We start from the raw sequence: 288,358 nt of genomic DNA, 5'->3' as shown, positions 1-288,358 counted from the left end.
CAGTGTGGAAGCCTGGATAAATGACAAGGCAGGGTTCATTAAGCTGGACAGGATAAAGTTTGCCTTGAGAGGGTCTGCGCAGGCGGTGTCAACCGTTCCTTGACTATCTCGCGGAGCGCTAGAAGGAGCTTGGTCAGCAGTAGCAGCAACCCAGGGAGGGGAGGGGAGGGGGGTGTTTCTTTCGGGGGGGGGATATTTGGGCGGGTGGGGGAGTGTTTTTTTCCCAGGGGTATTTGTAAGAAGCATACGGGAGGGTTAATATGTGTGGGAGAAACCCATTGTATAAGTTCTGTATTATGTTTGATTGATATGTTTATGTTTTGCTCTGTTCTTTTCTCTTTTTTCTTTACTGTTACGGGGGGGGGGGATTTAATTAGTTGAAAATTTTTGTTGGAAAAACTTTGAATAAAAATATTTTAAAAAAAAGTTATTTCTTTCTATTCTACAACTCGTGCTGGATTCTTCGTGGCCCTTACTAGATGGCCGAAAGCCCATCAGCTGGGGCCCGTAGCAATCGCCTCATAAAAGCTGGCCCGAATGTAGTCCTAGTTGGGACCTTTGTGACGTATGCTGCATTGCGGCCTTTTCATTTTGGCTTAAAATAAACTGCTGTTTGGCTGTTAGGTGAATTGGACATTCTGAATTCTCCCTCTGTGTATCCAAACAGGCTCCGGAATGTGGCGACTAGGGGCTTTTTACAGTAACTTCATTGCAGTGTTAATGTAAGCCTACTTGTGACAATAAAGATTATTATAATTCACCTTCTCGGGCTTCTTGAGCTTTTATACCAATGAATGAATTTTAAAAACTAATTGGAAACACTGTGGCCTTTGGTATGTCAGTAAAACTTTGGTCAGTGACGCATTAAATAAACTACAATCCAGCTCTTATAAATATGTTACATCCTTATCGGGACAAAATTTCATGCCATGAATTAATGAAACAAAGGGTAAGTAATTAACGTCACCAGCAGCATTTTTAAACCCAATGGAAAGTCAGTGAGAGGGCAGCACGGTAGCATTGTGGATAGCACAATTGCTTCACAGCTCCAGGGTCCCAGGTTCGATTCTGGTTTAGGTCACTGTCTGTGCGGAGTCTGCACATCCTCCCCGTGTGTGCGTGGGCTTCCTCCGGGTGCTCCGGTTTCCTCCCACAGTCCAAAGATGTGCAGGTTAGGTGGATTGGCCACGCTAAATTGCCCTTAGTGTCCAAAATTGCCCTTAGTGTTGGATGGGTTTACTGGGTTATGGGGATAGGGTGGAGGTGTTGACCTTGGGTAGGGTGCTCTTTCCAAGAGCCGGTGCAGACTCGATGGGCCGAATGGCCTCCTTCTGCACTGTAAATTCTATGATAATCAATGAAAAAAAACTGAACGACTTTTAAAATAAAGATAATACCTTCAGCAATAACAGCTTTGAGCTACAATGGGCCACTTTTAGACTGGCTAATGAGAGATATGCAGTCGAATTCTCGCCATCTGGAGCATTCCTAACTGAAAACAATTTTAGTGACAGCTTTAAATGTTCTCCTACCATAAATGGAGAATTTCATTAATTCACTTATCATGTGAATCATATGAAACAGCTGAAGTAGGGCAGCTCTTCTCCCATGTGGGTGCTACCATCACAACATGATTTGGACAGGTCAGGAGATGTGAAATGATTGAGTCCAAAAGTATTCTCACTTGGAAATGAATTGCCACAAGAATTACTTCCTGAATTAATGACAAAACACTGTTACAAATAAACCGCTAATGTGTAGTGAAGACGAAGCAAACAGATTGAAAGCGCAAACATGACAAGAGCGATTGACTATCTGAGTTAAAAGAACCATTCACCAAGTCATCAAGAACAACTCTTCAAGTAAATTGGATAGCCTTGCCGATTGTGACTGTAAACATTACCTTCTCGTATTTGCAGTTCTTCAGGGTGCTGAATGTTGACATTGCAGTTTGTTACCAAGGTAACCCAGGAAGCCCTTGAGTTGGATGATAGTTCAGTTGCAGGGTATAATAATCAAGATCCTATTTTTGCTTGCAATCAATTTCACATCACTTTCCTGCATTGAACAAATCTGCTGCTTCTTCTCGTTCAGCTGGTGTGCCTTCTCATGACAAAGATAGTTTTAAACTGCTGAAGCTCCTTCCTCCACAGTATCAGATGTCAAATAAGTTGACAGGAACTTGGTTCATTGTCCATTGGCATGATGTCTCATGTATTGCTGCATTCCCAGTAATTGGCGTGGTGTGGATTCTGAATGGCTTTGCCTGGCGTAATCGGAACAATAATACCTTCAAAAAGGGGTCAGTAGCCTTACAGACCCATTATTACCAGCGATAGGACCAATTCCATTTTTAAAGGTGCCCCACTGTCAGCAGATTCAGGTGATGAGCCCCCTTTTTAATATGATAAGGGTTCAATAATGTAAATAGTACCTCAATTGGCATTTAGAGTCAGCACTGTTCGGAACATACGCAGCTCCACAGGCAAAGGAACAGAAGAGGGTGATTAATGGTAAGTGTGGAATTATTTTCTGATCCTGAGGTTAAGTGTTGAAGCCGTCGTAAACGCCGACGTGTTTCACAACGGCGTCAATAGGCCCCCAAGGAGCAGCGAGTCCGAGCTCCTCAGTAGGCCAGCACGGCACTGAAGCGACCTACGCCGCTCCAGCTGCCGATACCGGCGTAAAATGGGCGCTGTAGGTCTGCGCATGCGCACTGCGACCAGCGCGAATGTGCGCATGCGCACTGTATGGTGGCTTCCTTCTCCACTCCAGCCCCGATGCAACATGGCGTAGGGCTACAGGGGCCGGCGCGGAGCAAAAGAGGCCCCCAGACCGAGAGGCCGGCCCGCCGATCGGTAGGCCCCGATCGCGGGCCAGGCTACAGCGGAGGCCCCCGCCCAGGGTCGGACCCCCCTCCCCCCCCCCCCACCAGGCCGCATGCCAAGGTCCCGCGGGTAAGACTACACGTGGTCGGCGGCGACGGGACTCGGATCTTTTTTGCCGCCCCTCGGCCCATGCCGGGCGGAGAATCGCCAGGGGGGCCGCCTGGAGCGGCCCCTGACTGGCGTCGCCTTGACTGCGCCGGCGCCTATGGCGCCAATTCTCCGCCCTCCGGAGAATCGGCGGACTGGCGTCGGAGCAGCGTCGCGCGATTCGCGCCCGGACCGGCGATTCTCCAGCCCGGCCTGGGCTGAGAGAATCCCGCCCATGGTATTTAATTATGTATGTTATGCATAATTCACTTCTTACTTCTCCAAGAGTGAGCTCAAAAGACAAAACAATCTTAGTTATGTTTTGTAGGTACCACTGTAGAAGCCACAGACACCTGGTGAATTCCCCCGAGCTCCAAGGATTCTCAGAGGTAAAGCTTTCATTTACCATCTCTTGACTGTGGATTCCTCAGGTCCTTGTTCTGGTTACTTTTCCAATATTTCCAAACTAGTCTGTTGGTTGCTTTCTTTGCCACAAGACTCCACTAAGGACCACTAAAGATTTCTTAACTACTTTCAATTGAGGCAATCTTCAAGATTTTGTTCACTCACAAAATTCAAACTGGGCTGAAGCCTCACTCGCATTGGATGTGACGAATGATATGGTTAGGTATTTAAATCTGCTTCCAGTGCAGGTCTATCTGTCATTTACTTGGCTATATGCTCTCAATGAGCTGCAAACCACAAAAGGTCCAAACTGCAACTAACCCTCTCAACAAACACCCAAGATAAATTGAAACCAGAAAACCTTCCTAAGATCCAACCATCTCCATGACAACTTAACCTGTTCTGGACTGTCCTCAAACTGATCTTTAGATTAGTTATCCCTAATTTACAATTTCACCTCTAGTTTGATGAAGTAGATATGTTTTACAAGCTTTCAGGGATCACTGAATACTCTTAAACTAATTTAATTCCCACTCCAAAAGAATAACATCTATTTAGAATTCTCTTATTTCAAGGATTGCGGACTTCATGTTTCCGGTCCTTTAGGTAGGTAAGCTCACCTGCTGCTTTATAGCTCTATCTCTTCTATTATTAAACAAGCATGGGCCATCGTTTGAATTGCCATTTACTGATGTGGTCCATTGCTTAGTTTACAACATAAATCTCCACAGAATTAAAAATTACCACTAGAATATTAATATGAAGCATGAGCTAGATATTGGCAATGTGTATCATGTGACTAAGTGTGAGGTTATTCACTTAGATTGTTAAAGTGGAAAAACATAATTTTTTTGTAAGGTGTGAACCTTGCAAATGTTGATGTTCAGAGAGACTTGTGTGTGATTGTACAATGAAGACAGAACAACAGCATGCAGGTGCAACAAGCACCCTGGGGGGGAAATACCACGTTGGCCTTTATTGCAAGGGGGATTGGAGTTCAAGAATAAGTAAATCTTGATCCAATTATAAACATGGTAGCATAGTGGTTAGCACTGTTGCCTCACAGCGCCAGGGATCAGTGTTCAATTCCAGCCTCGGGTGACTGAGTAGTTTTTGCACATTCTCCCTGTGTCTGCCTGGGTTTCCTCGGGCTGCTCTGGTTTCTTCCCACTGTCCAAAGATGTGCAGGTTAAGTGGATTGGCCATGATAAATTGTCCCTAAGTGTCCAAAAGGTTAGGTGGGGATACAGGGATACGGTGGGGTCGTGGACCTAGATAGGGTGCTCTTTCAGAGGGTCGGTGCAGACTCGAGGGGCCGAATGGCCTCCTTCTGCACTGTAGGGATTCTATGACTTGCATAGGGCCTTGATGAAACCACATCTGGCATACTGCGGGTCAGACCAAGAGCACACAGCTGCCTGTAAAGTGATTTAATTGTTCAACCAGGGGCAGGTCTGGGGAAAAACTGGATTTTTCTGGCTTCCATTCTGACAAAACCTTAACCTGGATGCTGGCTGCTGGATATCCAGACTTTGGGGCATGGTAGTTAAATAATAATATTAATAATAATGGCTGAAATGGCTTACAGCAATACATATTGATTAAGTTTGTGGAGTATAATTCTCCAGTACCCAGATTTCAGATCTGATTAACTTGTTCAAAAAGCTTTGGCAATTGCATATGGAAATACTAGATTTGCTGATTAAAAGTTGAAGGGCCGGCTGAGGCCTTGCAAAGCATAATGCTTGTTCAGATGCCAGACACAGTTCTAATAGCATCTGCTAATGGGAAGAGTGCATTTTGCTGAGTGAGTACTGTTTTGATGTGGCTATAAATTACTCTTGCATATCCTAATTCAGCGAATCATCTGAGTCTGATGCATGATCAATTACTAATAAACCTGACAAGAAAGAACAGAAATTGTTCCCTGTTAAATCTGAATATTTGCAGATAGCCTCAGTAAAGCATTGTAATCAACCCTATAATACGAAAAACCCAATTAACAAACAGTCCGACGCAGAAGAAATAAGGTTTGGGGATGAGCGTGGTTATGAGGCTTCCACAAGAAGGATGCAGTCCTGGGTGAATTATCAGAAGGCCACCAGCCCCATAATACCAGCGCCAGAATTAATTAACTTCCTCTTTTGATGGTTGAGGGGGAGAAGAAAGTTGGTGACGAAAGCAATGCAGTCCATTCAACAACAATAATAATCTTTATTAGTGTCACAAGTAGGCTTACATTAACACTGCAATGTAGACTTAGTTAGCACTGTCTGCAAGTACAATTGGCTATACCCATGATATTTAGTTTGTAAATATATCTGTGATGAAAAGCAGGCAACAATAAAATATTTTGAAGCTTTTCCCGTTATGTCTTGATTGTAGAGGTAGAAAAACATCTTGACATAAAACTACATGTTCTTTCAAAAAGATGTTCACTAATATTCTTACCACAATGAAGGCAATGCATTGCATGTTATTTTAATGACCTCAACACTCTCACAGTGCACTCAAGTGAATGTATTAATTATAGTGCTCAAAGACGCAAAAGACAACTTTATAATGTGTAATTTTCAAATGTCTTTTTGTGCTACAAGCCTTACATTGGATACTAGGATTACATAACTCTAATAGTCTCTCATTGTGGCTCTGGTGGGAGACTTAAAGGCCATAATTTCCTGCCTCCCCAGCATGGCATTTGGGGGGTGCCATACTGATGTGCTGGGGAATCCCTCTTGGACGTTCCCACGTAAGGGTTTACCCAGCAATTGTCCAGGATGGCTAACTTCCCTGGACAACTGCATTGGGAAACATCGGACAAAGTGATTTAAATCACTAACCTTGGATGATTCTGCCAGTTTTTCTCTCATAGTTAGTCTGAGTTAGAAATAAAAAAAGTGCTTCTAACTCATAATTGTTCAGCATAATTGTTTTAAAGACACAGACCGAGCCCTACAATGGACACCCTCCACTCCCCCCCCTCCCCCTCCCCCAACTCCCCCGAGCCCCCAGAGGAACCCCTGCAACCACTCCCCACACAATGCACCACATTCCCCTTCCCAGTCTGGCACCGCCCTACCCATCTCATCCCCTACTCTCAGTCCAACTCTGCCATGTCTGGTCTAACTCGTTCCAATGCCATGGTGACACAGTGGTCAGCACTGCTGCCTCACATTGGGATTGACCTGGGTTCAATTCCGACCTTGGGTGACTGTGTGGAGTTTGCACTTTCTCCCCGTGTCTGTGTGGGCTTCCTTAGGGTGCTCCGATTTCCTTCCACAGTCTAAAGATTTGCATGATGTGGAGATGCCGGCGTTGGACTGAGGTGGGCACAGTAAGAAGTCTTACAACACCAGGTTAAAGTCCAACAGGTTTGTTTCGAATCACTAGCTTTCAGAGCGCAGCTCCTTCTTCAGGTGAATGAAGAGGTGGGTTCCACAAATTCAATGATGCAAGACGATACTTTGAATGCGAGTCTTTGCAGGTAATTAAGTCTTTACAGGTCCAGGTGGAGCGACTGGAGAGAGGGATAATCACAGGATAAAGAGATGCGAATTGTCTCAAGCCAGGACAGTTGGTAGGATTTCGCAAGCTCAGGCCAGATGGTGGGATGTGGATGTGAATGTAATGCGACATGAATCCAAGGTCCTGGTTGAGGCCACACTCATGCGCGCGGAGCTTGACTATTAGTTTCTGCTCGGCGATTCTGCATTGTCGCGCGTCCTGAAGACCGCCTTGGAGAACCCTTACCCGAAGATCAGAGACCGAATGCCCTTGACTGCTGAAGTGTTCCCCGACTGGAAGGGAACATTCCTGCCTGCCGATTGTCGCGCAATGTCCATTCATCTGTTCTCGTAGCGTCTGCATGGTCTCTCCAATATACCACACCTCGGATCATCATTTCCTGCAGCGAATGTAGTAAACAATGTTGGCCGAGTCGCATAAGTATGTACCACGTATCTGGTGGGTGGTGTTCTCATGTGTAACGGTGGTACCCATGTCGATGCTCTGGCACGTCTTGTAGAGGTTTCCATGGCAGGGTTGTGTGGTGTAGTGGTTGCTGTTCTCCTGAAGGCTGGGGAGTCTGCTCCAAACAATGGTCTGTTAGAGGTTGCGCGGTTGTTTGAAGGCAACTAGTGGGGGTGTGGGGATGATCTTGGCAAGATGTTAGTCTTCATCGATGACGTGTTGAAGGCTGCAAAGAAGATGTCGTAGTTTCTCCGCTCCGGGGAGGCACTGGACGACGAAGGGTACTCTGTTGGTTGTGCCCTCTGATCTTCGGGTAAGAATTGTAAATTCTGCAAAATCTGTAAAAAAGGGACATATCCCCACTTCGCTGCACTTCATTTACATCATTCTGCCACAGCTAAGCCTGTGTTTCCCTGCTTCTGTCACCTGGCCTGAGTGGGGATGGTCGGGCTAGGCAGGAGCTTTGCAATCCCAGCGAAGGCAAATCCCTCTGGAGTGACAATCCGCCACTTCGAGGAATTTATGGGCCAAAATCCATGAAGAAACTTTATGGCAGGAGACCTGGAGGACATCTAAGGAACTTTGGGGCCTAGGTGTAAATGAAGAAACATTTAAACTGTTTAAATGATGAAACTTATAATTATGAGAATGTTCACATGCTGGGCCCGATTTTAACTCTAAGTATATGGATGGGTTTTTAGTGAATTAAAATCTTGCCCTTTATCTCCTAAAGTCAGTGATGCACAATCAATTACTCGTGAGACAAGGAGAGTCATACTAATCGGCTTTAATCAGCTAGAACTGTACCCAGCAGCTCCGATATAGAAAGTGAAGGCTGCTGGGATGGCATGGGTTCTTATACCCCACCTCTCAGGGCGGAGCTGCGTACATTGGCCAATGGTAGACTCCTAGGTCTGGCCAATGGGCATCCACCTCTCAGGTACTGCAATACCTGGTATTACCACATTCACCCCCTGTTAAAAAAGAACCCAGCGGGGTGATGGCCAGTGTTACTGTCGCCTTTTGCATGGTAGGACCAGGTATTGCAGGTACCATGATGTCGAGGGTAACAGAGAAAGCTTTTATTGTTTTATGGTGCAGCAATCAGACGATTGGCTGGCCTGGTCATCCTTCTGGAGCGTCTGGGCTTCGGCGGTGATCCTGGTGTAGGCCCTGGTGGTTGTGGCTCCGGGAACGTGGTGTCTTCCTCCCTGGCAGCTTCGTCACCCCTAGGCGGCGCTGTTGGGGCGAAAAGTGGGCAGGGGGGAGGGGCGCTTGTAGGGGGCACCGGTGCCTGTTCGGCGCTGAGTAGGGGGGGCGGCAGTACTGAGCCTCCAGTCAGGTGCTGCGGGCAGGGTGGGGGCAATGGTGCGGGTGCGCGTGGGGCTCCGGCGGGCGCCAGGTCCCGAAGGGAGACCGTGTCTTGGCGGCCATCAGGGAACGCTACGTAGGCGTACTGGGGGTTGGCATGCAGCAGTTGGACCCTCTCGACCAACTGGTCCGACTTGCGCACCCTCACATGTTTCCGCATCAGGACGGGTCCGGGTGTCGCTAGTCAGGTTGGGAGCGAGGTGCCGGAGGAGGACTTCCTGGGGAAGACAAGGAGACGTTGGTGAGGTGTCTGGTTTGTGGTAGTACAGAGCAGCGACCGAATGGAGTGAAGGGCCACTGGGAGGACTTCTTGCCAGCGGGAGACTGTGAGATTTCTGGACCGAAGGGCCAGCAGGACGGTCTTCCAGACCGTTCCGTTCTCCCTCTCTACCTGCCCGTTTCCCCGGGGGTTGTAACTGGTCGTCCTGCTGGAGGCGATGCCTTTGCTGAGCAGGAATTGACGCAGTTCGTCGCTCATGAAGGAGGAGCCCCTATCACTGTGTATGTACGCAGGGAAACCGAACAGTGTAAAGATACCCTGGAGGGCCTTGATGATGGTGGTTGTGGTCATGTCGGGGCAGGGGATAGCGAATGGGAACCGGGAGTACTCGTCAATCACGTTAAGGAAGTATGTGTTGCGGTCGGTGGAGGGGAGGGGGCCTTTGAATTCCATGCTGAGGCGTTCAAAGGGATGGGAAGCCTTTATCAGGTGCGCCCTCTCTGGCCGGTAGAAGTGCGGTTTGCACTCCGCGCAGATTTGGCAGTCCCTGGTGACGGTCCTGACCTCCTCGTTGGAGTAGGGCAGGTTGCGGGTCTTGACAAAATGAAAGAAACGAGTGACCCCCGGGTGGCAGAGGTCCTTGTGGAGGGATCGGAGGCAGTCCACTTGTGCAGGGCATCAGGAGGCTCATTTAGCTTCCCCGGACGGTACAAGATCTCGTAATTGAAGGTGGAGAGTTCTATCCTCCACCGCAAGATCTTGTCGTTCTTAATCTTGCCCCGCTGTGCATTGTCGAACATGAACGCCACCGACCGTTGGTCCGTGAGGAGAGTGAATTCCCTGCCGGCCAGGTAATGCCTCCAGTGTTGCACAGCTTCTACTATGGCCTGGGCCTCTTTTTCGACCGAGGAGTGGGGAATTTCGGAAGCATGGAGACTGCGGGAGAAGAAAGCCACGGGCCTGCCCGCTTGGTTGAGGGTGGCCACCAGAGCTACGTCGGACGCGTCGCTCTCGACCTGAATGGGGAGGGACTCGTCGATGGCGCGCATCGCGGCTTTTGCGATGTCCGCTTTGATGCGGCAGAAGGCCTGGCGGGCCTCCGTCGACAGGGGGAAGGTTGCGGACTGGATCAGAGGTCGAGCCTTGTCTGCGTAATTAGGGACCCATTGTGCATAGTAGCTAAAGAAGCCGAGGCAGCGCTTAAGGGCCTTGGGGCAGTGAGGGAGGGGGAACTCCATGAGGGGGCACATGCGTTCAGGGTCGGGGCCTATGACTCCATTTCGCACTACGTAGCCTAGGATGGCTAGACAGTCGGTGCTAAACACACATTTCTCCTTATTGTAGGTCAGATTAAGGAGGTGCGCGGTCTGGAGAAATTTTCGGAGGTTGATGACGTGGTCCTGCTGGTCATGGCCGCAGATGGTGACGTTATCAAGATACGGGATCATTGCACGTAAGCCGTACCGGTCAACCATTCGTACCATCTCACGCTGGAAGACCGAGGCACCGTTCGTGACACCGAAGGGAACTCTTAAAAAGTGATAGAGCCGCCCATCTGCTTCGAAGGCAGTGTACTGGTGGTCAACATTATGGAGGGGCAGCTGGTGGTAGGCAGACTTGAGATCCACCGTGGAGAAGACCTTGTATTGCGCAATCCTGTTTACCAGGTCGGCTATACGGGGGAGAGGGTACGCGTCCAGCTGGGTAAACCGGTTGGTGGTCTGGCTATAGTCGATGACCACCCTATGTTTCTCCCCGGTCTTTACCACCACTACTTGAGCCCTCCAGGGGCTGTTGCTTGCTTCGATGACCCCTTCCTTCAACAGCCTTTGGACCTCGGACCTGCTGAAGGTCCGGTCTTGGGCACTGTACCGTCTGCTCCTGGTAGCGACGGGTTTGCAATCCGGGGTGAGGTTCACAAACAGGGAAGGCAGTTCGACCTTAAGGGTCGTGAGGCCGCAGACAGTAAGGAGGGGAATAGGGCCGCCGAATTTAAAAGTCAGGCTTTTCAGATGGCACTGGAAATCCAGCCCAAGGAGAGTGGCTGTGCAGAGGTGCGGCAGAACGTACAGGCGGAAGTTGCGGAATTCCCTACCTTGGACAGTGAGGTTCGCTAGGCAGAACCTCTTTATCTCCACTGCATGTGACCCGGAGGCCAGGGAGATCCGTTGGTTTACGGGATGGGTGACAAGGGAACAGCGCCTTACCGTGTCGGGGTGGACGGAGCTTTCCGTGCTCCCGGAGTCGATCAGGGATGACGTCACGTGGCCGTTGATAGCGATCGTTGTGGTGGCTTTCGCTAGCGTCCGGGGCCGACTCTGGTCCAGGGTCACGGAGGCCAGCTGCAGCAAGGAGGAGTTCTGGTCAGGCAGCATGGAGTCAGCGGTGCTGGGGGCTTGAGGCCGGTTCAGGGTAATGGAGGCCAACTGTACCAAGGGGGAGTTCCGGTCAGGCAGCGTGGAGTCGGCAGCGCTGGGGGCTTGAGGCCCCATCCAAGATGGCGTCAGCCACGGGTTGCACATGGAGTCTGGGGATACAGAAGATGGCGTCGGCGAGGGACAAAATGGCGGTGCCCATCCACCCAGCGTGGTGGCCGGGGGGCAAAATGGCCGTGCCCGTGGGTCGGACGTTGCCTGTTGGTAGGAGGGTGGCGGTGGGCCTTGGGCGGCCAGGACCTGGAACAAAGGCTGATGATAGTCGATGGCGACCGCTGCCACGGCGAGGTCCTGGCAGACCGCGACATAGTGGCCTTTCTTGCTGCACCCTTTGCAGGTGACGGTGCGGGCCGGGCAGCGCGCGCGTGGATGATTCGCTTGGCCACAGAAGAAGCAGCGTTGGCCGGCGGTGAAAACGGGCCATCTAGCGGTGCAGGCCTGCGGGGTTAGCGGGAAAGTCTGGGGGGGCTGCCGCGACGGGGTGCCACGCAGCCCAGGGGGGTGCCTTGCGCCCGGGAGCAAAAGCCAGTGCGTTTTTGTATGCAACGTCCATAGACCCTGCCAGGGCTCGCGCCTCAGTGAGGCCCAGCGTGTCCATTTCAAGGAGCCTTCTACGGATGTCGGGAGAAGACATACCTGCCACGAAAGCGTCCCGAATTAAAAGTTCCGTGTGCTCATACCCCGTGACTGGCGGGCAGCCGCAGTTCCGGCCCAGCACTAGTAGAGCCCGATAGAAGTCTTCCAGTGTTTCGTCAGGGCTCTGCCTTCTAGTTGCCAACAGGTGACGGGCGTAGACCTGGTTCAGAGGACGGATGTAATGTCCTTCTAGCAGCGCGATAGCTGCAGCATAATTCTCCCCCTCCTCGATCAGAGGGTAGATTGCAGGGCTGACTCGGGAGCGTAGAAGGTGCATCTTCTGCCTTTCCGTGGGGGTGTCGGCGGCTGTGTCGATGAAGCTCTCAAAACACGCCAGCCAGTGCTTAAAAATACCAGCGGAGTTGTCTGCGTGGGGACTGAGCTGAAGGAACTCCGGCTTGATGCGGAGGTCCATCCTTTCAGAAGTAATAGCTGATTAAACTGATGCACAATTAATTACTCGTGAGACAAGGAGAGTCATACTAATCGGCTTTAATCAGCTAGATCTGTACCCAGCGGCTCCGATACAGAAAGTGAAGGCTGCTGGGACGGCATGGGTTCTTATACCCCACCTCTCAGGGCGGAGCTACGTACGTTGGCCAATGGCAGACTCCTAGGTCTGGCCAATGGGCATCCACCTCTCAGGTACTGCAATACCTGGTATTACCACAGTCAGTTCTCTTCTTTATATATGAAAAAAATCTTGAAATGCTCAGTGTTGCAGCTTCCATCCTCCAACTCTCTGATCCACAATGCCCCCCACCGTTGTGCTTGACCTGTCAATCGAACAAAGACAGGTGGTTAAGACTTATAATCGATAACTCATTTCAAGAATTCACAGCAATTATCCCTCCTGGCTTTGCAGGCAAGCACACTGCCATTCCGTATTACACGGTATATTTCCCTCTCCTTATAAAACAAAACACCCCTGACTTCTCAAAGCACCATGGGAGATTTACTGGTGTGTGTTTTTCTAGTACGTTTGACTGCAGCACTTGAACCCACATGATTTAGGTTGAGCAATGCAACACTGAAAGACTGCTAAATTATCAGAGGTTCCAACTTCTCTATGAAATAATACACCGGAGTCCCTTTTACCTGTTCAGAAAGATGAAAGAGATCCCACGATACTTTTCTGAACAAATGCAGGGAGTGCTTCAAAGGTTATGGCCAGCCTTTAGCTTCCACCCAAAATGCCAGAAACAGGTTACCCGCCACTCAGCTCATTGCTGATTGTGGGATCATGCTGTGCATAAATTGGTTAACATTTTTGCCGACAGATCAGCTTGCTGCACTTCGAAAGACCTTCATTGCTTGTGAATGTCAAGAGGCCATCAAAGAAGGTGCTGTATGGATACAAGTTGTTTCTTTTTTTTAAATGGACTCGTCATTTAGTGACAAGCTGCACTTTAGTTACAAATTAAGACTGTTAAGTGGTTTAATATGCCTGTCTTTATCAAGCAGCACATATCCTCTGACTAACTCAGAGCAGCATCATAGATGAACCACTAGCTACTGAATGAAATAATAAGGATTGAGTGCAACACGCTGGCATAAACTAAAATTCTGTTTTCTGTTTTCTGCCATATTTCATTTTCTTTTTCTGGCTGCCTCAATTTAGGTTATGATTGAGTTCTAAAGGGTGGCACAGTGGTTAGCACTGCTGCCTCACGGCGAGGAGGACCTGAGTTCGATCCCGGCCCCGGGTCACTGTCTGTGTGGAGTTTGCACATTCTCCCCGTGTCAGCCCCATAACCCAAAGATGTGCAGGGTAGGTGAATTGGCCACGCCAAGTTGCCCTTAATTGGGGAAAGAAATGAATTGGGTACTTTAAATTTTTTTTAAAATGCTTGAGTTCTGATTCTGATGAATCATCTGAAGGGCGGATATTTTTTCTAAGCGTCGGTTTTGACGAGAAAATCAGAGAGAATCCTGCCAGCGAGAAAATTGCCGGATATTCAGCCACTTTTAGGAAAGAAAATCGCACGGGTTTCATGCCGCGCCCGTGGCAGCTTGCCTCTGACTCGTTCGCCCCGATCAAACTTAGTCTCTGTAATCAGTGAGGTGCTCCTTTTTAAACGCTGCCCCCGCCCTTATTGCAAGTTGAGTCGGGGAGATGGCTGCCAGAAAGGTGGCGTCGTGTTTTACATAGGGAGCCATCACCAAACTTCTAGATGGTGTTGAGCAGGGGCGTAACATTCTGTACCCGCAATCAGCCAGACGTCCAGCAAACAAGATCAGCAACCCTGCATGGGAGGGTGTGGCCGTGGTAGTAAGTGACAACTTTCTCCACAAGAGGACCTGGCTACAGTGCCCAAAGAAAATGAATGATCTTCTTCGTTGCAACCAAGGTAAATCTACCTCTTCATGTCTCCCGCTGCACTCCTTAACATACCCTTTACACCTCCATGGTGATTTCTCACCCGGTGACCTCATGGGGTCCGAACACTTGTCATGCCACCCTCGTCCTCTCTCCATTATCCCCCAGTATCTCCTCTGCTCCTCACATCACCGCTCCCACTTGTCAGAATATCCACTCATGTATATAATGAGATGCAGACAGGCAGTGATTGACACACAGGATAACCAATGAACACACACGACACATAACAACCAATCACCAGACAGGACACCACCACTATAAAGCACACAGGGCATTAAGACTCTCGCTCTCTCTACAGGACACAGCTACTGAGATAGTAAGAGTGCACAAGCCAGTGAGCACTATCACCATGAGGTAGAGAGTCAGTCTGGTCAAGCCAGTAGGAGGTTATCAGTTAGATTGATAAGAGTGTCAACTCACAGCAGACTATGTACAGCAATCAGGAAGTTCAATAAAACAGTGATGGACCATCTCCTGTGTCAGAAGCCTGTTTCTAGTTTCACTGCATCCAGTTGCAGTCAACGTTGAACCAACTTACTGGACACTTCATGGTACCAGAGTGCTATTAATCCTAACGAACCTACCTCGCGTGCATCTGCAATGACCAGCAAGCAGCCATCCAGCAACATGGAAAACATCCAGCCTCCTTCGCAACTCCGGATCTTCGGCAACCTCGGCGCCAACTGGAAAGTCTTCAAACAAAAGTTCCTCCTGTACATCGAGGCCTCCGAGCTCGAGGCAGCATTGGATGCCAGAAAGATCGCACTGTTCCTGTCGACTGCGGGGGATCATGCCATCCACATCTATAACTCGCTTACGTTTGCCGTGGGCGAAGACAAGACAAAGTTCAAGACAGTTCTGCTGAAATTCGACAGCCACTGCAACATTGAGGTGAATGAGAGCTTTGAACGGTACATCGTCCAACAGAGGCTTCAGGCAGGGTAAGGATGGACCTTTTCACTCCTTCTTGACCTATCTCCGTATCCTAGAGCAGTCATGTAATGATGACTCGACGACTGATTCCTTGATCCGGGATCAGATCGTTTTCGGGGTCCAGTCCGACTCCCTGCGGGAGCAGCTCCTCAAAATCAAACAGTTGACCCTCTCCATCGCCATCAAAACGTGCGGTGTCCATGATCATGCCAGAAATCGCTACTCCCGCATCAGGGTGGCAGAAACTGCAAAACTGGCCTCCCACGAGGCAGAAAGGGTGCGGGCCATAGTGAAAATGCAAGGCCTGAGCATTGAGGAGAGTGGCCGTTTCGCGCGCTTTTCTCGTGTCCCCACGCATGTGCGCCACGACCGGGTGGACAATGAGGCCGGAGACCCTGAGGCGCTTGCGCGAACGTCGGCCGACTGCACTGCGCATGCGCGATGGCGCACAGAACGTGCTGACGTCAGCGTCATGACGTGTCCGAATTGTGGTTCCGCCCATTTAAAGCGGCAATGTCCAGCCAAAGGCAGGCGATGTCTACAGTGTGGAAAGCCTGGCCACTACGTGGCCTTCTGCAGGTCCACTCCACCGAACAACAGCCAGCGATCCCAGCTGCAGCGCAGACGTGTCCGCTGCGTACAACAAGGCATGCAGGATTCTGAACCAGACAGCCGAACGGACCCCGATGCTGACTGCCTCGAGTCTCCATATCGGGTGGGCATCATCACCACACGCAAGTTGGTCTATACCGTGGAGCCAATTGCCTTTTGATCCTCAGTGTGGAACCTCACGACGAGTGGTGTGCCGTCATCACGGTCAACCAGTCTCGCATCTGATTTAAATTGGACACTGGCGCGTCTGCGAACCTCATATCACAGTCGGACCTCGACATCATCTGACACAAACCTAGCATTCTTCCAGCAGCCTGCCAGCTCCTTGACTACAATAGTAATGCCATAGCTGCCAGTGGGTCGTGTCAGCTAGGTGTCTCTCACAAGGCAATCAAGGCAATGTTGAGATTCGAGATCGTCCAGCCTGACAAGGTATCCCTGCTCGGTGCTCGCGCATGCAAACTCCTAAATCTGGTACAGCGAGTTCATGCCATGTCCTCGACACCGGCGACGGCCTCGCCCAATGCGAATCTCCGGGCTGAGATAGATGACATTCTCACACAATACCACAGTGTGTTTGATGGGATGGGCACGCTCCCGTATCGCTTCAAGATATTGCTCAAGCCGAATGCCACCCCAGTCATCCATGCACCACGCCGGGTGCCGGCTCCTCTCAAGGATTGTCTGAAAACGCAGCTACAAGAGCTCCACGACCAGGGCATCATCTCAAAGGTCACGGAACCCACAGACTGGGTCAGCTCCATGGTCTGCGTCAAGAAACCCTCTGGTGAACTCCGCATTTGCATTGATCCCAAAGACCTGAATCGCAACATCATGCGAGAGCATTACCCGAGCCCGAAGCGTGAAGAATTAACCTGTGAGACGGCTCACGCCAAATTCTTTACCAAGCTGGATGCCTCCCGTGACTTCTGGCAAATACAGCTGGACGAGTCCAGTCGGAAGCTGTGCACCTTTAACACTCTGTTCAGCAGGTATTGCTACAACCGCATGCCTTTTGGTATCATATCAGCTTCCGAAGTATTTCATTGCATAATGGAGCAAATGATGGCGGGGATCGAGGGGGTGTGAGTCTATGTGGACGACGTGATCATCTGGTCCACGACGCCCGAGGATCACATTGCTCGTCTCAAACAGGTTTTCCAGAGGATTCATGAAAATGGCCTCCAGCTCAACAGGGCCAAATGCTAGTTTGGGCGGTCCGCTATCAAGTTTTTAGGTGACCACATTTCACAGCAAGGTGTACAACCTGACGCCGACAAGGTGCTGGCAATCAATGCCATGAAGACACCAGAGGACAAAAAGGCGGTCCTCCGCTTCCTCGGGATGGTAAATGTTCTCGGAAAATTCATTCCCAACATGGCATCCCACACCACGGCCCTCCGACATCTCGTTAAAAAGTCGACAGTGTTCCAGTGGCTTCCCGCTCATCAAGCGTAGTGGCTTGAGCTGAAGGCGAAGCTCATCAAAGCCCCAGTACTGACGTTCTTTGACCCAACCAAGGATACCAAGATATCCACAGACGCAAGCCAGGACGGCATTGGGGCGGTGCTCTTCCAGCGAGACGATTCCTCATCCTGGGCTCCAGTGGCATATGCCTCCAGGGCCAAGACGCCGACCGAACAACGGTATGTCCAGATCGAAAAGGAGTGTCTGGGTCTCCTGACAGGAATAGTCAAATTTCATGACTATGTATACGGTCTGCCGAAGGTCACGGTGGAAACAGACCACAGGCCTTTAGTCCACATAATCCAGAAGGATTTAAATGACATGACACCTTGGCTGCAGCGAATTCTTCTTCGTCTCCGCCGATATGACTTCGAACTCGTCTACACACTGGGCAAGGAGCTGATCGTCGCGGGTGCCCTATTCCGATCCATCACCATGCCATGTGAACCTGGTGACTTCATTCGCCACATCGAGGCACAGGTGCAGTCGTGTGCCAGCAGCCTCCCAGCCACTGATGAACGTGTTGTCCAGATATCCGAAGAAACTGCCAAAGATCCTCTACTGCAGCGCGTGATGCAACACCTTGCCCATGGCTGGCAAAAGGGGCAGTGCCCCCAGTTCTTCAACGTTAAGGACGAGTTAACGGTTGTCGAGGGGATCCTTCTTAAACTAGATAGAATCGTCATTCCCCAAAGCATGCAAACTATGGTGCTCAGACATATCCATGAGGGTCACCTTGGGGTCGAAAAATGTCAACGCAGAGCTCGGCAGGCAGTCTACTGGCCTGGCATCAGCCAGGACATTGCCAACACGGTCCTCAACTGCACAACATGCCAGAAGTTTCAACCAGCTCAGCCCAAGGAAACACTGCAACAGCACGAGATTTTGACTTCTCCGTGGTCCAAAGTGGGGATAGACCTCTTTCACGCAAATGGGCGTGATTACGTGTTCCTGGTCGACTACTTCTCCAGCTACCCGGAAGTGGTGAAACTGTCGGACCTCACGTCCAAGTCAGTGATTAAAGCCTGCAAAGAGTCGTTTGCCAGGCATGGCATATGTTTCTACAGCCAAGAGTGGTCCGACTTTGCACGATCCGACCACTTCAGTCACATCACATCCAGTCCCCATTACCCGCAATCAAATGGGAAGGCCGAAAAAGGGGTCCATATTGTCAAGCGGCTGCAGGCTCAGCCTTGGACTTCAACCTGGCGCTGTTGGCATACAGGGCAACCCCTCTGTCGACTGGTTTGTCTCCGGCGCAGCTGCTCATGAACCGCAACCTAAGGAATACTGTTCCAACCATCCATGTTCCAGACCTTTACCGCCTCACGGTGCTGCAGAAAGTGCAGCGATCCAGCGACCAGCAGAAGATCACGTATGATGCTCATGTCAAGGATCTACCTGCGCTGGCTCCAGACGATGTTGTTCATGTCCAGTTGCCTGAGGGAGATTGGTCAGCCCGCTAGTGTCATCAGGCAGGCTGCCCCCAGGTCCTTCATTGTCCAAATGGCTGATGGCTCCATTCTACAGCGCAACAGGAGGGCGCTACGAAAAGTTCCCTGCCCACTGCCTGGCCGCACTTCTCCGCATGTCATCATGCCTCCTCCGGACATCTCACACCACGAGGCCACCAATCTGGCAGCGATCCTGCCTCTCCATGAGGCCACCGACATGGCAGCAATCCCGCCTGTCCAACTGCTGGCACCCCCCCCCCTATCTCTGAGGTGATCGACAAGAATTCGTCGCCCGCCACAAAGACTGAATCTATAGACTTAAATCTTGTAAATTTTGTTCCGTTTGCTCTGTATCTGCACGATAGACACCTTCCCATGTACATATGTTCATTCACTCACCACTTGTATATAATCATGCATGTATATATATCGCCGCGTTCCAAAATTTACTTCAAAAAGGGGAGATGTCATAATATCCACTCATGTATATAATGAGATGCAGACAGGCAGTGATTGACACACAGGATAACCAATGAACACACACGACACATAACAACCAATCACCAGTCAGGACACCACCACTATAAAGCACACAGGGCATTAAGACTCTCCCTCTCTCTACAGGACACAGCTACTGAGATGGTAAGAGTGCACAAGCCAGTGAGCACTATCACCATGAGGTAGAGAGTTAGTCTGGTCAAGCCAGTAAGAGGTTATCAGTTAGGTTGATAGAGTGTCAACTCACAGCAGACTATGTACAGCAATCAGGAAGTTCAATAAAACAGTGTTGGACCATCTCCTGTGTCAGAAGCCTATTTCTAGTTTCACTGCATCCAGTTGCAGTCAACGTTGAACCAACTTACTTAACACATCACCACTCACCTCCCATATTTGCCAGGTGCCATAACCATCTGACCTGGTGTGACGTCTGCCTACACTCTCCCTATCTGTCTCATTGCAGGACAAACTTGGTGTGAGCAAGCATAATCTGCCGGAGGAAAGGGCCATTGAGTTGGCCGCTAGGACCAGGACTGCACCTGTACAGAGGGCACGATGGGCCAAAAGATAAATGTGAGAATCCACAACATGTCCAGCCATGGTGCAAGCCAAGTGAACGTTCTCCCATCAGTCAGCCATTGTGATGCACTAATGCCATTTCCCTTTCCTTGTAGGTTAATCACTCAACCTGTCCGAACCATCCTCATATCCTCTGGAGACCACAGGCTCGAGCAACTCTGAGGGTGACATCATGGAGACAAGCATCAAAGAGGCATCACACCTGCCATCTGCATCATCCACAGCGCAGATACTCACATCTCAGTGGGAATAACTAGTAGGTGGGCTTCTGGGTCACTCACTGGTGACCACTTCACAGCTAAAGATCCACTACAAGGCCGACTGAAGGAGTCCCATTGCCTTCTGTCCAAGGAGATGGTGCTGTCACTCAGAGGCAACAAGGTCAACTCAGCGAGGGTAGCGTCTGCAGTGCAGATCTTGGTGCAGGACCTGGGGGATGTCCACTCCATGGTCCAGGTCATGCCCTCCATTTCAGAGGGAAAAATTAATCGCATGGTGCAGGCACTGGAATCCACGAGTCTAAGTGCCAGAGGGCAGCGGGGCTTCTGGATCTGACTCCAGCCTCCTCCCATGGAGGAGCACAGGGCCCCCTGGGCACCTACAAGAAAGAGGATCAGCAGGTATACAGCCTGAAGCCTTCCAGCCAGGAGACCTTAGTGTATCCAACCCCTCTAACTAGCACCAACCTGTGACCTACACACCTCCAGCCCCGCACACCGAGGAGGGTAGCACTGCAACACCTATGCTGCCCAAAAGCAGGCCCAGACCCTCAAGGTCGCGGCCTTGCAGGGGGCACCTGCCAAGGTTATCTCAAGCAGCAGCATGTATAAATCAGCAGGCCACCTCAGTCTCAGCTGTGGATCCTGGGAATATGCCTAAACGTAGCAGAAGTTGAGGAAGGTGAAGAAAAGATATAACATAGCGGGCATGAGTGAATTTAAGCATGTCCAGAGAAAAGTCATTGGTGTTAGAATCATCTAATGTAATTTAACGGGAGTGAAGTGGGGGAGGGTTGTCAGGTGGCAGGCGCAGGGGGATGGGGTTGGTGTTTTGCTCAAGGGTGGGGGGGGAGGGGGAGGGTTGCTGACAAGGGTGTGGTTGTTGTGGCACAGTTGGAAAAGGATCAATGATGGTGGACATCCAAGGATGGGCCTGGAGGGCCGCGTGGCACAGGCTGGGAAGGACTGGCCCAAAAAAGTATCTGGCTGAACTGGGGGTGGATGCCGGTGGTTTTGGCAAAAGTTTTATGCCCCAAATTGGGATAATGTAGATTTTATGAGGCGGATGTTCGGGAAGATTCCTGACTTGGACTCACACCGGTTGATTATGGGGGGGGCGGATTTTAACACGGTTATCGAGCCGAACTTGGGCAGGTCAGGTCGTAGGCTGGCGAAGGTGTCGGCAGTGGTGAAGGAGGTGAAGGGGTTCATGGAGCACATTTGGAGGGGGGGTGCGGGCCCAATGGAGGTTTGGAAGGCCGAGAGCGAAGGAATTTTCATACTTCTCCCACGTGCACTGGGTGTACTCCTGGATTTTCTTTTGTGCTAGACAAGGCGTTGCTGGCGTGGGTGGTCGACTCGGAGTATTCGGCGATTGTGGTTTCTGGCCACGCGCCACACTGCGTGGATCTGTGCGTGGCCCAGGGGCGGGGGGGGGGGGGGGAGCGGGGGGGGGCAGCTTCTGTAGCGGAGACTGGTTATGTGGTTGTTGGCGGAGGAGGAAGTGTGCGAGCGGGTGAGGTCTGCCATTCGGGGGTATGTGGACCTAAACGACACGGGGGAGGTCACAGCTGCCACGCTGTGGGAGGCACTCAGGGCGGCGGTCAGGGGAGATTTTATCTCAATTCTGGCGCATAGGGAGAAAGCAGGACGGGTGGAGGTGACAAGGCTGGTGGATGAGATTTTGAGGGTAGATAGGAGTTATTCGGAGGCCCTGGAGGCAGGGCTATTGAAGGAGAGGCAGAAGCTTCATTTGGAGTTTGGGCTAGTGTTTACGGGGAAGTCTGTGGGGCAGTTACAGAGGGCAAGAGGAGCAGTGTATGAGTACGGGGAGAATTTATGGTGTTTTGGGTTGCATCGGGGGACGAGACAGGGTGCCTGCTCTTCCCGTTGCCTTTTGCCTGGCGATAGAGCCGCTGACAATGACACTTAGGTCATCGAGGGACTGAAGAGGGATTGAGCGGAGGTGGGTGTGGGGGGAGTTTTAGATACATAGGTTTGTGCCTGGGGGGTTGGATGCGAGGTTTCGGGGGTGAAGGCAAACAGGGATCGATCGCTTTGGCAATCTGTTCATAGGGGGAAAATTTGCAAAGTTGGAGAACTTGGAGGAAGAATATGAGCTGCCCAGAGGGAGCGGTTTTAGGAAGCTGCAGGTCTGGGATTTTGTAAGGAGAGAGGTCCGTCCTTCCTGGGCTTCAGGAAAAGGTGCTGTTGAGGGCTGAGATAGGGGAGGGGAAGGTGTCTGAGATCTACAAGTAGTTGATGGATTGGGAGGGGGCCCAGGTGGGGGACATAAAATGCAAGTGGGAGGAGGAGCTTGGATGGGAGGTGGGGGCCGGGACGTGGGCAGTGGCATTGCGGAGGGTGAATGTGTCCTCGTCGTGTGCTCATTCAGTTTAAGGTAATGCATAGGGCGCATAAGACAGTAGGATGGATGAGTAGGTTCTGTGAGGGGGTGCAGGATAGGTGTGGGTAGTGTGTGGGGAGGCCCACGAATCACGGCCACATGCTTTGGGCGTGTCCAAGGCTGAAGGCGTTTTGGCAGGGGTTTGCGGAAATCATGTCCAAGGTGCGGAGATGGAGGTGGCCCCGCGTCCAGAGGTAGCGATATTTGGGGTGTCGGAAGATCCAAGAGTCCAGGAGGCCGTGTTTTGGCCTTTGCCTCCCTGATAGCCCGGTGATGGATCTTGCTCGGGTGGAGGGGCTCAGAGACACCGAAAGCGGGGGTGTGGGTGAACGACCTTGCGGGATTCCTGAGGCTGGAGAAGGTCAAGTCATCTTGACGGGGTCAGCAGATGGGTTCACTTGGAGGTAGAAGCCGTTTATTGATTCCTTTAAGGAAGTTTGAAGGGTCAGCGGTTGGGGGGTGGGGGGGGGGGGGGGGGTAATGGGGTGGGTAAGGAGGTTAAAATGGGGAAGGTGGGAAGGGAGAAGGGGGTTTATTAGGGGAGTAGGGGGAGTGGGTGCTGGTTGTTTATAATGTTGTTTGGTTATTCTTCTGCTTTAGTTTGTTTACATGAAAATGCCTTGAATAAAATATTTTTAAAAAGAATAATCTAATGTAATAAAAGTCACATTAATCACCCCCAGAGCGCCCGGTTCAGTGGCAGGTTACGCTCAGGTCTCTGCCAGGCAGGAGTCAGACAGTCGCTGAGGAAAATTGCTCAGTCCTCACTGTAAGTCATCATCACTCTCCTGCATCTTCCGGTCATAGCGCTTTCATGCCCTGTCAATGAGGTAATGATCTCCTGCTGGCAGAGCACAAATCTAATGGTCTTACACCCCATGCGGGAGGGGACAAATCCTGGCTCCCTGGGCCCTGTTATCCCCGAAGCAAGATGCAATAAGAGTGTGCCTAGTCTTGCATCCCATCCGGATCCTGGCCATCGCCTAAGATCCTTCATCTGCCTCCTCCTTGCCCTCCTCATCCCAGGAGATGTGGCGATCCTGAAACTCCTCCTCATCCAGCTCTTGCCCTGTTGCCGTGCCAGGTTGTGCAGAGCGCAGTACACCACAATGATGTGGGTAAGCGACGTGGTGGAATTCCTGAGGCTCGAGAATGTAAAGTTCATCTTGAGGGAGTCAGCAGATGGGTTCACTCGGAGGTAGAAGCCGTGTATTGATTCCTATAAGGAGGTTTGAAGGGTCAGCGGGGGGGCTGTATTGGAGGGTTCACCCTAAGCGGTCCGGGCACCAAAACCGCATAATTAGCGGGCTTATCACCTGCTCGACTAGTGCATGTATCGGTGCATGAGCCTCATTGCAGTGAGTCTCAGCAGGTGTTTGGGGCCTCCACACTGGTGTCATCAGCCACCTCCTGAGTGGGTACCCTTTGTCCGGGGTGTTGTTCCCTGCCCTTTTGTGGGTGACGCATCAAAAGCAGGAATTTTATTTTGACTCGCTGGAGGAGGCGATGGACTTTATGGGAGAATATGGACTGGGAGGTTTGGCAGTCTGAGGGCAAACGAGTTCTCGTACTTCTCACATGTACATTGGGTGTACTCTCGGATCGATTTCTTTGTAATGGATAAGGCGCTGTTGGCGGGGGTGGCTGACTCGAGTACTCGCCAATTATGGTTTCCGAACATGCGCCGCACTGGGTGGATTTGCAGGTGGGTCAAGTGGCAATGGGGGTGTGATGTGGTGCTGTTGAAGATGAGTGGGTGTGGGTGAGGGCCGCCATTCGGGGCTGTGTGGAGCTGAATGACACGGGAGAGGTCATGGCCTCCATGCTGTGGGAGCCACTTAATGCAGTAGTTAAGGATGAATTCCTTCCGATCCAGGCACATAGGGAGAGGGTGGAACGAGAGGAGTGGGCGAGGCATGGATGGGTTTCTGAGGGTGCATTGGAGGTACTCAGTGGCGCTAGAGGAGGGGTTGTTAAAGGAGAGGCAGAGGCTCCAGATGGAGTCCATGGGGAAGACAGTGGGGCAGTAGCGGGGGGTCAGAGGGGCAGTGTATGAGTACGGGGAAAAGGCGAGTACGATGCTGACCCACCAGCCTGAGGAAGCGGGCAGCGGCGAGGCAGATTGGTGTGGTGAGGGATAAGAAGGGTTAGCTGGTGATGGATCCAGAGGGGGTGAATGGGGTACTTGAGGGCTTTTACAGGAGTCTGTACGAGTCGGAGCCCCTGCCTGAAGAGGAGGGGATGAAACGGTTCCTGGATGGTTGGAGTTCTCCAGGGTGGAGGAGGAGAGAGTGCAGGGACTGGGGGCCCGATCGGGCTGAGGGAGGTGATGAATGGTGTAAATTTAATCTGCTCCTATTGTGTTTCCCACACATGACAAACAAAAATCAGACATGACTGGAGGTAGCTGTTGTTTTGTATGGACACTGCCTCCATGAAGTGCACATATGCAAATCCTGACCTGCCCCATTTCTGCCCCTGCGAAAATGGTTGTTGCCATATTTCAGGGCGGGACATCTGCTGTGGGATTCTCTGTCAGCGGGCTCTTCTGCTTCACCGAAAATGTACCCACGCCCGGAGGTTTCCCAACGGCGTGGGATGGCCACAATGGGAAATCCCATTGGCCGGCTGCCAGAACAGAGGATCTCGCTGTCGGCAGGAACGGGCCATGCCGGAAAACAGGGCTGGTATGATGGAGAATCCTGCCCCTGGATTTTGGCCTCCTCTATTTTCGCAATGATGTAGGGGCTCTCCATCATTGCGAAAATCCATTCCTCTGTTTCTCACTTGACAGATGTTGCCTGGCCAGTTGAATGTTTCTCGCATTTTCTCTTTTTTAAATTAAAATTAAGTATTCTTCGTTTTAGAATTTACATTTTTAGAACTTGCAGTTTTGGTTATGTTCCACCTTTTTGTTTGTTTGTCTTTCAAATTCTTTTGTGACCAAGGAAATAGCCTACTTCATCATGTGAAGAAAATAATGATTTAATAATGGTTAACTTGAAAGAAAGCACTGACATTCATGTAAAGCTTCTCACATCCTCATGACATTGCAGAGTGCTTAACAGCTAATTAGACACTATTGAAGTTTAATCACTGTTGTTATGCAAGCAAATCTGACAGCCCATTTGTGCACAAAAGACCCCCATAGACAGAAAATGAGATAATTGACCAGTTAATCTGCTTTGGTTGAGGGTTAAGTGTTGCCCGAACATTGGGAGAAAGATCTTACTCCTCTTTAAACATTGCCATGAAATCTGTTGTGCCTATCCAAATAGGCAGACTCTCATTTTAACATTCCCTCTGACTCCTTTGACTCCGGACTGCAGTGAAATGTCAATTCAATGATGTGTTCAAGCTCTGGAACCTATAAACTTCAGACTGAGAGAGGAGAGTGCAACACAGTTAATACATTAATAAACAATTAATTACAGGCTCTCCCCTCTTCTTCCAAAATTCTGAAGAGACAGGTGAGCCTTCTTGGTCCTCAAGATCTCACTGGCTTTGTCATTCAATGTTACATTTCTGCGAAGGAGTTCAGCTAACGATTTAAGTTCTCACTGCACCTGTTGGAAAAAATCAAGATGTTTGTCCTCCAACTCACCATGCTTAGTCTTGAAATGCCTTTGAGGTTTTGCGGGTTTTAAACCATAATTTGCCAGTCATTTCCTGCATATCACACACATGGGGCTGGATTCTCCGCACCCCGACGCTGAAATTGTGGTCGGCGCCGGGGTGTGGAGAATCCTTTTCCTCGCATGGAATCGGGACCGGTGCCGGTTTCTCGATTTTCCGGGCCCTGAAAAGCGGCGTACTACCTACCTGCGGCCATTGCTGGAGGGCCGCCCTGCCATTCTCCGCCCCCACGACTGGCCAAAGTCCTGACGGTGTGGATCTAACATGGTCCTGCCGGTTGGGATATTAGCGTGACAGCTGCGGACTCAGTCCACGGCCGCCATGGTCGCCGGCGGGCCGATCGCAGGGCAGGGGGGGCCTTATACGGCACCGGGCAATTTCTGGGCGGGCGGTCCAGATCGGGTGCGCGGCCGATCAGGGGCACTATTAAGGTCCAGCTCCGCGGTTTGAGTCCGCCATGGTGCATGTGCGGCCTCTGGAATTACGGGGGCCCATATCTGCAGCAAAACCTGCTAGTTTCCGATGGTTCATTGCTAGCCCCCTGCAGGGTTATTAATATATGGCCCTTTCACGCCAGTTTTTCTGTCGTGAAAGACCACAGTTTTTATGATGGTGTGGGGACATGGTCCCCAAAACAGAGAATCAGCCCATGGGCTTTACATTCTGATTTGGATTGGCGCAATTAATAAAGCCATTCCTTAAAAAATCATCTTTATACTGCTTTGTTCCTGATTTCAGCTTCTTCTTAATGGGCTGTCACCAGAGGCCCTGGAGTTCACACCAGCTCTGCTTTGTCCTGCTGTGGATTCTCCTGAGCCCTGAGCGAGGATATAGAAGGACAAGTGCTACATGACCTTCTTTTACAAGAGAAGGTGACGTGGGAAGTGGACCAGGTGTTGGGTAACTGAAGAGTGGAGACACATTGTTTTGGAGGGAATGGTCTCTTCAAAATTTTGGAAGGGAAGGGGAGAGCCTGGAATTAATTGTTTATTAACGTATTAACCGTGTTGCGTGAAGCACTCTCCTCTCTCAGTCTGAAGGTTATAGGTTCCAGAGCTTGAACACATCATTGAATTGACATTTCACTGCAGTCCGGAGTCAAAGGAGTCATCGTTCCCAGTTGCTTTCTCCACAGTAACACTTTAGACTTATCAACAAACTCAGCATACCTTCCTTCTATTGTATGAAATATTATGATTCTTTGAAATTTGGCATTCTTGCATTTGTCTTTAGTGCAAGATGAAAAGCTTTGGCAACATGTCTCTTTTTTCAGCAACAAACAGATGATTGTACAACATAGAGTGGGTGATAATGGGACAAGTAAAGAAAGAAAAAATTGTTCACAGGTGATGGAAATGGAAGAGCATTGCCGTTATTCGTATCCGTGCTCCAATAAAAAGGAAGCAGCATTATGATCTAAAATTGTTGAATTAATTTTAAATCCAGAAGGCTGTAAAGTGCCCAGTCGAAAGATGAGTGCTGTCCCTCATACTTCCATTAAGCTTTATTGGAACAGTGTATAACAGTGTTTTTCAAACTTTTTTGCTTGGGACACATTTTTACCAACTGGCTTTTGGGACCCACACCGGCTGACCTTTGCGACCCATGCTGCCCGAACTTCGTGACTCACCATTTTTGCTTGCCTTTAATGTGAAAAATGAAAATCGCTTATTGTCACAAGTAGGCTTTAAATTAAGTTACCGTGAAAAGCCCCTAGTCGCCACATTCCGGCGCCTGTTCGGGGAGGCTGGTACAGGAATTGAACCGTGCTGCTGGCCTGCCTTGGTCTGCTTTAAAAGCCAGCGATTTAGCCCAGTATGCTAAACCAGCGGGATGACTCGACCAGAGCCAGAGGCCAGAGCTGAGAGTGAGAGGGCTGGGCGGCAACCGGACCGGTGAGGGCACGAGAGCAGAGACTAGGCCAGATAGCCAGCAGCAGCAGCCAGGAGCTTACAAGGTTTTCAAGGCTCAGCCAGCTGAGCGAGAGCTGAGAAGTCGTAATGTGCGGAGGCCAAGTAAGTGCCGGTGTCGTGGTTTTCAGGGAGCAGTCGGATGACCCAACCAGAGCCAGAGGTCAGGGCTGAGTGTGAGAGGGCAGGGTGGCAACCGGACCAGTGAAGGCAAGAGTGTAGAGGCCAGGCTGGGCAGCCAAGCAGCCAGCCAGGAGCACACACGGTCCTCGAGGTTTAGCCACCTGAGTGAGAGGTATGAGCACCAGGACGTGTGAAAGTCAGGCACCGGCGCCATGATTTGTGAGGAGCAGTGGGGCAACTTGACCAGAGTCCAGGGCTGGGCTGCAACCAGACCGGTGTGGGCGAGAGTAGAAATCACACCAGATAGCCAGCAGGGGCCTCATAAAGAAGGCTGGTGCAGGGCCGAAAAGTGCAAGACCACCTTCCTACATAATGGGAAGGGTACAGGTTGTACTGAATCAGCTTTGTTGCTCTGTTTCGGTTCCAACAGCGTCGCCAATACTGTGGGTAGTTCTATTTATCTTAGTGAACCACAAGCCTTCCCTTACATCGATCAAATGACCACACAACCAGTTAGTTAGTTCAAAGATGGTTTATTTACATACACAAGAGTTATCTCAACATGTAAACACTATATCTAGTTTGAGTTAAACTACACCTCTCAGCTACAATAACCTATACTTAACTTCAGGGCCACCGGCACTGTGCAAATGGATAAGGCCTTTATCTGGATTTCACTTGGCTGGTTCGAAGAAAGTGGTTCTATCTCTGCTGGGCTCATCCGTCAGGTAGCGATCGTTGGTCTTGAACTTAACTGGCTGTTCCTGCTGCAATTGGGTGGCACAGGCCGGATCCAAAAGAGACAGGACACATGGCTGTGTCCTCTTTTATCCCTCTGGGATTTTGTGCTCTTTGGGGCAGTCCTTAACCTTGGACCCAATAGTTCGACAGGGTTCTGATCACTGTCTTCGATTTCGGCCAATAAAGAGGCGGATGCCTTGGTGGCTGGGCGGGTCCTTTGCGGTCATTGACCTTGACAGTTGTACGTTCTGAGTAAGGGGAGTGGTGCCGTTCAGTCTGTGGCTGTAGCGGTTGCTTGATTGGAGTTCTATTGTCCTGGGAAAATGGGCCATTAAAATGCAAACGAGTGGGGGTTTCGATCAGGTCTGGTTACCTGTGTTTTAGATACACATAGGCTGTGTATCTGTCTGCATCCTGGGTTGGCCATAATTCCCATGGTCCTTTGCAGGTGGCCATCTTAGATGGCTACAGCTTGCACTTGCAAAGCCTCCCAAAAAATGTTTACAGTTAAATGTCATTCCTGACCATGCCAATAGCTGCACTTACAACCAATTTAAGATAATCGGTTGAGCTTTCAACATGGCTCATTTACACATTCTAGAAGTGACATACACTTATATGTAGGGACTTGTTCTCTGCAAACAAAAGGAATATGCGTATGCTTTGCACCATTTTTCATTACCCAGGAGCTTGGGTCGCTGTCTATGCGGAGTCTGCCCGTTCTCCACGTGTCTGCGTGGGTTTCCTCTGGGTGCTCCTATTTCCTCCCACAAGTACCCGAACAGGTGCCGGAATGTGGCGACTAGGAGATTTTCACATTTTCACATTGCAGTGTTATTGTAAGCCTACTTGTGACAATAATAAAGATTATTATAATAATGTAAGCTTTCCAAAGTATAGTACCAAGTTTTCCTCAAAGCTGCAGGAAAAGGGATATTGAAAAAAAAGGTCACTGCTCCTTTGCAAAATATGAACAGAAATGTTAAAATTGAAGTTCAAGAAGTGTTAGAAGAGGCAACTTTGCAGTTAAGTCTGTGACACAGCCACATTAGTTAAAGAACAGAGAGAGAAAAAATAAAGTTGGAATAAAAGCTGACCTTTTCTCTCCAGATAATTCTATCCTTTAGTTTTTCCTCAAATATTTTCCTGTGTCAAAACCCACATTTTCCACTGATCGCTGAATCAAGAATAGATTAATTCTCTTTTGAACACTTCAATGAAGTCAGCATTGTCCACACTAGGTGGCAGTCTATTCCATAAATGAATGATTTGGCAGGTATGATGTGGTAGGCATCACAGAGACATGGTTGCAGGGGGTTCAGGACTGGCATTTAAACATCCAGGGATTCACAACCTATCGAAAAGACAGGGAGGTGGGCAGAGGGGGCGGGGTTGCCTTGTTAATTAGGAATGAAATTAAATCACTAAATGACATAGGGTCAGATGATGTGGAGTCTGTGTGGGTAGAGTTGAGGAACCACAAAGGCAAAAAACCATAATGGGAGTTATGTACAGGCCTCCTAACAGTGGCCAGGACCGGGGGCACAAAATGCACCACGAAATAGAAAGTGCATGTCAGAAAGGCAAGGTCACAGTGATCATGGGGGACTTCAATATGCAGGTGGACTGGGTAAATAATGCTGCCAGTGGACCCAAGGAAAGGGAATTCATTGAATGTTTACAGGAGGCTTTTTGGAACAGCTTGTGATGGAGCCCACGAGGGGACAGGCCATTCTGGACTTAGTGTTATGTAATGAGCCAGACTTGATTAAAGATCTTAAAGTAAGGGAGCACTTAGGAGGCAGTGATCATAATATGGTAGAATTCAATCTCCAATTTGAAAGAAAGAAGGTAGAATCAGATGTAAAGGTGTTACAGTTAAATAAAGGTAACTACAGGGGCATGAGGGAGGAACTGACGAAAATTGACTGGGAGCAGAGCCTAGTGGGAAAGACAGTAGAACAGCAATGGCAGGAGTTTCTGGGAGTAATTGAGGACACAGTGCAGAGGTTCATCCCAAAGAAAAGAAAGGTTATCAGAGGGGGGATTAGGCAGCCATGGCTGACAAAGGAAGTTAGGGAATGCATCAAAGCAAAAGAGAAAGCCTATAATGTGGCAAAGAGTAGTGGGAAGTCAGAAGATTGGGAAGGCTACAAAAACAAACAGGGGATAACAAAGAGAGAAATAAGGAAAGCGAGGATCAAATATGAAGGTAGGCTAGCCAGTAACATTAGGAATGATAGTAAAAGTTTCTTTAAAGACATTAAAAACAAATGGGAGGCAAAAGTTGACATTGGGCCGCTCCAAAATGACGCTGGTAATTTTGTGATGGGAGACAAAGAAATAGCTGAGGAACTAAATAAGTACTTTGCGTCAGTCTTCACAGTAGAAGACATGAGTAATATCCCAACAATTCCGGAGAGTCAGGGGGCAGAGTTGAATATGGTAGCCATCACAAAGGAGAAAGTGCTAGAGAAAATAAGAGGTCTAAAAATTGATAAATCTCCGGGCCCAGGTGGACTACATCCTAGAGTTCTAAAGGAGATAGCTGAAGAAATAGTGGAGGCGTTAGTTATGATCTTTCAAAAGTCACTGGAGTCAGGGAAAGTCCCAGAGGATTGGAAAATCGCTGTTGTAACCCCCCTGTTCAAGAAGGGAACAAGGAAAAAGATGGAAAATTATAGGCCAATTAGCCTAACCTCGGTTGTTGGCAAGATTCTAGAATCCATTGTTAAGGATGAGATTTCTAAATTCTTGGAAGTGCAGGGTCAGATTAGGACAAGTCAGCATGGATTTAGTAAGGGGAGGTCGTGCCTGACAAACCTGTTAGAGTTCTTTGAAGAGATAACAAATAGGTTAGACCAAGGAGAGCCAATGGATGTTATCTATCTTGACTTCCGAAAGGCCTTTGATAAGGTGCCTCACGGGAGACTGCTGAGTAAAATGAGGGCCCATGGTATTCGAGGCAAGGTACTAACATGGATTGACGATTGGCTGTCAGGCGGAAGGCAGAGAGTTGGGATAAAAGGTTCTTTTTCGGAATGGCAACCGGTGACGAGTGGTGTCCCGCAGGGTTCAGTGTTGGGGCCACAGCTGTTCTCTTTATATATTAACGATCTAGATGATGGGACTGGGGGCATTCTGGCTAAGTTTGGCGATGATACAAAGATAGGTGGAGGGGCAGGTAGTATGGAGGAGGTGGGGAGGCTGCAGAAAGATTTAGACAGTTTAGGAGAGTGGTCCAAGAAATGGCTGATGAAATTCAACGTGGGCAAATGCGAGGTCTTGCACTTTGGAAAAAAGAATAGAGGCATGGACTATTTTCTAAACGGTGACAAAATTCATAATGCTGAAGTGCAAAGGGACTTAGGAGTCCTAGTCCAGGATTCTCTAAAGGTAAACTTGCAGGTTGAGTCCGTAATTAAGAAAGCAAATGCAATGTTGTCATTCATCTCAAGAGGCTTGGAATATAAAAGCAGGGATGTACTTCTGAAGCTTTATAAAGCATTAGTTAGGCCCCATTTAGAATACTGTGAGCAATTTTGGGCCCCACACCTCAGGAAGGACATACTGGCACTGGAGCGGGTCCAGCGGAGATTCACACGGATGATCCCAGGAATGGTAGGCCTAGCATACGATGAACGTCTGAGGATCCTGGGATTATATTCATTGGAGTTTAGGAGGTTGAGGGGAGATCTAATAGAAACTTACAAGATAATGAATGGCTTAGATAGGGTGGATGTAGGGAAGTTGTTTCCATTAGCAGGGAGACTAGGACCCGGGGGCACAGCCTTAGAATAAAAGGGAGTCACTTTAGAACAGAGATGAGGAGAAATTTCTTCAGCCAGAGAGTGGTGGGTCTGTGGAATTCATTGCCACAGAGGGCGGTGGAGGCCAGGACGTTGAGTGTCTTTAAGACAGAAGTTGATAAATTCTTGATTTCTCGAGGAATTAAGGGCAATGGAGCGAGAGCGGGTAAATGGAGTTGAAATCAGCCATGATTGAATGGTGGAGTGGACTCGATGGGCCGAATGGCCTTACTTCCGCTCCTATGTCTTATGGTCTTATGGTCTTATTTGATAGGGAGTTGATACCTATAATGCAGCTCGTTTTTGTCTGACTTTATAACTGTGCCGTTTGGAGCCTCTGTCTTTGTTCAAAACGCTCCACGTCACTTATCTATGATCTAAACCTGAAATCATCTTTGTCTCCACTGTCTAAATCCTTTCAGTTGTCATCGTTGGGTTAAAGTTCCTCGAGTCACTACGTTGTGTCTCAGAGGTGACTCCATTGCTAGCACTCTTGTCTCTGAGTCAGAGCATTGCTGGTCAGTATTTATCCTTCCAGGGACACACACCGAGACAAACATCAACTGCTGCTGGAAGGTCATCAACTCGGTGAAAGACGCTCTTTGGTCTGCCCGAAACTTGCTGATCTTCCAGTGAAAAGAGCTGTCCTCGACCGAGTTTTGCAGACTGGAACATTCCAAGGTCCAGGACTACGTGCTGAGGGACGCCCTCAAGCTTGGGGCAGCTGCCGCCAATGCGCAATGGGGAAAGACCACGGTGTAAGGTCTTACCAGCAAATGTACACCGAGGGGCGGGTAACAGTGTAAACCCACCTCGGTCTGGGTCATTAACACTCCAATGTATAAAAGAAACATAGAAACATGACAATGTAAATATTTAAGAAGGAATTGTAACGTAAAGAGCGATATATGTGTAATGTTATCAAAATCGAATGGAAGAAAGTCAAGGGAATGTGTAACTCTGATGGAAATGTACAGTCAAGACAATTCGAAATGTTCTGTAATGTATATGATAGATTTTATGAATAAAGTATATTTTTTGAAAAAAATAAATAAATTATCCTTCAGTCAGCAGCACAGTAACGTTATCTGGTCAGTATAACATTGCTGTCTGTGAGAGTATGCTGTGTACAAATTGCCTGGTGCATTTCCTATGTTACAGAAGTGATTACACTTGAAAAAAAGTGACTCATTGCTTAGGTGCTATAAAAATGCAAGTCTTTCTAATGTTAGTGATAAAGTCAGCGTGAGTGTAATATATAACCATGCTTATATGTTTTGCTAAAATTACATAATCTTCAAAATGATCATTGCATCTGAATACTGTACAAAATTCCATTGGTATTCACAATAATTGTCTGTCAATTACATTCCCTCAAATTGTACTTCACTTTCTTACTGAAACTCTGACTTTTTTAGTTTAATATTATCGCTACAGAGTGCAAAATATAGATTTTTATTCGCCAATACAACTAAATCTTCCTCATTTAATGATTAATGTAAAAAGGAATGAAGCAAGAAACAACCATTTTAAACATCGGGTCTTCCCTTTCACTGTTAATATCCAATTTTCTTGTCAGGATCCCTGCTCAACAAATCCAACTGAATCCCAGTTGGCTCCGGGATCAGCAGCTGGAGCGGCGTGGGTCGTTCTAGTGCCGTGCTGGCCCCCTGTAGGGGCCAGAATTGCTGATCCTGAGGCCATGTTGACGCCGTCGGGAAACGCGACGGCGTTTACGACGGCATCAACACTTAGCCTCAGGATCAGAGAATCCCGCCCCATGTGTCCAATTCTTTTTAATTCATATGTCAGGAACTACTTCTGCGAGGAGTACATCACTTTCATGGGGGAAATATGTTTATGATCGCGAGTCTCATCGTGAAGCTTTAACCCATAACAATTTGAATCAGAGGTAAAACTGCAAGCCAATGTATTATACATAGATCAAAACGAACATTCACTCTGATGGTAAAAAGTTTTATCCCTTAGAAAACAGGTAGCTTGTTGTGCACTTAGCAAATGAGGTCTACCAGCTCAAAAGATTTTTAGGCTGGAGCTACTTTTAATTTCAACCATGGAATAGAATAAATAATTCCAATAAACTTAGTTCGAGCAATGAAGCATTGTGGAGAAAATAACCGAAATGAAGAACATTGTAGGAGCCTCGACAGCTAGGAAATGGTAATGCATTAGGAAATTGACAATGGATCAGAAGAAAATTGGATAATTATTCCATAATTGCTTTGTGAATGCATTTAGTCTTAATGGTCAAATTAGATTTTTGACAATTAAAATGTGAGATTGGAAGAATACGAATTGGCTGCATTATACAGTCTCAAGTCCAAAACTGACAATGCCATCCAGATGTGATTTAACCTTTATCATATGGAGGCACTGACAATAACAATCATAGTCATACCCTCACCAACCACCATCACCTCCAACTTGCCCCCTTTAGAGCCAGCATAGGGATCATCTGCAAAGTAAGGCAATTTGATGCCAATAGATGTATAAAACAAGTGATTGATTAATTACCCAGCAGGCTTAGAACTTACATTTCTTTTACCATTGACTAAGGACAGGTACACAATTCGCAAATTACACAAAGAGCTAAAACAAAAGAATGCTGTAGATGCTAGAAATAAAAAAAAACAGAACATTTTGGAACAACACAGCTTGTCCGGCATCATCTGTGGTGTATGAAATCCTTGACCTGGGGCATTAACTCTGTTTCCCTCCCACAGATAGTGCCAGACTTACTGAGGATTTCTTGTTTGTATTTTATATTAATACTCGGCGCTATTTGGACATCAAGATCATCTGGTCCATTTGGCACCACCATTTGCCTTTAATTTCAGTGGTTTTGATTTTAACAGTCTCTGGCGGTTACCCCTTTAAGGGCAACACAGCAGAGTAAGGGTCACCTGACTTGGGTGACCAATCAGGACTTGGTGTGGGGAAGGAGAAGTAGTTCTTCTGGGCAGAGGCATTTTGGATGTCGGTGCAAACATATTGGACGAGATTCATTGGCCTCCCTGCGGTGTGTTTCTCTGTGGCGGGAGACGGCCCGCAGTTGGCCGGCAGCAGGATCTTTTAGTCCAGCCACTGTAAATGGGATTTCCCATTGAATACATCCCACCCCGTCGGGAAACCTGTGGCGGGGTGCACCATCCGCAGGACCGGAAGATCCCGCAAGCATGAATTGTTCACTAATAAAGTCTCTGAAAGTGCATCTTTACACAGTCACTTATGTGGAATCTAATCAAATGCCGCTCGAGGTCTATGTACCATATTGGCTACTGTTTTAATCAGTTCTTCAAAAAAAAAAATCCAAGCAAGTTTGTTCGACGTGGCCTACCATTTACAAATCCACATTGTCTCTTTTGAATCAACTCAGATTTCCCTAAGTGTTCAGTCATTCCTGGTCTTGACCTCAATTATAGATTCTAATAATTTTCCCACAACAGGTGGGCAGGTTTTCTCATCTTTCTGGCCTCTCACCTTTCTTCATATTTGTTGGAGAGGTCAATAGATTCACCACTCCACTAGAACAGCCAGCTCATATCTAAAACTGACCATAATGCTCTGTTTAATGTCACAAAGAACACCCTCTAATATCTATAATGGAATTGTATGTTAGATGATTGACAACTTCTGCTGCTTTAAAAGTCACAGGTAGATTAACTAGAACCTTTAAATCAAATACTGATCCATACTGAACATTATCTTACAGGTGCATTGGCCCTCTGATTACTATGGTTACTATGAAATTGTGGCACTGACCAGTATAGTATGTTTAAGACCTGGTTCTGGCTCCTCTGTGGGCATGACATCCTTAACTCTTAATGCTTTTCTGACACTGTAGTTGCAGCTACATATATGGGAATGCCATACATTTTCCAATAAAGAACAAAGTTTAAATCTATTCTCGTACAAAATCCTGGTTCCATCGTGTCTCATAGGAGAAGTGTTATAAAATTGTTACAACTGGGCTCATCAATCTCATTTCGCTCTACCAATTAATAATTGGCTCAAAAAGTGTTTATTTTAATCCACCACTAGTATTTCATGCAGAATGAAGCCCATATTGGAAAATGTGAAGGGCGAAAAACATCAACACATTCTTTCAAGCCAAAAATATTATTTTTGCTTGGCACTGATTACATGTTGAAAGTATTGCCAAGCTCTTCAGAAAATTGATTCTGGCTAATTCAACTCAATCACAGCCATAAAAATACCCACATGATAATGATTGTGTTAAAACTGTGCATGTATTTGCTGTAAAGTAAGAAAGAATTAACTTGCATCTACAAATACAATTACATTTACATTTGTCCAATATCTTCTCAGTTACTTCGCTGGTTTGTGAAAGTATAGTTAAGCCAATAAAACGGCAAAAATAAGAAATTCAATTTGACATTATAAATTGAGGTTTGAGGTTACCTGTTGCTAATTTCAACTGTTCACAGGATCACAAGGATTACAGAATTGTTACAGTACAGAAGGAAGCCATTTGCCCCAGTGCATCTGTACCAGCTCTCCAAATGAGCATTATGAATTAGTGCCATCCCCCTGCCTTTTCCCTCTACATTTTTTCTATTCAAATAATCATCTAACACCCTCTTGAATGCCTCGATTGAACCTGCCTCCATCACACTTCCAGGCAGTGAATTCCACAAAAGGTTTTTTCTCACATCACATTTGCTTCTTTTGACAATCACATTAAATCTGTGACCTCTCGTTCGCAATCCTTTTACGAGCGGGAACAGTTTCCCGCTATCTAGTCTGTACATCCCCCTCATGGTTTTGAACACCTCTATCAAATTTCCTCTTGGCCTGCTTCTCTCCGAGGAGAACAGTCCCAACCTCCCCAATCTATCCTCATTACTGAAGATTCTCATCTCTGGAACCATTCTTGTAAGCCTCTTCGGCACTCTCTCCAATGTATTCACATCTTTCCTACAATGTGGCGTCCATAACTGTCAACAATACTCCAGCTAAGGACTAACTTCTGTCTTGTATAAACTCAGCATAATCACCTGACTCTCGTACTCTATGCTCCTATTAATAAAGCCCAGGGTTAGGGTTTATTAACTGCTCTCTCCACCTGTCCTGCTACTTTCATTGATCTGTGCACTTATATACCCGGACCCTCTGCTCCTGCGCCCCCGTAAGATTTGTATCCCTTATTTTATATTGTACAAATTAAGCATTGTGCACACGTAATTTTAAATTGCATTTAAATGTTTGCTTTTATCAATGTGAGGATTATTAGTGGCGGAATGTGAAATCCGCCAATCCCCTTTCGCTTTTAGGCTTACTGGGTGAGATTTAGCGGGCCTCTTAACCGTGGGCGCAAATCCCGTCATGGTCACTAAATCTAGCGAGAGGGCAAAAACGGGATTCACACTGGCAAGATTTCTGATCGTGATCTTACCGGACTCCCCTCGATGATGCGATCAGGCTCACACCAAGGAAGGGCGCGAAACTGATTTGCATAAATTTGAATCCACTAACATGCGCTTAGCGTGGGTAAGGTCACATCTCAGCCCTCATTGAATCATCTCACCCACCAGATGTGAAGTCACGCCTGCGCGAATTATTACTGCTCCTTAAAAATGGGAACCAGGTGCCATGATCTCCGAGAGGGAGGAAGGAGGTGAGCACCACTGTCTCCACTGAGCACTAGTGAGTCCAAGTGGACAGAGTCCACTGACCAGATCCGGAAGGGATTAGAGGGGGCGTGGCTCAGGGGTGTTTGGAAAGGGGGGGGCTCGAGTGTCTGGGGTTCGGGTTGGTCAGGGATGTCCGGGGTGGGGTCACAGTTGATGTAGATGGTCCTGAAGTATGTTGTTTATTTGTACTTTTAGGTCTTAGTAAGTCTGCTGTCTGTTATTTAGTAGACATTTAGCTCAGTTTTAGTCAGGTGAATGTGACATGGGGTGTGGGGTGGGCAAGGTAACCAGGGGACTGCAGGGCAGGCTCAGGGGACGGAGGCTGCACCAACTATGCAAGGGCAGAAGGAGACCAAGAGTGTACAGGACTCGTATGTCCTCCTTTGAGCTGTCGGGCAACATGTGCCGTAGAAGACTCTGCCTCGTAATTGGGTCACTCAGCTGAAGTGTCTGCAGACAAGCTAGTTCCACTGAACAAGTGTCCGGTCTGCTGACCAGGTATCTGCAGATAAGTTTGTACCGCTGAACAAGCGTCTGGCCGCGGTGGGTCTCTGAGGGCAAGTGCTCAGAAGTTTCAGGTGAATGGGTGTGTGGCAGTGAGAAAAAAATTCTCCTGTCGGACGAACAACATAAAACAAACGTACGAACAACATACAACATCCTGCAGGTTCCATCAGGAAGGACAACACTTCTCCCAAGCGTTTCCTTTAAACATCATGTGGACACCTCAGTTCTCTGTCGCGAACAGGGTCGCAAAGGGGTTGGCGGTTTGGGAGTCGGACTTGAGGTCGGCCCCTTCTCCCGGGTGCCAAACTCTGGAGTGAATTAGGGCTGAAAGGGCTGCGTGGTGTGAGTTGGGGTTGCTTTCGTCGTTGCGGACGAGTCTGTAGGAATTGTCGCGGTGCCAATAAGTTGTGTCGAGTTGTGTGGGGACAAAGTCGGGGTCGTCCGTGTGGTTCGGTGGTCGGTGGTGGGATTTGTTTCAAAAAGTGATCATGAAGGGATCACTGGAGTCGAAATCGGAGTCGCTGGGTGTGGGTCCGGTTGTATGGGGATAGTAGGGAGGCGTGCGGTGGCTATCGTCCGAGTCACAGTCGCTGTTTCTGCTGCTGCAGTCAGTGGCCATTCTGGGGCGGAGTGTAGGTTTTGGGGGTGGAGTCGAGGGCGAGTCTGTGGCTGGGCTGGACGTGGTGGGTGGTCGGGTTACGTTGGCTGTGGGCGGGGTGTGGTCTGCTGCGTCAAGTGGTGGGCGTGATTTGACTGTGTTCCATAAGCCTTTAACTGGTTTATATGAAACCACGCAGTCTTACCATTTGGGTATTTTATTTTGTATACCGATGGGCTTACTTTATCCGTAATCGGGAGTACGGACCCGAGTATTTTGGAGACAGGAATGTGCTGGGGTTATATACAGACAACATTACTTGCTGTCCTATATCATACTCCGTTGCATGCACTGCCTTATCAAAACAGGCCTTGCTCTGTTTCTTTTTGGTGCCCAATTTAACTGCGGCTGCTAACTGAGCCGTTTTTACATTAGCAACTAATTGCTCCACGGCTTTCTCGTGGGTGAGGGCCGTAACTTCAGGGCTGGTCAGGTATAAACCTAACAAGTATTCTGTCCCTTTCATGGGGCGTCCGGTCTTAAGAGTGTGTGGCGTGTAACCTGTGGAGGTGGAAACAGTGTTACGCAAAAACATCAGCGCAAAAGGGAGGACTGAGTCCCAAGTGGTGTTGTTCTGCTGGACCATTTTTCGGAGGGTGGATTTTAGGGTCCGATTTATGCGCTCCACTATACCACTCGACTGTGGGTGGTACGCAATGTGGAATTTTGGGGTAATGCCAAATATCGTGAGGACGTTCTGCATGACCCGACCCGTAAAGTGAGAGCCTTGGTCCGATTCAATACTGCGGGGGAGTCCCCATCTTGTAAAGATGTGGTGGGTTAGGATCTTGGCTGTAGTTTTTGCGGTGTTGGTGCGGGCTGGAAATGCTTCCACCCACTTTGTAAAAGTGTCTATGACCACCAGAACATATTTATAGCCATTCCTGCAAGGGGGCATGGACCTATAAAATCAATCTGGAGGTTAGTCCAGGGGCCGTTAACGGGTCGGGTGTGGCTGAGGTGGGCCTTTTTGGCATATCTATCGGGGTTGTTCTGCGCACAGATAAGGCAATTCTCAATGTAATGGCTTACATCTTCCTTGAGATTTGGCCACCAACAAAGCTGTTTGAGGTGGGCTGTGGTGGGATCGATTCCCTGATGTCCATGACCATCATGGAATAAACAAATTAATTGGTTCCTATCCTGCTCAGGAACTACATAAAGGGTGTCCTTGAACACCACACCGTCATGTGTGGTTAGTGCATTTCTGAACCTCTCGTAGGAGGCTGGAAACTTCCCTTTTGCAATCTCAGTGAGAGCGTTATCCTGCTTCTGGGCCTCTACTAGATCCGCGATCCTAGTCTGCGTGACCTGAACTTCACTCACTGGCGCACGCACTGGCGCGCTTTCGGGGGGTTTCCAGAAATACCCATGCCTGGATCCTGCCTTAGCCAGTGCGTCGGCTTTAACATTTCCAGGGGGGGAGGAACAACGGTGGCTGCGAAATTTTATGATCCCAAAAGTCCTGTTCTGGGCTTTTTGTAAAATATGGCGGAGTAATGGGGCTGAGGGGAGGGGTTTCCCATCCGCGGAAACAAATCCTCTTGTTTCCCACAGGGGCAGAAATTCTGTAAGGCTGTTGCAGACATAGAGGCTGTCTGAGTATATGTCTGCTGGGCTGGGGAAGGAATCTGGGTGGTCTACTATGTACGCGATGGCCGCAAGCTCTGCTGCCTGCGTGCCTAAGTGTCCGGGGAGTTTTAATGCTATCTCCTCGAGGGCGCGTCCCTGCGCGTCCTCAACATAAATCCCGCAACCTGTTATGCGTTGCCCATCTAAGATTGTGGACGAGCCATCCACATAAATCTTAATGGGGTCACACGTGTCCGGGTGAGGGGGGCTCTGAGATGGAGTACCTATTTTCCTGGGGGGTGTTTTTGCTATAATGGGGCCTGTGTTGTGGTGTGGAGGGGTGATTTCACACTCATGGGGGGTTCCGGGGTATTGTAAATTGTCTGCTAAGTATGTGTGGGTCTTTGTCCGTTTGACCGTGATGTCCCGTCCTTGCAAGAGAAGGGTCCACCTAGCTGCGCGTATTTGGCTGACGGTACCGTCCTTAAGTCGTCCGTCCAGTAAATGTTGTGTGGGGGTGTGCTCGGTCAGAATGGTGATGGGGTTCAGTCCGGTAATATAAGAAAAGTACTGGACTGCCCAGAAAACTGCGAGCAGGTGCCTCTCACAGGCTGAAAATCCCTGCTCCACAGCATCTAAAATTCGGGAGGCATAAGCCACGGGTCTTAACTGGTCGTGCCGTTCCTGCAGGAGCACGGCTGAAAGGGTGCGGTCTGTGGTCGCTGCCTCTATGGCGTAAGGGGAAAGCGGGTCTGGAACTTGTAGTGCGGGGGCGGCTATGAGTGCCTGTTTTAATGATTCCACAGCATCCGTATGTTGCGGAAGCCACTCCCAGGGGGCTCCTTTCTTTAGAAGGTCTGAGAGGAGCGCTGCCTTGCTGGCGAAACCGTCGATGTGGTTTCGGCAGTAGCCAACCAGTCCTAAAAACGACCGGAGGGCTGAAACGTTCTGGGGAAGGGGCAATTTAGCGATCGAGTCAATTCTTTTATGCTCGATCTCTCGTTTGCCGTGTGTGATAATTGTACCCAAATATACCACTTTTTCTTCCAAAATCTGGGCCTTTTTGGGGTTTACTTTACAGCCAATTAATGTAACAATTCCAGGAGTTCGGACAGAAGCCCAATGTGCTCTTCCTTTGTGTCTGTCTGCAGTAGTAGATCATCTACATACTGTACCAGACATTTGGGGCGAGAACATTTTGCTAGTCCATTTGCCAGCTGTCGGTGGAAAATGGAGGGGGAGTCGTGGAAGCCTTGTGGCAGGCATGTCCACGTGTATTGCTGGGCTTTAAAAGTGAAGGCATATTTATACTGGTCGCCTTTGCCAATGGAATGGACCAGAATCCATTACTGACGTCCAAAACCGTGAAATATTGGGAATTGAGTCCCTGTTTGAGCATGGTCTCGGGACTTGTTGCTACAGTGGGGGCTGCTGCGGGGGTGACTTTATTGAGTTCCCGATAATCAATGGTCAAGCGCCATGATCCGTCGGGCTTTCTCACTGGCCAAATCGGGGCACTAGTAGTAGAGGCTACCGGTCTTAGGACGCCCTGCTCTAATAAGCTCTCTATAACTTTTAGGATTTCTCCCTCTGCTTCTAGGGGGAATCCGTACTGTTTTGGGGGTCTAGGGTCCGGTCCTGTTACTTGTACGGAGCCAGTCATCCATCCTCAGTCGTGCTTGTGGGTCGCGAATGCTGCCCTGTTCTTTTGCAGGACTGCCCTAACCTGCCGGTCCGTGCTGAGTGTGGTGGGTTGAACCAAAACTCGCCTATTGTGCTAATTTTGTTCATATAGTCCCCTATGTTGAGTGTTGCGGGGGCTCTAGCGGATTTTGCCATCTTCCAGACACACTGCTTGACTGGATCGAAGGATAGGTGGTGGGAATTCATAAAGTCGATTACCAGAATGTGTTTTGCTGTGTGGGGCAGGTCTACTAAAACTACGGGGTGTTTTGTGGTCATGTTTCCTATTTGAATGGGTACAGGGGCTGTGATGTGTCCCTGCTGTGAGTGGCCTGTAAAGCCGCTGAGGGTGATAGTGGCTGTAGTGGGCCACGTGTCCTGAAAAAGGGTGGAGGAATTTATGGTGGTGCGGGACCCTCCTGTGTCCCAAAGAAACTCGATAGGCTGTCCCCGAATTTTCGCTGCGACTACGGGTCGTCCTGACCTATCCCAAAGGGTATCGCAGACCCAACTGGGGGAGCCTGTCCACCGTCAGTCCGTTCCGGTCAAGTCCGTCTGATCCGAACGGGTGCTAACGCTATAGATGGGCTCTGCCTTTTTCTTACTCAGAGTGCCTGTTTGTTGGGCTTTCTGTGGCCTTTTAGGGCCATTGCACTCTTTTGCAAAATGTCCCAACTGTCCGCAGTTGTAACATTCTTGTGATTTTGTTGTGGGGCTGTTCTTTCCCTCATTTACCCAGGCGGGGTTGTGAGGTGTGGCTTTTACTGCCTGCATGTCTGCGGCGGCTTGCTTTTCCTCGGTGGTTTTAGCGGCGGGTCTATTGTGAACAGACTGCTCCCAAACGCGGGACAATCTTTTAACCACCCACTTCTCGTTATGAGCCTCCTCCGAGGGATCATAACTACTACAGGCATTCTGTCCTGCCTCTGTGGCATGGGAGATAAGGGTGCGGGTCCATTTGGCCATATTGTCTGGGGACAAATGGGCACGGTCTACGTCTCCAAAAACGGCTTCTAAGTGAATCCACAGGCGTCCAGCGAACACTGTGGGGTGCTCAGACTTCTTCTGCCTACACTTATTTAGGCCATCTACGGGGTCACCCCGGTTATACCCGATCGCATCCAGGATCGCGGTATGCATTTCTGCAAGGGTGCCTCCTCCTACGTTCTGTGGGTCGGGAAGGGTTGCTGTTACCGATGGATCCAAACTTAGAACCATGAGCTTTACATGCTCTCTCTCATCCAGGGCGTACATGGTCGCCTGATGTTTGACGGTGGCAAAGAAATGGTGTGGGTCTGAAGCAGGGAGGAACGGTGTGATTTTTGCACACGCGTCCCGTAATTGGGTCACTGTGAGGGGGGTGGAATCTAGGAATTCCGCCACATCTGATGTGGCTGTGCGGTGGGTTGTTACAGGGTTCATCGGAGCCTGAACTACCTGCTGTGTGGGGGGTGGGGGTGCTTTTCGCCTTTGGGGCTTTCCCTGCGCACATGTTCCCTGAACATATCTCTGCACTGTTTCCTGTAATTCCTCCCAATCAAGGCCGTCTTCCTGGTCTAATTTTTCCCCAAAGTTTTCTTGAAATCCCTTCTGGACAGAAAGCAGTGATTGCAGGTCTGCAATTTGCTTTCGGCACTTCGCATGGTCTATGGTGCTCTGCCTTTGTTCTGTGGTTGCAGCGTGGAGCGCTCTCAAGGCTGCCTTGAGATCACTACATTGCTTCTGTAGCGTCTCCACCTGCTTCTCTGTTTCTTTCTTTACCAGGATGGTAAAGCGTGTCCTGATAAGCCTTTTCGTACTGGGACTGGAAACTACTCAAATGCGCCAGACAAGACTGGTGACCCCTTTTGGCGTCAGCCATCTCTTCGTCCTTTGCTGCTAATTTCCGCCTTAATTCCGGATTCTCTTTCTCCACCTCGCATACATCGACTTTACTCATACGATGTATGCCCTCTACTTCTTTGCGGAGCGTCCTGACGACCTCCTCTGTGCCTCGCAATTGTGCCAGACAGGACACAATTGCCATTGGCTTGCGAGCTTTTGTTAAGTTCTTTTTATGGATCTCACTCATGTTCTCCCACCAAGTATGCCCTATACTTCCAGGACCTGAGTCGTCATTATTACAGAACTCATTCCAGATGGGCCATCCTTTGCCCTTGAGGTATTTCCGAATTTCCTCTTCCCAAATGGGACACTGTCCCACTCTACTGTTGCTGGTCGCTGCGACCACAAATTCCTTGAGGTTCATGAGGCATTGCATTGCCTGCATGGACATCTCTCCTATCCGTTTGCTTCGGTTAAATTTGGAACAGGGGGCTAAGGTGGTGTCATAGATGCGGGTACGGCTTGCGCTAATTTCCGAAAATACAGACTTCCGACAGTTTTGACGCAACAAAAATCTATCAGTTTTACCTTATAGCCCTGTTAGTTACGCATGCATACACACACTTCCGAATTATGAATTATTAATCAGAACCGCTTGAACACTTGTGGTTTTTTGTTTCCAATTGGATTCTAATTCAAAATTTCTTGGGTTCTCCCGGAGTGGTTTTCCACTTCTCGATCGGGTCCCACCAGAGTCGCCAAAATGTTGCTCTTATTAGCCTTAGTTTTATTAGCTCTAATTCTGTCACCTTTGCTCACGAGTCGCCAGGTATCTTTCTGATACCGCCACGTGGTCCAAGCTCAAGTAATGATTAATAATGCAGCACACCGCTTAGTAAAAGTTAAATCAACGATCATTTATTATATACAGCAATAAATACTTATACAATAATCCTACTTCTAGACTATTACCTACCACTAAAGGCCAATACTTAACTTTGGTGATGGCCCACCAGGTCAGGGAAACGAATGGTCTATCAAATTGGGTCTGGCCTGCGGGATTCAAAAAGGCTGGTGCGTGTTGATAGTCTGGAGCACCTATCTGGTAGCGATCGCTGGAGTAACACTTACTTGTTTCTACGTCGAAGGGTCTCGAAGGTTGCGAGTAGGAGAAGAAGGGTCGATCTGAACTTGGCCTCTTATTTTTATAGTTCCCAGGGGCTTCCGGACCTTGACCCTGGTTCCAAGTGATTGGGCTTGGTCCCAATCACTGGGTTCGATATGCCCCAATAATGGGGCAATTTCTTGATCGGGGGATGGTCGTCCACCTTTCTTTGTCTCAGCCACTGCTGGCGCCGAAAAGTCTGGATCGGCTTTATGTTGCTAATGTGTAGCAATTGTTCCCGGGGATGGCTGCTTAATATGCAGATGGCTGGGTTGATGTGCTGTTAATGGTTGCAGGTATCGGTCTGGGCCGACTTCCCCAGAGCCGAATACACTGTTTTGCCTGCAGCTGTCCGTTTGAGTCCTGTTGGCTGATTTTCCCATCAGCCTTTTTCGTTCACCATTTTAGATCGGGGTTTGACCATTTTACTCGGGAAACAGCCATTTTAGGTGGCTACAGATTTTCACAGTAACTTCATTGCAGTGTTATTGTAAGCCTACTTGTGACACTAATAAAGATTATTATTGATCAGGCAGGGATACTAACCAGTTCTATGACCGCCTGCCAGGCGGGATTTGTCACCTTGCTAGATGGTCTCATGCCAGCACAATGGTACCTTGCTGCCTGCCTCTTCTCCACAGCATTCGGGTGAGGGGGGCCCCAGCAAATTTCCTCAGTGAGGAGCAAGTTTCCTCACTGCCATCCTCCTGACTTGAATGACAAGTGCTGCGGAGCTGTTTAAATGCATAGATGACCCCCGGGGTTGTCGAATCGGACGCTTCGCACCTCAGGCGCGGCGTTTTTCACGTGAGGGGAAAAAAAATTCTACGGAAAATTGCGGCCCGGTTCGCGACACAATTCTCCCCGAAATGACATTTTTTCCGAAAATTCGGCGCACTGTCTATATCAAAAGATTGGATTAAATGAAGAGCCAAACTCTACCACCATTTATTATAAGAAGGGAGAAGGTGTGTCATGACGTCTCCACTTGCAACCTGGACTGACAATGAGCGTCGAGCTTTCATAGAATCAAAAAGCATAGGGGGAGGGGAGACATTCGGCCCATTGGTGCCTGTACTGGCGCTATCGAAAGAGCTTTCCATTGGTCCCACTCCCGAAGTTGTCGAAACAAAGGGAGAAACAATTTGCCAAACATTTTTCTCTTTCCACATAATTACAACAGATTTTAATTTTCTAAAATGTTACTGAAAGGTTTTTTTTGGAGGGGTAAAAATCAGGATTTAACATTGTAAATTAGACTATGGTTTGCATTCAACCAAATCCATGATTCCAGGTGATTACATTTCCACATTGGTTTTATAAATGATTTCGATGTTTATTGGCAACATTCACGATGATAAATAGCTCAATGCAGGAAATATCTCCGTCGCTGATATTCTAATGACACAAATGGAAAACACTGGGCGGATAATTATTTACAGACACTGAACATAATCAGATTGTCGATGAGCAGCAAAGACAAAACCTTTATAACTAAAACTCTGTTAGTTTGTAGAAACGAATGTGATTTACTTTTAGATTTAAAGTCTAACTTTGACCGTATAAGTTTTCGTTTAGAAATCAGTTTGCTTCAAGTGTCCAGATAAAATCCTTGTTTAGAACTTTGGAGTTAGCATCGGACCAACAGAGCCACTCACAGCCAGCAATCATTCGCTGGTGGTGCTAGCTGAGGCAGAGAGAAAAATAGAAACACCCTATACTTTTTTTTAATATTGCAGACTTGTGGTGGGACTCGCTCTCTGCAGCTTTCAGATGGGAAAATGCGTGTAATGTCAGCCCGGGCAGTCACTGCCCTCTCCATTCACTCCCCTGAAACCAATCAATCAGCCCCCAAAGTAACGGATCTGTCCCATCAGATCCCTGGAAAAGCGATTCCAGCACACTGCACTTTTACATCTGGGCAATTGGAATAAACTCGTGGGTTGACAAGGAGCACGTTGCACTGTTGTGCTTTGGAAAGATGTAAATATCCCTCAGTGGCATTTCTGCTCCTGATGTTTTAGTGTGTTCAGGTCTGTCCCAGCATTCCAGTCCCACAACATCAGGAGGCGTGGAGAAAAGCAGCACGAAAGTTTCTCATCAAGCTCTGGATTAAGTGTCGATTTTTTAAAGCCACCATGATTTTGTCCTCTCTCACTTTTGTGCTGTTGTTCGGTAAGTGCTTCGGAGTAGTATTGGTTTTTTTCAGCCTCTTGAATCCAAATGAGAAGTCTGATGTGCAAAAGTTGGTATAAAACTCTTGGGATCGTTCCTGTGTTTAGTTTTTGGAGTCTAATGGTTACTTTATACTTTATGCTAAAGACTTGGAGACCTACATGCAATTTCTTATATTCAGAGAATGCTTGTGTTACTTTGTGAAATATGTTTCTTTTAGGATTTTATTTTTTTTACAATTTACTGAAGTTCTTCGTAGTATCTTTTTAAGATTAACAAATCCGTATATTGTACTCTTGACAATGTGCCATATATACATTAATTAGATGATGCTATTGTGTATATAATTGTCTCAGTCTTTTTTAGCTTAGTTTAAAACTTTTTTCAGGCAATTGACTAAGTAAAAAGCAGCCTTGTTTCCAAAAGATGTAACTCGACCCATATTGGAAACAGATGTGGGCTGTTAGATTAACAGTTTCCAGACCAAAGTAAAAAAAAGGCAGACTGGGTTAATGAATGTGAGGAGGATAAAGTTTATTTGAAAAGAAAACAGTTGAACGTTGAAGGAAAGATTAATATTGCTTGACTGTTCTGTGAGTGACTGTTCATCACTGAGTATTTGATGGTCTGCCTCTTTGTGTGGCCTCAGGGCCTTTGCAGTCATGAGGCAACTGGACCGAGACCAAGTCCTTGACCTGGCGCGTGAGTCTGTGGCACTTGGGTGTGAGCCACTTGAGAGATGGTTTGCAGCACTGTGAGCTGTCCTGACCCTGCATGCTGTCCCTACACCATCCTATGAGACCAAGGGACTTGAAAGCATGTCAACCACGTCAGGATCAACTTGTTGTTTTTGAAAGACTCATTCAAAGCACAGTTGCTTGAAGCTAAACAAGTTTGCTTTGTGTTAATACCAGAATGCCAAGTTGTCTTAAAAAGGGATAAATTTGCTTTTAATGGATCACGTTATTTCCTCTGTATCAACTCTAAGTCAACTAGTATTGCAAAAAACTGTGAATAAGTTTTCTTTTTCTTTTTCGGTGTGCTTTGCATATTATGGATATTTCCAAGGCATAATTAAAAACTCACTGCACTCTGCTTCTGTGGTTCTAATTTGTTGTTTTTATCATTTTTAAAGATTTATTTTGTTGGCATTTACTCTTCTGTGCTTTTGAAGCATTGCTTAAGTGCCTCTACCGGTTTGGGTCAGTGACATGGCAGGGTTTCTTAGGCTAGAGAAAATTAAGTTTGCCTTAAGGAGTTCATTACAGTGGTTTGCTCGGAGGTGGCATCCGTTCATCGACTTCTTCAAGGAGAATTGACCATCAGCAGGAAGGGGAGGGGGGGGTGGAGGCATGGAAGTGAGGAATAAGGGGAGGGAATTTAATGTATGGGTAGTTAGGGTTTAGAGCTGGGGGAGCTGGATATGTTATTGAGATTTTTTGCATATATTGGATCTCTTTATTGTTGTTTAAAATGTTAAAATGATAAAATTATAAATGCCTCAATAAAATATTCTCTAAAAATGTGCCTCTACAAACTATAGAATTTGCACTAATGTTAAATCAATAAAACAGCATTCCCTTACACTGTTATCTCAACATCAACAACAACCCAGACTTCAATTTCACCTTGAACATGTCAAAATAACCCGAAGGATTGGGAGGGTTGATGAGTGGGTGGGAAGAAGGATCAGATGAGAACAGTCGCAAAGCAGTAATTGGAAGAGTTATGAAAGATATGTTTGCAGAGATAGGTTTTGATATGGGCTCTGAAGACGAGGGGAGATCCAGCAAGGTGGAGGGCTTCAGGGAGAGAACTCTAAAGTGCTAACGGAAACCCATAACAGGTCAGAGTTAGCCGAAGAGGAGGAGAGCTGAGTCAAAGGACTAAAGGGGATCTGGAGAAATGGGATTTGTGAGGCTACAGAGGGAATTGGAAAGTTGGACAAAGTTTTGAAATCAATGATTTTGATGCATTAAACACAAACTGAGTGAAGGACTATCTTAGGCATGGCCCTACATTGTTAGTGCTTTTGTAAAAGTGCTGCAGTTTACATTCAAACAAAATATATTAGGGAGTGATCAATGTTTACTTTTATCTCTCAAATGAACCATCGCTTTGGTTTTATTTGGACCAAATAAAAGTTCAATTTTAGTCTGTCACATAAGATCCATTCTGGAATATAGTATTCATGTTGCTTTCACATAAAAGTCTTTGATCAAGCAATTATTGGAATGTATTTTAGTTACTTGAACTAAATTCTTTCCCAAATTTGCTAAAATGCATGTTTGTCCTTGATATCAAGACAACATTTGACCGAATGTGGCACCAAGGAGCTCAACAAGGGGCGGCAAGGTGGCACAGTGGTTAACACTGCTGCCTCATGGCGCTGAGGACACAGGTTCGATACCGGCCCTGGGTCACTGACCGTGTGGAGTTTGCACATTCTCCCCAAGTCTGCGTGGGTCTCACTCCCACAACCCAGAAAGATGCGCAGGGTAGGTGAATTGGCCATGCTAAATTACCCCTTAATTGGGAAAGAAAGAATTGGATACTCAAAATTTATTGATAAAAAACAACCCAAAGATGTGCAAAGCAGATGGATTGACCATGCTAAATTGCCCCTTAATTGGAAAAAAAAAGATTTGCTACTCTAAAATTATTTTTATAAAAAAGCAAAGTGCTCAAGCAAAATTTAAGTCATGGGGAATAAGTGGGAAACTCTCCACTGTTGGAGCTATTTCTAGCACAAAGGAAGGTGGTTGTAGTTATTGGAGGCCAAGCACCTCAGCCTCGCATATCAGGATAATATCTTAGTCCCACCAATCATCAACTGCTTCATCAATGACCTTTCCTCAATCATAAGATCAGAGTGGGGATGATCACTGATGATTGCGAAATGTTAAGTACCATTTACAACTCTTCAAATACTGAAGCAGTCCATTCACTGCATACAGAGACTCATAGAATTTACAGTGCAGAAGGAGGCTATTTGGCCTATCTAGTCTGCACCGGCCCTTGGAAAGAGCACCCTACTTAAGCCCACGCCTCCACCCTCGCCTCCACCCTTTCTCCGTCACCCAGTAACCCCACCCCACCTAGAGACGCAAAGGCCAAAACATCGGCGTCTCTCGCCTCCTGCACTCCCGGCTCTTGTGCAACCCCAAATATAGCCAACCCCCAGCTTGGTTCGACCCGGACTCCTACTACTTTTGAAAGCACCTTTGTCACCGTCATCCAAAACCCCTGTAGTGCCGGGCATGACCAAAACATATGGGTATGATTCGCTGGGCTTCTCGAGCACCTCGCACACCTATCCTCCATCCCCAAAAATTTACTGAGCCGTGCTCCAGTCATATGTGCCCTGTGTAATACCTTAAACAGAATCAGGCTTAGCCTGGCACACGAGGACGACGAGTTTACCCTGCTTAGGGTATCTGCCCACAGCCCCTCCTCGATCTCCTCCCCCAGCTCTTCTTCCCATTTCCCTTTTAGTTCATCTACCATAGTCTCCCCTTCGTCCCTCATTTTCCTATATATATGACACCTTACCATCCCCCACCCATGTCTTTGAGATCACTCTGTCCTGCACCTCTTGTGTCGGGAGCTGCGGGAATTCCCTCACCTGTTGCCTCGCAAAAGCCCTCAGTTGCATATACCTGAATGCATTCCCTTGGGGCAACCCATATTTCTCGGTCAGCGCTCCCAGACTCGCGAACTTCCCATCCATAAACAGATCTTTCAGTTGCGTTATTCCTGCTCTTTGCCACATTCCATATCCCCCATCCATTCCCCCCGGGGCAAACCTATGGTTGTTTCTTATCGGGGACCCCCCCAAGGCTCCAGTCTTTCCCCTATGCCGTCTCCACTGTCCCCAAATCTTCAGTGTAGCCACCACCACCGGGCTTGTGGTGTAGTTCCTCGGTGAGAACGGCAATGGGGCTGTCACCATAGCCTGTAGGCTAGTCCCCCTACAGGACGCCCTCTCTAATCTCTTCCACGCCGCTCCCTCCTCCTCTCCCGTCCACTTACTCACCATTGAAATATTAGCGGCCCAATAATACTCACTTAGGCTCGGTAGTGCCAGCCCCCCCCTCTCCCTGCTACGCTGTAAGAATCCCTTCCTCACTCTCGGGGTCTTCCCGGCCCACACAAAACCCATGATGCTCTTTTCAATCCTTTTAAAAAAAGCCTTCGTGATCACCACCGGGAGGCACTGAAACACAAAGAGGAATCTCGGGAGGACCACCATCTTAACCGCCTGCACCCTCCCTGCCATTGACAGGGATACCATATCCCATCTCTTGAAATCCTCCTCCATCTGTTCCACCAACCGTGTTAAATTTAACCTATGCAATGTGCCCCAATTCTTAGCTATCTGGATCCCCAGGTAACGAAAGTCCCTTGTTACCTTCCTCAACGGTAGGTCCTCTATTTCTCTACTCTGCTCCCCTGGATGCACCACAAACAACTCACTTTTCCCCATGTTCAATTTATACCCTGAAAAATCCCCAAACTCCCCAAGTATCCCTCAACGCTATCGCCAGGGGCTCAATCGCCAGTGCAAACAATAATGGGGACAGAGGGCATCCCTGCCTTGTCCCTCTATGGAGCCGAAAATATGCAGATCCCCGTCCATTCGTGACCACGCTCGCCACTGGGGCCCTATACAACAGCTGCACCCATCTAACATACCCCTCTCCAAAACCAAATCTCCTCAACACCTCCCACAAATAATCCCACTCCACTCTATCAAATGCTTTCTCGGCATCCATCGCCACTACTATCTCCGTTTCTCCCTCTGGTGGGGCCATCATCATTACCCCTAACAACCTCCGTATATTCGTGTTCAGCTGTCTCCCCTTCACAAACCCAGTTTGGTCCTCGTGGACCACCCCCGGGACACATTCCTCTATTCTCATTGCCATTACCTTGGCCAGGACCTTGACATCTACATTTAGGAGGGAAATAGGTCTATAGGACCCGCATTGTAGCGGGTCCTTTTCCTTCTTTAAGAGAAGCGATATCGTTGCTTCAGACATAGTCGGGGGCAGTTGTCCCCTTTCCTTTGCCTCATTAAAGGTCCTCGTCAGTACCGGGGCGAGCAAGTCCACATATTTTCTATAGAATTCGACTGGGAATCCATCCGGTCCCGGGGCCTTTCCCGCCTGCATGCTCCTAATTCCTTTCACCACTTCTTCTACCTCGATCTGTGCTCCCAGTCCCACTCTTTCCTGCTCCTCCACCTTGGGAAATTCCAGCCGATCCAAGAAGCCCATCATTCTCTCCCTCCCATCCGGGGGTTGAGCATCATATAATTTTTTATAAAATGTCTTGAACACTCCATTCACTCTCTCCGCTCCCCGCTCCATCTCTCCTTCCTCATCCCTCACTCCCCCTATTTCCCTCGCTGCTCCCCTTTTCCTCAATTGGTGTGCCAGCAACCTGCTCGCCTTCTCCCCATATTCGTACTGTACACCCTGTGCCTTCCTCCATTGTGCCTCTGCAGTGCCTGTAGTCAGCAAGTCAAATTCTACATGTAGCCTTTGCCTTTCCCTGTACAGTCCCTCCTCCGGTGCTTCCGCATATTGTCTGTCCACCCTCAAAAGTTCTTGCAGCAACCGCTCCCGTTCCTTACTCTCCTGCTTCCCTTTATGTGCCCTTATTGATATCAGCTCCCCTCTAACCACCGCCTTCAACGCCTCCCAGACAACTCCCACCTGGACCTCCCCATTATCATTGAGTTCCAAGTTCTTTTCAATGCACCCCCTCACCCTTAGACACACCCCCTCATCTGCCATTAGTCCCATGTCCATTCTCCAGGGTGGGCGCCCTCCTGTTTCCTCCCCTATCTCCAAGTCCACCCAGTGTGGAGCGTGATCCGAAATGGCTATAGCCGTATACTCCGTTCCCCTCACCTTCGGGATCAATGCCCTACCCAGCACAAAAAAGTCTATTCGCGAGTAGACTTTATGGACATAGGAGAAAAACGAGAACTCCTTACTCCTAGGTCTGCTAAATCTCCACGGGTCTACACCTCCCATCTGCTCCATAAAATCTTTAAGTACCTTGGCTGCTGCCGGCCTCCTTCCAGTCCTGGACTTCGACATATCCAGCCCTGGTTCCAACACCGTATTAAAATCTCCCCCCATTATCAGCTTTCCCATCTCTAGGTCCGGAATGCGTCCTAGCATCCGCCTCATAAAATTGGCATCATCCCAGTTCGGGGCATATACGTTTACCAAAACCACCGTCTCCCCCTGTAGTTTGCCACTCACCATCACGTATCTGCCCCCGTTATCCGCCACTATAGTCTTTGCCTCGAACATTACCCGCTTCCCCACTAATATAGCCACCCCCCTGTTTTTCGCATCTAGCCCCGAATGGAACACCTGCCCCACCCATCCTTTGCGTAGCCTAACCTGGTCTATCAGTTTCAGGTGCGTTTCCTGTAACATAACCACATCTGCCTTAAGTTTCTTAAGGTGTGCGAGTACCCGTGCCCTCTTTATCGGCCCGTTCAGCCCTCTCACGTTCCACGTGGTCAGCCGAGTTGGGGGGCTTCCTACCCCCCCCCCCCTTGTCGATTAGCCATCACCTTTTTCCAGCTCCTCACCCGGTTCCCACGCAGCTGTATCTCCCCCAGGCGGTGCCCCCCCCGCCCATCCTCTCCCATACCAGCTCCCCCCTCTCCCCAACAGCAGCAACCCAGTAATTCCCCCCTCCCACCCCCCCCGCTAGATCCCCCGCTAGCGTAATTACTCCCCCCATGTTGCTCCCAGAAGTCAGCAAACTCTGGCTGACCTCGGCTTCCCCCCGTGACCTCGGCTCGCACCGTGCGACGCCCCCTCCTTCCTGCTTCTCTATTCCCGCCATGATTATCATAGCGCGGGAACCAAGCCCGCGCTTCTCCCTTGGCCCCGCCCCCAATGGCCAACACCCCATCTCCTCCACCTCCCCTCCTCCCCCCATCACCACCTGTGGGAGAGAGAAAAGTTACCACATCGCAGGATTAGTACATAAAACCACTGCAATCCGGCCACTCTCTTCTCCTTTTTCCATCCGTATCCAGGGGGGATTCCCTTCTGGTTTACCGCACAGTGTTTTTAGCCGTCAAAATTGCCGTTGGGGCTCCTATCAAGAGCCCAAAAGTCCGTTTCACAGGGAGCTGCCGAAACGTGCGACTCAGCTGGTCATCGCCACACCCGGAAGTCCTGTCCACCATCAATAAGGCACAAGTCAGGATTACAATGGAATACTCTCCACTTGCCTGCATGAATGCAGCTCCAATAGCATTCAAGAAACTGAGCTCCTCCCAGGATAAAATCACGTGATCCGCCATTTAAAGCATTCACTCCCTCTGCCACAGATTCACTGTGACTGAACTGTGTGTTATCTACAAGATACACTGCAACAACAATTCCATAGCACCTTCTAAACCTGTGACCTCCATGACCTGGAAGAACATGGACAGTAAGTGTATGGGAACTCCACCACATTGCACTCCAACTCACACCATCCTGATTTGGAACTGTATCATCATTCCTTCACTGTCACTGGGTAAAAATCCTGGAAATCCCTCCCTAACAGCACAATGTGTACACCTACACCATATGGACTTCAGCGGTGTAAGAAGGTGGCTCACCATCACCTTCTTGAGGGCAATTAGGGATTGGCAATAGGTGTTTGCCTTGCCAGTGATACCCACAAATTAATAAAAAGGTATCTGAGAAAATATTCATGTTTCTAATCTATTGCCTATACTTTGGTCACATATGTACATTAAGCAGAACAATGTTGAAATGATAAAGCGTTGTTTTCTGCTCTGAAGTGTTGAAGAAGCAAAAGTGCTAATAAAGGATAGTTCCTCTGTTATATTAAAATAATTAGAGAGTCAGCTAACTAACCCACTTGATCCTTCTTACTCCAGTTGGTCTGTAGACCCCCCAGTGTGACAGATGTGAATGTGATCCTATAACATTAGTCATTGTGTGGTGGATGGGCAGGAAATGAGGTGAGGATGTCAGCATCTGAGATCATGCAGTTGTGTTTCATTAAATCAGTCCACCCATGAAATGGTGGCTCTCAAAGGCCAGCAGGAGTTTTATCCTGCATACAGTTCAATTTCCTTTCATGCATTCTTGGGAAATCTGTGCTATTAAACCGGCATATTTTGCCCATAATCAGTTGCTGTTTGGAACGTGGTGGTGGTGGGACTTCTTGAACAACTATAGTCCCCGTGTTGAAGGTAATCTCACTGTGCTGTTAGAGAAGGAGCTCCTGGATTTGGACCCAGCGATGATGAATGTATCGTGATATACACCCTAGTCAGGATGGTGTGGAAATCTGGAGGTTTGCGCATGGGTGCCCTGCTATGTTGTGGTGTTTGTGGTTTTTAAAGTACTGTTGCAAGTTGTTCCAATGCATCTTGTGGAGAGTACACATTACCTGTGTCCCAGCGCAGATCAAGTGGATGACTTTGTCCTAGATCAGGGTTCTTGAGTTTTTTGTTTGCAGCTACACTCATCGGGCATGTGTGATATTCCATCACATTCCTGCCTTGTGCCTTGTACATGGTGGAAAACCTTCAGGGGAATAAAAAGATGAGTCATGTACCACATAATAAATCTGAGAAATAACCTGGACATTTCTGTGTTTGCGGAAGTTGAGTTGTAGGTAAATGGTGATCATAGAATCATAGAATTTACAGAATTTAAAATTAAAATTAAAAAATTTTAAATTTAAGATCCTCAGAAAGATTGATGCTGAGGGAGTTTGCCATGGTAATGTCATTGAATGTCATGGGGCGATGTTTCGATTCCCTCTTATTGGAAATAGTTTTTGAGTGGCGCTTGTGTGGTGCACATGTTACTTGTCACTTATTAGCCCAAACTTGGATGTTACAGGCATGATCTGGTTGATTACAGGCATAAAAATGTTATACATTTTTGTATGGCAGAATATGGGTCCCAGTGCAAAATAAGTTAAATTATGAAAAATTAGGGAGTACTACTCCTTTGAATTTTGTTACTTTAGAAGCACTGTTAACATCCTGGGGTTACCATTTTCATAGAATTTACAGAGCAGAAGGAGGCCATTCGGCCCATCGAGTCTGCACCAGCTCTTGGAAAGAGCACCCTACCCAAGGTCAACACCGCCACCCTATCCCCATAACCCAGTAATCCCATAACCCAGTAACCCCATAACCCCACCCAACACTAAGGGCAATTTATCACGGCCAATCCACCTAACCTGCACATCTTTGGACTGTGGGAGGAAACCGGAGCACCCGGAGGAAACCCACGCACACACGGGGAGGACGTGCAGACTCCGCACAGACAGTGACCCAAGTCGGAATCGAACCTGGGACCCTGGAGCTGTGAAGCAATTGTGCTATCCACAAGGCTACCGTGCTTTGATTAGAAACTAAACCAGACGAGTCATATAAATACTGTGGCAACAAGAACAGGTCATAGGCAGGGAATCCTGAGGTGAGTAACTCACCTCCTGAGTCCACAAACCGTATCCACTATCTGCAAGGCACAAGGCAGGATTGTGATGGAATTTTCGTTGGTTGAGTACAGCTCCAACAATACACTGCAGGAACTCCCCAACGTTCCTTAGCACCATCCAAACCCATGACCATTACCATCTGGAAGGACAAGGGCAGCAGACGCATGGAGGTTCCACTCCACACCATCCTGACTTGGAAATATATCACCAATCCTTCAATCCTTCACAAAATCTTGGAACTCCCTCGCTATCAGCACTGTGTGTGTATCTAATGGCTCAGTGAGCCGCGTCGATATCTTAATAATAATTATCTTTATTAGTGTCACAAGTAGGCTTACATTAACACTGAAATTATGTCACTGTGAAAATCCCCTAGTCGCCACTTTGCGGCGCCTGTTCGGGTACACTGAGGAGAATTCAGAGTGTCCAATTCACCTCACAAGCACATCTTTTGGGACTTGTGGGAGGAAACCGGAGCACCCGGAGGAAACCCACGCAGACACGTGGAGAATATGCAGACCCAAGCAGACAATCTAGGTCAAAATGACTAACATGGGCCATGCCGTACGTCCTTCCCTAGTGGTCCCCTCTGAGTGGAAATAGTCAAAAAAGCATCAATTAACATGCCTGTAGCTAAGGTAATATTTCACTAGTATTTTGAAAAGAATATTAAACGGTATGTGTGGTTCTTATGGCTCATTCAAAAAAATTGTGAGCAGGCAGTTGGTTACCCATCCATTTATCCAGCAGCATAACAACCAGATATTATTGATTCCAGGCCAAATGTGTGCTGCAGACCCATCCTTCATATACATTGGGATTGGCTCAGAATTCTGGAATTGATGAATGAGCAAAAGTGCCTGGTTGGCCACAAGCTTTTAAAATGCAAACTTTCACAGAATCTCAGAGCTTCAATGCATCGAATTGAACATTTGTCCCCAGCACCTAGCAAAGTTCAAATCAGTGATGGGAGTTAATTTTCAAAGTCTGTTGGTGGTATTCATGGTTCAAGGGTTACAGAATGAAAGAGAAATTATACAGAATGAAAGGAGGAATACCAGGAAAATCAGGAGATAGTGAATCGCCTGTACCTGTCTTTATACTGCCAATCATACCACAGTCTCTGACATACCTACAGGACTCTAACTGAGCACAGACCTAGCTGCACATCTATGTCATTCGTAAGGACACTTGCAGCTGGGTTATACCATAATGACAACATGCGTTAAATCCACTTCCTTCTCCAGAATTTTCTGATGGTTTGCTTTACTATCTGGTGTCATATGAGCTAGATAACCTTGAGTGCCAAACAGGGCAACTCTCCTAATTTTTTTCTCATCTAGCAGTTTCTATACTTTGTCAGTCAGCAAGGCTTTCAACCCTATCAATCAGTTGATTCACCTCAACAGCGATTTAGTGATTCGATAGGGCTCTGGAAGTACCAAATGCAGGGTGTTTGTACAAATAAGGCTTCCATGCTGATTATTAGCTGACAAGATGAAGTTTATTCAATAAAGGATGTATTCTCTCTAATCTGGAATTAATAATTATGTTATTTATAAAGTCCTGAGCCTCAGCCTCATACAGTTTAAGGTGCTGCACAGGGCACACATGACCCGGACAAGGATGAGCAGGTTCGTTGGGGGTGAGGACAGGTGTGTTAGGTGCTCAGGGAGCCCAGCAAATCACACCCATATGTTCTGGGCATGCCCAGCGCTGGAGGAATTTTGGAAGGGCGTAGCGAGGACGGTGTCGAGGGTGGTAGGATCCAGGGTCAAACCGGGCTGGGGGCTCGCAATATTTGGGGTGGCAGAGGAGCCGGGAGTGCAGGAGGCGAAAGAGGCCGGAATTCTGGCCTTTGCGTCCCTGGTAGCCCGGCGAAGGGTTCTCCTTCAGTGGAAAGATACGAGGCCCCCAAGCGTGGAATCCTGGATCAGCGATATGGCAGGGTTCATTCAATTGGAGAGGGTGAAATTCACCTTGAGAGGGTCGGTACAAGGGTTCTTTAGGCGGTAGCAACCGTTCTTAGACTTTCTGGCAGAACAATAGACATTGGTCAATGGCAGCAGCAGCTCGGGGGGTGGGGTGGGGGGGGGTTACTTTATTTTTGTTTATGTTACTTACACTGGAAGGGTCTGAGGGGGTGTATACACCTGTTGTCTTAAGTCGGGGTGTTAATGTTAATTTATTATTTAGGTACGGGGGGGGAGGGGTTTGGGGGGTTGCTTTTTTAGATTGTGTTTTGTACTTAACCCTGTTGGGTTCTTTTTTCTTTCTCATTTTGTTATTGATATTTTATGAAACCTTTAATAAAAATTATTTAAAAAAATAAATAAAGTCCTGAGCCTGACATATATCAGGCGATCACGAGGAGTTGTAAACGTTTGTGAAAGAGAAAAAGAGCGAGAGAGAGATCAAAGCAAGAGGCTAGACAGAAATTGACTTACATGCTCCTTACTCTCATCTTTGCTTAGTTCAGTGAATTTTTGTTTCCACTGGAGGTAAGTGAATCATTTAGAGATCTGAAAATTATATTGTAATTATACAGACAGAAAGGTAATTTGGGGGCGTTTGTCCTGACTTGCTTACATTTAAGCTACATTTAAGCTAAAAGGTGCCATGGCAAAACATGGAAGAACTCATACACTGGAAAACAAAGAAACATTAATCAGTAGATTTTCTAAAATGATATACTTTGCCTTTGACTTGCTGAGTTAATGTCTGGCAGTCAGCTGTTTCATGGATTATATGTCATTTCTTTCTTGAGTAAATAAATCTTCCTTTGATATTCTACACATCTGGCTGTGGTCCTTTCAACTAAGTCAGACAGATTTTTTTGATTAGCTGTGTTTGAGGAGTTCATTATTATTCCCAGTTTTGTGTAACCCAAAGCGTTCAGACTGCATCTGTTGTATTCTCTATCTCCAGTGAGTTATCTTCCTGTTTTATGCACTTACTTTACAGCACCTTATTTTTTTCTTTTACTCATTTGTGGGATGTGGGTGTGGCTGGCTAGGTCAGCGTTTATTGCTCATCCCTAATTTCCCTTGAGAAGGTGGTGGTGAACTGCTTCCTTGAATCACTGCAGTCCATGTGGTGTTGATACACCCACTATGCTGTTAGGGATGGTTTTGGAATCCGGGACAGAAAGGGAACGGCGATATAGTCACGCCATTGCCAGAGCAATAAATGCTGGCTGTGCCAACAGTTCCCAAACTTCAAGACCAAAATAAAAATAATTATTTTTCATTCAGATAATCCCTACTTCCCTCTTCAATTCACAAGTTTATCAGATCCTGAACATGATCTATTTTGTGAGATCACTCCATAGCTGGTGGTCAGTGTGCTACCAGCACACCAGCAGTCAGGTTAGTTGCCTCGCCGTTTGGCATAGCTCCAAACATGTAAATCCATAATTGAGGCTAGAGTTTGACGGTATTTATTTGTCACAGCTAACACCATTGGCTGACTCAGTGGACAATAAGCCATAAAGTGCCCTTGATGTACTTCACCACAAACCAGCCTAGTTGGCTTTTTTAATTTAGTACACTGTGTACTTGGAAACAAAAATGACAAAAACAGGATATGTGAAATGTGGGCTATCCTGGGACAGTATGCCACATGTAAAATTGCATTCTTCTTAACAATCCACAGCTGTAATTTCTGCTGAGTCAGCAGATGTGGTTTCCAAAGATGTCTCAAGGATGAAAGACGAAACCCAAAGTGATTCTGCTTGAATAACTTTCAGTTATGGAAGACACTAATCCATACCCTGCAGCGTATAACTTATCCCTTGTAATAGGACTATGGAGTTGCCCAGTCATTTTAACATTCTAAACACAATGACTAAATAACTCTTTCCCAACTCCTCCTTGAGTATTTATCCCGTGTTAAACCCATATGCTCTTGGATGCAGAAACCACTGTTGATGCCAGAGTCTCTATGAAAATCTGGTTTGAATGTTTCAGCAGCACGGTAGCATTGTGGTTAGCGCAATTGCTTCACAGCTCCAGGGTCCCAGGTTCGATTCCCGGCTTGGTTTACTGTCTGTGCGGAGTCTGCATGTTCTCCCCGTGTGTGCGTGGGTTTCCTCCGGGTGTTCCGGTTTCCTCTCACAGTCCAAAGATGTGCAGGTTAGGTGGATTGGTCATGCTAAAAAATTGCCCTTAGTGTCCAAAATTGCCCTTAGTGCTGGGTCGGGTTACTGGGTTATGGGGATAGGTGTGGGATTGGGTAGGGTACTCTTTCAAAGAGCCGACGCAGACTCGATGGGCCAAATGGCCTCCTTCTGCACTGTAAATTCTATGATTCTATGAATTCTGAATAATGCCGATCCAATAAAATGGGAAAGTCCGCTTACATATATCACTAATCTGTGAATAATGGGTGTTCTTTCCAAAGTCCTTTGGACTGGTTGAGTATTGATATAGCTCTGAGACATGCAGGATGAAAATTCCCCCCCTACCAACTTCTTCTGCAGGTGCGGTTATAAAGAATAACCATTGACATCAAAAGTGTATAAGTACGTTGTGGCCAACATTCCTTTCACCAATATTGGATTAGTTTGTCTTTCACCTCACGTTTCTTGGTGGGATCCTATTGAATGCAAAGTCAGTTCCCATGTTCATTCAACCACAATCGAAAAGTAATTTATCGATTGAGAACCATTTTAGGCTGTCCTCAGGAAATGGCAATGCACCATATTTAAGTGCAAGTGTCTCTCTTTTCTTCATATTCCTCTCATTTTAGTTGAAGTCAATGGAAATAAATACCGGGCAAGATGTAAAATAAGCAACTGAATCAATAGCATTCATTTTATCAATTCCATGAAAAGTATCCTCATTGAATCAGGGAGTATAACCTGCAGTGTGAGGGCACTCCAATTAGAGGGTTATTCTATTTCAGGCCCATGAAATTGCTGACCTGGGAATTCCCAATTCAAAGTGTTTTGATCCCTGGCACTGACACATGCACCTTTGTGGGAACAAAAATCTAACAAACGTTAGATATGAAGACCACACAAGCAAAATTTATTATTTTTCATTAAAACTGTTAGATAGAGAAGTAAAGAATTTTGAACCATTATCTAGTTTTTTTTATATACAATAAAATTGTAAATAAATTTCCTGAAAATCTGCTATGTTTATACTATCATTTCTATGCCTCAAAGCTCAGACTAGCTGCTAATTATGTGTGGAATATTTGGACTCTTTTCCACTGTACTTTTTTCACAAATGATATACGGTTGTATCAGATTGAAATAGTTTGACTTTATCATTACCCTAATTGCCGGTGAAAATAAATTACTCGTGCCATCCTTGAGCTGAAAAGCAATCCCAGCCTGCTGAGATGAATCACTGTGCTCAATTCTATGAAAAAAACACACAAACTATGATGGCATTACTGGAACTTAGAAGGTTAAATTGTTATTTGATTGAAGGGGAAGGAACAGGGTAAATAGGATGAAACTATTTCTGCTGGTTGGGGAGTCTTCTCCTTCTTCACCTTCTCAACATTGCTCCTCGCTTGAGGTGTGGTGATCCTCCGGTTAAATCAACACCACTCTGCTCTTCCCCTCAAAGGGGAAAAGCATCTTATCCTCATCTGGGACAATGGTGACTTTTGACTAGTTCATTACCCTTTCTTAAAATGTTGCAGAAAGCTGAGTATATTTTTCAAAGTTTGCTTTGTGATTTCCATTGTCTGTGCTACCCGAAGTTAAACCTGTGATCAAAGGCAACCTAACTGCAGTAATACAGGGAATAAACATATGTGAATCAGCCATTTAATGCTGAAATACCAGATGGAACCATAATTCCTGTTCTGCTGGATTTAGTTAATGAGAAACACATTTCTATACTTAGTGACCCTTAAATGTAAATAGTTTCTGTTTTGAGATTATGGTTATGCTTGTTAACATTCCAGAAATGTTTTGCATATGATCAATCAATCAAGGAAGTTTACAAAAAGAAAACATAAAAGGAATGTTGCAACATTATTATTTATGTAGAAAGTGAGAGGGAAGTCAAGCAATAGTAGATAAAAATCATCTGAAGAAATAACACCAGAGGAGGTCCATGCTGCTCCATGTGTCATGTTATTAGATGCCTCTCAACATTCTTTGTCAGGTAATTATGTAATAATCCAGTATTTCTATTATGCATAATCAAGTTTCCCCTCAAATCCCTTCTAGTTGCATGAGGTACCTGTCATGATATGCAAACATGCAACCAATGAACACTCAGAATAGGACACAACCAATGGGCAGTCAGGACACTCAGAGGTGGCATCACCACAAGGGGGTATGACATGAACACTATAAAAGGGATGAGGCACTCACACCTTGCCTCTTTCCACAGACAGACATCTACAGAGTTAGACAGGGTTGATCAGCAGCATCGCACCCCAGCACGTGGTTTAGAGCAAGCTGGTACAGTTAGACTGAGTTACTACAGTAAGATTAGCAGAGATTCAAACTCATTTGAAAACTGTGTTAATAGTTCAATAAACACGTTGAACTCATTTCAGAGTCTGGAGCATCCTTTAGTTAAGGCTGCATCAAGTAGCAGCCTGTGTTATCCGAAGCAGCATAACACAACAGTACCAAGGCAGCTTCTGACATCTACTGTAGAACCACACATGGACCCATGTGCCAGTATAAACATAAACGCATCTGCTAGTATGAACAGAGACTATCAGTAGTCTGCATGTGTGTGTGTGACTGCATCAGAGTTAAACTCAACTTTATCCTCTAGCAGTGTTCACATACGTGTACTTTGCTTAAAAATGACTGGATAACGATTAACAATAAACACTCCAGCAAAATTTCAAAATTTTACAATGCTTATAGTATGTTCATCCTGGAGTGAGAATGTGTAACTCAGTAAAGAAAAGGCATTCCCTGTTTACATTGCTTAGTGCAATCTCACGTAGTACATTTACCTTCTTAGCTATTCAAGGTGCCTTGTTAAGCACGGTAGCCTTGTGGATAGCACAATTGCTTCACAGCTCCAGGGTCCCAGGTTCGATTCTGGCTTGGGTCACTGTCTGTGTGGAGTCTGCCCATCCTCCCCGTGTGTGCGTGGGTTTCCTCCGGGTGCTCCGGTTTCCTCCCACAGTCCAAAGATGTGCACGTTAGGTGGATTGGCCATGATAAATTGCTCTGAGTGTCCAAAATTGCCCTTAGTGTTGGGTGGGGTTTCTGGGATATGGGGATAGGGTGGCGGTGTTGACCTTGGGTAGGGTGCTCTTTCCAAGAGCCGGTGCAGACTCGATGGGCCGAATGGCCTCCTTCTGCACTGTAAATTCTATGATATGATAATCCACAGTCATGAAAAGATTCAACAGTGTTGAAACGGCAACAAGGAAATTCAACAGACAGTGTTCATTGTTGGTAAACATCAGGCAGTGGGTGGAGATATTGCATCTTCCGCTCCATGTCACCGGTAAATGGCCTGAGCCATTTTGATGTTTGAGGCCTCATTTGCATCCAATGGGTTAGCACTGAAGCAGGGCTCATGGGTAGTTCAATTTGTTGGACCCTCTGTGGAATTGAACCAGTGCACAGGACTTTAAGGGAGGGAAGGAAGGAATTGTAGAGTGGATTAGGAGGGGGAGGGGTGGAGCTTGGGGTGGGGGGTGGGGAGAAAGTGGTACGAACAGTCTGGTTAACAGTGACTGGAATGTCTTTTTGAAGACAAGGGGAGTGTGATGAACGGTTACTGCCTTGTCATCATGTAAGGTGATGTCCCCTTTAAGACCGGGCTTGGAACCCTGGGGACTCCGCCTCTGGCTCCGCCCATCTGTGAGCCATATATAAGGGGCTGCCTTGTGGGCTGTGCAGCAGTTAGCACATGTCTCAGTTCTAGCATAGTTCTTAATCTATTAAAACCTTCTTTACCATTTACACTCTAAGAGTCATTATTGAGGGTACCTCAATTTAATAGACTAAACTAGATTCAGGATGGACGCAGGCCTAAACCAGAGAAGCTCAATCTGGAAGCACGGACACCGGAGGCAAAGAAAATTTTTAAACACTGGCTGCGGTGCTTCGAGGCCTACCTGGACTCAGCAGATTCCCATCCTGGGGCAACGAAAGCTGAGCCTACTCCACGCCCGGGTGAGTCACAGAATCTCCGCCACGCTCGAAAAGACGACGACTTATGAAGAGGCAGTCGAGTTACTCCGCAAGCGGTTTGTCAAACCCATCAACGAGGTACACGCCAGACATCTGCTCTCTACCTGCCGGCAGCGCTCGGGGCAATCGCTAGACGAATTCGTCGAGAAACTCACCGTGCTTGCCAGAGACTGTGACCATCTGGATGTGACAGGGGAAGTCCATATGAACTTGCACATCAGAGACGCTTTTGTGTCCGGCATCCGCTCGACCTACATCCGGCAGCGGCTGTTCGAAAACGGGGCAAAAGACCTCCAGGACACGCTAACGCTCGCCTCCTCGCTGGAGGTGGCCCGACATAACTTGGGTACGTACCCCGTGAACTCTGCAAGCCCCCCCCAGACTTCCTCAGACTCAGCCGTATTACAGGCCTACGCCACGCGGCGACCCACTCACCATGGGCGCATACCGTGCTACTTCTGCGGACAGGGCCAGCATCCACGCCCACGCTGCCCAGCCCGCTCCGCGATCTGCAGCGACTGCGGGAAGAAGGGCATTTTGCGAGGGTCTGCCTGGCCAGACCCAGGGGCCAGAAAAACAAAGAACAGCCGGCCCGAAAATCAGGCTCTCAGGCCCGCAGGCCTTGCAATGCGGCTGCGCACCGACCCGACACGCCCCCTTCTGACGCGTCATCAGCCTCGTGTGAATCATGGGAGCGGCCATCTTGTCGGTGGCCATGTTCTCGACTCGACACGTGCGACCGACGGCGGCGGCCATTTTACGAGTCCGACTCGGCTGCGGACTCGGACTACCCGCGAGTGGGTGTGAGCACCCTCGACCAAACTCGGCCAAACCACCTGCAGAATTCTATGATGCAGGTCCAGGTCAACGGGCGCGACACTGCATGCCTCTTCGACTCCGGGAGCACAGAGAGCTTTATCCATCCTGAAATAGTAAGGCGCTGCTCCCTGTGCACCCATCCCGCATCCCAAACCATAGCCCTCGCATCTGGGTCCCACTCGGTACAAATCAAGGGGTACTGTATTGCGGATCTCTCGATCCAGGGCACCAAATATACCCGTTTCAAATTTTATATCCTCCCTCACCTCTGTGCCCCCCTGCTGCTCGGACTGGATTTCCAGTGCAGCCACCGAAGCCTGACACTGAAGTTTGGCGGACCCTTGCCCCCCCTCACGGTATGCTGCCTTGCGACACTGAACGTCGCACCCCCCTCGCTATTCGCGAACCTCTCTCCTGACTGTAAGCCCATCGCCACCAGGAGCCGGTGCTACAGTGCCCAAGATATGACTTTTATCAAGTCAGAGGTCCAGCGTTTACTGGGAGAGGGGGTCATCGAGGCTAGCAACAGCCCTTGGGGAGCGCAAGTGGTGGTAGTCCAGTCCGCGGAGAAGAAACGGATGGTCATGGATTATAGCCAGACCATAAACCGATTCACGCAGCTTGATGCATCTCGCATCTCGGAAATGGTAAATCGGATCGCCCAATACCGAGTCTTTTCCACGGTTGACCTCAAATCCGCCTACCACCAGCTCCCCACCCGACCAAAAGACCGCCCCTATACTGCCTTCGAAGCAGCCAGCCGGCTCTTCCACCTCCTCAGGGTCCCCTTCGGTGTCACAAATGGGGTCTCTGTCTTTCAAAGGGCGATGGACCAAATGGTGGACCAGTACGGTTTGCGGGCTACATACCCGTACTTGGGCAATGTCACCATCTGCGGCCATAACCAGCAGGGGACCATGACGCTAACCTCGAAAAGTTCCTCCAGACCGCCCGAGCCCTTAACCTGACCTATAACGAGGAAAAATGCGTTTTCCACACCACCCGGCTGGCCATCCTCGGCTATGTCGTGGAAGACGGGGTCCTAGGTCCCGACCCCGACCGCATGCGCCCCCTTAAGGAACTCCCTCTCCCCCGCAGCCGCAAGGCCCTCAAACGGTGCTTGGGGCTTTTCTCTTATTACGCCCAGTGGGTCCCCAAATATGCGGACAAAGCCCGCCCACTCATAAAGATCACCATTTTTCCCCTCTCGGCTGAGGCTCAATTGGCCTTCAACCGCATCAAGGCCGACACCATCAAGGCCGCTATGCACGCGGTGGACGAAACCATTCCTTTCCAGGTAGAGAGCGATGCATCAGACATCACCCTGGCTGCTACTCTCAATCAGGAAGGCAGACCAGTAGCGTTCTTCTCCCGAACCCTCACCGCCTCCAAGGTTCGACACTCGGCAGTCGAAAAGGAGGCACAAGCCATTGTGGAGGCTGTGCGGCGCTGGAGACACCACCTCGCCGGTAGGAGGTTCACCCTTGTCACCGACCAACAGTCAGTCGCCTATATGTTTGATAACACGCAATGGGGCAAAATAAAAAAAATATCAAGTATCGTCCAGGGGAGCTCAACGAGCCCCCAGATGCCCTGTCCCGCGGCACATGTACCAACGCGCAGGACAACCGCCTGCATGCCATCCACAATGACCTCTGCCACCCCGGGGTGACCTGGCTCGTCCATTTTATCAAGTCCCGCAACCTACCTTACTCAACCAAAGCGGTCAAGGCCATGGTCAGGGCCTGCCAGATCTGTGCGGAGTGCAAACCGCACTTCTACCGGCCAGACAAGGTTCGGCTCGTGAAGGCCTCGGGTCCCTTTGAGCGACTGAGCGTGGACTTCAAGGGGCCCCTCCCATCCACCAATCGTTATGTCTATTTCCTCACCGTTATCGATGAGTTCTCCTGTTTCCCATTCGCCATTCCCTGCCCCGACATGACCTCAGCCACCGTGATTAAGGCACTGCACAACATCTTCACTCTGTTCGGTTTCCCCGCTTATACCACAGCGACCGGGATACATCGTTCATGAGCGATGAACTGCGTCAGTATCTGCTCTGCTTTACACACCCCGCCGGCGCCGGCACCGCTACCCCCGGCCCTGCCTAGTCCCCCTGCCCGACCCGGACCGAAGCTCCGACCGCTGTGCTCCCGGATGTACCCTCAACCGGGACGTCCGTGCCCGCCGCACCTCCGCCCGAACTGAGGAGGTCGATGAGGACGATCCGGCCACCGAGACGGATGGACCTATGATGGCACTTCACCCCCGCCGGACTCTATTTTAAACAGGGGGTGAATGTGATGAACGGTTACTGCCTTGTCATCATGTAAGGTGATGTCCCCTTTAAGTCCGGGCTTGGAACCCTGGGGACTCCGCCTCTGGCTCTGCCCATCTGTGAGCCAAATATAAGGGGCTGCCTTGTGGGCTGTGCAGCAGTTAGCACATGTCTCAGCTCTAGCATAGTTCTTAGTCTATTAAAGCCTTCTTTACCGCTTACACTCTAAGCGTCTTTATTGAGGGTACCTCAGGGAGTATTGATGCTCTGACTGTACCTTGGCCTGCGTTGATACCTTGGCTAGTCTTCACCCAGCACCAACAGGTAGAGCAGTTAATTACCTCTGGGTTCTATTTATGTTGTGGGACTTCTTAAGACTTTGCATACCTTAGGAAGGCATCTGACTAAAACAGGCAACCCCAATTTGACGACCAGTTAGAAATGGTGTTGATCAGATTGGTTTCAGAAAGATAGTCAGTTGCAATTTGCGGAGTGCTGTCACTCTATTCCAGCCCAGTGATGGCATTGAAACTGATCCCTCTGTTTCGATTGGCTTAAAAAACAGCTGTATTAATAAAAAAGTTCTGCCATGATCTCTCATGAAGATCAGCCGGGGTCTTATTGAATGGCTGAATAAGCTCGAAGGATTTAGGAGTAGGTCAATCTGCCCTATGTTCCTATGATTCTTGGAAAGTGTGATATATCAGAGTAACACCATTGGCTGGTGCAATGTCACGTATTATGCAGTGATGTCATCGGAGAGTTTCGCGGGCTTTTGCAGAGTTCACCATTATACCCTGTTTGATCAGCATCTGGTAAATAAACCCCATTGCACTATGTTATACCATCACCACCCGCTGCTTTGGGAAAGCGGGCAGCATAATCAAAGACCCCCCCACCTGGCTTACTCACTCTTCCAACCTCTTCCATCGGGCAGGAGATACAAACGTCTGAGAACATGCACAAATAGATGAAAAAACAGCTCCCCGCTGTATCGAGATTCCTAAATGACGCTCTTATGGACTGACCTGATTAATACTACACTCCTGTATGTTCCACCTGATGCCGGTGTCTAGGTATTTACATTGTGTACCTTGTGTTGCCCTATTATATATTTTCTTTTATTTTCATATCCTAAATGATCTATTTCAGCTGCATGCAGAAAAATACTTTACACTGTACCTCGGTACACATGACAATAAACAAATCCAATCCAACCCAATCCATCCTGAGGTGTGTCACCTCTGATTCTTTCTCTTTGTGGTTACAACAAAGCACATAACAGAAAGGTTTGGTGAATTGTTCAACAAACATTTTGTAGGCTACTCACAACAGTAACTGAATTCATAGGTAAGTGAGGGAACTGCAGTATCTGTTTCTATTTATTGTAGAAACAAAACATTGTGTTGGTTTGACATCCGGTGCTTTTACCTTTGATCTACATAAAGTATCTTTTCATAAATAATCTATAATGAAAATTTTGCAACACAGTAATTACTCACATAGAAATACACAGATAAATGTCACAAATAATTTGTCATGCTGCAATGTTGAAAAATAGATTCAGATAAAAGCAAAATACAGGGTGGCGTGGTGGCGCATTGGTTAGCACTGTTGCCTCACTGCGCCGAAAACCCAGGTTCAATCCTGGCCCGGGTCTCACGCCCACAATCCAAAGATGTGCAGTGTAGGTGGATTGGCCACACTAAATTGTCCCTCAATTGGAAAACTAAAAAAGTAAAAGGAAAGTACTGCAGATGCTGGAGATCTGAAATAAAAACAGAAAGTACTGGAAAAAGCTCAGTAAGTCTGGCAGCATCTGTGGAGAGAGAAAAACAGAGTTAATATTTCAAGTCCAATATTCCCCGCTGCTGCCTGAACTGCTGGGGTTTTGCCATCATTTTCTGTTTTTATTATAGTTGAAACATTATTCATTTGTTTAGCACCTCTGATCAGATTCTCCGTTCTCCTCTCTGTCGTTCCCCCCCGCCCCCCCCCCCCCCCCCCCCACCCTCAGTCAGGCTGAGTGAAAGCGAGGTTCAATCAATCCGATACAATTTGAACCCCACCTAGATTTCTAGTTTCAGTTATTTACTTATGCCAGTTACTTCCCCAGCACGTATGTCCCTTCTCTATATGGGACAACTTAGTTCCTGAAAGTAGGGGAGAAGTTTACGACATTCGTAATGGCCACTAGTTGCATGGCATTCTAGATACTACCTAAAACCAATAGTCAGAAGTTGTCCAGTCCCAGTGCTCTTCTTCCTGCAGCAGAAAGTATTTACCTCCTGCATGGTGCCAACAGGTGTTCCCAAGGTCCTGTGGTCTGACAGGATTTGGGTGCAAAGATGGAGGCTCCCTTCTTTTGTCATGTTCATATGGAATAACCTTGCTTCAGCCTCATGGGTCTTTCTATTCCACCCCCTACGCCATTCCCCAGGAAATCCCTGAGCAGAACACAAGAGGATAGTGAGCTGGTGTTATGGGTCCATGTCACTTTTATCTGGGAACTGAGTGCAATCAGAAGAAAATTGGCCCCAGTCGCTCTTTTATAAACAGATCAGCTGCTTCTAAAGTATGCCAGGCCTCAACAGATGGGGGCTGGAAGCTAGCCACAAATGGACCCAATTAGGTTGTACTAATTTCCTTGTGTGTATACATCAAGATGAGCTGATGCAATGTCAGGAAATGAAATGTTTTCTTCTCTATGCCAACTTTCTGCTTTAGGTTTTCTCCAATTAACTATGGCGTTGCTCAAGTACAGTCAGAGCGCCTTCCACATTTCCATTTTTCCAGTAATGCCAATCTAATATTAGCATTTCCATTTGTCTTCATGCATTCAATGCTGAAATGTACATGTCATCATCCAAAGCTAATTTGTTTTATTTGTTGTAATTGCCTTGTATTTTGTGAGTCATTTGTACAGATTTGCAAGCCATGATGCCCTTTCCTCACATAATACCAGGTGTAGTATTTTTAAAAGATAGGCTTGCAGCCCACAAAGGTACAAACAAACAAGTTTTAAAAAAATAAATTTAGAGTACCAAATTATGTTTTTCCAATTGAGAGGCAATTTAGCATGGTCAATCCACCTACTGCCCATCATTAGGTTGTGGGGGTGAAACCCATGCAGACACGGGGAGAATGTGCTAACTCCACATGGACAGTGACCCAGGGCCAGGATCAAACCCTGGTTCTCGGCAACGTGAGGCAGCAGTACTAAACACTGCGCCACCGTGCCGCCCCAACAAACAAGAGCTTTATTGGATAGGTGATTACTCTACAGGCTGTTGATATAGACTGACCATTTGCCTGTGCACCGACCGAGGATGTCATCAATATGTCACGTGATTGGACTCTCAAAGTGACCTTGTTCCAACTAGAAACCAAATGTATCCACAACACTTTCCTCCCCCTTTACCTCAGACGTTCCTGCAATGAAACACAGTATAACATTAACAATTAAAATTTACAATATGAACAATTAATAAAGACAACAGTCAATAAGTTAGACATTGATTTCTGTGTGGTTGTCGGCGAACATTGAGGTGTCCGCGTTTTCATGTTGACTGCAACCTTTGATTTTTTTGGTGTAGTTTGGAAGTTGTTTCGACCAGAGTCGATATCGTGTTTGCAGGTTGATGCTGAAATGTCCTCAGCTGTGGTACTGTCTCCCACAGCTGTTACTGGTATTGTCAGGTTCTCGGCAATGTCTAAGTCTTCACTTGTCACAATTTGTTGTTGACTCGGTTGACTTCAAGAACAAATTCAAACAAGAGCAAACTCCACATGGACAGTGAACTGGGGCCTCGGCGCGTGAGGCAGCAGTGCTAACCACTGCGCCACTGTGCCACCCAGATATCTTCACTTCTCTTTTTAAAATAAATTTAGAGTACCCAATTCATTGTTTCCAATTAAGGGGCAATTTAGCATGGACAATCCACCTAACCTGCACATCTTTGGCTTGTGGGGGCGAAACCCACACAAATACGGAGAGAATGTGCAAACTCCACACGGATAGTAACCCAGAACCGGGATCGAACCTGGGACCTCGGCGCCGTGAGGCACCAGTGCTAACTACAGCGCCACCATGCTGCCCCCTGACAGCTTCACTTCTTAACCCACACACTGTCTCTAATCATCTTGTTCGAGACATCTCCAAATTCACAGCATTCAGCGAATTGCTTCAAAGTGGTAATGAATTGCTTGATTGATTCACTGTCTTGTTGGTTACATTTATGGAACATAAACTTCTCAGCGACAAGGAAAGCTTTAGGTGAGAAGTGACTCTGCAATATCTCCACAATGTCATCATAGGTTTTCGATCCTGGCTTTTCTGGCTGCACCAGAATTCACAGGAGGTTGAAGGAACCCCCCCCCCCACCCCCTACCCTCATCATGCCTCCCCAATCGGCCCATTGTACTCAGGAAAACTGGGACTATGATATCTGCCACAATTCTGGTTGCTTGGACAAAATAACTAAATCTTTCAGTATATCAGCTCCACTGCTCTGTGTTCTCATCATCCTGCCTCATGGCTTCAAAAATTCCCAAGATTTATCTATGGAAAGAACGGCGGCATGGTGGCGCCGTGTTTAGCATTGCAGCCTCACGGTGCCGAGGTCCCAGGTTCGATCCCGGCCCTGGGTCACTGTCCGTGTGGAGTTTGCACATTCTCCCCGTGTTTGTGTGGGTTTCACCCCCACAACCCAAAGATGTGTAGGGTAGGTGGATTGGTGTCCCTTAATTTGAAAAAGTGAATTGGGTACTTGTAGCGCAACAACTACTCATTCAAGTCGAGAAGAGATTAAATCAATTGAGGCTTTATTAAGCAAGACTTGTTCCCCAGCAGCTCAGTTACAGAATGCGGCTGCTGGGAGAACTCAAGCTCTTATACTCCCCCTTCAGGGCAGAGCCTGCAGGCGGCAGATCCAACCAGGACCCGGGACCTGTCAGCCAATAGCCTCTAGGCTTCACAGGTACCGTACTACCCCTAATACATACCACCGCAGCACTCTAAATTTATTTTTAAAAACTATGGAAAGAATTTGAGTAACCACGATGTGCCATGACATTTTTAACATTCCCTTGCTTTTTTTCAAACAAGGTACCCCTGAAATTAACGTGTTTCCTTCTGAGTTTTGGAACCCCACAGCTCCGTCTATCATTGCAGGATAGTTTCTATTCCGCAGTGCTCCCAGTGCTGTCCCAGATCTTTAAGGGCAGAGCATGTGGTGAGCTTTTTTTCAATGTTGTTTCTTCCGAAATCTACATTTAAATTTCAGATCCTTCGATTGCGGCTACTGATATTTGGCACCCCCTCCATCGTCAGCTTTGGTGGAGCAAAGTGTTTAGCTTCTTAATCCTTTTCGGATGTCTGTGCATGGATCGCCGATTTTTCTATATATTTCTTTGTCTGGGAGTCTGCCCTTGTGGTTCCGGCATCCTTGACACCAGTTTTCTTTGTGGTATTTTTTAAAAGATAGGCTTGCAGACCATGAAGGTACAACCAAACAAGAGCTTTATTGGAAAGGTGTTTACTCAACGGGCTGTAAAGAAAGCCTGCCCGTTTGCTCATGCAAATGGCCGATGCGTCATCAATACATCATGTGATCAGACTCTTAAAAAAGAACATAGAACATAGAGCATTACAGCGCAGTACAGGCCCTTCGGCCCTCGATGTTGCGCCGACCTGTGAAACCACTCTCAAGCCCATCTACACTATTCCCTTATCATCCATATGTTTGTCCAATGACCATTTAAATGCCCTTAATGTTGGCGAGTCCACATCCTTCCTATAATGCGGCGACCAGAACTGCACACAATACTCCAAATGCGGCCGCACCAGAGTTTTGTACAGCTGCAACATGACCTCATAGCTCCGAAACTCAATCCCTCTACCAATAAAAGCTAACACACCGTATGCCTTCTTAACAACTCTATCAACCTGGGTGGCAACTTTCAGGGATCTATGTACTTGGACACCGAGATCTCTCTGCTCATCCACACTACCAAGAATCTTACCATTAGCCCAGTACTCTGTCTTCCTGTTATTCCTTCCAGCACTTTTCTGCATGAAACTCCATTTGCCACCTCTCAGCCCAGTTCTGCAGCTTATCTATGTCCCTCTGTAACTTGTAACATCCTTCCGCACTGTCCACAACTCCACCGACTTTAGTGTCATCTGCAAATTTACTCACCCATCCTTCTATGCCCTTCTCCAGGTCATTTATAAAAATGACAAACAGCAGTGGCCCCAAAACAGATCCTTGTGGTGCACCACTAGTAACTGAACTCCAGGCTGAACATTTCCCATCAACCACCACTCTTTGTCTTCTTCCAGCTAGCCAATTTCTGATCCAAACTGCTAAATCACCCTGAATCCCATGCCTCCGTATGTTCTGCAATAGCCTACTATGGAGAACCTTTTCAAATGCTTTACTGAAATCCATATACACCACATCAACTGCTTTACCCTCGTCCACCTGTTTGGTCACCTTCGCTGAATAAGGTTTGTGAGGCACGACCTACCCTTCACAAAACCGTGTTGACTATCGCTAATCAAATTATTCATTTCCAGATGATTATAAATCCTATCCCTTTTAAACCTTTCCAAGACTTTGCCCACAACAGAAGTAAGGCTCACTGGTCTATAGTTATCGGGGATGTCTCTACTCTCCTTCTTGAACAAGGGGACAACATTTGCTATCCTCCAGTCTTCTGCCACTATTCCTGTAGACAATGCTGACATAAAGATCAAAGCCAAAGGCGCAGCAATCTACTCCCTAGCTTCCCAGAGAATCCTAGGATAAATCCCATCCGGCCCAGGGGACTTATCTATTTTCACACTTTCCACAATTGCTAACACCTCCTCCTTATGAACCTCAAGCCCTTCTAGTCTAGTAGCCTGAATCTCCGTATTCTCCTCAACAACATTGCCTTTTTCCTGTGTGAATACTGACGACAAATATTCATTTAGCACCTCTCCTATCTCCTCGGACTCCACGCACAACTTCCCACCACTGTCCTTGACCTTATTCCAATTATGAATAAGCAGGAATACACAATAGGATTTAAGGAAACCCTGGGTGGGACTCTGCGGGAATCGGCGGGGCGGGCAACTCCGGGCCGAAGGAGTGGCGTTAACCACTCCGGCATTGGGCCGTCCCAAAGGGTCTGGTTTAACACACTGGGCTAAATCGCTGGCTTTTAAAGCAAACCAAGCAGGCCAGCAGCAGGGTTCAATTCCCGTACCAGCCTCCCCGAACAGGCACCGGAATGTGGCGACTAGGGGCTTTTCACAGTAAGTTCATTGAAGCCTACTTGTGACAATAAGCGATTTTCATTTCATTTCATTTCAAGATGCGGAATCCTCCGCACCTTCAGGGGCTAGGCTGGCGCCGGAGTGGTTTGCGCCGCACCGGCCGGCAGGTGCTGAAGGGCCTCTGCCGGCTGGCGCGAGTTGGCGCATGTGCGGGAGCGCCAGCCTGTGATGGCGTCATCTCAGTGCATGCGCAGGGGCGTTCATCTCCGCGTCGGCTATCGCGCAGTACTACAGCGGCCGAAGCGGAAGAATAGAGTGCCCCCCACGGCACAGGCCCGCCCGCGGATCGGTGGGCCCCGATTGCAGGCCAGGCCGCCGTGGGGGCACCTCCCGGGGCCAGATTCCCCCGAGGACCACGGAGGCTGCCGGCGCAGCCCGGTCCCGCTGGCAAATACCTGGTGTAATATATGCCGGCGGGGCTGGACAAACACGGGCGGCCACTTGGCCCATCGCGGGCCGGAGAATCGCCGGGGTGTCTGCTGCCAGCGGCCGCCGACTGGCGCGGCACAATTCCCGCCCCCGCCAAATCCCCGGTGCCGTAGAATGCGGCAGCTGGCGGGGGCGGGATTCACGCCGCCGCCCCCCCCCCCCCGCCCCCCCAGCGATTCTCCGACCTGCTGGAGGGTCGGAGAATCCCGCCCCTAATTCTTGCCAACTTAATCGACCCAGGTTGCGTTCCTTTCTGTGGCATTGGGGCAAGACTTGGTCCATAAGTCCCCAAATTAGCAGAAACTGCAACTACAGAGGGTGCCTATCCGAACAGCTAGAGAATATTAGAGCAGATAAGCAAGTTAAACAGTTCATGGTGTCTAACTTAGCCCATTTCTAGAACAATCTAGAATTTCTCACTGTCTTTCTCCATCTCCATATTTGCCTCTCAGATAAACTTTGGTGTCTGCTATAGCTCATTTAATTGATAGCATGCTCGCTCTAATTCACAAGGTTCTGGGTTCAAATCCTACTCTATGGCTTGAGCACAAAAATCTATGCTGACACTCCGGTGCAGTACTGAGGGAGTGCTGCATTGTCAGAGAGGGCCTCCTTTGGATGGGATGTTAAACTGAAAGCCCACATGCTTGCTTGGGTGTATGTAACAGATCTCATGACACTCTTTGGAAGAAGTGCAGAGGAGTTATGGGTGGTTTCCTGGTTAATTTTTATCCCTCAATCAACATCACAAGAACAGACCACCTGGCCATTACCACATTGCTGTTTGTGAAGCTTTGCTGTGTGCACATTGCCTGCCATGTTCCCGACATGACAAAAATTATTACGCCTCAGAGGTACTTTGTTGGTTGTAGAGCGCTTTGAGAGGTTCGGGGTTTGTGACAAATGCTACATAAATGCAAATCTTTCTGTCAACTGTACTCCGACTTGATTACTCCCTGTGGCAAAGGAGTCTCATAAGTCGATGGAAGTAAATGATTCCTATGAACAGACTGAACTAATGAAGATGTTTGTGACTTGTTCGAAAGGGTGGAACGTAAAGAGAGTTCAAGTGTCCTGGGAATAGTCAGATTTCTTGTACTGTATATAAGACCCACCATTATTCTAAATTGAGTTTTCTGTGTCCTTGAGAATTCTACCTTCGATCTCTTGATTCTTGGCCAAATTCTTCTTGGGTTTAGGGTTTTTGTTCTTGCACAACGTATATGGCTGTTTACCGAGGCCACGTGAGAAAATATTGTTCAGTGCACCTTAGTTTAAGCCTGACTGAACAAATTACATAGAAACCTTTGAACCACAGACCGACCCATTTTAACACCACCATTGTAGATTCCTCAACGAGACTCCACATACAGACTGAATCTGGCAAATCACTCCTCTGCCACAGTTGCATCCTTCTGTTCACAAACGTAACCCAAAAGGTTTATCTTAGTTATTGATACATTGAGGTGGTCAAGTACCTTTGCAATTTCTTGCCCAGTCAAACATAATTATTTAATGTCTTAGGGAACCTGGGACTAAATATTTTATCTGCACATAGCTTATTCTATTTCTGGCAACTGGTGTCAGGGTGAAACAGTCCAGATCACGCACAACACTGCAGAGTAAAGCTTTTCCTACCCCCCTTCAATATGGTGCTTAACCTGCCACCTCAGAAGAGCATCAGCGACTGAACCAATGTTTTCTTTTGTATTTTCCCTGTTGGTAATTCTTGTGGTCTTGAATGATCTATAATTTAATATGCATCGCGCCAATAAGAAACAGTTACTTCCTGTGGAACCGTGCCTACTGTGCACAGTGTTGAGACTCCCCCATACTCAACCCACTGAAGAGGATTTTTAGAATTGAGATAGAGAGCAGACTTGAATTATTATTGCACCGACTCCAGAAGCAACTCCAAGAGGCAAAAGGGTGCTGGCTTTAGCCATTTTGCTTACACACTCTGACAGTGGAATATCATTAAAGGCCATGGGATTGGTTTCTTGCCCAATATTCCTCGTGATTGGCAGGCCAATCCCATTATCTCTGTAACGCTTTCACCATCTACTTTCATCTCTGCAGACAATTTTTAAGCACTACACCGATCATTAAGTATTGATAGAGAAATGCAATCAGTGATAGAAATCCACTTCTATTTGTCCAATTGATAGAATCGTGAGAATAAAATGAAATAAAGTAACTTCGATTTCTTCCATTTAGTGAGATTTAAATAGGATGAGGCGCCACTCAAGTTTTTAGCCATCTTCTGTTCTGATATGACATTTTTATTGTGCCAAGACTTTGGGCTATGATAAGGTTTTGCCTGAATTTCCCAGCCAGCTATTTTGGCCATTCTTCATATTTTCTGCAGCTGTGACTGTTGGCAGACTCTACTTCCGGGGCATCATTACAAATAATTTCTGTTGTAGGCAAAATGAAAACAGACACCGTGTGCAGCATGTACAATGCAGAAGAATTTGAAAACTAGAAAATGGAGCTTTTTGTGCTAAACGTTCCTAAATAATTTTATAAGCCCAATAGACTGGCGAAGGTCTTGTGTTGCAGCACTGTTTTCTTCAGGTGTTGCAAAGCTTAGCATGGAATTAAGTTTGAAGTAAATTAGCCGATGTAGTAGCTGGTCCCTTTAAGGGGCGAGTTTCTGAAGGGTCTTGTGACCCACTCGTCCAGGTCGATATTTAACACACGGGACCGGGCAGAGCGTAGACTTTTGTTCAGTTTGCTCCAGGACGCAGGCTGGCTGCATCCTGGCTGCACTCTCTGTATGTAGCATGTTGTGTAAATAAACATTTGTTGTTTGTACCTAACTAGTGGAGCTAAGTTAGGGCAACTGAGTTTTCAAGCAATTTGGTCAGTTTTGTTGTTGGGCCACATCTGTTCTATGTTCATCTTATTCATAAAACTGTCAAAATATTTTCAGCGATTCAATTATTAACGGTAGCAGCGCAAGCTGAAACATAAATTAAAGAGGGATTACTGACTGGAAAAGTGTCACTTTAACAGACTGTGCGTAAAGGAGCACACAGATGCCTGATTGGTGACGAGATGCCACTGTAACATCTGCTCCCCTATGCCACAAACATCACAAATTTTTTGCTGCTTTGGTTCAGGAGTTCCAGATTTCCCATTACTGTAGTGGCCTGATTAAGTTCATCAAAGGAGCTCCGCTGCCTCATTCTAATCGGCACAAAAACCTCTCTCTGAAGAACAGGAAGTTATATCTGGTGTCAACAAATCAATTTATGTGTCTGATGTTTTATTTGGAAAGAGCTTATTATAGTTTCCTGTTGAACAGTAGTATTACATTCTAATGTTATGTACGAAAGATTCATAGCTTTATCTTTCTAGATCTCTATGTCGTTCAGCTTAAAGAACTCAGCGAACATTTGACTTTTACAATTTGGACAAAACTATCTACATTATCAATTTGCCAAGATTTTGCTATTGTTGTCTCTCGGACTGAAAGAACACACTCAAAATCACAGATTCTCTGTGAGAACAGTATCATTTAATCTGCCATGTTAGCTAACTCCCTAACACATGCTATCTCAAAATTCAAATCCCAACCCATCAGGTTAGATGACGCCATATGTTGTACAGAATGTACCTTACAGTGTCTTATCGGAGTATCATGTAGTATCTAATATGCAAATCCCCACACAATCAGCTATCTTCAGGACGCCCTTCCCTTATTAGACCAAATTGTGTCCATGATTGTTCTGCTTGCTTTATGTAGCTTTGACTCCATCCTTTACTGAGCATATTAAAGCACCCACAAGGCTTGGGCAATTTCTCTGCTCACAAGAGGCTGAACCTCATCCTCCATTGCTACAAATGCTATCACTACATTCTGATCCCTAATTCTCGAATCCACAATGAAGCATCCAACAGTTTGAAGTGTGGCTTTCGCTGTGAAAGGCTAGGGTTTTTTGGCGCATTTTTGAGATGTCCACATGATTCTCTTTGCCTTCTGATCCTCCCACAGTGCTCCATTACTGTCACCTCCTGAATCTAAAATAATAGCCAAGTTTGAGATATACCTCGCACAATAGTTTACCAGTCCAAGGAAACGTCTCACTTTACTGGACTGCATATGTAGAGCTGGGTGTATCTCACAGTATCTTGTACTATATTGTGTATAATACTCAAGTCCACACATACGATCAGCTATCATCGTACCTTTCATTCAAAGAGACTGTTTCATTACAAAAGCCTGTGAAGATTTGGTGCACTAATTGTCCTTGTAGATGTCTGCATCAAAAATAGGTCATGCCTTGTACTGTACAATAAACAAAAATAACGTTTCGCTTCTGGATGTGATTTCAATATAAATAAATTGGATTTGTTGTTTTAGTCCACACAAATCTGCTTTCTATTGTGTAAATGTTGGACTTGGTGGAACCCGACAATAATTCCAGTGCACAGTTGACCACAGTCAGGTTTAATCATTGGACCTGGGCTAAGCGATCCCGGGGAAGGAAGCAGGTTAAAGTTGTGGACACAGTCCACACAAGAAAACATTTACCTCAACTAAAAGCCTGAATTGTTACAGCGCAATATAAAAGAAACACATTGTACTAATTAATGTTGCAAGAGCTATAATATTTATTGTAGCAGGGTAAACCTTTCTTGCAAGCCAACTTGGCAGAGTTTCAGCAAAGTTCAGACAGCTGCTTTTTAGCCTGTCTGAAAATCTGCCGAATCATGTCATTCGACAGTCAAAGCTTTCCAAAATCCAATTTTAAGCAACCAGCTTCAACTGAAAATCGCTCATTGCCACACCGGCATCTCCACTTATTCTGTGGTTGATATATGGGTCTTGGCTGGGAGGGAGGATGAGCAGAACGATGAATTTTCTTTTTCTTCATGACCATTGTCAATGACATCCCACACAGGTTAGGCGAGAGCTACAGTTCAAACAACACGGCAAAACCTGTCTGATACCGAACTATCCTGACTAATTTCACACAGAGCAATCCTAATCAAGACAGCAAAGGGTGCCAAGTGCCAGAACCTCCAACGAAACGGCAGCACAGTGGTTAGCACAGTTGCTTCACAGCTCCTGGGTCCCAGGTTCGATTCCCGGCTTGGGTCACTGTCCGTGCGGAGTCTGCACGTTCTCCTCGTGTCTGCGTGGGTTTCCTCTGGGTGCTCCGGTTTCCTCCCACAGTCCAAAGATGTGCAGGTTAGGTGGATTGGCCATGCTAAATTGCCGTTAGGTTAGGTGGGGTTACTGGGCTACGGGGATGTGTGGGCTTAAGTGGGGTGCTCTTTCCAAGAGCCGGTGCAGACTCGATGGGCTGAATGGCCTCCTTCTGCACTGTAAATTCTGTGAAACGATTCACTGATATTCTTGAAGATGGCATCTACTGAGAAGTTCCTTATCCAGAAAGATATGGTGCATCTCAGCAAGAGAGAATGTAGAACAAATACTTCCTGTCAGATTAGACCATTTCTTTTTTGTAATCATTTTTCACAAAGCGCAGATGGGGATGTTTCAAACCGAAGTTAATTCCCTCACATTTTCCCTTTGTATGCCCTGGCAACAGTTTCCTGACTGGTAGCATGAATCCATTAATTGGAGTAGTTGCACTGTAGCTACAGGTAGGTGAGCAGAATCTAACGTTAAGTGCAGAATATTGGAGAAAATTCAGTCCCACATGTGCACTCGTTAACAACTGCTTTGCCCTACTTATATCACATGATGCTGTACAGAAATCAGTGGGGAGAATGATAATTTTCCTCATTAAAACTGGAACATATCCAGATTTACCCACTGGTTTTGTCACTCTAGCAATTCAAAAGTGATTTCCTTTGTAAAAATTTTTAAAATGCTATTTACTGGAATACAGGTCAGAATTTTTAAAGTGCGAAATGGGCTTAAGTTTAGATCTGTGTGTTATTAATATTTTCAAAATGCCTAAGGGTAAGGTTCCAATTTGGAGAGTAGCTTAAGAGTGGCCTGTATTTGATTAAATATGGTGAACACACTTAAACCAATGTTGAAACACCGGGCGGGATTCTCTGGTCCTGAGGCTAACTGTTGACGTCATTGTAAAAGCCGTCGCGTGTCAGGACGGCGTCAACATGCCCTCAGGAGCAGCGATTATGACCCCTACAGGGGGCCAGCAAGGCACTGGAGCGACCCACGCCGCTTTCAGGGATCTATGTACATGGACACCGAGATCGCTCTGCTCATCCACACTGCCAAGAATCTTACCATTAGCCCAGTGCTCAGTCTTCCTGTTATTCCTTCCAAAATGAATCACCTCACACTTTTCTGCATTAAACTCCATTTGCCACCTGTCAGCCCAGCGCTGCAGCTTATGGTGGAATGGTGTTCTTGCTTTTGCGTTATGTTTTTGCATTTGTATCTAAATTTAAAACAGCCAATAAAAATATTTACATAAACAAATTATCTAAGCCTTAAATATACAAAATGGCTCTTACCCCACAGCTCTCTGCGGCAACAGTTCCAAAAACTCACAACTCTCTGAGAGAAGAAATTCCTCCTCATCTCAGTCTAAAATTGACAACCCTTTATTCTGAGACTCTGCCCTCTGGGCCTAGACTCTCCCCTGAGGGGAAACATCCTCTCAACATTTACTCTGTCAAGCCCCTTATCTGTTTCAATTAGATCACCTCGCATTATTCTAAATTCCAATCAGTAGAGTATCCCTTCTGCATATTGAAAGATGATAAAGAATCATGAGTTGTTGCATTGATTTTTTAAAAAGTATTTTTTTTGCCTTACCGTCACAAGCTGGTTCAGCGATTTTTTTTCTAACTCACCCACATATGGCAATCCACCCACACACATCTCCAGATTCAGTCATTTCTGTAATTGGTTCCCCAAAGATGTCATCAACATCACTCAACAAAAAACTCATATTAAATATTAAAACGTAACAAGCCAGTTAAAAATGTTTTTTGTTTGGTGCTTGTGGTCGTCACCACTAGTAGTATTACATGTATTACGGTATGGCCCGTAAAATAGAGGTACATGGGTAAATCCCTGCCTGCTGGCTCCGCCCAGTAGGTGGCGTATACATGTGTGTGCTTGCCGGTGCTGCAGCCATTCTGATTCTACAGGAGGCACAACATCTTTGCTCAATAAAGCCTCGATTATTCCACTACTATCGTCTTTGTGGTAATTGATAGCGCATCAATTTATTGAGCAAAGATTTTTTTAAATGATGGATCGCCGCATCAAGCCTGATCGCCTGCAGCTGAGCCCTCAAGCAGCCAACGCTACGTCCGCCTTTGACCACTGGCTAGCCTGCTTCGAAAGCTACCTCCGAACATCCGTAGAGGAACCCTCGGACTCGCAGAAGCTCCAAGTCCTTTATTCACGGGTGGGCCCTGCCATTTTTCCTCTCATCCAAGATGCGCCCACTTACTCTGAAGCGATGGAGCTCCTGAAGGGACATTATGTTCGACCAGCCAATCAACTATACGCCAGGCACCTCCTGTTCACGAGACAGCAACTCCCCAGGGAGTATCTGGACGATTTCTAGCATGCCCTGCACATCCTAGGTAGGAACTGTGACTGCCAGGCAGTTTCGGCAGCCCATCGCACAGAACTTTTAATTCGAGACGCTTACGTTACGGACATGAAGTCTGCATACGTCTGCCAGAGGCTACTGGAAGGGGGTATGCTTGATCTTGCGGGAACTAGGCAGCTCGCTAACCCGTTAGAAGTGGCCTCCCGTAATGTCCAGTCATACGCCCCCGACCGTGCGGCACCCTAGTGGGCATCGTGGGCCCCACAAGCTGCCGACTCCAGCTCACCGCTAGCCTGCGCCGCGCGGCAGCCAGCCAACCCTAGGCTATAATAGCCCAAGTGCTATTTTTGCAGGCAGAACAAACACCCCAGGCAGTGCTGCCCGGCGCGGAGCGCGACCTGCAACAGCTGTGAGAAGAAGGGACACTTTGTTTCTGTTTGCCAGGCCCAGCGTTCCTACACACCCCACGGGCGTTCCAGGGGCGCTGCCATTTTCCTCTTCGCAAGCCACGTGTGGCCCTTGGGTGCCGCCATCTTTGACACCCACTATTTGCGCCACCATCTTCGGCGCCATTTTGGACAGCGCCTCAGAACCCCTGCTCGTCTGGCCGTTCATCGCCAGCCGCTACCTCCACCACCGCTGACCAACCTGGGACCTCCCAGAATCTGCCACAGCTCGCCTCGATCACCCTGGATTAGTCCCGGCCCCACAACCTCGCGACCGCAACAACGACGGTGAAGATCGATGGGCACGAGACGACCTGCCTTTTTGACTCCGGGACCACAGAGAGCTTAATCCACCCCAGGACACTAAGGCGCTGCTCCCTCGCGGTACACCCGCCACCCAGAAAATCTCCCTGGCCTCCGGATCCCATTCTGTGGAAATCCGGGGGTACTGCATCGCGACCCTCACCGTCCAAGGTGTAGAGTTTAGCAACTTCCGGCTCTAGGTCCTCCCTCACCTCTGCGCTGACCTGTTACTCGGCCTGGACTTCCAGTGCCATCTCCAAAGCTTAACCTTAAAATTTGGCGGACCCCTACCCCCTTCACCGTATGCGGCTTCACAACCCTTAAGGTCAATCCACCTTCCCTGTTTGCGAACCTCGTCCCGGATTGCAAACCCGTCGCCACCAGGAGCAGATGGTACAGCGCCCAGGACAGGACCTTCATCAGGTCGGACGTCCAACGGCTTCTGCTCAAGTGGTAGTAGTAAAGACTGGGGGGAAGCACAGGATGGTCATTGACTACAGTCAGACCATCAATCAGTACACGCAGCTGGATGCGTACCCCCTCCCACGCATATCTGACATGGTCAATCAGATTGCGCAGTATCAGGTCTTTTCCACAGTAGACCTGAAGTCCGCCTACCACCAGCTCCTCATCCGCCCGGAGGACCGCCAATACACGGCGTTCGAAACAGATGACTGCCTCTATCACTTCCTTAGGGTTCCCTTCGGAGTCACTAATGGGATCTCGGTCTTCCAGCGAGAGATGACCGAATGGTTGACCGGTATGGACTGCGGGCCACCTTCCCGTACCTAGGTATCATCACCATCTGCGGCCACGATGAGCAGGACCACGACGCAAACCTCCAAAAATTCCTCCAGACCGCCAAACTCCTTAACCTCACGTACAATAAGGAGAAATGCGTGTCCGCACTAACCGCTTAGCCATCCTTGGCTATGTCGTGGAAAATGGAGTTCTAGGTCCCAACCCCGACCGCATGCGCCCCCTCATGGAACTCCCACTCCCCCACTGCCCCAAGGCCCTGAAACGATGCCTGGGGCTTTTCTCCTACTATGCCAAGTGGGTCCCTAATTATGCGGACAAGGCCCGCCCACTCATTCAGTCCACAGTTTTTCCCCTGACGGCTAAGGCCCGCCAGGCCTTCAACTGCATCAAGGCAGACATCGCCAAGGCCACCATGCATGCGGTCGACGAGTCCCTCTCCTTCCAGGTCGAGAGCAATTCATCGGACGTAGCTCTGGCCGCCACCCATCACCAGGTGGGCAGGCCCATGGCCTTCTTTTCCCACACCTTCCATGCCTCCGAAATTCAGCACTCCTCTGTCGAAAAGGAGGCCCAAGCCTCCTTTTGTGGAAGCTGTGAGACATTAGAGGCATTTCCTGGCCGGCAGGAGATTCATTCTCCTCACTGACCAACGGTCGGTTGCCTTTATGTTTAATAATACACAGCGGGGCAAGATCAAAAACGACAACATCTTGAGGTGGAGGATCGAGCTCTCCACCTATAACTATGAGATCTTGTATCGCCCGGGGAACCTCAATGAGCCCCCTGATGCCCTATCCCGCGGTACATGTGCCAGCGCACAAGTGGACCGACTCCAGGCTCTCCACTATGACCTCTGCCACCCGGGGGTCACCCGGTTCTTCCATTTCATCAAGGCCCGCAACCTGCCCTACTCCATTGAGGAGGTCAGGACTGTCAGCAGAGACTGCCAGGTCTGCACGGAGTGCAAGCCGCACTTCTACCGGCCAGATCGAGCGCACCTGGTGAAGGATTTCCACCCCTTTGAGCGCCTCAGCGTGGACTTCAAAGGGCCCCTCCCTCCACCGACCGCAACACGTACTTTCTGAAAGTGATTGATGAGTACTCCCGTTTCCCTTTCGCCATCCCATGCCCCAATATGACTTCTGCCATGGTAATTAAAGCCCTCCACAGCATCTTCACTCTGTTCGGTTTCCCCACCTACATCCACAGCGATCGGGGTTCCTCCTTTATGAGCGATGAGCTGCGTCAGTTCCTGCTCAGCAAGGGCATTGCCTCAATCAGGATGACCAGCTAATACCCCCCGGGGAAACGGGCAGGTGGAGAGGGAGAACGGGACGGTCTGGAAGGCCGTCCTGCTGGCCCTGCGGCTAAAACTCTCCAGGTCTCCCGCTGGCAGGAGGTCCTCCCCGACGCGCTCCACTCCATCCGATCGCTCCCCTGCACCGCAACTGACGAGGCCCCTCATGAACGTGTGTTTACCTTCCCCAGGAAGTCCACCTCCGGGGTCTCACTCCCAACATGGCTGACAGTTTCTGGTCCCGTCCTCCTCCGGAAGCATGTGCGGACCCATAAGTCGGACCCCTTGGTCAAAAAAGTCCACCTCCTGCATGCAAACCCGCAGTACGCCTACGTGGCACACCCCGACGGGCGCCAGGACACAGTCTCCCTCCGGGACCTGGCAGCTGCTGTATCCCCACCCACGACCCCTGACCTGACACCGCCCCCCCCCCCCCCCGTCCCCCGGTTACCTCATTCACCCCTGCGCCACTCCCCCTCCCCCCAGCGAACCTCACCGCAGCCCCTTCGCCAGGACGATCCGTCCTCCCATTGGTTCCACTCAGGGGTGACGAAGACGAGGCCAACACGCTCCCGGAGTCGCAGGTGACCAAGTCGGCGCCCACATCACCACCAGGACTGAGGCGATCGCAGAGGAGGGTCAAGGCCCCCGACACACTGAACTTGTAATGTTTTCCACCACCCCCGCCGGACTCTTTTTTTAACAGGGGGTGAATGTGGTAGTCACCGCTAGTAGCATTACATGTATTACGGTATGGCCCAAATAATAGAGGTACATGGGTAAATCCCTGCCTGCTGGCTCCGCCCAGTAGGTGGCGTATAAATGTGTGTGCACGCCGGTGCTGCAGCCATTCTGGTTCCAGCTACAGGAGGCACAACACCTTTGCTCAATAAAGCCTCAATTATTCCACTACTCTCGTCTTTGTGTAATTGATACTGCACCAGTGCTCTTTTATATAAAGAACGTCAGTGCTATGAAATGGATACAGGCAATTGCATTCAGCACGATCTGCAGCCGTCCTCAAAGGTTTGCCTTAACCCACACAATATGACATCATGCCATTTCCTACAACAGCTGCCGTGTGAAATCTCATAGAGAGACTGACAATTTAATGCTGATTACTAGCAAATTAGAGCAGCTACTAAGACTATTCAGATTCATTTGACTGAAAAGCTGCTAATGTTAAATAAGTTGTGTTCCAGTGTTGGCAGATTTTGGTTATTAACTAGTTACTGGCAGAGGTGGAGGCAGCCTACTTGGAAATGTATGTGGTGTTGTGAGAGCAGATAGGACCACACAAGAGCGGATAGGAACAAGGCAGGGTGAGGGCGAGGAACAAGGGAGGGAGGGGGGAACAAGGGAGGGAGGTGGGAGCAAGGGAGGAACCCAGGGAAACATCAGGAGGGGACACGGGAAGAGACCGAGGAGTGGGCCAGAGCCCCACCCCCAGCCCTCCAACAATGCCATTGGGGCAACAGTAACAAAATTGTACCTATGAACCATCTCGCTCACCTACTGTACAGTGTACAGATTGTAGCCATCTGGGATGGCCACTTACGATAAGGAACAGGGATGGTCCCAAAACATAACAGGAAAAATGGACAATGCGAGATTCAGGCAAGAGCCTGAATGTATATTTGCGAGTGAGGAATATAGACGGTATCGGAACCCCCAACCGATTAGCATTTTGATGGCTCATCTCCGCCAGACAAAGGACTGATACTTGAGTGACCGATACAATCCCAGACATTTCGGCGCCACTCCCTGTACTCGGGAAGTGTAAACAACAGGGTCAATGACCGCTTAGGATATGCCCAGCCATCAAGGCACCCGCCCTTTTATTGGTTCGAATCGAACACAGTGATCAAGAATTACCCAATCAGTGGGGTCCAAACTGAAGGACCGCCCAAAAGAGCGAGAAAACCCCCAAGGATAAAACGAGAGACCACCATGCGTTCGATCTCTCTTGGACCTGGCGCTCCGGCAACGTCTACCTCCAATTGCAGCACCACCAGAAGCAAGTTCAAGTTCAACGCTCGCTACCAGACGGACGAGCCCAGCTGAGCAGCAGTTACTGCTCCAGACCCAGCAGATCCAGATTCGAACAACAGCCACTGTTCCTCTGACCTAAGCCGGGTGCCTGAAGTTAAGTACAGGTTGTCATAGTTGACAGGTGTAGTTTAACTAGTAGTGTTTATGTTGCATGATAATTGTGTGTAAATAAAGTAACCTTGACCTTGAACTAACTAACTGGTGTTTGGCTCTTTGATCGATATCCGGTTGAACCTTGTGGTGGTATCATCTGATACCTGGCGACTCTGAGCAATATAATATAGATATCCAAAGAAAGGAGGGCAGCCTCACTGACTGCCATATTTACAGTAGGTAAAAAAGGCAACAAGTTGTAAAAATTCAACAAAAATATTTTGAAGTAAAATAGAAAGGATGGGGGGGGGGCGGCAAGGGGGGAGGGCTTGGGAGATAAGGGGGGGTTGGGACTTGGGGGTTTCCTCCAATGTTTGGCATTTGTAAATTGTATCCGTTCTACACAGATGTGTTTGTTTTGTATTGTATAAAATGAAAAACCTGAATAAAAACATATTAAAAAGAAAGTACAACTTTGAAAGATGTCACGTTGCTTGTAGCAGACGTTCTGTTGTCTGTTTAAATGGTTTGTGTGTACGCACACGCTAGGATAGTTTGCAGGAATCTTTAAATTCCTGTTTCTAAAATGGTTACTTGTCCGAGGGCGACATTACTTTTAGTCATCTTGATTTTGAAATATTCTCGGCCAGAAACAAAACTCTATGATCTGCATGTCTCAGCTGGCAATTTCAACCTTGTGGCATACACAGGGGAGTGAAGTTATTGCTTGCTTTACTGATTTACCATTCTCCACATAAAGCCAGGGTTAGCTTTTCAGCCACAGCGCACAGTCAGTACATTCCTGAAGCATAATCTGCATGGCGAAAAAAAGGCAGTCTGGGTTTTTTTTTGGTTTTAGCAAGGCGATTTGAATGACAATAAATGAAAAATGAAAGATGAAATGAAAATCGCTTATTGTCACAAGTAGGCTTCAAATGAAGTTACTGTGAAAGGCCCCTAGTCGCCACATTCCGGCGCCTGTTCGGGGTGTCTGTTACGGGAATTCACAATGCTTACAACAGCAGTGGTTTTCTAACTGCTGCCATCCTTCCTTCATCCATGCCAATAAACAAAATATTTTAAACTGAAGCCTTTAAAGCTTTGCACACTGCAAATTTCCAACGGATATTCTTTTATTTACTGGTTGATGTTTACAGTTGCTTTTGTTAAAGAAAATTTGATTGCTGACCACAAATGTAAATAGAGCGTGCTGGCTTTAACTGATAAAAACGCTTGATAAAGTTCCTCATCAGAGACGGTTCAGCTAAAGTTGAAGCCCATGAAATTAAGGGCAAATTATTGACTGGCTGGGAGTCTCTCAGAACTGCCCATTCTGATGAAAGGACATTGACCTGAAACATAAACTCTGTTCCTCTCCATAGATGCTGTCTGACCTGCTGAGTGTTCCCAACATATTTTAGTTTTTATTGCAAAAATCGTTATAGTCCACATAATGTTACACAGCAGCTGGTCCAGGCAATCAGACTTACATGAGGAACATACAGTGCAGAAGGAGGCCATTCGGCCCATTGAGTCTGCACCGACCCACTTAAGCCCTCACTTCAACCCTATCCCAGTAAGCCCTCCTAAGCTTTTTTTTGGACACTAAGAGCAATTTAGCATCCAACCCACCTAACCTGCACGTCGTTGGACTGTGGGAGGAAACCCACTGTGGTAGACCATATTATATGTATTACGGTACCTGTGTTGGAGGTACTACTGTATTAGAGATACGTGGGTAAATCCCTGTCTGTTGGCTCTGCCCAGTAGACGGTATAAAGAGGTTTATCCCGGCTGCAGCCATTTTCTGTTACGAGCTGCTGGGGAACACATCTTGTCTAATAAAGCCTTCGATTATTCGCTAATCTCGCTTTCGCAATAATTGATTGTGCATCAATTTATTAGACAAGATATTGAAAGATGGAGCTCCGCATCAAGCCGGACCATCTGCAACTGAGCCCCCACGCGGCAGACGCTTCAGCCACCTTTGATCACTGGTTGGCTTGCTTCCAGAGCTACATCAGGACATCCACAGACCCACCCATGGAGGACAAAAAGTTACAGATCCTCTACTCCAGGGTGAGTCCCGAAATTTTTCCACTCATCAGGGATGCACCTAACTACTCTGAAGCTATGGCACTGCTGAAAGGGCATTATATTCGCCCGGTGAACCGAGTATATGCTCGACATCTTCTGGCCACCAGACGCCAAATCCCAGGGGAATCCCTGGACGACTTCTACCGTGCCCTGCTAGCCCTCAGTAGGAACTGCAAATGTCGGCAAGTTTTGGCTACCGAGCACACTGAATTCTTAATTCGGGTCACCTTCGTCACAGGCATGCTGTTCACACAGATCGGTCAGCAGCTGTTAGAAGGAGATACACTAGATCTTAAGGAGGCTAGGAGACTCGCAAACTCTTTAGAGTTGGCCTCCAATAACGCCCAGGCGTACGCCCCCAGCAGCGCGGCACCCCCATGGACCGCATGGACCCTACCTGCTTCCGACCCGACCCCATACTCCAATTCACCGCAAGCCTGCGACACGCGGCAGCCAGTCAACCCCAGGGGGTCCAGATGCTACTTTTGTGGACAGACCAAACACCCCCTGCAATGTTGCCCGGCCGGATCAGCGGCGTGCAAAGGATGCGGTAAGAAGGGACACTTTGTGGCAGTATGCCAGGCTCGGTCGGCCGCCGCCGTCTCCGCACACCCCACGGGTGACCCGGTCCCGCCGCCATTCTCCCCCTCGCAAGCCATGTGCAGCCCATGGCCGCTGCCATCTTGGACTCCGCAGGCCACGTGCGGCCCGTGGGCACCGCCTTCCTGTCCACTGAATGCCATGTGCGACCCATGGGGGCGACCATCTTGGACGCGCCGCAGGACCCCGGCTCGACTGGCCGCTAATCGCCTGCTAAGACCTCCTTCACCGCTGTTCAACCCGGGGCCTCCCAACATCTGCCGCATCTCGCCTCCATTACTCTGGACCAGTCTCGGCCACGGAACCTCACGATCGCGACGACGACGGTGGAACTCAATGGGTACAAGACATCCTGCCTTTTCAACTCCGGGAGCACGGAGCGCTTTGTTCACCCCACCACGGTAAGACGCTGCCATCTCATGGTACACCCCGTTAAGCAGAAAGTCTCCCTGGCCTCCGGATCCCATTCTGTGGAAATCAGGGGGTACTGCATTGCGAACCTCACTATCCAGGGAGTAGAGTTTAATAACTTGTGGCTCCACGTCCTCCCCCACCTCTGCGCTGCCGCACTCCTGGGCCTGGTCAGTTGCCTTCATGTTTAGTAATACGCAGCAGGGCAAGGTAAAAAACGATAAGATACTGAGGTGGAGGATCGAGCTCTCCACCTACAATTATGAGATCTTGTATCGTCCTGGGAAGCTCAACAGCCTCCTGACACCCTATCACGCGGTACATGTGCCAGCGCGACAGAGTCAGGACCCTACACGATGGCCTCTGCCACCCGGTTCTCCCACTTCATCAAAGCCCTACTCCATAGAGGAGGTCAGGACCGTCACCAGAAACTGCCAAATCTGCCCAGAGTGCAAGCTGCACTTCTACCGGCCAGATAAAGCACACCTGGTGAAGGCCTCCCGCCCCTTTGAGCACCTCAGTATGGGCTTCAAAGGGCCCCTCCCCTCCACCAACCGCAACACGTACTTTCTGAATATGGTCGCTGAGTTCTCCCGGTTCCCCTTCGCCATCCCCGTCCCGACATGACTGGTGCCACCGTCATTAAAGCCCTTCACAGTATATTCATACTGGTGCCACCGTCATTAAAGCCCTCCACAGTATATTCATACTGTTCGGATTCCCCACCTATGTACATAGCGATAGGGGGTCCTCCTTTATGAGTGCCGAGCTGCGTCAATTCCTGCTCAGCAAGGGCATTGCGTCAAGCAGGACGACCAGCTACAACCCCCAGGGAAATGGGCAGGTGGAAAGGGAGAACGGGACGGTCTGGAAGGCTGCTCTGCTGGCCCCACGGTCTAGAAATCTCCCGGTCTCCCGCTGGCAGGAGGTCCTCTCCGATGCACTCCATTCCATACAGTCACTCCTGTGTACCACAACTAATGAAACTCCCCCATGAACGTCTTCTTGTTTTTCCCAGGAAGTCCACCTCCGCGACATCACTCCCAACATGCTGGTAGCTCCTGGACCCGTCCTGCTCCGGAGACATACGCGGACCCATAAGTCTGACCCGTTGGTCGAGAAGATCCACCTTCTTCATGCTAACCCGCAGTACACCTACGTGGCACGCCCCGACGGACGCCAGGACACGGTCTCCCTCCGGGATCTGGCACCTGCTGGATCCCCACCCACGGCCCCCTCACCAACCCCTCCACCTGAACCATTCTTCTCTGCTCCACCCACTTGCCCACCAGCGCACCTCACCGCAGCCCCCACCCCAGGAGGATACGTCCTCCCACTGGTTCCACCCGGAGGTAACGAAGCAGAGGACTGCACGCTCCTGGAGTCGAAAATTCCTGAGTCAGCGCCTGCATCACCATCGAGACTGCGACGGTCGCAGAGGACCATCAAGGCCCCCGATCGATTGATTTCTTCGTTGTAATTGTCACTGTGGTTGTTATTATTACTGTTAAAGGCTTTTCCACAACCCCCACCGGACTCCTTTTTTCAACAGGGGGTGAATGTGGTAGACCGTATTATATGTATTACGGTACCTGTGTTGGAGGTACTACTGGTACTACTGTATTAGAGATACGTGGGTAAATCCCTGTCTGCTGGCTCCGCCCAGTGGACGGTACAAAGAGGTGTTCATCCCCGGCTGCAGCCATTTTCTGTTACGAGCTGCTGAGGAACACATCTTGTCTAATAAAGCCTTCGATTATTCTCTAAAATCGCTTCCGCATAATTGATCGTGCATCACCCACGCAGACATGGGGAGAACGTGCAGACTCCACACAGACAGTGACTCAGCGGGGAATCGAACCTGGGACCCTGGCGCTGTGAAGCCACAGTGCTATCCACTGTGCCACTGTGCTGCCCTTGTTCTGTATACATTTTAGCTCCCATATTGTTGCAGCTGAATAGTGATCTAATTCATATACTATGATGCACATTTGTGGGCCTGACTAACAAAAGGGCTAAGTAAGTTATACTACATTTTAAACAACTGTTGGTGCAGTTCTGAAGAGGCAAGACCTGGGGCTAGAAATTTGTCTGCAGGGGTTTCTCCTTTGATATCAGAGAGGAAACCCACCCAGGCCACACAGATAAAGCCAGCAATGCTGCCTGCCCCTATATGGACGTAGCCTACCGAGCACACTTTTGAAGTACTACTATGCAAAGAATATTTTAGCACCTAATCTTTGGTTTCCAACGCCTTGTATTGGATCCATCAACAATTGTTACACTCAGTACATTTAGCACCCAAATGTTACAAAGAAATGTGCCAGTATCTAATCAACCAACTGTTGGTCCACAGGCACATAATGGATCCAACATCCTTTCCAATGTTAAAACACAATCACAAGACACACAGACCCCACAGTAATTTTTACAGGTTCAGTCTGCAGGCAACGATACCAATCCCTGATCTTCCCTTGAATATGCACTGAGTTAACATGGTGTTTGATTTCAGTCAATTTCTTGCTTTCCATAGCTAGCAGTTGATATGTCACTCTCTCTCACAACTGCTCGGAAATGAGCTTGCCAGGCCAAGCTAAACTACCTAAAACAAAGAACCATTATTCAACTAGGCAATAAACAAGAACAGTTCAAGTAAAAACATCAGTATTGCCATTAATGTAACAATTCAAATAAACAAGTTAAAACACTAAACAGCCTCTTTGCACAAAACCTCTAAAGCACAGTGTCCAACCTGATTATGCTTCACTGGTCTTATCAATAACTTGGCTACTATTCATTGGATAATTAGATGCATGTAAATCCAACTAATTTATGCTTACTGCGCAAATTGGAGAAGTGACTGGAAGAATATTTCGTTGTTGTTCTATGGATTCATCTAAGCCACATTCTTTTAATGGGAGTGGTCCAATTAAAAATATCATGAAATCTATTCAGGGCTCAATCAAACTTGGCCTTTGAATTATTGCACAAATGGCTGTTCTGCAATGGATGTATCAGAGCCACATTTTTTTGATGGGAGTGATCCAATAAAAATATGATGAATTCTATTCAGAACTCAATCAAAGTTGGCCTTTGAATTGCAGCACAAGTGATTGTCCTGCAATGGATGGTGTAATAATCTTGCTAAGGCAGTCTTCCGACACCACACCCTTTCATTTACATAACGGAAAGGACCGAAAAGGTCTGGGTTGAAGGTGTGGGTTTTAAACTCCTGCTGCTCGTTCCCCATTGGCAAGCTCTGGCCTGCTCAGTAGGGAAGTTCATACTCCACGAACCCATGGGGGGATCAATGGGTGATCCCTCGTGTCCTTCGTGGCCACCATAGCATCCCTCCCTCCTTAAGTCCATTTGTTCCCAGTACTCCCACTGTGCGAAAGTCCCTTCTGCCGCTTGGTGATTGATCTGATGTCAATCGAGGTTGGGACCGGATCTGGTCTGTGACCTTCATTTCTGGAGGGAGTGCCAAAGAGTTGCCGATGTGGATTCCTTTTCGGGGTCTGCTTCAGTTGCGGAACCAGCTTCCTCTGCTTCCACCTTGGAGTCCATGTCCCTACTATCCGGAGGGATGGTCGCTGTGTCGACTTCGAGCTGTTACCCAGTGCAGCGGCCACCTCCATGGCCAGTATCGAGACTTCTTGGGGGCAGACTCCCTGCTCTTGAGGTGATCTAGGTGTTGTTTGTTTATGACTTTATCCTGGACTTTCATTTTGTCGGACACTGGCCTCGTTTCCTCCATTATGATTCCAGGGATCCAACTGGGACCATCTCCGAAGTTCCTCATGTAAATCTGATTGCCTGTTTTGAATGTTCTTTCTGTTCTTGCAGTGTTGTAATTTATTTTCTCGTTCTCTTGTGGGGACTCCACTTTCCACGCCAGGTTTGGGAATAGTAGGCCTGCCTCGTACGAAGGAGCCATCCTATTAGCAGTTTCCCTGGGGCAATTCCTGTTGTTGTATGAGGACTGGTCATATAGCTGAATGAAAATCATGCCTATTTGGTCTCTACAGATGCTGCAGGGTGTTTCTTCATGCCAGTTTTAAAAGTCTGCACCTCCCGTTCTGCCAGCCCGTTTGGCAACGGGTGATAAGGTGCTGTTCTGATGTATCCGATGCCATTGGGTAGCAGGAAGATTTGGAACTCATTTGGTGAAGGCAGTGCCTTTACCAAGACTTCTGGTATTCTGTGTGTGCAGAAACTCTGTCGTAAACTCGATTGTAGGACTGCAACTCCATCTACAAGTTTGCTGATGACATGACTGTAATGGGTCGGATCTCAAACAATGATGAGTTAGAATACAGGAGGGAAATAGAGAACCTAGTGGAGTGGTGTAACGACAACAATCTCTCCCTTAATGTCAGAAAAACTAAAGAGCTGGTCATTGGTTTCAGGAAGCAAAGTATCATACACACCCCTGTCTGCATCAACGGGGAAGAGGCGGAGATGGTTGACAGCTTCAAATTCCTAGGTGTGCACATCACCAGCAATCTGTCCTGGTCCACCCACGCCGACACTATGACCAAGAAAGCACAACACTGCCCATACTTTCTCAGAAATTAAATTCGGCATGTCTCATTGACTCTTACCAACTTTTACAAATGCACCATAGAAAGTATCCGACCTGGCTGCATCACAGTCTGGTATGGCAACTGCTCGGCAGCTGTAGTATGAAATTACAGAGAGTCGTGAACAGCATCCAGTCCATCACACGAACCTACCTTCCATTCATTGAATCTGTCTGCACCTCCCGCTGCCTTGGGAAAGCAGGCATCATAATCAAAGACTCCTCCCACCTGGCTTATTCACTCTTCCAACTTCTTCCATCGGGCAGAAGATACAAAAGTCTGAGAACACGCACTAACAGATTTAAAAACAGCTTCTTCCCCACTATTACCAGACTCCATAATGACCCTCTTATGGACTGATCTGATCTCTTCACACATCTTCTCTACTGAATACTACTACACTCCTGTATGCTTCACCCGATGTCTGTGTCTATGTACTTACGTTGTTTATATGTTTACCCTATTATGTATTTTCTTTTCATGTATGGAATGATCTGTCTGAACTGTACGCAGAACAATATTTTTCACTGTACCTTGGCACATGTGACAATAAACAAATCCAGAAATTTGTAATGGTACTCATGCGATGTATCTCCAACCATTTTAAGTGTGCACCTGCCAAAAACATGGAACCCAGTAGAAGCCCAGCAAAGACCTTGTGCACTTGCACCATGGCCTGCCAGGCCACTCCCTTGGATGTAGGGTGGCTGAGCGTGTTTTTTTTGACTCTCCTGGTACAGATCACACCATCTCAACAACTCCGTGATGTCTGAGTTGAGGCCGAGCCACCAGGTGTAGCTCTCACTGAACAATTTCATTTTCTGTACTACAGGGTGGCCATTGGGTAGATCCATGAGTATTGGACGCCGCCCTTAGCGACATACAACTACTCAGGACCCCCCGGAGAACCAGCCTCAACACCGAGCTCATATTTCTTAATCAGATAGGGTTTCATTTCTTCTGAAGGTTTGTGGGCAGCGGGAGGCAACTCAACACATTGGCGTTAACTATCCGGGTTTCAGGATGGTACACAAATAACTATTCATAAGCTGCAAGTAACAGGGCCCAAGGCTGTATCCGGGCGGAGACAATAGGAGGAATTGCCTTATCCTCTTTAATATGGGCTTGTGGTCGATTACTATTATGAAACACCTACCATAGATGTATTGGTGAAACTTTTTTTCACCAACCACTCATGTATACAGGTAACAACCAGGTTTTTACTTGCTTATCTTTGTGCAAAGTCTTTGGAACGAGAACCTTGTTTTTAGGACCAAGTTGAAAACCTTCTGCTCAGCTTAGAGCCCTGGAAGCAATTCCTTTGTCCAGACAAGCCTGCCCCCTCCCATTAGCTAAATCAGCTGCACTCACAGCACACAGCATTCTTTTGTCTCTTATTCCAAGATGTGCTTTGACTTGTTTAGCCAGGCTCAAACTGTTACATTACATTAGCTCTCTATCTGTCAACAGGTAAAATGGCTTTTAATATCTATTAACAAAACATTCCCCCTGCAACAATCACTGATTCCCTCAGTTTTATTCACACCTCGAGCAGACATGCTGTCTGTAAATATTTTAAGCTAGGTTTTAATAACATTACTGCAAAAATACAAGTTTTATATAAACTATAAAATATGACAATTTTTTATATTCATCACACGTGTCCACCTCCATTTTCAGTGGGTGACCATTTACCAGTAGCTCCACCATTACTGGGGTGACATTAGTCGGAATGTTACGGTTTACCTGCCTTGCCCCTGTTTCTGCTAGTTGGTATACCTGCATGTTGCTGGCTGGTACTAGCCTTGGTTTCTTCCCTGAACAGCACGATGTTGCCTATAACTATAACTTTGTTTGGAAATGCTTGCAACAGTCCATCATCTGGCACCTGCAACCTGCAACCTTCTGGAACATGTTCCCTAGTATTCTAAGAGCCGTTATTGCATTTCCTTGACTGTGGGGTGATGCAAGGTAGCTCTGAAATTGTAATGGACTATCTGACATTTTACTTACATGACCGCATTCAGTTGAGGAATGTTCATTGTTACACGAGGCCCTTCCCCATAATCAGAGGACATTGCTGCCTGACCCCCCCCACCCCCCTCTGTCGCTCCTATGCTCCTTTTTCTGCATTTTCTAATGATAGAGTAATATGATGGCTCGTTTTAAAATCCAGGATGGGTTATGACAATTATATTTTTTGGGCTGTCCAGTTGTTTATTCCACACACCAATCAGTCGCGCAACATTTCATTCAGGGATGGTCCGAATTCAGTGTTCTGCCAATTTATGTAATCTGGCCAAATATTCAGTGGCAGGTTCCCCTGGAGTTCTCCCTGCTGTGTTAAAGCGGTATCTCTGCATTACAACAGAGGGCTTCAGATCAGAATGGTTTTTACCAAGTTTGCTAACTCGTTAAAAGTTTTTGAGTCGGGGCAGACTTGTTATCATGCTGAATGTCGGGGCCCCACATGCTGTCAGTAAGATCACTTTCTGTTTTTCATCTCCATCAATATTATTAGCTTAGAAGAAGTAACGCTTGCGCTCTGTGTATTGGGCCCAATCTTCTTCGTTTACATCACAGGGTTCAAGTATACTGAAGAGAAACATATTATTTTCCTACCAGAGAAACCGCTTGTTCATGATTGCTCGGAGAAAATAACTTGTTTACTCCTTGCCGTCAATGTAATAATCACACCAAGACCACTCCTCCAACGCCATACCCTTTTATTTACATAAGATGTAAATGTAAAATAAAATGCAACTCCGATTTACAGCGCACAAGTCCGTGCCTGGGGACCTACAGAACACCGGCTTGGGTTGAAGCAGTGGGTTTTAAACTCATGCTGCTTGTTTCCTATTGGGTGAGCTTCCGCCCTCTAAATAGGGAATTCATGCTCTACGAAGCCCATGGGGAGATTTATTGATGATCTGCTATGTCCTTTGTGGCCACCATAATGGATAGAGATCTACATTCTAAACTCATGAAGGCTGTACAATTAGTGATCAGGGCTGTCATACCTTAGAATCATTGAATAATACTGTACAGAAAGATGCCAATTGGCTCATCATGCCTGTGCTGTCTCTCTGAAAGACTTATTATAATTCCATTCCCTTGATCTTTCCCGATGGCCCTGCGAAAAAAAAATCTCCTCATAATATTCTGATTCTTTTGTCAATTACAGTATATCTGTGACCTCTGATTGTGGGTCATTCTGTCAGTAGAAACAGTTTCTCCTTATTTAATCTGTCAAAACCCCCTATGATTTTGAACACTTCTGTCAAACTTCCCTTAACTTTTGCTGTGCTAAATAACCCTAGTTTCTCCACATAAATCAAATTTTTTTATCCTGGTTCCATCCTAATAAATCTCCACTGCACCGTCTCTAAGAGTTAGTCTGTCTGGTTAAATGTTTGGAGCCCAGACTGGCTGCAATTCTCCAGCCTGAACTAGTAGGTTTTTAAAAATAAATGTTTAACACAACCAACTGTTCTCTTGTACTCTACAGCTCTATGTATGAAACCAAGGATTCCATTTATCTTTTTGAATCTTTCTCAACCCATCCTGCCATCTTCAGAAACATGTGTACTTACAACTCCCCATGTCTCTCTGTGCCACCTTTCTAATTACTTTACACTTTCTCTCTTCATTGATACTAACAAAATGAATGACTTGCCAATTCTCTGCATTAATCTCCATTTAAAAAAAAATAATTCATGGAATGTGTGCATCACTGGTTGGGGCAACAATTATTGCCCATCCCTAATTGCCCTAAGAAGTTGGTGATCATCTGTCTTCTTGAACCACTGCAGTCCGTGTGGTGTAGGTACACCCCCAATGCTGTGAGGGAGGGAGTTCCAGGAACTTGACCCAGCGATAGTGAAGGAACGGCCGATATATTTCCAAGTCAGGATGTTGTGTGGCTTGGAGCGGAAATTGCCGGTGCCGTCGTTCCCATGTGCCTGCTGCACTTTTTCTTCCCGATGGTAGCAGTCGTCAATCTGGACGATGCTGTCTGAGGAGTCTTGGCGAGTTCCTGCAGTGCATCTTGTGGATGGTACACACTGCTGTCTGTGTTTGTTTGTGGTGGACCTCATTTCGAAGAATGAGAGGGGACCTGACTGAGGTATGCAAAATACTAGGAGGGATTGATAAAGTAAACATCCACCTAATTTTCCCCCTTGTGGGGCAATCGAGTAAGAGAGTTCACAGATATAGGCTGAGAGGTGGTAGATTTAAAACTGAGATGAGGAGGAACTACTTCTTGCAGAGGGTGGTGAATTTATGTAACTCGATGCCCCATAATGCAGTGAAATCTGAATCATTTAATAGTTTCAAGAAGGAGATAGATATATTTCTGATAAAATAAATGGGTTAAATGGGAACAGGCAGGTCGGTGGATTTGAGACCAGGAAGAGATCAGCCATGATCTGATTGAATGGTGGAGCAGGCTTGAAGGGCTGAATTACCTACTTCTGCTCGTAATTCCTATTTTCCTATGTTCATCCACAAACAATCAAGTGGGTTGCTTTGTCAGACTTCTTGATTGTTGTTGGAGCTGCACTCATCCAGGCAAATGGAGTTTATTCCATCACTCTTCTGTCTTGTGCCTTGTAAATGGTGGACAAATGTTGGGGACTCGGGAGGTGAGTTACTCGCCACAGTATTCCCAACCTATGACCTGCTCTTTAGTCAGAGTATTTATACAGCTAGTACAATTAAGATTCTGGTCAATAGGTCCGACCATTCCACCAGCCTGTTCATGTCCTCCTCAAACATGTTATCATCATCCTTCTTGTTTACTCTGGGTGGGATTTTCCGGCGCACCCCTGCCTTGACGGTGGGAGATGGCACGTCATTTGCTGGTGGTGGGATTGTCTGCTCCCACTGCTGTCAATGGGAATTCCCATTAAACATATCCCACGCTGCTATAAAACCCGCGGGTGGGGGTACGCTGACGGTGGGACCAGGGAATCACGCCGCCAATCAACTGGCTGGAGAATTTGGCCTATATTTCTGAGTTTTGTTGGTCTGAAAATGTTGAAATTAAGCCATGTCTGTACAAGTGCGGCTCATTAGTACAGACCACAGTACAAAAGTTAGGGATGCTTTGTAATTGGATTTTTTGCTGCTGGAGGTATTTTTTACCAGAAAGGAGGGGCGGGATTCTCCGCAAACGGCGCGATGTCCGCTACCCGGCGCCAAAAACGGCGCGTATCAGTCCGCACCTTTAGGGGCCAAGCCCTCACCTTGAGGGGCTAGGCCTGCGCCGGAGCGGTTTCCGCTCTGCCGGCTGGCGGGAAAGGCCTTTGGCGCCACGCCAGCCGGCGCCGAAAGGACTTCGCCGGGCGACGCATGCGCGGGATCGTCAGCGACCGCTCACGGCATCCCCGCGCATGCGCCGGGGAGGGGGTATCTTCCGCCTCCGCCATAGTGCAGACCATGGCGAAGGCGGAAGAAAAAGAGTGCCCCCATGGCACAGGCCCGCCCGCGGATCGGTGGGCCCCGATCGCAGGCCAGGCCACCATGGGGGCACCCCCTGGGGCCAGATCGCCCCGCGCCCCCCCCAGGACCCCGGAGCCAGCCCGCGCCGCCTTGTCCCGCCGTTCAAAAGGTCTACTCCACGCCGGCTGGCGAGGGTTGACAGCAGCGGGACTTCGGCCCATCGCGGGCCGGAGAATCGCCGGGGGTGGGCCCGCCGACCGGTGCGATTCCCGCCGACCGGCGCAGCGCTATTCCCGCCCCCGCCGAATCTCTGGTGGCAGAGAATTCGGGACACGGAGGGGGTGGGATTCACACCAGCCACCAGCGATTCTCCGACCCGGTGTGGGGTCGGAGAATCGCCCCCGAGATTTCTAACAATATTTTTAAAAAATATATTATTTCATGGGATGTGGGCTTCGCCAACGAGGCCAACATTTATTGCCATAATTGCATTTTAGAAGGTGGGGTGAGCTGCCTTCTTGAACCCCTGCAGTCCTTGGGCTGCAGGTACACCACAGTGCTCAATATGGATTCTTCACACCGTAGCCAGGGTTTTACGCCCCATCACGGTGTGGCTCCCACCGGTAGATGAAGTGATCCATCTAAATTGCCATTTATTTCAGTGGGACCCTAATATCCTGTTGGGCGGGAGGGTCTGTAACATTTTGGCGCACGGAACAGAATGGGTTTCTAATCCTGACCCCAGCCTGGTTATTGGAGAGGATCAGTGGATACCAAAGCATTTCTCCCAAATAAGAGAGGAACGGTGGAAGGTGAATCATTCCAATCTTCTCTGGCTTCATACTTAGTGATTATAATGATTGAAAATGAAGAGTCCATTCCATATTTAAGTCTAAGGATAATGTATTGATATGAGATGGCGGGACCTCCGGTGGCAACCGTGAGCTGAGCGGTTGCATGAAAGGTGGTCTCGTCTAAGAACTTCGAATAAGGTCTTTTAACCCCAACAATCAGGCATCAAAAGGTACTCTTAAGCCCCCCAAACTAACCCCCCATCAACCGCACTGTCAAGTAGAATGGGATAGAATCAGCCATCCAGCCGAAAAGCCAGTAAAGATGAGGGGAGGGAAGCCTCAAAACAGGGCACGGCATATGGAGGCACAGAACTAGCGAGGGTTGACCCCGCAGAGCTCCCAGCACAGACCCTGCTGCTGATAGACAAGTTGATGAGCTTCATCACCTCAGTGCACCAGAGACAGAGGGAGGAAATGAGAAAGACCTCCTGGCAGCCATCGAGTCGGCAGTGGAAGCGGCGACGACCCCCATAAAGGAGGCAATGGACAATATGGAACGGAGGCTAGATGCCCAGTAAATATCACATGGGACCTTGAAAAGGCTGCCACGGACCAAGGGGACCATATCACGCCACTCAAAGCTAAGATAACGGGTCTGGTCAAGCCCCAGAAGGGGTTGAAGGATAAAATCGCCGACCAGGAGAATCGACTGCGTCGGCAAAACTTGAGAATCTTGGAGCTGCCGGAGGGAACGGAGAGGAGAAACCACACAGAATACATAGCAGCGATGCTCGGGCAGCTGGTCAGTGAGGAGGGATTCGCCAAGCTCCCGGAGGTAGGCCGCATCCATAGATCGCTTCGGCAGCGGCCCAGGGATGGGAACCACGGCGGGCGGTTATCGTGAAGCTCCACAGGTACCAGAACCAAAGAGTGGATCCTGAGGTGGGCGAAGACCGTGAGAGGCTGCAAGTGGGAAGGACATTCCATCCGCTTGTACCTGGACAAGTGGTTAGCACAGTGGTTAGCACAGTTGCTTCACAGCTCCAGCGTCCCAGGTTCGATTCCTGGCTTGGGTCACAGTCTGTGCGAAGTTTGCACTTACTCCCCGTGTCTGTGTGGGTTTCCACCAGGTGCTCTGGATTCCTCCCACAGTCCAAAGATGTGCAGGTTAGGTGGATTGGCCACACTAAGTTGCCCTTGGTGTCCAAAATGGTTGGGTGGGGTTTCCGGGTTACGGGGATAGGGTAGAGGTGTAGGGTGCTCTTTCCAAAGGGCCGGTGCAAACTCGATGGTCCGAATGGCCTCCTTCTGCACTAAATTCTATGTTTATGACATTGGTACCGACCTGGCCAAGCGTTTGGCAGAATTCCACGGTGCCAAACCTGCACAGTACAAACGTGGGGTGCGGTTTGGCATGCTCTACCCTGCCAAGCTATGGGTCACGTATCAGAGTAAAGAATATTACTTCGGCACCCTGGACGAGGCTAAAAGGTTTGTCCAGAAAAATGGATTGGGCAATCAATGTTAGAGGGTAATGGCCGGAACGGGGGCTGCAAGAATTTGAGATGGGCAAGCGCAACCACAGGCAGAGGTGAGGAGGGAGGTGGCAAGAGGGGAGAGTGTAGATAGGGGTTGGGGTTTAAATAGGGGAATGCCACTGTTAGGGGAGCTGCTACACTAGCGAGCAGGCTGGTGTGTGGAAGTACAGTGAAAGGAGGCCCCCCCGGGAGGCCGTGACTGGCAGATGGGAAGGGAAATACAAAACTTCAGGGAAAACTGAGGGTGAAAAGAGGGGGCCGGGAATGTAGAGAAGGGGATTAAGCAAAGGGGGAGGGGGGTTACACAAGGGTGGGGGGGGGGATACAGTGGGAGAAACAAGGGGGGTAGGGGAGGGGAGGATAGAGTACTGGTTGCAGAAGACAACACATGTAGATAGCAAAAATGAGGAAGTATCGGTGGCCATCTCGAATGGTCCGTGAGTAAATGCAGGCCCGGACGAACATGGCCAGGCCTACAGGGTGAGTATTGTTGACCCCACAGGAGGAGACGGGTGGGGGGGGTGGGGGGGGGGAATGGGAGAGGCAGCCCCCCCGATCGGCATAGTAACATAGAATGTGGGGGACCTCAACTGGCCAGTGAAGAGATGCAGAGGCACCGCCTATCTCAAGAGTGTGCGGGTGGACGTCGCCTTCCTCCAGGAGACACACCTAAGAGAGAGGGACCGACTGCGGTAAGGAAGAGCTGGGTGGGACAAATGTTTCATTCATGTTTTGACACCAGGGCAAGGGGGGGTGGTCCTACTAATCTTATGGACTGAACTGATTTCTTTACACATCTTCGCTACTGAGTAGTACTACACTCCTGTATGCTTCACCCGATGCCTGTGTCTATGTACTTACATTGTGTATTTATCTTTGCCCGATGTATTTTCTTTCCATGTATGGAATGATCTGTCTGAACTGTACGCAGAACAATACTTTTCACTGTACCTCGGTGACAATAAATCGGATTTAATTCAGCTGGGCATGTAAATCGGGGAGGACTCTGTATCCAGGCACTGCACAGGATTAACTCCACCCCCTCTTGCACCGGGCTAAGACTGATGCAGCTCAAGGTGGTGCACAGAGTGCAGCTTACTAAGACACGCATGAGTATGTTCTTCCTGGAGGTGGAGGATCAGTGCGAGTGGTGCTAGGGGAACCCAGCCAACCACCATGTTCTGGTCCTGCCCCAGACATTAAGCTTGTGCAGGGCCCCCCAACTCCTAGCGACTTAGATCCCCAGGTACCGAAAGCTCCTTTCCGCCCTCTTCAGCGGTAACTCGTCTATCCCCCTTCCCTGGTCCCCTGAGTGCACCACAAAGAGCTCACTCTTCCCTACATTGAGTGTATACCCCGAAAAGTCCCCAAACTCCCTAAGGATCCGTATGACCTCCGCCATCCCCTCCACTGGAACTGCAACATATAACAACAGGTCATCGGCATACAACGACACCTGGTGTTCCTCTCCCCCCTGAACCAATCCCCTCCATTTCCTGGACTCCCTCAGTGCCATGGCCAGTGGCTCAATTGCCAGTGCAAACAACAAGGGGGATAAGGGGCACCCCCTGTCTCGTCCCCCGGTACAGCCAAAAGTACTCCGACCTCCGCCGATTCGTAGCCACACTTGCCACCGGGGCTCTATATAGCAGTCTGACCCAACTGATAAACCCCTCCCCGAACCCAAATCTCGCAACACTTCCCAAAGATACTCCCACTCCACCCGATCAAAGGCCTTCTCCGCGTTCATAGCTGCCACTAACTCTGCTTCCCCTCCACCGAGGGCATCATAATCACATTGAGGAGTCTCCGCAAATTTGTATTTAGCTGCCTACCCTTCACAAATCCTGTCTGGTCCTCATGAATCACCCCCAGGACACAGTCCTCAATTCTCGTAGCCAGCACCTTCGCCAGCAACTTAGCGTCAAATTTGAGGAGCGACATCGCTCTATACGACCCACATTGCAATGGATCCTTGTCCCGCTTCAAGATCAAAGAAATCAGCGCCCTGGACATTGTCGGGGACAAGGTCCCCCCCTCTCGCCTTATTAAAAGTCCTCACTAGCAACGGGCCCAGCAGGTCCACGTATTTCCTGTAGAATTCAACCGGGAACCCATCCGGCCCCGGGGCCTTCCCTGCCTGCATGCTCCCCAATCCTTTAACCAGCTCCTCCAGCCCAATCGGCGCCCCCAAACCAGCCACCTCCCCCTCCTCCACCCTTGGGAACCTCAGCTGATCTAGGAATCATCGCATGCCTTCCTCCCCCGCTGGGGGCTCAGACCTGTACAGATAGATCCCCATAGAAGTCCCTAAATACCTTGTTTATTCTCACCACACACCGCACCGTATTCCCCCCCTCTATCCTTAACTCCACCAATCTCCCTCGGTGCCTCCCTCTTACGAAGCTGATATGCCAGCATCCGACTCGTCTTCTCCCCATACTCATACGTCGCCCCCCCCTGCGCTTTCCTCCACTGTGCCTCTGCTTTCCCCGTGGTCAACAGGTCGAATTCTGTCTGGAGGTTCCGTCGCTCCCTAATTAGCCCCTCCTCAGGGGCCTCTGCATACCTCCTGTCCACCCTTAAAATCTCCCCCACCAACCTCTCCCTCTCCCTCCCCTCCCTCTTCTCGCTGTGGGCCCTAATGGAGATTAGCTCTCCCCTGATCACCGCCTTAAACGCCTCCCAGACTACCCCCACCTGCACCTCCCTGTTGTCGTTGGCCTCCAAATATCTTTCAATACACCCCCGCACCCGCCCGCACACCCCCTCATCCGCCAACAGTCCCACATCCAGGCGCCACAGCGGGTGCTGGTCCCTCTCCTCCCCCAACTCCAGCTCCAACCAATGCGGGGCGTGGGCCGAGATGGCTATGGCCGAATATTCCATTCCCTCCACTTTCGGGATTAGCGCCCTACTCAAAATGAAAAAATCTACCCGGGACTAGGCTCCATGGACATGGGAAAAGAAGGAAAATTCCCTGGCCAGCGGCCTGGCAATCTTCCATGGATCCACTCCCCCCATCTGGTCCATAAACCCCCTGAGCACCTTGGCCGCAGTCGGCCTCTTACCCATCCTGGACCTGGAACGGTCCAGTGCTGGGTCCAACACCGTGTTGACGTCCCCACCCATTATCAAGCTTCCTACCTCCAGATCCGGAATCCGCCCCAGCATGCGTTTCATAAATCCGGCATCATCCCAATTCGGGGCATATACGTTCACCAGTACCATCCGCACCCCCAGCAACCTACCACTCACCATCACATATCGACCTCCATTATCCACTACAATATTCAGTGCCTCGAACGACACCCGCTTCCCCACCAGTATTGCAACCCCTCTGTTCTTCGCATCCAGCCCTGAATGAAATCCTGCCCTACCCATCCCTTTCTCAGCGTAACCTGATCTGCCACCTTCAGATGTGTCGCCTGGAGCATAACCACGTCTGCCTTCAGTCCCTTTAAGTGCGCCAACGCCCAGGCCCTCTTGACCGGCCCGTTCAGGCCCTTCACATTCCAAGTTATCAGCTGGATCGGGGGGCTACTCGCCTCCCGCCCCCCCTGCCGACTTGCCATCTCCTATTCTAGGCCAGTCACATGCCCGCACCTCCCGCACCCTCCAGTCCCCCAGGCGGCGGGACCCCCCCCCCCCCCCCCCCCCCCCCCCCCCCGACTACCTCTCCTACTTCCAGCTCCCCTTTGGCAAATGCAGCAGCAACCCAGTTCCCCCCTCACCCCGCTAGATCATCATCTAGCCATTTTGCTCCCCCCATGACACTCCCGTAAGTCAGCTGACTCCTGCTGACCCTGGCCTCTCGTGCCATTCCATCGACCCCCCAGTGTGAGAATCCCCCCACCCCTTGGCAGTCAGTGTGCGCTCCCCTCCAGCACCGCCTTTCCCCCCCGGCCCTGCCCCCATCCTTCCCTAATGCGGGAAAAAGCCCGCGCTTTCCTGAACCGGCCCCTCCCCCTCTGGCGCAGCTCCTTTCTGCGGCCTTACCCCAACTCCCCACCCCCGGGCCTCCACCCCCCCTCTTCCTCCGTGGGGCCCTGCCCCTCCAACACTGACGCCCACACTCTCCCACAGCCCCCACATCAAGTCCATTCTCCCATCGCCACCCAGCACTCAAACAAAAAGAACATTCCCCAAACGTAATAAACACAGTGAACACAGTAAACATCCCCCCACGACAAACCCTCAATTTGAGTCCAACTTTTCAGTCTGGATAAAGTTCCATGCCTCATCAGGCGTTTCAAAATAGTGGTGCCGATCTTGGAACCAATCGCGCTGGCTGCAGCATCCCGAACTTCACTCCCTTCCGATGGAGCACCGCCTTAGCCCGGTTGAAACCAGCCCTCTTCTTAGCCACCTCTGCACTCCAGTCCTGGTAAATTTGGATCTCCGTGTTCTCCCACCTGCTGGTAATGCCTATTCTTAACAGCATGGAGACCGCCAGCGGGATTCTCCATTGGCAGGATCCTCCGCCCCGCCAGCAGCACACCCACGCCTGCACGTTTCCCGACGATGTGGGGTGTCCCACATTAGCCGGCTGTGGGAACGGAGAATCATGCTGCCGGTGGGGGCGCCCCACGCTGGAAACAGGGCTGGCGGGATGGAGAATCCCACCCAGCATGTCTCTTTGTGGGGACTCTGAACTAGATTTAATTTGAAGTGGCTTTTGGAGCAAAAAGATGGAGTTAGGGCTTTACCCGTCCATTCTGTGCATTAGCTTTGTTTCTGTGAGAAAAGAATAAAAACATTTAAAAACTGTGTCAGAGTAAGCTTTGGTTGCCTCTAATCTCGGTGACTGGAATCAGCTTGAATGTTTGTTTCTCAACACTTTCTAGCTCTTTGGTATTTTGCAATTTCATTCTGAAATAAGTATCAAATAGAGTTTTAGTAATCGAAAGGTTAAAGAGATCCCCGTAAGATGTGCCTTATTAGACCAAAATGACTTGTTTCTCAAATAGTTGCTTCAAGGACTGTTCCAGCCAGGGAGTTTGTTCCATTGCATATTTCATTGGAAGAAGAAAGGATTCATGGTGTGCACTGCAAAATAAAAGTGTAAGCTGTTATGAGTTTGCTAGATTGATGGTTTGCTTTAAAAGCCCCAGTTCAAACATTTTGACGTATAAAGGGCTGTACTGTTACCATCAGGGTATCAACGCATTCCAAACCACACCAGTGCTCCATATTCAACAATGGATCTTGCGTAATCATTTATTGCACGTTAAACTTACACAAGTCAAGTATGAGCACTAGCGTTTTCTGCAGTTCAAACAAAAGGATGAAGAATAAAGCATACTCGGCAATATCAGGCAATGTTGATATAACGTGGTATATATATTTTTGATTACCCAATTATTTTTTTTCCAATTAAGGGGCAATTTAGCGTGGCCAATCCACCTATTCTGCACATCTTTTTGGGTTGTGGTTGTGAGACCCACGCACACACGGGGGAATGTGCAAACTCCACACGGACAGTGACCCAGGGCCAGGATCAAACCCGGGTCCTCAACGCTGTGAGGCAGCAGTGCTAACCACTGTGCCACTGTGCTGCCCTATAATGTGGTATATTTAAGTGGGGGAAAGAGCCATATACGTTTTATCCTTGTATTAGTGAAGAGTGGATAATATTAAAGCGTGTGGAGTCTACTTGTGCAGACTACTGTGCGGAGTCTGCACATCCTCCCCGTGTGTGCGTGGGTTTCCTCCGGGTGCTCCGGTTTCCTCCCACAGTCCAAAGATAAGCAGGTTAGGTGGATTGGCCATGATAAATTGCCCTTAGTGTCCAAAATTGCCCTTAGTGTCGGGTGGGGTTACTGGGTTATGGGGATAGGGTGGAGGTGTTGACCTTGGGTAGGGTGCTCTTTCCAAGAGTCGGTGCAGACTCGATGGGCCGAATGGCCTCCTTCTGCACTGTAAATTCTATGATAATCTATGATTGTCTTTAATCCTTGGAGTTGCAACTATCCAAAGAGTAGCTTTTTTCCTTGCTAGATGCATCACGAAGCGGGCTGATACTCATTAAGTGTTTTTCTTCAAAGTAAAGGATGTTGTTCATAACTCATTGAATACAATGGTATCTATAAAAACATTTTGTCTACACTGCAAAATCCTGCTCCTTGGAGGAGTCATTAATCTGAGTCTTATCAATCTATTCCGGTGAACATAGTTGTTCCATGGTACTATCAAAAAAAGAGCAGGGAGTTCTCCCAGTTTCCAGCTGGGCAACATTCTTCTTGCAGCTAATACCACCCACGAGCAGATTAACTGGTCACTCGTTTTATGGCTGTGAGAAGGTCAATGCCATATTTTCTCCATATAGCAGTCAATACATGGCAACAAATGATTAATTGTATGAAGCGTTTTATGGAGTGAGGCTTTTGATGAATGCAAGCATTATTTTGCTTTTCATAAGCTGTTTTATACTGCTGTATTTTATTACAATTGTGTAATAGGACCTCCCCAACAGTGGCTAGGATGCTGGACAGAAACCCTAATATTTTATTTTAATTTTGTAAGACTTTGAGGAAAGGTTACCTCACTCCAGGAGTGATTTCATGCACAATAGTGATATGGTATATTAAAACAAACTTTATTAGTAACACAGTAATAAATTATCTTTAACATCACACAATAAAATAGCTTATTATTACCCCTTAAACAATGCTAATCAATATAATGACAAAATAACCCTTAGCTGCTATCTTTACTTCTTTACTTTATTCAGGAATACTGTCCAGCGATATCTGGATATTACATTTAGAGAAAGAGAGATCGTTTGACACTGTTTTACAGAAAGAGACCTGACCCTGTCAGAACAATGCAGGATCTCTACCTGAAGTTTTCAGAAACTGTCTTCATAGTTTGACTTCCATCTCCCAACTGCACTGCTTGCTTTTCTGCAAAATGCCTTGAACTCCAGCTCGTCCCATTTGTTGCATCAGCTGAAACACAATAGGCATGATCGAATGGCTTTATTGTGCCCGGCTCAGTGAGTTTTAATGAGATCTCGCAAGATGTTGTGATCTGGATTGCGCCCTTCAAATGAGCAGTTAGGTGGCCGATGCTCCCAAGGCCTGGGAATGAACACCCATGAATGGGAGACCTCGCTATGGTGCCATTTAGCACTGGTCTACTCAAGTGTTGACTGTTGCTAACTTTAGCTGTGTCTCTTAATTTGGCTCGATTTAATCACGTTTGTTTAAGAGTCGCCAGGTATCTTTATGATTCCACCACGAGGTTCAAGTTCAAGTACTGATCAATAACTCAATACACCAGTTAGTAAGTTTCAAATCAAAACACATTTATTATACACAGTCAATCACTACTCATGCATAAAACTCTACTTACTAGGCTAAACTCTATCACTAAAAGGCCTATACTTAGCTTGGAACTGGCCCACCAGGTCAGGGGAACAAATGGCCTTTCGTTCGATTCTGAGCCTGCAGGATTCAAAAGCTGGTATGGACCGGTAGCTCGGAGCGCCTATCTCGTAGCGAGCGTTGATTGGAGACTTACTTGGTTGTTGCGGCAGCTAGGCAGGTCACTGTCAAGGGTTGTTTCGCTGTTGGGTGACCCTGCCAGGAAGAACGATTTGAACTTGGGGACTCTATTTTATAGTCCCCAGGGCCTTCGGGCGGACCCGTACCTGGTTCCAAGTGATTGGACTATGTTCCGATCACTTGGATCGATTTCTCCAATACTGGAGCTGTTCCCTGATCGCTGGGCGGTCCCTGGGTGTCCGTTGGCCTTCCTTTGTCTTGGCTCCTGCTGGCGTCGAGGAGTCTGGCTTGGCCTTATTCACCTTACATGTTTCCATTGTACCCGGGGATCGCTCATTAGTATGCAGATAGCTGTGAGTTTCAGTGCTGTCTGGGCTTTTGCAAGTTCTAATACACTGGATTTCTGCACTTGCTAGTTTTTGCCTGTGTTGGCTGAATTTCCCTGCAGTCTTTGCGGACCTCCATTTTAAGTCGGGAAGTGGCCAACCCAGGTGGGTACAGGACCAGGTGTAATGGCACCTGGGGGGTCTCCCAGGCCATTGGAGGCCCCGAAAAGTGGGGCTCTTGACAGGGTGGTACCATGGCATTCCTGCCACGTGGGCACCTTGGCACTGCCAGCCTTGCACCTTGGCACTGTCAGCCTGGCACCATGGAAGTGCCACCCTGCCACTGCCAGAGAGCCTTGGTGGCACTGCCAGGCTGGCAAGAACACTGCCTGGGTGCCAGACTGGCAGTGCCAAGGTGCCCAATTGCCAGGTTGCCCATGGCCAGAGATCTGGCCCAGGGTCCCCTGCCCCTGTGAGGTGGGGTGAGGCGGGCTCAAGAACCCTCTACTAGGTTAGCTGGGGCATTGGGAGGGGGGGGGTCCAGAGGCTGCAGTGGGGAGTCTGAGATGGGTCCAGAAATTGGGTGGCATTTAAAAATGGCAGCCCAATCTCTTCCCTCCCTGAGGTGAAAAAAAAGAGTCCCGTTTGATAGCAGGATTGTCCTCGATGCTCATGACTCCAAGAAACACCGCGCTAAACGCGCCCAAAACCGGACACTTTTTTCCCATTAAATCACACCCAGTGTCTCCACATATCTACTCCTAAGTGAACCCTCTTAATCCAAATAGAAATCCATCAGCCAAGCTTTTACAATACTTTGATTGCACCTCTGGCTCCCAAAAAGCCTAGCTGTCTTGCAAACCAGGAGTTTTAAAAACAGCACTGCAGCATTCATAGCACATTAACCCAGGCTTTTAACCCTTATTGCACAACATACATATAATGCAATCATAGAATCGTAGAATCCACAGAAGTAGGTCATTCAGCCCATCGAGTCTGCACCGACCCTTCAAAAGAGCACTCTATCTAGGCCCAAGACCCTGCCCTATTCCTACAACCCCGCCCTAAGAGGCAATTTAGCATGGCCAATCTTTGGACTGTTGGAGCAAACAGGAAACCCACGCAGACATGGGAAGGATGTGTAAACTCCACACAGATACCTGAAGTCAGAATTGATCCTAGTCCCTGGCGCCATGAGGCAGCAGTGCTAACTACTGTGCCACTGTGCCTGAAGTTCCTACAGTATATTGTCATGATATCCAGATCAGCATATCATGGTGCAATCACACACACACTGATGGACAGGCATTTGGACCAACCAGCACACACACAACATCGCAGCCAATCACTAGTAAGAGCACACGCACTAGAAAAGGGGGAACACGAGAGCTCCCGCTCATTCTGGTAGGAGACAGCTCGGGACACAGAGCTTGCAGCGTGACACTCAGACATAGACCATGTGCTGAGTGCCTCACCAACATTAGTGATAGGGCAAGGTCCATAGGTTAGCTGGTCGTGAACGTACCCAAGTCTATAGTTAGTTGCATCTGTTAGTAAACATAATAAAGTCAAGTTGTACCATCTACAGCCGTGTTGGCTCATTTGTGTATCAGGACACCCAACACGACAAGATACCACGAGTGGACGCAGACCAGCAACTGTGAGACCTACCTGCACCATTTCAGCCATCCGGCATCCTGATCCATGGAAAGCATCAGCCCGCCGCAGCCGCTCCGAATTGCTGGCAATCTAGGTGTAAACTGGAAGTTGTTCAAACAGCGCTTCCAGCTATTCCTCGAGGCCACAGACAGGGAGAATGCATCGGACACCAGGAAGATTGCCCTTTTCCTCTCCACGGCGTGGCAACACGCTATCCACGTCTTTAACTCCCTGGCATTCGCGGAAGGCGAGGACAGAACAAAATACAAAACTGTGCTGCTCAAGTTCGATGATCACTTCAGCGTGGAAGTAAATGAGAGCTTCGAACGGTACCTATTTCAGCAGCGCCTGCAGGGTAAGGATGAACTTTTTCATTCATACCTAACACACCTCCGCATCCTTACGCAATCCTGCGGCTGCGGGGCCACCTCTGACTCCATGATAAGGGATCAGATAGTTTTTGGGGTTGTGTCAGACACCCTACGCCAGCAGCTGCTTAAAGTGAAACAACTCACCCTGGCGACTGCAATCTAGACCTGTGTCCTCCATGAAAACGCGACCAGTCGGTACTTCCATATCCAGGCGGCCAAAACGGCGGGGCACGGGGCCCCCGAGGCGGAGCGGGTCCAGTCGATCGAGTACCTCCCGGCCCGCGGCCCGGACGAGGGCGGCCATTTTGCACACTTTCCAAGGCCTCCCGTGCTTGTACGCGCCAAAAGAGGGGACGCTGAGGCAGAGGAACGCGATGCGCAGGCGCGCACTACGCAGGACCCCACCGCGCATGCGCGGTGGTGCAATGAACGTTACGAACGTAATGACGTCACGACGTGCAGTAACTGTGGATCTGCACATTTAAAGCGGCAATGGCCTGCTAGAACCCGACAGTGCCTACGCTGTGGCAGGATGGGCCACTATGCTCGGGCCACGGGGCAGCACGGTAGCCTTGTGGATAGCACAATTGCTTCACAGCTCCAGGGTCCCAGGTTCGATTCTGGCTTGGGTCACTGTCAGTGCGGAGTCTGCACATCCTCCCCGTGTGTGCGTGGGTTTCCTCCGGGTGCTCCGGTTTCCTCCCACAGTCCAAAGATGTGCGGGTTAGGTGGATTGGCCATGATAAATTGCCCTTAGTGTCCAAAATTGCCCTTAGTGTTGGGTGGGGTACTGAGTTATGGGGATAGGGTGGCGGTGTTGACCGTGGGTAGGGTGCTCTTTCCAAGAGCCGGTGCAGACTCGATGGGCCGAATGGCCTCCTTCTGCACTGTAAATTCTATGCTGCCTGTTGTCGAGCACCTCAACCTGCCAACTCGCAACAATTCCGCCAGTCTCGCAGGACCGTGCGGGCCATTCAGCCTACATTCACTGGCTCACCTCCAGACACCTTGCAGACCGGCGACACCGACGACAGCGAGCCCTTCCGCGTTGCGGTCATCCATAACAACAGGCTGTCCCCAAGTAGGCACTACCAGCAGCTGCCAGTCCACACCATTGATCCGGACGATGAGTGGTGTGCCACCCTGACAGTCAACCGATCCCAAGTCACATTTCGCCTGGACACTGGTGCCTCCGCCAATCTGCTCGCATGGTCAGCTTTCCAGGCATTAAAGGTCAGACCACCCATTCTACCTTCCCACTGTCAATTGGTGGATTACAATGGGAACGTCATCCCGGCCACGGGGTCCTGCCAGCTGGAAGTCACCCACAACTCGCGCACGGCCAAGCTGTCATTTGAGACCGCAGGATCCTCGAAGGACTCTCTGTTAGGCGTGCAAGATTCTCCACCTCGTTCAGCGAGTCCACACTTTGTCTCCTGACAGCACATCTGACTTTCCAGATGTAGACTTTAGGGCGCAGCTCCACTCACTCCTTGCGCACAATAAGGAGGTTTTCGAGGGTATGGGCACACTGCCCTACACGTACAAAATACGGCTCAAACCGGATGCCACCCCAGTCATTCATGCCCATGGTAGGGTCCCAGCACCCCTCAAGGACCACCTCAAGCAACAGCTGCAGGACTTGCAGGACCAAGGAGTGCTTTCCCGGGTCACGGAACCAACGCCAGGGGTCAGCTCCATGGTGCGTGTGAAGAAGCCATCCGGTGAGCTCCGGATCTGCATTGACCCGAAAGACTTGAATTCCAACATCATGAGGGAGCACTACCCTATACCTAAGCGGGAAGAGATCACGAGCGAAATGGCTCGGGCAAAAATATTGACCAAGCTTGATGCCTCAAAGGGCTTTTGGCAGATTCAACTGGATCCGTCCAGCCGGAAGCTCTGCACTTTCAACACTCCATTTGGCAGGTTCTGCTATAACAGAATGCCATTCGGCATCATTTCTGCTTCCGAAGTGTTCCATCGCATCATGGAACAGATGATGGAGGGGATCGAAGGGGTACGCGTCTACGTAGACGATATTATCATCTGGTCAACAACACCACAAGAGCACATCAGTCGTCTCCAGCGTGTCTTTGCACGTATCCGAGATCAGGGCCTGCGCCTTAACCGAGCTAAATGCTCTTTTGGCCAGACTGAACTGAAGTTTTTTGGGGACCACATCTCCCGGTCAGGTGTGCGGCCGGATGCCGACAAGGTGGCAACCATCACGGCTATGCAGCGGCCATCAGACAAGAAGGCAGTGCTCCGCTTTCTCGGGATGGTCAACTTCCTGGGGAAGTTCATTCCCAACCTCGCTTCACTCACGACTGCTCTTCGCCACGTGGTCAAGAAGATCACGGAGTTCCAGTGGTTGCCTGCACACCAGAGTGAATGGGAGGAGCTCAAGGTCAAGCTCACCACCGCCCCGGTATTGGCGTTTTCCGACACCACATGGGACACAAAGATCTCGACGGATGCCAGCCAATCGGGTATTGGTGCGGTCCTCCTGCAACGGGTCGACACCTCATCATGGGCTCCGGTCGCCTATGCCTCGCGGGCCATGACCCCCACAGAACAGCGCTATGCGCAGATCGAGAAGGAGTGCCTAGGATTGTTGATGGGCATTGACAAGTTTCATGACTATGTCTACGGTCTTCCGCAATTCACTGGAGAGACCGACCATCGCCCGCTGGTCGGCATTATTCAGAAGGATCTAAACGACATGACCCCTCGCCTCCAGTGCATTCTGCTCAAGCTCTGGAGGTACGACTTTCAGCTTGTCGACACCCCGGGGAAGGAGCTTATCATCGCAGATGCTCTGTCTAGGGCGGTCAACACACCGTCCGACCCCGAGGGGTTTGTGTGCCAGGTCGAGGCACAGGTAGCCTTCACATCGGCCAATCTGCCGGTCACTGATGCATGTCTGGTCCACATTCGACGTGAGACTGCGGCTGACCCCCTGCTACAACGTGTGATGCGCCACATGACAGAAGGGTGGCTAAAGGGGCAGTGCCCACAATTTTACAATGTCAGGGATGACCTCTCCGTCGTTGATGGCATCCTCTTAAAATTGGATCGGATTGTGATCCCATACAGTATGCACCAGCTTGTCCTTGAGCAACTGCACGAAGGCCATCTCGGAGTCGAGAAGTGCAGACTGAGGGCCCGAGAGGCTGTGTACTGGCCGGGTATCAGCGACGACATCGCCAACATGGTGCTCAACTGCCCCACCTGCCAGAGGTTTCAGCCGGCGCAACCCCGTGAGACCCTTCAGCCCCACAAGTTGGTCACTTGCCCCTGGTCGAAGGTCGGTGTCGACCTCTTTCACGCGCTCGGCAGGGACTACATTATTCTCATTGACTATTTCTCGAGTTACCCGGAGGTCATACGCCTGCACGACACTTCATCATCTGCTGTCATCCGGGCATGCAAGGAGACCTTCGCTCGCCATGGCATTCCGCTCACCGTCATGTCTGACAACGGACCTTGCTTTGCGAGTCAGGAATGGTCTTCCTTTGCCGCTGCCTACAACTTCACGCATGTGACGTCCAGTCCGTTGTATCCTCAATCAAATGGCAAGGCGGAGAAGGGCGTCCATTTTGTTAAGACGCTTCTCTGCAAGGCTGCTGAGCCAGGTCTGACTTCTGTCTAGCCTTGCTGGCTTATCGCTCGGCCCCACTGTCCATGGGCCTGTCGCTGGCTCAGCTGTTGATGGGTCGCACCATCAGGACAACTGTTCCGTCCATTCATGTTCCTGACCTTGATCATGCTCCGGTCTTGCGGAAGATGCAGCAACAGCGCGATCAGCAAAAGGTGGCACATAATGCTCGGGTGACTGATCTTCCTGCCCTGGAGCCTGGCGACAATGTCCGCATACACCTTCCGGATGGTGGCTGGTCAGCAATGGCCGAGGTTCTCCGCCAGGTGGCTCCCCGATCATTCGTTGTTCGCATGCCTGATGGCTCTATTTGCCGCCGCAATCGGCGGGCCCTTCGTTTGACTCCGTGCTCGCTACGACACTCTGCACCGGTGCCATGCCCTCCTGTTGCCCCTGATGTCGACTTTGTTGAGCTTCCTGCCACGATGCATTTTCCTCTCTCGCCCGTCGCTAGGCCCATTCCTCAGCGGTGGCTCCTGACCCACCCTTGAGGCGGTCAACCCGAATTCGTCGTCCACCTGAGAGACTGAACTTATGAGCCTGTTTTGGTTTCTTTTGTTCCATTGGACTTACTGAACTGGTTTACAGTACTGTTGACATGTTTCTATTATTGTTCTGTGTTCGAGAGTTTGCATTTGTTCCGTTCTTGGTACACTTTTGTTTGCATGATGCACCTGACATCTTCCTATGTATATAGTTAGCCTCCTGTACATTTTGTAGTTAATCTCACACACACATATTTAGCTGCACCCAGTACACAATCTTATTTATTATCATGCAGGCACATATTTCTTGTAAAAAGGGGGGATGTCATGATATCCAGATCAGCATATCATGGTGCAATCACACACACACTGATGGACAGGATTTTGGACCAACCAGCACACACACAACATCGCAGCCAATCACCAGTAAGAGCACACGCACTATAAAAGGGGGAACACAAGAGTTCCCGCTGATTCTGGTCGGAGACAACTCGGGACACAGAGCTTGCAGCGTGACACTCAGACATAGACCATGTGCTGAGTGCCTCAGCAACATTAGTGATAGGGCTAGGTCCATAGGTTAGCTGGTAGTGAACGTACCCAAGTCTATAGTTAGTTGCATCTGTTAGTAAACATAATAAAATCAAGTTGTACCATCTACAGCCGTGTTGGCTCATTTGTGTGTCAGGACACCCAACACGACATATATCTGTAAATCAGGAGTATATAGTCAGTGTATCTGAATATCAGTATATCTGAAATTCCAACATTCATCACAACAATTCTGTAATTCTACTTTTCGTCTCCACTTTTCAGATAGCATAGGATATCATCTGAATTCTAACCTTGTAGTCACTGCTGAGTATCCCTTATTCTGCATACTTTTTTTAGAACTGCAGGCACCTCCAGTGCCCGTACCTAGCTTGTGTGAGTTTAATCTCCAGTATCAACCTCGAGTGAGAAATTCACATAATATGTAATCGCACAGAACAAGATACGCTGATAATTATTAAGGGCGAATTGGAATTTGAGTCGGAAAAAGTTTTGGATATAGCTTCGGTAATTAAAGGGTTAAAGAGATCCCTGGAAATTGTGCCTTATTAAGCTAGTGTGACTAGCTTCTCACACAGATGCTTTATGAACTGTACTGTCCAGGGAGTTTGTTCTATTGCATGTTTCATTGGAAGGAGGAAGGATTCATGGCGCGCACTGCAAAATAAAGTCTAAGCTGTTATGAGTTAGTTCGATTGATGGTTTGCCTTAAAAGCCCCAGTTCAAACATTTTGCAGCAGAAGGGACTATATTGCTAACATCAGGGTATCGCTGCTTTTGGCACAGTTTATTAAAATGTGGAAGTTGTAGCACATTAGATTAGTTTTCTCTTTTCATTTTTCTCAGTCTTAAGGAGAAGTAGCAGTCATGGTGATTCTTTTGCCTGTTTAACACAGGCTCTTGGCCCAAGTAATATCCACAGATGTTGTTACTTGTTATTTCAATCAGCAAGTGCCCTGGATGTACAAATCTTCGCAGTCAAAGAACTCCAGTAATTAGATTTCACAATGAAAGACACCTGGCCCACCCAACTACAAAACCATGTGCTATACATCCAAACCTGCCAAGTCGATATTCCATGCTTGCTCGTGAGGTTGGAGACAGCGGTTTTATTGGAGGGAGTTAATTCAGCTGGTGATGAATAACATTAAGTTCAATATAAGCAATTTAATTAGCTGTTCTGGCGCCTTGGATTAACTACTTACTGTTCATACCTGTCAAGATTGAAAATTCTGATTTAATTTGAGCTGTTATCAGCCTATTTTATACAATTTTAAAATACTCCTATTGTTTTTAAAGTGCATGATCTTCAGTATGGTGGACTGGAACACAGGTGGCATTCCCAAGTTATAGTACAGCTAGATAGAGACTGAAGCTCCCGCTCATCCTGTCTAAACTTCTGGCTCAGAAGAGGACTCTTTGTTCAATCAATTCAAGAGAATAGATTCAAACATGGAATAATTCCGTCATACCAAGGACTATGCTGAATAGAAGATTGATGTGGATAGATTCAAAGATGGAATAATTCCGTCATATCAAGGACTATACTGAATAGAAGATTGACAGATAGATTTCCTCTTCAATCTGCTGATTAGGACTATAATAACCATTACTGGGCAGGTACTAAAGAGAAATATCTTCCTTTGCCTAGCAGAATGGAAATCGATTGGCTGTAATTACTGCTTCGTTCCCTCTGATTTCGGCAGCGGCTGAGTCTCTGAAGGGGCTGGATTAGCACACTGGGCTAAATCGCTGGCTTTTAAAAAGCAGACCCAGGCAGGCCAGCAACACGGTTCAATTCCCGTACCAGCCTCCCCGAACAGGCACCGGAATGTGGCGACTAGGGGCTTTTCACAGTAACTTCAATGAAGCCTACTTGTGACAATAAGCGATTTTCATTTCATTTAATCTCATTAATATTGGGTATGAATGACCAGAGTCATTTTAATGGTGCGCTGCACTGTGCTGTTGGTGCCCTACTTAGCAAACCCTGTTGGAAAAGGAGAGAACATAACATAAGAGATAGGGGCAGGAGTAGGTCACTTAACCATTCAAACCTGCTCCGACATTCGATAAAATCATGGCTGATCTTCAACCTCAACTACACCTCTCTGCAATAACCCCATATTGATCGAAGTCTATTTTGAATATATTCAATGACCTAGCATCCACAGTCCTCTGGAGTGGAGAATTCCAGAGATTTACAACTCTTTTGAGTGGAGAACTTTCTCCTCACCTCAGTCTAAGGAGCAGTACCCCTATCCTGAAATTGTGACAGCTAATTTTCAATTTGCTCGCTAAGGAATTATCCTTCCTCCGTTTACCTGTTAAGCCCTTTAACATTTTTAGATATTGCAACTAAATCACCCCTCATTCTTCTAAATTTGAGTTAATATAGGCTTTGTCTACTTGACCTCTGCTCATAGAGTAATACTCCGATCTCTGGACTTAATCCAGTGGACCTTTGTTACATTTCCTCAAGAGCAAGGATATCGTTCCTGAAGTAAGGAGACCATAAGGTATTAGACATTTTCATGGAGTCAAGACCTACAGGAGCAATCCTCTGAACCCCACCAGGAATGTATAAAGTTGCTGTTGCTTTGGACTCCCCCACCCCCCCTCCAAAGATTTGCAGGTCAGGCAGGGTTACAGATATAGGGTGGGGAAGTGGGCCTAGGTAAGGTGCTTTTTCAGAGGGTCGGTGCAGACTTAATGGTCTTAATGGCCTCCTTCTGCAATGTAGGGATTCTATTCTAACTGATGGGGATCTGTTCAACTTCTCACCTGAAACCAACTTCTCACCTGAAACTTAAAATTTTCTCTATAATCAAGTTAATGCACAGCAGTTGCCGATAGAACACAGCATAACTGGGCTGTCAGAGAATGCCACTCTTGCCAGTTTGGCCAAGCACCTTTTACCACTTGTCTGACACAAAGTTAGAGCAGTCGCTTAATAAATCGAAATATCCCTGTGAGAGATGTGCAACCTGTGGAATAGTAAGGTTGCTGATCCTGCACTTCCAGGGGACACATTCAAAGGGAATGCAGATTGGAGAAATGGCACTTACTGTTTGCTAACCCTTTCTCCAATTCACCCTCTTCCTGATATTGATTCCCTTGAGGACCCAACAGCCACTGCGCTGAAATGTTAGCCTTTATCTTTGTGTTCAAGCCCTGGAATAGGACTTGAACCCGAAACCTTGTGATGCAGAAGCTAGAGTGAATAATTTAATGCAAATACTTGGGCTCAATATCCTACATGTATTTGGCCGCAAATTTCAGAGAGGAATTTCTCCTGGTTACAAATAAAAGAATGCTCAATAAAACTCCATCCTCTGCTCAGCAGCATATCAATTAATTGCCAGTATGAATTGGAACTAATAATGTTAAGTGGATGGGCACATCAGAGAAGAGCCTCTTGTAAGTAAAATGTATCTGCACTTCATTTATATTGAATACAAATGGCTTAAGTTTGATTAGCCAATCAGAAAATGAACATTGATGTCGCATGGAGAGGTCCTTTTAGTAATCTAGAAAATAAAAATGGACAAACAGTTTGTTCTTTTCTCAACTTATGGATAACTCCGTGATGCCCTGTTAACTTCATATTTGCTAAATTTGATTGGTCCTCTGCATTATTCTCCAATTTAATTTCCCTCGTTCCATCCCTGTTTCAACAAACTGGGTGAAGCATTAAAATGAAGATTTATGCAGTTGACCCAAGATAATTCTCAAGCAAGGTTTTCTGTCCCTGCTAGTTTCTGCTCTGCACTTTAAGACACGTACATAAACAGTGCTAGAATTCACTCTGCAAAGTCATTTAACATTTTTCAACATCCACATCCCTAATTATATTATGATCTTTAAATGCAATGCTTGACCACTCTACTGTTTGTGCATTGGAGGAATGATAATGGGAAACTTAAGCACAGAACAACATCCTACTGGGCAGCGGGGTAGCACAGTGGGTAGCACTGTTGCTTCACAGCTCCAGGGTCCCTGGTTTGATTCCCGGTTTGGGTCATTATGTGGAGTCTGCACGTTCTCCCTGTGTCTGCAGGGTTTCATCCAGGTGCTCCTTGTTAGGTGAACTGGACATTCCGAATTCTCCCTCTGTGTTCCCGAACAAGCGTCGAAATGGGGCTTTTCACAGTAACTTTATTGCAGTGTTAATGTAAGCCTACTTGTGACAATAAAAAAAAAATATTATTCTTGCTCCATTATAAACCATACTGAAGTCCTTCAACGTCCTGTACCATTGTGACCCCCAGTAGAAGACTATTTTGAACTGATGTGGAAAGAGGATTGGAGAGGCATCTTTTACTTGCCCATTCCTACTCATTCCTTCAGTGTTCAAACAGTAAACTCATTCAAAGGGGTGGGGGGAAGGTGTTCATAAATCATAATTTCCCAATAATTAGAGATGTGGAGACTTCAACCATTCAGAAGAGAGGGGGAGATTGGGGCCTTATCCTGTTCCTATTGCAACATCAGATGATTGTATATTATGCAACAACAACTTGCACTTAACAGGGACATTATCAAACAAAACTTGATACCAGTACATCAGAACAAGGTGCTGTGAACAGGATCCCATTGTGTAAAACATTTCTATTCCAAAACTAAGATGTAAATAACAAAATTTACACATTGGATTTTTGTGGTGTAGTTTTAAAATGTACTTGTAACTATTTGAGTATTGTCAGATGATCTTCATTCAAGGACTGTTGGAGAAGATAATCTGATTATCAGGAAAGGCATTTCTGGGCAGCACGGTGGCACAGTGAGCATTGCTGCCTCACGGCGCAGAGGTCCCAGGTTCCATCCCGGCTCTGGGTCACTGTCCGTGTGGAATTTGCACATTCTCCCCGTGTTTGCGTGGCTTTCGCCCCCACAACCCAAAGATGTGCAGGGTAGGTGGATTGGCCACGCTTAATTGCCCCTTAATTGAAAAAAAAGAGTTGGATACTCTAATCTAGAAACACGATGATAAATTTTGTGTTTGCACTATGATTGCAAATTTCAGAGGTTTCAGTGTTGGGCACTGGAAGAACATTTGCACTTTTTGTCACCCAGTGTCAGCAGTAAGCACTACTCCAGCTTATACGATGAAATAATCAGACACAAAATGCTTCTAACCTGCTTCAACACAAGACCTTTATTTCCAGCCTCAAAAGAGTACTCGCTCTGAGAAAACTTTTATTTCCCACAGTGGCTCTCCCTTTAATTGATCTGATTGAGGCTGCCGATTTACTATGAATCTCCTTGAGCTACAGACTGTGAGCTTATACCTCACAACCCTCCTCACAGCTGAATGAGGAGACTTTCATCCCAGTAATCTGCAGGACAATGTTCTGCCAATACCCAAACTCTTAATTCAATGAACCCTCGAAGTCATGGTAGCCTAATCGTTACGATATAGATCCAACAAGCCAGAGAATTTGAAATCATATTCGCATTGTGACAAATTGTAAACCAAGATTCATGAAACCTATTAATTGATGAGCCTGTGCCGGAAAATGGTCAGGACCGTTGCTGAATTGTTGGAACAAACATAGCTTTATCGTTGCCATTCAAGGAGGGACATCTACTTGGTTTAGCCTACATGTGACCACCGCTCACAAACATGATTCATTTGTAAGGTCCTCGGGGAAACAACAGAAGGACAATAAAATCTGCCACATCAATGTCAACCACATTCCAAGAACAATTAAACAAAAAGAACATATGAACATTTAATACACTCCTATAATGATTCTTAGCCACTGCTTAGCTTTAACATAAACCTATTTTAAATAAATAGGTCAATTCCTGCATTTCGTATCTATGGTTCCCAAAGTTGTCCATCACTGGGGTTTTCACTTTTGTGAGTTTTGACTCTGTTGTAGACTAATTGACAGCGATTGATTGTTGTGATTCATCAACGACTTCAATAGCATTGTGAGTGCCATGTGAGTACCAGGATAGTGGAAAGTGTACAATACATACAGATCTTGGCCTTTTGCAGTTATTCTTTTCATTTAGGGACACAATGGCAGAGGAAATAAATCTCCGGTTGAAAAAGAGATTTTAAAACCCAAAGAAAATAAGTAGTGGCCCATCAGAAATGGAGCACAGAGAATAACGGCACTGGCTGGGGCATCAATATGCATGTGAGGACACAGCCATTAGTGTAGACTGAGGCGGCCCTGCACTGTCAATAGGACTGTAATTACAAACGTCAAAACTGAGGCACTGTACAAATTAACTGCCGACCTCGTCTTGGAAAAAAATAATCATACCATGTCTTCGGCAAATATCGTGGTCATGCAAAAGTAATAGAATAATCAAGCTGTGACCTGAAACAGGGCAGTGATCACACTATTGAACTCATCCAGAGGCAGTGCAAGCAGAGTCTTTGAACATTTTTAAGGCAGAGCTGGATAGATTCTTGATTAACAAGCGGATGATAGGTTATTGGGATACACAGGAGTGTGGATTGAAGTTACAATCAGATCAGCCATGATCTTATTGAATGGCTGTGAAGGCACATGGGGCCAAATGACCTATTCCTCCTTCTAAATCATATGTTTATATGTCCGTATGAATGGAAACAGCATGTCTGCAAAACCCACCAAAGACAATGACCTCAGGGGAATTGAAGGACCCCACACCTCCTGTCCCATTAGTAAGGCATTGTGAGAAATGTACGAAATTGGTATACACACTGTATTATATGTATCTGGTGCTGTAATGGTTTTAAATGCCTGGGTTAGGGTGTGTATACATTTGCCGCAGCAATATTTTAAAAAAGCTCCTGGTTTAAAAGAAAGCCAGACACTGTTGTTGCAGAAGGTGCAATTAAGGTGTTGTAAAAGTGAGATTATTGTTATTTCAAACCAAGCTTATGTTTACAAGGAAAGGCCTAATGGATTTTTGTTAGTATTTTTGGGGAGTAGATGGAGATATTGTGTTTAAATTTAAGTTACTAGACCATGGGATTTGAGTCGGATAAAGATGATGCAGAATGAGAGGGGCCTGGTCTGAAGCAGTCCATTTTGAATTTAGTCAGTTTTGGCTGGGAGATTAAAGGTATCTTCTGCAAAAGGCTGTCAAGTTAAGGAGTACTCTGACACAGACAAGAATCTACAGGCTGTTTTCTGACAGGATCTCTCTCTCCATGCAGTCTTTTAAAGGAATTCTTTATCCAGAGGCTGGAAAGTAACCTTGTGTTTGCTAATTTTATTTAAAAGTGAGTTTTGTCCTGTGATGGGTTTTGCTTGATTGGAGAAAAAGAAGGTAGCAGTTAAAGTGTTTCATTTGAGTATTAAGCTCTGTATAACTGGTTACTGTAAGCTATATTTCTGTGCTGTTAAATATAATTAAATACTGTGTTGATAATAAAGTTTGTTTTAATGGACCATATCCCTATTTGTGCGTGGAATCACTCCTGGAGCGAAGTATCTTTTCCTCACAGCTTTACAAGGTTAAAAAAAATTAGGGTTTCTTTCTGGTATCCTAGCAAACGTTGGCCCAGGATCATAATAACATTAAGGCAGTCATCTGAGATATTCAACTGTTGGAGACAATCTATTTTGCCTAATCACTTGGACAATAGGAATCTCGCTGGGAGAACTTCCCAGACATGATACGATCAAGCTACCTTTGGAATACACTGACAATGATCTTATTTGGACCCCATGGGCAGTTGGAGATAAGTGGTCATGTGACATTCTAACCCTTTGTATGTTTGTCTGCACAACTGAGGACACTGAGGTGCTGAGAGAGAAGACCTGAATGGGTTCCTTCTGTCTCCCTCTCCAACCCACCTTGAAAGTCTCAAGTCCTGTTTGCTGATTGTGAACATCCAAGGGCATCCTGCTACAGGCAGAGACTACTTAAAGGAATTTAACCCAGCATTACCATCCCCAAAAGAACAACCAAATTATCTTTAAATCAGAAGTGTTGGGACCACCAAAGAAAAGTTTTAAGACCACCAAATTCAGCCTGAAGCCAGTCACAAAACTAAAGACTGTATATTCCTTTTACACACTCTGTGATCTATATTTGTGTGCATGTACATGAGCTTCATGCATGGGTGTGTGTGTGTGTGTGTAAGACAGAGAGCTGTATTTATTTAAGTTGGGTAAAGTATAATAAAGTTAACCTCTTGTTGTTAAATTCAAGAAAACCTATCTGATTGATTATTTTATGATCACAGCACATAATGACTTAAGTTCTATCCGAATTTGCAAGTATATCCTTTACAAACATAAAACATGTTGCAGTCAAATGAGGAGAAGGAAATGAAGTGAATTATTCAACCCCTCCCACCTGGTCGTAACAGCGGTGTGGTTTTTCTACTGGATAAGCAAACTGCAATGCCTGTTTTATGTCCAGATGCAAGTTGAATGTGGGATCTCAGGATACCAGATGAGACCTAGTCACAATTGCATACAAGGAGAATGAAATTGTTTTTGTTTGTATTGGATTGTGCCAGCAATATGTACTAATACTCTCTCTGTTTTTGCTAAGCGTAACAGATTCATGTACTATAACACCTAGGTCTTACTTCATTCAACAGACTGGTTTGCAGCACTGTCCATTACCTTGCCTCCTAAAATCTGTTGCCTGACGACAGTAACCGTGATCTTCACAAAATCACTCCTAATTCTTTCAGTGCCTTTGATGCTTTTCATCTCATAAACTGAAAGTCGTCCACAATCATGGGAACACCACCACCTGGATGTTTCCCTCCAAGCCACTTGCTGCCCTGACTTTAAAATATATACCCTTTCCTTCACTGTTGCTGGGTCAAAATCCTGGAAATCCCTCCCTAACCGCACTGTGGGTGTACCTACACCACATGGACTGCAGCGGTTCAAGAAGGGAACTCGCCACCACCTTCTCAAAGGCGCTTCGAGATTTGTTAAAATTGTTGGCCCAGCCAGGGATTTCCATGTTCCCATGAATGGATTTTTAAAAATCGTCAAAAGGCAGGAGCAAAATTTAACAAAAGCTTCCTCTGAATATCAGCATGTCTTTCGCAGGCTCAAGAGAAATCTATGCAGCAGATTCTATTCCAGGGCTGTAGAGATCAATCTAGAAAGTCTTGTTTTAACTTATCTGAACTACATTCACATTGTTTTGCTGATTAATTTGTCAGAAGTTAGATTGGAATGGTGAATGCGAGTCATTTCTGGAGCCCTAGCAGCTCCAGGATTTTGTAACTGTCAGGGCTGTATATGTTTTGTCTAAACTTGTAACCACTGAACACGTCTGTGTAATGTAGTACTGTCTTGTGGATTTCACCATGACCATGTATAGTAACAATAGACACTGAAGGGACAAAGTCACAGTATCATTTATTGGCAAATACTTTAAGACAGCTCCATAATATATTATAGATGAGTGTTATCTGATTGTATGCACAATGTTTGAATTATTTTATTAGTCTACCATTTTAAGACTTTTTTGAAAGGTTAGTGGCTTTAGCATTGAGAGTGTGCACAACAGAGAGCTGTGAGGGTGAGCTATCAAATGGTATTTGAAAAAGAATAGAATAAAATGACTTGGGGAGAGATAAGGGAATGGCAATAAGTGGATTGCTCGTTCAAAGAGCATGAGCTGAGCAGCTTCCATTGAACCATAAAACCACAGAAAAGTTACAGCACAGAAATAGTTCACACAGCTTATCGTGTCGGCGCCTGCCAGAAAATAAAGAACAAGCCATCCATTCTAATCCCACCTTCTAGCACCCAGTCTACAGATTTGCAGGCTACAGCACTTCAGGTCCAGCAAAAGGTACCTTTTAAATCAGGTTAGGGTTTCTACCGCTATCCCCAAACCAGGCAGCGAGTCCAAAACACCCACCTCCCTCTGAGTAATGCCATTTTCTCTCATATCCCTTTTAAAACCTTCTACTAATCACCTTAAATCTTCCTCCTTCTGTTCTAGAAAATTATATAATTCGAAGAGTGACAATAAATTTAGGGAGACGGTGGGGTGGAATCAGTTCTGTTTATTGTGTTGGAAATTATTTGAGTGACGTGTGTAAGTCAAATATAGAGAGCTCCACTGTAATTTTTAACATTCATAGGAGGATAAGTTGGACTCTCCACCAAATCAGATGGAGATTCCTGCATGTTCTTGTGCTAGAGAAAGCATTTCAAAATTAAAATCAAATACGTCCGTACCAAGAAATTTTACAGGTGGAGATGCTGAAGAGACCAAAACAAACCTTAAACCAGTGTACATTCTGAGAATGAAATATTCAGTGAGAACAAAGTTCCTCTCTGATAAGGCTAACGCATGATATAGGATATGGCAAGGCAATATTAAAACAGATGAATAGCAAAGTCTGAACTAGAATATTGCATAAACATTGCGCTAGTTGTTGTAAATCTGAATAGGAATTGAATTGTGGATACTATAAATAAATGTCAAGACCCTGGAAGAATGTGAGTCTCAGTTTGGAGAGACCTGTATTTTAGCTGACTGTAATTTTTGAATCGCTATCTGAAAGTTTAGATACAAATTTGAATTTTGTAATAGCGCAATCAACTTCTTTGGCAACTACAAGCATCACCTGTCACAATACAATGTTACATTTGACCACTATGGCCAAAAGTTCTCACTGACATCACTGGACATGAAAATAAAATTAGCCAAATTTATATCATGAATAATAATTTTGAGAAACTCCATAGTTCAGAGTTTTTCAAACTTTTCCTAGGACCCACTTTTGCCAACGGCTGACCTTTGTGACCCACGCTAGCTGACCTTTGTGAACCACATTGGCTGACCTTTGCGACACATGCCATGTTCGCTTACCTTTAATGTGAAAGGGGAGCCTGCTTGGTCCTCATGATCTCACTCCAATCAGGTTCACAGGAGGAGAGGGCAATGCACATATCAGGTGCAGACTTCAGCCAGTTACTTTGTGCCGTCTCCATCTTTCTGAGAATGGAAAATCCAACCTTGCACATGTAGGCTGTCGTGAAAGGCAATAGCATCACAATGCTTGTTTTACTCAGCACTGGATACTCCTAGGATATGCTACTCTAGAATTCTGACAACCTCATGAGCTTTTGGCATGTTTGTAATTGCTACCACAGGTCAGGTACAGCGGCGTAGTCTTTTCATTTGGAGTCAGCCGTAAGTTAATAACTGACTCTGGGGTCTTAAGCTCAAAAGGAATTTTTCACCGATCACTTCTCTTTCAAAATCTGAAACTTCTCCTCATTTGCCAGTACTTCCCTGCATATAATACACATGGGCTTTACATCCTTATTTGCATTGGCAAATTTGACAAAACGATATCTCAAGAAATCATCTTTATACTGCTTTGTTCCCAAGTTAAGTTTCTTCATTGTAAGCCCTGGAACCCTAGTACAGACCTAACACTAGATCTGTTCTGTCCTGCCCTGGACTCTCCTGTGCAGCTGTCTCCAGCAGATTCAGTTGTGAGATCTTGGCTAGTAGATACACTGCCTATTTGTGTCTCTGGCCAACTATTCCTTGTAAGAAAATGATTCAGTTTCACAGTCCTTTTGCCTTGCTTGCCAGTAGCTAGAAAATGAAATGAGCTCCCTTCTATGACTTGGCGCCAAAAGCACGTATATACGGGGCACTTGACATCAAGTGTACATTCAGGGGGCATGACCTGCACACTGCTGTCCCTTCTGGCCGGAAGACTGCACACAGCCTCATTTCCTTCTTATTTAAAAAGTGGCAGCGGCCATCATTATCAATAAAAATGGCGGTAGCAGCCGTTGGGCACTTTTTCCAGCGGGATTGCTGCGACCGATCGCTCCGCGACCCACACGTATGTCGTGACCTGCACTTTGAAAAACCCTGCCATAGATAATCTATATTTGTTAATATTTTTATGACTTAGAACATTGAGTCAATATATTTAATGTTGCTGTTTTTAGGGTTAAACCTGATCATTATTTCCTGAAAGACGTATTTCCTTAATTGCTGCTATACGTGATGAACCTGCAGATATCAGCATAAACATACAGTTGTCCTATAGACCATGACTGGCTCTGTTTGACAAGGAGCAGTCTATGGACAGACAGCATCAGTCCAAAAAAATTACTGGAAAAGCAGACATTGAGTGTTCAGCTGATGATACACATTAACATCAGCACACTTTCTGAAGTCAGTCATAAATGTTTATTTTTATACAGCACTTTTTGTACGCCTGTGCCAACTCCTTGATAGTTTATTTTTTGCCCTAGTTTAGACTTTTAAAAGCATGTGTGTGCTTGCAACTTGTTTGACATAATCTCTGGCCTGAATCCAAGAACAAGTAAAAATTTGAAGGCTTCCTTTAGGACAATATTTTCCAAATTAGCTTTTAAGTAAATTAGAGATAATACATTCGTAAATATGACACATTCTTATTTAATTTTCAGGCCTAACAAAACCTAATATCCAAAATGTCAGCCTGTTGTTAATCCTTGTGATGGGCATTGGCTCCATTTTCTTTTAGCATCTTTTCATTTTGGTTCAGATTTTAGCATTTGCAGTTACTAGAAATCATGTCCAGTTGACAAATTGATTGGTCGAACACCCCAATGTAGGAATAATAATAATCTTTATTAGTGTCACAAGTAAGCTTAATTAACACTGCAATGAAGTTACTGTGAAAATCCCCTAGTCACTACACTCCGGCGCCTGTTCGGGTACACAAGGGAGAATTCAGAATGCCCAATTCACCTAACAAGCACAACTTCCGGGACTTGTGGGAGGAAACCGGAACACCTGGAGGAACCCCACGCACACATGGGGAGAACGTGCAGACTCCGCACAGACAGTGACCCAAGCCGCAAATCGAACCTGGGACCCTGGCGCTGTGGAGAAATAGTGCTAACCGTTGTGCTACCATGCCGCCCTGATGCCTCTTGCTGCAATGTGGTTGATAACGTCATGATTTGACTTGGACCTCAGTAAGGAAAGGAATCAATTATCTCCTTTCAGCAGTTGATAGACAGTAGTAATTAACGTCTGCTCTTTATCAGGTCATAACCCTGCCTAAATACTAAATAATAATAATAACCTTTTATTGTCACAAGTATGAAGATACTGTGAAAAGCCCCTAGTTGCCACATTCCGGCACCTGTTCAGGTAAGCTGGTACTGGAATTGAACGCACGCTGCTAGCCTTGTTCTACATCACAAAACAGCTGTCTAGCCCACTAAGCTGAACCAGCCCCTATTTGAAATTATTCAAGCTTAAGAAGGAAGGGATGAGGAATAAATTCTCAGTTGATCCACCTTACCCTGTGGTAGAATTTAAAGGCTGGCGAGCGATTGACGCTTGCCATCCCAAGGTTCATCGCCTAATATGCAGTCCCCAACCCTCCAACACCCACTGCCATTTAACACTCACTTGAGCGTTGAATGGCAATGGATGGGGTGGATTTTCTATCTGCCCTTGGCAGGAAGTCTCACCCGTCCATTCAATTTTATGGTCCAAACACACCCCACCCCCCGTCTCAGAAGCCGCCCTGGGGGGGTCGTACAATTCTGCCCGCAGTGCTTCATTCAATAAATAGGATAATTTCAGTTTTTCTCCTGCCTTTTGAATGTAGATCTTATTGTTAATAAAAAGTACTTATTGCTTTTCTTCAGAGCAGTATTGTACAGGAAGATTTACAAGCAGAATTATGGGAGGAGAAATCAGTTTGTGTTGAGGAAGCAAGACAGTTTTGACAACAATGATATACAAGAACAGACGTTTACCATATTAAAAACATTGTAAGATATATATGATCAGAGTTGTTCAAGTAGTCTTTCAAGGCTAATGTAGAAAAGCTTAATACATAAATAGGAATTTAAATTGTTACTTTAGCAAACCTATTTAATGGGGGCGATTCTCCCAAATGGAGCCCAAGTGTTTGCGCCGTTGTGAACGCCGTCGCGTTTCACGACGGCGCGAACCGGGCCTGGGTACAACCTATTCTGTCCCCCACAGGGGTCCAGCACGGCCTTGGAGTGGTTCACGCCACTCCAGCCTCCTTTCCCGGTGCCAAATGGGGGCCGTGCCAACCTGCGCATGCGCGGGGGACTGCCTTAGCGCGCCGGTTCCGACTCAACATGGCGTCGGTGTTCAGGGGCCGGCAGTGCAGGGAAGTAGGCCCGGGGGGGGGGTGGGGAAGGCCGGCCTGCAGATTGGTGGGCCCCGATTGCGGGCCAGACCCCATTGGAGGCCCCCCCTAGTGAAGGGGCCCCCCTCCCTCACCATAGGCCGCCCCCCGACCGTTCGCGCAGAGATCCCGCCGGCAGCGACCAGGGGTGAACAGCGCCGGCGGGACTCTGTCGTATCCACGCGGCCGCTCGGCCCATCTGGGCCGGAGAATCGGCGGCCTTGCCGATTCCAGCGGCCTGCGACCAACGCCGCGCCAAACGCTCCGGCGCAAATGGCGCCGATTCGCCACACCTCAGAGAATCGCGCGCTGGCGTCGGGGCGTCATGGCACGGTTGCGCCGATTCTCTGGCCCGGCGCGGGGCTCGGAGAATCGCCCCCAATATATATGGATTAGCCTCTCCAATCAGAAAGTTGACAATGGAATATCCAATATAAAGATGGACAGTAAGAATTTCTATACCAGTGTGGTAGCACGGTCCTTTTAAGGGGGTGGGCTCCAAGACCATGTGACCGATCTGGGGCCAATTGCGTGGAAGTGCATGAACCCCGGCCAATGGAGAGTTTATGCGGGGCCCTGCATGCAGGATCCTGGGCAGTATGGACCACGGAAATGAAATGGGAAGACCTGGGTTGGATTCTCCGATGTCCCCACGCTGGCGTGGGAATAGTGGCGTTTTACACCAGAAAATATGGCGTAAAACGGCCACCTATCCTCCGTGTGGCTGGGGGCTAGCATGCCGGAAGCGTAGAGCACCCGGCTCTAGCTGCCGATATGGCTCGGAGAATTTGAGCGAGGCAGTAAGATTCCCGAGGCACCTGCGGTTTTGGGATTCACCTTTGAGACCCCGGGCGAGCGCCGTTTAGCACTGCTCCCCACAAATGGGGACCGGACGAAAACGCACTTGTGCGGGTCTCTCAGGGGATCGTAGGCCCACAGCTGCATGCCCTTTGGGCAGGGTGGTGTCCTGGCACTGTAGGTGCTACCTGGGTACCCTGGCAGTGCCCTTGGGTGCCAGTCTGGCACTGCCAAGGTGCCTCGGTGGCACTGCCAGCAGGCAGGGGCAATGACAGTTTGGCACAGCCAAGGTACCAAGCTGGCATTATTGCGTGTGCATGATCGGGCCGGCGGTGCCCTGCATGGATGTTGGGGGGAGGGGGGGGGGGAGGGGGGGGCAGGCCGGGAATCTTCCCATATTGTATTTGGGCTGGGAGGGGAGGTCAGGGATTGTTTTGGGGGCCTTAAAGTTTGGGACGATCCTTTAAAACAGAGATGAGCAGGAATTTCTTCAGCCAGAGGGTGGTGAATCTGTGGAAATCTTTGCCGCAGTAGGCTGTGGAGGCCAAATCACTGAATGTCTTTAAGACCGAGATAGATAGGTTCTTGATTAATAAGGGGATCAGGGATTATGGGGAGAAGGCAGGAGAATAGGGATGAAAAAAATATCAGCCGTGATTGAATGGCGGAGCAGACTCAATGGACCGTGTGGCCTAATTCTGCTCCTAATGTCATATGGTCTTATGGTCTGACTACAATGGGGAGTTCCGGCGAGTGGAGCTTCCTGCTGTACAAAACAGGCTATGTGTGGCCTTGGTCGCATGCTCCCAATTCAGGCCCCTTATTCAACGCGAGCACTGCGAGTGCCTGGAACACACGGCTAAACGCGCTCGCTAGGGCAATTTGGACCCTTTTGGGAGAATCACACCAACATTGTTAGGACATTGGGTTGAAGTTTTTAAAATTTGTCCATTAGTGGTCTAGTATGACTGGGTGTATTTTCAATAGTTTAGCTACATCTAACCTGACAAAACATTAGTATTACCTTTCCTCCTCAGGCTACAATCTTCTTTCTGCAGCAGAAAGAGGTCTGCAGATTGAATGAGCTGTTAGGGGTTTGCAGGCAGATTAAATGACACAATCTCCAATTTTGTGAGTAATGGTGATGGTGCGGACAAGTTTATTCCGAAGCTAGGCTGAATAATAAATATTTAAACTGAAGATAAGATAAGGGGAGATTAATTTTCAGAATTGGAGGTCTCCATTTAATGTATGAGAAATGGTAAACTATTCAAATAACCCAACTGTGATATTCCCACAGTCTTTATATTGTTGTCAAGGGAGACAAAGATCAGAGGACAGATATTTCCCTCAGGAAAAATCAAAGGGAAATTGAACCAAGGTCTTCTGATTCAAATTTGAGCATTTAGCTCAAGGACTTGTACTTGCTGATCTACATTGGGATGTTTTATCAAAGGTGCAATAGAAAGACAAGTTGTTGATGGAAAAGGTTTGGCAGCAGATTACCCATTTTCCCTCTTAGTCGGGAATTGGTGCATAATGCCTGTCTTCCCTCACAGCTCGGTTGTGGGATGGGTGTGGGAAGGAAATTGCAAACCTGATGATGTATTCTATGGTGTGATTGTACGAGAGAAACTGTAGAACATACACGCAGCACCATGACTCACTATGATCGCGCACACTGATTCTGATAAGTGTGATTTATTTTAAATGAGTATCTCAGAATTGTATGGGACTATCTCACCGTCGAATAAACACAAATTCACAGCTATTATCAAAATAGGTAGACTTTCTCAAAAAAAAAATAATAATTAGCGTGTCGCTTGACTCCCCACTCATCCAATATCTAGCATTTGTACATTGTGGAGCATGAACAAATAAATTGAATTTATACAACCCCTTTCACATCCTCCTGGATGACCCAAAACATTTCACAGCCAATTGAGTACTTATGGAATGTTGTGAGCGTAACAAAAGGAAACGCTACATCCAAATTGTGTTCAGTAGCATCCCACAAATGGCAATGAGATAAATGATCACTTCAGTAATGCTGTTTGAGGTTAGTACGCTGGGAGAAGTCCAATACTCTTCTTTGGATAGTACTGTAGGACCTTTCAAATCCTGAGAGAGCTGAGGGGACCTCAGGTTAATATCACACTCAACTCCATCCCTCTTAGTACTCCATTGAACTGTCTGCCAAAATTATGTGCTTCTATTTCAAGTGGGCCTTGAACTCTGACCCAGAATGTTACCATTAAGCCAAAGTTAACATCATTACATGGGTGCTCCCTATCTTGATTTGAACAGTTCATTTGGAATTTTTCTAATTGATACCTCTGCACCTTTTTTTGCCGTTCCTGAGGAAGTTCCTCACAAGTTAATATTCCCTCTGCTCTTAACATTTCCTTGAAAATAGTGGGATTGTAGACATTTGGAAATAAATGTGCTTTCTATAATGAATTGCCTCCTTTTATCATGAACCAAATGGTGTTTTTGTACAAAGTTCTCTTCCAAAATAGTTGGCTGCTGCTTCATGATTTCTGCTGTAGTTTTCCCACTAATACACTCTGTACTAATTCAGCTCGTAATGGTGTTATGTAACTTTAGATATTTCCAATATTTTCTCGGCGATAGTCAGCAGTGAATCTATACAGTGGCGTAATTAAGTTATTTTGCTGCTGTAAGTTTCCTTGCCAATGTTAATGTGCTGGGCAATTGGCTGGATCTTATGTGAACGGAGTGTCTGCCTTTCAGTTTCTGGATAGATGGTAATTTTAGTCCAAAGGAAAATTAAGATAAGCCAATCTGAAGATTTATTCATAACAATAAACTCAAACATGAAGGTATTATACAGCTACGATTAATGTGGTTTGTCAAAGACAAGAACACACTCCTGCAGGGTAGGCTTGTGTTAAGGTGATTGTTGTAAGCCTGAAGCCGTTCGCTTGGTCTGGTGAACACATTCCAGTTTGCAGGAGTTAGTGAAGGTCCCATTCAGAATTTAACATTCATTTGAGCTGACTTAACTACTCTAAGTTCTAGTAGCGAGCCCTGTTATGACTACTTCGCCCCCACTCAAATTCTTGGTTATCTCAAAGATAGAATATCCTATTTATGATACCTTTTCAACAACTACAATGTATATTTATACAATGCTTTCACCATAATGAAAAGCCACAAGGTGCTTCATAGGAGCATTATAACACGATAAGACGAAGGAGCAGAAATAGGCCATTCGGCCCATTGAGTCTGCTCTGCCATTCAATGAGACTATGACCAGATCAAACAAAGCATGATTATGCTGTGCCACATGAGGAGATGCTAAATCAGATGACCAAAAGCTTTGTCCAAGAGTTAGATTTTAAGGATTTCTTTAAAAAATAGAAAGCCACGAGAAGTGGTGAGGTTTGGGAATGAATTTCAAAGCTGGCGGCCTATGCAACTGACGGCACGACCACCAACGATGGAACAACTAATATTGAGAATGGGCAAGAGCCCAAAATTAGAGGTGTGCAGATATCTTGGATGTTTGTGGAGCTGCAGGAGATTACAGAAATAGAGAGGGCAAGGGAAGGATTCGAAACAGAAGTATGAGAATTTTAAATTCAAGACATTACTTCACCGGGGCCCTGTAGGTCAACAAAGGCAGGAATTATAAGAAAATTGGATTGCAGCAAGCTATGACACGGCATCTGAGTTTTGGATGACCTCAAGCTTATGGAAGGGAGAATGTTGCAGACCAGCTAGGAGTGCATTGGAATAATCAAGCCTAGCGGTAACAAATGTATGATGAGGGTTTCAGCAGCAGATGACCTGAGATGGGGCAAAGTCAGATCATGTTACCCAAGTGGAAATAGGTGGTGTTAGTGATGGCACGGACGTCGGGTCGGAAGCTAATCTCAGGAACCAATGTGACATCAATTTTGTGAAGAGTCTGGCTTAACAGGCTTGTTACGAAAAGGAATGCAAAGGTGGCTCCGGTGCAGATTTAAGTAGTCATAACAGTGGAAGGGCAGGTGAAGAAAATCTGAAGCCTCACTGCCTCATTGCCACTTTTTAAAAAAGCAATTAAAGGGCATTTGAGCTGCTTGACATTTGACCTGCCAATGCCATAAAATGGTTGCCATGGACAGGTAGGCAAGAGTGGGAGCCTGTATTTGACAAACAAAACTGTGGCAAGGTAGGAGCTCAGAATTCGAGGGGTTCCCTTTGTGCATTGGGGACACCTCCCAAGATGTTAACCGCCGCCCTTCTTTATTCCTCCCGGTGTGGCCTCCAATCCTGCCCCTCACAGTCCCTTCCCTCGGTTGCCCGATCCCTCCCTGCCTGAAAGCCCGGGACCACCCTTGTTTCGGGATCCATCAAAGTTATTCCTGGGAAAGCTTTCAGTCCCAACATCACCCACTACTCAGTCTGTAACTACAGTTACTTGTAGTGCTATTGACCAATCACATTTGCCGGCAGGTCTTGAAGTTGGGGCTTCATTGATGGGCAGAAGACCCAGGGCAGGATTCACTGGCTCTTCCTGCAAGCCAGAAATTCTGGTCCTTACGAAGTTGACCCTGTTGCGGGTTCCTCTGCGGCGGGAAGGGCGACCCGTGTAAAGTGTGGTAGATTTAGGCTGGATCTTCCGGTCCTGCCAGCGGCCAATGGCGAGCCGTCTCTGCCGAAGGAAAAGTCGCCTTTTGGGGAGGGGTTGGAAAATCCTTGGCACAGTCTCTCCCCGTTTAGCCTTTCCGGCTGGGTATTATAGTTGCTGAACAGGCTTTTTTCTTAAAACTCCGCCGGCTGACTTTTGTAATGGACATCGAACTATACGCACACCCCCACCAGCCCTTATGTGCTGATTTTCCAACCCATAGTCACTGTGATTCAGAGCTCACATCAAGTGCCACAAATCTGAACCCACAAATCACAATTAATACCCGGTAGACATTTCCGCACACTAACGTCACTGAAAAATATACTATGTGTAAATATGGTTAACTGTTGAACCCATGTATGAATCTCTGCATCTAATTAAATTTCACCGCGTTTTTAAATTTCATTTTTACCATATGGTATCAGCAGTACACACAAAGAAGATATGATTTATATTCCATTTGAAATGCTTATTGAATTAGCAGGTTGGCTGATTTGTAAGGTATAAATCATATTGTTCTTTCGTTTGGACTACATCAACTATTTGATAAACAGGCTGGCGTCTGTAAGATTATAGTCAACCTTGACAACCCAAATGAATCTTTATTTCTGCTTTCAAAGTTTAATCGCACAAGGCAGCAAACATAATTTTAAATAAAATAGGCTCCTTTGAGATAGTAATTAACTATGCCTTGCACTGAAGTAATGGTTTTAGTCTGACATAATTCTGATTCAAGTTTATTTGTACTGTCTCTGCCTTTGTCTCTAGCCCAATCCCCTCCCAGACAGCAACTCCTTTGATTCTGCCTTTCAATTCAAACTCTAGTCTCAACATTTTACATATGACAGTGAGACCAATGGTTTGAGTTTATGTTTCCCTCCCACAGTCACATTTTCTTCTGTGACACACCCACATCATGCAGTAATAATGCACCATATAGTTGATTTAAAAAGTAAAATATTTCACTGCACACGTAAATAAATGGAACTGGGATCAGCTGCTTTAGAATATGCCGACACAAATAGTTGGAGTAACTCACTCATTTCTCTGTAATGTTTGCAAGGCCCTAATGCTGTGACATATTTGTTTTTTTTGAAGCCATGTTGAATTTCTTTTCATGTTACTACATCTAGACAGGACTTAAGAATGTTCTTCATTTGTCTCCTGGTATTTGGCCGACCTTTGGAGACATAAGAATGATATACTTTGCGTTCTCAAATTGTCGTATCATTTTTGTTTCATTTAAATAATAATCAGTAGTCACTGCATTCAAAAAGCAAAGCATATAATCTATGATTTATCATGTTAATGGGCGAGATTTAACTACCACATTGCACCTGGCGTGGATCTGGAGACATTGGTTAAATAGCAGGAAAGGCCAAAATTGAGATTTGCGCCAGGCGAGAATCAGTTTGCTATCTAACCGGGCCGCTTCTGATGGCTCAAAACTGGCGAGCATATCATTGACCCCAATTTGCATCAATTTCCATCTCATTAGCGAGATTAAAGTCGAATATAATGGCCTCCCGAAATGAACTGGCTCCCCAGTGAGAAATCGAGTGGGAGTCATTTCGTAATCCTTTTTAAAAACGTGAAACTGGTGCAGTGGCTGCTAGGTTAACTGAGGAGGTGAGTAGCCATTTCCATTTTATGGCATGCAGCTCATCCACCTGCGTCTTGGACATGTCCCTCATAGCCTGGGACATGATGTCGAGGCCCTCAGCAATGGTCGTCATAGATTGAGCCATGCCTTGGACGCCACCACTCAAGACTCTGACCTCATGCTGCAATCTTTCCACTGCAATTGCCATCCTAGCAGTGTTGGCCTTGGTGCCACGCATTGTCCGCATCATCTCCAGCACCCATACCCTTTGGGATTCCTCCAATCAGCTATACCCTCGCTTTAATATCGCTGACACCCCCCTCCTGAATCTCACTGCCATGTCCTAGCATTGACATCAGCTCTGGACATCAGACCTCCGACTGCTGACTCCCTTGGATGTTCCTGCCTCCACCTGATGTTAAGTAATGGGTTAAGAGACATTGCAATTAGTTGTCTCATTTATGTTAAGTAGCCATTAATTGACACTGATATGTAAAAGGGCTTCAGGTGGCCTCTGGCAGGTGGTGTGTTGTTAAGAGTTTTGTGCAGAGGCTGTGGAAGTGGAATAAATGGTGTTTGGTGAAAAGGAACAAGAACTTTAGACTCTTCATATCACAGTAACTAAAACGGCTAACACCTGATGTGCATCAGCGCTTATGTGGGACTCTCCAGATTGTGCCCCAGAAGCTTTTCCGCTAATGTCGCCCACCGAGGTGTGTGTCTCTGTGCTGGTGGAAGGTGGGGGTGATAGCTGTGATGCCTCGATGGTGGTCTCCTCGGAGCTCTCCTCCGAGGTGGTCTCTTGGGGTTTGGTGGGAGGAGGGGGGATAGCAGCATCTCCGGATGGTCTGGCCCCATCAGATGGAGATCCTGTGAGAGAATGGACATGCGGTCAGTGAGAGGGAAGGAACATTTTGTCTGACATGAACAACTCATGAGACAGGGCATCTGGATGAAGTGGCAATGGATCCTCATCACTGCGTTGCAGGCTAACCTCACTGTCAGTGACTGTGTTCAACCCCGCGTCTCTAGGGCCCATTACTCAGATCTCTGGTATTTCGTCTCTCGTCTTCATAGAATTTACAGTGCAGAAGGAGGCCATTCGGCCCATCGAGTCTGCACCGGCTCTTGGAAAGAGCACCCTACCCAAGGTCAACACCTCCACCCTATCCCCATAACCCAGTAACCCCACCCAACACTAAGGGCAATTTATCATGGCCAATCCACCTAACTTGCACATCTTTGGACTGTGGGAGGAAACCGGAGCACCCGGAGGAAACCCACGCACACACGGGGAGGATGTGCAGACTCCGCACAGACAGTGACCCAAGCTGGAATCGAACCTGGGACCCTGGAGCTGTGAAGCAATTGTGCTATCCACAAGGCTACCGTGCTGCCCTTTCCAGTTTATTATGGGCCACCTTCTGCTATGGGGACAAAGAGAGGGCATTGTGAGCTGTGCGCTTGATGGGTTGGAGAAGGGAGAGGCCTATGATAGGTGGTAAGTGTGCATTGCAACTGGACATGAAGGGGGTTGTGCTGGTGGATGCCAGGAGGTGCTGAGGAATGAGCACGAAGTTCGGGTGAGTGCGAGGTCTGCCAGTGACTTGGGGGTGGAGGGGGGGTAGTATTGGGAATTTGAGGGGTGGCAGACGGAACTAACACCAGGAGAGAGTTGGTAACTTACTCTTGTAGCACGGTGGAGATGGTTGGTGGTCTTCCAACATTGGATTGAGGTCCTCCTGGTCATGCTGCCTGCACTGACAGCCACTGCCACTGCCTCCCTGCTGCTAACCCCCCCAATTCCCTTTGGGGAACAGGATTTCCAGTCTCATTTCCACAGCATCCAGATGCCCTGGCCAGGTCCGTATCGCCAAAGCGAGCAGCAGGTCTGTGCGCTGCCGTGCTTGTGTGTTTGCTGGGAGTCAGTGGTGAGGTTGCGTTTAAAAGCAGCTCCCCCTTGTTAGCGCCAAGCTGCTCAGGCGTGAGCCTGGCAAATCAGATGGAGAGACAGCCAATAATGGTGAGGAGCTCATGGGGGCTCATTTCCAGCACAACTGCCGTCAAATACAGGCCGCGATCTCACCAATGCAGCCGTCAGGAATCATTCTGCCAATCGCGCACAAGATGACACTTTGAAATGTTTCCATTAAATCGCGCCCATTGTTTCTGTCACTGTATCTATGGGGTAAAAACCAGGGGCTGGATTCTGCGCAAATCGTCGGGGCGGGAATAAACGGCGCAAACCCTGGCGGGAACCACTCCGGCGTCGAGCCGCCCCAAAGGTGCGGAATCCTCTGCACCTTCGGGGGCTAGGACAGCGCCGGAGTGGTTTGCGCCGCGCCAGCCGGCGGGAAGGAGCTTGGTGCCACGCCAATCGGTGCCGAAGGGCTTCCGCTGGCTGGCGCGAGTTGGCACATGCGCGGGAGTGCCAGTGTCTGCTGGCGTCATCCCCGCACATGCGCAGGTGGGGTTCATCTCCGCGTCCGCCATCGCGGATCGGTACAAGGCTGACGCGGAGAAATAGAGTGCCCCCATGGCACAGGCCCGCCCGCGGACCGGTGGGCCCCGATCGCGGACCAGGCCACCATGGGGGCACCCCCCCCCCCCCCGGAGGACCCCGGAGGCCGCCCACGGAGCTAGGTCGCGCCGGTAGGGACCAACCTTGATTTACACCGGCGGGACCCTCGTTACATGGGCGGGACTTCGGCCCATCGTGGCCCGGGGAATTCAGGCGGCCCCGGGGCCCATTGCGTCGCGTCGGTCCCCGCCATTGATGCCGGGGTGATTTTTGGGGGGGCCGGAGAAGTCGGAGGATGGCGGGGGCGGGGGCGGGATTCACGCCAACCCCCGACGATTCTCCGACCCTGTGGGGGGTCGGAGAATCCCGCCCCAGGTTCGGTTACAGAAAATGATGTTAAGCCATTAACAGGAATCCAAGGGAGTAGCCAAGCTATTCATCCTTTAGATTTTATTCCAATGTCTCTATGATTAGCTGCTCTATTTGAACTCATGAATCCTAATAGCATTTAATATGTCCTTGTTATATTTTGAAAGTATAATTCAGGCTGTCTAGTTTCAAGTAAGTAGTGTAACTGAAGCCATCAGATTGCTCTGACTAAATAAGCCAGAAAGCCTCCATGGGAGGTCAAGAGCAAATTCAGGTTAAATCACAGATGATCCATAGCTTTTACTGAAATTTAATGTTACTGATATGACTGTTCCTTTCGTTGCTCCTGGAGGGAAAGTTATGTTTGGTTCCGTAAAGCTCCATTGCTGCTGTTCACTTATCCGCTTAATGTTTAATAAACCTGGTTAGCAGTTTATAGTTCATACCATAGTCTTTTGGAGTGTTTATTTGCAGCTTGCGGAAGTCATGTGAGGGCATGGGACTCAACAATATGAAATGCATGTTCGGGGTTTTCGGTTAGACACTTGTCTGATACTTGTTCATAGGTAATTAGATCTCACCCACAGGAATGGTGATTTTGTTTTAACGTGTTGATTCCACAATGGCTAAGTGTAGCTCTCTGAGTCCTCCACTGAATTTTGTCAGGGGGCTAGTCTTCAATTATGTGAATAATTGATTGGGGTGTACCGCAGCTACAGTCCAGGTACCCTGCTCAAAGACCTTGACCAGTATAGAAACGGTTGAGGATTTCCCAATGTTGGCATGGCAGATTGAAGCTAGGTGGGCAGGCTGTGGGGTCGGATGAGGAAATGGTTATTAATTGCGGTGTGTTGGCTTCATGCCTGCTGCCATAGAACCTCTACTGTCAATTTCTGTACCGGCCTCCCCGAACGGGCGCCAGAATGAGGCGACTAGGGGCTTTTCACAGTAACTTCATTGAAACCTACTTGTGACAATAAGCGATTATTATATTATTATTCCTTGGCACGGGTCTTAGCCTTACAGGCTGGTGTGATGGGAAGCGAGCAGCAGGTGGATTGGTACGGTCCTTGTGTAGTGGCAGGCTTGGGTTGATGTAAGCCTTCTCCAGTAGTCTTTTTGTTGCAATTTCCCTCCTAATGCGAAGAGGCAGAATTTTGCTCAAGACTGGGAATCAGGGGAGTTTAAAATGATCATAAGGTATTCAAGATGGAATGCATTGTTTTTTTCCAATAAATTTAGTGTACCCAATTAATTTTTTCTAATTCAGGGGCAATTTAGCATGGCCAATCCATCTACCCTGCACATCTTTGGGTTGTGGGGGCGAAACCCACGCAAACATGGGAGAATGTGCAAACTCTGCATGGACAGTGACCCAGAGCCGGAATCGAACCTGGGATCTTGGCGCTGTGAGGCAGCAATGCTAACCACTGTGCCACCGTGCTGCCCTTGGTACACATTGTTGCTTTGAGCTGGGTATGTACAAGACTGGTATGGGATGAGTTGTACCATACTGGTGCACAGTATTCTGCAGTCAAGTAGACAATGGCAAGAGCTGAGGTCCTTAAGATTTGAGCATCTGCGCACCATAAAGAGCCAGCTGGTTTGCTGAGGAGGTTGTTTCAAGTTTTGATCTTTGCTGGTGTCTTGCTCAGATGTTTTTTGTATGTCAGTGTGCAGTCAAGGGTAACAACAAGATAAACAGAATGTTGTTTGTGATTCAGTCTCTTGCCTTTCAAGGGAGCTGTTACTTTCCTTATTGGCGTTGGCATTGTAGAGGTAGGATATACTTGAGACTGTTTTGTTGCTGCTTGGTTGAAGGCACCTGTCTTGCACAGTTGGCCAGCTTTGCAAGATCGTTGTGTTGCCTTCAGTTTGGAAAATGTCCAAGCCTGGGAGGCACAGATTGTCAGCAGAGCTGGATTTCTGAGAGAGGGTTGGAGACAGATTGTCGATATAGAGATCAAAAAGGTTTAAGGCTAGAACAGATCTCTGGGGAAGCCCGTTGAACTGTTTTCTCCAGGTGCTTGTCTTATCACCCATGAACTGTCTAACTTGGAGTAATAATTTGATGGCATCAGTAACCCACAGAGGGAGGAGATTATGACAAGGAAACCAATGTAGCAGACTGTGTCATATTCTGCAGTGAGGTTAATAAAGATAGCACCTAGGTTGAGGTTATTTTCAAAGCCATTGTCAATGAAGGTGGTCAGTGCAAGGACATGACCTCATGTGGTCTGCCCTTGCTGAAAGCCAGCTTGTTCAGCTTTCGAGATTTTCTCCACCTCTGGTTCTATCCACTGTAAGATGAGATGCTCTAAGACCTTGCAGCACACAGAAAACAGAGGTATTGGTTGGTTTGAAACTACGTTTGGTTCTTGGTCTGATTTTGGAAGGCCAATGAATTTGGACATGCGCCAGGGTTTAGGCCGCCTTCCTTCACAGATAACCCTTTTTCCTCAAATACACCCTAAACCTCCTGCCCCTCATTTGAACCTGTGTCCCCTCATGACTGACCCTTCATCTAAGGGGAACAGCTGCTCCCTATCCGCCTTGTCTATGCTCCTCATAATCTTGTGCACCTTGATCAAGTCTTTTCTGCTCCAACGAAAACAACCCAAGCCTATCCAACCTCTCTTCATAACTTAAATATTCCATTCCAGGCAACATCGTGGTGAATCTCCTCTGTACCCCCTCCAGTGCAATCACATCTTTCCTATAATGTTCCCCGAACGAGCGCCGGAATGTGGCGACTAGGGGCTTTTCACAGTAACTTCATTTGAAGCCTATTTGTGACAATAAGCGATTTTCATTTCATTTTCATTGTTTTTTCATTTCATAATACAGTGACCAGAACTGCACATAGTACTCCAGCTGTGACATCACCAAAGTTCTATACAACTCCAACATGACCCCCATGCTTTTGTAATCTATGCCTCGATTGACAAAGGCAAGTGTCCTATATGCCTTTTTCACCACCCTATTAATCTGTCCTTCCGCCTTCAATGGTTTATGGACAAACACACCAAGGTCCCTTTATTCCTCAGAACTTCCCAGAGTCATGCCATTCATTGACTACTTCCTTGACCCATTACTCCTTCCAAAGTGTATCACCTCACACTTTTCAGGGTTAAATTCTATCTGCCACTTACCGGCCCATTTGACCATCCTGTCTATATCTTCCAGTAACCCAATACGCTCAACTTCACTGTTAACCACCCAGTCAATCTTTGTGTCATCCACAAACTTGCTGATCCTACCCCCCACATAATCATCTATGTTGTTTATATAAATAACGAGTAATAGGGGACACAGCAGAGATCTCTGTGGTACACCATTGGACATTGGCTTCCAATTTATAAAGCAGCCTTCTCTCATCACCCTCTATTTCCTATAACTAAGCCAATTTTGAATCCAACTTATCCTGTATCCCATGTGTGACCTTGCCAAAGGCTTTGCTGAAATCCATATAAACTACATCACCCTCATCTACACACTTGGCCACCTCCTGAAAAAATGCAATCAAATTTGTTTGATGTGACCTCCCTCTTACAAAGGCTTGCTGACTATCCCTGATCAAACCTTGCCTCTCCACGTGTAGTTAGATTCTCTCTTTCAGAATTTTCTCCAATAGCTTCCCTACCACTGACATGAAACTCAATGGCCTGCAGTTCCCTCTACAACCTTTCTTAAATAGTGGAACCACGTTAGTTGGTTCCCCCATGTTCAGAGAGTAATTAAAAATTTGGGTCAGAGCCCCTCCAATAATCTCTCTCTTGTCCCACAGCATCCTGGGACATAATCTTCCTGATTGGAGATTGTCCATTTTTAAGCCTGCCAACAGCTCCAATACCTTCTCACTCCTCTGTTAATTTACTCAAGAACCTCGCAGTCTTTCCATCGGAGTTCCTTACCTATTTCTTCATTCCCTTGGGTGAAGATGGATGTGAAGTGTTCATTCAAAGCTCTATCAATGTCTTCTGGCTCCACTTACAGTTTTCCCCTTGGTCCCTAGTGGGCCCTACTTTTTCCCATTGATATACTTATAGACTATCTTTGGAATTTCTCTACTTTTACACACCTCTTTGCTCTCTGAATTGCTGTCATAAGCTCCACCCTGCACTTTCTATACTCCACGAATGCCTCCACTGATTTGCTCCTCTTGTACCTGCTAATAGCCTCTCTTTTCCTTCTCATCATATCTGGTCATCCATTGTTCTCTGGGTTTGTTACTCCTTCCTATCACCCTAGAGGGAACATCTTGGGCCTGTACCCTCTCCATTTCCTTTTTGAATGCCCCCCCCCACCCCGCCCCACTCACCCACCCACTGCTCGCCTGTAGATTTTGCCACAAGTAGCTGTTCCCAGTTTACCTTGGCCAGATCCTGCCTTATTTTACTAACATTCACTCTCCCCCAATCGAAATCATTTTTTTTTTTGCAACTTGTCTTCTTTTTGGTCCATAACAAGCTTAGATTGTTCCATGTTGTGGTTGCTATCGATGGTTAACAGCAAATTCCTAGGGGTGCACATTACCAAAAATCTGTCCTGGTCCACCCACGTTGACACTACCACCATGAAAGTACTACAGTGCCTATACTTCCTCAGGAAACTAAGGAAATTCGGCATGTCCACATTAACTCTTACCAACTTTTACAGATGCGCCATAGAAAACATCCTATCTGGCTGCATCACAGCCTTGTATGGCAACTGCTCGGCCCAAGACCACAAGAAACTTCAGAGTCGTGAACACAGCTCAGTCCATCACGTGAATCTGGCTTCCATCCATTGACTCCATCTACACCTCCCGCTGCCTGGGGAAAGTGGGCAGCATAATCAAAGAACCCTCCCACCCGGCTTACTCACTCTTCCAACTTCTTCCATTGGGCAGGAGATACAAAAGTCTGAGAACACGTGCCGAACAGATTCAAAAACAGCTTCTTCCCGCTGTTACCAGACTCCTAAACAACCCTCTTATGGACTGACCTGATTAATACTACACCCCTGTATTTTTCACCCGATGCTGGTGTCTATGTATTTACATTGTGTTCCTTGTGTTGACCTATTATGTATTTTCTTTTTATTTTACTTTCTTTTCATGTACTTAATGACCTGTTTGAGCTGCTCACAGAAAAATACTTTTCACTGTATCTTGATACACGTGACAATAAACAAATCCAATCCAATCCAATGCTTCCCCACCACCACCTCAACCCCCTGTCCAGCTTCATTCCCCAAAGTTGGGTCCAACACTGCGCTGTCCCATGTTGGGCCCTCTACATGTTAACCAAAAAAGTTCTCCTGTTTACATTTTAAGAAATCCACTTAACCTAAGCCTTTAACACTGACTTTTCGAATTAATTTAGGAAAGTTGAAATCACCTAATATAATTATCCTATTGTTCTTATTTTTTACACACTTCTGCATATTGTGCACATATTTGCTCCTCAATTTTCCACTGACTATCTGGGGGCTATAATAAACACCTAACAATGTGGCTGCCCCTTTTTAAATCCTAAGCTCTACCCACAAAGCTTTCATTCAATGCCCCCTCCAAGATATCATCTCTCCTTACTGCAGAAAGTGACTCCCTGAACTAATAATGCAATGCCTCCTTCTCTTTTATTCCCTCCCCTGTCTCCCCTGAAGATTCTATATCCCAGAATGTTGAGCTGCCAATCCTAAACCAAGCTATATTGATGGAGTTTAATTCCAATAAGGCAATTGGTGCTGAATAGAAATCCTCGGTATTACAGCACAGAAATAAATCTCTCAGGCCAATGTGGCTGTCTTAGTGCTAGCCTTTCCACTGGTGCTACCTGTTCTCATCTCATTCCCCTGTTCTTCTGCCAATTTTTTATTTTACCTTTTTAAGGCTGACCCAATTCCAATTTCAATGATGTTCTAGTCTCTGCTTTAATAGTAACATGATAAATCATGCCGTATTCGAAAACCTCCCTTCACTCTTCTGGTGATAATTCTGATTTTATGTTGTTGGGTTATCAGTTTTCCAATGAGTGTGAGCTATGGGAGTTATTTTCCTCCTGGCTGCTCCCTCTTTGCCTCAGTAGACTGAATACTAAATTCACATTATATACGGTAACAGAGTTCCTGTGAAAGTTATCTTGGCAAAATGGGAGACGTTCTGACGAAATTCACATTTTACTCTGAAGTGGGAAATGGTTCAGAAGGGCACTTGGCACAGAAGATGGCTGCCTGACACACAAGATGGGGACACAGAGAATAAAGCAGACATAACTGATGCCTGGAGCCCAGCGGGGTGCCAGTGGGACAGATAGGAACAGATCCAGGACAAAGGGAGTCAGACAGGACGATTAAGAAATACATACATGCAGGACACCACTTGAATAAAGCTAACTTCAGCCAAGGTGTACACAATGATATGCTAATACGAATGTCTTGGACAATTTCCTAAAACAAAGGGACAATCGATACTACCTTCCTGCTGCTGCCTGTAACCTGTAAAACCTCTTTAACTATAACCATGTGTAAATGGCAAAACGCTTACAAATAGCGGTGTACAATCTATAAAATGTTTAAAGATAACAAGGTGATAATTGTTTTGTATCTGGGCTCATTGTGAACCCGAAGTGGCTGTTTAAAGATAACACGGTGATAATTGTTTTGTATCTGGGCCCATTGTGAACCCAAAGTATAAAATGAATGACTGCCATTCAAACCATGAGAAAGGCTGGCTACCGTACCATAGGGTACGTACGCTTTCTCCCGAAGCTTTGTGTAACAATAAACTGCACTAATTGGACACAGCAAGTCTGACTCCTGAAGTGGTTGATTTTCCCACAACAACTCTCTCAAAGCCTGTCATGAATTGAGGCAAGATTCTTCTTAGTTTCATTGAAAAAAATTGAATTTTTGAACGTTTCTTCATTTCCATAATTTTTTATTCCTGCTGTTATTACCATGAACATTTAATGAAAATGTAATGGCTCTAAAATCCTTTCTGTAATAAAGATGCCCACACTGTGAGCAATACTCCTAACTGTGGTCTAATAAATATCTAGCACAAATACAACCTCACTTTATTGCTTTTATATTCAATGATTCTTTCTATAAATCCCAGGAACCCATTTGAATTGAGTCTCCTATTTCTTTGTTGTAAATGTCAGGTTTGTTTATTTCATCTCTGGCATTTCCACTCAATGTTCTCACGGCAATTGTATCCGCCAACTGCTGGTTTCACCACAAATTTGTATTTAAATAAATGAAAAGAAAGACTTGCATTTATATGGTACCTTTCACAATCTTAGGACATCTGCAAACACGTCACAACCAATGAAGTACTTTTGAAATCTAATCACTGTTGTAATGCAGGGAATGCAGTGCAAATTGCACACAGGAAACTCCAGCATTATAATCAAATAGTATTATATTTTAGTGATGTTGTTTGAGGTACAAATATTGGTCAGGGCACTGGGCTGGCCTAGTCAGAGAACAGGGCGACTCAGGAGGGTTTGAGTATTAGAGGTATTGCAGAGTATGTTAGAATTGTGGGAGATGCTCTTATTCCGACTTGTTCAAGCAGACATCCTGGATCCAGGAGTTAGATATGAAACCACTCACCTACTGGATCCAGCAAGCTCTCACCAGTATGTGCTGCTGGGTTTCCAAGTTTGGGAAACCCGGTCGACCACAGTTAAAAGGCTGAGTGGAAATAAGGCTCACAGGCCCGCCATAATTAGTTACGCTCTCTGGAAAGACCGATAGCTTTCAAAAAGAAATTCAAACTACCAGTTAATAGTTTCCGCTCCACCGGCTGGCGGGAAAGGCCTTTGGCACCATGTCAGCCGGGGCCGAAAGGTCTTCGCCGGGCAACGTGGGTCCGCGCATGCGCGGGAGCGTCAGCGGCTGCTGACATCATCCCCGTCCATGCACAGCGGAGGGGGTCTCTTCCGCCTCCGCCATAGTGAAGACCATGGCTATGGTGGAAGAAAAAGAGTGCTCCCACGGCACAGGCCCGCCCGCGGATCGGTGGGCCCCGATCGCGAGCCAGGCCACCATGGGGGCACCCCCGGGGCCAGATCGTCCTGCACCCCCCCCCCAAGAACCCGGAGTCCACCCGCGCCGCCTTGTCCTGCCGTTCAAAAGGTGGTTTAATCCACGCCGGCGGAACAGGCATTCCAGCAGTGGGACTTTGGCCCATTGTGGGCCGGAGAATCGGCGGGGGTGGGCCCGCCGACTGGCGCGGCGTGATTCCCGCCCCCGCCGACCAGCGCGGCGCGATTCCCGCCCCTGCCGAATCTCTGGTGGCGGAGACTTTGGGACACGGCAGAGGCGGGATTCACGCCAGCCCCTGGCGATTCTCCGACCCGCCCGGGGGGGGGGGGGTCGGAGCCCGCCCACTATTTCACGTTTAAGACTTTTACTGTAAAAAAATACTAAAAGCATAAACACTATCTTTGTAGCCATCTTCTACTTTAAACAACAAAACGGAACATTCCTCTCTTTATTTTAGCATAACCGAAAACATACTTCACAACTATACTTTGCCCATGTCTGTGATTTTTCTGTGATAATTTAGAAACCCTTCTGTAGTGATCTCTGTAGGTGCATGTACATAAGGGGTTAATGTGTCATCAGTAGCACCACATGATCACAAGAGGGCCGGACCAACAGGGGTATAAAAAGCAACCACATGGTGTCTCGCTCTCTCTCTTGGGTGCACTGTGACCAGGGCAGTATCAGATTAGTTCAGATGGCTAGTGGAGTTACGTATAGTTACTATAGTTAGATCTTGTTAACCTTATCACTAATATCAAAGTTAACATAAAGAGCTAATGCAATTATTGTTATAGTTACTCAATAAACTTTTTGTTACTGCTGGACGAGTTCGAGTCTTCTTCATCGAGATTCAGAAGACCTCATCATTAACCAAGCATTGAGTAGCACATGTTACCTACCACACAGATAACAAAACACCTTTCCTTCTTGAAACCCATTTCTGTATCAATATGATTCACATGGGTTTTGTGTCCAGGTAGAAATTCTGATTAGCATCCTTGAGATCCCAATTCTCTTTTATCTTGGAAGTAAATGGACAGTTTAAAGCATAACTGTTTACAACCGAACAGTCTCAACACCTTCTTGACACTTTGGAGACTCGCAATCCAGCCATTGTTAGCACATAGGCTATTGCCATTGTCTTGCTGTGTAAAAAACTTTCACCTTCTTCTTCCAAGTAAAACAACTTGGATTATTAAAAATGGCAAAAAGGCTTTGTATCTTAATGCATGAAGTATTTGGAATAACGTAGACAAACTGAGTGCAAATTTAAAAATGTGAAAAAATAAATAAATTTAGAGTATCCAATTAATTTTTTCCAATTAAGGGGCAATTTAGCGTGGCCAATCCACCTAACCTGCGCATCTTTGGGTTGTGGGGGAGAAACCCACGCAAATACGGGGAGAATGTGCAAACTCCACACGGACAGTGACCCAGTGACGGGATCGAACCTGGGATCAAATTGAGGTAAATGTGGTGATATGCATCACTGTAAATACACAAGGGGTTAATGTGAACACACTACACCTAGCTAGACACCAGAGGGAGCACCAGAGACATCATGAACACAGACATTCAACCAATAGGTCAGAAAGATAGGACACCACCAATGGGCAGTCACGACACACCCAGACGTTACACCAACCCATATAAAAGGACACAGCACACATGCTCAGTCTCTTTCCAGTGGAGACACTGAGTGAGTACAGACAGGGTTGATTGAAATACATCACACCCACCACGTGGATTGTAGCAGACTGGTTGGCTAGTCTGAGTAGCTATAGCAGGATTAACAGGAGAGTTGAATCCAAGTAGGAGAATTGTTAATAGTTTAATAAATGTGCTAAATCTATCTCCAAGTCTGAACCTTCCTTTGTCAGAGTGGACATCAAGGAAGCAGCTTATGCTACGTCAAGAGCATAACAAAACAGTAAATGGATATGATCTCATAGCCATTATAGAAACATGGTTACAAGGAGAGCAAAACTGAGAACTTAATATTCAGGAATATTTTGGAAGGACAGGGAGGAAGGAAAATGTGCTGGGGTAGCACTGTTATTAATAGATGAAATGAGGACAGTTGTGAGAGACGGTCTAGTCAATTTGGGTTGAAGTAAAAAACAGCAAAGGAAAGAAGACACTGGAGGAGTAGTGTCTCGACCCCCAAACATAAGTCTCACTGTAGGAAAAGGTGAGCATGGAAAACAAACAGAGAAATCATTATGGGTGACTTTAATCTTCATGTTGATTGTGGTAATTAAATTGTAAAAGGTAGCTACGACAACAAAGTTATAGAGTGCTTTAGGGATAGTTTCGTAGAGCAATATATCATGGAGTCAACTAAAGAACAGGTTATCTTGGATCTGATAGTGGGTAATAAGGCAGGTTTAATAAATGTCCTCAGAGTGAAAGATCCCCTGGGAAATAGTAATCATAACATGATGGAATTTAATATACAGTTTGAGAGTGAGAAACTTGGGTCGGAGGAAACATGTGTTTAACTTAAATGAAGGGAATTACAATGAAATTTTTATGGAGTTAGCTAAAGTGGACTGGGCGAAAGACAGTAAACAAGCAGTGGCTGACCTTTAAGGAGGCAATTCATAACTCTCGGCAAAAATATATCACAGTAAGGAGGAAAGATTATAAGAGTAGGGTAAACCCACTATGGGTAACCAAGGAAGTTAAGAAGAGTATGAAGTTGAAAGAAAAAGCATATAAGGAGAACTGATCACGCACTTGCAGGGTGGCGTAACAATACTAAGGGGCAATTTTTTTTTTAACATGACGAGTCCACCTAATCTGCACATCTTTGGACTGTAGGAGGAAACCAGAGCAAACCCACGCAGGCATGGGAAGAACATGCAAACTCCACACAGACAGTCGACCAAGGCCAGAATTGAACCCAGTCCCTTGGTGCTGTGAGACAGCAATACTAAGCACTGTGCCACCATGCCATGTCATTCCAGGTCTGCTCCAGGAAGGTGCAGAGGTTGGTGGGAGGTGGGGCAGGGCAGTGGAGGATGAGGTAAATCGGATCCGCTCCAGGTTGGGGGAAGGGAGTAAATTGGGTTTGCGCCATGTAGAGTGCGATGGGGGGATCAGTTCTGCTCCAGAGGGAGGGGCATCGGGTCAAATCTGCTTGTTTGCAAGGGGGGAGGGGGGAGCGGGGGGGGGGGGGGCTGCTGTAGGGGGTCCCCTATTATATAGGTCCCTGTAGGGGGTTACCCTATTGCAGGGGTCACTGTGGAGGCCCCCTTATTGCAGGGGTCCCTGTGGGGGTTCCCCTATTACAGGGATCCCCATGGGGGATTCCCCCTATTATGGGTCCTTGTAGGGACGAGGTGGGTCCTCGTATTACAGGGGTCCCAGTGAGGGATATCCCTCTTGCAGTGGTCCTGGGTGGGGGAGGGGTTGCTGTGCAGTGCCGAGGCATTCGGGGCCGACTTGCAGTGAGGGGGCAGCGGCCGCAGGACCAGGCTATCAGGCCGTCTGCTCAAGATGGTAGCCCTATACACTGGGAATCTCTCGCATTCCACTCCATGCGTATATTTGCATGGCAAGGAATACGGAATTGCAGCCCGCTTTACGGCCCCAAGGGAACTGTAAGACAGGTGCAATTCAGCTCCGGCAGAAGAATAAGTCCCCAAACGGAGAATCCTGCCCAAAATGCCTGTAAAATGTCCGGAAACCTGTTGGATACTGTTGGCTTGTTTTGAAATTAAACTGTTTCACAAGCCAAGGCCAATATCAAGAGAAAATGAAAATATCTTAAACTATTTTTTTTGAAATTTAGGGTACCCAATTCATTTTTCCAATTAAGGGGCAGTTTAGCGTGGCCAATCCACCTATCCTGCACATGTTTGGGTTCCGGGGGTGAAACCCATGCAAACACGGGGAGAATGTGCAAACTCCACATGGACAGTGACCCAGGGCCGGGATCGAACCTGGGACCTCGGCGCCATGAGGCAGCAGTGCTAACCTCTGGGCCACCATGCTGCCTAAGTATCTTTAACTTAATGGGCTGCTATTCGCTCACTATGTGGTGGATAGTAAAATTAGCTAATAACATGTTTGCCTGCTTGATGGGCAAAGGCTGCTTTGACCTTTGGTGTTCTTTGAAGAAGCCAGTTCTACTTCAGGGAAAGTAATATCCATGCAACTGTTATCAGAAGCTCAGCTAAGATATACTGAGTAGAACACTAAGATATTGAACATGATCATTTTGAAATATTGCATGGTGGTATTATTTAAATTTGCTGTCACAACTTGCATTGATGTAGGGTCTTTGGTGTAGAGAAATATCCCAAAGTGCTTCACACATGTGGCAGTGAAGGTTAAACCAAATAAGGAAAAGTGAGGAGAGATTGATCAAATGCTTGGGGTTTCAAGAACGGTCTTGAAGGAAGAGATGGAGATAATAAGCTGGGAAGGATTTTCAGAGAATGGGATATCGGTCGCCAAAGGCACAGCCATCAAAGAGTGAAGAGCAGGGGAAATGCCCAAGTTGCTGGAGTCAGGAGAGTGAGGTTTCTGAGGAGGTTACAGAGGTAGACATGGGAAGACCATGGAGGGAAAGAATTTTAAATCATATAGTCTTGAAGTTTCTAAGCCAATGGATGTAATGTTCTCTGTATGTACGGATGGTGATGTCTTTGTAGTTGAAGTGATCAGAGAACATGCGTCTTTGTAAATGAACAAAACTGTTTATTAACTAACTAAAACACTAAACGGATTCTATGATGTCTACTATGATTACAGTTGGATAATACGGCTAAATATAAATAACTATAATTAACTAGTAGTGATTACTGTTGACTAAGGAGCTACTGTGACTGGACTTTACGCCTGCTATCCACGTTCTGCCTCACATGTGTCTGTGTTCCAGTAAAATTCTCCTGTTGCCACGCCACCTGTGGTTGGATGCGAGAATTGCAATCCATACATGCAGGCACTAGGGCTTATATACAATTTGGTTATTACGTTATATGCAAAGATGATAGTTCACATATCATCACAATGGAGGTCTCCAGAGATGGGTGTGATCGGTTAAGCAGCTCAATTTTGAATGAGCTGATGATTATGGAGTCTTGAGGCGTATGGTTCACTTGTGAAGTTTACGATTATTTGGTATACTCTTAAGTTTCTGATTAATCGCAACATTGCAAATGTGTTGGACAGCTACTTTAGCTGCCTTATGTGATCTGATAGGTTACTGTGTTTGGCATTTTCTGGAGCAGAGGTGCATGTGAGAGTACTTATGCCAAATCAGGTATGAAATGCCACTGTTAAAATGTAACTTCTTTGTCCATTTCATGGTGTGCATAATGTGTGATTATAAAGCTGCTGACCCAGACTGCCTTTTGCTGCAAGCGCACAGAATTAGGAGAGAGCCTAAATAATAACAGAAACATATGTTAGCTTAATGCCAAGCTGAAACAGGTCAACATCGGAGGAGTTTGCAGGAAATGCTCCAGAGCCTATAATCTCTCATTTTTAATCTTCTTCATTGTGATTAAGCCAAAAGTAGCCGTAGAGATCGTTACTTTTAATGATATACTTGAAACTTCAGTATTGCAAAGTTAGTGAGTTCTACTAAAGCTCTGAGTGCCGCATTTAATCTAACCATTCTTTTGAAAGACCCATAACCCTTTTACTAATCCCAAAAAAGGGAGGAGGCTTTGACTCCCCCACATTGGCAATGATTGCTGGAATCGGATACAATTTTCCTCTGAGCTCCTCTTTAACTTCCTACCTCATTTCTTTCACAATGATTAACTTTGTTGTCATTTTAGAACTTTCTTACCCTTTACTTGAACAGCTGAATTCTACTGCTTTTCTCCGCTTTGATTATTCTGCCCCTCAATTTGTCTCCCCCAGATTGTATCCCGGTTTTTAATGGTTCTGTCCTGTTGCCAGAAAAGATGTAAAACTGCTCAGTGCGCTTTTCAGTTTCATGCTCAGTGAGCATTTCCTTCAAGCATCGGCATACTCCCGAATGTATGGTAGTTAAATGTTCTGATGACACCACGATAGGTAGGAAGATAAGTTGTTAGGAGGAGGTAGAGAGCCTGCAAAGGGATATAGACAGGTTCAATGAGTGGGAAAGAATTTGGCACATGGCGTACAATATGGGAAATTGTGAACTTGTTCACTTTGGCAGGAAGAATAAAAAAGCAGTATACTATTTAAAGAAAGAGAAATTGGAACACTCGGTGGCACAGAGGGGTCGGGGCACTGGTTCAAGTCACAAAAAAAGTTAGCATACAGGTACAGCAAGTGATGAGGAAGGTAAATAGAATGTTGGCATTTATTGCAAGCGAAGTGGAATCTGAAAGTAGGGAAGTTTTATTGCAGCTGTACAGGGCATTGGTGAGACCACATCTGGAAATAGTGTAGTTTTTGTCTCCAACTTTGAAACAGGATATAATTACATTAGAAGCAGTACTTAGGGGGCGGCACTGTGGCGCAGTGATTAGCACTGCTGCCAACAGCGCTGAGGACCCGGGTTTGATCCCGGCCCCGGGTCACTGCCTGTGTGGAGTTTGCTCATTCTCCCCATGTCTGCGTGGGTCTCACTCCCACAACCCAAAGATATGCAAGTTAGGTGGATTGGCCACACTAAATTGCCTCTTAATTGGAAAAAATATATAATTGGGTACTCTAAATTGATATATCAAAAAAGAAGCAGTGAGATAAAAGGCTTTTGAAGAGACGTTGCGCAGATTGGGCCTATACCCTTTGGAATTTGGAAGAATGAGATGATCTTTTTGATACATACAAGATCCTGAGGGACTTGAAGGGTGGATACCAGGAGGATATTTCCACTCATGTGGGAGATTGGAACCAGGGGACATAGTTTAAGGATAGGGGGCGACATTCTCCGACCCCCCGCCGGGTCGGAGAATCGCCGGGGGCTGGCGTGAATCCCGCCCCCGCTGGCTGCCGAAGTCTCCGGCACCGGATATTCGGCGGGGGGGCGGGAATCGCGCTGCGCCGGTTGGCGGGCCCCCCCGCTCGATTCTCCAGCCCGGATGGGCCTAAGTCCCGCCGATAAATTGCCTGTCCCGCCAGCGTAAATTAAACCACCTACCTTACCGGCGGGACAAGGCGGTGTGGGCGGGCTCCGGGGTCCTGGGGGGGGCGCGGGGCGATCTGACCCCGGGAGGTGCCCCCACGGTGGCCTGGCCCGCGATCGGGGCCCACCGATCCGCGGGCAGGCCTGTGCCGTAGGGGCACTCTTTCCCTTCCGCCTCCGCTACGGTCTCCACCATGGCGGAGGTGGAAGAGACTCCCTCCACTGCGCATGCGTGGGAAACTGTCAGCGGCCGCTGACGCTCCCGCGCATGCGCCGCCCGGAGATGTCATTTCCGCGCCAGCTGGCGGGGCAACAAAGGCCGTTTCCGCCAGCTGGCGGGGCGGAAATTCCTCCGGCGTCGGCCTAGCCCCTCAATGTTGGGGCTCGGTCCCCAAAGATGCAGAGCATTCCGCACCTTTGGAGCGGCGCGATGCCCGTCTGATTGGCGCCATTATGGGTGCCAGTCGGCGGACATCGCGCCGTTTCCGGAGAATTTCGCCCCTGAAGTCTTTTAAGACTGAGGTGAGGAAAATTGTTTCTCATGTGGAATTCTCTTCCTTTTCCAGAGAATGATGGGGGCTGGGTCATTGAATTTATTCAATACGGAGATTTTTGATAGACAAGAGAGTTTAGGGTTAAGGGGGCAGACAGGGAAGTGGAGTTGCAACTACAATTAGATCAGCCATTATCTTATTGAATGGCGGAACAGGTTCAAAGGGCCGAATTTGCAGCTGCAAAACTCTACGTTCCTGGAAACCCCATCTGTACTTCTGAGGGTGTCGGCCTTCCAGAAACCATTTTCTACTCGTATTGTTGCCAATTATGTTGGTGTTTTTCGGTCCCAACAGCGTCGCTAATACTGTGGGTATTTCTATTCATCTTAGTGAACCACAAGCCTTCCCTTATATCGATCAAATGACCACACAACCAGTTAGTTAGTTCAAAAGATGGTTTATTTACATACGCAAGAGTTATCTCGACATGCAAACACTATATCTACTACGAGTTAAACTACACCTATCAGCTACAATAACCTCTACTTAACTTCAGGACGACCGGCACTGTGCAAATGGATAAGGCCTTTATCTGGATTTCACTTGGCTCGTTCGAAGAAAGTGGCTTTGCATCTGCTGGGCTCAGCCATCAGGTAGCGATCGTTGGTCTTGAACTTGGCTGGTTGTTCCTGCTACGATTGGGTTGGCCCAGGCCGGATCCAAAAGAGACAGAACACATGGCTGTGCTCTCTTTTATCCCTCTGGGATTTCACGCTCTTTGGGGCGGTCCTTAACCTTGGACCCAATAGTTCGACAGGGCTCTGATCACTGTCTTCGATTTCGGCCAATAAAGGGGCGGGTGCCTTGGTAGCTGGGTGGGTCCTTTGCGGTCATTGACCTTGGCAGTTGTGCTTTCTGAATAAGGGGAGTGGCGCCAATCAGTCTGTGGCTGTACCGGTTGCTTGATTGGAGTTCTATTGTCTTGGGAAAATGGGCCATTAAAATGCAAACGAGCGGGCATTTCGACCAGGTCTGGTTACCTGTGTTTCAAATACACATAGGCTCTGTACTGTCAGGGTCCTGGGTTGGCCATAATTCCCATGGTCCTTTGCAGGTGGCCATCTCAGATGGCTACAGTATATAACAATGCAAATAACTATTAGTAAAACTCATAAATCTATAGATAGACGGAAATCTGGTAAAATCACAAATCCCCATGGTGTCTATGATCTCAGGTTAAAAAGTTACACTGGAGCTGAATATGGTCCAGTTGTGACTGATTGATTAATATGGCAATCGGTTCATGCATACATGTTACTACTTTTGTTCAGACATAGAATCATGTCAGTTATTTACCCGTGAAAAGGGAAAATAAAAGGCTCCGCTCACTTCGATTTAAAAATTGGTGCTGTAGTCATGGTAAATGGAGGGAAATGAAGTTGGCAGTTAATTACAGTCATTAGGCTTTAAGTTACTTTCCGATTTCCTACATTATGTGATTCATAAGATTGATTGTCCATAGTTTACAGACACAGTATCCTAGGGGTTTAGCTGTACTGATTACTCATGTTACAATTTACATCTGCTTCGAAAAGCACAAAGTGGTGGAATATTCATTCATATCACAAATCATATGGATTATTCATCCTTTATTTGGTATGATCAAAGACTAGATTCATCCTGCATTATTTAAGAGTTCAAAATATTAACAATATTGACTGTAAACTAAATTGCTCACCGTTTTATTCATGATTTCTACCAATTCACAATTGATACAATGTTGTATTTTCATCGTACTTCTCCTGAGAGAACATAAGACACCATTTTATGTCGCTTACAAAATTTTTTTTAAAAGAAATATTTTAATTCAAATTTTTACATATTTTCAACAAACCCCCCCCCTTACAGAAAAAAGAAAAACAAAGAACACTTAAATAAACATCTTACAACTACATCACGAATTCCCCCAATATACAAACCCTCCATTAAGCAATATACAAAGAATACAATATACAAGAGAATACAAAGTACAACCCCCCCCCCTCCTCCTCCCCCACCCCCCACCCCCCCCGCCCCTCTGGGTTGTTGCTGCTGCTGACCACCTCCTAATGCTCCGCTAGAAAGTCTAGGAATGGTTGCCACTGAATGAAGAACCCTTGCACATACCCTCTCAAGGCAAATTTTACCCTCTCCAATTGAATGAACCCTGCCATGTCGCTGATCCAGGCTTCCACGCTTGGAGGCCTCGCATCTTTCCACTGTAGCAGAATCCTCCGCCGGGCTACCAGGGACGCAAAGGCCAGAATACCAGCCACTTTCGCCTCCTGCACTCCTGGCTCATCCGATACCCCAAATAGTGCTAACCCCCAGCTCGGCTTAACCCGGGTGTTCATCCTTTAGATACCGTCCTCGCAATACCACTCCAGAACCCATCCAGCGCCGGGCACGCCCAGAACATGTGGGTGTGATTTGCTGGGCTCCCCGAGCACCTCCCACACCTGTCTTCCACCCCAAAGAACTTGCTCAGCCTCGCCCCTGTCATATGCGCTCTGTGAAAAACCTTAAATTGTATCAGGCTAAGCCTGGCGCAAGAGGAGGAAGAATTAACCCTACCCAGGGCATCCGCCCATGCACCCTCGTCTGTCTCCTCCCCAAGCTTCTCCTCCCATTTACCCTTTAGCTCCTCCACCGAGGTCTCCTCCTCCTTCTGCATCTCCTGGTAGATCACCGAGACTCTGCCCTCTCCAACCCACCCCCCCCGAGAGCACCCTATCCTGGATCCTGAGTGCTGGAAGCAGCGGGAATTCCCTCACCTGCCGTCTTACAAACACCCTTAGCTGCATGTACCTGAAGGCATTTCCAGGGGGGAAGCCCAAATCTTTCCTCCAGCGTCCCAAGGCTCACAAACGTCCCATCTAAAAACAGGTCCCCCATCCTTCTAATTCCTGCACTGTGCCAGCTCAGGAACCCTCCATCCATTCTCCCCGGGATGAACCGGTGGTTCTCCCGGATCGGGAACCAAACCGAAGCCTCTACCTCACCCCTGTGGCGTCTCCACTGCCCCCAAATTTTCAAAGTCGCCGCCACCACCGGACTCATGGTGTACCTAGTCGGCGGAATCGGCAGCGGTGCTGTCACCAGCGCTCCCAGACTCGTGCCCACACAGGACGCCATCTCCAGCCTCTCCCACATCGCCCCTCCCCCTCCATTACCCACTTGCGTATCATCGCCACATTGGCAGTCCAGTAATACCCACACAGATTAGGTAACGCTAACCCTCTTCTGTCCCTACTCCGCTCCAGAAACACCCTTCTCACCCTCGGGGTCTTTTTCCCCACACGAATCCCATGATGCTCCTACTGACCCGCATAAAAAAGGCCTTAGGGATCAGTATAGGGAGGCACTGGAATATAAAAAGGAACCTCGGGTGCACCGTCATCTTCACCGACTGTACCCTACCCGCCAGGGAGAGTGGCAGTATATGCCACCTTTTAAACTCCTCCTCCATCTGCTCCACCAGCCTCGTCAAGTTGAGCTTGTGTAGAGCCCCCCAGCTCCTGGCCACCTGGATCCCTAGGTACCAAAACCTCCTTTCCGCTCTCTTCAGTGGAAGCTCATCTATCCCCCTTCCCTGGTCCCCTGGGTGTACCACGAAGAGCTCACTCTTCCCCACGTTGAGCTTATACCCGGAAAAGTCCCCAAACTCCCTGAGGATCCGCTTCACCTCTGGCATCCCCCCCACTGGGTCCGCCACATATAGTAACAGGTCATCATTTACCCCCCCCCCCAACACCCCGGCCCAGCCCCCTCCAGTTCCAGGACTCCCTTAGAGTCATAGCCAAAGGCTCAATTGCCAATGCAAATAGCAAGGGGGATAGGGGGCACCCCTGCCTCGTCCCCCGGTACAGCCGAACGTATTCTGACCTCCTCCGATTCGTGGCCACACTCGCCACCGGGGCTTCGTAAAGTAGCCTAACCCAACTAATGAACCCCTCCCCGAACCCAAACCTCCTCAACACTTCCCAAAGGTACCCCCACTCCACCCTATCGAAGGCCTTCTCCGCGTCCATCGCCGCCACTATCTCCGCTTCCCCCTCCACTGCAGGCATCATGATTACGTTAAGGAGCCTCCGCACATTGGTATTCAGCTGCCTTCCCTTAACAAAACCCGTCTGGTCCTCATGAAGCACCCCCGGGACACAGTCCTCAATTCTGGTAGCCAACACCTTCGCTAACAGCTTCGCGTCCATGTTGAGGAGAGAGATTGGCCTATACGACCCACACTGTAATGGGTCCTTGTCCCGCATCAAGGTCAGCGCCCTGGACATCGTCGGGGGTAGGGCCCCCCCTCCCTCGCCTCATTGAAAGTCCTCACTAATAGAGGGCCCAGCAGGTCCATGTACTTCCGGTAAAATTCTACCGGGAACCCAGTGGCCCCGGTGCCTTCCCCGCCTGCATACTCCCCAGCCCCTTAGTCAGCTCCTCCAGCCTTACCGGTGTCCCAAGCCCAGCCACCTGCTCCTCCTCCACCCTCGGGAACCTCAGCCGATCCAAAAATCGATGCATCCCCCCCCCTCCTCCGTCGGGGGCTCAGACCTATACAGCCCCTCATAAAAATCTCTAAATACCCCATTTATTCCCACCGCACTCCGCACCGTATTCCCCCCTTTATCTCTAACTCCCCCAGTCTCCCTCGCTGCCTCCCGCTTCCGAAGCTGGTGTGCCAACATCCGGCTAGCCTTCTCCCCGTACTCATACACCGCCCCTTGGGCTTTCCTCCACTGCACCTCTGCCTTCTTGGTGATCAACAGGTCGAACTCGGCCTGGAGGCTTCGTCGCTCCTTGAGTAGTCCCTCCTCGGGGACCTCTGCATACCTCCTAACCACCCTCAAAATCTCCCCCACCAATCTCTCCCTCTCTCTCCTCTCCTTCTTCTCTTTGTGGGCCCTGGTGGAGATTAGCTCTCCCCTAATCACTGCCTTCAGCGCCTCCCAGACCACCCCCACCTGCACCTCCCCATTATCGTTAGCCTCTAGATAGCCCGCTCACCTCCTCATCCACCAGCAAGCCCACATCCAGGCGCCACAGCGGGCGCTGGTCCCTCTCCTCCCCTAGCTCCAGCTCTACCCAATGCGGGACATGGTCTGAGATGGCTATGGCCGAATACTCCGTGTCGTCCACCCTCGGGATTAGTGCACTGCTCATAATGAAGAAGTCTATCCGGGAGTAGGCTTTATGGACGTGGGAAAAAAAAGAAAATTCCCTGGCCCCCGGCCTGACAAACCTCCATGGGTCCGCTCCTCCCATCTGGTCCATAAACCCCCTCAGCACCTAAGCCGCCGCTGAGCTCTTTCCCGTCCTGGACCTGGAGCGGTCCAATGCTGGATCCAGTACTGTGTTGAAGTCCCCCCCCCCCATTATCAAGCTCCCTGCCTCCAGGTCCGTAATCCGGCCCAACATGCGCCGCATAAATTCGGCATCGTCCCAATTTGGGGCATACACATTCACCAAGACCACCCGCACCCCTGCGGCTTACCACTCACCATCACATACCTACCTCCATTGTCTGCCACGATGTTCAGCGCCTCAAACGACACCCGCTTCCCCACCAAAATCGCCACCCCTCGATTCTTTGCATCCAACTCCGAGTGGAAAACCTGCCCTACCCATCCCTTTCTCAGCCTAACCTGATCTGCCACCCTCAAATGCGTCTCCTGGAGCATAACCACATCTGCAGCCTTGTGGATAGCGCAATTGCTTCACAGCTCCAGGGTCCCAGGTTCGATTCCGGCTTGGATCACTGTCTGTGTGGAGTCTGCACATCCTCCCCGTGTGTGCGTGGGTTTCCTCCGGGTGCTCCGGTTTCCTCCCACAGTCCAAAGATGTGCAGGTTAGTGGGTTGGCCGTGATAAATTGCCCTTAGTGTCCAAAATAGCCCTTAATGTTGGGTGGGGTTACTGGGCTATGGGGATAGGGTGGAGGTGTTGACCTTGGGTAGGGTGCTCTTTCCAAGAGCCGGTGCAGACTCAATGGGCCAAATGGCCTCCTTCTGCACTGTAAATTCTATGATAATCTATGATAATCTATGATAATCTATGCCTTCAGTCCCTTCAGGTGCGCGAACACATGGGCCCTCTTGACCGGCCCGTTCAGGCCTCTCACATTCCAAGTTATCAGCCAGATCAGGGGGTTTCCCGCCCACCCCCCTGCCGATTAGCCATCCCCTTTTCTAGGCTAGCCATGTGCCCGCGCCTCCCGCACTCTCCATTCCCACCAGCGGCAGACCCCCGCCCCGACTCTCTCTCCGAGCTCCAGCTCCCCTTTGGCCAATGCAGCAGCAACCCAGTCCACCCTCCACCGCCACCCCCCCCCCCCCCCGCAGCTAGGTCTCCCCTAGCTGCGTTGCTCCCCCCATAGCACTCCCGTAAGTCAGCTGACTCCTGCTGACCCCGGCCACTCCCGCCACTCCGTCGACCCCCCCAGTGTGGTAGGTCCCCCCACCCCCCTTCCTGTCCATCAGCGGGCACTCCTCTCCAACACCGCCCTTCCCCCCTGGCCCGGCCCCTTTCCTTCCCTAGCGCGGGAAAAAGCCCGCCCTTTCCATCAAACCGGCCCCGCCCTCTCTGGCGCAGCTCCCTTTTGCGGCCTAATCACAGCTCCCCCACCTCGAGCCTCCCATCACCCCTCCCCCCAACGGGGCCCCGTCCTTCCAACCACTGACGCCCACACTCTCACAAAACCCTCACTTCGAACCATTTCACCCTACCCCACCCAGCACCCAAGGAAACAATACAGAACAGAACATTCCCCCAACCTCCCCCAAAACACAGTAACCACAGTAGCCCCCTGCGACCTCCCCTCACAACCGACCCTCAGTCCGTGTCCAACTTTTCGGCCTGAATAAAGGTTCACGCCTCCTCCGGCTTCTCAAAGTAATGGTGCCCGTCTTTAAACGTGACCCACAGTGACCCGAATTTCACCCCCTTCCGATGCAGAACCGCCTTAACCCGATTGTACCCGGCCCTCATCTTGGCCACCTCCGCGCTCCAGTCCTGGTGTATACGAACCTCTGCATTCTCCCACGTGCTGCTCCGCTCCTTTTTTGCCCATCTTAGAACACAGTCTGTGTCCACCAAGCGGTGGAACTGCACCAATACCGCCCGCAGCGGCTCGTTAGACTTGGGCCTCCTCGCCATGACTTGGTGGGCCCCATCCAGCTCCAGGGGCCTCGGGAAGGCCCCCGCGCCCATCAACGTGTTCAGCATCGTGATCACATATGCTCCAGTATCCGACCCCTCCACTCCCTCCGGGAGACCCAGAATCCGCAGGTTCATCCTCCTCGACCGATTCTCCATGTCCTCGAACTTCTCCTGCCATTTCTTATGCAGCGCCTCGTGTGCCTCCACCTTCACCGCCAGGCCCAATATCTCGTCCTCATTCTCCGAGGCCTTCTGCCGCACCTCCCGGATCGCTGCCCCTTGAGCCTTCTGGGTCTTGACCAGCTTGTCGATCGAAGCCTTCATCGGCTCCAGCAGCTCTGCTTTCAATTCCGTGAAACAGCGCTTGAGAAACTCCTGCTGCTCTTGCGACCACTGCGCCCACGCTGCCTGGTCTCCACCCGCCGCCACCTTGGCTTTCCTCCCTCGCACTTTCCGCTGCACCAAAATTACTTTTTTCACCGCTCTACTCCTGGTCCAATCCATACAGTGCCGGGGAAATCGTACTGTCACCTTCCCACACTGGGAACCGTCGAACAAATGCCGCTGGGGCCCCTAAAAAGAGCCCAAAAGTCCATTTCTGGCGGGAGCTGCCGAACGTGCGACTTAGCTCAGCATAGCCGCAACCGGAAGTCGCTTACAAAATATTAATGGGATATATGGCAGAAGAAAGAAATTCACAAGAGGTCTACAAATGATATTTGGCCTATTCACAACCATCAAACTGCAGACTGAATTGAAATCTGATACTCAAAACCCCTTTTATCTATATATGATCTATTTCTGTCATTATAAAGCAGTTTTTTGAATTTGGGAAAAGAATGAATTATTCAATAATTTGAATGAAGCGACGTTGTACAGTCCATGGCTGACTGAGTTTGTGTCTCACATATGCAAATCTTTAGCTGAGAACCACACATGTGGGAATCTGGCTGGCTTTTCTGAACCAAATTCTGGGGTGCTGAGCTAATTATAGGTCTGAATCTGTGCTCTTACTGGTCTGTATCTCACTGCATTGGATAAAACTGCTGAGCTATTGGAAGAAAATTAAAGGGTTTTCTTCAGTCTCAGATTCACAGGTTTGGGAATGGCATCACTAATTTCACAAAAGACCCTACAGCTCTCAGAGCAAAACTTTCACTCCATCAGCCTGGGCTAAATTTACATCCCAGTCTAAGCAATTTGAATGTTTAAAAGAAATATGTATTTCTGACTCATCTTACATTACATGTACCGTTGGTACTGTGATTGTTCCATACAGGGTTATATTTTAGAAATCCTGCACCTAGTTTATCGTGAAGACAGGACTGCAGAGGTAGCATGGAACTTATGGCATGTCGGTTTGGTAATTGAGATGCGAGTGGAAGTATGTTTTAACTTATTTTAAGATGTGCTGCTGAGGATTTCTTGGAGCTGGTGTACAAGCGTGCCAGCATTAATTTCCTCATGGCTACATTGAGCAACAGCAGTGCATAGTCTCACTATACACTCACAATGTCATTGAAACCCACCCAAAGCAACAAAGGAATAAACCAGACATGATGAATTATGCGAGTGCGAGTTCCCTGATGATTAGCAATCCTGTCCTGTAAATAGTTGAGTATTATGGACCCAAAGGTTCCAAGCTCATCCAGGCAAATGGAGAGTATTCACAAACTTAACTGGACCAGCCACATAAATAGCAAAGTCACAAGAGCAGGTCAGAAGTTGGGTATTCTCTAGCATGTGACACACCTCCTGATTCCCCAGAGTCTTTCCACCATCTAGAAGATAGGAGTGAGATGGAATTAGGTTGAAAAGTCATTAATCAAAAGAGAGGAAATACTTGTTGAATGATTACATTTTAAAATGGAATAGAGGAGCAGAGGGACAAGCATGTGCAGGTCATTAAAAATGACCACACAAGTAGCTGAAGGCATAAGAGACCGACATAATACTTGTTTTTGAATTATGGGCATGGAATACAAAGCAAGGAGGCAATGTTAGATCTACAAGAACTTCTTGAGACCACAGTTGGAGTATTATGTTTAGTTTTGGGCACTGACTTAAAGGAGGGATATTAAAAAGATTAAGCACAGATTCACTCGGAATGAAGAGCTTGTTGTATGAGGAACGTTTGAGGACTCAGAGTCTGTACTCGTTGGAGTTTAGGAGGATGAGAGGGGATCTTATTGAAAAATACAAGATACTGCGAGGCCTGGATAGGGTGGACGTGGAGAGGATGTTTCCACTTGTAGGAAAAACTAGAACCAGAGGACACCATCTCAGATTAAAGGGACAATTCTTTGAAACAGAGATGAGGACGATTTTGTTTCAGCCAGAGGGTTGTGAATCTGTGGAACTCTTTGCCGCAGAAGGCTGTGGAGGCCAAATCACTGAGTGTCTTCAAGACAGAGAAAGATAGGTTCTTGATTAATAAGGGGATCAGGGTTTATGGGGAGAAGGCAGGAGAATGGGGATGAGAAAATATCAGCCATGATTGAATGACGGAGCAGACTCGATGGACCAAGTGGCCTAATTCTGCATCTGTGTCTTATGCTATGTAATACTGTGCAAGTTGGGGCGGCAGTAAAGGTACCATTGCCATCCTGGCTGCCCACGTTAGGGTTAGGAAAAGCAACCAACATTCCCACTTGAATAATGACTCCTCTGGAATTTTCTATTTATAGATTTTGGTTGTAAACAGAATAAGGATCAATTAGGATGTCCTAGTGGCCACGTTTGTGTAGTGACCACTCTGGTTGGGTATCAGATGTTACCTGTAACCCCTAGAACCTTGCACGGACCATTAGGAAAGGCGAGGGTGACAGATAGATACAAAATGTTTAAAAGAAAAACATATTTACCCGAATAATATAAGTAATCTGATATTTCTGCCCATGGCATTGCAGATAGCATGTGCTCATCTCACCCTGAATTTAACGTCAGAAATGGTACAAGTATACATTTGTGAACTTTCCAGTTTTCTCTGCCATATAAATCCATATGAATTTAATTATGTTCTGTGATTTAGAAAACTTGTTTCCAAAGCTGTTATGAAATGAATTTTTCTTGTCATTTCTGCATCAATTAACAGTACATTAGGGGATTAAAAGTGAGCATAGAATAAGCGTTTCTCTCAAGAAGTGATTCAAAGAGTGGGGTTGGTACATGGGGGTGTGTGGGTCTTTCTCTGAGCACAATGCAGCGTGTCCCCGACAAGTCCTGTGCGAGGGAGGCTTGACCTCTCTTGGCTCAAAGCACTTGCATCTGCTCTCTAAAGAAAATAAAATATTTTATATCCCAGAACCAGATGTTGCAAAAAGCTTAAGCCAGCCTTCGAAATTGAACAAAATTGCTTACATAGATCTTGAATGCATAAAAGAAAGGTTTCTCTTCCATATTTTGTTGGATACGCTTTTAATGTGGAGTTGAAAATCTGAGCCTGATCAACGTAAATTGATGGGTGGACATTTTAATTACTTTTCGTGAAAGCTTTCCGATTAAAAGAGAGGGATGTGGGATGCCTCAGGAAATACTTTGGGGAAAAGGAGATCATTTCATCAGAAACGACATCCATCATGATGTAAACTGGAAAATATGTAAAGGTTTTTTAAAATTTCAGAACAAGTAGTGCACTCTGGGGCATCGGTTCCATACTGTGATCAGCACATCCTCTCTGCTTTGAGGGGTCGAGGACTGCCTAAACTGTGGACTGGAGGAAAGTCCCTACAGGCAGTGTTGTAAGGCCAAATCTTTTTCCAAATGAGTACAGAAAGCTTTACATGTAATCTCCTTGTGTGAAACTTTACAAGTTCCATCGCTCTTCCAAAGTTTTAAAAAACAGCATTTTTGGCAAGGCCGACATATTTCTTTTTGCAGTTAATTTAAATAATGTGATCATGGATAGGACATCCCTATCCTGGCATAGTGACTTGCACACCATTGTACCTGGTATGTGTGGTCATGTCATGGCTTCTCTTGGCACCATCTGCAATGGATCTACTTTGTTTTAACACGTGTCCTGGCACCAAACACCATTGTCTTGGTTTGAGCAGTTAACAGGTCTTGTGGCATGCTATACTCCAAGTCAGCCTCATCATAAAAGTTTACCATCTGCATTTCTTTTGTTCTACCTCACCATGATTCATGTGTACATGGAAGTTGAATAAGTAAAGAGGAATGTTAAATGGCCTTATAACTTTTAACCTTTTATCCTGGGTTACATCCGAGTGAATCTGTGCCTTATCTTTTTAATATCCCTTCTTTAAGTCAGTGCCCCAAACTACATATAATACTCCAACTGTGGTCTCAAGAAGTTCTTGTAGATCTAACATTGCCTTCTTGCTTTGTATTCTATGCCTCTAATTCAAAAACAAGTATTATGTCGGTCTCTTATGCCTTCAGCTATTTGTGTGGTCATTTTTAATGACCTCACATGCTTGTCCCTTTGCTCCTCTTTTCCATTTTAAAATGTAATCATTCAACAAGTATTTCCTCTCTTTTGATTAATGACTTTTCAACCTAATTCCATCACCCTCCTATTTTCTAGATGGTTGAAAGACTCTGGGGAATCAGGTGTGTCACATGCTAAACAATCCCCAACTTCTGACCTGCTCTTATGACTTCGCTATTTATGTGGCTGGTCCAGTTAAGTATGTGAATACTCTCCATTTGCCTGGATGAGTGCCGCTCCAACAGTACTGGAGAAGCTAGCCACCTGTTTGACTGGAACCTCGGTCCACTACCTCAACCTTTGATTCCTTCTGCTACTTTAACTACAGTGTGTACCATCAACAAGATGCATTGCAGCAGCTTGCCAAAGCTCCTTTGACAGCACCTTCCGAACCCATGACTTTTACTGCCTAGAAGAACAAGGGCATCTATCACATGGGAACACCACCACCTCCTCATTCCCTTCCAGATCACATGCCGTTTTGACTTGGAAATATTGCTGTTGGTTTATCATTGCTGCCTCATCAACCAGGAACTCCCCACCTCACAGCACTGTGGGTCCATCTACACCACAAGATCTGCAGTTGTTTAAGAAGGCGAATCGCCGCCTTCTCAAGGGTAATTAGGGGTGGGTAATAAATACTGGCTTTCCAATGGCACCCACATTCCTGGAAAATAACTGGTGAGATTTTCCGGCTGTTCACGTCGGCGGGACCAGTCGGTTACCTGGGGGCGTGGGGTGGATTCAGTGGAAAATCCTATTCATAGCAGCGTGACCAGAGGATCCTGCCGCCGGCCAATGGAAGGCCTCCTCCTGTCCCCAAGAAACATGCCGCGGGGAGGCCAGTAAATCTCACCCTACATGTATGATTCTAGCCATGATATCACATGCACTGAGTTTCAACTGGCAGGAACATTTGGAAGGCAGGTTGAATGACACAACTCTTTCACAGCATCTATCAAACAATTAAAGATGCCATGACTGAAACCTGAGATCGGGTGGCTTGCCTGTCTTCATGTGGCAGAATTGCACGTATGACAGAGAATTTCATAATAAGGAGGTCTAACATGATGTGACCAACATTCAATGTTCTGGTGCCCAAATCCTCCATAATCTCTGTTCCGTACTGTGGGCAAGAGACAGAGAGCAGCACTTTTCCAAATGGTGAGAAGAGCCGCGTGGACAAGAATTTCTGTGTAGATGGAAGAGCGTGTAGCACAACCCTCTGCAAGCTTTCTATACCTTATAGAACCAGTAGCATCGCAACATTGGGATCAGAACATCTGGTTGGAGTGTGACCACCCCCCCATAAAATTAAAACATAAATCCTCAAAGGTGTATCATAAATAGTAACATCAATCATTATGCCCATCACAAATTTGAATTATGTACAAATATGGTTAAAAACATTAAATCAACCAGAATATAAAGGCAAATGTCTGGCAGTGAGTAATAGCTAGTAATCCAAGCTCCGTTTTCAGCCGATAGTCATAAACACAGTTAATGATACCAAAATAATAGTCATGTATTTTCCTATTATTCTTAATTACCTTCAGCCAAGTTTAAAGGGTGTCCAGCTTGGTGTTTATAAATTGGTACTATTGGCACAGTTGTAACTTTGAGTGTATTGGATAGAATTCCAAATGTTATGACTGAGGCGTTTGAATGATCCATTTTATTGAATTTATTGCAACTTTATTCAAAATCGTAACAAAAATTACAACATTAAACTGGAAATCATCAAACTGTTTCAGTGACGATATTGTTGTCTCACTGTGTGCCACAACATCCACACACAGCTGAAAAGTAAAATCGATCAAGCTCCAAGCGCTTATTGTCTGTCCTAACATTGCTAACATTGTTATTGCAGAATATGGTATTGTTAAACTTTGATCTAAATCTGTACAGTACAGCGTTCTGTTACGAGTCATAGCCTTGTTTATGTCAGAATGTGTATCAGTCCCTGGAACTTGCAAATATTAAAACAACATGAACGCTGAAAATAACAATTTTAAACCCCAAATCTGGGAGGGTGGCCATTTAATTTATTATCTAGTCAACATTTTTGCCACTTTAACATGTGGGCCCCATCATAAATGATCAGCTAAACAATGTTGCTTATTGAGGCTTGAGGAATGCACAATGGTATTTCTTTTTTAAAATAAATTATTGTATACAATAATCTTTAAAAGTCATTTCACAATGTACAAGAAGTTAATACTTTTTTAGTTGACTAAATAGTTCGCTGACATATAAGATAAACAATTTGTCCTGTTCCTTTAAATGAGGCCAGTATCTTGTCAATGAGTCTTGTGTATGTATACTTTTACTGACATTTGTTGACAAATCTAGAAATAGTCGCTAATCCTAAAATTTTTAATGCCTAGGTAGGAAAATTCCTGACTTCATTATTTTTTAGCTAGAAAATGATATAATAAGTGCCAGAGTTATGGTGATTACAGCACAGAAGTAGGCCATTCGGCTTATCGAGTTCATGCCAACTCTCTGTAGAGCAATTCAATCGGTTTCATTCCCCAACTCTATTCCCATAGTCCGACAAGTTTATTTTCCTCAAGTACCAATCCATTTTTTCTTTTTAAATCTTTATTGACTCTGCTTCCAACTCGCTGACACAGTGGTTAGCACTGCTGCCTCACAGCGCCAGGGACTCGGGTTCAATTCCAGCCTTCGGTGACTGTGTGGAGTTTGCACATTCTCCCTTGTCTTTGTGGGTTTCGGCTGGGTGCTCCGATTTCCTCCCACAGCCCAAAGATGTGCAGGTTAAGTGGATTGACCATGCTAAATTGTGCCTTAGTGTCCAAACGATAGGGGTTACTGCGTTATGTGGGTAGGGTGGGGGGATGTGCCTCGGTAGGGTGCTCTTTCAGACGGTGGGTACAGAATCAATGTTTTTATTTGGGTGCTACGATATGGTTTACTTGTTGAGACTGGCCTATGGTTTGAGAGGATAGAATACTAAACAAGAGCCTAACAAAATGCTTAGCAGAACTTATCCAAAGTATTATACGTGTTGAATAATAATATTAATTGGATATAGTTTTCATCATTGAATGAGAGGCGTCTAAATTTATCATGAACCAAATCAGCAACCAAAAGCAGAATAGCAGCTCCAGGGAAGGAGATAGGTGCACAAGAGTCCATTTCCCAGATCTTCCAGACCCTATAACAGGCACTATTACTTTCTAATGGACATATTTTAAATCATAGAACCACAACTGTTTTGCCTATTTAGTTATTGCAGATCCTGGTAATGTAGTGATATGAGGACATTTTTGGTAGTTAGGGGGCTGTAAAGTCCAAAACAGCTGAGGAACCCTCATCGATGGAACAGCAAAGTCTGCTTTTATATAATTTGTAACATCGACTGAGGTGGAAAGGAGCGTTGCAGAACACAGGCTATGCACACTTAAAAATGTGAGTGTAGCTTGATTGACCTGAGGCAATAAACCAATGTGTATTCTACTGAATAAAAGGGCCTGGTGAGACATGACAGACCGTTCCTTTCAATCAGCAGAGAATAGAGAGGCAGCCAGACAGAAAGTAAATGAAATACAGGCTTCAAATCAGCAATAGGTGTACAGGTCATCGTGCGTAAATTGATCTGGATGAGGTTGGGCCAAACCATCAACTGCACTTGGCTGCAGCACAAGAAACTTTTGGCATGGCATTGGTGCCAAACTTGCTTTAAAACAACTGTATCAATATGTGCTACAATGAAATCCAACTAATCCAGGAAAGTAAAGGAAGAGGGATGAAGATTACATGCAGACCAACATGTCAATACATATAATAGACTAATACATGTAATAATGGCACATATAATGATACACATGTTGGAATGATAGACCATGCCAAGAATGTTGTGCAGCATTTTGTAATAATTTTGTCGATGATCTCTCAATTGTATTGTTAAACAATCCTGCCCACCCCTTCCTCACTCCTCACGTGACTACCTTAATATGTCAATAACCTTCTAATGGCATACAGAAACACTACGCATTCAACAACACAAAGGTCACTGGCTATACTGATGATCAAAAGGAAACTACACACATAGTTTGGCCTTGTGACTTCCCTTCAACTTCAGAGATTGTTAGGCAACGTCATCAGATGCAAGTGGCTCGATGGGAGCAACATTCTAATAGCAGAGTCTTTGACTGAGGGGGAAAGTGTTCTTGCGAGAAATTGCACCTCAGATGAAAAATGGACTCAAGCAATTGTATTAGCGAAAACTGGTCTGATTTCATATATGTACAATCTGATGATGAACGAGTTTGACGTTGGCACGCTGACCAATGATTGTCTGCACATAGTGAGAATACAGAATCTGTACCAGATGTTTTCACCACAGTGTATGGACGGTGACATGTCTGACTTGAGGACTACAACTGCCGAAATTATGGAATCTGTTACGGCAGAGTCATCCACACTACCAGAGATGGTTCCTGAGTTCGTTTCGCCAGATGTAACACCTACCAGTGTACAGGAAGACACTCCTGGATCCCCTTAGAGCCAAGCTCCTGAATGTTATCTTCCGCCAAAAAAGAGACAGATGCCCACCCAAGAGACTGTCTTACTATTTTTAAAAATATATATATTTTATTCGAGTTTTTTGGCCAAACCTAACAATACGTAGTGTTTCTTTTACACAACAATAAAGCAATATAAATAGCCGTGGCCTGTTTTAAACAAATAAATAAATAATATATAAACAAAAACAAAAGAAAAACAAAACTAAATGGCAACTGCCTTGTCCAAAATAAATACTCTCCAAAATTACAGTCCAACAGTCCAATATACAATTACATATACCAAATACCTATACATGTACAATAACATCCCTGAGAGTCCGTCCGATTCCTCCCCCCCCCCCTCCCCCCCTGGGTTGCTGCTGTTATCTACTTCTTTTCCGTTCCCTCTATCTTTCTGTGAGGTAGTCGACGAACGGTTGCCACCGCCTGGTGAACCCCTGAGCCGAACCCCTTAACACGAACTTAATCCGTTCTAACTTTATGAACCCTGCCATATCGTTTATCCAGGTCTCCACCCCCGGGGGCTTAGCTTCCTTCCACATTAACAATATCCTGCGCCGGGCTACAAGGGACGCAAAGGCCAACACGTCAGCCTCTCTCGCCTCCTGCACTCCCGGCTCTTCTGCAACCCCAAATATAGCCAACCCCCAGCTTTGTTCGACCCGGACCCCCACCACCTTCGAAAGCACCTTTGCCACCCCCACCCAGAACCCCTGTAGTACCGGGCATGACCAGAACATGTGGGTGTGATTCGCTGGGCCTCTCGAGCATCTCGCACACCTATCCTCTACCCCAAAAAATTTACTAAGCCGTGCTCCAGTCATATGCGCCCTGTGTAGCACCTTAAATTGTATCAGGCTTAGCCTGGCACACGAGGACGATGAGTTTACCCTACGTAGGGCATCCGCCCACAGCCCCTCCTCAATCTCCTCCCCCAGTTCTTCTTCCCATTTCCCTTTCAGCTCATCTACCATGATCTCCCCCTCGTCCCTCATCTCCCTGTATATGTCCGCTACCTTACCGTCCCCCACCCATGTCTCTGAGATCACTCTATCCTGCACTTCCTGCGTCGGGAGCTGCGGGAATTCCCTCACCTGTTGCCTCACAAAAGCCCTCAATTGCATATACCGAAATGCATTCCCTTGGGGCAACCCATATTTCTCCGTCAGCGCTCCCAAACTCGCAAACGTCCCATCTACAAATAGATCTCTTAATTGTACTACCCCAGCTCTTTGCCATGCTCCAAATCCCCCATCCATTCTCCCCGGAACGAACCTATGATTGTTTCTTATCGGGGACCGCACCGAAGCTCCTGTCCCTCCCCTATGCCGTCTCCACTGCCCCCAAATTCTCAATGTAGCCACCACCACCGGGCTTGTGGTGTATTTCTTTGGTGAGAACGGCAACGGCGCCGTCACCATTGCTTGCAGGCTAGTCCCCTTGCAGGACGCCCTCTCCATCCTCTTCCACGCCGCTCCCTCCCCTTCTCCCATCCACTTACACACCATTGAAACATTGGCTCGGTAGTGCCAGCCCCCCCCCCCCCCCCCGTCCCTACTACGCTGCAAGAATCCCCGCCTCACTCTCGGGGTCTTCCCAGCCCACACAAAACTCATAATGCTCTTCTCAATTCTTTTGAAAAAAGCCTTCGTGATCACCACCGGGAGGCACTGGAACACAAAAAGGAATCTTGGGAGGACCACCATTTTAACCGCCTGCACCCTACCTGCCAATGACAAGGACACCATGTCCCATCTCTTGAAATCCTCCTCCATCTGTTCCACCAACCGTGTTAAATTAAGCCTAAGTAATGTCCCCCAATTCTTGGCTATCTGGATCCCCAGGTACCGGAAGTCCCTTGTTACCTTCCTCAACGGTAAATCCTCTATCTCTCTGCTCTGCTCCCCCGGGTGCACCACAAATAACTCACTTTTCCCCATGTTCAGTTTATACCCTGAAAAATCCCCAAACTCCCCAAGTATCCGCATTATCTCTGGCATCCCCTCCGCCGGGTCCGCCACATATAGCAACAAATCGTCCGCATATAGAGATACCCGGTGTTCTTCTCCCCCCCCTAAGTACTCCCCTCCACTTCCTGGAACCCCTCAGTGCCATGGCCAGGGGTTCAATCGCCAGTGCAAACAATAACGGGGACAGAGGACATCCCTGCCTCGTCCCTCTATGGAGCCGAAAATAGTCAGACCCCCGTCCATTCGTGACCACGCTCGCCATCGGGGCCCTATACAGCAACTGTACCCACCTGATATACCCGTCCCCAAAGCCAAATCTCCTCAACACCTCCCACAAATAATCCCACTCCACTCTATCAAATGCTTTCTCGGCATCCATCGCCACCACTATCTCCGCTTCCCCCTCTGGTGGGGGCATCATCATTACCCCTAGCAGCCTCCGTATATTTGTATTTAGCTGTCTCCCCTTCACAAACCCAGTTTGGTCCTCATGGACCACCCCTGGGACACAATCCTCTATCCTCATTGCCATTACCTTGGCCAGGATCTTAGCATCCACATTCAGGAGGGAAATGGGCCTGTATGACCCACATTGCAGCGGGTCTTTTTCCTTCCTTAGGAGGAGCGATATCGTTGCCTCTGACATAGTCGGGGGCAGCTGCCCCCTTTCCCTCGCCTCATTAAGGTTCTCCCATCAGTCGCGGGGCCAGCAAGTCCAAATATTTCTTATAGAATTCTTACTGGGAATCCGTCTGGTCCCGGGGCCTTCCCCGCCTGCATGCTTCCAATCCCTTTCACTACTTCCTCCGTCTCAATCTGTGCTCCCAGCCCCACTCTCGCCTGTTCCTCCACCTTAGGAAATTCCAGCTGATCCAGAAAGCACATCATTCTCTCCTTCCCGTCCGGGGGCTGCGCTTCATATAATCTTTCATAAAATGCATTGAACACTCCATTCACTCTCTCCGCTCCCCGTTCCATCTCCCCCTCCTCATCTCTCACCCCCCTATCTCCCTCGCTGCTCCCCTTTTCCTCAGTTGGTGTGCCAACAACCTACTCGCCTTCTCCCCATATTCGTACTGTACACCCTGTGCCTTCCTCCATTGTGCCTCTGCCTTACCCGTAGTCAACAAGTCAAACTCAATATGTAGCCTTTGCCTTTCCCTGTATAGTCCCTCCTCCGGTGCCTCCACGTATTGTCTGTCCACCCTCAGCAGTTCTTTCAACAACCGCTCCCTTTCCCTACCCTCCTGCTTTCCTTTATGTGCCCTAATAGATATCAGCTCCCCTCTAACCACTGCCTTCAGTGCCTCGGAGACCACTCCCACCTGTACCTCCCCATTATCATTAATTTCCAAGTACCTTTCAATACACCCCCTCACCCTTAAACACACACCCTCATCTGCCAATAATCCCATGTCCATTCTCCAGGGTGGAAGCTGTTGTTTTTCTTCCCCTATCTCCAGGTCCACCCAGTGTGGAGCATGATCCGAGATGGCTATAGCCGTGTACTCCGTCCCCGTCACCTTTGGGATCAGTGCCCTTCCCAAAACAAAAAAATCTATTCGTGAAAATACTTTATGTACATAGGAGAAAAACGAAAACTCCTTACTCCTAGGTCTACTAAATCTCCAGGGATCTACTCCTCCCATCTGCACCATAAAATCCTTTAGCACCCTAGCTGCAGCCGGCCTCCTTCCGGTCCTGGACCTCGATCTGTCCAGCCCTGGGTCCAGCACCGTATTAAAGTCTCCACCCATTACCAACTTTCCCGCCTCTAGGTCCGGGATGCGTCCTAACATACGCCTCATAAAATTGGCATCATCCCAGTTCGGGGCATACACGTTCACCAATACCACCGCCTCCCCTTGCAATTTGCCACTTACCATCACGTATCTGCCCCCACTATCTGCCACTATAGTCTTTGCCTCAAACATTACCCGCTTCCCCACTAGTATGGCCACCCCCTTGTTTTTTGCATCCAGCCCCGAATGAAACACCTGCCCCACCCATCCTTTGCGAAGTCTAACCTGGTCTGTCAGCTTCAGATGCGTCTCCTGAAGCATAACCACATCTGCCTTAAGTTTCTTTACGTGTGCGAGTACCCGTGCCTTCTTAATCGGCCCGTTCAGCCCTCTCACATTCCACGTGATCAACCGGGTTTGGGGGCTCTTTACCCCCCCCCCCCCCCCCCCCCCCCCCCTTGACGACTAGCCATTTCCTTTTTCAATCCAGCTCCTCACCCGGTTCCCACGTAGCTGTATCCCCCCCAGGTGGCGCCCCCCCGCCCCGACCCCCCCTCCCATACCAGCTCCCCCTTCTCCCCAGCAGCAGCAACCCAGTTAACCCCCCCCCCGCTAGATCCCAAGCTAGCGTAATTGCACCCCCCATGTTGCTCCCAGAAGTCAGCAAACTCTGGCCGACCTCGGCTTCCCCCCGTGACCTCGGCTCACACTGTGCGAGGCCCTCTCCTTCCTGCTTCCCTGTTCCCGCCATGATTACCATAGCGCGGGAACAAAGCCCGCGCTTCCCCTTTTGGCCCCACCCCCAATGGCCGGCGCCCACAGCTCCTCATCCTCCCTCACCCCCTCCCCCACAACATGGGGAAGAGAGAGAAGTTACAGGGCCGCAGGTTTAACAATCTGGGAAGTCTTCTCTTCCCCTTTTCCCCCCTTCATCCCACAAATTCACCCCCCCCTTTTGTCCCAAACGTTCTTTTTCTTCTGGCCCGCTCACTCCAGCTTCTCCTCGACAATAAATGTCCACGCTTCGTCTGCCGTTTCGAAATAGTGGTGTTTCCCTAGATGTGTGACCCACAGTCTCGCCGGCTGCAACATTCCGAATTTGACCTTCCTTTTATGCAACACCGCCTTGGCCCGATTAAAGCTTGCCCTCCTTCTCGCCACCTCCGCACTCCAATCTTGATACACGCGGATCACCGCATTCTCCCACCTATTGTTCCGAGTTTTCTTTGCCCATCTGAGGACCATCTCTCTGTCCTTGTATCGGAGAAATCTCACAACTATTGCTCGAGGAGTTTCTCCAGCCCTCGGTCTTCGCGCCATAACTCGATAGGCTCCCTCCACCTCCAGCGGACCCGTCGGGGCCTCCGATCCCATTAACGAATGCAGCATCGTGCTCACATATGCCCCGACGTCCGCCCCCTCTGCACCTTCGGGAAGACCAAGAATCCTTAAGTTCTTCCTCCTCGCATTGTTCTCCAGCACCTCCAGCCTTTCCACACATCTTTTGTGGTGTGTCTCGTGGATCTCCGTTTTCACCACCAGGCCCTGTATGTCGTCCTCATTCTCAGCAGCCTTTGCCTTCACGACCCGAAGCTCCTGTTCCTGGGTCTTTTGCTCCTCCTTTAGCCCCTCAATCGCTTGTAATATCGGGGCCAACAGCTCCTTCTTCATCTCCTTTTTGAGTTCAGCTACGCAACGGCGCAGGAACTCTTGTTGGTCAGGGCCCCATATTAAACTGCCTTCTTCCGACGCCATCTTGCTTTGTGCCTGCCTTCCTGGCCGCTGCTCTTGAGGATCCACCGCAATCCGGCTACTTTCCTCTCTTTTTTCCATCCGTGTCCGGGGGGGATTCCCTTCTGGATTACCGCACAGTGTTATTTGCCGTTAAAATTGCTGATGGGGCTCCTATTAAGAGCCCAAAAGTCCGTTCCACCGGGAGCTGCCGAAACGTGCGACTTAGCTGGTCATCGCCACACCCGGAAGTCCAAGACTGTCTTACTAAAGTACATATGTACCTGTAACATAACACCATAACAATGTTCGTTAGGCATAATGTGTTGAATCTGTGTTAAAGAGTTTGATTAAGTAAAAATGTCAGGGACACTAAAGGATGCAGCATCTTGTAGATAAACCCCTTTCACTTTGTTATATAAACTCAACGTGTGCCACCTCTGATTCTTTCCCTTTGCGGCTACAACAAAGAATATACACTAATGAAGCTGATTTAGTCATAATATTTAAGAGTGTGTCAGATAAACACTCAGAGCAGGAAAATTGAATTGGGAGTGTGTGGAGCTAGTATTGGCAAGGCATGAAGCCTCCTAAGCGAACCTAAAGTTCTATCATTCAACATCTTTGTGTAGTGTGGACAATTTGTTCAATGTCTCATGTCCTTCTCCAGATCTTTTACTTCAGCTCTTGCAGTGGAATAGCTGTTCTCAGCAATTGCATGGGTTTTGTTCTCATCAACCCAGTCCAATCCAAGTTTCTTGATCATTCAAGTACAGCTTTCCAACCCAGCTTCAATCTAATTTATTTCAGATAAACCACCATTGTTAATATCTCAATATAAGTGTTCCTTTAGTTAGCATTCACAATGCTGGAAAAGTCTTTGAGAGTCACTTCCTTGTAGAGTTGTATCTAACTGCATCCCACAATAATTTGCATCAAGGCGACAATTGTTTTTCAAAGGTCCAGTTAACCAATATATACTTTATAGATGGCAAACTTTAAACAGTGAGATATGTAGCTACAAATTATACCTTGATCAGTGGACTTTGAGTGAGGATGTATAGGGGAAAATAAAATAAAACCAGCGTAGGCAGTTCAAATCCACTGTGTGGCACTTAACAATGTCAACAGCACGTAGAGTTCTGTTGGAGCAAGGAATTGTTTTGACTTCTATTGGAATATTATCCCATATTTATTTCCATTTCCTTAAAAGAATTGGAGACGAGGCAATTGCTGCTTTTTAGTGGTATTTTCACTTGAGAGAACTATATCATTATTTTCTTTCTACCTGCGTGGGATTCACACTGTTCAGCATCCATACAGTTGGGTGCGGCTCAACATACCGATTATGTTGTGTACTTTTGATGATGTTTCAGGATTGTTACAAAGAAAGATCTGGTTAAGTTACTGCACTCTGTCCATTTCCTGCTGTTGTCCCTGCTTTCGATTCGTTTTGTAGCAAGCAGTCAGTTTTTAAAAAAATTGCCCTGTAGCTAAAGCCAAACCACACATTAAAATCCCCCACATCTGCATTCTCTAAAAGCTTTGTTCCATTAGCAGGAGCATTCATTTTTTTTTTTTATTGCTTTGACTTGTTTAAGCCACTGAAAGAGTCTATTTGACCTCTGGCTCTTCCCCATCAATCTGTCACTTCCAAATCAGATTGAAGTTGAGAACTCTCTCCTTGATTCAATTACATTCCCGAGATGATGATTTTCCATATTTTGGTAGCACCATTTAGTAACCATTTTTGCTTAGCCCCCATTTTCCAAGCCTCTGTATTTTTTGTTTACTCCGAGTTGTCCCTTTATTAAGAGAGGGTTGGGGAAGAATGGAAATATCCTGGCAGTGAAGGTTTATTGTGAAATTTCCACTGATTGATGCTATCAGTCAATTTGTAAAAGGAGGATTGATTAGGTTTCTGCCAGCTGAAGCATTTATGTGTCTGATGATGGTGTTTTATCGATGTTGATCCATTAGCTGCTTCTAATTAATTTTGTGCATTAAATTTCTAGACCATGTGTAGAATCCACTAAAGTAGCATGCATGGATCAAGCAGGTAGAAAACAAAGGTTAGGTTTGTATACCGTATACAAGAATCTCCACTCCCCGAAGGGTCTCACTCCTCGACCTGCGCCCAGGTTGGGGTTTCTTTACTAGTGACCTAATCCCTTGTTAAAGAGAAGCCCCGTCCCCCTTGCTGGGGAAGCTTGTATTCCGTGGAGGTCACAGGGAATCTGATGGTCCTGATGCACTGACCTCCGCGAGGATTATCCATGTCCATGTGTGGGTCCAAGGAATCCTTAGTCTTCGTAGCCCAGGAGCAGCCTTCGGGGGCTGACCACCTGGCACCCGGAGACGTATAGATGACTGGGGAGCGGCATTTTCGTGCGGAGCGCCTGGGCGGGTTCATTGGAATGGAAGCGGCTGTGGACATCAACACAACGGGCTCCGGTGGTGGCAATGCGTCCATGTCGGTCTCGGAATCTGAGCTCAGTGGGACCTCATCTGGCATCTCGGCGTCTGCGATGTCCGAATCCGGCTTCTCCACGGCAGGTGTGGCCGGGGCCAATGGCGGCAGCTGGGGCGGAGGCGGTAACTCGAGCTGGGAACAGTTTCGGTCCAGAAACTCTAGAATCAGATCTGGCGTCTCAGGGATGCGCCCATGGAGGTGATCCACGTGCCAATTCAACTCGTGTCCCTGTTCCTGCACTCGATAAGACACCAGCCCTATCTGGGGTAAGACAATGCCCAGGATCCACGTGGCGTCTTCACCAAATTTGTGGACGTACACCAGATCCCCCAAAGTGAAATGTGCAAAGGTGTAGGCTGGCATGCATCAGCCTTAGCTCTATTCTGGCCCTGGTGGATTTTCCCGCCGATGCCCGGGAGATCGAAACTCAAATGCCTACGAAGGCAGTGACCCATCAGCAATTTGGCTGGAGTGACCCCCAGCGTGATGTGTGGTGTTGTCCGCCAGCAAAAAAGGAATTGTGCCAAATAGGTCTCCCAGGAATCCAAGATCAGCTTTCTCATTCTGTTTTTGAACATCTGTACTGCTCGCTCTGCCAATTCATTCGATGCCAGGTGCTACGGAGCGGGACGCACGTTCGTATGCCGTTTGCGGTCATGAATGCCCCAAACTCCGCACTTGCAAAAGCTGTCCCATTGTCCGAGACCAGCGCCTCCGCTATCCCGTGTGTGCGGAAAGACTGCCGCAGCCTGTTGATGGTGGCGCAAACTGTTGCAATTTGCATTTTATGGACCGCCATCCACTTTGAGTGGGTGTCTACGATGGTGAGAAACATTGCTGCCTGGAATGGTCCCGCAATATCTATGTGAAGGCAGGACCAAGGACGGCCCGGTCAATCTCATCCTCGTCGCCAGTTGAATCCACTAAAGTAGCATGCATGGATTAAGCAGGTAGAAAACAAAGGTTACATTTATTTATGGTATACAAGAATCTCCACTTCCTGAAAGATCTCCCTCCTCGACCCGCACACCAGTCAGGATTTTTATACCAATCCCGATTACTGGGGAAGCACGTATTCAGTGGAGGTGTAGCCATCTGGGATGGCCACGTCCCGATTACAAAATGGACACTTGCAAAGAATGCAGGGAAATTTGGACAATGCTAAGAAACAAGCAGGTGCAAGCTCTGTCTGTTGATTAGAACCTTAAACTGTCAGACAGGACAGAAACTACCAAACAATCTACATACTAATGAGCCATCTCCAGGGACAGAAGGGAAACATTTAGATACACAATGTTAAGGCAGACTCCCCGGTGCCAGAAGAAGCTAAAACAAAGCAGACTGACAGTCACCAGGACATGCCCAGCGATCAGGGAACCACCCCTCTATTGGAGGAAAATCGATACAGATGATTGGGAAAGACCCAATTAGTTGAGGCCAAGTTCAGGGCCCGCCCAAAAGCATGCAAGGCCCCTTTTTAGTATAAAAGGTATCCCCCAAGGGAGAATGCCCTGCTTTGGCTCTCACCGAAGTGAGAGACCTGCCTAGCAGCTGCACCAGACCATGTAAGTCCCAAGTCAATGCACGCTACGAGATAGACGCTCCTGGTTGCTACCCTGTAAACAGCTCAACCCAGCAGCCTCAGAACCGAGCAACAGCCATTGTTCCTCAAACTGAGTGGCCACCCGAAGCTAAGTATAGGCTTTAGTAATAGTGGCAGTTTAGTTTGTAGAGTTTATGCATGAGTAGATTTGATTGTGTATAAATAAATGAGCATTGCTTTTGAACTTACTAACTGGTGTATCGAGTCATTGATCAGTATTCGGTTCTGAACCTTGTGGCGGTGTCGAAAGATACCTGGCGACTCTTGAGCAGACGTGATTAAACTGAGCCAAATTAAGAGCCAACCAAAAGTTAGCAACAGAGGTCTCGGGGAATCTGATAGTCCTGATGCAGTATCTTCCGGGAGGGTTATAACACTGTGATAAAGGTGAAAAAATGTTTGTTACTGCATTGAGTTAAATTGATATTCACGTCCACACTAGGCAGGGCTCCTGCCCTTCTTCAGTAGGAAGCTTGAAGGAGGATGTGTGGAGAAATATTTTGCCCTTCAGTCCATGCAAAATATTGAATTAGATCGGATGCATGCAATTTTACTTTGGCAATGAGAATTTGGCCGCACATTATAAACGTCTCCCAATTTTTGTTCCCTTTGACTTTGATACAACTAAAATTCAGGAGCGATGTGTGATAGCAACAGGAATCAATATCGCCCATTTTACACTGTTTCCCAAAGTCAATATTGTTAAGTAATGGGTTAAGAGACATTCCAATTAGTTGTATCATTTATGTTAAGTATCCAATAATTGACACTGATATGTAAAGGGGCTTCAGATGGCCTTCGTGTCAGGTGATGTGAAGATAGAGTTTTGTGCAGAGTCTGTTAAAGTGGACTAAAGTGTTTGTAAACGGAGCAGTACCTTTGACTCTTTATACAACAGCAGCTAAACGTCTAACAAATATTACCCCCCCCCCAATGTTTCTTGCTCTTACTCCAGAGATGTTTACCAGATCAGGTACTAAAATACCTGAATTATGATGCTGAAGTATCTTTATGGTGAATAATGCACTTACCATCAGACTGTCAATTATGCAGCTGTTCTGGAGGAAGTGGTGATTATCTTTCATTAGTGGAAAGCCCAAAACGCCCTCAAAATCCTGATCAATATGTCTAAGAGCGACAGTGACTGAAATCTTGTGCCCTCTCCCATGGTGAGTTTGGTAGAGGAGGCATTTAATCAAATGAAAGGGTAGTGGGAAGTGACCCTCCAGCCCGATTAAGTCCTTGGCGCGAGGTCATTGGGTGGCCTTCCCTCCATGGCACTAATTAAGGCCCTTAATAAATGACCAACTAATTGCCCACTGAAAGGTCTCATCCTGCTGGTATTAATCCGGCTGGGACATGACATGCGGGCGGCGGGGGGGGGGGGGGGGGGGGGTAATAAGCAAAACCACTTTTATTCAAAGGCACTCAGTGCCTGATTGGGGGACTTGGCATCGGGAAGCGGGGTCCTGCTGAATTCCATCCCCATGCCTTTGCTGTTGAACGCTACCCAACCTCTCCTGAGAAGAGCTACTAGCCTGGGACCTGCGGCCCCGGGATCCTTGACCCCCTGACAAGGCCCACCACTGGTCTGACAAGTGCCTGAGTGGCAATTAAATCGGTGGCCTTCTCAAAAAAGAGGCGATACAAGGCTCCCACCATGGGTTGAGATGCCTTCACCTCCATTAAACCCAGCCCAGAGATTCAAATCGAAATGCTGAGGTTTTAAAAAACAATTAAGCTTCCTGCATCGCTAGTTCTGGCAAATAAAGCTGATACAGGATTAAGGTTCATACATCCATTTGTTTCAGTGATACCACTCTTGTCTTTGAATCAGAAGTTTCAATCCCGAATCCAGGTTTGAGCACAAATGTCTATGCAGTACTGAGTGAGTGCTGTTTTGTTGGAGATATCAACTCTCACAAGACATTAAACTGAGCCACACCTCCATGTTCAATTCGACACAAAAGGTTCCAAGCGCATGGTAGTGTGCTGTGGTCAATATTTATCTCAAACCACCATAACTGATTGATTAATTAACAGATAATTTGTCTCAGTCATATGTGGGACTCTATAATGTGCATTTTGCTGCCATATTTGCCGATGGAAGAACAGTGACTGCACTTCAAAAGTAATTCACGGGCTTTGGGGCATCCAGATGATGAGAAAGATGTTATGCAAACGAAATCTGTTTCTTTATAACTAGTTGAGGTACCCTCAATAATGACACTTAGAGATTAAACTGTAAAGAAGGCTTTATTAGACTAATAACTATGCTAGAGCTAGAGACGAGAGCTGACTGTTACAGACCATGAGGCAGTCCTTTATATATGGCTCACAGATGGGCGGAGCCAGAGGCGGAGTCCCCAGGGTTACAAGCCCGGTCTTAAAGGGGACATCACCTTACATGATGATAAGGCAGTAACCGTTCATCACATTCACCCCCTGTTTAAAAAGGAGTCCGGCGGGGGTGAAGTGCCATCATAGGTCCATCCGTCTCGGTGGCCGGATCGTCCTCCTCAATTCGGGCGGTGGTGCGGCGGGCACGGACGTTCCGGTTGAGGGCACATCCGGGAGCACAGCGGTCGGAGCTTCGGTCTGGGTCGGGGTAGTGGAACTAGGCAGGGCCGGGGGTAGCGGAGCCGGCACCGGCGGGGTGTGTAAAGGGTATGGCAAGGGTAGGGGCTCACCAACGGGTGGTAGGGCCGGAAGGGGGTGTGTTGTAGGGGGCGACGGGTCCTGCAGGGGAGCGGCGCGGGAAGGGGCGTCTGTGGTGGAGGATCCAGTGGGTGCCAGATCCCGGAGGGAAACCGTATCTTGCCTGCCGTCGGAGTACTCCACGTAGGCGTAACTGGGGTTGGCGTGGAGCAGTCGGACCTTTTCAACTAGGGGGTCCGTTTTATGGCTCCTCGCGTGCCTCCGGAGAAGAACAGGTCCCGGAGCCATCAGCCAAGGTCGAAGCGAGACCCCGGAGGTGGACTTCCTGGGGAAGAGAAACAATCGGTTGTGAGGGGTCTCATTCGTGGCCGTGCAGAGGAGTGACCTAATGGAGTGTAGGGCATCGGGTAGGACCTCCTGCCAGCGGGTGGTTGGGAGATTTCTCGACCGCAGGGCCAGAAGGACAGCCTTCCACACTGTCGCGTTCTCCCTCTCCACCTGCCCGTTTCTCCGCGGGTTATAACTGGTCGTTCTGCTCGAGGCGATGCCTTTGCTGAGCAGATACTGACGCAGTTCATCGCTCATGAACGATGTACCCCGGTCGCTGTGTATATAGGTGGGGAAACCGAACAGGGTGAAGATGCTGTGCAGTGCCTTAATCACCGTGGCTGAGGTCATGTCGGGGCAGGGAATGGCGAATGGGAAACTGGAGAACTCATCGATCACGGTGAGGAAATAGGCATAACGGTTGGTTGACGGGAGGGGCCCCTTGAAGTCCACGCTCAGTCGCTCAAAGGGGCCCGAGGCCTTCACGAGCCGAACCTTGTCTGGCTGATAGAAGTGCGGTTTGCACTCCGCACAGACTTGGCAGGCCCTGACCATGGCCTTGACCTCCTTGGTTGAGTAAGGTAGGTTGCGGGACTTGATGAAATGGACGAGCCGGGTAACCCCCGGGTGGCAGAGGTCATTGTGGATGGCTTGCAGGCGGTCCTCCTGCGCGTTGGCGCATGTGCCGTGGGACAGGGCATCTGGGGGCTCGTTGAGCTCCCCTGGACGATACTTGATATCGTTTTTTATTTTGCCCCGTTGCGTGTTATCGAACATATAGGTGACCGACCGTTGGTCGGTGACAAGGGTAAACCTCCTACCGGCTAGGTAGTGTCTCCAGCGCCGTACACCCTCCACAATGGCTTGTGCCTCCTTTTCGACTGCAGAACCTCGGAGGCGGTGAGGGTTCGGGAGAAGAACGCTACTGGTCTGCCTTCCTGATTGAGGGTAGCAGCCAGGGCGATGTCTGATGCATCACTCTCTACCTGGAAAGGCATGGTTTCGTCCACCGCGTGCATGGCGGCCTTGATGATGTCGGCCTTGATGCGGTTGAAGGCCAATTGAGCCTCGGCCGAGAGGGGAAAAATGGTGGTCTTTAGGAGTGGCCGGGCTTCGTCCGCATACTTGGGGACCCACTGGGCGTAATAGGAGAAAAGCCCCAAGCACCGTTTGACGGCCTTCAGGCTGCGGGGGGGGGGGGGGGGGAGTTCCTTAAGGGGGCGCATGCGGTCGGGGTCGGGACCTAGGACCCCGTTTTCCACGACATAGCCGAGGATGGCCAGCCGGGTGGTGTGGAAAACGCATTTGCCCTCGTTATAGGTCAGGTTAAGGGCTCGGGCGGTCTGGAGGAACTTTTTGAGGTTAGCGTCATGGTCCTGCTGATCATGGCTGCAGATGGTGACATTGTCCAAGTACGGGTATGTAGCCCGCAAACCGTACTGGTTCACCATTTGGTCCATCGCCCTTTGAAAGGCGGAGACCCCATTTGTGACACCAAAGGGACCCTGAGGAAGTGAAAGAGCCGGCCGGCTGCTTCGAAGGCAGTATAGGGGCGGTCTTTTGGTCGGATGGGGAGCTGGTGATAGGCAGATTTGAGGTCGACCGTGGAAAAGACTCGGTATTGGGCGATCCGATTTACCATTTCCGTGATGCGAGGAAGGGGGTACGCATCAAGCTGCGTGAATCGGTTTATGGTCTGGCTATAATCCACGACCATCCGTTTCTTCTCCCCGGACCAGACTACCACCACTTGCGCTCCCCAAGGGCTGTTGCTAGCCTCGATGACCCCCTCTCCCAATAAACGCTGGACCTCTGACTTGATAAAAGCCATATCTTGGGCACTGTAGCGCCGGCTCCTGGTGGCGACGGGCTTACAGTCAGGAGTGAGGTTCGCGAATAGCGAGGGGGTGCGACTTTCAGTGTCGCAAGGCAGCACACCGTGAGAGGGGGCAAGGGTCCGCCAAACTTCAGTGTCAGGCTTCGGTGGATGCACTGGAAATTCAGTCCGAGCAGCAGGGGGGCACAGAGGTGAGGGAGGATATAAAATTTGAAACGGGTGTATTTGGCACCCTGGATGGAGAGATCCGCAATACAGTACCCCGTGATTTGTACCGAGTGGGACCCAGATGCGAGGGCTATGGTTTGGGATGCGGGATGGGTGCGTAGGGAGCAGCGCCTTACCGTTTCAGGGTGGATAAAGCTCCCGGAGTCGAAGAGGCATGCAGTGTCGTGCCCGTTGACCTGGACCTGCATCATGGAGTTCTGCAGGTGTTTTGGCCGAGTTTGATCGAGGGTGATCGCACCCAGTCGTGGGTAGTCGGAGTCGTCAGCCGAGTCGGACTCGTAAAATGGCCGCCTCCGCCGGCTGCGCGTGTCGGGTCGAGAAGATGGCCGCTGACAAGATGGCCGCTGCCTTGATTCACACGAGGCTGATGATGCGTCAGAAGAGGGCGTGTCGGGTCGGTGCGCAGCAGCATTGCGAGGCCTGCGGGCTTGAGAGCTTGATTTTCGGGCCGGCTGTTCTTTGTTTTTCTGGCCCCCGGGTCTGGCCAGGCAGACCCTCGCAAAGTGCCCTTTCTTCCCGCAGTCGCTGCAGATCGCGGAGCAGGCTGGGCAGCATGGGTGTGGGTGCTGGCCCTGCCCGCAGAAGTAGCATGGTGTGCCCCCATGGTGAGCGGGTGGCCGCGTGGCGCAGGCCTGTAATTCGGTTGAGTCTGAGGAAGTCCGGGGGGGGGGCTGGCAGAGTCCGCGGGGTAAGTACCCAAGTTATGTTGGGCCACCGCCAGCAAGGAGGCGAGCGTTAGCGTCTCCTGGAGGTCTTTTGCCCCGTTTTCGAGCAGCCGCTGCCGGATGTAGGTCGAGCGGATGCAGGACACGAAAGCGTCCCTGATGTGCAGGTTCATATGGACTTCCCCTGTCACATCCTGATGGTCACAGTCCCTGGCAAGCGCGGTGAGTTTCTCAACAAACTCATCGAGCGATTCCCCCGAGCGCTGCCGGCAGGTAGAGAGCAGATGCCTGGCGTGTACCTCGTTGATGGGTTTGACAAACTGCTTGCGGGGCAACTCGATCGCTTCCTCATAAGTCGTCGCCTTTTCAAGCGTGGCGGAGATTCTGTGACTCACCCGGGCGTGGAGTAGACGCAGCTTGCGTGGTCCCAGGATGGGAGTCTCTGCTGAGTCCAGGTAGGCCTCGAAGCACCGCAGCCAGTATTTAAAAATGTCCTTCGCCTCAGGCGTTCGTGCTTCCAGATTGAGCTTCTCTGGTTTTAGGCCTGCGTACATCCTGAATCTAGTTTCGTCTAATAAATTGAGGTACCCTCAATAATGACACTTAGAGATTAAACTGTGAAGAAGGCTTTATTAGACTAATAACTATGCTAGAGCTAGAGACGAGAGCTGACTGTTACAGACCATGAGGCAGCCCTTATGTATGGCTCCCAGATGGGCGGAGCCAGAGGCGGAGTCCCCAGGGTTACAAGCCCGGTCTTAAAGGGGACATCACCTTACATGATGATAAGGCAGTAACCGTTCATCACACTAGTGAAGACGGGACTATCGCCACAGTAGTAACCTTAGAACAACAGTGGGCAACCTGCTGCCGGGGGCCGCATGTGGCTCATCGGGGTTCTGAGTGCGACATTTTGTTGGCTGTTGCCCACGGGCAGGGTTGCCACATTCCGCTGATTTCCATCCGTGTAGTATTTTTCCTACCTACTGAAGTGACATACTTTTGAAAGTAAGTGAAGTGCTGATCTTCCACAACATTAATTGTGAGAGCCGTGTGCTCCCTCTATGTCCAAAGTGTAAATATTGAATTCCTTTTTACCATTTGAATTTGATAATAGTTCTATTAATATATAAATGATTAGGGTGGCACAGTGGTTAACACTGCTGACTCATGGCACCGAGGACCCCGGTTCGATACCAGCCCTGGGTCACTGTCCATCTAGAGTTTGCACATTCTCCCCTTATCTGCATGGGTCTCACCCCCACAACCCAACTTTTGTGTAACATAGAGACTAGGGAGAAGGTTGACAAAGGCCTGCCCTTTAGAAAGTTTCACATTCTGTGGGAAATCAGCTCGACAATGAATTCATGGCAGTGCAAGTATCACAGGTTTGGAAGTATTGCATGTGTGGACTCGTCTGATTTAACACTTTCTAATACTGTACCTAATATTGTTCCTTTCTATTTGGGATTTAGGCTGTGCTCTCTTGTGGACTGTGATTGCCCAGTCTGTTATGAAGCAGGCTGAGCAGGAGGATGTTGTTCTACCATGCCAGCATCGCTTTGGTCATTTACAATCAAAGAATCTGGATATTGAATGGCTTTTGCAAGACTCTGAACCCAATCAGAAAGTGGTGAGCATTCCTTTCATAGATAGTTTACATTATAGTCAATTATTATTCTAATTGTGATAATGGTCAATGTAATGACTGCATTGCGCCACATTACATTATAGTTTATTCAGCTGCTACATGATTGATCCTTAACACAACTGTGCAATATTTTTAAAAGTTAAAAACCCAGCAAGATTCTTTGTAATTTCATTTGTCATACAGAACTGAGCTCCAATCCATTTATTTTAAACAAATCATTCATACACTAAAATAGCAGAGAGGGGGAGCTTTTGCTTATATTTGAGGAGTCAGGTTTAATCTTGTCACCAGCATATAAGAGCAGGGAAATGCAGCTGTGTTTATTCAGAGCACTAGGTGCATCACGTCTGAATTAGGGGGCTAAAATTCAACTTCAGAGGAGGCAATGAGGGGTAAAAGGGGTAGGAATGGAACAGCAGCTGTTATATACTCTGCTTATTGAATGAAGAGGAAAGTCAGGCAGTGTTTACAACATGGCTGCTGCCTCCTAGTGTATTTTAGCCCCATGATGTTCATTCCTGACTGTCCCATCTTTAGAGAATTGGTAAACTTTTTAATATCATTTATTACTAATTAATATAATGAATTTATAATTCATTGATAATTAATCAATATAATTGTAAATTATATTCCCTGGAGATGAGGAGGTGATTTCATTAAGATGAATAAAATAGCGCATGCTGTACCCAGCTTGTTTGTGGGTCACTTTTGAGGGCCAGATAAGGCGATGAACTTTGTTAAGGACTGGCAGGTGATGGTGGACATTGAACTTGGGGGCGAGTAGTTGTTTTTTTTATCATGCTCCTAAATTTATTTTTTCTTTTTTGGATTTTGTATGTGTTGTTTTGCACAAAGTTTTGGGCCGTGGCTCAGTTTGGTATGCGAGTTAACTTTGTTCTTAATGGGGGATGGCGGGTCACTTCCGGTTGCGGCTATGCAGAGGTAAGTCGCACGTTCGGCAGCTCCTGCAAGAAACGGACTTTTGGGCTCTTTTTAGAGCCCGTAACGGCGCTTGCTCGACCTTTCCCGGTGTGGGAAGGAGATAGCAACACTCCCCCAATAGTATATGGCTTGGACCAGGAGTGGGGTGACCAAAAAAGTGACAGTGAAGCAAAAGAAGGTGCGAGGGAGGAAGACCAAGATGGCGGCGAGTGGCGACCAGGCAGCGTGGATGCAGTGGGCGCAGAAGTTTCTTCAGCGCTGCTTTAGGGAGCTGAAAGTGGATCTGCTGGAGCCGATGAAGGCGTCAATCGATAAGCTGCTGGAGACCCAGACGGCCCAAGGGGCGGCGATCCGGGAGGTCCGGCAAATGGTCTCTGAGAACGAAGATGAGATCCTAGGCCAAGCGGTGAAGGTGGAGGCACACAAGGCGCTCCATAAAAAATGGCAGGAGAGGTTCGAGGAGATGGAGAACCGGTCAAGGCGGAAGAATCTGCGGCTCCTGGGCCTCCCGGAAGGATTGGAGGGGTCGTACGTGGGGGCCTACATGGTCACCATGCTTAATTCGCTGATGGGAGCGCGGTTCTTCCAGGGGCCCCTGGAGCTGGAAGGGGCCCACCGAGTGCTGTCGAGGAGGCCCAAGCCCAACGAGCCGCTACGGGCGGTGCTGGTGCGGTTCCACCGGTTTGCTGATCGGGAGTGCGTGCTAAGGTGGGCCAAGAAGGAGCGGAGCAGCAGGTGGGAGAACGCGGAGTTCCGGATCTACTAAGATTGAAGCGCGGAGGTGGCGAAGAACAGGGCCGGGTACAATCGGGCGAAGGCGGTGCTGCACAGGAGGGGGGTGAAGTTCGGCATGCTGCAGCTGGCGCGTCTGTGGGTCACCTATAAGGACCAACATCATTATTTTGAGTCCCTGGAGGAGGAGTGGGCCTTTGTCCAGGCTGAAAAATTGGACTTGGACTGAGGGTCAGGGGCGGGGGGCCGCGGTGAAGGGATGGTTGGGGATTGTTGTGTTGTATTCTGAGGGGGGCTCTTTGTTCATTGTTGGTTCTTTGTTTTTCGGGAGTTGGTTGGGCACTGTTTCGGTTGGGTCCGCCGGGTGGACTCGTGGAGGGGGGCAGGTAAACGGCTTGAGGGGTTGATGGCTGGCAGGGGGGGATGGGGCCCCACGGGGGGTGGTGAGGCCCCGTGGGGGGGTGAGGCCTGGGTTGAGGGCAAGGGGACCGGGCCTGAAAAGGGAGCTACGCCCGCGGAGGCGTGGCCACACAAGTGGCTTTTTCCCGCGCTAAGGGCTGAAGGGGGCAGGGCCGGATCTGGGAAGCGCGGGCTTTTTCCCGCGCTGGGAGTGGAAGGGGGAGGGGGAGAGCCTGCTGGTGGGCAATGGGTGGAGGGGAAGTTCCATACTGGGAGCGGTCGAGGGAGTGGCCGGGGTCAGCAGGAGTCGGCTGACTTACGGGAGTGCAACGGGGGGAGCAATGCAGCTAGGGGAGCCCTAGCGGGCGGGGGGGGGGGGGGGGGGGACCGCTGTGGGGAACGGGCCGTGCGGGAGGCGCAGGCACGTGGCTGGCCTAGGAGGGGATATGGCTGGCGGCGGGGGAGGGGGGCGGGTAGCCCCCTGATCCAGCTGATAACCTGGAACGTAAGGGGACTGAACGGGCCGGTCAAACGGGCCCGGGTGTTCGCGCACCTGAAGGGGCTGAAGGCAGATTTGGCCATGCTTCAGGAGACGCACCTAAGAGTGGCGGATCAGGTAAGGTTGAGAAAGGGGTGGGTAGGCCAGGTGTTTCATTCGGGGTTGGATGCAAAAAATCGGGGGTTGGCGATCTTGGTGGGGAAGAGAGTGTCATTCGAGGCGTCGAGCATCGTGGCAGACAATGGCGGTAGGTATGTGATGGTAAGTGGCAAGCTGCAGGGGGAGCGGGTGGTGTTGGTCAATGTATACGCCCCGAATTGGGACGATGTGGGCTTCATGCGGCGTATGTTGGGCGGATTTCGGACCTGGAGACAGGGGGCCTGATAATGGGGGGGGGGGGGGGATTTCAATACGGTTCTGGCCCCGGCAATAGATCGCTCCAGGTCTAGGACGGGTAGGAGGCCGGCGGCGGCCAAGGTGCTGAGGGAGCTCATGGATCAGATGGGAGGGGAGGACCCCTGGAGGTTTGCGAGGCCAGGGGCCAGGGAATTCTCATTCTTATTCCTATTCCTGGATTGACTTTTTTGTTATGAGTAGGGCGCTGATTCCGAGAGTGGAAGATACTCAGTACTCGGCGTTAGCCATTTCCGATCACGCTCCGCATTGGGTAGACTTCGAGCTGGGGGATGAGCGGGACCAGCGCCCGCGGTGGCGCTTAGAGGTGGGGTTGCTGGCGGATGAGGAGGTGAGCGGGTGGGTCCGAGGGTGCATAGAGCGGTACCTGGAGGCTAATGACAATGGGGAGGTCCAAGTGGGGGTGGTCTGGGAGGCACTGAAGGCGGTGGTCAGGGGAGAGCTGATCTCCATTAGGGCCCATAAGGAGAGGAGGGAGAAGAGAGAGCGGGAGAGGCTGGTGGGGGAGATGGTGAGTGTGGACAGGAGGTATGCGGAGGTCCCGGAGGATGGATTGCTTAGGGAGCGGCGCAGCCTCCATGCCGAATTCGATCTGTTGACCACCAGGAAGGGGGAGGCGCAGGGGGTGGTATATGAATATGGAGAAAAGGTGAGCCGATGCTGGCGCACCAGCTTCGGAAGCGAGAGGCAGCTAGGGAGATCGGGGAGTTAAGGATGGGGGAGGGAGCATGGTGCGAAGTGGGGTGGTTATCAATGGGGTCTTCAGGGACTTCTACGAGGAACTGTATCGGTCCGAGCACCCACTGGAGGAGGGAGGGATGGGTCGCTTTCTGGACTGGTTGAGATTCCCGAGGGTGGAGGAGGGGCAGGTGACGGGGCTGGGGGCGTTGGTTGGGTTGTTGGAGGAGTTGGTCAAAGGGATAGAAAGCATGCAGGCGGGGAAGGCACTGGGGCCAGATGGGTTCCCGGTCGAATTTTATTAAAAGTATGCGGACCTGCTGGGCCCTATGTTGGTAAGGACCTTTAACGAGGCAAGGGAAGGAGGGGCTTTGCCCCCGACGATGTCTCGGGCGCTGATCTCCTTGATCCTGAAGCGGGACAAGGATCCCTTACAATGTGGGTCATACAGGCCGATCTCACTCCTAAATGTAGATGCAAAGTTGTTGCCGAAGATTTTAGCCACGAGGATAGAGGACTGTGTGCCGCAGGTCATTTACGAGGATCAGACTGGGTTCATGAAAGGGAGACAGCTGAATACGAATGTATGGAGGCTCTTGAATGTTATTATGATGCTGGCGGTGGAAGGGGAGGCGGAGATAGTGGCGGCGATGGATGCGGAGAAGGCCTTTGATAGGGTAGAGTGGGGGTACCTGTGGGAGGTGCTGAAAAGGTTCAGATTTGGGGAGGGGTTTGTCAGGTTGGTTAAGTTGTTGTATGAGGCCCCGGTGGCGAGTGTGGCCACGAACAGAAGGAGGTCAGAGTATTTTTGGTTACACTGGGGGACGGGGCAGGGGTCTCCCCTGTTAACTCTGCTCTTTGCGCTGATGATTGAGCCCCTGGCCATGGCATTGAGGGAGTCGAGGAATTGGAGGGGGTTGGTGCGGGGTGGGGAGGAACATCGGGTGTCGCTCTATGTGGACGATTTGCTGTTATATGTGGCGGACCCCCTGGGGGGAATGCCGGAGGTGATGAGGATTCTCAGGGAGTTTGGGGATTTCTCCGGGTATAAGCTCAATATGGGGAAGAGCGAGTTGTTCGTTGTTCACCCAGAGGACCAGGAGAGGGGGATTGATGAGCTCCCGCTAAAAAGGGCGGAGAGGAGTTTCAGGTACCTGGGGGTCCAGGTGGCTAGGTTTTGGGGGGGCCCTGCACAAGACTGGTGGAGCAAATGGAGGAGGAGTTGGGTGCAAATGGAGGTGGGACGTGCTGCCACTCTCCCTGGCGGGTAGGGTGCAGTCAGTTAAAATGACGGTGCTCCCGAGATTTTTGTTCCTGTTCCAGTGCCTCCCCATCCTGATCCCTAAGGCCTTCTTCAGGCGGATTAATAGGAGCATTATGGAGTTTGTGTGGGCGCAGAAGACCCCGAGGGTGAGAAGAGTATTCCTGGAGCGGTTCAGGGATAGGGGGGCGGTTGGCGCTGCCTAATCTCTGTGGGTACTATTGGGCCGCCAACATGGCGGTGGTGCATAAGTGGGTGGTGGAGGGGGATGGGGCGGCATGGAAGAGGCTGGAGATGGCGTCCTGTGTGGGCACGAGCCTGGAGGCGCTGGTGACGGCGCCGCTGCCGCTTCCTCCAACGAGGTATACCACGAGCCCGGTGTTGGCGGCTACCCTCAAAATTTGGGGGCAATGGCGACGTCACGGGGGGAGGTGCGGGCCTCAGTGTGGGCCCCAATTCGGGGGAACCACCGGTTTGTCCCGGGGAGGATGGACGGAGGGTTCCTGAGCTGGCGCAGGGCAGGTATTAGAAGGATGGGGGACCTGTTTGTGGACGGTAAGTTCGCAAGCCTGGGTGAGCTGGAGGAGAAGTTCGGGCTCCCCCTGGGGAACACCTTCAGATATGTGCAGGTAAGGCCGTTTGTTCGGCGGCAGGTGGTGGAGTTTCCACTGTTGCCACCACACAGGGTCCAGGACAGGGTGCTGTCGGGGCTGTGGGTTGGAGAGGGGAGGATCTCGGCAACAAATCAGGTGATGCAGGAGGACGAGGAGGCCTCGGTGGAGAAGCTAAAGGGTAAGAGGGAGGAGGAGTTAGGTGAGGAGATTGACGAAGGGACGTGGGCAGATGCCCTGGGGAGAGTGAACTCTTCCTCTTCTTGCGCGAGGCTCAGCCTCATACAATCTAAGGTGCTGCATAGGGCTCACATGACCGGGGCAAGGATAAGCCGGTTCTTTGGGGGCGAGGACAGGTGTGTTAGGTGCTCAGGGAGCCCAGCAATCCACACCCACATGTTCTGGGCGTGCCCAGCGCTGGAGGACCTTTGGAAGGGTGTAGCGAGGACGGTGTCGAGGGTGGTAGGTTCCAGGGTCAAGTCGGGCTGGGGGCTCGCATTATTTGGGGTGGCAGAGGAGCCGGGAGTGCAGGAGGCGAAAGAGGCCGGTATTCTGGCCTTCGCGTCCCTGGTAGCCCGGCGAAGGATTCTTCTTCAGTGGAAGGATGTGAGGCCCCCAAGCGTGGAATCCTGGATCAACGATAAGGCGGGGTTTATTAAATTGGAGAGGGTGAAATTTGCCTTAAGGGGTTCGGTGCAAGGGTTCTTCAGGCGGTGGCAACCGTTCCTAGACTTCCTGGCAGAGTGTTAGAAGATGGTCAGCAGCACGGGGGGGGGAGCTCGTTGGGGTTGGTTTGTTTTTCTTGAGTATTTGCTTTTGTGTTGATGAAGGCTGTTAATTTATTATTTATGTATATGGGGAGGGGGTTTGTTCTTTTTCTGTATTTTGTTGTTGATATTTTGTGAACATTTGAATAAAAATTATTTTAATGCAGAAAAATGGGGGCTGGCGGGTGAAATTTTCTTCTTTGTGCTTGTTGGGGATTGTAATGTTTGCATATGTATTTTCGAGCGGGGGGGGGGAGATCAGTGGGGGTCAGGATGCTTGGCGCCATTTGCGGAGGCTACCAGGCTAGCTCACGGAAGCGCAGTGGGGGGCGAGCAGGTGATCAGTCTGTTATGGGGGGTTGGGATGGTTATTTTGTTATGGGGGGAGAGGGAGGGGGGAATTATTCTTCTGACAGGGGAGGGGCTGGTGCGTTGAGACAAATTGGAAGTCGATGACAGTGGGCGCCCGAGGGCGGGCCTGAGGAGTCGTGGGACACGGGCTGGAGGCTGGCCTAAGAAGGGTTATGGTTGATCGGCAGGGGGGAGAGCGGGGTGTCCCCCGATCAGGCTGATCACATGGAACGTGAGGGGGCTAAATGGGCTGGTCAAGAGGGCTCGTGTGTTCTCGCATTTGAAGAGTTTGAAGCCGGATGTGGCAATGCTGCAGGAGACACACCTGAGGGTAGTGGATCAGACTAGGCTGAGGAAGGGGTGGGTCGGGCAGGTGTTTCATTTGGGGCTGGACTCTAAGACTAGGTGGGTAGCGATCTTGATCAATAAGCGGTTGTCATTCGAAGTAGGGTGCATAGTGGCGGATTCGGGGGGCGTAGGTACGTTATGGTGAGTGGAAAGCTGGAGGGGATGCCGGTGGTATTAGTGAATATTTATGCACCAAATTGGGACGAATGGAGTTGATGAGGCGGGCGCTGGACTTGGGTCCCGGGTCCGGACTCACACAGACTGATCATGGGGGGACGGGACTTTAATACAGTTATAGATCTGAGGCTGGATCGGTCGAGGTCGAGGACAGGGAGGATGTTAGCCACGGTAAAGGAGCTAAAAGGGTTTATGGAACCGATGGGAAAGCTGACTACACCTGCGGGTAGTGCACCCAACTCCAACTCCTCACAGACCGCGTTAGGGAACTGGAACTGGAGCTGGATGAACGTCGGATCATCCGGGAGGCAGAAGGGGTGATAGAGAAGAGTTACAGGGAGGTAGCCACATCCAAAGTACAGGGCAGGAGTAGCTGGGTTACAGTCAGGGGAAGGAAAACGAACGGGCAGACAGTGCAGGGATCCATCGTGGCCGTTCCCCTTCAGAAGAAGGATACCGTTTTGGATGCTGTTTGGGGGGGGTGGGGGGGGGGGGGGGTGACCTACCGGGGGAAGGCCCCAGCGGCCAGATCTCTGGCACTGAGCCTGGCTCTGTGGCTCAGAAGGGAAGGGGGGAGAATAGAAAAGCAATAGTGATACGAGATTTAATGGTTAGGGGAATGGATAGGAGATTCTGTGGTCACGAACAAGACTCCCGGAAGGAATGTTGCCTCCCGGGTGCCAGGGCCAGGGATGTCTCGGATCGAGTCTACAGGATTCTTAAGGGGTAGGGGGAGCAACCAGAAGTCGTAGTGCACATAGGCACCAACGATATAGTTAAGAAAAGGGATAAGGATCTAAAAAGTGATTTTAGGGAGTTAGGTTGGAAGCTAAAGAGCAGGACAAGCAGATTAGTGATCTCAGGATTGCTACCGGTGCCACGTGCAAGTGAGGCAAGGAACAGAGAGCGAGTGCAGCTGAACACGTGGCTACAGGGCTGGTGCAGGAGGGAAGCTTCAGATATGTGGATCATTGGGATATCTTCTGGGGAAGGTGGGACCTGTACATGAAGGACGGATTTCACCTAAACTGGAGGGGCACCAATATCCTGCCTGGGAGGTTTGTTTGCTAGAGCTCTTTGGGAGGGTTTAAACTAGATTGGCAGGGGGATGGGAACCAGAGCTATGGATCAGAGGAGAGGGTAGCTGTTGAACAGGCAGAAATAATATGCAGCAAGTCAGCGAGGATGGATAGATAGTTGATAGGGCAAAATTGCACTCAGTGGAATGGGTTAAAGTGTGTCTGTTTCAATGCAAGGAGTGTCAGGAATAAGGGAGATGAACTTAGAGCATGGATCAGTACATGGAACTACGATGTTGTGGCCATTATGGAGACATGGATTTCACAGGGGGAAGAATGGTTGTTAGATGTTCTGGGGTTTAGATGTTTTCCGAAGAATAGGGAGAGGTAAAATAGGAGGGGGAGTGGCACTGTTAATTAGGGAGTGTATCACAGTGCAGAATAGGAGTAGTTGAGGAGGGTTTGTCTACTGAGTCAGTATGGGTGGAAGTCAGAAACAAGAAAGGAGCAGTCACTTTATTGGCAGTTTTCTACAGATCCCCAAATAGCAGCAGAGAGATAGCGGAGCAGATTGAGCGGCAGATCTTGGAAAAGTGCCGAAGTAACAGAGTTGTTGTCATGGGTGACTTCAACTTCCATAATATTGACTGGAACCTCCTTCGTGAAAATGGTTTGGATGGAACAGATTTTGTCAGGTGTGTACAGGAAGGATTCCTGACTCAATATGTAGATAGGCCGACTAGTGGAGAGGCCATATTGGACTTGGTGCTCGGAAACGAACCAGGCAAAGTGTCAGATATCCCGATGGGAGAGCATTTCGGTGACAGTGACCACAACTCCTTGACCTTTACCAAAGTCATAGAGAGCGATAGGAACATACAGTATGGGAAGGTATTTAATTGGGGGAGGACAAATTATACTGCTATTAGACAGGAGCTGAGGAGCATAAAGTGGGAACAATTGTTCTTGGGGAAATGCACAAAAGTAATGTGGGGGTTGTTTAAGTAGCACTTGCTGCGAGTGCTGGATAGTTTTGTCCCACTGAGATGAGAAAGGAATGGTAAGGTGAAGGAGCCTTGGATGATAAGAGAAGTGGAGCTTCTAGTGAAGCGGAAGAAGGAAGCTTACGTAAGGTTGAGGAAGCAAGGATCTGACTCGGCTCTCGAGGGTTACAGGGTAGCCAGGAAGGAACTCAAAAATGGACTGAGGAGAGCTAGAGGAGGCATGAAAAAGCCCTGGCGGGAAGGATTAGAGAAAACCCCAAGGCATTCTACACTTATGTGAGAAATAAGAGGATGATCAGAGTGAGAGTAGGGCCGATCAAGGATAGTGGAGGGAACTTGTACCTAGAGTTTGAGGAGATGGGGGAGGCCCTAAATGAATATTTTGCTTCAGTATTCACGAGAGAGAGGGACCTTGTGGCTCATGAGAACAGTGTGAACCATGTTAATAGACTCAAACAGGTTGATATTAAGAAAGAGGATGTGCTGGAAATTTTGAAAAGCATCAGGATAGATAAGTCCCCTGGGCCTGACGGGCTATACCCAAGGTTACTATGGGAAGTGAGGGAGGAGATTACTGCACCATTGGCGATGATCTTTGCGTCCTCACTCTCCACCGGAGTCGTACCGTATGATTGGAGGGAGGCGAATGTTGTTCCCCTGTTCAAGAAAGGGAACAGGGAAATCAATGGGAATTACAGACCCATCAGTCTTACGCCTGTGGTGAGCAAAATATTGGAAAGGATTCTGAGAGATAGGATTTATGATTATTTAGAAAAACATAGTTTGATTAAAGATAGTCAGCATGGCTTTGAGAGGGGCAGGTCATGCCTCACAAGCCTCATTGAATTCTTTGAGGGTGTCACGAGACACATTGATGAAGGTCGGGCAGTGGATGTGGTGTATACGGATTTCAGTAATTCATTTCATAAGGTTTATCAAATGGTAGGTTTATTCATAAAGTTAGGGGGCATGGGATACAGGGAAATTTGGCTGTCTGGATACAAAATTGGCTGGACAAAAGAAGACAGCGAGTGGTAGTGGATGGAAGGTATTCTGCCTGGAGGTCGGTGACCAGTGGTGTCCCTCAAGGATCTGTTCTGGGACCTCTGCTCTTTGTGGTTTTTATAAATGACTTGAATGAGGAAGTGGAATAGTGGCACAGTAAGTTTGCCGATGACACGAAGGTTGGGGGAGTTGTAGATAGTGTTGAGGGTTGTTGCAGGTTACAAGACATTGACAGGATGCAGAGGTGGAATGAGAAGTAGCAGATGGAGTTCAACCTTGATAAATGTGATGTGATTCATTTTGGAAGGTCGAGTTTGAATGCTGAATACAGGGTTAAAGGCAGGATTCTTGGAAGTGTGGAGGAACAGAGTGATCTTGGGGTCCACATACGCAGATCTCTCAAACTTGCCACCCAGGTTAATAGGGTTGTTCAGAAGGCATTTGGTGTGTTGGCTTTCATTAACAGGGGATTGAGTTTAAGAGCTGCGAGGTTTTGTCTAAACCCTAGTTAGACCACACTTGGAATATTGTGTCCAGATCTGATCGCCTCATTATAGGAAGGATGTGGATGCTTTGGAGAGGGTACAGAGGAGATTTGCCAGGATGCTGCCTGGACTGGAGAGCATGTCTTATGAAGAAAGGTTGAGGGAGCTAAGGCTTTTCTCACTGGAGCGAAGAAGGCAGAGAGGTGACTTGATAGAGGTGTACAAGGTGATGAGAGGCATGGATGGAGTGGATAGCCAGAGACTTTTTCCCAGGGTGGAAATGGCTGTCACGAGGGGACATAATTTTAAGGTGATTGGAGGAAGATATAGGGGAGATGTCAGAGGTAGGTTCTTTATACAGAGAGTGGTGGGTGTGTGGAATGCACTGCCAGCAGAGGTGGTGGAGTCAGAGTCATTAGGGACATTTAGGCGACTCTTAGACAGGCACATGGACAGCAGTAAATTGAAGGGGTGCAGGTTAGGTTGATCTTAGATTAGGATAAATGGTCGGCACAACATCGTGGGCTGAAGGGCCTGCACTGTGCTGTACTGTTCTATGTTCTATGTAGATCCATGGAGGTTCGGATGACCAAGAGCGAAGGAATTTTCTTTTTCCTCCCATGTACACAAAGGGTACTCCCGGATTGATTTTTTCATTTTGGATAGGGCCTTGTTGGCAGGGCTGGTGGATGCCAAGTATTCGGCGATTGTTGTGTTGGACCATACCCCACACTGGGTGGATTTTCGAGTGAGCAAGGAGGGGGGCCAGCGCCCGCAATGGAGATTGGATGTAGGACTGCTAACGGATGAGGAGGTGTGCGGGCGGGTGAGGGAGGCCATCCAAAATTATTTGAGAGAAATTTCACAAGGGAGGTTTCGGCAGCAATGGTATGGGAGGCGCTGAAGGCAGCAGTTAGTGGGGAACTGATTTTGGGCTCATAGGGAGAAGGGGCAGCGGGCATCGATGGATAGGTTGGTTAGCGTGATATCCAGGTGGATCGAAGGTACCCGGAAGCCCCGGAGGCGGGACTGTTGAAGCTGTGACAGAAGCTGCAGATGGAGTTTGGGCTGATATCCACAGGGAAGGCGGTGGGGCAGTTGAAGAAGGTGAGGGGGGTGGTATATGAGTATGGGGAGAAGGCCAGTAGGATGCTAGCTCACCAGCTCAGGAAGAGGGCGGTGGCCAGGGAGATAGGAAGAGTGAAGGATGGAGGGGGTACACGGTCTTGGACACAACGGGATGAATGGGGTGTTCAAGGAATTTTACAGTCGGTTGTATGAGTCGGAGCCCCCTGCTGGGGTAGAGGGGAGGAGGCAATTCTTGGAAGGTTTGGAGTTTCTGAAGGTGGAGAAAGGGTTGGTGGAGGGGCTGGGTGCCCCGTTTGAGATTGTGGCAGGAGTAGAGGGATTGGAGGCCATGCAGTCGGGCAAGGTCCCGAGACTGGACGGTTACCCAGTGGAATTTTATAAGAAGCTTTCGGGGGTGCTGGGTCCGCTTCTGGTCGGGTATTTAATGAGACAAGGGAGTGGGGCGTTCTTCCCCCAACAATGTCACAGGCTTCGATCTCATTGATCCTGAAGCGGAAGAAGGACCCAGAACAATGCGGGTTTTACAGCCCAATCTCCCTACGGAATGTAAACGTATTGATGGTCAAGATTTTGGCCTCGAAAATAGAGGATTGTGTACGGGGGTGATAAGGGAGGACCAGATGTGATTTGTCAAAGGCAGGCAGTTAACGGCCAACGTCAGGAGGCTCTTGAATGTCATCACGATGCCCTCCGAGGGGAAGGAGGGGGAGGTAGTGGTTGCTATGGACGCGGCGAAGAACTTCGAGTGGGTGGAGTGGGAGTATTTGTGGGAGGTCCTGGGCAGTTTGGGTTTGGGCATAGCTTTGTAGACTGAGTCCAGTTGCAGTACCAGGTGCTGGTGGCGAGTGTGCGGACGAACTGAGTGAGTTCGGACTACTTTAGACTACATCGGGGACAAATCAGGGATGTCCACTCTCCCCACTGTTGTTTGCCTTGGCAATAGAGCCATTGGAGACGGCGCTGAGGGCGTCAAAGGACTGGAAGGGGCTAGTCCGGGGGAGAGGAGCACAGGGTCACGTTGTATGCGGACGACCGACTCCTGTGTATTTCTGACCCGTTAGGGGGGACGGGAGAGATTATGCAGATCTTAGGGGAATTTGGTCGGTTCTCGGGATATAAATTGAATATGGGGAAAAGTGAAGTTTTTGTGATCCAGGCAAGGGGGCAGGAGAGGACGCTGGGGCAGTTGCCATTTAAAGTGGTGGGAGGGAGTTTTCAACACTTGGGAATCCAGGTGGCATGCGGGTGGGAGCAGTTACATAAATGAAATCTGGCCCAGTTAGTTGAGCAAATGAAAGAGGACTTCCGGAGGTGGGACATGCTCCCGTTGTCACTTGCGGCGAGGGTACAGACCGTAAAGACGATAGTTCTCCCGAGATTTTTGTTTGTTTTCCAGCATCTCCCTATTTTTATACCAAAGGCCTTTTTCAGGCAGGTTAAAGCTGTGATTTCTGGGTTTGTATGGGCGGGTAAAACCCCGCGAGTCAGGGAAGTGCTATTGGAGCGGAGCCGAGCGGGGGGGTGGGGAGAGGGTTGGCCCTACCGAACTTTAGGAATTACTACTGGGCGGCAAAAATAGCTATGATCAGGAAGTGGGTAGTGGGGGAGGGGTTTGTATGGGAGTGGGTAGAGGTGGCCTCATGTAGGGGCACAAATTTAGGAGCACTTGTGATGGCACCTCTGCCATTCTCGCCGGCCCGGTACTCCACAAGCCTGGTGGCGGTGGTGGCTCTGAGAGTTTGGGGACAGTGGCGGAAGCACATGGGAGTGGAGGGAGCATCGGTGTGAAATTACGATTGTGAAGCCAAGAAACTGTTATGCTTTGACAGTGCGACTAACCTTTGCCACTGGCTCAAAAGATATGACGGCTTGTCACTTATATAGGGTGCTTGAAAGTCTTGGTATAGAAAACAAATAAAGGCAGAACATTTGCAACAAAGCATTTCTTTCTCATTCTTCCATCAAATTTAGAGGATGGGATTATTGCGCCCTTTCTGCTGGTGGGATCTCCAGGTCCCACCAAAGGTTACTCTCCACGATGGGTTCCCCGATGACGTGACCAGTGAGCAACACAAATGGCCATTCCCATAGATGGGACCGAACGATCTCACTGGAGACCAATGGCAAGCACTGAGGGGAGGAGAGGGTAAGCTCTCATCGGGGGACCTCCGTGCCCGTTTGCTCATTTCCTCGCTTTTCTCCCCTCTATTTTATTGCTGGTTCGGGCCGATTTTCTCCTGGGCAGATTGTGGGGCATGGCAACTTTTGACACAAATTGTGAAATAATGCAGTGATGGGAATAATCATCATCAGTGCTGTGTTTGCTTCATGGCTGTTAATAATAATAATAATAATAATAATAGCTTATTGTCACAAGTAGGCTTCAATGAAGTTACTGTGAAAAGCGCCTAGTCGCCACATTCTGGCGCCTGTTCGGGGAGGCTGGTACAGGAATTGAACCGTGCTGCTGTGCAGAGAGACCTGGGTGTGCTAGTGCATGAGTCGCAAAAAGTTGGTTTTCAGGTGCAACAGGTGATTAAGAAGGCAAATGGAATTTTGTCCTTCATTGCTAGAGGGATGGAGTTTAAGACTAGGGAGGTTCTGCTGCAATTGTATAAGGTGTTAGTGAGGCCACACCTGGAGTATTGTGTTCAGTTTTGGCCTCCTTACTTGAGAAAGGACATACTGGCACTGGAGGGTGTGCAGAGGAGATTCACTAGGTTAATCCCAGAGTTAAAGGGGTTGGATTACGAGGAGAGGTTGAGTAGACTGGGACTGTATTCGTTGGAATTTAGAAGGATGAGGGGGGATCTTATAGAAACATATAAGATTATGAAGGGAATAGATAAGATAGATGCGGACAGGTTGTTTCCACTGGCGGGTGAAAGCAGAACTAGGGGGCATAGCCTCAAAATAAGGGGAAGTAGATTTAGGACTGAGTTTCGGAGGAACTTCTTCACCCAAAGGATTGTGAATCTATGGAATTCCTTGCCCAGTGAAGCAGTAGAGGCTCCTTCATTAAATGTTTTTAAGATAAAGATAGATAGATTTTTTGAAGAATAAAGGGATTAAGGGTTATGGTGTTCAGGCCGGAAAGTGGAGCTGAGTCCACAAAAGATCAGCCATGATCTCATTGAATGGTGGAGCAGACTTGAGGGGCCAGATGGCCTACTCCTGCTCCTAGTTCTTACGTTCTTATGCTGGCCTTGTTCTGCATTACAAGCCAGCTATTTAGCACACTGTGCTAAACCCGCCCCATGTATTAATGCCATTAATGCTGTTAATGCCAGTACTCTGGAAAGAAATAAAGGCAACTGAAAAAAACAATTTTTTAAATATAAATTTAGATTACCCAGTTCTTTTTTTCCAAATAAGGGGCAATTTAACGTGGTCAATCTACCTACCGTGCACATCTTTGGGAGATCCACGCAGACACGGGGAGAATGTGCAAACTCCCCATGGACAGTGACTCGGGGCCGGGGTCGAACCCGGGTCCTTCGGCGCCGTGAGGCATCAGTGCTAACCACTGTGCCATCGTGCTGCCCCAGAAACAATTTGTTACCAGATGAAAATTTTCTGTGATGATTTAGTAGAAACTGAAACATTTGCCCACAATGCCAGGGGTAATATCTTTTGAGTTAGTGGGGTTTTGTTTTTTGAAAGGATCACCTTGTCTCTTCAAAACTTTTCTGAGCAATGCCCTTTTCCCTCCTAGCTTAAGTGGTAAGTAAATATTAGTATGTGCAAGCATCCTCCAGCAGCAATGACTGCTGCTGCTACGTGCAGAACCCACACATTTTATGATTCATTTTAGGAGATATTGCTCTGTATCTAAAGACAGACATTAGTTTAATTTTTGAAAATTGAACACGTGTTCTTTTTTTTGTTCATCCAGTCAGCTATTTTCTTGTCATTCACTTCAGAATGTTTGACATTAGGCGTTTTAGATAACTCTGCCAACGCAGTGCACCCTGCACATTCTGACACACAGCTTTTTGACTCGAAGGCAACCGATAGTGAAGAGAATCGAGCAAATGAGAAAAAGTTATTTCATTGTGCCGCTTCGAATTTGATGAATGGTGGGGGTGGGAGGGTGGGGGCAGGTGGGTGGGGGGCAGAGAGAGTTTCTCTTTTGGGTGCAATTGTGTATTCCAGTGCAAATTGTTCCCCAAATTGTGCCCTTTTTCAATAGCGTTTCTGTTCCAAAGTTTTCACTCAAACTCATTTGCATTTCACTGAACGCCAAGTTTGCCATGAGCAAGCACATTTTAAAATGTAATCTTTTTAAAACACGTATCTTAAAAAAAAAATTCTCAGTGATGTTTGATTAAAACAGATGATTAGGTTTATCACAAATCATAAATATTTTAAATCACAGGTCCAAATGTTTGCTCTTGATGTGGGTGTGCAGAGATAGGAGAATACACCATTCTGTGAGCCCAACCTTTAAATATGGCTGCGTGGACATTAGTCTGGGGAGGGGGAATGGATGCAGGCTGAAAAGGTGTTGGGGGAGACAACCTAGGAAGAAGTGAGAACGTTACCAGGATTGAGGTGGGCTGGAGCGAAGACTTGCCTCGGGCTTCTGGCACTGTGTCCAAAAATAATGATTAAAAAGAAAAATGTCCGTCCAGCCCCTAACCCTCACTCCCCCACTAATTCCCCATCCATGCAATCTCATGCCATGAACATCACCCCCGTCCCCCCAGCGCCTCATATCCTCCATGCTAACTTTTCCCCGCCACCCAATTACGTGGCCATTTTGTAGCCCCTATGCTAACTCAGGTATCTCCACCTACTTTATGGTCCTTCAAGCTGCTTATTTTGCCAACTTAGTGTCAACTCACACTAACCCATTCCCTAACTCACCACCATTTGTTCTTACTGCTAACAAGCCAACTCACCTAGAATCCACCATGAGCAGACCCTAGGGCCGACGGAGAGTTCAGATAAAATAAAGTTCCATCAAATTTGTGTGGCATGGTGTCACAGTGGTTAGCACTACTGCCTCACAGTTCCAGGTTCAATTCCATCCTCGGGTGACTGTCTGTGTGGAGTTTTCACTTTCTCCCTCTGTCTGCGTGGGTTTCCTCCGGGTGCTTTAGTTTCCTCCCACAGTCCAAAGATGTAAAAGGCCAGGCTATATTGCCCCTCAGTTTCAAAACAGTTAGGTGGGGTTACTGCGTTACGGGGCTAGGGTAGAGGTGAGGGCTTAAGTAGGGTGCTCTTTCAAAGGGCCGTGCAGACACGATGGGCCGAATGGCCTCCTTCTGCACTATGATTCTATGATTTTTTTTTTCTATAAATTTAGAGTACCAATTAAGGGACAATTTAGTGTGGCCAATCCACCTAACCTGCACATCTTGGTTGTGGGGGTGACACCCACACAGATATGGGGAGAATGCGCAAACTCCACACGGACAGTGACCCAGGGCCGAGATTCAAACCCAGGTCCTCAGTGCCGTAGGCAGCAAGGTTAACCACTGCACCACCGTGCTGCCCTACTATGATTCTATGATAATAAAGAACTTTGACCATTACAGACTTTACTATATGCATTTTCTTTTATTACATTTACATTCCTTCAACTATATAAAGCCTTATAACAACAAACTTTTCATTCATTGCCCAAGCCCTTATAGCGAAAAGCATTGGAATTCACTGTCCCACATAATAGAGTTTATAAGCACTTGGAGCTGTCAATCAAACTGGTAAATAACAGTCACCCTACTGTGATAATGGGTGGTTGTGAAATCAGTCATGCAGCATGTAGCGCACAAAGACTCCGAGAGATGAATAGGGTGAAGTCGATGAGGCTTTATTAAGCGTGACTATTCCCCCTCAGTTCAGTAGTAGACTGGCTGCGGGGGAGGACCCCAGGTACTTATACTCCGCCTTCAGGGCGGAGCTAGAGGTCAACGTCCAACCAGGACCCGGGATCTGTCAGCCAATGACATCATGGCTTCACAGTCCCACATGACCCCTAATGCATACTACCACATTCACCCCTTGTTAAAAATGAACCCGGCGGGGTGATGCTTCGCATGGTGGTAAGGGTTTACAAGGCTGGTCCTGGGAGGAAAACTTTCGCATGTTATTACAGTATGTACAAGGTTTTTTTTGTTTCAAACTATTTACAGTAATTGTCAGGAAAAGACAAAATGTTCTCGTTAAAAGTCCACATATTGTACTGTTAGATCGACGCCACGAGTCGGTCGGGCGGTCTGGTCGTCCGTGTTGATCGCCTCGGCCCCGGTGGTGGTGGTGGTGCTTGTTCCGGTGTTGTCGTCTCCGGGAGCCTTACGGTTTCAGCTTGGACTTCATTCCTGGTCGGGCCTGGGAGGAGGACTGATCCTCCTGGGAAGGGGGCGGTCGCGGGGTGCGGCGGTGGCAGGAAGTGGGGGGGTTGGGTGATTGGTGTCGGGGGGGTGTGTGTGTTGCCGGCGGGCGCCAGATCTCGCAGAGAGACCGTGTCCTGTCGGCCGTCGGGGTACTCCACGTAAGCGTACTGCGGGTTCGCGTGAAGGAGGTGAACCCTTTCGACCAACGGGTCCGACTTGTGCGCCCGCACGTGCTTTCGGAGCAAGATGGGTCCTGGGGCCGCCAGCCAGGTCGGCAGCGACGTTCCAGAGGAGGACTTCCTGGGGAAGACAAGGAGGCGCTCATGAGGCGTTTGGTTAGTGCTAGTACACAGTAGTGACCGGATGGAGTGGAGGGCGTCTGGAAGGACCTCCTGCCACCGTGAAACTGGGAGGTCCCTGGACCGTAGGGCCAGTAGGACGGTCTTCCAGACCGTGCCGTTCTCCCTCTCTACTTTCCCGTTCCCCCGGGGGTTGTAGCTGGTCGTCCTGCTCGAGGCTATCCCGTTGCTGAGCAGGAACTGGCGCAGCTCGTCACTCATGAAGGAGGACCCCCTGTCGCTGTGGACATATGCGGGGCAACCGAACAGTGTGAATATGGTGTTCAGGGCTTTAATGACTGTGGCCGCGGTCATGTCAGAACAGGGGATGGCGAATGGGAAGCGGGAGTATTCGTCCACCACATTAAGGAAGTATATGTTGCGGTCGGTGGAGGGGAGGGGTCCTTTGAAATCCAGACTAAGGCGTTCAAAGGGGCGGGAAGCCTTAATCAGGTGCGCACCATCCGGCCTGAAAAAATGCGATTTGCACTCTGCGCAGATGTGGCAGTTCCTTGTGACAAAACGGACCTCCTCTAAGGAGTATGGGAGGTTGCGGGACTTGATAAAGTGGTAAAACCGAGTGACCCCTGGGTGGCAGAGGTCCTCGTGGAGGGTTTGGAGGCGGTTAATTTGTGCGTTGGCACATGTGCCGCGGGATAGGGCATCGGACTTTCAGCTTTCAGCTTTCCGGGACGATACAAGATCTCGTAGTTGAAGGTGGAGAGCTCGATCCTCCACCTTAAGATCTTGTCGTTTTTGATTTTGCCCCGCAGTGCATTATCGAACATGAAGGCTACCGACCGTTGGTCCGTGAGGAGAGTGAATCTCCTGCCAGCCAGGTAATGCCTCCAATGTCGCACAACTTCCACTATGGCTTGGGCTTCCTTTTCCACTGAGGAGTGGCGGATTTCTGAAGCGTGGAGGGTTTGGGAGAAAAAGGCCACGGGTCTGCCCGCTTGGTTAGGGGTGGCCGCTAGAGCTACGTCGGAGGCGTCGCTCTCTACCTGGAAGGGGAGGGACTCGTCGATGGCGCGCATCGTGGCCTTTTCGATATCCGCTTTGATGCGGCTGAAGGCCTGGCAAGCCTCTGTCGACAGAGGGAAGGTCGTGGTCTGTATTAGGGGGCGGGCCTTGTCTGCGTACTGGGGGACCCACTGGGCGTAGTATGAAAAGAACCCCAGGCAGCGTTTCAGGGCTTTGAGCAGTGCGGGAGGGGAAATTCCATGAGGGCGCGCATACGTTCGGGGTCGGGGCCTATTATCCCATTGCGCACTACGTAGCCCAGGATGGCTAGCCGGTTGGTGCTAAAAACGCACTTGTCCTCGTTGTACGTGAGGTTCAAGGCTTTAGCGGTCTGGAGGAATTTTTGGAGGTTGGCGTCGTGGTCCTGCTGATCGTGGCCGCAGATGGTTACATTGTCGAGATACGGGAACGTGGCCCGCAACCCGTGTTGATCAACCATTCGGTCCATCTCTCGTTGGAAGACCGAGACCCCGTTTGTGACGCCAAATGGGACCCTTAGGAAATGGTATAATCGCCCGTCTGCCTCGAAGGCTGTGTACTTGCGGTCACTTGGGCGGATGGGGAGCTGATGGTAGGCGGACTTGAGGTCCACGGTGGAGAAGACTTTATATTGGGCAATCCGATTGACCATGTCGGATATGCGGGGGAGAGGGTACGCGTCTAGTTGTGTGTACCTGTTGATGGTCTGGCTATAGTCTATGACCATCCTTTGCTTCTCCCCTGTCTTTATTACTACCACCTGTGCTCTCCAGGGACTATTGCTGGCCTGGACTATGCCTTCCTTTACTAACCGCTGGACTTCGGACCGAATGAAGGTCCGGTCCTGGGCGCTGTACCGTCTGCTCCTAGTGGCGACGGGTTTGCAATCCGGGGTCAGGTTTGCAATCAAGGACGGGGGTTGCACCTTGAGGGTTGCGAGGCCGCAGATAGTGAGTGGGGGTATTGGGCCGCCGAGTTTGAAGGTTAGGCTCTGTAGATTGCACTGGAAGTCTAATCCCAGTAATGTGGGAGCGCAGAGTTGGGGAAGGACGTAGAGCCTGTAGTTTTTGAACTCCCTCCCTTACACCGTTAGGGTAACTATGCAGAAGCCTTTGATCTGTACGGAGTGGGATCCTGCAGCTAGGCAAATCTTGTGCGCTGGGATGGGTGGTCAAAGAATAGCGTCTTACCGTGTCGGGGTGGATAAAGCTCTCCGTGCTCCCGGAGTCGACTAGGCATGGTGTCTCGTGCCCGTTTATCAGCACCGTTGTCGTCGTCGTCTGGAGTGTCCGGGGCCGAGCTTGGTCCAGCATCATTGAAGCGAGACGTGGTTGTAGTAGTTGAGCGTCTTCTTCGAACCCCGTGGAGCCGTCCAAGATGGCGTCGGGGGTGAACAAAATGGCTGCCCCCATGCATCGCACATGGCTGGGGGGTCACAAGATGGCGGCGGGGGTGGACAAAATGGCCACCCCCATGCGTCGTACAGGTCTGGGGTGGTCCAAGATGGCGGCGCCCTTCCTCCCCTCGTGGTGGCCGGGACACAAAATGGCGGCGTCTGCGGGTCGCACATGGGGCGCTGGGGGGGTTGGGGAGCGTTAGGAACGCGCGGGGCTCCCTCATCTCTGGGGACAGCGGTGGTCGGGACCCAAAATTGGTAGCGCCGGCGGGTCATACGTGGGGCGCGGGGGAGGGGGTTGGGGAGCGTAAGCGGCGTGCAGGGCTCCCTGTTCTCCCGGGACCGCGGTGGTCGGGACCCAGAGTGGCTGCGCCTGCGGGTCGTACATGGGGCGCTGGGGGGGTTGGGGAGCGTAAGCGGCGTGCAGGGCTCCCTGTTCTCCCGGGACCGCGGTGGTCGGGACCCATAGTGGCTGCGCCTGCGGGTCGTACATGGGGCGCTGGGGGGGTTGGGGAGCGTAAACGGCGTGCAGGGCTCCCTGTTCTCCCGGGACAGCGGCGACCTCGCGGGACCGGCACACAGCCGCGAAATGGCCCTTTTCCCCGCAGCTCTTGCAGATCGCTGCGCGGGCCGGGCAGCGCTGCCGGGGGTGTTTCGCCTGGCCGCAGAAATAGCAGCGGGCGCCCCCGGTGCGACTTGGCGTTTGGACCGCGCAAGCCTGTGGGGTGTCCGGGGGGGGGGTGGGTTTGTCGTGACTGGTACGTACGGAGCCCAATGGGCTGCCGCGCGGTCGGGGCCGTAGGCGTGGGTATTTCGCGCGGCCACGTCTAGGGAAGCTGCTAGGGCCCGTGCCTCTGAGAGTCCTAGTGACCCTTTTTCTAGAAGTCTTTGGCGGATTTGGGAGGAGTTCATACCTGCCACAAAAGCATCGCGCATTAATATGTCCGTGTGTTCATTTGCGTTCACCGACGGGCAGCTGCAGGCTCGTCCCAAAATTAGTAGCGCGGCGTAGAATTCATCTATCGATTCTCCGGGACTTTGCCGTCTCGTTGCGAGTTTTTAGCGAGCGTAGATCTGGTTTACTGGGCGGACATAGAGACTTTTTAGTGCTGTGAACGCCGTCTGGAAATCCTCTGCGTCTTCGATGAGAGAGAAAATCTCCGTGCTTAACCTCGAGTGCAGGACCTGTAGTTTTTGGTCTTCTGTGACCCGGCCGGTGGCCGTTCTGAGGTAGGCCTCAAAACAAGTCTGCCAGTGCTTGAAAGCTGCTGCCGCGTTCACTGCGTGGGGGCTGATCCTCAGGCATTCCGGGATGATCCTGAACTCCATAGTCCTTTAGTCACGCTTAACAAATTGTAGCGCACAAAGACTCCGAGAGACGAATAGAGTGAAGTTGATGAGGCTTTATTAAGCGTGACTGTTCCCCCGCAGTTCAGTAGTAGACTGCCTGCGGGGGAGGACTCCAGGTACCTATACTCCGCCTTCAGGGCGGAGCTAGAGGTCAACGTCCAACCAGGACCCGGGATCTGTCAGCCAATGACATCATGGCTTCACAGTCCCACATGACCCCTAATGCATACTACCACACAGCATTAATCATGCAATGGAAATCATCAGGCTTATGTTTGATCGGTCTGTTGATAGTTTCAATCGGTTTTTACAAGTGTACACACATTTATGTTTACTTTTAACACTTCCAAAGGCCACCTGACCTTCCCCCAAATGTGTCCTTGGACCAGATCTAAAAAGGTACGTTACGGGGAACCCTGGCTATCCAAATGAATCCATCAAGTTCAGACCAGCTCTCACCTTGTCTAATTTGCATATTTGGGTTTCACACTCCTGGTCTACCAAATTCCCAGCTGATGATTTAAATGCCTGCTGCTTCCGTAACCCTGCGTGCATGAAATGCACCTCCCCTCCAATCCTGATCCCATTAAAATGGGAAGTGCCACGATCAAGGTCAGGAGATTTTCACTATTTTTGTCTCTCCATCATGGTGAAAATCCTTAACCTCTGAGGAATCCAATTTTCAGTGACCCAAATACACGTTTAAATATGCATATATTATTTTCTAATTACACTGGGGAGGGGTCAGTTTTCTTGGAAAATAAAAAGAAGAGCTTTTAAAACATGCTTTAGAGTACTTACACCCAAAAGAACTAGATTAAATTTTCTAGCCCCTTTGAAGGAGCACGAACAAGCATAATCAGCAAAAACTCCCAATGCTAATCACTTCATCCTGGGGGCATGGCTAATTTTGTGCGTCTACTTGTGGTGCAATGTTTTTAAAACTAACGCGAAAGGAAACTTGAATTGCACCAGACATAAGTTGCGACGAATGTAAGAAATTGTCACTTTTTACAGTTTTTTCAGTCATGTTATTAAAACCTGGTTAAGATGCATACAGACAGTATGACTGTGATTAAGATGTCATAAAAGTTAGGTAAGCATTGATTTGCAGGTGAAATGTTCTGCTAATAGATCTTGAGAATGATTTAGTTATTTATAGAAAACTTGCGAATGGGATCTTGTTTATGTTTGAAAGAATCCTGGGATGTAGATAATTTATGAGGGGTATTTTCTTTGATCCTGGCAAAACAAGTCAAGGGACATCATGCAAGAAGAGACAAACAAATGCCTTTTGCTTTGGGTACAGATGATCTGATTAATTGGAGGAGCCAGGTCTATCTGAAAAAGCAGTTGGTCCTCGAACTCATCTTGATCAGAGGTGTTTCAGTTTGGCCCTAAAAGATTCTCGCTCCTGCACTGAGAAAAGCAAGAGGGTGGTGAATCTGTGGAACTCAATGCTGTAGGAGGTTGTGGAGGCCAAGTCATTGAGTGTCTTTAAGACAGAGATAGATAGTTTCTTGACTAATAAGGTAATCGGGGGTTATGAGGAAAATGAGAAAAATATCAGCCATGATTGAATGGCAAAGCTGATTCAATGGGCCTAATGGCCAAATTATACTCCTATGTCTTATGATATTATGGTCTGAAGTAGAAACCTGGTTGTTAACTTTATTCATGAGTGGCATTTAAAATATATTGGTTTGCTTAATTGGAATATAGTGGCAGGTTTAGGAAGTAAGCTAATGTTTTCTTTTTCACTAAAGACCTGCTGTAACTGTTAACTGTAAAGCACCTTCTTTGTTGCTAATATGGTTAATTCTGTGTTTAAGTTCAAGTTTCTTTTAACATAAAAGATACCTATGGGTCAGACCTGTGGTGTAGTAACATTTCTGCACAGTCTCATAAATTGCAAATTGTTGCGTACTCGTCCGGCATCCTAACAGTTATACTTAACATTTGGTGAGCTTTTGCACTGGTGAAGCTGCTTTTAGCCAAATTGCACGGAGACAATTTCCAAGTGAAACTCCAGACCTTAATGTTTTGCATTGGGGTGCAAAATGGCAAGTACAAAGGATACTGAATTATTTGTTCTTCGTTTTGTGCACCCAATAAGATATCACTTGTTGTCGACTTCAGGAAAAATACTTCCCTCAAAGAAGTTTAGCTTTGTGACCTCTGGTGGCCTTTCTTTCCTGAGTATCTTTTTAAGACATCTTCATTGGAAGGTTGACTTATTCTTTCAACTTCTTTCATCAATGTTGCAACCTCTCCAGTAGTGGTCCGACACCTTCACTGAGAAAGTTATTTTCTTTCCTTGCTCTTTCCTAACTGGTTCCTGCTGCTTTTTGTTATTTTTGAACATTGGGCAAATCCTTTTGTGCTTTTGATTGCGTCTTTGTCTCTCCTTAGAGCACTGCAGATGCTTTTTATATGCTCGTGACGGTTTCAGGTGAGCGGTTGTATATCAGTTTCAGTGCTCTCCTCCTGTTGCACTTTCATTTCCCATCAGATCCTAGCAGAAGCAGCGCCGACAAATTCAGCAATAGTTCTTGAAAGACAATTGAAAAGATACGCTCTGTGCTGCTCAGAACAAAATCAGTTTAGCAAGTTCATATCAAGGGCAATGGTGAGAAACTGTATGTTTGCCACTAGTTGCCATTTTAAAAATTCTTGGTGCCAAAAACTGCATTGAATCTGATGGATTCTGCAAAAATCGCTGTCAGGATCTTTTTTTAACCCAACCAATCATTTCCGCTGTTTAATGTGATTTCATTACTGTCTTTCAGTTACTGTCTTGTGCTGCAATGTAGCTCATGATCTATCTGTGAGTGACCGCTTTGAAAAACAGGAGGAAATTTGAACAGCCATTGGTACATGTGACAAAAATAAAGCATTGTCGTTTATTATGGATTATCGTAGTATTAATTCTTGCTGATCTTTGTCACTTAGCTGCGTTAATCATATTTAATTACATGCCCGTGGTGGACATAAACAGGAATTCACTTCTGCTCCAATAAGCAGACACAGGCAGAGGCTGTGGGGGTTGGATCAGGATGTGCATGTTTGTAATATGTATCTCTGCAAATAAATGTTTTTGAAAGTATGTAAAGATTGGCTCCAGTTTTATGCTTGACCACCTAATTTCTGGAACATACCAAGCCGCAGAGAACATGCATTGTGGACTGTATGCTTAAAACATTAATATGCATCATTAGCTGTGATGATCTGATATGAATCTTGTTGTGACCAAAGGCAAAGACTTCTTGCATAGCCAGATATACAGGATACAACAAGTTTATTCTACTACATCAATAGTACTCCACAATACCATACAGTACTCTACTCCACTCCCCTCAGTCCTCTTCCCTGACCTGCTCCCAGGTAGGGATTTATATCCTGTGGGTGTTCCTCCAATTGGGAAGAAGCCCTGCCCAATTGCTCATTACCTTGCTGTGGAATAGGAGTTTGGCTGTGAACACAAAGACCCTCCCATCCACATGATCCTTTCCCATTACCATTTGTTTCATTACTGGAATGCTGGTTAGAGAGTTTGCCCCATTCTCCACTTACACCATTACTAGTGTTCCTGTTGGATGGAGCGTTAGCCAAGCTCCAATGCGAGACGGAAGTAGAGTGCAAGCCCCCAATGGTACCAGCCCTTGTCTATGGCAGTACCCTGGGACTGGTAGGAGGATCGGAATCCCAAACATTGCTTCCAATATCCTTTTGTACAGCACCTGGGGAGTTCATATTCCAATGTGTAGGAGTTGAATCTGACACAATGTAGGTCCTGATTCCTTAGGGGGTCATAACACATTTGTAGGCCATAAAAGATGATTTCATGTGTTAGTGTCGATTGGGTGCAAAACTATTCGCGTTATTATGCCCAATAGCATCCCTGGTATTTGTCTGGGGAAGTATGAACATCATACGATGAAGATACTTAAGCTCCAAAAGATGATCTTGACCAACACACATCCTTGACAATTGGCAGTCTATGAATGGCTGACCAGACATTAAAATCATCACAAAAGTCTTTTCATTTCCTTCTCTCTGGTCGATTTCTCACTGTGAGTCTTTGAAGAAATGCGTATGAAAAATCACAAGATTACACCCTTTAAAATTACAGGTCGGCAGTTAAATGATGATGGACGGCATGGTGGCACAGTGGTTAGCACTGCTGCCTCACAGCTCCAGGGACCCGGGTTCAATTCCGACCTCGGGGACTGTCCGTGTGGAGTTTGCACTTTCTCCCCGTGTCTGCGTGGGTTTCCTCCGGGTGCTTCGGTTACCTCCCACAGTCCAAAGATGTGCGGGTTAGGCAGTTTGGCCATGATAAATTGCATTTTAGTGTACAAAAAGGTTGGGTGGGGTTACTGGGTTACGGGGATAGGGTGGAGGTGTGGGCTTAAGCAGGATGCTCTTTCCAAGGCCGGTGCAGACTCGATGGGACGAATGGCCTCCTTCTGCACTGCAAATTCTATGATTCTATGATAAATGTAAAGTGCTTGGATCATTTCCTTGAATGACCAGTACTGCTGTACCCTAAATAATATTCTAGGCAGAGCCAAATCTTGCAGCATCTATCTTGAGCACAAATTTCAGGGGCTCTACTTTTGCTTGAAAATTAGTTGCAATTATGCTCTTAGAGACTGATCTAATTATATTCCGTTTGAATCATAGGTGATCGCATATTCTTCAGGTGCAGTGTATCAGAATCTAAGTGCAAAACTGAGAGGACGAATCTCCTTTGCAGCAGATTACCTGCTGGGGAGTGCTTCCATTAAAATATCATCCCTGCGTTCAACAGACTCCGGACTGTACACCTGCAAAGTGAAAAATGAAGGAATCTATGACTTGAAGACTGCTATTAATCTTGTTGTTTTGGGTGAGTGTCCAGAAAAATGTAAATTTTAATATTGGGTTGTTTTGTAAAGTAATGAAAGATTTCTGTGGGCTTAGTGTTAAAAAGTGGTCATAATAATGTCAAGACACACGACAAAGATCAGGCAGACATTCTTTTTTAAAAAAATGTTATTCTCCTTTTTCACATTTTCTCCCAAATTTACACCCACTAACAATAAACAATAATCAGTAACAAATATGTCAATCCCCATGACGATTTTGGGGTTATTCCCTCAGTCTGGTCTCAGTAAATATACCAAGTCGGATTGTAGATATTGATTTATTTTATTTCAAATAGCTTGCAAGCTCCACTCACTCTGATAAAAGGCAGGAGACAACTTGTCTCTTGAAACTTCCAGAGCGAGTGGAACAAAGGAGCACAGCATCTGATTTCACAGACAGGATTCAGCATCGAGTTTCACATACCCACGACCAAATAAGGTAATGGTACGAATACAAGATTCTTATAGGTCCTTTTCCCACATTCCTTGACCTGGCCATATAACCTGACCTTAACAACCACTGATCCTGATAGGCCCATTATACATTCTTCCTCCTTGGGCCTCTTTCTCCCAGCATCCTTTGCAGCATCCTTTGTGCAAAGAACCGGTCCTAATAGTTACCCATCCCCCTCTCGCCCATGCTTTGCCCAATCCCTTTGTTCACTCCCTGCAACCCGAATTAATGTCCATAATGCACTATTCTAACTGGTCATCCCAGTCTAATGCTCTTTTCTTCAGTTCAATTCCTCACCCATAACAACGATCCCATCCTCCCACCAAACCCCAAACATTAGCCCGCATGTTCACACAAACAGATGACAAAAAGGAATTAGCGATCACCCATAGTCGCCATTATCACATACAGCCCCCTCCCCCCAACCTTCCCACCCACCCGCCCCAACTAATGTTCGATGTTATCCAGTTCTTGAAAGTGCATAATAAATAATGCCCATGAATTGTAGAACCCCTCCATCCTTCCCCTCAGTTCAAACTTAACCTTCTCAAGAGTCAAGAATTCCAACAGGTCCCCCCGCCACGCCAGGCTGCTCTCCAACCTATCAGGATCCGCCTTTGGGCGATCAACGAGGCAAAGGCTACAACATCTGCCTCCGCACCCATTTCCAACACTGACTGGTCCGACACCCCGAATATGGCCTCCCGGGGGCCCAGGTCCAGTTTCACGTGCACCACTTTAGAAATTACCCTAAACACCTCCTTCCAGTAATCCTCTAGCTTTGGACAGGACCAAAGCACATGAACGTGATTAGCGCGCTCCCCCCCGCCCCCCCCCCCCCCTTGCAACTTTCACACTCGTCTTCTACTCCTTCAAAGAATTGGCTCATCCTCGCCCTCGTGAGGTGTGCTCTGTATACCACCTTCAGCTGTATCAGCCCCAACCTCGTGCACGAGGTGGAGGCATTCACTCTCCGGAGCACCTCACACCAGAACTTCTCCTCCATATCCTTTCCCAACTCTTCCTCCCACTTTACTTTGATCCCTTCCAGTGGTGCCTTCTCCTCTTTCAAAATAGCTCCGTCAACTGTCGACACTACCCCCTTCTCCAGTCCCCGTCGTCAGCACCTCCTCCAGCAATGTGGAGGACGGCTCCACCGGGAAGCTCTGTATCTCCTTTCTGGCAAAATCTCGAACCTGCATGTATCTAAACATTTCCCCCTGCTCCAGCCCATACTTCGCTTCCAGCTCCTTCAATCCTGCAAACCGACCCCTAAGAAACAAATCTTTTAGTGTCTTAATCCCCCTTCTCCTCCCATTTCCGAAAATTTCCATCCCACTTCCCTGGCTCAAATCTGTGGTTCCCCCGAATCGGCATTTCCCTTGACGCCTGCCCCAAACCCGAAGTGTTGGCGAAACTGCCTCCAAATTCTCAATGAAGCTATTATTACCGGACTCCCTGAATATTTCCCCGGGCTCCCTGGGGCTATCGGGAGCGGCGCTGTTGCTAGTGCTTTCAATCCCGACTCCCTGCACAAACTGTCCTCCACTCTGACCCACTGGGAATGAACCCCTCTGACCCAGCTCCGCACCTTCTCCACATTCTCCGCCCAGTAGCAATACATCAGGTTCGGAAGACCCAAATCCCCAACCTGCCTTCCCTTCTGTAGCAACACCTTTCTAACTCTGGCCACCTTCCCTCCTCATATGAACAAAGTAATCCTTCCTTCAATCTCTCTGAAAAAAGCCTTTGGCAGGAAAATCGGCAGGCATTGAAAAATAAACAGAAATCGCGGCAACACGTTCATTTTAACCGCCTGTACCCGACCCGCCAGTGACAAAGGGAGACCATCCGACCTTGCCAGATCAGCTTTCACTCTCCCCACCAAACTAGAAATGTTGTACCTGCGGAGCCCCCCCCCCCCCCCCAATCGCGGGCAACCTGCACCCCCAGGTACCTAAAGTGAGTCCCTGCCCCACGGAATGGCAGCTCCCCCCCACCCCCGGCCGAGACACCACAAAATACTTACTCTTGTCTAGATTTAGTTTGTACCCAGAGAAAGACCCAAATACTCGAAGCAGCTCCAATATTCCCCCTATCGACACACTCTGATCCGACACGTATAACAGCAAGTCATTGGCATATAAGGACACGCTATGCTCTATCCCCCCCCCCACACTATTCCTTTCCATACTCCCGAACCTCTTAATGCGATGGCCAATGGCTCAGTCGCGAGTGCAAACAGCAGGGGGGACATAGGACATCCCTGCCTAGTCCCACGGTGGAGAGAAAAGTGTCTCGAGCTGATGTTGTTTGTGCGGACACTTGCCCTCGGCTCCTTATATAGTAGCTTTACCCAGTTCACAAATCTTGGTCCAATCCCAAACCACTCCAGAACTGCCATCAATTTCCCCCATTCTACCCGGTCAAATGACTTCTCAGCGTCCAATGCCACAACCACCTCTGTTTCCTTCCCCTCCGCCGGTGCCATAAAAATGTTCAATACCCTTCTAACGTTTGAAAAGAGCTGCCTCCCTTTGACGAACCCCGTCTGATCTTCACCTCTCACCTTTGGGAGGCATTCCTCCAGCCTACCCGCCAGTCAGGCAGACATTCTTAACCAATATGATTTTTCATCTGATTTGTCTCCCTCGCAGCTGGGATGTCCTGGTGCTGCTAAGGGTGAATGGGGTTTTGGCTGGAACGCCAAAGTTTCCATTCTCGCTCGCAACGGGCAAGAACAGAGAATCCCGCCCACTGTTTTTACACTCTCCCAATAATGACACCACTGTAGTCTTTCAGTGTTGAGTCTTTTCAGCTCCTCAATCTGTAAGCGCTAGGTTCCAATGAACTCTACTGCTGTTTCCCAATTGCCATAAGGCTTGACAATTAAGTAGAAAGAATAAAACGCCACAGTATTGTGTTCTCTGGAAATTATTAGACACTTTGACCAGTTTATTCTTACAATCTATTACCCAGGTGCCCTTATGAAAATGAAGACCGCATTTATGACTTTAGAATGGAGCATGAATTATATGTTTATGGCCTGGGCCGATTATCCCCACCTTAAGATTCACTTTCTCCAAAGACTGCACTTGGTCTTCATTTCTATTGTACAAAGCCACTGGAGTTCGACGAGTTATATTAAAAGTCTTGCATATGGCGGACACTTCCTGTCAGTGCCACGTTTAGTTCCTGTTACCCTTTTTCTGTCATGTTTTGTTGATCATATCCCCGTTGTTATTGAAAAGGGTATTCTTCATGAGCAATACCTTTGGAGATATGTTGCCATTTACATTTTTTTTTTTAACGGAGTTTTTTTTTAATTTAAAGTGCCAAATTCTTTTTTTCCAAGTAAGGGGCAATTTAGCGTGGCCAATCCACCTACTCTGCACATCTTTGGGTTGTGGGGGCGAAACCCACGCAAACACGGGGAGAATGTGCAAACTCCACACGGACAGTGACCCAGAGCCGGGATCGAACCAGGGTCCTTGGTGCCGTGAGGCAGCAGTGCTAACCACTGTGCCGCCGTGCCGCCCGTCATTTTTAATTTGAATTTGCATCGGATTCATGTTCATGTATCATCAACATCATTGAATAATCCTTGGATACTGTCTGTGACAATATGTATATTGCAAAGTTAATGAAGGGTTAACAATTTAATGTAAATGCATCCAACCACGAGAAGGCGATCCAGCGCATACACGTGGATCATGCAATATCCTTGATTCTGGGAGTAGGTAATTAGGTGATGATGCACGATCAATGACCACTAAAGCGAGGTTGTAGTCCAACTGAAGGCTTTACTAAGCTAGATGTTTCCCCCAGCAGCTCGGGTACAGAATGAAGGCTGCTGGGGCGGCATGGGTTCTTATACCCCGCCTAGCAGGGCGGAGCTACCATACATCCTAACCAAGAGAAAGCATACAGTTTCTACCAATAGTGCTTCAGCCTATCAGGTACCGTAATACCTACAATACCACATTCACCCCCTGTTAAAAAGGAGTCCGGCGGGGTTGGTGGCCTGAAACTACAAAACATGGCAACGTGGTAGAATTAGTTATGGAGGTACCGTAATACCTCCGTACAGTGTTTTGTAACTATTTACAATTCTGATAGTTATGTACATTTGATGGTTTACATTTACAGTTTACAATTAAAATGGAGCAATTAATTTACAGTTTACAGTCTACAATTTGCAATGAAGCAATCAGTCGATCGGGGGCCCTGGCTGTCCTCTGTGATCGTCGGAGCTTCGGCGCTGACGCCGGTGGAGGCGTGGGCGTCTGTGACTCCGGGAGCGTGGCTTTGATCTCCATGGCAGCTTCGGCACCCCTAGACGGCGCTGGTGGGGAAAACGGTTGACCTGGGAAGGGAGCGCCTGCGAGGAGCGTCGGTGGGTGGGGGGAGGGTGGGACTGGTGGCTGAGGTGTGTGTGGGGTTCCGGCGGGCGCCAGGTCCCGTGGGGAGACCGTATCTTGTCGGCCGTCGGGGTATACCACGTAGGCGTACTGGGGGTTAGCATGGAGCAGATGGACCCTCTCGACCAATGGGTCCGACTTGTGCGCCCGCACGTGTTTTCGGAGCAGGATGAGTCCGGGTGCTGCCAGCCAGGTTGGGAGCGAGGTCCGAGGAGGACTTCCTGGGGAAGACAAGGAGACGTTCGTGAGGTGTCTGGTTGGTTGAGGTACAAAGCAGTGACCGGATGGAGTGGAGGGCATCCAGGAGGACTTCCTGCCAGCGGGAGACTGGGAGATTCCTGGACCGTAGGGCCAGTAGGACGGTCTTCCAGACCGTTCCGTTCTCCCTCGCTACCTGACCGTTACCACGGGGGTTGTAACTGGTCGTCCTGCTCGAGGCGATGCCCTTGCTGAGCAGGAATTGACGCAGTTCGTCGCTCATAAAGGAGGACCCCTTATCACTATGTATGTAAGCGGGGAACCCGAACAGTGCAAAGATGATATGGAGGGCCTTGATGACGGTGGTTGCGGTCATGTTGGGGCAGGGGATGGCGAATAGGAACCGGGAGTACTCGTCAATCACGTTCAGGAAGTACGTGTTGCGGTCAGTGGAGGGGAGGGGGCCTCTGAAGTCCATGCTGAGATGTTCAAAGGGACGGGAAGCCTTTATCAGGTGCGCTTTTTCTGGTCGGTAGGAGTGCGGTTTGCACTCCGCACAGATTTGGCAGTCCCTGGTGGCTGTCCTGACCTCCTCGATGGAGGAGGGCAGGTTGCGGGTCTTCACAAAATGAAAAAAGCGAGTGACCCCTGGGTGGCAGAGGTCCTCGTGGAGGGCTCAGAGGCGGTCCACTTGTGCGGTGGCACATGTGCCGCGGGACAGGGCGTCAGGAGGCTCATTTAGCTTCCTGGGACGATACAAGATCTCGTAGTTGTAGGTGGAGTGTTCGATCCTCCACCGCAAGATTTTGTTGTTTTTTTATCTTGCCCCACTGTGCATTATCAAACATGAAAGCAACCGACCGTTGGTCCGTGAGGAGAGTGAATCTCCTGCCGGCCAGGTAATGCCTCCAATGTAGCACAGCTTCTACTATGGCCTGGGCCTCCTTTTCGACTGAGGAGTGGCGGATTTCTGAAGCATGGAGGGTACGAGAGAAGAAGGCCATCGGTCTGCCCGCTTGGTTGAGGGTGGCCACCAGAGCTACGTCGGACGCATTGCTCTCGACCTGGAAGGGGAGGGACTCGGCAATGGCGTGCATCGTGGCCTTTGCAATGTCTGCTTTGATGCGGCTGAAGGCCTGGCGGGCCTCTATCGACAGGGGAAAAGCTGTGGATTGGATCAGGGGACGGGCCTTGTCCACAGAGTTGGGGTCCCACTGGGCGTAGTATCTAAAAAAGGCAGCGCTTCAGGGCCTTGGAGCAGTGAGGGTGGGGGAACTCCATAAGGGGGTGCATGCGATCAGGGTCGGGGCCAATAACTCCATTTCGCACTACGTAGCCGAGGATGGCTAGGCGGTCGGTGCTAAACACGCATTTATCCTTGTTGTATGTAAGGTTAAGGATTTTTGGGGTCTGGAGAAATTTTCGGAGGTTGGTGTCGTGGTCCTGCTGGTCATGGCCGCAGATGGTGACATTATCGAGATACGGGAATGTTGCCCGTAAACCGTACTGGTCAACCATTCGGTCCATCTCTCGTTGGAAGACCGAGACCCCGTTAGTGACACCAAAGGGAACCCTTAAGACGTGATCGAGCGACTTCCGGTTGCGGCTATGCCTAGGTAGGTCGCACGTTCGGCAGCTCCCGCCGGGAACGGACTTTCAGGCTCATCAGAGGGGCCCCAACGGCAATTGTTCGACGGCTTTCAGTGTGGGAAGGTGACAGCAAGGTCCCCCCCCCCCCCCCCCCCCCGACATTATATGGATTGGACCAGGAGTGGAGCGGTTAAAAAAGTGATCCTGGTGCAGCGAAAAGTGCGAGGGAGGAAAAGCAAGATGGCGGCGGGTGGAGACCAAGCAGCGTGGGCGCAGTGGTCGCAGGCGCAGCAGGAGTTTCTTAAACGCTGCTTTGAGGAGCTGAGGACAGAAATGCTGGCGCCAATGAAGGCGGCGATTGAGAAGCTTGTGGAGACCTAGAAGGCCCAAGGGCGGCGATCCGGGAGGTGTGGCAAAAAGCCTTGGAGAACGAGGACGAGTTCTTGGGCCTGGCGGTGAAGGTGGAGGCGCACGAGGCGCTGCACAAGAGGTGGGCGGAAAAATTCGAGGACCTGGAGAATAGGTCAAGGAGGAAGAATCTTCGGATTCTGGGTCTCCCTGAAGGAGTGGAAGGGCCGATGCCGGGGCATACATGAGCACGATGCTCAATTCGCTGATGGGCGCGGGAGCTTTCCGAGGCCCCTGGAGCTGGATGGGGCTCATTGGGTCCTGGCAAGGAGACCCAAAGCCAACGAGCCGCCAAGGGCTGTAGTGGTGCGGTTCCACCACTTTATGGACGGAGAGTATGTCCTGAGATGGGCCAAAAAAGAGCGGAGCAGCAGGTGGGAGAACGCGGAGATCCGAATTTACCAGGACTGGAGTGCGGAGGTGGCTAAGAAGAGGGCTGGTTTCAACCGGGCTAAGGCGGTGCTCCATCAGAAGGGAGTGAAGTTCGGGAAGCTGCAGCCAGCGCGATTGTGGGTCACGTTCCAAGATCGGCACCACTATTTTGAAACGCCTGATGAGGCATGGAACTTTATACAGACGGAAAAGTTGGACTCAAATTGAGGGTTTGTAGTGGGGGGATGTTTACTGTGTTTACTGCGTTTGGGGAATGTTCTTTTTGTTTGAGTGCTGGGTGGGGGTGGGTGAATGGATTTGATGTGGGGGCTGTGGGAGAGTGTGGGCGTCGGTGTTGGAGGGGCAGGGCCCCACGGAGAGAGAGGGGGGGGTGGAGGCCCGGGGATGGGGAGTTGAGGTAAGGCCGCAAAAAGGAGCTGCGCCGGGGGGAGGCAGGGCCGGCTCAGGAAAGCGCGGGATTTCCCCCACGTTAGGGAAGGACGGGGGTGGGGCCGGGGGGGAAAGGCAATGCTGGAGGGGAGCGCACACTGACTGCCAATGGGTGGAGGATTCTCACACTGGGGGGTCGATGGAATGGCGGGAGAGGCCGGGGTCAGCAGGAGTCAGCTGACTTACGGGAGTGTCATGGGGGGAGCAAAATGGGTAGATGAGGATCGGGGGGGGGGGGAACTGGGTTGCTGCTGCATTGGCCAAAGGGGAGCTGGAAGTAAGAGAGGTAGTCAGGGCGGGGGTCCGCCGCCTGGGGGACTGGAGGGTGCGGGAGGGGTGGGCACGTGGCCGGCCTAGAAAAGGAGATGGCTCGACCGGGGGGGGGGGGCGTGAGTAGCCCCCGATCCGGTTGATAACTTGGAATGTGAGGGGCCTGAACGGGCCGGTCAAGAGGGCCCGGGAGTGTTCGCGCAGTTAAAGGGACTGAAGGCAGACGTGGTTATGCTCCAGGAGACACATCTGAAGGTGGCAGATCAGGCTAGGCTGAGAAAGGGATGGTAGGGCAGGTCTTTCATTCAGGGCTGGATGCGAAGAACAGAGGGGTCGCAATACTGGTGGGTAAGCGGGTGTCGTTCGAGGCACTGAATATTGTAGTGGATAATGGAGGTCAATGTGTGATGGTGAGTGGTAGGTTGCGGGGGGGGGGGGGGGGGGGGGGGGGGGGGGGGGGGTGGTCCTGGTGAACGTATATGCCCCGAATTGGATGATGACGGATTTATGAAACGCATGCTGGGTCGGATTCCGGATCTGGATGTAGGAAGCTTGATAATGGGGGGGGACTTCAACACGGTGCTGGAACCAGCACTGGACCGTTCTAGTCCAGGACGGCTAAGAGGCCGGCTGCGGCCAAGGTGCTCAGGGGGTTTATGGACCAGATGGGGGGGGGAGTGGACACATGGAGGTTTGCCAGGCCGCTGGCCAAGAAATTTCCTTCTTTCCCACGTCCATAGAGCCTACTCCCGGATAGATTTTTTCATTTTGAGTAGGGCGCTAATCCCGAAAGTGGAGGGAACGGAATAGTCGGCCATAGCCATCTCGGGCCACGCCCCGCATTGGGTGGAGTTGGGGAGGAGAGGGACCAGCGCCCGCTGTGGCACCTTGATGTGGGACTGTTGGCAGATGAGGGCGGGTGTGGGGGTGTATTGAAAGATATTTGGAGGCCCACGACAACGGGGAGGTGCAGGCGGGGGTAGTCTGGGAGGCGTTGAAGGCGGTGGTCAGGGAGAGCTAATATCCATTAGGCCCACAGGAGAAGAGAGAGGAGAGGGCGTGGTTGGTGGGGGAGATTTTAAGGGTGGACAGGAGGTATGCAGAGGCCCCCGAGGAGGGGCTACTTAGGGAGCGACGGAACCTCCAGACGGAATTCGACCTGTTGACCACGGGGAAAGCAGAGGCACAGTGGAGGAAAGTGCAGGGGGCGATGTATGAGTATGGGGAGAAGGCGAGTCGGATGCTGGCAGATCAGCTTCGTAAGAGGGGAGGCAGCGAGAGAGATTGTGGAGTTAAGGATAGAGGGGGGAATACGGTGCGGAGTGCGGTGAGAATAAACAAGGTATTTAAGGACTTCTATGGGATCTGTACAGGTCTGAGCCCCAGAGGGGGAGGAGGGAATGCGACGATTCCTAGATCAGCTGAGGTTCCCGAGGGTGGAGGAGGAGGAGGTGGCTGGCTTGGGGGCGCCGATTGGGCTGGAGGAGCTGGTTAAATGATTGGGGAGCATGCAGGTGGAGAAGGCCCCGGGGCGGGATGGGTTCCCGGTTGAATTCTACAGGAAATACGTGGACCTGCTGGGCCGTTGCTAGTGAGGACTTTTAATAAGACAATGTCCAGGGCACTGATTTCTTTGATCTTGAAGCGGGACAAGGATCCATTGCAATGTGGGTCGTATAGACGATCCAGCTCCTCAATGTTGACGCTAAGTTGCTGGCGAAGGTTCTGGCTACGAGAATTGAGGGCTGTGTCCCGGGAGTGATTCATGAGGACCAGACGGGATTTGTGAAGGGGAGGCAGCTAAATACAAATGAACGGAGGCTCCTCAATGTGATTATGATGCCCTCGGTGGAGGGGGGAAACGGAGGTAGTAGCAGCTATGGACGCGGAGAAGGCCTTTGATCGGGTGGAGTGGGAGTATCTTTGGGAAGTGTTGCGGAGGTTTGGGTTCAGGGAGGGGTTCATCAGTTGGGCGGCTGCCTATATAGAGCCCGAGTGGCGAGTGTGGCTACGAACCGGCGGAGGTCGGAGTACTTTCGGCTGTACCGGGGGACGAGGCAGGGGTTGCCCCTTATTCCCCTTGTTGTTTGCACTGGCAATTGAGCCGCTGGCCATGGCACTGAGGGAGTCCAGGAAATGGAGGGGACTGGTCCGGGGGGGAGAGGAACGCGCGTGTCGTTGTATGTGGCGGATCCAGTGGAGGGGATGGCGGAGGTCATGCGGATCCTTAGGGAGTTTGGGGACTTTTCAGGGTATAAACTCAACGTAGGAAGAGTGAGCTCTTTGTGGTGCATTCAGGGGACCAGGGAAGGGGGATAGACGAGCTACCGCTGAAGAGGGCGGAAAGGAGCTTTCGGTACCTAGGGATCCAAGTAGCTAGGAGTTGGGGGGCCCTGCACAAGCTCAATTTGACGTGGTTGGTGGAGCAGATGGAGGAGGATTTTAAAAGATGGGATATGCTGCCACTCACTAGGCGGGTGGGGTGCAGTCGGTCAAAATGACGGTTCTCCCGAGGTTTCTCTTTGTGTTCCAGTGCCTTCCCATTATGATCCCCAAGCCCTTTTTCAAACGGGTAAGCAGGAGCATCATGGGATTTGTGTGGCGACTAAGACCCCGAGGGTGAAGAGAGTGTTTCTGGAGCGTAGCAGGGACAGGGACGGGGGGCTGGCGCTGCCGAATTTGTGTGGCTATTATTGGGGCAGTCAATGTGGCGATGATCCGTAAGTGGGTCATGGAGGGAGAGGAGGCGGCGTGGAAGAGGCTAGAGATGGCGTCCTGTGTGGGCACGAGTCTGAGGGCGCTGGTGACGGCACCGCTGTCGCTCTCGCCGACAAGGTTATACCACGAGTCCAGTGGTGGCGGCGACGCTGAAGATCTGGGGGCAGTGGAGGCGACACCGGGGCGAGGTGGGAGCCTCGGTTTGGGGTTTCGTCCCGGGAAGGATGTATGGGGGGCTTCAGAGCTGGCATCGGGCAGGGATTAGAAGAATGGGGGATCTGTTCATCGATGGGACGTTTGCGAGTCTAGGGGCGCTGGAGGAGACGTTTGGACTACCCCCGGGAAACGCTTTCAGGTACATGCAAGTGAGTTTGTGAGGCGGCAGGTGAGGGAATTCCCGCTGCTTCCGGCACGTGGGACTCAGGACAGGGTGATTTCGGGTGTATGGGTTGGAGAAGGCAAGGTTTCAGCGATTTACCAGGAGATGAAGGAAGAGGAGTAGGCCTCGGTGGAGGAGTTAAAGGGCAAGTGGGAGGAGGAGCTTGGGGGGGGGGGGGGGGGGGGGGGGGAGATAGATGAGGGTCTGTGGGCTGATGCCCTGAGTAGGGTTAATTCAGCCTAATACAGTTCAAAGTTACTCACAGAGCGCATATGACAGGGGCGAGGTTGAGTGGGTTCTTTGGGGTGGAGGACAGATGTGGGAGGTGCTAGGGGAGTCCGGCAAATCACGTCCATATGTTCTGGTCGTGCTGGATGGGTTTTGGAGGGGTTTTGCGAGGACTATGTACAAGGTGGTGAACGCCCGGGTCAAGCCGAGTTGGGGATTGGCATTATTTGGGGTATCGGACAAGCCAGGAGTGCAGGAGGCGAAAGAGGCCCGTATTCTGGCCTTTGCGTCCCTGGTAGCCCGGCGGAGGATTTTGCTGCTATGGAAAGATGCTAAACCCCCTAGTGTGGAAGCTTGGATCAATGACATGGCAGGGTTCATCAAGCTGGAGAGGATAAAGTTTGCCTTGCGAGGGTCTGTGCAAGGGTTCCTCAGGCGGTGGCAACCGTTCCTAGACTATCTCGCGGAGCGTTAGGAGGAGGTCAGCAGCAGCCCGGGGGGGGGGGGTTCTTTTGGGGTGGCGTTTGGATGAAGGTGAAGGGGTTTTCCCTATTTGCGTTTTTAAATGTTATTTGGGGGGTTATTGTATATGGGGGAAATCCAATGTATAATTTCTGATTGTGTTCTTGTTTCTTTCTTTTTGTTGGGGGGGTTTTGTTGAAAATTTGTTGAAAAATTTGAATAAATATATTTATTTTTAAAAAAAGAAGTGTTAGAGCCGCCCATCAGCCTCAAAGGCAGTGTATTTGCGGTCACTAGTGCGGATGGGGAGCTGGTGGTAGGCGGACTTGAGATCCACCGTGGAGAAGACCTTATAATGCGTGATCCTGTTTACCAGGTCGGATATGCGGGGGAGAGGGTACGCGTCCAGCTGCGTAAACCTGTTGATGATCTGACTGTAGTCGATGACCATCCTATGATTCTCCCCAGTCTTTCCCACCACTACTTGAGCTCTCCAGGGGCTGTTACTTGCTTCAATGACCTCTTCCCTCAGTAGCCTTTGGACCTCTGACCTAATAAAGATCGGTCCTGGGCACTGTACCGTCTGCTCCTGATTGTGACGGGTTTGCAATCCGGGGTGAGGTTCACAAACAGGGAAGGCGGGTCAACCTTAAGGGTTGCGGGGCCGCAGACAGTGATAGGGCTGCCGAATTTGAAGGTTAGACTTTGGAGGTTACACTGGAAGTCTAAACCCAGGAGTGTAGCCGTGCAGAGGTGGGGAAGGACGTAGAGACGGAAATTTTTGAACTCCCTTCCCTGGACTGTGAGGTTTGCTACCCTTTATCTCCACTGAGTGTGAACCGGAGGCCAGGGAGATTTTTTGATTAACGGGGTGGATGAGGAGAGAACAGCGCCTTACCGTGTCAGGGTGTATGAAGTTCTCCGTGCTCCCAGAGTCGATTAGGCGGGACGTCGCGTGCCCATTGATGAATACGGTCGTTGTAGCAGTTGAGTGTTCGAGGCCGGGACTGATCCAGGGTCACCGAGGCTAATCGCAGCAGTTGAAAGTTCTCTTCGGGCAGTGCGTGGTCAGCCGAGCTGGGGTTCTGGGGGTTCATCCAAGGTGGCGGCTCCCATTGGTCGCACATGGCTGGGGGTGCACAAAATGGCGGCGCCCATCCTCCCAACGTGGCGTCCGTGGAACAAGATGGCGGCGCCCGCGGTTCGCACGTGGCCCTGGAATATGAAGATGGTGGCGACCGCTGGCCGCACGGGGACCGTGGAGAAATTTGTGGTTGCGGTCCGCATTCGCCGCCGGAGACCGCGGCAACCGCACGGGCCTGACATACCCCCACAAAATGGCCCTTTTTGCTGCATCACTTGCAGGTGGATGCGCGGGCCAGGCAGCGCTGGCGGGGGTGCTTGGCTTGCCCGCAAAAGTAGCGCAGGCCTGTGGGGAATGGGGGAAGTCTTGGGGTTGGCCGAGGAGGGGTTCCACGCTGCCCAGGGGGCTGCCGCGCGGTCGGGAACCTAAGTGCGGGCATTCCTGGAGGCCACGTCCAGGGAACCTGCAAGGGCCCGTGCCTCTCTGAGACCCAGAGTGTCTTTTTCTAACAGTCGCTGGCGGATTTGTGAGGATAGCATACCTGCCACGAAAGCGTCCCGGACTAAGAGTTCTGTGTGTTCGCTTTCCGAAACTTGCGGCAGCTGCAGCCTCTCCCCAACACCAGGAGTGCATGGTAGAATTCTTCCAGCGATTCCTCAGGCGTTTGTCGCCTTGTTGCATGCAGATGCCTGGCATAGACCTGGTTTACCGGGCGAATATAGTGTCCTTTTAGAACATAGAACATTACAGCGCAGTACAGGCCCTTCGGCCCTCGTTGTTGCGCCGACCTGTGAAACCACTCTAAAGCCCATCTACACTATTCCCTTATCGTCCATATGTCTATCCAATGACCATTTGAATGCCCTTAGTGTTGGCGAGTCCACTACTGTTGCAGGCAGGGCATTCCACGCCCTTACTACTCTCTGAGTAAAGAACCTACCTCTGACATCTGTCTTATATCTATCTCCCCTCAATTTACAGCTACGTCCCCTCGTGCTAGACCATCCGAGGAAAAAGGCTCTCACTGTCCACGCTATCCAATCCTCTGATCATCTTGTATGCCTCAATTAAGTCACCTCTTAACCTTCTTCTCGCTAACGAAAACAGCCTCAAGTCCCTCAGCCTTTCCTCATAAGATCTTCCCTCCATACCAGGCAACATTCTGGTAAATCTCCTCTGCACCCTTTCCAATGCTTCCACATCCTTCCTATAATGCGGCGATCAGAATTGCACGCAATACTCCAAATGCAGCCGCAGCAGAGTTTTGTACAGCTGCAACATGACCTCCTGGCTCCGAAACTCAATCCCTCTACCAATAAAAGCTAACACGCCGTACGCCTTCTTAATAACCCTCTCAACCTGGGTGGCAACTTTCAGGGATCTATGTACATGGACACCGAGATCTCTCTGCTCATCCACACTGCCAAGAATCTTACCATTAGCCCAGTACTCTGTCTTCCTGTTATTCCTTCCAAAATGAATCAACCCACACTTTTCTGCATTAAACTCCATTTGCCACCTCTCAGTCCAGCGCTGCAGCTTATCTATGTCCCTCTGTAACTTGTAACATCCTTCCGCACTGTCCACAACTCCACCGACTTTAGTGTCATCTGCAAATTTACTCACCCATCCTTCTATGCCCTCCTCCAGGTCATTTATAAAAATGACAAACAGCAGTGGCCCCAAAACAGATCCTTGTGGTACACCACTAGTAACTGGACTCCAGTCTGAACACTTCCCATCAATCACCACCCTTTGTCTTTTAGCAACTCTATTGCTGCATCAAAGTCTTCCGCTTCCTCGATGAGGGTGTAAATCTCCGGGCTCACCCTTGAGTGCAGGACTTGCAGTTTCTGCTCTCCCGTGGGTGTGTTTTCGGCCGTCCTGAGATACCCTTTGAAGCACGCCAGCCAGTGCTTGAAGATTGCCGCTGAGTTCGCCGCGTGGGGGCTAAGTTGCAGACACTCCGGCTTGATTCGGAGCTCCATCCTTTCTTCTTAAAAAATCTAGCTTATTAAATTGATGCACGATCAATGACCACTAAAGCGAGGTTGTAGTCCAACTGAAGGCTTTAATAAGCTAGATGTTTCCCCCAGCAGCTCAGTTACAGAATGAAGGCTGCTGGGGCGCACGGGTTCTTATACCCCATCTAGCAGGGCGGAGCTACCATACATCCTAACCAATAGAAAGCATACAGTTTCCACCAATGGTGCTTCAGCCTATCAGGTACCGTAATACCACAGATGGGATAGAGAATGGTCATGTTTTCAAAACCTCTGTTGGTAGAATCATAGTTTTAGTTTATCTGTGATCCTTTATCTCTTAGTAAGCAAGTCAAATCTATTTAGTTGCAGTGTTAATAAATTAGCTTTATTCAAACTACAGCTTGATGTTTTTTGTGAGACACTACACCAAATTATAAAATAGGAGCAATAACTCCTTGAGCCCCCTCTACCATTTAATAAGATCATGGCTGATCTTCTATGTCAACTCCATTTTCCCACACTATCCCCATATTTCTTGATACCCTGAGAGTCCAACAATGTATTGATGTTTCTTGAACATACTCAACGGCTGAGCATCCACAACTCCCTGGAGTAGAGAGTTCACAAGCCACACCAACTTTGTGGGGGGAGGTTTGGGTGGAGACTGGGGGTGGGGGGTGTAGATATACATTTGGGTGCCCGAGAGACAATTCCGGAGGGCAATCCTCGAATGGGTCTGGTGCTGGTGTTGCCCCATGCTTCTCCTGGACGGATTTCGCTGCCGTTGTCGTCTCGAGCTCACTACCGCTTCAGCCAGCCCTCCCGCCTTCTTCCTGTATTCTCCTTTTTCTCTGTTCCTGGGGATGCCAAGTTTGTTAACGTTTCCCTGCCTCCCCCCCTCCTTACCTCTCTGGCTCTCCTCTATTGTTCCCTGTCGCTTCCCTCTTCCCCTCCCCCCTGTGGTTCGCCTTTCCTTCCTCTGAGATTTAGCTGTCTCCCCCCCCCCCCCCGCCCCCCGGTCTACCTCTCCCTCTCATGCTTTGGCTGCTTTCCTCTGGTTCCTGGCTATTCTTCTGCTTGTTTGTTGGCCACAAACAGATCCTGGAACAATTGGGTGAATGGCTCCCATGTTCTGTGGAAGCCGTCGTCTGACCTTTGGATGGCAAATTTGATTTTCTCCATTTGGAGAGATTCCGAGAGGTCGGACAGCCAGTCTGCAGCTTTGGGTGGTGCTGCTGACCGCCAGCCGAACAGGATTCTATGGACATTGCCTCAAAGAAGGCTGTCCAGTACTCCACAAGTCTGGAGCAAGACCAGAACATGTGGGCGTGATTGGCCGGGCCTCCTTGACACCGTTCACATCTATCCTCCACCTCCGGGAAGAACCTACTCATACGGGTTCTTGTTAAGTGGGCTCTATGTACCACTTTTAGTTGCGTCAGGCTGAGCCTTGCGCACATGGAGGTGGAGTTGACCCTATGCAGTGCTTCACTCCAGAGTCCCCACCCTATTTCGATCCCCAGGTCCTCCTCACATTTCAATCTTGTTGCGTCCAATACGGTGTCGGCCCCTTCTCCCAGTCGGTCATACATGTCGCTACAGGTTCCTTTCTCTAGTATGCTTGGGTCTAGTAACTCTTCCAGTAATGTCTGTCATGGCAGTTGTGGCTATGTCCTTGTCTCCTTTCGTAGGAAGTTTTTTGAGTTGCAGGTACCTTACCTCGTTCCCCCTGGCTGGCTGGAATTTCTCTGTCAGTTCGCCCAGTGTTGTGACCCTGCCGTCGGTCTATAGGTCCCTGACTGTCAGTGTCCCCCGGTCCTGTCTCCACCTTTTGAAGGTGGCATCAGTCAGTGCTGGTGTGAACCTATGGTTGTTGCAGATGGGAGCTTTGACCGACATTTTGGTCAGGCCAAATTGCTGCCGTGGTTGGTTCCAGGACTGGACGGTGGGTATCACCACCGGGCTGCTGGAGTGTATTTTGGGTGGGGATGAGAGTGCTGCCGTGGCGAGGGCCCGGAGGGAGGTCCCCTTGCAGGAGGCCTCTTCCGCGCGCACCCACTTGGCTTCTGGCTCCTTGATCCATCCCCTTATTCGCTCAGCCGTCGCCGCCGCCCAGTGGTAGAATTGTAGGTTTGGGAGGGCTAGCCCCCCCCCCCCCCCCCCCAACCCCCCCGCCCCCCGGGCCTGGATTTTGTTTCACCCAGGCCTGGTTGACATCCATGGATGGCAGCCTCTTTCCCAACCTGTGGAAGAAGAGGGTGTCCCACCTCTCCTCCACAGCAACCAGCAGTGTCTCCAGCTCTGCGTCTGCAAACCTCAGGGCCGCTCTCCATGGTGCCATTGTCTTGGCTGCTGTGCAACCATGTGGGGAGTGGAGTGCTCATTTGCAGCTCCAGCTTGTCAGGCTCTCCAGTACCAATCCCGAACCAAACGAATCCAAGGCCGGCATCGTTTGGAATTGTACTAGTTTCACGTGGCGCGAGTGCTGGCCCATTAGCATGCTCTGAATGGCTCCGGCACTGGCGCCATCATCGGAACTGCCGAACACCCCTCATTCAGTGCCAGCATCAGCACTTTGTCTCTCAAATGGACAATCCCGCCCCAGATCTCAAAGTGAGGTTGAGGGGCTCCCCCCCCCCCCCCACCCCCCCACACACACCCACAGAGATCAAGAGTCCCTGCAGACTCGGGCAACACCCCCAACCCCTCCATCACTAAATGTCTGGGATGCCAGGTTGGCACTGCCCCGGTACCAGAGGCAATGCCAGGGTACTGTGCTGCCCTGTTCCCAGCCATACGGGGCTCCAATGGCCTCCACGTCCCCTGGCATGACCTTGATGCCCAGTTCCCGTTTGTGGAGACCAGAACTGATTCATGGCTCAGGCTTTGCCAGTGAGGCCAGTGAATCCCAAGAGCCTGGAGACTCCGGCCTTGAACGAGCTGCGCATATGAGTTTAATGGCTCATTTAAATATTCTGATCCGGAAAACTTCAGCGAGGGTGTGACCCAGATCGTGTCGGGCACAATGGGTCCTGTGCATTGAGCTCAGCTCGGTGCCCGGCGCAAAACCCATTTTTGGCCTCTCCCGCTATTAACCGGGAATAGCCGGATTTGCGCCGGGCGCAATGCGGGCAGAAAATCATGGCCATCGCTTATGAGGAGGGGCTACAAAAACTTGGGAGCTTTGTTAAGAACAAAGAAGATTAAAGGGAGATTCAGGAAAGGTGTTCAAAAATGTTGAGATGTTTTGATAAGGTTTTTCAGTCAGGGAATATTATTTTCACTGGTTGGTTAGCTAGGTGGTGGAGGGCATTAATTTCAACTAGGAAGTCTTACGGGGCAGTGGTAGCATCCCTGTCTTTGAGCCAGAAGCTCTGGGCTCGAGTACCACCCCAGGACTTGATGGCCAAGGAAGGTGCGTTCATAACGCGGTGACACAGCTTGAGTATCAACCTGCAAAATCCTTCCAAACATGCCAATGGCTGGTGGTAAGAGCTGGAGAGACTCCTGGTCAGCCAGGCTTGATGTGGAGTGGAGCCCTCAAATTATAAACCCCTGGTGACAGACAAGCGACCTCTTCCGGGAATAACTAGCTATGGAAACAGACAAAAGTCTGCCTTAGTACCCCTTTGGGTGCGGGACAAGAATTGGAATTATTTCAACTAATTATCCAATGAACAAAAATGGAGGTTAGTAAAATTTACTTGATGCAGTGGTTTGTTGGGAGCTATAATAAATTATATATCTTCGGTAAGAACAAAATTAAAAGGGCATGAGGTTGGTTAATATGTAGCTTGATTTTGATCTTGTGGAATTTTGTCTGCTGTATATATGCCTGGTTGAGTGAAGGAATAGTTGTCACTGAACCCAATATGCTGATAGATCCCGCAATACAAATGTAACAAGCTAGTGTGCGTTCAAAAACAGCTTCTTTATTAACAATGTTCTTTTGCTGTCAAGCAGCTCTTTTGCCCATGTGGAAACATCACTTATACCTGTTTGGAAAACGTATGTGATTGAAAAATTGGAGTTTATTGACAGTCGCATGAACCATACAGTACATAGAAATGCCTGGCCGTAATAATATAGGTGAATTCCAATCCTTTCCCTCATGCGCATTGTAACAATGTACAATGGAGAAAATTAACAATGCCCATTGTGAAATGTAATATACTGATTATACTACGTAACCTTAATCAAAATGTCTCTGTTCTGCTTCAGTCAAACCTTCTAAGCCCAAGTGCTGGACCGAAGGAGAATCATTGCAAGGAAATGATATCAAACTTCAGTGTAATTCAGAGAACGGCACCCAACCCATCTTGTACAGGTGGATACATGTTTTGGATACAGAAGGGCAGCAAGCCAAATTTCATCCAGGTTTCCACATCGGTTAGTGAGTATATTTTACAAAGCCTGGATTCTGTTCTATCCACATATTGGACATGCTTTCCCAATCAGGTTGCTCTGCTTACACCCATTTCTGTATAGGATAAAGGATTCAAATCAGATTTGTATGACGAAAGCAAATACTTGAAACATTCAACAGGTCAGCCAGCATCTGTTTCAGGAACAGGTGAATTAATTTTTCAGGTTTCCACTGTACATCAGATTGGAAAATAGTGCAGACAAACAGCATTTATAAAGCTGTTCATTGATATCTTCCAATTCTTACGAAGAATCCACAGTTTTAAAAAATGCATTCAGGGTACATGGGAGTCACTGGCAAGACCAGCATTTGTTGTCCATTGCCAAGTTGCCTTTGAGAACGTGGTGGTGGTGGTGAGTCACGTTCTTGAACCACTGCTGTCCATGTGGTGCAGGTACATCCAGAATCCTGTTAAGTGGGAGTTCCAAAATTTTGACCCAGTGACAGTGGGGCAAAAATGAATGAATGCGGACATTGTTGCAAGTCAGGATGGTGTGTGGCTTGGAGGAGAACTTGCAGGTGGCGTTGTTGCCATGCATCTGCTGCCCTTGTCCTTCTAGATGGTAGAGGTCACAGCTTTGAAGGCACTGTTGAAGGAGCCTAGGTGAGTTGTTGCAGTTCATCTGGTATATTTTAAAGACTGGTGTCATTGTGCGCTGGTGGTGCAGGGAGTAAATGTTGAAGGTGGTGGATGAAGTGCCAAGTAAACTACTGTGTCCTGGATGGCGTTAAGCTTCTTGTGTGTTGGTGCTGCTCCACTTATCCAGGCAAGGGGGGATTATTCTCTGACGTATGTCTTGCAGATGACGGATAGACATTATGGCGTCAGGAGGGGATTTACTTTCCGCAGGATTCCCAGTGTCTGACCTGCTCTTTTAGCTGCAGGATTTTATGGCTAGTCCAATTCAGTTTCTGATCATAGTTAACCCCAGGATGCTGATAGTGGGCTATTCAGTATGGTAATATTATTGAATCTGCTCTGCTATTGATGAGCCTTTCTAGAATTTTCCTTTGCTTTGATTCAGATTTCCAGCAGCTGCATTGGGGGCAAGGCCGGAGCAGACTATTGAGTTGGATGATCAGCCTTATCATAATGAATGGCAGAGCAGGCTGTGTGGAGTTGCATGTTCTCCACATGTTTGCACGGATATTATAACCTGCCCAGATCCTATTGGCTGGGGACAATTGGTTATCCCATGTTCCTTGGGGAATGTGAGCTTCCCCAATGGGGGGGGGGGGGGGGGGGGGGGGGGGTGCAATCTTTAGCAGTGCAGCTGTACAAATAGAGCTGACCAATGTAGTACTGGCTAGAGAGGGGACCAGTAGTGAACTGCTGACACTGTGACCATATTGTTATAAATAAAGCTACTTTCTGTTTGACTCTACAAACCCGTGCCAGATTCTTTGTGGCCCTCACAAAAGTGGATTTCCTCTGGATGCTCTGGTTACCTCCCACAGTCCAAAGATGTGCAGGTTAGGTGGATCATAGATTCATAGAATGGGCCTTGCTAAATTGGCCTTTAGCGTCCACCGGTTAGGTGGGACTGTGGGGATAGGGCGGGGGTGTGGACCTGGGTGGGATGCTCTTCCTGAGGGTTGGTGCAGATTCAATGGGTTGAGTGGCCTCCTTTTGCACTGTACAGATTCTATGATCCGATGAATAGGAACATAGTCCGGTGAAAATACTTGATAAAATGAGATAATACTCCAAAATTAATTCAGCAAAAAACAAGCGGTAGAAATTTTACGAAGTTGCAAACTTCAAAGGTTTCATTTACTGCAATTTACTGATTGGAATAATGTCAGACGTCCCGTGCAGAATTCACTATTTGATAATAAAGCTGTACTTTTTTTTTTCAGATTTACAAACTCCTGAAATACTTTTGCTGAGGAACCTGAGCTACGTGAGCACTGGACTGTACGAGTGCAAGGCCAGTAATGAGGCAGGAGAAAAAAGCTGCTTCGTTAATGTTGCAATTAAGCGTGAGTCACCTGCCTGAATGAACAAAATCAACTAATTTGGGAATTGCACCCACAAGTATAAATCCAACAGTAAAATTTAAGTGGGGTTTATTCACAATTGCCCAGATTTTGCTGCTGTAACGACAGTGAAATTCTCAGGCTTCACGGTTGTTACTCTGTAAAAGTGAGAGGAACATCTGTTGTCCGAATGTGTGTCATTAAAAGGGGATTCCAGATTCAAAAGGTCTGCTTTTGAAGACATTGTAGATGGAAATAAATTGGAAATCACTGGATTGAAGTGAACTATCTTTTCCATTCTTGTTCTCACTGTAAAATCCTTTTTAAAAAGTTAAACGTTGTTGAAAACAAAGTGTAACCAATTTTTTAATGGCATGCAAAGTCATAATTATTGCTGCAGCAGCTCTTTGGTCCTGAAAAACTAATTTTATATTTGTGGAATGTCAAATTCCTCTCTTCCAGGATAGACTGCAAAATGCGGGCTAATGAAATCTATAGTGGCAAAGACCCCTATTTGATACTTTATGGGGAAAATGAAGAGATTTGTGCCTTGTCACTTCTTTTTAAATTCAGTATGTGCCATTTGAAACAAAATATAAAAAGTTATCTTTTGAAGTAAATTCTATGTATGTGGCCTGCTTAACTACAGGGATCAGAGTTCAAGTATGACAGAGTGACAAAATAAAAATTCTGAATTCGCAATTGTAATGTTCATTACAAATGAGCACAGACCAGAAATAAGCTTTCTTTAAGAAACTATCGGAAAACGTATGTCATCAAAAAGTGTTTCTTTGCAAGAAGGTGCCAATATAAACACGTATTTATATTAAAACAAACATGAGCATACTTGTCTTCAAATTAATTTAACTGGACACTAATTTTACTAACTAATTTTATTTCCAGATGTGAGAGATCCTGGAATCATCGCTGGTACAGTTATTGGAGTTATTGGGCTGTTGTTAATTTTCCTTATCGTATGGTTCACATTGTACAGGGGGAAAAAACATAAATATGAGGAAGAGGAAATGCCAAATGAGATTAGGTAATGTTGCAATCAATGTCCTAAATGTACACAATCATGATAGTTTATGTGGGCTTTTAGGCCTGCCCTCCTGTGGATTTTGAATGTTAACAGTGGCCTTGTCACGAATCACTATGAGGGAAATGTGACTTAATTCTAACCCCACTTTCTACACTGGTGCAATGTTTACATTTCAGATGCTGTTTATTCTTATGGTTTCTAATCATGTTCTTGTGCCGCACAAACATTGTTGTCACTGTGTTTGATGCTGCCGGCGATGGTTTGAGAGAGGTTACTTTCTAGAGGTCATTCCTAAAGTTTGTTTCATACCAAAGGCAGCACAAATAAGTCTATCTTATATTTCACTTTTCCAAACTTTAATTTGTTTGCCCTGTCAGACCTTTTTCACACTGCGAAAAACAGACTCGGGCTTGACAAGAGTTGTTGGATATAACCCTTTAGTTAAACCATGAGTTTATTACTTGCAATGGAATCAGAGAGTATCTCACCAAGCTTCTTAGGCATTGTGTTGCCCAAGCGTTGTGGTATTGGCACAATAAACGGAAGATAATAACTGGAGGAGTGTGATTTCCAGATTGATGGCAATTAATGCTGAATTTGAGGATCCATGAGATTAGAGTGCCAAACACTTTTTCCATTTACCGTTTTTATTAGCCAATTGGGCGGCATGGTAGCACAGTGGTTAGCACTGTTGCTTCACAGTGCCAGGGTCCCAGGTTCGATTTCCAGCTTGGGTCACTGTCTGTGCGGAGTCTGCACCCCCATGTCTGCGTGGGTTTCCTTCGGGTGCTCCAGTTTCCTCCCACAAGTCCTGAAAGATGTGCTGTTAGGTGAATTGGACATCCTGAATTCTCCCTCTGTGTACCCGAACAGGCGCCGCAGTGTGCCAACTAGGAGCTTTTCACAGTAAATTCATTGTAGTGTTAATGTAAGCTTACTTGTGACAATAACAATTAAAGTTCATTGAGTTCTTCACTTCTACCTAAAATAATTTTGAATCCATTTTTCAGAGCTGGGAAGGAACAGTGCCTAAACACATTTCTTACACACTCTGCTCACTCATTGCACTGCGTGGCTGCAGTATGATATTTATGTCAGCAGCCATGCGTTTTCTCAACCTTAGACACTAGAAAATAAATAGCATTTCTGGTCTGACAATGGTTTAGGTTAGAAATGATTCATTGAATTAATTGCACAATAGCAAACAAGAACAATATATTTACTTTAGTTATAGATTCCCTTTGCAATATTGAAAGGAACAGAGCATATTTTTCTGTGCTGCAAACTATTCAGCAAGCATAGTTAACGTTTGAGATTAAGGATCTCTTTTTTGGAGGTGAAGGAAGAGAGAAATGTAACAGACTTTGAGCAAGTAAAAGGCAGAGGTAGGGGGGAGAGTGAAGAACAATAGGAAGATCTGTGACAGGGTGATGGGCAGGAGAGATTAATTGACAAAAGATTTCATGGTTCAAAGGCTAGGAGAGGGGAAGGAACAAAAGATTACTCCAGATGTGTGTGCGAATGGCAGAATAATGGACAGCTGTGTCCAAAAGCAACTAAATGGAAAATAAGGTTAAGACCAGCATTTACAAAATAAAAAGTAACAAAATGAGGGGCAGAATTTATGGCCTGAAATTGTTGAACTCAATGTTGAGTACAGACCGCTGTAAAGACCATGGGCTCCGACCCCGCACCGGGGATCCCACGCCGCGAATCCCGCGACGTGCTCTGACGCCGGTCCACCGATTCTCCGGAGAATCTCCGCCAAAGGCGCCGGCGCGGTCGCCGCGACGCTGGTCGGGGACTGCTCAACTCGCCCCCCCCCCCCCCCCCACCGCCGATTCTCCGCGCTCGACGGGCCGAGTGCCCGCCGAGTTCAGCTGTGTCCCGCTGGCGTCGTTTGTGTGTGGTCCTACCCAGCGGCGCCGGGCCCCTGTAGGGCTCCGCCATGTTGCCCGGGGGCCGGCGCAGAGAAGGCAACCCATGCGCATGCACGGACCCACACCACCCGTGCTGGCACCCAGATCGGCAGCTGGAGCTGCGTGAGGCTCTCCAGTGCCATGCTGGCCCCCTGTGCTGCGCAGGATCGCTGCTTCTAGGGGCCAGATGACGCCGTCGTAAAACACTCTGGCGTTTACGATGGTGTCAACACTTAGCCCCAGGATTGGAGAATCCCGCCCCATAAGACCATTTGACACAGGAGCAGAATTAGGCCATCAAGCCCATCGAATCTGCTCTGCCACTCAATCATGGCTGATATGTTTCTCAGCCCAATTCTCCTTTTCGCCTTATTAATCAAGAACCTATCTATCGCTGTGTTAAAGACATTCAATGAATTGGCCTCCACAGCCTTCTAAGACTATTGCTTCCAGAGATTCACCACCCTCTGGCTGAAGAAATTCCTCCTCATCTCAGTTTTACAGGATTGTCCCTTCAGTCTGAGGCTGTGGCCTCGGGTTCTAGTTTTTCCCACTAGTGGAAACATCCTCTCCACGTCCACTCTATCTGGGCCTCTCAGTATCCTGTAAGTTTCAATAAGATGCCCCCTCATCCTTCTAAACTCCAACGAGTACAGGCCCAGAGTCCTCCACCGCTCCTGATATGGCAAGCTCTTCATTCCAGGGGCCATTCTTGTGAACCTCCTCTGGACCCTTTCCAAGGCCAGCACATCCACCCTTATACTCAGGGTCCAAAACTGCTCACATACTCCAAATAGGGTATGCCCAGAACCTTATTTTGCCCCAGAAGTACATCCTTGCACTTGTATACTAGCCCTCTCGCCATGAATGCTAACATTGCATTTGCCTTCCAAACTGCCGACTGAACTGCACATTGACCTTAAGAGAATCTTGAACTAAGACTCCTTAGTCCCTGTGTGCTGCTGATTTCCTGAGCCTTTTCCCATTTCAAAAATAGTTTATGCCTCCATTCTTTCTACCAAAGTGCATAACCTCACACTTTTCCACCTTTTATTCCATCTGCCACTTCTTTGCCCACTCTCCTAGCCTGTCCAAGTCCTCCTGCAGCCCACCCCCGCTTCATCAATACTACCTGTCCCTCTGTATATCTTTGTAAATTGCCGAATCGAAAGATGAGGTGGTGTTCTAAAGGTCCTTGACTTTCAATAATTCTCTCCACAGATGCTGCCTGTGGCGTTCTAGCATTTATTCCTATTAATTTCAGATTTCCTGCATCTGCAGCATTTTGCTTTTGTTGGACTTGAAACGTTCCCTGACTGAACCCATGTAGTAGTTTACGACTGACTGAGCCTTAGAACCAGCCAGTATAGATTCAGAATGACCGATTAACTGGGGAAGCCTGCCAATTATAAACCCACAACATTATCCTCCAGCTACAGGGTTGCACACTAGACAGATTGCAAAGAATTGCAATCCTGTCCCTCTTATACCACTTGCCCACCCTTTCCCTATAGCCCTGCATACCTTTTTCCTTCAGATGCTTTTTCTCATTCTCCAATGCGTGAATCTCCCTTTAACACACACTCAGACAGTGCATTCCAGGTCTAATGCGACATAAGAATGCTTTTTTTCACATCACTTTTAATTTTTAATGGAACACATCATCGCTGGTAGGAAGTGCTTCTTTGGAGTGTTTTTTTTAATGCACATCACACTCTCAAAGTGCTGGACCTCAGAGCAGCTACACCTGACATTTAAAGATGTCATATTTCTATTCAAAAATATTTTAAAAATACACAGGTCTTATTGTTACAAATTTAATTGAATCACCTCATTTATCTCACCGTTCCTCTCTATGAAGAGACCAGCATCCACACCTTTAACTTCACAACTCCGGAGCCTCAACATGGGGAATTTCAGGTGGCAACCAGCTCCAATGAACTGCCATCTCACGCAAACATGTGTTGTAAAGTCAGATTTGTTGTCTCTTTGCATTCTCAATTCAAACGTTGGTTTATGCTTTGTTGCTTTCTTTCATTGCAGGGAAGATGCTGAGGCACCAAAGGCGAAGCTCATCAATGCACAATCTTCAGTGGGGACAGGAAGCACAGGCTCTGGTTCCAGTTCAGTCAAGTCTGCCAAGAATGGAACCCCTTACCCCCAGCAGCCTCGAACTGGGGAGCGCAAGACACCCATTGCTTACACAACAGCAGAGGAAGCCAAGGTTGACCAGAGTGGGCCAAACCAGGCACATATGAAAAGAATGGGAGCAGTCCCTGTCATGATACCTGCCCAAACAAGGGCTTTTCAAACTGTGTGAGCATTGATTCGGAAGGGGAGATGCTTTATCAGCTTAGTGTATTGGGAAATTTTGTGACCGAAGTAAACAAATCAAGTCAAAGGCTGAAAGGTTTGCGCTTCTCTTCTCCCTTTCAATTTTCACATAAGCAAATGTTGACTTTAGATTTACCTCGTCACCTTCTCGTGTACTGATTTCATGAGGGAAAAACTCCAGAAAAAGGAGATTTCAATTGAACCAATGAATCTACGTTGTGCAACAAAGTTCTTCGGTAAGCTTCACTGACCTGTTCTTTCCCATTCTCTCACACGCGCACGCACACACGCACACACAAGAAAATGTTTCATTCCAACTTGAACTGAATTCTGTCAGAATTTGCTGCACCTCTGGAATGGTCAAATATGAGGGATATTTGTAACATATTGTTCAGAGCTCGGTAAGTGATACGTTATTTCAGACCACTATTGAACGCAAAGCGAAGAAGCTCAACATTGTATATATAACCTGTAGTGCTCTGACATGTGACCTGCTGCTGGTATTGATTTTGTAAATGTGCCCTGGAATACTCCAATGTGAACGTTTCTGCCAGGCCCAATCCCTCATTTGTTCCATACATGTTCCCAAGTCCAAGCCATATTGGCCATGTCTGATTTTGAAAAATCTTCTCTCCATTCCCCTATGTTTGCAGGCTATGCACACATAAAACACATACACAGCAAAAGACACCAATGGTGATTAACCTTTGAGCTGGGAATGTGTAATTAGCAGTTGAGTGCATTTTCATCCATTTGAAAATGGACAGACACATCACAGCACTGATATATCTTGATGTGGAGATGCCCAGGGTTGGACTGGGGTGGGCACAGTAATAATCGTTTATTGGCACAAATAGGCTTCAGTGAAGTTACTATGAAAAGCTCCTAGTCACCACATTCCACCGCCTGTTCACTAGCTTTCGGAGCGCAACTCCTTCATCAGGTGAGTGAAGTCTTCACTCACCTGATGAAGGAGCTGTGCTCCGGAAGCTAGTGAGTCCAAATAAACCTGTTGGACTTTAACCTGGTGTTGTAAGACTTCTTCCTGATATATCCTGACACAGCTCAGTAAAAGTGGCATTGGAGGATATTGGCTTCTGGTAAAATTCTGAAGGTAACAAATATTTAAATGAAACACTAATCTCTCTTCATGCCAAACAAGTACAGTTATGATGTTTAAGCACGTAGACAGATTGCACAAGCAAATAAGAAACCTTTGCTCATTTTTTACTCAACTTGTCAACGGTATAGAATCATAGAATTTACAGTGTAGAAAGAGGCCATTCGGTCCATCGAGTCTTCACCGGCGCTTACAAAGAGCACCCTACTCAAACCACATATCTACCCTATCCCCGTAACCCCAACTTAATTTTTTTTTTGGGACACTAAGGGCAATTTAACATGGCCAATCCACCTAACCCGCACATCTTTGGACCGTGGGAGGAAACCGGAGCACCCAGAGGAAACCCATGCAGACACGGGGAGAATGTGCAGACTCCGCACAGACAGTGACCCAGCTGGGAATCGAACCTGGGACAATCATGTGATTACTCTTCATAAGTCAAAAAAAAAATGTATAACACACTACATTGTACATTGCCTCATGATTAACTTTGAATATCTTTGATATTCATTGGTGAGTAATCATCAATAACACAATCTTAGCATGTGCTGCAAAAGCTTGTGATATCGCCAAATAGGACCATGAGTAGGTCATTCAGTCCAGCCAGCCTGTTTCACTCTTCAACTAGCCCTTGGCTGGTCTCTCGTTCAAATTCATGTCCCCACCTTTACTCCATGTCCCTTGACCTCCTGACCACTTTCGAATAGCTGGTCATAATTGGTCATATTGCTGCTTCAGAAGGTTTGATCTTAATCTGAATCCTAATTGTTCTGACTGGTCTATGATACTGTTACCTCACCGTCTCTCTCCTTCATCGCGGTGATGTTCTTCACTCTCTCAGTTTCATCTGGATTTCTCTTATATTTTAAAGTTGGCAGAGAATTTTTCCAAACAATTTGTCAAAACAGATGGTTTGACGTCATACTTTAAGAACTGTGAACAGGGATTACAAAGATTACGGTTCTTACTGCCAGCTGGATGTCAAGAAAGCTGGCTGGGAAATGGGTCTAACAGTTTACACTGATAAAAATGAGAAAGAAGATGGGTTCGTTTGAGTGACTTTTAAGATCTCAGCAAATAACCTGAGAAAATTAATTAGGCACCTGCGGCAAGATAGGATCTACCGTTTCACAACTTACTACATTCTTCCAGAGATTTGCATAATAATAATAATAACCTTTATTGTCACAAGTAGGCTTACATTAACACTGCAATGAAGTTACTGTGAAATCGCCATATTCTGGTGCCTGATAGGATACACGGAGGGAGAATTTAGAAAATCCAAATGACCTAACAGCACGTCTTTTGGGACTTGTGGGAGGAAACCGGAGCACCCGGAGGAAACCCATGCAGACACGGGGAGAACGTGCAGACTCCGCACAGACATTGACCCAAGCTGGGAATCGACTCTGGGACCCTGGCACTGTGAAGCAACAGTGCTAACCACTGTGCTACCGTGCCGCCCATTTGTGCATTCACAGATGATTATTTTTTAAAAAAATCTAACTGGTATCCAAGATCTTTTAGATGATTGATCTTTTCATGGTAGCCTGGGTAGAGCACATGAAGGCTCCACGAGAGCCAGTTCAAACTTGCAAAACGAGGCTATTTTCCTCAGAGTTAAAGCTGGTGCCCTTCTTCTTGAGATTGTTTTAAAGCTCCCACACTATTTCATTTAAACACACCCTTCTATTTCTTTTGTGCTTCAAATGCTTATCTAGTTTTTCCTTAAAGGCATCAACTTAATTTGCATCAACTGCTCTTTATGGTATAAAGCTCCACATTCTGACCACTCTCTTGGTAAGACTGTTTCTTTATTGGATTCATAATTGACTATCTTGTATTTATGGCCGACAATTTTGGACTCCTTTGCTAGCGCAAACATCTTTCCAATATCTACTCTATCAGACCCCTTTATTATTTTAGATTCCTCTATTAGGTGGTAAAATGTCCTTTAGGGAAGGAAATATGCAGTCCTTACCTGGTCTGGCTTATATAGTGACTCCAGACTCAGCAATGTGATTCACTCTTAAATGGCCTAGCAAGCCACTTAGTTCAAGGGAAATTAGGGATGGATGACAAATGCTGGCCTTGCCAGTGATGCCCACATTGCGTGAAGTATATATTTTTTAAATGCTGATGTAACATCAGCACTACTGTAACTGGCTTTAATTAGTTTCAATTACGCTCACAGAGAATTTACATTTCAGTAGAACTGTTAAGGGAAAACATCTGTTGACAGTATTGCATCTTAATCATGCAGCTACTTTCTGCTAACTTTATTATATACTTTTTACCTTAATAACATCAGTGAAAGAGAATCAAGTTTGTTGAGAGAGTGAGATTTTCACAACCAGTCCTATAATACCTGGAAGGAAATCTTCTCCCGATGGCTCTTGGGTAATAATCGATCATCATAAATCTGTTGTTCTTTCATTCCACTAGTGTTTAATCACTCTTTATACAATACTTTGCCCCAACGGTAAATTTCATTGTTATGTACATATGTTATATGTTGTTTTCAGCCTCCCCCAAAAAATCTGTACTTGATGGGAATTACGTTGCCCTCTGAAAAAAAGGGTGTTGCACTTCAACTTGTGTTGCCTCGGTCTTGGTAGAGATAATGGCTCAAAAAATCTTGTAAAAATGATAGTGAGGCTAATGATGCTTGCTGTTATTGATGTGCAAATACCACAGCAATTTCAGGTGCGGACAGATGTGCAATGAAGCACATAAATCCAGATGTCGCTGTCCTAGCTGTGTTGCTCTGCTGTTAACTTTTCGAAAATACCATTTCGATGACTGGCTCCCATTTAAATATATTGAGTAGTGAGAAGTTGTTGTATTTGCATGGTAAGATACATTTCAAACGTACTATGGAAAGTTAGGTCAATTTAGTTGAAGCCTGTGAAAACTCCGAATAGCCTGAAAGGCATTAATTACTGCCAGTTAACCTCTCTGGCACTGAAAGGAAACTATTATAGGTGAGGAGCTTCAATCCACTCCACTGTCCACTTCCTGGTTCAATTTGTGCGCTGTTCATTCCACAATCCTTCAATCTGATTGAACAGGGTAACAACTGGGGACCTCCTTAATCACTCAGGTGCAATATGCCCTTTAAAGAGTGTTGTACTCTTTTCATCTCATACTTCCAGCAGCTTTAGAGTATGGTGATAAAAGGGGATGGGAAGTCCAGCAACAGGCGGTGTCTTTGTCCTGCCACAGCAATTTCTAGCCCATAATGTGTGACGAATGAACAAATGGGCTGTGTGTACTAGATTTTAGAAAACAGGTTTCAGCTAATTACCTGAAGATGCCTGATCATTGACAATTACTTTTCATCTTTTACTCTTTGATGTTGCCTTAATGCAGAAAAGGCAGCCCAAGAATTCTTTGCATGAAAACAAACTGCATGAACCATGGTGCACGCTTTTATGTAATCACAGACATCTCTAAAGATTGGATGTGAGCATATGACAAAAATGCTTTGGTACAACACTGCAAAAAGACCTAGGAAGTACAGAATCCGCAACAGTAATGGACAGTGAATTCATATTCATCCAACATATGGGATATGGTGCAAGTTATTGGAATTCAGGGACATGGGCCAAGTATAGTTCAGAACCATTGTGCTCACGTCACTCACACAGTACGAACATCTTTCAAAGCAGATGTTGTCCACTTACTGAGATTCACCATGTAATTAACCAGGGAAAACTAATGTGCAGACATGTTTTATATTCTGTGTACCTACCCTCCCCATACTGCGAACGGACAATGAAAGGAAGTTTGCAAGGTAACATTCTGAAAAAATGTCTTAAATTATTTTTTATCAGACAACCAACTTGGTAAATGTGCACTCAAAATAAAAATGAGCAGATATTTCTCTATGCAACTAATCCAGTGCAACAGCATACTGGGGATATACCATTCTGATCAAAAGGGACACAAAAATCTAACCAGGATGCCTGATGCATGCAGACAATTTCAAACATTTTGTTTACTTCTATTTTTATATATATTTAAATAGTTAGAAACATTTGTGTTCATTATTCTGTAAATATTTGCTTAAATATTTTAAAAATACTGCCAAATTCCATCATTTTTGTTAATGAGAGGAAGTCTGAATGCATCACTTGATGACATTAGTTCTGAAACTATTGGCTCTTTGCCTTTCTCCAGCACAGCATTTTCTCTATTGCAACTTGGGGAGTTGCAGATTTTTATTGTGCCCAAAGTATAATTTAACCGAGTAACGTTGTGAAGGTTTGAACATTGGTTATGCAAATTTAACTCCTGACTCAAATTATTTACAGCCAAAGAAAGCGAGTGGAGATTTATTTGTTGCTGGGATCAGCTGTTACAGTGCAAAGTTCATTCATTTGATTTTTCTTGCTTCTAAATGGTGAAAATCATTTGACTGGCTGTGGTACAGAATGCCGTTAACCACTAGCAAGGTAGCTTACCTGCGAAAGATGTTTGTTTCAAACTTCAAACATCCTGAAATAAACTAGCAAAGGATTTGAGTTTTTTTTTAAAAGTAAAACTTTAAGTACATTTTGGGTTAAAAGGGAGAGAAAGAAATCTTTGTATATATCAAACACGACTTCTGTAAAGTGAAATATATTTAAATACGAGCTGCTTTAAATATTTAACGTTACGATAATCACAAAACACCAAACCATAATGTTGTTTAATTATCCAAAACTTTTTAGTGTTTAATCACTCAGCTGTGTACTTTGGAGGAAAGTTTTCACCATTTGTTTTTTGAAAATTAATTTTAGCTTTTGAAATGCGTTCTCTAAATGCCATCTTGGTCATGAGTTGTAAAAGCCTAATGGAAGTATGAAGTTCCATAGGTGTATAAAAAAAAACTGCTAAATCTAGACTTCACTTCCCATTTTTAAAGGCATTCTTTTCCATTCTTGAGCACACCACATGGTACAGAATTCCTCAGGCGTGAGGATTGGCAGGTGGTCTCAGTCACTATTGCTGATTAGGCAAATGGTGTACAACAGCACCAAAAGGTGCTTCTCATAAACTCGCTTCCTGCTTATGGTGAACATTGTGGCTTTTACCTGGTGCTCCCTCCAATCCCCCCACCAGGCCACCCAAACCTGCATGATGCAATCAATATCGGACACGTGAATCTAAATCCTACCCCTAGGTGGCAATGGTATGTTGAATACCTGAATTCCAAGAAATAATATAGGACTTTAAATTATCTAAAGTATACCAGCTGCCGCCATGTTAGTATGACACATGTTTACACTTGAATTTAAAATGTAACAGGTGGGGTAGCAGGGAAAGGTACGTTTAGCAAGTGTTAAATACTGAACAGCAGAGGTTAGAAAAAGTAAAAACTGCGATCACTGGAAATTTGAAATCCAAACAGAAAATAATGTAATGCACAGCAGGCCCAATGGTATTGGAAAAGAGAAGAGCCATGGACAAGTTGGCAGTCATGACCATTCTGACAAAAGGGTCTTTGTTCAATAAATAAACTTAGATTTTCTCTTTTTAATTGTCAACGAGTCTGCTCTGCATTTACGGAATTTGTATGTCTTTTATTTCCTGCAATGTAGACTGAAACATTTGAAGATTATAGCACTTCGAAAAACATTTGAGGATAAATGAATCCAATCTTTAAATATAGGGCAGGCGTTTTATGTGTATTTTATATTTTGTTCTTATTGTCCTTTTTGTTAATGAACGTTATACTGTGAGATTTCCGAACTGCAGTTTCCACACACCAGCTGTCCTTGACGGCTCTACGTTGACCAATTTACATACTGAGGGAAGATAATGAAATGCCTGTACAATCTGCAGCTAACTAGTCAGTCCAAATCTTGTAGCTAAAGCAGCTAGAGACTCATTAATGTGATTAAATAAAATCCGAACAGAACACTGTGCAAAAGTTACTCGGGAAACTGAAGCCAGCTTTCCTCAAGGCACCCAGGACCCTAGTTTAATTAATTGCAAGCTGTTGTTGGTAGAAAGAAATGGTACAAAAAGAATGTATTACATTGGACTAATACTTGGTGGCTAATTAAATGCCAGCATTCGTTTGTTTTGGAGATTCTTTTTTTTCAGTTCTCCTTTAATGACATTTCAAACTACATGTTTAACTGAGCACTGTAATAGTAACTTGCATCTGACTTTAGTGGAAAATATTCCAGTTAAGGTAAACATTTGAAATATAACACTCAATCGGTACTATAAATATTTTATTTGCCTAATGAACGAATAAGTGAGGATAATCTGACCATATTCTATCTTGCTGCAGAAAACGATGACTCGGTTGTGAAAAATGGTCATATAGTGGATCGGTTAAGGAAATTGTTAGGAAATTGAAAGGTAATTATCCCATCAAATAAAATCACTGAAACATTAAAAGGTATAGAAAAATTTCAGTAACTATTGCACTCTGTGTTACTTCATTGCCTTTTGAACTATTTGTTTGAAACATCTGCTCCAAAATCAGTAAAATTAAAAGCATCCACAAGGGATCATCTTTAAACTGTCGAGCACAATGCATGCTCACATTTCAATGCATAGTATGACATGAAAGACGTAACACTGTATACTGGATAATGCAGCACATATTAATGTAAAGAGTTTTTCATTTCAACTGCAAATATATATTTTTATAATTTACCACAGCATTTCCTGGTTTGGATGTTGTAATATTCTCAGTAAAATAATAAACATGATTCATCTTCTGCTTCTGTTTTTCTGTACTTTCTGCTCAGGCTTCTGTTGTGGAGCAAAATATTCATCGATGTGTAAAGATAAAGGAGTGCGAGTGATGTATTGAGACTGATGTATAAAGAGTAACAGTTCTCAAGATGGGATTGCTGATATTTAATTCTTGGTCTGCACGAAGATAGCAGATCTCAGATGATGACTGCGAGAGTATTACCACTGGCTTCGTTATCACAGGAAAGCTTAGCTAAGTTAGTGGGCGGGATTCTCCCAGCCCGGAGCCGGGCCAGAGAATCCCCGCAACCGGGCCACGCCACCCCGACACTAGCACGCGTTGGTGCCAGCGCGTTTGGCGCGGCGCCGGTTGGTCTGCCGGTTCTCCGGCCCGAATGGGTCGAGCAGCCGCTCTAAAAAGGCAGAGTCCCGCCGGCGCCGTCCACACCTAGTCGCAGCCGGCAGGAACGCTGCGCGCAGGGTCGGGGGGTGGTCTGTGGTGGGAGGGGGGCTCCGACCCCAGGGGGGGTGGCCTCCGATGGGGATTGGCCTGCGATCGGGGCCCACCAATCGGCGGGCCGGCCTCTCGCTCCCCGGGCCTATTTTCTTCCGTGCCGCCCCCTGAACTCCTGCGCCATGTTGCGTCGGGGCTGGCGCATTCAGGGAGGCCACCGCGCATGCACGGGTTGGCGCAACTGTGCATGCGCGAATCCTGCGGCACACAGTTTGCACCGAGATGGGAGGCTGGAGCGGCCTGAACCATTCCAGCGCCGTGCTGGCCCCCTGTCGGGGCCAGAATCGGTACTCCCAGCGGCCTGTTCACGCCGGCGTGAAACGCGACTGCGTTTTCGACGGCGTGGACACTCTGCCACCGAATGGGAAAATCCCGCCCCCTATTTCAGTTTGCTGTTCAGTTATTTAAACTGGAAAGTGGATGTCTGTGGTTTATGTGAGAACAAAATTGAGCTGTGATACATTGTCGTCCTTTCTCCCGATGTTAAATATCACCCAATCACTCATTTTCCAATCACATACAGGAAGAGCAGTGTTGAAGATAGCTGGAAATGTACCTCAATGTGAGTACCTTCAAGAAGAAGAGGACACAACTGGAAGGAAACAGATCGATTACTTCAATACCTCCCTTTTGAGTACAGATAACATTGGAAATAACATTGGATGCTTTTAATATGTTGGGTAGTCTGCTGTAAGTACCGAGGTATTATGTAAACAGACTGGGTTGAAAGAAAGGACACATTTGAGCATGGGAGGCAGTGCCGAGAAGTGGCAAAAGGCCGTGCCTGGCACCCAGATTCTGAGGAAAGGTTGGAGAGACTTATCACTTAGAGGCAAGTAGGATTTTAAATAGTATGGAAAAGGCTAATCCACAACAGATTTTTAAAATTTAGAGTACCCAAGTCTTTTTTTCCCAATTAAGGGGAAATTTTGCGTGGCCAATCCACCTACTATGCACATCTTTGGGTTGTGTGGGTGAGACCCACACAGAAACTGGGAGAATGTGCAAACTCCACACGGACAGTAACCCCGAGTCCGGAATCGAACCCCGGTCCTAGGTGCTGTGAGACAGCAGTGCTAACCACTGCGCTACTGTGCCGCTCCAATCTACAACAGTACCTTTCTACCCAGTGCCATGAATCTGCCTGGACAGATTAGACAGTAATCAAAGGGCCTCATTCGGTATGGGTCTTTCCCGGTTATGAGGTTTGAACGACAGTTTAGTCAAGTGTGAATAGTTTATGGAGGAAAAACAGATTATATGCGATGGGGAAGGTCCCTGAGATATGCATATGTTAATGTACAGTCAACGAGGTTGATGAGGGCATAATCAAAGAACAACAAAGGTATAATTGACCAATCTCTGAGAAGGAAGGGAGGCAGTTTCCATCTAGCAGTCTCAGAAAGCGGACAGGCCAGTTTCCAGCCACCAAGCCTGAAGGTCAAGTTTACAGCAAACAAGCTTCTAAGTCTTAGAGCCAAGGCAGTGAACAGCAGTTTAAAAAAATCTTCACTGGAACAGGAAAAGACGGCTCCCAGATTTGCGCATCATCCCTGTATCATGTGGTAACTATTGCTGGTTATTCAATTTCGATGTTGTTTGGGGAACAGGGGAAGTCTTACAGAGTTCAGGTAATGCAGATATATTTGGTAACAAGGGGTATGCGTTTAGTGATTATTACATCTTAACTGCGTGAGAATAGAGTTGTCCTGTTTGTGTGCATTTGTCTTTTCTTTAATAAATTGTCTTTAATTTTTACACAATGGCCGGGCTATTTATTTTCACTAGGGTTTCACTTGTTCCCTCACACCAAAACAAAACTATACATGTTCCAAGTTGGGATACCCTCGCAGATAATACCAGCATGTTTCGTGACAGAAACTTGGGGCCTCCTTTCTGGGGTCTTAAAAAGACTTAATTGCTTGGGTGTAGGGAATTTAGGGGCGGGATTCTCCACTCCCGCGCCGACATGCCCACGCCGTCGTGAACGCCGTTGAGGTTCACGACGGCGTGAAACGGCCCCTATCCCGACCGATTCAGGGCCCGATAATGGGCTAGGATCGGGGCCGCGTCATCTACACGCGCCAGGCCTTGTCGCCGCGTAAAGGCGGCGCCGCATACATGACGCGGCTGGCGCCGCATAACTGGCGTCACCCGCGCATGCGTGGTCGCCGAGTCCGCCCCGCAAGAAGATGGCGGATGGATCTTGCGGGGCCACGGAAGGAAGGAGGTCCTCCTTCAGAGAGGACGGCCCAACGATCGGTGGGCACCGATCGTGGGCCATCCCAAATTTGAGGTACCTCCCGGTGCAGGATCCCCCCCCCCCGCAGGCTGCCCCCCCAGCGTTCCCGTGCTGTTCCCGGCGGCAGCGACCAGGTGTGGACGGCGCCGGGGGGAACCCGCCGTTTTGGCTTGGCCGCTCGGCCCATCGGGCCGGAGAATAGCGGGTGTGCCGGAGAATCGCCATTTTGGGTGTCTCCGGCGATTCTCCGGCCCGCGGAACTCGACGGGGCCGTTCCCGCCGCTTAGGAGAATCGCGGGAGGGCGTCGGACCGGCGTCCCGGGAAGTTTTGGCGGCCCAGGCGATTCTCCCAACCGGCGTGGGAGTGGAGAATCTCGCCCCTTGACTTTTGAATACAATGAGAGCGAGAAACAAGTATAAATAAGTAAGAACGTGTTATATTAAGTAAGAATGGCTGTAAGCTGTAATTGAGTAAGAACAGCCTTAAGTAAGAAGGCTGCAGAATATGGCTCTTGAACTAGCTCAATCTTATCTGAATGTAGACTGTAACTGTGACAAGTTTGAAAAGTGTGCCTAAAACCAAATTGATGGGAGCGACAAATAAATTGGAAGTAGGCTTATAAGCTAAGGAGGCTGAAAAAATTGAAAGGCTAGCAATACATATAAATAAACGAGAGGGGTTAGCCGGACACATCTTTTCGAGAAGTGAGGATTTAGTATTAGCGAAACTGCAATTACAAAGAGGCGTAGAAATGACGAAGTCAGGGATGCAGAAAAAGCGAGAAGGAGCACGTTTCGATGAGAACGAGAAGAGAGAGAGCTTTAAAGGGAAATGGAGAAAGTCGCATTGGAAGAAAGAGAAAGAAAGAGATTTCCAACTTTGCACACAGGCAGCAGTAACTGAAAAGTCAGAGCAGACGGCAGAGGAAGGTGATTCTAGAAGAGAACCTCGTGGGGAGATGTTCCGGTATGTACAAGCTCTACCAAAATTCGACGAGAGAAAAGCCAAAACATTTTTTGTGCTTTTGATAAATTAGCGAAACAGTTGAGATTGCCACAAGATTGTTCGACCCTACTCTTACAGGCTAAACTTGTGGGTAGGGCTGGTGAAGTCTATGCATCCTTGTGGTGAACCACTGTATTATGGGATGTAAGGTAGGACCTGCACTACAGGTTCGTCGGTAGCCCCTGCCGGCTGGCTCCGCCCACTAAGATCTGTATAAATATGCGTGACCTCCATTGCCCTGCCATTTCGCCAGCTGCAGCAGGAGGCCACGCATCTGACTGCAATAAAGCCATAGTTGTACCCAATCTGCGTCTTTGTGCAATTGATTGCGCAACAATTTATTGCAGTCAGATCTTTCCACAGAATGGATATCAGAATCAAACCAGATCGCCTGCAGCTGGATCCACACTTGCCCGATGCCAGAAAAGACTTCACTCACTGGCTAGCCTGTTTTGAGGCCTACATCAATGCTGCAGACCCCGCGCCAACGGAGGCTCAGAAGATAAACGTCCTGTACTCCAGACTGAGCTCCAGCATGTTCCGTTGATCCAAGACGCCTCGAATTACGCGAAAGCAATGGCACTCCTTAAAGAACACTATGCTCAAAGGACAAACACGCTCTTTGCCAGACATGTACTCGCCACCCGCTCGCAACTACCTGGTGAGTCCATCGAAGACTTCTGGCGCACCCTAATTCCACTCGTCTGGGACTGTGACTGTCAGGCCGTTACAGCCATTGAACACGCTAATCTCCTCATGCGCGATGCTTTAGTGATGGGGATTGCGTCGGACCGCATCCGAGAACGATTACTGGAAGGGGCCACGCTCGAACTAGCGGGGACGAAAACCTTGGCGCTCTCTATGATGGTCGCATCCCGTAATGTACAGTCTTACCCCTCCCGCCACGCTGCCCACCCTTCTACCTCTTCCTACCCCTCCTGGACCCCGCCGACGTCCTCCTCAGCTGGGGCCCTGCCTTCTCAATACGCCTGCGCCGCACGCCGATCTGCACACCCCGGGGGTCCCCGCTGCTACTTCTGTGGTCAGCAGAAGCACCCCCACCAACACTGCCCGGTCCTCACTGCTGTTTGTAAATCCTGCAGTAAGAAGGGCCACTTCGCGGCTGTGTCCCAGGCCCGCACAGTCGCTGCGATCGCGCCCGCTATCGCCCCCTCCCCCATGCCAAATGCACAATGGGAGCTGCCATCTTCTCCTCCCGGGGCCATGTGCGACCAATGGGCGCCACCATCTTGTCCCCCTTCCACCACGTGCGCCCCATGGGCTCCGCCACCTTGTCCCGACCCCGCAATGTGCGCACCATAGGCGCCGCCATTTTGTTCCCCACAGGATCTCCGGTCATCCCGAGATCGGAACCGCACACGCTTGCCTTCCGAAGCATCCGACGACTACTCGCAGCTCATTTCGATGACACTGGACCAATCTTGCCCACACAACCTCGCCACCGTGTCGGCGACGGTGAAAATCAACTGCCACGCGACCTCGTGCCTGCTGGACTCCGGGAGCACCGAAAGCTTCGTACACCCAGATATGGTAAGGCGCTGCTCCCTCGCGGTCCATCCTGCCAATCAAAGGATCTCCCTAGCCTCCGGATCCCACTCCGTCCCGAGCCGAGGCTTCTGTACAGTCACCATCACTGTCCAAGGCGTAGAATTTAGTAACTTCCGCCTCTATGTCCTTCCTAATCTCTGCGCTGCACTCTTGTTGGGCCTGGACTTCCAGTGCAATCTCCAGAGCCTCACCCTCAAATTTGGTGGGCCCCTAGCCCCCTTACCGTTTAAGCCCTAGCGACCCTCAAGGTCGATTCCCCCTCCCTTATTGCCAATCTAACTGCGGATTGCAAGCCCGTCGCCACCAGGAGCAGACGGTACAGCACCTTCATCAGGTCCGAAGTCCAGGGGCCGCTTAACGAGGGTATTATCGAGGCCAGCAACAGCACCTGGACAGCCCAAGTGGTAGTGGTTAAAACTGGGGATAAACACAGGATGGTCGTGGACTACAGCCAGACCATCAATCATTACACGCAGCTCGACGTGTACCCCCTCCCACGCATATCTGATATGGTCAATCAGATTGCGCAGTACCGGGTCTTCTCAACAATTGACCTGAAATCCGCCTACCACCAGCTCCCCATCCGGAAGTCGGACCGTCCATACACTGCCTTCGAGGCGGACGGTCGGCTCTATCACTTCATTAGGGTCCCTTTTGGCGTCACAAACGGGGTCTCGGTCTTCCAAAGGGAAGTGGACCAAATGGTCAACCAGTACGGTTTGCGGGCCACCTTTCCGTACTTAGATAATGTCACCATCTGCGGCCATGACCAGCAGGACCACGATGCCAACCTCTATAAATTCCTCCACACTGCCACTCTTCTCAACCTGACCTATAACAAAGAGAAGTGTGTGTTCAACACGACCCGGTTAGCCATTCTCGGCTATGTAGTCCAAAATGGACTTTTCGGGGCCGACCCCGACCGCATGCGCCTCCTCATGGAGCTCCCCCTCCCCCATTGCCCCAAGGCCCTCAAATGCTACCTGGGGTTCTTTTCCTACTATGCCCAGTGGGTCCCAAACTATGCAGACAAGGCCCGCCCACTCATTCAGTCCACCCAATTCCCTCTCGCGGCCGAGGCACAACACGCTTTCGCCCGCATCAGAGCAGACATCGCCAAGGCCGGGATGTGCACAGTGGACGAGTCACTGCCTTTCCAAGTAGAAAGCAACGCTTCAGACGTCGCCCTTGCCGCCACTCTAAACCAGGCAGGCAGACCCGTGGCATTCTTTTTCCGTACCCTTCATGCACTCATCCATCGAAAAGGAGGCCCAAGCTATCGTTGAAGCTGTACGGCATTGGAGGCATTACCTGGCCGGTAAGAGATTCACTCTCCTCACTGACCAAAGGTCGGTAGCCTTCATGTTCAATAACACACAGTGGGGCAAGCTCAAAAATGATAAAATCTTGCGGTGGAGAATCGAGCTCTCCACCTATAATTACGACATTTTGTATCGCCCCGGTAAACTCAACGAGCCCCCAGACGCCCTCTCCCGAGGTACATGTGCCAGTGCACAAGTAGACCAACTCCGGGCCCTACACGACAGCCTTTGTCACCCGGGGGTCACTCGATTGTACCATCTGGTCAAAGCTCGCAATCTGCCCTACTCCTTCGAGGAAGTAAGGACAGTCACCAGGGACTGCCAGGTCTGTGCGGAGTGCAAGCCGCACTTCTACCGGCCGGACCGTGCACGCCTGGTGAAGGCATCCCGCCCCTTTGAACGCCTCAGCGTGGATTTCAAAGGGCCCCTCCCCTCCACCGACCGTAACACGTGCATTCTCAGTGTTGTCGATTCCCCTTCGCCATCCCATGCCCCGATATGACGTCTGCCACTGTCATCAAGGCCCTCAACACCATCTTCACTCTGTTCGGTTTTCCCACCTACATCTGCAGTGACAGGGGATCCTCATTCATGAGCGATGAGCTGCGTCAGTTCCTGCTCAGCAGGGGTATCGCCTCGAACAGGACAACCAGCTACAACCCCTGGGGAAACTGGCAAGTAGAACAGGAGAATGGGACGGTTGGAGGGCCGTTCAGCTGGCCCTATGGTCCAGGAACCTCCCAGCCTCTCGCTGGCAGGAGGTCCTCCCTGACGCTCTACACTCCGTCCGGTCACTATTGTGCACCGCCACTAATACCACACCCCATGAACGTGTCTTTACCTTCCCCAGGAAGTCCACATCCGGGGTGTCGCTCCCGACTTGGCTCGCCGCTCCAGGACCGGTCCTTCTCCATAGGCACGTCCGACTCCACAAGGCGGACCCCTTGGTGGACAGGGTTCACCTCCTCCACGCCAACCCCCAATTTGCCTATGTGGCATACGATGGCCACCAAGATACTGTCTCACTGAGGGACCTGGCACCGTCAGGTTCCACCCCAACACACTCCCCCACCCATGCACCCCCCCCCCCTCCCACCACGCCGCCAACATTGACCCCACCAGACCAACCCCTCCCCTCCCCTTCCCGCACAAGAGGACGAAGAGGATTTTGGCACACTCCCGGAGTTCCCTGATGACTGGCCAGCATCAGCAGCACCACCTCCGCCATCGGTGCCACCTCCACCACCGCCAGCACCGACTTCGCCGCCACCGTTACGCCGCTCCCAACGAAGCACCAAAGCACCGTGAACCTTTGACGGACTCCAGACCGTCAACATGGACTTTTCTTTTTTTCTTCCTTGTTTTCCCCATTCTTAACACTGCACATAATTGCACTATGTGTATATAGTTTCACATCACCCCCGCCGGACTCATTTTAACAGGGGGTGAATGTGGTGAACCACTGTATTATGGGATGTAAGGTAGGACTTGCACTACAGGTTCGCCAGTAGCCCCTGCTGGCTGGCTCCGCCCACTAAGATCTGTATAAATATGCGTGACCTCCATTGCCCTGCCATTTCACCAGCTGCAGCAGGAGGCCACGCATCTGACTGCAATAAAGCCACAGTTGTACCCAATCTGCGTCTTTGTGCAATTGATTGCGCATCAATCCTTATCTGAGAAAAGGTCTGAAGACTATGAGACAATGAAGAAAGCTATATGAGGGGCACGAGAGCTAGTACTGGAGGCCTACAGATAGATATTTAGAGTTGTAAGAAAACATGCGGAACCAACTTGCCTTGAATTCAAAAAGGTGAAGCAAAGTCATTTTGATAGGTTGGTAAGGGCCTTGAAGATAGGAGAAACTTATGGAGCTATTCAAGAGATAATATCGATAGAGGATAATATCAATAGAGGAAAGCCTACCATGACTAAATCTCATGTTGAGGACCTGAACGTTAGAACTGCCAGACAAGCAACGGAGCTTGCGGACGACTATGAGCTTGTTCACAGACCAAAGCCCTTCTTTAGACCCAATTTTAAATCAGAGAAAGTTAGAACTTGAGAAGATGCAAGTGAGGGTAGGTCAGCCAGAGAAGGAGTGGTCGGAAACTCAAACGAGGCCTCAAAATACAACAGAGTCTGTTGAAGGGGTGAGAGGTATAAAAGAGGTTAGATGTTTTCATTGTAATAAACTGGGCCACATCAAATCACTGTGCTGGAGATTAAACAGGCGGCTGCAGGCTATTACAAATCTTAACATTGGAAATATGAAATTAGAGGCTGGAGAACAGGAAAAGCAAGTAGGATTTGCGCATGCTGTAAAGGAACAGCCAATAGGAGGGAACATTTGGGGCAGAGTGACATGTTTAAAGAATTTGTTAGGCAGGGTAAAAAAATTCCATATGGACAGAATCAAAGGGGAAATAATATTAAAATGTTACGAGATACAGGTGCAAGTCGATCTCTAATCCCTGTTGTGGGATAAAGACATTTGTTGTCCAGAAGGGATATGAAAAGAAACGCTGCTGATCAGCAGCATTCGTGGAAAAAGGAAATAAATTCCTTTTGTGAAAGTTAGCTTACAGAGTAGCTTAAAGACAGGGGTAGTGGTAAGCATGGTAGAAACCTTGTCCATTGCAGGCATTCAATTCATTCTTGGGAATGATATTGCAGGATCCCAGATGGTAACGATGCCAACTGTAGTCGAATAGCCAATAGAGAATCATACCACAGAGAAATTATAAACAAACCCCCCTGTAGTATTTCTGGATTACCGGTGATGTAATCAGAGGCTCATAAACAAGATGCGAGCCCAGGGTCAGACCAGTGAGATCAGGTTACATGATGTAAATTTTAGCCAGCTGAATGACAATGAGACAGACACAGAAATTGAGGCAAATGTATTCAATTGAAAGAGGTTGGTTGAATTACAACCCAGTGACTCAAAGGTAACAGATTTAAAGACATCCCAGCAGGAAGTAAAAGCCAGGGCTTATACGAAGGCCCAGACTCAAGAGTTTTAAAACTAGAGAGAGTGCTCTTGTTGTTAACCATGTCAGGCGCATCCCTGAAAGCTAGAATGAGTGGGCCGTGGTACATTGAAAGGAAAGTAAGTGAGGAAAACTAGCTGTTGCACCCCAGATAGAACAAATCACACAGTGTCTCAAGTGAACATTTTTTAAAAGTCTTGGGTTAGAAGGAGATGAGAGCAAGCAGGACTTGTTAGTAATGAAGCAGGGGGAAGATGAGTGGTCAAATTCTAACAGTGACTTCCCTATAATGCAGGTGAACACTGAGGAAGTACTGGAACATTTAATTCAGTGGTTATGTTATCTCCCAGATTAGAGCACCTGGAGCAAACTGACAGTTAAAGCAGTCTTTTAAATGTATACATAGAAGATAGGAGCAGGAGGAGGCCTTTTGGCCCTTCGAGCCTACTCTGCCATTTATCACAATCATGGCTGATCATCCAACTCAATAGCCTAATCCTGCTTTCGCCCCATAACCTTTGATCCCATTCGCCCCAAGTGCGATATCTAGCCGTCTCTTGAATATATTGACGGGACTAACCTAGGTATAACGGCGTTAGCAGTGCATGCCACAGGAGGATGCAGTTCCAGTCAAACAACATCCATTTAGGCTAAATACAGCTAAGTTATCGCATGTACTGAAGGCAATTGGGTATATGTTCAGGACTGATGTAATTGAATTGAGTTCCAGTGACTGGAGCTCCCCTATTGTAATGGTGCCCGAACCAAATGAAATCCAGAGATTATGCGTGGACTACAGGTGGAGGAATGCCATAAACCAGAGGGACTTGTTTCATATTCCACGTTTGGAAGACGGCTTCAAAAGCGTTGGATGGTCGCAATTCATCACCCACATACCCTTGCTTAAGGGCTATGGGCAAGCACTTCTGACTGGAAAGGGCTTTTCACAGTAACTTAATTGCAATATTAATATAAGCCTACTTGTGACAATAAAGATTATTATTATAAAGGCGATCGCCGTTTGTGTGACACCCCAAGGACTGTATCAATACAAAGCGAAGGAATTGAGGAGGAATAATACTCCCACCACTGTTCAAAGGTCACAAACAGAGCGATTTGAGGATGGCGTCACTGTGCCGTATACAGTAATGACTTATTGATGCTGAACCAGAAGTGAGAAGCGCACCTATACCACATAGAGGAGCTGTTTGACCGCTTAGACAAAGCCAAACTTGTTTGGAACTGAGCGTAAAGCAAATTTGTTCAGGTCCAAACTTTCATATCTTGGACATAGAGTGAGACTTGGTCAAATGGCACTATGAGATACAAAGATACAAGCCATGTGGGGATTCCTGGAACTCACCCCCAGAAAAGAGACTTCAAGTCTGGGACTGGTGTTACAGCATTTTGCGATTTATGTTGGCAGCAAGCCAGCAGCGATAATAAGGACCACAACCGTTACAAACATTTGGAGAAATTTCAAAATTGGATCATTCGATGGAGTTTGCTATTGCAGCCGTGTAACTTAAAAAATCTTACATGTGGCCTGGAGGGAAAACGTCATTGTGGACGCTTTATCCAGAGTAAAAAAAGAATTTGGGAACAGCGGGAAATTTTCTGGGATATTTTTCTGTTTATTCGTGCTTTTGAATTTTGTAATATTTAATAAGATGGAACTAAAAAGGGACAGGTGGAGAAATGAAATGTTTCTCAAATTAAAACTTCATTTTTAAAAAGGGGTGGGGCATGGAATGAATCTGCCTGGAGACAGCATAGACAGTATTCAAAGAGCCTCAATTTGTATGTGTCTCTCCTGGTAACGAGTTTAAAATGGCAGTTTAGATAATAATCAAGTGAAAATACCTTGTGGAGAAGAAACATATTGTAGATGAGTGGGAAGATTCCTGAGATATACATATGTTAATGTATAGTCAAAGAAGTTGATGGGGGCAGGCAGCCGAATACACAGAAAGCATAATAAAAAACCATAACGGTATAATTGACGAGTCCTTGAGAAGGATGGGGAGGGAGGGGGGGTCTCTGCTATGGTCATACCATCACTACCTCTTACCTGATGTAAGAGTCACTATGAGGCATTGTCTGTGATGAGGATTGGTGGAGGGGGTCGGGTCACCATCATGCGTGCGTACGGTGGGGGTTGACCAGTAATTCCTACGGTGGGGGGGCGGAAGGTACCCCCTACCCGCTAATGGGGGAGGGGTGAAATTTGAAATGTGGGAGGGAACGGTTCAGCCGCTGGACCTCGGTATCAAGCTGTCCACCCAAAATGTTGGTCTGATACCGGGATTCCGAATGCTCTCCTCCATGCATAAATTAGCATGGCAGGGGAGAGGGAGGGAAACACTCCTGGGCGCCGCTCCTATAGCCAGCCCAGACCAGAGGCGATTCTACTCCGGTGGAAGGACTTTATCTCCGAAACAGAGAATCCAGTCCTTTGTTTACTATTCCTTGAATTCTTCGGAACAATACCTCAGTTCCTTGTTCACTTAACTCCAGGCTTTTAAAATGGTCCTTCTGTCCCAATTCCCTGGTTGTTTGGACTGTACCTTGTTCCTTAGGAAGTCGACATCTTTGCAATCCCTTGGCCTGTCCCGCTTCACCTGGCAGTGTTGAGAGCTGATCACTCCTCAGTGACCTGGCTCCAACTGCTCTGGCTTCCAGTTAAAACTAAGAAAAAGGAAAGCCCTTCCCTCTGGAGGTGGCCTCCCATTGCTAAGCACTGACTCACTTCCATTTATTGTTCACACCGTAGCGCTCTCTAAGCACAATAGAACACAAATGGAACTTAACCAATCCCCGCACATACAAACATCGTTGTCCAGCATGAATCTAACTCTAGGTTTTATACTGCCAGGCACAGAAACGTTAAATTAAATACACCTAAAACAATAGCTTATTTCTAATGTTTACCAATACAAATAAAAAATCCCTTAGAAACCTTGGTTTTCCTAATAGTATATGGACTTTCAAGTGGCAACACGAATAGGAAATTGGTTAAGAGTAAGCAGCGAGTTAGTGGGGAATGGTGGCTTCTCAGATTGGAGAAAATTAAACTGTGATGTTCCCCCTGGGGTCGGCATTAGGATCACTGGCCTTATTGATATATGTAAATGACCTAGACTCGGGTAGACAAGACATAATTTCAAAGTTTACAAATGACAGAAAACTGAAAAAGGTAGTATACATCGAAGATTATAGCAACAGACTTCAGGAAGACATGGACACACTGGTGACATGGGAAGACACATTACGGATGAAATTTAACATTGGGATTTTGAAGTGTTGCATTTTGGAAGGAAGATTGAGGAGTGGTAATATAAACAAAATGGTACATCCTGGATGCAGGAACAGAGAGACATGGGTTTGCAGACAGAACTTTGATGGCACCATGACAAGATGATATAGCTGCTAAAGAGTACAGGGCCCATCACTTTATAAGTCACTGGTCAGGCCTCAGCTAGAGGATTTGTCCAATTTTGGTCACCACGTTTTAGGGAGGATGTCAAGGCCTTGGAGAGGGTGAAGAGGAGAATTAATAGAATGGTACCAGGACTAAGGGTCCTCAGTTACACAGAGAGATTAGAGAAGCTGGGATTGTTCTCTTTAAGGCAGCGATGATTGGAGAGATTGATAGAGGTGTTCAAAATCAGGGAGCATTTTGTTGAGTAAATAAGGAGAAGTTGTTTCCAGTGGCAGATGGATCAGTACCAGATTAATCATAATTAGCAAAAGAGCCAGTGCTAGATGAGCATTTTTGCACAACTGGTTATTATGATCTGGAATGCACAGCCTGAGAGAATGGTGGAAGGAGATGCAATGATAACTTTCAAAAGGAAATTGGATAAATAACCAAAAGTGAAAAAATTCCTGCTTTAATAATAGATATAGGGAAAAGAGGAGTGTGGATTAAATCAAGAGCTCCAGCAAAGAACTGACACAGGATCATTGCGCTGAAAGGCCTTCCTCTGTGCTGCAAGAGTCTATGAACGACTTAAATGTCCCCCCTCATCGAAAAGCATTTAATTATTTGTGATGAGATTCTTGATTTATTTGTGCTTCCGTAATGGAAAATTACATCTATGCTCTTGAATATTAATATTGTACATTGATTCACAGAATTCATGTCCAAGTGGGAGATGCTTTTCCTGCACTGCAGTTTCACACAAATGGATAATGGTAGCAGAATCTTCAATTTTTATTTACATAAATCTCAGTTTTTAGGCCAGTTCTGCTCCTGCTAAATATTTTGGGATCTAGACCATCCTGACTTCACAAAAAAACTCTAATTATGTCTCATCAGGTCTTAAAGGCATACCAATGCGCTTTATGTACCCGAATTATGTCTAAATACAATCACAATTGTCAGGTGGGTAAAAATGGCAGATAACTTTTGTGCAGCAAGGAGTCAGAATCAGGAAAAGCGGGCGGGATTCTCCACTCCCGCGGCGAATTCGCTGCGCCGTCGTGAACGGCGTCGAGGTTCACGACGGCGCGAAACGGCCCCAGTCCTGACCGATTCAGGCCCTGACAATGGGCTAGGATCGGGGCCGCGTCATCTACATGCGCCAGGCCTTGTCGCCCGTGTAAAAGCGGCGCCGCATAGAAGACGCGGCCAGCGCCGCATAACGGGCGTCATCCGCGCATGTGCGGGTTGGCCGGCGCCAACCCGCGCATGCGTGGTTGCCGTCCTCTCTAAGTCCGCCCCGCAAGAAGATGTCTGACGGATCTTGCAGGGCCGCGGAAGGAAGGAGGTCCTCCTTCAGAGAGGACGGCCCGACGATCGGTGGGCACCGATCGTGGGCCACCCCACATCTGAGGTCCCCCCCGGTGCAGGATCCCCCCTCGCCCCCCCGCAGGCGGCCCCCCCAGCGTTCACGCACCGCTCACGACTGCAGCAACCAGGTGTGGACGGCGCCGCGGGGAACCCGCCGTTTTGGCCTGGCCGCTCGGCCCATCCGGGCCTCAGAATAGCGGGGGTGTCGGAGAATCGCCATTTTGGGTGTCTCCGGCGATTCTCCGGCCTGTGGCCCGCGAAACCCGACCGGGCTGATCCCACCGCTTGGGAGAATCGCGGGCGGGCGTCGGACCGGCGTCCCGGAAAATTTTGGCCGCCCAGGCGATTCTCCCAACCGGCGTGGGAGTGGAGAATCGCGCCCAGTATTTTTGGTATTGTTGTTTGAGGGAGGAACGTTGGTGGATAGAAATTTACGCTCAGAGAGTATTTTACATCCACGTTAATTAAAAATAAAATTAGGGTGGCACGTGGCACAGGGGTTAGCATTGCTGCCTACGGCGCTGAGGACCCTGGTTCAATTCCCGGCCCTGGGTCACTGTCTTTGTGGAGTTTGCACATTCTCCCCGTGTCTGCGTGGGTTTCATACCCACAACCCAAAGATGTGCAGGGTAGGTGGATTGGCCACGCTAAATTGCCCCTCAATTGGAAAAAAAAATTAGGTAATCTAAATTTATTTTTAAAAATTAAAGTATTTTCGGCAATACTACTTCATTACTGTGCTGAGGTACACCCTAATTATGTGCACAAGTCTGTAGTGGGACTGAATCGTTTGACCAGCCCCAGGTGAGGTTCTCCAAAAGTTGTTGATCTGGGCGAAACCCCTCAATTTGTTACCATCTGGCTGGGATACCCCAAATTGTCACCAACTTGGGTGAGGAAGGATGACTGGCTCCCTGTCTGCTGGTACCAACAAGGTTTAATCGAAAAAGTCTCCCTTTCCCTTGGGTACCTTTTCCAGACCCAATTGTTATGTTTAAAAAGGAGCCAATTCAACAGGCTTTCTTGAGTTAAGATAGAGTAAGTTTATTAATGATTCAAATGTAAGGAGAAATGGTAAAATGCATGCATCTACATTCATACAGATTGGATATGAGAATTGATTCAAATATAGTCGATTTCTGTAGAATAGTCGATTCTTCGATTCAGGTGTTCTGTGGTTTGGCATAAAGACTTCAGTTCTTTTTCCAGCTGTGATCCTTTGTTGGCTGGTTGACTTCCCTAGTCAGAGTTTTTAGATATTCCTGCAAAAAAATGGCTATTTTTGCAGGGACTCTACTTTGGTTACTATAATCACACACCCTCGGTGTGAAAAACTTCCAATTACTTTTCCTCATAGCACGCACGCACAGACCGAAAGATGCACACAGGCAGGCCAGTAGCAAGCAGGCCTCGGGAGCTCTTAACCCCCTTCCTTCTGTGTTCCACTGGACCAGGACTCCACTAGTTGGCCTAAGAAGGTAATCATCCAGAGACCTTGAGATGAAAAAGTCATTATGTTCCTTTGTCTTTACCAGAGATGGTAATCAGTGTTTGGATGCTTTCAGAAATACCTTGGCTGGAAACGCAGGGAGGGTTTGCATTGTCCCTTCAGAAACCCCCTACAGCCATTCCTGTCAGTGGCTGGCTGTACATTCTCAGACACCTTCAGAGCTTGTGTTCATTTTAAGATCTAAAACTCAGGCCTTTTTAAAGAGTCCAGTATTTGTGTTTCATTCCACGTTTTTTTTGTCCATCATCATAACACTCTCAAAATTCAGATTCAGAGGTAAGAGCGCCACCACATGGGCTAAGGTGCCACTTAAATGTTGCAAAGAACAGGACACAGTAAGCAGGTCAGCCAGACCTGCTAAGTTTTCCCAGCATTTCCTGTTTTTATTGCCGATCTCCAGCATCCACCGTATTTTACTTTTTTTACACAGTAACTCCTGGTTGGTAAACTTAAGTCAACACAGACTGTACAGATTATATTGCTATGTGCATCAATTTATTTTAAAGTAAGTTTTTTGTGCAAACTAGTACACTTGAGATGAAGGAAACCTTTGAAGTCATATTTTCTATATGGAATATTTTACTTTGTGGCAATGCTTGGAGGTGATCTCATTGAAATACACAAGATTCTGAAGGGATTTGACAGGGTAGACACAGAGGCTGGTTCCGCTGCCTGGGGAATCTAGAATGCGGGCATAGCATGAGGAGAAAGGAATATTGATTTCCTCACCTGAAGGATTGTGAATCTTTGGAATTCTCTACCCCAGAGTGTTGTGGGTGCTCCATCGCTGAATATATTTAAGGCTGAGATTGACATATTGTTGGTCTCCCAGGAAGTCAAAACAAGCAGGCAGGATAAGTGGAGCTAAAGCCAAATATCAGCCACAATCTTATTGATTGGCTGAGCAGGCTCGATGGGCCGAATGGTCTACTCTTGCTCCTATTTCATACGTTTTTAGTATTGTGTTTACCCGGTTGAGCTGATTATAGCTTTCACATTTTGAAAATATCTCCTGTTTATTATTCTCAGGTCACCTTCATCGAGAGTGGTGTTTCGCAATGTACAAAAACAAATTTGTTCAAGGGCAGGCTAGTCATGCAGACAAACCAGGAAGCGTGTCACCTGCAAGCGACAGACCATTTCCCAAGAGTCTACACCCTTACCCACTTGATAAGAGAGCAGAGTTCTCAACCAAACTATTTTCTTTACTCACAGCAAATTGATGAATTATACACAATATCTATTATTAAAGCAGGAGTATATTTTCCTGCTGGAAATCATACTGAGTTACTGATGTGAGCGCTTTCTGTGCTCTCGCTGCTCCAGAATCCTTAAGGACAGTTATAGCAAATAAGTTGTCATGGCTACGGCTGGCGCTCACTGATGGGGACAGTTAAACTGTAGTTGATTCATTGCTTTCCAAATTACAAGTGGCTTGCAGGAAAGTAATTTAGGTCATGTTGTTACCTCAATTACTCCAGGCTTGGTGAGCTAAATGTCAAAGCAACTTGAAACTTAAATCTATTTGAATTTGACCTAAATGTCAATCTCTCCAAACTCTAGGCCTTCAATCCTCTACGGTTTATTTCAGCTGTTTCTTCCTACCATTAATTAGTAAATTAGAGCGGCACGGTATCGCAGTGCTTAGCACCGAGGACCCGGTTAGATCCCGTACCCGGGTCACTGTCCTTGTGGAGTTTGCACATTCTCCCCACGTCTGCGTGAGTCTCACCCCCACAAGCCAAAGATGGGTCTGGTAGGTGAATTGGCCTTGCTAAACTGCCCCTTAATTGGAAAAAAAGGAATTGGGTACTCTAAATTTGAGAAAAATTAGTGCATTTATTTTATTTTTACAGTTATTTCTTGGACAAAGTATTTATGTTTGTGTCTGTAAACAAACATGTAAATGAGTTAAGATAGAAAATACCCAGCAGTTCACATGGAATGTTCTGTTTCTACATCTCTTGCAGCTAGCTTTTTTGTGGAAATGTGAAACAAACTCACATGTGACAAAGCAGCTTGTACAGTTTTGTGTACACCTCAGAATTCTTTAACTGTGATATTTGGGAAGTCATTAGTTGCTGTTTGATCAAAAAGGACTCAATGGGATTTAACCATTCTACGATTCTATGAGGTGATTGTGATGGAATACACGTGTGACTGTGGAATGTGGGAAATTTAAAGACTTAATTTAATTTAGATGATATTTTATTCATGGTTGTACTCAATTGTATAAGCGCTTCTGGAATCATTATTGTGTGAGGGTTTTCTGCCACTTGACGCTTGACCATCCTGAAGGAGGGCTATGGCAAAGAACTTGCCGTGGCTACATCTGGTGGTCAATTGGACAGTTAAAATGTATTTGGATTCATTGACTTGTAAGTTATTAGTAATTTGCAGGAAAGCCATTTTGGTCTTATTGTTACCTTCGTTACCCAGATTCAATTCCAGGCACACATAACAAACACGCTAGTACACGCTACTCTGGGCTATATACATACAAGATGAATATTCATAGCACTGACTATAAGCCAATGCATGCAACAGCCAAGGTCAGAAATGATATAATAGAGTTTAACATCCACTTCAGACGGATGTGACAAGGAATATTTTTTTTTTTTAATACAAATTTACAGTACCCAATTATTATTTTTTTCAATTAAGGAGCAATTTAGCTTGGCCAATCCACCTAGCCTGCACATCTTTGGGTTGTGGGGGTGAAACCCACGCAGACACGGGGAGAATGTGCAAACTCCACAGGGACTGTGACCCAGGGCCGGGATTCGAACCCGGGTCCACAGCGCATTAGGAAGCAGTGCTAACCAATGTGCCACGTGCCGCCCCACAAGGAATGTTTATTAACCACTCAAACAGAAAATATAATCAAGCACTGTTTCACTACAGTCCAAATCATCTTTTCAGTAGAAATCAATGACGTTAATTGTTTAAATGGTTTTCAGAATCCACTCTATTTTTCAGAACACAAATTTTATGTGGTTATTTTGCTTTTTCTTGCATTAATAAAAAACAAAATGCTAAAGCTGAGCATCTGAACATAACTAACTATTCTGTGTCCACGAACTGCCGACTCAGCTGCTTCAGCAAGTTGAATGGAAGATTCCTCCGACAGCGACCCCCTCTTTCACCAGTTTGTTGTACTGCTGCACAGCTTTCTCTGTTTGTAGAACCACAGCATCAATACCTTTACTTCTGATGAAAGACAGTGTCTCTTGAGGCACCTAAAACCAATATTGCACATTAAATATCTCGTGAGAGAAGTGTGTGTGAGAGTGAGTGACAGAGAGTAGTGAAAGTGTGAAAGTGAGTGAGTGAGAGTGAGTGTGTGAGTGAGAGAGAATATTTGAGAGAGACAGAAAGGTTTGAGGGTGGTCAGAGCAGGTCGGGGGGGGGGGGGGGGGATGCTGTTGCCTCTTTAGAGGTGGCAGACTTGGGGGGGGGGTTTGTGGTGGATGCATCGGAGATGGGGGGGCTGCTGTTGGCTGCATAGAACTGAGGGCTTTCCAGACCTCTGGTGGTGTCAACTATCATCTTTAATGGGAAGGACGAAGTAACGTCTGGCTCTGGGAGAGTGAGGTCACATTGTGCTCAGGGAAGTGTGTGTGGGGGTGTGCGAGTGAGTGTGTGGAGGGCACTGCGAGACAGAGTGATTATGTGGGGGTGAGTGCAAGACACTGAGTGAGTGTGTGGAGTCAAATGTCCAATTTCAGTTTTCTCACTCATTCTCACCATGGCATACCAGCACGTACACACGTTCCCACTCACCCACCCACATACACTGACCCTCTAACACCCTGCAGATTTATATTATTTACACTTTTTAAACTTAATTTATTGTTGTGACATTGCTCAATAAGTGTTTCTTTCCTTTAAACCTCAACATTAAAAAAAAAAATTCAGTTTATTGAACCTTATCATTCCAAAATGACCTCATCTGCCCCATGAGCGAGAAAATATGTAAATGTGCCCCCCCCCCCCATACCAATCGAGCAAAAAGATTGGACAAGGCTGGCCTAAATTATATGCATAAATTGTAGTGGAGCTTAAACCCACAACCCTTGCATTAAGAGGTGAGAATGTTACTAACTAGCATCACTAGAAATGTGGCAACGTGGTGCATGAGCCTGAAGGTATTTTCTCACCCATCTTTTATCTTCAGACGCCGTCTATTATCAGGTGGCAATATGGCAATGTTATTGGACCAGCAATCTAGATGCCCGGACTAATGCTCTGGAGACATGAGTTTCAATCCCAAACTCTGGAGAAATTTAAGTTCAGTTAATTAAGAAATCTGGAATAAAAAGCTAGTGTCATGCGAGATCATGAAACTACCAGATTGTTACAAAAGCAGATCAAGAATGGGAAGGAAATTTGCCACCTTTACCTGGTTTGGCCTACATGTGACTCCAGGCACACATCAATGTGACTACCCTGTGAAATCACCTAAGAAGCCTCTCAGTTGTATCAAAGAGCGGAAAAGTTGAATAAACACTGTGGGTGTACCTACATCACAAGGACTGCACAGGTGGCTGCCAGAAGACAGCTCACACCACCTTCTCAAGCGCAATTAGGAATGGATGATAAATGCTGGCTTTGCCTGTCGCTCACATCCCAAAAATAAAACTGACATCCAGGAAATGTTTCAGATAAATTTTGTTAAAAATACTAAGTTAGCACCTAATTATTTTCCAAGACAGGTACACACACTCAAGATGTTTAATATAAGCACTCTTGTCAAAGGAACACTTTTATGACAAATCTGAAAAATGACCCATTGAATGGCTGGTGCAAAAGTTACATTGCAAGAAAAGCAATGGCTCATCAAAAACACAAACAAGTGAAGTTTGGTGATTTATTTTGTTTAATGTTACTCTTAAAAGGTACTTACTTGCAATGCTTCATCCATCCCCCTTCCAATTACAAGAGTCCGAATGCCTTTGTTTACAATTTCATTAACATCAGCTGGCTGAACTCCAGGTGTATGCTGGAAGAACATGGGTACAACATTCAAGGTATAAACCACAGTTAGTGATGAATGTAAGAAATTGTCATATTTTATATTTTTTGCAGTAATGTTATTAGAACCTGGGTTAAGATGCATACGGACAATATGGCTGCTAGAGCTGTGATTAAGGTGTTGCAAATGTGAGGTAAATTATTGATTTGCAGGTGAAGTGTTCCGCGACTAGATCTTGAGAACCAATAACTTGTTTACAGATAGCTAGCTAATGGAATATTGTTTACATTTGAAGGACCCCTGGGGGGGGGGGGGGTAGATCATCTATGTGGGGTATTGTGTTTGGTCCAAGGTAAACAAGTCAAGGGACATCTTGTAAGAATAATGCCTTATGCTTTGGGTACAGATGATGTAGTTAATGAGAGGAACCAGGTCTGTCTGAAAACTCAGTTGGTCGTAGAACTCTCATCAGAACAGAAGTATTTCAGTTTGCTCCTGAAAGGTATTCTCTCCAAAGACTCTGCACAGAGTAAAGAAAGTAGAAACCTGGTTGTTAACTTCATTCAAGAGTGGTATTTGAAATATATCGGTCTGCTTAAGTGGAACATAGAGGCAGGTTTAGGAAGTAAGCTAAGGTTTTCTCATTTACTTAAGAACTGTTGTAACTGTTAACTGTAAAGATATTTATTTGTTGTTAATATTGTTAATTCTATGTTTAAATTAAAGTTTGTTTTCACATAAATATATCTATGGGTCAGTGTTCTCACTCCTGTAGTGCAGTAATGTTTCCTCACTGCTCTAAAAATTGAATAGTTGGATTATTTTCCAGGATCCTAACAAGTTCCATGACAAATAAACTTTTTTTAAATTCATGAATCGTCTTCAGAGTCTATCAAATTCTATATGGGCACCGCGTTTGACTGCTTGGTGTTGTGGTTTTTAACAGCCTCAGTGATCTGAAACCTTCACATTAAACTATTGTATAAGCTTTCAATTCTTGTTTTGGTGTATCCTACTGTACGGTATTTCTGTTCTCTGGCTTTTTTTATTCATTCACAGTATGTGGGTTTTGCAGGCTAGGCCAGTATTCATTGCCCGTGCCTAATTGCCCGAGAGAAGGTGGTGGTAAGAAGTGTTTTGAACCACTGCAGTCCATATGGTGTACTAGCCACAGGCCTTTTAAGGAGAGAGTTCCAGAGTTTTGACCCAGCGACAGTGAAGGAACAGCGATATATTCCCAAGTCAGGATGGTGAGTGGCTTTGTGGGGAACTTCCAGATGGTGGTGTTCCCATGTATCTGCTGCCATTGTTCTTCTAGATAGTAATGGTCATGGGTTTGGGAGGTGAGACCTGTGCCATTCTGGAGACTTGATTTGACTCACACAAATAAACTCCTGGAATATATATTGAGAATTTAATAATCCGGGCTCAATTCTGCTTGAAAAAGCTAGTAAGTTAATATTTGCAAAGTCTGACCCAATACACAAGTGCTAAAACTACCGAATGAAACTCAAAATGGCAGCAGTTCTTACCATATGATTCTTATCATGTTTAAGACTGTTTGATAACCCTTGAAGCGAACTGGATTCACAAAGAAAATTAAAGTGTTCTGGATTCTCTGGACACATTTTCTAAAGTATATCAGGAAAACAAATTGCCACACTGGACACACAGATCTATTTCAACCAAAAATCTTGCACTCATATGAAATTTGATATGTCAGAAAGACATTGCAGAATGCCACTATGTTGAATAAATGAAAATGCACAAACACAAGTGTTAGAAAAACAAAGGTTGTTTTAAGGGATTTACATTTACATTGCTAGCTGTGGCTGGTTTAGCACACTGGGCTAAATAGCTGGCTTTGAAAGCAGACCAAGGTAGGCCAACAGCACGATTGGTTAGCACTGCTGCCCAAGGCACAGAGGACCCAGATTCGCTCCCGGACCCGGGTCACTGTCCGTGTGGAGTTTGCACATTCTCCCCGTGTCTGCGTGGGTTTCACCCCCACAACCCAAAGATGTGTAGGTTAGGTGGATGGGCCACACTAAATTGCCCCTTAATTGGAAAAAAAATAATTGGGTACTCTGAATTTTTTTTTTTTAATTAAAAACTAATTAGCAGTCCTATAACTCTGTTCCTCCACGTTTTAGAAAGAAAAATGGTCTTTTGAGTCAGGGTTCCATTCTGGGACCTTCCTGTCCAGTTTTATCTTCAATTGTGATCATAACAAAAGGAATAATGCATAAAGGTAAAATGCATTCAGTCAAAAAAGTGGTTGACTAAAAATGTTGTAAGTAGACTTCTGAATGCAGATTTAAATATTAACCTGGCTCACAAAGTACATCTTAAGATACAATGGGCGCAATTCTCCCATCGGGAGACCAGGGGCGTCATTCTCCGACCCCCCAGAGGGTCGGGGAATGGCCGTTGGCCGCCGTGAATCCCTCCCCCGCCAGTTGCCGAAGTCTCCGAAGGGAGAAAAGTCGGCGGGGCGTTAATGTCGCCGCTGCCGCGGAGAATGTCACGGGTCTGCGCAAGGCAGCCGATTTTCGGCCTGCCGATATTCTCCCTTCCGGATGGGCCGAAGTCCTGTCGACGTGATGACCGTTCACGTCGACGTAAATTAAACCTCCTTTTCATCGGCGTGACCCGGTGCTCCAGGCTCACGCCGACCAGCGTGGAGGTGAGTGACGGCCTGGGAGGTTGGCTCTGGGCAGGCAATGGCGTGGCCGCAGTCTGAATGCGTGAGGAGAGGTGTGTCTCGGGTTGTGTGTGTGTGTGTGTGCGGCGGGGGGGGTTAGAGTAGGCTGGGCTCCGGGGGAGTGCCGGGAGGGGGTCCGTGCCGGGTAGGTGGATGGGGGGTCCGTGCCGGGGTGGAGGTTGGGGGGGGGGGTCCGTGCCGGGGTGGAGGTTGGGGGGGGGGGGTCCGTGCCAGGGTGGAGGTTGGGGGGGGTGGTCCGTGCCGGGGTGGAGGTTGGGGGGGGGTCCGTGCCGGGATGGAGGTTGGGGGGGTCCGTGCCGGGGTGGAGGTTGGGGGGGGGGGTCCGTGCTGGGGTGGAGGTTGGGGGGGGGGGGGGGTCCGTGCCGGGGTGGAGGTTGGGGGGGGGATGTCCGTGCCGGGGTGGAGGTTGGGGGGGGGTCCGTGCCGGGGTGGAGGTTGGGGGGGGGGGTCCGTGCCGGGGTGGAGGTTGGGGGGGGTCCGTGCCGGGGTGGAGGTTGGGGGGGGGTCCATGCCGGGGTGGAGGTTGGGGGGGTCCGTGCTGGGGTGGAGGTTGGGGGGGGTCCGTGCCGGGGTGGAGGTTGGGGGGGGGGGGGGTCCGTGCCGGGGTGGAGGTTGGGGGGGGGGGGTCCATGCTGTGGTGGAGGTTGGGGGGGGTCCGTGCCGGGGTGGAGGTTGGGGGGGGTTCGGTGCCGGGGTGGAGGTTGGGGGGGGGTCCATGCCGGGGTGGAGGTTGGGTCCGTGCCGGGGTGGAGGTTGGGGGGGGGGGTCCGTGCCGGGGTGGAGGTTGGGGGGGGGGTCCGTGCCGGGGTGGAGGTTGGGGGGGGGGTCCGTGCTGGGGTGGAGGTTGGGGGGGGGGGTCCGTGCCGAGGAGGGAGATGGGAGGGCAAGTGAGTTGGTCCACCTAGCCAGGTGCCAGCCTCCAACAGTTGGACCCATGCGGTCCATGCCACCTGGCTGGGGGGAGGAGGGGATATGGGCAATGATGACATGTCGTCGTTCCCCTCCCCCCCACCAGGCCGTCATGTTTTCAGATCATCCAGCGATGTTGGCCGCCGTGGTGGCAGCCGCTCTTGTCTATGTTGCCCTGGATGAGGAGGAGGAGGAGGAGGAGCGTGCCAGAGAGGCGGCGCAGGCTGCCGCAGAGGGGCAGGTGGCAGCCGCCCAGGCTGGAGGGACACCTGACCGACAGGACGAGGAGGGGGAGGAGGACGTCGCGGCCCCACGGCAACGGAGGCACCCGAGGGCGCCCCGTGTGTACCGGCCCCGGCAGTCATACCAGGACCTCACGGACCGGGAATGCAGGAGGAGACTCCGGATGAGCCGGGAAACCGTGGCACACATCTGCCACCTGCTGGCACACCTGTCACTGCGTGGCACTGGCGGGGGACACCCTCTCCCCGTGTCCGTCAAGGTTATGGTGGCCCTGAACTTTTATGCAACGGGGTCATTCCAGGCACCGAGTGGGGACCTGTCCGTCATATCGCAGACATCGGTGCACCGGTGCATCCGGGCAGTGACAGATGCTCTATATGCCATGGCGCACCGCTACATCCGCTTCCCCGTGGACTGGGCCAGCCAAGATGCCCGGGCCGTGGGCTTCTCTGCCGTGGCCGGGTTCCCCATGGTCCAGGGCGCGATCGATGGGATGCACGTCGCCGTGCGGCCACCTGCAGATAACATGGCCGTGTTCACTAATAGGAAGGGGACCTATTCGATGAACGTACAGGTGGTCTGCGACCACCGCATGATGATCCTGCACATAGGGCAGCACGGTAGCACAGTGGATAGCATTGTGGCTTCACAGCGCCAGGGTCCCAGGTTCAATTCCTCGCTGGGTCACTGTCTGTGTGGAGTCTGCACGTTCTCCCCGTGTCTGCGTGGGTTTCCTCCGGGTGCTCCGGTTTCCTCCCACAGTCCAAAGACGTGCAGGTTAGGTGGATTGGCCATGCTAAATTGCCCTTAATGTCCAAAAAGGTTAGGAGGGATTATTGGGTTATGGGGATAAGGTGGAAGTGAGGGCTTAAGTGGGTCGGTGCAGACTCGATGGGCCGAATGGCCTCCTTCTGCACTGTATGTTCTATGTTCTATGTTCTATGTCTGCGCCCGTCACCCAGGCAGTGTACACGACTCATTCGTGTTGTCGCGGTCATCCATCCCCGGCATGTACGAGGGACGTCATCCCCGGCTGAGGGGCTGGTTGCTGGGCGACAGGGGCTACCCATTGCGATCGTGGCTGATGACGCCTATACGGAGGCCACGCAATGAGACGGAGAACCGCTACAATGATGCCCATGTAGCGACAAAGGGAGTGATAGTGAGGTGCTTTGGCGTGCTGAAGATGCGTTTCAGGTGCCTGGACCTCTCTGGGGGCGCCCTCCAGTATCGGTCAGATAGGGTCGGCCGCATCATTGTGGTGTGCTGCGTCCTGCGCAACATAGCCCAGCAGAGGGGCGATGTGCCGCAGGCAGAGGAGGGCGGAGTGGAGGAGCAGCAGGAAGAGGCCCAGTCCTCCCCAGATGAGGGGGATGGGGGCAATGGTCAGGGCAGACGGGGTAGACACAGGCGGGTGGCTGTCCACCGTTACCGGCTGGCCCAGCGGGCACGGGACAGACTGATAGACGCCCGCTTCACTGACTAGATGGGCGTGGGAATCGGGTAGTATGGCCACAGACCGCACACCATGGCAACAGCCGATCACCCCCACCCCCCACCCATCCACCCACCCAGCACCCTCACCCCCCTCCCCAACCCCACCCACCCCACCCGCATGCACACCCCACCCCCCCCCGCCCATTGCCGATCCACCTGCGGCACAACGGGCCGGGCTCACACAGTTGCGGGTGGACGCGTGTCTATCGCAGGCCATGGAGGTTGATGACAACCCGCCCTGCGGTGAGCTCCTGGCTCTACATCGTTGGACTATGTCTGACCCATGGCCACAGTATCACCATCCACCCGGACCATCCCTGCATGCGGCTGTGACACTGCAGCGCACGGTCCCGTCCTCTGCCCGGGGGATGTTGATGGCTGCCCAGGGGGAAGGGGGCAGACTCACCTGGGGCTGAGGTAAGATCACCCCTCACACACACACTTGCGCTCAACGTACATGACACCCCCGCGCACTTTGGACAGAGCACAAAGGCAGCTTCGGTAGGTGTAACATTGACTTTAATAACCAAAGGAGTTCATGCACGTGCCCTAGCCCCTAAAACTCATCTGTGCCCTGCACCCGTGCCAACTTACTCAGTGTCTAATTGTTTGGCCTTACGGGCCCTTTGACTACGTCTACGTGGTTCCCCAGACGGTACAGCAGAACTGGAGGTGGACTCCTGTGATTCCTGCCCTCTGACACTGGATCCCTTTGGCGGCCGTTTCCTGGGGCGTCCTGGCCTAGATGGGCCAGGCTGCGGCCCGGGCGACTGGGATGGCGAGCTGCCAGCCTGTCCTGCCCGTTGCCCACCCGACGCACCTGGGACGGAAGGGGGGGGGGGGGGGGGGGAGTCCGAGGTGTCGCGGTGTACACGGACCTCCCCTACAGAGGGAGCCGGGACAGACCACACCGCCTCCTCCTCCCTCGGGGTGCCCGATGGCCCCCAGGCCTCTACATGGGTGGGGGATGCGAACGGACTGGCCATCCGACGCCCCCCCGACATCTGCCGCTGCCAGTCCTGGAGGCCCGTGCTGGTATCGACAGGGGTCTGCAGGTTTGCAGCCATGGAGCCCAGGCGGTTGGCAAACCCTGTCTGTGACAGTGCGACGCCGGCTCGCACATGGCCACTGGCGCCGATGCCCTCAGCGATGGCCTGCAGAGACTGGGCCATGGCCTGCAGAGACTGGGCCATGGCCTGCTGAGACTGGGCTATGGCGTTGAGCGCCTCTGCCATCTGGCGCTGGCACTGGCTCATGGCCTCCTGTGAGAGGGCAGCCATTTCCTGGGCCACAGACGCCGCCTGCACGGAAGGCCCCAGGCCTCGCAAACCGTTCCCCATGTCTGACACCGTCGCACCCATTGCCTCCACCGCGGACGCCACCCGTGCGGTGTCGGCCGGGGTGGCACGCATGACCGGCACCACTCCCAGCTCCTGGACGCGGGTGGACTCCTCCACCTGCGACCGCAGCCGCCGCAAGCCGCCCGTCACCCTCTTCGCTCGTCTCCGGGTCGGTGGTTGCATCGGATCTATGTGTGGGTGTGGTAACTGCAGGAACCCGGGATCCATCTGGGCGGCAGATGTTCGCTTGGGCTGGGCTGCCCTCCGACCGCCCGGTCCCTCTGCTGCTCCTACCTCCACCTGCTGTACCGGGACGGCTGTGTTGTGCGCACCAGTGAGTGTACCAGACGCCTCATCACTAAAGTGCCCAACCGTGGTGAGTGTTTCTGCGATGGTGGAGGGTGTTGGTGACAGCAGTGGCGTTGTGTCGTGCTCTTCGTCCCACTCTGAGTCCATGGCACTTTGGGGTGGGGGTTCGTCTCCACCCATCCACTCTGAGTCACTGTCCGGTATTTCGTCTTCCTGGGTAGTGCTGTCCCGGGTAGGGGTGTCCTGGGTAGTGGTGTCCTGGGTAGTGGTGTCCTGGGTAGTGGTGTCCTGGGTAGTGGTGTCCTGACTCGGATGTGACGGGGGCCTGTGGCTGCCCCCCTCGTTGCTGGGTGGTCGCTCCCGCACGTGACGGGGGTGTCGTCTCCCTGTTGCTCCAGGTGTCTCTGTCTCCCGTGGTGTGCGAGGGGCATCCTGCGGGCGTCGCATGCTGGAGGGTCCGGGTCTCTCCGTCTCCCGTGGTGTGCGAGGGGCATCCTGCGGGCGTCGCATGCTGGAGGGTCCGGGTCTCTCCGTCTCCCGTGGTCTCCGAGGGGCATCCTGCGGGCGTCGCATGCTGGAGGGTGCGGGTCTCTCCGTCTCCTGTGGTCTCCGAGGGGCATCCTGCGGGCGTCGCATGCTGGAGGGTGCGGGTCTCTCCGTCTCCTGTGGTCTCCGAGGGGCATCCTGCGGGGGGTCTGCATCTGCGGGGATGGGTGCCTAGACGTTTGGTCCTGCGATACACAATAAAGCATGCATGGTTAGACATCAGGCAGTGATCAGGTGATACGGGGGAGGGGGATATAGGGGAGGGGGGATATGGGGACGGGCTGTCGGTGGCTCACTTGCTAGTACGCCCCCGACCTCTGCATCAGCAACCTCCCGGTCCTCAGGTCCGCCAGCCAGTTCCAGGGCCCTTTCCTGGTGTTCGGTCAGTGGCCTCTCATCAGCGGGCCCTCCTCCAGTCCTCACATGCTCCCTATTGTTGTGTGCGCGCTTCTCCTGTGGGGGGGGGGGGGCAGGGGTAAAAGGCAACAGTGTTAGGCAGGTATATGAATGCACGCCATTGGTTGCGCGTGCATTGCATAGGTTAAGGTTAGGGCTGGATTCACTTGGGGATATGGGGGATGGGGGATATGGGGGAGGGGATATGGGGGAGGGGGGATATGGGGGAGGGGGGGATATGGGGGAGGGGGGGATATGGGGGAGGGGGGATATGGGGGGGATATGGGGGAGGGGGGATATGGGGAGGGGGATATGGGGGAGGGGGGATATGGGGGAGGGTGGGGATATGGGGGAGGGTGGGGATATGGGGGAGGGGGGATATGGGGGAGGGGGGGATAGGGGGGATATGGGGGAGGGTGCCTGTCCGTGGTGTCAGGGCCACAGTGGTGACGGCCTCTGCCACTTCCCTCCACAGGTGCCGGCTGTGGCGTTGGGCAACTCTGCGGCCGTGCCCAGATACAGGGCGTCCCTCCTCTGCTCCACCGCGTCCAGGAGCGCCTCCACATCGCGTGACTCGAACCTTGGGGCTGAGCGACGGCCAGCCATCCAGTCGGGTGTTGCGGTCGGGTGTTCCGGTCGGGTGGGGGGGAGCAGCGCGTCCTTATGAGCCGTCATGCCGTGCAGCGCGTATGACGCTGCACGGCGTGAACCACTGCGCAAACGCGGATCCCGTTACGTCGCTGCTAGCCCATTTCGGGCCAGAGACTATCGACTCATTTTTGCGACATGACGCAAGTCGGATTTGCGCCGTTTTTTGCGCCGATCGGCGGACTTTCCGACGATAACGGAGAATTTCGCCCTAAGTACCGACACCGGAGTGAAAACCGGTGTGTTTCACTCCAGCGTCGGAGGCCGCTCCCAGCCCCCTATTCTCCCGCCCCCGGGGGCTAGGAGCAGCGTTGCGTCATTTACACGTGCTGGGCCTTGGCGCCGCGTAAAAGTGGCGCCACGTAAATGACGCGGCGCGACGTCACCCGCGCATGCGCAGGTTGGCCGGCGCCACCCCGCGCATGTGCGGTTGCCGTCCTCCCCGTGGCCGCCCCGCAAGAAGATGTTGGATGGATCTTGCAAGGCGGCGGAGGAAAGGAGGTCCTCCTTCAGAGAGGCCGGCCCGCCGATCAGTGGGCACCAATCGCGGGCCAGACCCCTTTTGAGGTCCCCGTCCCCCCCCCCCCCCCCCCGCCCGGTGCAAGAACCCCCCCCCCCCCCCCACAGGCCGCGCCCCCCCCCCAGCATTCCCGCGCTGTTCGCACCGGCAGCGACCAGGTGTGGACGGCGCCGGGGGGAACCTGTCGTGTTGGGCGGGCCGCTCGGCCCATCCGGGCCGGAGAATCGCTGCTCGCCCGTTACAAACGGCGAGCGGCGATTCTCCCAGCGGCCAGCTGTGATTCTCGCCGCACCGGTTTGGGGGGTGGGAGAATCGTGTGCGGGTGCCGGGGCGGCGTGGCGGGACTCGCGCGGCGCCCAGGCGATTCTCCCACCCGGCGTGGGGGGGGGGGAGAATTCTGCCCAATGTTCTCATTAACACAAAATGTCCCTTTTCAGCACACAAGATGACTGTGGTCAAGTACACACTCTGTAATGAACCCATGTTAGTGTCTGAGGTTACCATATCTCCTTCCTCCGAGTTTTCAGAAGTCTACTTACTACATTTTTAGTCAACCCCCTCTGAAAACTCAGAGGAAGGAGGTAAGGCAAAGGGGTTGGGAAGGAGTTCCAGAGGGTAGGAGCAAGGTGACTAAAATAATAGTTGGCGATGCACAGTGAAAAGTAGTGGGTGATAATTAAAGAGATGAGAGGAGAAGCAAACAGTCAAATATGAGGCAACTAAATATGAAGATAAGGATTTTAAAATTGCTTTGTGTAGCATGTGAAGTGGGTATGATCTAACAAGGCTGAAAGTAATGGAACTACAAAGCTTGAATATATGTCCCAATACTATTTCCACTTTCCATTGCTATGGTGATTTTCTTTAGCTGTAGGATACCACTGTTTAATGCTATATGCTTGAAGTGTCTTTAATTTGTTAATACCTCCTTTCTCCTAGATTTCAAGTCTATTGCTTAAGGTGAACATTGTTTGTATGTCATCACTTTTGTTGCTGTTTGATAAGAATATTCTTGAATTTGAGGTACATGATTCCATTGCAAACATTACAAGATCTAGACATGAAATCTACAGAGCAACTCTATGGACCAGTGTTCACAGTGGACTGTTCTACTTGAAACCCTTCCCATGTGGGTAACAAAGTCCCTTCATGCAATCCACCAGCAGACAATATAGCATTACACCATTTCAAACTATGTAGTTTGCTGGATTATAATTATTTTCAGCATCTCAGATCAAATCTCTACTCACACGAGTTCCTGTCTCTCTCCAGTCCCAAGTTCGGTTTCCTCCTGGCCAAACTTTACAATCCTTGTACAGAGTGTCACTACCCTCAACTTTCATTTCTCCCCACCTTAATGAGGCAATAGTAGGTGAAGTCATGCTTCCACTCACTGTTGGGAAAGGAAAACAAAAACTGAGCTGCCGTAGCAGATTACTCTTCATCGGATTCCAGTCAGTATCGATTTGGTATATTTAAAGGAACTGGACAACATAAATGTGACTAAGACATTTTTAACTAAATAAATAACTGGAATGCCTACTGTTAGTACTTCCAACAGAAGAGAACTCATTAGGACACAATTCATCAGATTTCCTTTCCCTTGGTTTTTGCTCTTCTCTAAAGGCTTTCTTCTCATTCCAGGATATGGATTCACATATGCAGACCTCCCAAGAAACCATTTTACATTTTTAAGCCAGAACAATAAGTGGTCACAGGTTGTTTAATCGGGAAATGATAGTGGAAACCTGTTTGTTCCTTTTCCTATTTTAATGTGGCCAACTGAACATCCCTCCTGCTGCCCCTTCTGAAATGAGTCTAGACCTATGTCAAACCTCCTAGTTTCTGGTACGTTTCGCACAGATACTAGCTTGGGTTGACGTTTCAGGTCAATTATATTCTTTTTTAATTATAAGTAAAAGATAACTTCAAAGATAAACCAATTACATGGTAGAATAGCCTAAAAAATTTGGATTCTTAATGATAGGATTTTTGACCATTGGATAAGAATTGGATCTGGCTGTGATCATCCTGATTGCTTTTTTCAAAATTCATTTAGGGGATGTGGGCGTCACTGGGCAGGCCAGTATTTATTCCCCATCCCTAGTTGCCCTTTAGAAGGTGGTGGTGAGCTGCCTTCTTGAACTGCTGCAGTCCTTGTGGTGTAGGTACATCCACTATGCTGTTAGAGAGGGAGTTCCAGGATGTTGCCCAAGTGACAGTAAAGGAACGGCGATAAATTTCCAAGTCAGGGTGGTGAGTGATTTGGAGGAGGGCCTCCTGGTGGTGGGGTTCCCAGGTATCTGTTGCTCTTGTCCTTCTAGATGGTAGTGGTTGTGGGTTTGGGAGGTTTGCTAGGACAATAAGTTCATATATGAATAACATGAGGTATTGAAGAGACGCTGGCATCCACCGAACCAGACTCCAGTTGGAGTTAATTTCTTTCAACGAAAGTGAAAAATTGGCATGGAAATAATTATAACAGTTACAGCACAAAGGAAGTACAGAAGAATGAGGCCATTTTATCCAACAACCTCAATCCTTTCATATAAACCCACAACTACCTAAATCACAGAATCATAGCATTTCTTGATTAGTTTTAGAGTTTCGCATGAGCCTGAATGCCAGTTCAAATGTCGATCATTCTTTATGTGATAGTGTTTCCTGATAGAAGTCTTGATTGTGCTTTTTGCTAATTTGCACCCATGTCACCTTGTTATGCGGTGAAGGTTTAACCTAAAATAATGTTCCAGGTTTATATTTTCTGTTTCATTCAATTCATATGTTTTTAGATGGCCCCAACCCCATACAGTCCAAAGTTTATCCAGCCTATCTATTTCTATAATTCTGTCACAGAACGGACAGAGCCCTCCCTCATTTTTACCTTTCTTTGTGATGCAATTGTTAGTCATTTTTTCTCAGTTAAATTTTATTAATTTGGTAACATTGCTTAATGTCATCTATATTGGTTGCAATTCTGCGATAAATATATGTACTGTCAAATCTGCCAACACGTTTCAGGCTCTCTTTTAAGTTTATTATTATTCATCGAGTGAGTGTGTCTCTGATTCTTCACCCAATGTATAAATTTCATCTGCCATTGCTCTGCCCACTCGCAAATTTTATCTGGATGCTCCTATAGTTCATTGGCTACCTCAGCTGCTCACTTGTCCCAGCTGAGCATCTTCCGTGAATTTTACCAAATTACATTTTCTTTCTGAATCCAAATAGTTTTTCACAAATTAACAATAATAGTCCAGCCGTGATCCCCACAGCATAGCTTTCCAGCTTAAGATCTTTGGTGATGGGTGACATATTATTAGTGGCTTTACCAATGAACATTGTTCCATTCTGCCATCAGAACAGCTGATTGCACTTAATTGTACCTTTAATATAGTAAGTCATCCCAAGGTGATGCTAAACAAGAGTGTCATCAATAATATTTTTTGACAGCGAGCTAGAGAAGAAGGCATCAGGGCAGGTGACCAAAAGCTTGGTCAAAGAGGTAGTTCTGATGAAAGGTCATCGATTTGAAACGTTAGTCCTGTTTCACTGGCCACGGGTGTTGCTGGGCCTGCTGCTGAGCGTTCCAAAGTTTCCTGCTTTTACTTCACATCAGTGCAAATCAGAAGCCAGGAGGCTACATGAAAAGCCACACCCAAGAGGATCTCAAGGAGATCATTTTGCGAAGTAACTGCAGAAGCAAGTTTAAAATATTCTCAAGCAGGTCCCAAAGTACAGTCGAAGTGAAATTATTTTAATAGTGGCCGGGAGCTCACCTGAGCTCTCCCACATCCCATTAAAAAAGGTAACTGGCACGTGGCAGCCTCTGGCACTGGGTAAGAGAACACTGGCAAACACTGATCTGAGCCTCACCCATCCACTGCAGGTGCTATAAAATAGCACAGCAGGATTATAAAGAGTGCAATGAAGCTGTCACTGTTACTGGAACAAAAAATTCTCTCTGTTGCAGGCATGGAAACTTCTACATCATCGAACTTGGCAAACTCCCAGTTTTATTTTCATCTTAATGCAAAGTCGGTCAGGAGCTCTGAACTTGTCGACGAGGCAACCGATCTCTGAAGAGGCTGCTTGATGTTTAGTTTTATTTCTGACATGTTAATTGCCTTAAACAACCGGTTTATATATCTCCCCCCCCCCCGCGGGAAGCAGCAGGCTGCGGGCAGTCCCGGGAGACACTTTGAGAGCAGATCAGCGGCCTCCACCCCCAGGCCGGACGGCGGCCGCCAAACCCTCCTGCCGCCCGGGAGGAGCATAGGCGGCCTCTCCCCTCCTCGCCCCTCTCAACAGAATTAGCTTCAAACCACCCCTTTCCCTCGGCCCCCCTCACCTCCTCAGAGCCCGTCGATTCCCCGCAGAACGGCCCCTTTCTCCGCAGCACCACCCACTGTCGTCATGGAAACGGCCTGCCTCCCAACCCCCAAGGAGCATAAATTACCCCAAAGAGGGCAAATGACCCAAAAGAATATAAATGATCCATAAGAATGTAAATAATTCCCAAGGAGCAAAAATGACCCCAAAGAGTATAAATGACCCCAAAGAGTGTAAATGACCCTAAAAAGTATAAATGACCCCAAAGTGTATAAATGACTCCAAAAAGCATAAACGACCCAAAGACTATAAATGATCTCAAAGAGTGAATAATAATGTCACAAGTAGGCTTACATTAACACTTCAATGAAGTGCTGTGAAAATCCCCTAGTCGCCACACTCCGGCGCCTGTTCGGGTACACAGAAGAAGAATTCAGAATGTCCAAATTACCTAACAGCACGTCTTTTGGGACTTGTGGGAGGAAACCAGAGCAC

At 48.3% G+C, this 288,358-nt stretch overlaps 2 protein-coding genes across 2 annotated transcripts; one reads left to right on the top strand and one right to left on the bottom strand.

Annotated features, from left to right (window-relative positions):
- The first annotated feature begins 47,648 nt into the window (after positions 1-47,648).
- clmpa (CXADR like membrane protein a) lies at positions 47,649-253,497 on the top strand. Its single transcript, XM_072486663.1, has 7 exons — positions 47,649-48,040; positions 191,637-191,794; positions 218,707-218,911; positions 238,171-238,338; positions 240,236-240,358; positions 241,259-241,397; positions 245,360-253,497. The coding sequence occupies exons 1-7, from the start codon at positions 48,004-48,006 to the stop codon at positions 245,634-245,636; spliced, it is 1,107 nt and encodes a 368-aa protein (XP_072342764.1). The 5' UTR covers positions 47,649-48,003; the 3' UTR covers positions 245,637-253,497.
- A 15,435-nt stretch (positions 253,498-268,932) lies between these two features.
- Positions 268,933-288,002, bottom strand: LOC140398238 (mth938 domain-containing protein-like). Its single transcript, XM_072486662.1, has 4 exons — positions 287,883-288,002; positions 284,782-284,924; positions 274,330-274,425; positions 268,933-272,662 (listed from the first exon to the last, which is right to left on the bottom strand). The coding sequence occupies exons 2-4, from the start codon at positions 284,911-284,913 to the stop codon at positions 272,522-272,524; spliced, it is 369 nt and encodes a 122-aa protein (XP_072342763.1). The 5' UTR covers positions 284,914-284,924; positions 287,883-288,002; the 3' UTR covers positions 268,933-272,521.
- Positions 288,003-288,358: the final 356 nt, after the last annotated feature.

Source organism: Scyliorhinus torazame, chromosome 21, assembly GCF_047496885.1.
Source record: "Scyliorhinus torazame isolate Kashiwa2021f chromosome 21, sScyTor2.1, whole genome shotgun sequence".
Lineage (NCBI taxonomy): Eukaryota > Metazoa > Chordata > Chondrichthyes > Carcharhiniformes > Scyliorhinidae > Scyliorhinus > Scyliorhinus torazame.
This window is presented reverse-complemented; position numbering and strand designations above follow the sequence as displayed.

Coding starts and splice junctions, on each gene's coding strand:
- clmpa (XM_072486663.1), top strand. CDS start 48,004: ATGATTTTGTCCTCTCTCACTTTTGTGCTGTTGTTCG. Junction 240,359..241,258: donor CGTTAATGTTGCAATTAAGC/GTGAGTCACCTG, acceptor TTTTATTTCCAG/ATGTGAGAGATCCTGGAATC. Junction 241,398..245,359: donor GAAATGCCAAATGAGATTAG/GTAATGTTGCAA, acceptor CTTTCATTGCAG/GGAAGATGCTGAGGCACCAA.
- LOC140398238 (XM_072486662.1), bottom strand. CDS start 284,913: ATGACTTCACCTACTATTGCCTCATTAAGGTGGGGAGAAATGAAAGTT. Junction 274,426..284,781: donor GGAGAGAGACAGGAACTCGT/GTGAGTAGAGAT, acceptor ATGTTCTTCCAG/CATACACCTGGAGTTCAGCC. Junction 272,663..274,329: donor GGATGGATGAAGCATTGCAA/GTAAGTACCTTT, acceptor TATTGGTTTTAG/GTGCCTCAAGAGACACTGTC.